This window comes from Schistocerca gregaria, chromosome 6 (assembly GCF_023897955.1).
Source record: "Schistocerca gregaria isolate iqSchGreg1 chromosome 6, iqSchGreg1.2, whole genome shotgun sequence".
Classification (NCBI taxonomy): domain Eukaryota; kingdom Metazoa; phylum Arthropoda; class Insecta; order Orthoptera; family Acrididae; genus Schistocerca; species Schistocerca gregaria.
The window spans coordinates 453417336-453651917 of record NC_064925.1 but is presented as its reverse complement, the minus strand read 5'-3'; the positions used below and the strand labels follow the sequence as shown (position 1 = coordinate 453651917).

The following is a 234582-nucleotide window of genomic DNA, read 5'->3' as shown; positions in this document are numbered from 1 at the left end:
CGCTTTGTGAAGTAACACCCATTTGCCAAGTTGTCAGGGATTGTAGTCTGCAAACATTCGAGGTGGCACAGCAGGCAGCAGGGCAGACCGTGGTGGCGGGCGGCAGGAAGAGGTCCGTCGATCAAAATTCCCGGAGTAGAGGCGAAGAAGTGCGGTGATTGGAGTGGCGAAAAAGGGTGTGCATGTCAAAGATAATCAAAATATGCTTCTTATGAGAAGGCCATATTTATTGTTGGTTGTTTATCTGCGAGATTTTCATTCCTGAAAATGGTAAGCATGTTTGAGCCTAGTTTATCTTAAAATTATTTGTGACAAAACTATAACGTGTAGACTTGTAGACTGGGAAGGACTAGTGGAGTGAGGAACTCTTTCAGTATACAAATATTACCTTTAAGTTGCACACTAGACTCTCACTAATCCGGCCTTCAGTAATCCAGCCTCCCAGTAATCCGCCGCACATCCAAAAACACGTAATCAATGAATTATCGTGCTCAACAATGGTTATTTAAACAATTCTTTATACATTTAGCTTTCTTTACACTTCAGAATCATGTCTTCTAAAAGGAAACACGTTACGCTAGACCACAAGCAGAAACTATAAATTTGAGATAAGTTAAATCGAGGTTCTTAGCAGAAAGCCATTGCTGCTGAGTTCAATGTTGGACGAGCAACTATTTATGACATCAGAAAGAAAGATGATGTTCTTCGACAGTACTCAACACAAATGAAAAGTTGTTTGGGAAAACGGAAGGTTTGGCGAAAGAGTGAGAACTAAGAACTGGACGTAGCTGTTTATGGATGGTTCATACAACAACACAGTGAAAGAATTCCATTGAGTGGCCCGATTATAAAGGAAAAAGCAGCTGCATTTAACAAATAACTTGGCGGAAGTAACATGTTTGCAGCGAGCGAAGGTTTGCTATCAAACTGGAAAAAACGATATGGCTTTCGGCAGCTGACAGTCACTGGGGAAAGTTGCTCAGCTAATGATAAGGATGCTGATGAGTTTGCAATCAAGATACAGAAGATAATAGAGAAAGAAGATTTAACTGCTGATGCCTTGTATAATGCTGATGAAACAGGACTCTTTTGCAAGATGTTTCCTTCAAAAACATTAGCTGACAACAACGAGAAGGAAGTTCGTGGTTAGCAGCAACGGATATAGCATATAACATTAATGGCGTGTTGTAATGCAAATGGGAGTCATAAACTACTGCTTATGGTGACTGGAAAATCCCAACATCTACATTGTTTTCAACACACTGACATAAAGACCCTACCTGTGCAGTACTGCGCTCTGAAGAAAGTGTGGATGGACAGACAAATATTCTCTTGGTGGTTCGATGAAACGTTTGTACCAGCAGTGAGAAAAGAGTTAAAGAAGAAAAAGCTTCCACTGAAAGCTATCTCCCAGTCATCCTTCAGATATTTCTCTAAAGTCCAATGGTGTACAAGCACTTTTTCTCCCACCCGACGTGACATCCATAATTCAGCTCATGGATCAGGGAATTTTGGAATCAATTAAACGTCATTATCAACATTCTCTTCTCGTCTCCTTGCTGAACGAAAGTGAAAACGATTCTATCGAGACTATACTGAAAGCGTGTAAAGCAATTAACATATGTGCTGTTGTTTTCCAAGCAGCAGAATCATGGAATAAAGTGGAGAGCGCTACCATAATGAGGAGCTGGAGAAAATTGTGGCCATCCATTGATGCTGAGTTGGGTCCAGTAGTGAATGACAGCGATGAGCCAGTCAATTCGGAATTACCAATTACTTTGTACACTGACATATTCCACAACCTTCCAGGAGGAGAAGCAATTGATGATGAAGATGTTACTAATTAGCTGAGTGAGGAAAACTGTGATATGGACCAAACTTTAACAGATGACATAATAATCAGAAGCTTGCAAGAAAGTAATGATGAAAGTGATGAAGGGGAGGACATAGGAGGAGAGAGCATGAAGATTTCTCACACTGCTGGTGCTTATTCTGCCAAGGTCTTCCTGAAGTACATTATGCAACAACCTTATATAACACCGTCACGTATCATGATTGTGACAGTTAAAAATTATAGACATGTTTCATAGTGAGTGATACTACTGTATAATTATATACCTAACTAACCTAAGGACATCACACACATCCATGCCCGAGGCAGGATTCGAACCTGCGACCGTAGCAGTCGCACGGTTCCGGACTGCGAGCCTAGAACCGCGAGACCACTGCGGCCGGCTATGTACAGTATATTGTACATGCAAGGACTAACTTTTCTTTGAAAATTAATGTACTTTTGGATTTAATAAAGTATATCCTCTATGTTTTAAAATTGTGTCCTTTGGTTTAATAAAGTACAGTACACTATATCCCCTATGATTTCAAAATAAATTAAAAACATAAACGAATATAATAAATTTCAGACACTGAATAACCTGGCACTTCCACTGATCCGGCACCCATATGTGCCAGGAATGACTGGATTACGGAGAGGCTAGTGTATATATTTTGAATGGTAGTGTAACTTGTTCATTACATGTACTTTGGTGGGATTAGGAAAGGCATAAAAAGGGGATTCTAGGGAAGTAGCCTACTCACGTCGTATAAAATTCACATCAGCCTTTCCATTGTGTGCCAGCTTAGTCGGCTGTAACTAGCTCTGACGTCATAAATGATGTGCAGTACTTTAAAAATCAAGTAAATAACCTGAAACGTTTCTAGCATGTCAGGAGTAATACTAAATCAATATGTGTTGAATATCAGTTCAATAACTTTAACCATTTTCGAAATTTGGACGTTTTTCTGTAAAAATCATTGGCGCAACAGAAAAGAGCTAGAAACTTAGAAATTCATATTTAGATTCCTTTTTCATAATAATTTAGTAGAAACAGTAATCTGGATCTCACAAATTAAAATTTTAGTTGAAATTTATGATTTTCTGGTTTTTGTCTTAAAAATTAAGGAAGCAAGATAGAATAAGTAGGCGAATAAGTTAAGCTAGGATGTTTAAATTTAAGTAGAAGGGAGATCTTCTATAATCATAAAGATGTGAGAAGATTCAACTGAATAACTATAAAACTATAGCGATAGCGTATCTCCAAAGGGCAAGTTCAGAACCTGTCTACTGCGTGTAGTGTAATTAAATTAATTCTCTCGCCCAAAATATTTGACTCAGCCACGTCAGATTTTTATTATGATTACTTACCTGTTTGCTGATTGCATATTTAAATTGGAAGCTTTATCAGGCATCAGCAAAGGGAGCAATGATTTATTCAACAACTTAAAGTGGTGCATTGTTAGCCCAGAGGGTAGTCGGGAGAGCTGATTTGATCAGGCGTTCCCTTAGCCGTCCGCACCGGGGCTTTATATATAAGAATGCTGCGCGAGAGAAGAAGGCCCCAGTTCTCTCCATATGCTGATTAGCGCACCACCTGTGCCGGGAGTCGCATGGCGTAGGTGTCATTGCTATAAACAGCCTTGGATGCCATAATAAGTTACTCGGGATACGCGTGACCATGAAATCGTTTTCGAGTGAAGTGTTAATTCTGGGATGACTTTAATGATCTATCTTCAGTTTGCGTATGTCATATTTTCACATGCCGTCGCGGGACAGACATTCTACCATTATTTAGCGTGGCGTTTGATGAACATTATCATCAAATTATGGCGAGCATTCACTTAAACATTTAATTTTAACAGTTATAGTTGTATCAGCGCATTAGACTTTGAACTGCTCTAGTAGTTGGATTTTGTGGATTCTTTTTTGTCTGTGACTTTCAGAATATAGTGAACATTATAGAGAGAATCGTTTTTTATTATGAATTCCAGACAATCTCCTAATTCCTCAGAGCTATAAGCTGTAGCTATAAATGTATTTCTCAGATGAAGTGGGCACTAGGAATTCTAATTACAGGCTTCAAGTTTTGCTAATTACTTTCTGGTTGCCAATATTGTAGTTAGAGAGCCAGTGTTGAGAACGGCAAACAACAGCATTAAATATATAAATACAAAACATTTATAACAAGTAATATTCCACCCGCCGCCCCACATATGGTGCATCGGCCGGGAAATGCATCTTTTCTACATTAAATTCTACATTATAACAACTATTTCCACCTGCCGCCCCACAGGATGCTGAGGGCTGTTCTTGGTCATTCTGTTCCAAGCCATCAAAAAGGTAACTTGTGTGTGAAGGCCTTTTCAGATAGATTTAAGAGGATAAAAACATAGAAATTGGGGCAAGGGGCCACACAATACTTTAATTTTAAAGGAAACTTAGTAAAATTCACTACTGAGATAAACTTACAATCTGGCAGTCAGTCAAAACTCTAACTTTTGCTAGATCTCACGATGTGCAGAAACATACTTAGAATTATCTCTGTTGTTTTTGAGAATTACAACAGATTATCCTGAAATGCTGCACAAATGCTTGCGGTATTTTAGAGGCATGTAACATACAATTGACTATAGGTGGCTTTTTGAGCATTTGAGGTGATTAGTTTAATTGAGGGACTATGCTACATCTGTATTTCATTTATATAAACTTAACTGTACATATTCTGCTATTGTTATTTACTTATGCCTTATTTGCATACGTTTTGTAGGGCCACCATTGCATTTTATTATTTGCTCAATGAATAAATCATAAATTCTTTAAAATTCAAACCTTTGATGTATCCTGCTATTATTTAGCCTAAAGGATTTATAATTTATTCCATTTATTTTTAATTTATTTATTCCCATTTATTTTTAATTTGCAAACCTTACTGATCTAAGAAAATTTTCGTCTGCAAAACCAATTTATTTCAGTGAGTTCAAATGTAGGGCTTAGTGTGATGGTGTGCAACTCAACCCTATGACATACAGCATGCTACTGTCAAAACAGGGCTGTTCATTGTCAATCGATGCACTGAGGTAAGGAATCAGGTGAGTATTATTGTACAAAGTGTTCCAAGGGAAAACACAATTGTTTGTATCACGAAAATACAATTTGCAATAAAGCTAGGAACATCACAGCTTATAGAAGAAAGGACAACTGCAATCTGTTGCAGTTTGAAATGAAAATATTTCTTCAAAATGAAAATTGCAGAATGCAGATACATGTGTATGTTGGAGAATTGCAAATCAGAAATGAAGAAGAATGGATAGGACGTACCCTATTGGTATGGCTACCTGATGCATACACACTAATGGTATGGGTTTAGTGAAATGTAATGCTGTAATAACTGCAGACGAAATTGTTGCAGGAAACAAAGTATGTAAAGTACTGTCATTCTAACAATAGCTCACAGCTCATGAAGCGAATATTAAAGTGAACACAATCTCTGCTCACTATTTTTCCAAGGGACTGAGGTGCTGCAATTAAAAAATGTATGGTCATATTACAAAATAATTTATCACAGCATTAACAAGGAATGCAGTAACTCACTGGGAAATTATAAAATGTGATTCACAAAACCCATATCAGATAAAGTAATAAGCAACGACTTGTGTAATGAACCTAGTGCATCACCACTGTCTAAGCTTCCATGTGCAATGAATTCATGTAGAGTGGGGTTAACTTCACAAATGGAAGAGGCAAATAACGAAACTTACCCATTAAAGGAATTGATGTCACACATATTGTTACATTGCTTGGCAGAGAAAGGATGAAAATTGAATTAGCAGATACTCTTTACATCACAGATGAAACCTATTTGCAACAGCATCAACTCATAATTGCGTGTACAAACCGGAATTATTCAGATGAAACCAATTCAATACCATTATCAAATGGCGCGAACTTGTGGTATAGAAGAAGTACTAGTAGCAGTAGTATTAATAGTTCCATTCACCCATGGATATCTTTCACAAGGATATCTACATTCCACAGTATTACAGCTTAACAACAACAACGTAACATAAATCACAATCAAAGGTCACTGTTAGATTCCTTTCACGCTATTTTCCTCGATTTATTGTTGTTTACATCATACATTTGCACTTCTAAATTTACTGTTTTATTTCTAAATTTATCTGGAAGGAGACTGAGCAGTGGAATATGTTATATTGTCATACAAACACGAACAACTTGTCATACAACATTTTCAAACACATTTTTATATGTGTTTTATATGTGTTTTATATTCTTATCATACAGTTTCCTACGAAACCCACATCTACCTTCTTTATGTAGTGTATATGATGTCTTAAGATATTGTCATCTCCTTCCCATCTGGTGTGAAAGGATGAATGAGTGAGAGTATTTGTAGTTGCATGCTCGGTGGTAGCAGAATTTTGTCTGCTGGAGAACAGTAGGACCGACGTCTGAGTAGATAGATACCATTTCTAAGGCAAATAAATTTGTGTCCTTGGTGTTGGTTAAAATGGCTCTGAGCACTATGGGACTTAACTTCTTAGGCCATCAGTCCCCTAGATCTTAAAACTACATAAACCTAACTAGCCTAAGGACAACACACACATCCCTGCCTGAGGCAGGATTCGAACCTGCGACCGTAGTGGTCGCACGGTTCCAGACTGTAGCACCTAGAACTGCTCAGCCACCCTGGCCGGCTTCCCCTTGGTGTGGTTCTGTCAGTCGCATGTCAGGTTGGTAAAGGAAGCTACCTCTCTGGTCACTTCCTATTGTATCTGTGGGACACCCTCAGATGGGGCCCACGCTAGTCAGCCTGTGGGCAGTTCCTAAAAGGGTAACATCTCCAAGTAAGTGCATGTTTGGTGAGTCCAAAGGACAATGAAATTCTTACGTTTTCAGCCTAACTGAAGTATTAATTAATTTTAAGGGCTCTACATTGAAAATTTTTTATATATTATTTTAAACTGTGTGGCGATACCTGTAAGACACCGCTAGCCCACGCCTCTCGCGGTGTGCGTTTAACCCCATTTAAATGACGCGCCAAGCGCGCGCCCAGCGGCCGTACGATTAATTAAATAATCGGCGTGCCAATCACAGTGGAAATCTCTGGTCCAGAGGGACGTGAAGAGGCTGTGGTCCAGAGAGAGAGTAGAGTCAGTCGAGCTAGAAAGTGTCTTGTGAAACGATCATTCTGTGGAGAATATTAGTGTGATGATTTCTTTTATATGTGTTGTGTTGTCTTCTTCGATGAGTAAAAAAAAATATAGGTAAAATAAATTTTTGTGATGTCCATCAATAAGTTCATTCCAGTAAAAATAGAACCACTTCCCTTCACCTTTATTCACCCTTTTTTCTTTCTTTCCTTCCAACAAAACAAAAAAACAAAAAATTACCTCCTTCCCTTTTTTTTTAATTCCGGACATCACACTGGCGACCGTTGACAGGACGCCAATCTTTGGATTTTACTGGAATGAACTTAACAATGGCAAATTAAAGTAAAATCATACGTGTAGTAATATTTATTGTCTTGTACATTGGCTAAAAAACTGTAATTTTCTCTTTCATGCCCAATATGAAAACGAGAGCTAACGTTGTTTCAAGATTAACAAGATTTCTGCAAGCTTCAACGCAGCGCGGTGAGTAGTGCAAAAGCATTTGTTCTGCTATGCCATTGTCCAGCGTGCGCCTCCCGCCTATGCTAACTTTTATTCCCATTTCCCATGCCTTTCCCTAAACAAGAATCATACCCTTTGTCAATGGAATTTCTATTATTGTAACATTGAAATTCAACAGTAAGATATGCAGAAGTCATTGTTATGAGTCAATCCTGTTTGTTACGTCATGTCACCACTTTAAGATTAGCTACGCGAATACGGTTACAACCACAATAATAATTCAGACATTTTTGGAAATTCTATCAAGTAATGTTATTACTGTCTAACTATTTAAATTTTATTTATCTTTTGTACTTTGCAAGCCATCGCCATTCTGGGTGTACTATTTGTATATTTCACGTTTGTTAATTATTGGCAAAAATGGAACAACAGCAACAGCAAACTGATAACGGTGATGCTACTGTATCATCAGCATCCCCTTTCCTAGGCTTTTCCAGCCCAGAATCTATGGAATTTACTGCAGGTGTATCACATCAAATAATACTAAGTAACAAAAGTAATTCATCAGGTGACACACCCAATAATCCTGACCCTATGGAAAACGATAGTAGACGTGTCCAACTAGGGATTTCCCACTCCGATCCTAATTTGCACAACTCTAGTGAAAGGAACAATGATCCAAACATGTATCCGAATCAGTACGGAATTTTAATACAACTTCTTACGCGAAGTATGGATAGCATCCTTAATGAAAGGTTTGATAAACTAGACACTAGATTTGATAAACAGGAGCAGAGTACAAAAGAATTAAACAGCAAAATCGATCAATTGTCTTCTGAGGTAACATCTACTCTGGAAAAACAGGCTAACCAAATCTCAGAACTTAATTCAAAAACGACACAATTGACCGAAAGTTTCAACGAATTGTCATGTCGTGTAAACACTCACGAAAATTCCTTTGTTAAATATCAAACAGTGACAAATTCCGAAATGCAGTCATGTAAAACCAAGTTGGATCAGGTCACGAACGCTCAGGCTCAGGTCAATGATCTAGTTCAGAATTTCGTGCAAAATCAAATCACCTCACAAAATAAAATTTCGATGGATATCGAAGGTATTACTCAACAAGTTAGCGTAGTATGCTTACAACAATTAGAAATGAAAGAAAAAATTTCCCATTTGGAGGAAAAAACAGAATCGCTTTCTTTAGAGTGTAATGCAAACATTGCAGAAAAATTAGTGCACGAATGTGGTATTTGCAACAAGCTCATTGAGCAAAGGGTAGAAACCGCTACAAAAGAGATTTTACACCAGGCCATGTCGCAGGTGCAAACCGAGACCAACACTTTAAAAAACCAAATTTCTCAGTTATTAACTCCCGATTCTAACGTAGTTACTGTTCCGCCTACAACCCCACTCACAACGAGTTCACCGCCTAATTTCACTGTGCAGTTTGTTCCACAGTCTAACAGCGAATCACTTGCGAGCGAAAAACATCAAACAGAGCCGCTCTCAGTGATCGCACAAAACAGTAATTCTCAACCACCCTTGTGCCATGAAGTTTCACCAGGGAACAATAGTTCAGGCCCTATAGTGCCTGCCGGTATTGTTGACGGTAACATGATTAAACATGCCTATTTTCCAACGTTCAGTTCCGATGATACCCAAGCGGTGCACCCGATTGTTTTTATTAGGTCTTTTGACGGAATGTTTCCGCACAACTGGTCAGACTTGTAAGTAATCTGTTGAGGGGGCGAGCATCCAGATGGGGAGCTGAAATAAAAAGGCAAAATTTAACTTTCAAGCAATTTGAAGAGGCTTTTCTGCAGGAATTCTGGTCAGAACATGAGCAAAAACAACTTCGATGTGAAGTTCACAATCCCGAACCATACAACCCTCGTAAAGAAACTTTACGTCAATATTTTGAAAGATACCTGGACAAAACACTTTATTGGTCAAAACCGGCCGATCTTGCCGATGTGATTAACACCTTAAAAAGTCATTTACCCCTGCATTACCGAACACAATTAATTGGTGTTCCGGAAACTAACATCAAGAAATTTCTAGATTATTTGAATGAAGTAGACCTTGTGTTTAGAGGAGATTCAGGGAACACTCCACATATTTATAATGCTAATTCCAACTCTCGCCAAAACAATTGTCATAATTTCAATCAAAATAACAACAGCGGTAACATGTGGAATGCAAACCCGCTTCCTCAAAATCAGGGGCAAAAATCACAACAGCCCAACTTCACACAATATTCGCAACAATCTTGCGATCCCCGATTCCAAAATTCCAACAATTACAACAGTTTTGGTAATGGTCAATTTTACCGAAAAAGTAATAGTAATGACAACAGACGCAATGGTAGTTTCAACAACAATCAGTACTCCAGAGGCAACAACAACCGTAACCGAAACAACAACAATCAAAACAGATGTCAGGATGGAAGATACAACCCTGGTTATTTTGAGAGAAATTCGCCATATCAGCAGAATAATTCAAATTGTCAAAATTCTAGAGTCAGTTATCCACCCCCGCAGTGGGGAAACCCGAAATATACACCACACAACTACAATTATATGTTTCCGAATGCAGGACACTTTGTACCAACAAACAATGCTAATAATCAGGACTGCGGTAATCAAACTCCACCGAATACCAAACATGTCCATGAACAAAGGATAAATATTATTGAGGTAAGTGATGACCAAAATGCGTCGCCTAATAACGCGGCGGAAAACATGAGCAGACCGGCGTAAGCGCCCAACCCCCGGTCGAGAACGTGAGCACGGGCGCAAATAATCTTGCAAATTGTTTTTTGAGATTCCAAGACGGACACACTATGGAACATGACCTTCTTGCCGAGAATAATAAGTCTAGTAATAACGACAAAGTAAAGGTAACGGTTCAGGCAACTGCTGTTTTATCGTTAGAGAAATCCATTGTAGAAGTGTTATTCGACACTGGAGCGTCAGCAAGCGTGATTTCTAGTTCCCTGTACTTGGATCTAGATAGAGGTTCTAAACTTCCGACGTTTCCAGTGCAGAACTGCCGAATCATCGGTGCCACTGGAAACAAATCAAAAAATGTCAAATTACAAGCTCTTCTAACTTTTGTTGTTCCAACGTGCATGTTCGTTATCATTTCCTTGTTGTGGATAATTTAACAGTTCCATGTCTTTTCGGCATCGATTTCTTAAATCAGTATCGAGCAGTGATTGACTTAGGGAATGGTATCTGTCAATTGACGGTTGAAAAGCAAAGAATTTTGATACCTTTATCTAAAACAATTAATAACAACAATTCTTATCGGGACGTACGTCACTTGAAAGTACAATCTGTGCCCATCACTAATTTTTCTATGACAAACAGTTGCAATTCTTCTTACAATGCTGATAGTAAAACTCTGTGGGAAAAGTGTGCCGAAGCCTACCATCTAACTGATTTGCAAAAACAGAATCTGTTTCACCTTCTTCAACAATTTTCAGTAGTCTTTCAAGATAAACCTGGTATCATACGTGGGTATGTGTACAAGATGGATGTCAAACCCCACCTAACATTTTGTCGTACACACTACAATATACCGTGGTCTAAAAAAACAGCGTTTATGCAGGAAATTAACAGAATGCTACGTTGGAAAGTCATAGAAAATTCGCACTCGCCGTATTGCAACCCTTTGTTGTCAGTTTCGAAACCCGATGGAAGCGTGCGTCTTGTTCTCGGTGCACGCGAAATCAACAAAATTATTATACCGGTAAATACTCGCCCTGTAAATCTGGACGAACAACTCCTGAAATTTCACAACGCCAAATTTCTGACTAATATCGACCTACGATCGTCCTACTACCAGGTTCTTCTACATCCTGAATCACGTAAATATACCGCATTTTTGTGCGAAGGACGATCAGACCAATTCCGTGTTTTGCCATTCGGGTTACGAATAAGTGCAGGAATCTTTATCGAGGCGCTTGACGACGTCCTCGGGCCAGATTTACTTTCACAAATCACTCCCTATGTGGATGATTTAGTTGTGGCCACTGCCACCTGGGAAGAACATGTCGATCTTCTAAGACAAATTTTGATTAAATTCGCCGATGCAGGCGTGACAATCAATTTGGAAAAATCAAGGTTCGCCCGACAACAGATTAAGTTCCTTGGCCACATCATCACGCCGGAAGGCATCAGGCCGGACTCTAAAAAGACTGAAGCAATTCGCAACTTTCCTGCACCCCGAACCAAAAAACAACTTAAAGCATTTTTGGGTCTTTCGTCATATTTCAGAAAGTTCGTGACACAGCAAGCTCTTAACAGCCCACATCTTCTAAATCTTCTAAAGAAAAATTCCCTTTGGCGATGGACTACAGAATGTCAAGCCGATTTTGAAAAAATTAAACAATCATTAATCCACGCACCACTCCTCTGTCATCCGGACATGTCAAAAGACTTCTGCCTATCGACCGATGCGTCATCTTATGGACTTGGGGCCTTTTTGTTTCAACTGTCTGTTGAACATGATCGAACAATAGTAAAACCTATCAGTTTTGCCAGTCGCACCTTAACTGAATGCGAGAGATCGTATTCAGTTACGGAACGCGAGACCCTTGCAATTATTTGGTCTATGCGAAAATTTCAATATTTTCTCTGGGGAAAACATACACGCATCTATACAGACCATCAAGCTTTATCATTTTTACTGTCTTGCAAATTACTTCATTCCCGGCTCACTCCTTGGTGTCTGTCGTTACAAGAATACGATTTCGAAATTATTTACATCTCCGGCGAAACCAATATTGTTGCGGACGCTCTTTCTCGTCTTCCACACGATGCGAAAAATCTTTCAGATTTGCATGAGCAAACTTCCGACTTTCAGGTCATGTTAATGTATGACGAATCCTACAACCGCTACTATAACCGAATCTGCAGGGATTTTGCACAGTTACAAGATGCCGATCCTAGGTGGTCTACAGTAAAAACAAAATTATGTCAGAATTCAAATTCTAATCTTCAAAATTACTACAAGATCAACAATGGTGTACTGTTTCATCGTTCCCATCTCGTGTCAGAGCGTTGGTTGGTATGTTTACCGGAAGCTTATGTTGACGACTTCATTTTGTTCACCCACAAAACCTGGGGACATTATGGCATTAATAAATGTGCCGCCAAGATCCTACGCTTCTGCTATTTTCCTAACATGCGACGTAGAGTCCTGCAGGTCATTCGCAAATGTATCATTTGCCAGAAGGCAAAATATTTGAACAAACATGCATCAATTGAAATGCATCCCATTCTTCCAAAGCAACCGCTTGATTTGATTTCCGTAGACATTGGCGGACCCTATCCACAATCCCGCGGTGGTGCTAAATACATTTTGGCTATATTGGACGTTTTTACTAAGTATGTGAAATTGTACGCTTTGCGCACAGCCACTGTTGCGGCTATCATTCGACGCTTTTCGGCTGACTACCTAGCCCGCGTCGGAAAACCTGTCGCTGTCCTAACGGACAATGCATCGTACTTTACGAGTGCAAAGTGGAAATCATTTCTGCAAGATTCCGATATTAAACATGTTCTTACTTCCCGATTTCACCCACAGGGTAACCAGGTTGAGCGAATTTTTAAAGAATTTAATCAATTTATGCGCATCCATTCTTCTACAAAACATTCCAAATGGATAGAATACCTTGCTCCGTTCGAGTACATTGTGTACAATTTGCCACATAGTTCAACCGGATTCTCACCTGCCGAGTTATTATCAGACGAACCAGAAAAAAACTCATGGTCAAGTCCCCTGCCTAAGTTGTCTTCGAACGATATTTCTTTGCAGGAAAAGGTAAGGCAAGCTGCCATTACCCTGGCACACACTGCGGAGCTCCGGAAGAAAAAATTTGATAAACGGGTCAGACCGACACGTGTGTTCGAAATTGATGATTTGGTATTGCTCACAACCCATCCCAAATCTACAAGGCTAAAACGTTTGCTTAAGAAATGGCAATTAGTTTACTCAGGTCCATACCGGATCGTCGATATTCCTCACACTGGATGTTATTTATTAGCATACCCTACAACACAGAAAGTTAAAGGACTTTACGCCCACCACCACTTAAAGCAGTATGTAAAGTAAGAGAAAGAGAAAGGATGTGCTAGTTACAGCTAAAATGTTAGTGTTAATTGTTAGTCAATGCAAAGAATCATAACGCATTAAACTATAGCAAATCTACGTTAAACATTACATGCAATCCAAGAACTATTTAATCAACGTTATATTTACTATGCTACGAATAATTTGACTACTAGCCAAGGACAACGAAGTTAGCGACCAAACTTACTTCTTAAACAGGCATTTTCTAGAACAGGAAACTATGTACAAGAAAAAAGATTTTATTATGTTAATAACTGTGATGAATTTGAGAGCCACCAGAATGCTATACTATACGCCAGCATGAGTGAATGATTGTGCTGAAATGAGTGTGAAAGAATGAATGTGAATTTTAGTTTATAAGGTAGTTTTTATGATGATGATGAGGATTTCGTTGTGTGTGAGCCAATGATGCCACCACGTAGTATTATTTGATGATTTGCGATTTATATTGAAGCTGTTCTATGAGAAGAAAGGTGAATATTAATTATATGAAGCTGTATGAATGAAAACGATACGTGTGTATGAATACTGATAGATGTTAATGAGAAATGATTCGCCGTGTAGGCAATAAAAAAGGAGAAAGAAAAACTTATTTGGTATGTGCCCTATTTAAAAAACCATTATCTCACACTTGGCATAAAGAGTTTGTGTGCTCTCCATCGTAACAAACGTAAATTTTGTACATAGGTCATTGTGGAGGAAAAATGTTTATCAGCCACAGCGAAATAAATAATCTGCTTACGTAGCGAATAAAAATTGCTGTCGTTATAGAATCTCATTCTTTACACAGGCTAATTGTGTAGTACCATGCATGCAGGCTGCCTTCGTAAGATTCGTATTCTACATTTACGAAGGTCGTGTTTAATGGTTACGAACTTATGAACTCGCCAACATTAACACTATTTAAAAAAATGTTTTTATCCTGTGAAGTAATTTAGGTGAAATCTAGCACTCATTACTTGATACTGTGAGGACATGGACATATGTATTTGTGTAAGTGGGATAGTATATAAGTTATGCAATTTTATGTCGTTCTGTCTGGACCAGAGTTAAGAAAATGCGACTCTCATGAAACAATTGCTAGGATACGAAGTCTCCCGCTCTCTGTTCATGTTCTCGACCAGGAAACAAAAACTACATGACTACCGGTACGACGTACAATTCACGATTACAAGAAAACATACTTTAGTGTATGAGATTTTTCTTTCTCTTTCAGCAAAGTGGATAAGTTTTTGAAGATTTGTGTGTGAAGCAGTACGATGCAGCTGTCTTCGTGGACACAGCGATTTTCTTATCTTTATGGAAACTAAAGCGCATTCATTTTCCTTTACCTACAGGAAATTCATATATTTATTTTACTACGTGATACTCACTAAAGTACACCTCTTATGGAAGGATCCTATAGTCATTTGTTAGTACGTTTACTGATCGAATTTTTTTCAGGAATATAAACTACCGTGTCATTAAGCGCGTATTTACCTAAACATGACTGATTCAACGAGTGAATTAAACCATATACGGTACTCACATTGATTCTTGCAAAAATCTTTGACTGATTTACAGGAAGTGATTCACAATGATCATTGAATTTCTTTTTGCTTAAACAGCAATTCGGATCAACTTTAAAGGATGAAACTGAATACAACATGAATTGGCTTAAAGTCAGTGACACTTGCGCAATGGCAAAGTTTATGATGCATACGTTACACAAACAGATACACTATTCGTCGCACACATGTGTGAAAACACTACTGTATTGATGAAGATTTTGTAAATATGAATATAACCCAATCCTTCTATCTTGATCCTACTCCCACCTCCTTGCCCACTGCTGGACGATGGATAGTGGGGTAGTGAGGTTTTTGCACTATTCTTTTGTATATTTTGTCCATTCATAATTTGCAGCACTTAGTGTCTCTCATCGAGTTTTGCAGAATTCTTGATGGCAGATGCCATAGATTTCAATATTCTGTAAAGAAGGAGATAGTACTTCGTTAGTGCACATGCACAGCAAGAAATAGATGGCACAACCTGAATTTCGTGTACATAAATATGTCATGTCATGTCTAATTGTAAAATTTTGTAAATGCAAACAACTAGCAATCTCAATATAAATCTGAATTTTGTAAAGTTTCACAGGACACAACTAGCAAAACATGTCTAATTGTAAGTTTTTGAAGATGTAAACAACTAGTATTCTCTATATAAATATGAATTTTGGGACAGTTTCACAGGTCACGACTAGCAAAGTATTTCAATGGCTATGTAGCAACTTAGCTACGAAGAAGTTCATTTGTATTATGTATATTGAATTTCATGTCTATAGTAGGTAATCATTTTATGTATATGTACATGTCCATTTTTTCTATGTAATTTTGAACTTGCCTATTCAAAACTTAAATGTCCTCTTGTGAAGGCTACACACAAAACAGTCTTACTATGTGCACCTAATATAAAAGGAGAAAAGATGCAAAGTGTACTTTGCTCAAAAGTGAAGTGTCTGTGAAAATGTGTTCTCAGAAGGAACACGACGTCGAACCTCCCTTCTGAACAGTGTAAAAAAAATCAAATAGTGTTGATATAGAGAAATCAACCAGTCAAGAGTAAAAATATGATAGAAAAGTGTTTTCCGTACAAAGTGATAAGTTTAATCTCAAATTCTACGATAAAGTGCAATGATGCGTATCACAGTGATCCCTACCTTGGAAAGTGCTTGGAAGTCTCCGTTGTACGGCCTTCGGATGCGGCTACCAGTACTGTCGCGTTCGTCGTAAGGGGTGGCGCCGCCAGACGTGTCACCGCCTATTATACCTCAACAGCGGACCCGAGCGCGAGGCTGTACGCAGTGCCGCGGTGCGTGGTGGATGGACCACTTTATCAAAATTACTGCACTCGTGCACGCACAGCCACTCTTAAACACCAACAATACTGACATGAACTTTGTTGTCATCGACAACTTAAAACCAAATTGTATGACCTTTTGTGTTCTTTTGTCGTAAGCAGATTCATTACCTATTGTCCTGATGTGCAAACTGTAAAGTAAACAAAGTTGTGGTGCTGTGACTTTTACTGTGCTTCGCACGACGCACCACACTGAACTGAGGCAAAGCATAGTGCTCACTGGTCGACACAATAAGAACTGTGAATACAGAGTAGCAGCTATTGTTTTAATAACAGGACTGCCAACGGTGCAGGCATCTCTCTAAAAAAAAAAATGAATCATCCATTGATCAATTTCAAAGTGGCTATTTTGTAATGTGCAACAATTTATGTATATTTACTTAAACTTTGTACTTTAGGCTATAATTCTTTATATATGTATGTACTTGTCATATGTTTGAAAATGTTGTATAATGCTGGTGCAAACACTGCACAACCTTGTTCGTCAACTCAAATCTGGTACTGCCGCAAAGTTTGAAAAACTTACGCACCAGTAGAGGGGGCCGTGTGGCGATACCTGTAAGACACCGCTAGCCCACGCCTCTCGCGGTGTGCGTTTAACCCCATTTAAATGACGCGCCAAGCGCGCGCCCAGCGGCTGTACGATTAATTAAATAATCGGCGTGCCAATCACAGTGGAAATCTCTGGTCCAGAGGGACGTGAAGAGGCTGTGGTCCAGAGAGAGAGTAGAGTCAGTCGAGTCTTGTTCAGTCTTAAGAGTCAGTCGAGCTAGAAAGTGTCTTGTGAAACGATCATTCTGTGGAGAATATTAGTGTGATGATTTCTTTTATATGTGTTGTGTTGTCTTCTTCGATGAGTAAAAAAAAAATGTAGGTAAAATAAATTTTTGTGATGTCCATCAATAAGTTCATTCCAGTAAAAATAGAACCACTTCCCTTCACCTTTATTCACCCTTTTTTCTTTCTTTCCTTCCAACAAAACAAAAAAACAAAATATTACCTCCTTCCCTTTTTTTTTAATTCCGGACATCACAACTGGGATGCAGTGCGATTTCAGTGTTGGTTTCAGAGTGTATTGTGGCACTTGCTTTGTTTCCAATCCAAAAAAAGAAAATTGGAAGCACGTTATCACGAGGTGTAATTCTGATTAAAATCATTGCTCTTTAGTGTGAATGCGTGTATAAGTGTTTTCTCTCGTTGAAATTCTTGAAATTAATAATTTCTCTTTGTGTTCAATCCACTTGGCATGTGCTTTGTAGTAGCAGTAACACATGCTCGTCAAATTGTTTGAGCCATCACGTCAATACTATGCCACTATATTGCAGTTTGGAAGTTTCTTTTGTAACTAATATGTTTGGATTTGATTTTGTCGTTAAAATCTTTGTGGAATTACACATTTTCTGTAAATGTACTTGTGCACATGGAACATGTGCTGTAATAACAACTAGCTCTCAGCTACTCTTTTGCGTAACATTTCGTGTATTCAGACTTAATTAATCGCTATCGTTTTCCTATTTCACAATTTCTAGAAAGATTTCTATAGACTATTTTGGTAATATTGTGGAAATATCGAAACATGTGATTTTGTCTAAACTCCCAATACCAGTTGGGGTTATCAAATGGGAACATGACTACGCCAGAAGCAGAATTTATTTGCTTAAATAGAATGGATTGGCGATGGTCCAGATTTTTTTTTTTGGGTACCCTTCAACTATCTTTATGTGCTTGTTTGAATGCAGTATCCCATCGTTTCCTATTCTTTGTTTCCTATTCTTTGAAAATCACGTTTTATGCTAATTGAACCCCCTCTGAGTAGCACTTTTCTTAATTAATTCGCAATAGCAAATAAGGCACCAGTTTTGAGGCAGACTTAGCATGTGTTATACGTTTTATAGAACATTGATGAATTTTAAAATAAATATCAAAGTTTAAACTTACTTTACTTTCTTTAATTTAATTTTCACCATCATCTCATTACTAGAAATAATGAAATTATAAAAAAAGAGCTGATTATGTGGGTGACTATTCCATAGATTTAAAATTCATAACAGAGGTAAAAATTTGACAGTCAACCACTCGTACTTTCCACCCTAGGTTTGGAAGGTTTTAAAAACACTAGGCTCATTATAATATATATAGGCATTGACGTAATTAATCTTCTATTCTGACAAGGATGGGATAGACAGTAGCCCATGGCCTTGTTGTAGGGGCAACCGAGCGTTTGCAATAAGTAACTTAGGGAAACCACAGAAAACAACAATCAGGATGGCCAGATGAAGTCTGGACCCTCTATCCCTCAGAATGGAAGACCTCCTTTAAAACATTCTGTTTATCCCTACTTTAGTATACTACAAATGGCGTTTAAAAAGTTTTGCACAGTCGTCTCTAATTTTATTATTCTTTGCAGGAGGAGAATGAAATTTTTTGTGAACATACTTGGAACATTTAGCTATACACTGAGCTTATTCAGTTTAGCCTCCATTAGCTGTGACACATCTGGCCCAACGTTCTTCCCATGATGTAAATGCACTTTGGCAAAATTCTGTGGATTGTCTTTTACACCATCGCTTGACACAGGAAATAAGGTCTTTGTCACTATTAAATGTTTTGCCACATAGGTGGGCCTTCAGAAGACCAAAGAGGTAAATATCAGATGGAGCCAAGTCCAGACTGTAGGGAGGATGAGGAAGAATTTTCCAACCCATTTTCCTGATTTTCTCCTGTGTCATAGGGGCTGTGTGGGGTTTGGCATTGTCATGGTGTAGTCTGATGAGCTGACACTGAAGCTGTGGTCTGTGGGTCGTGATGGCACATCGCAGCTTATTCAATGACGGCCCCAGTTAATTGTGGATCCAGGTTCCGAAAAGTAAATGAATATGTACCACACTGATCCCAGAAGAAGGAGGAGATCACCTTTCAGCCTTCTGTTCGAGAAAGTCTCGGTTTCTTCTTTCAAAAAATGGTTCAAATGGCTTTGAGCACTATGGGACTAAACATCTGAGGTCATCAGTCCCCTAGAACTTAGAACTACTTAAACCTAACTAACCTAAGGACACCACACATATCCAAGCCCGAGGCAGGATTCGAACCTGCGACCGTAGCAATCACGCGGTTCCGGACTGAGCGCCTTAACCACGAGACCACCGCGGCCGGCATCTTCTTTCAAGGGGAACCCAGATGACGCTACTCCATGGATTCGGTTTTGCTCTCAGGTTTGTAAAAAAAAAAAAAAAAAAAACATGTTTCATCCTGGGTAATGACCCCATGAAGACACTGTTTCCAGTCTTCAGTAAAGGTCTTCATGAGACCCTCACACACTTTCTTCCTCATCGTTTTCATTTATCTTGTCAATAATCTAGGCACCCAACGTGCACAGATTTTTCTGTACCTGAGTGACTGTACCAGTGATACCATACTACCCAATGACAAATGAGTCATTTCAGCAAGCTGTTGTATCATCACACATCTCTCATTTTGGATGATTTGATCAATGGTCTACTTATTCACATCACTCACTGCTATCGATGGTCTACCACATCGTGGATTGTCCAGTAGAGAGAAATCACCTTCTTTAAACTCTACAATTACCACTGGATACTGCTGCGATCCACTGTGTCCTCCCCTTAAACAGGGAGCAGCTTCTTGTGAATTGATGTGGCAGAGTCATCGCCGATCTTGAAGAGGAACTCCATCACAGACCTTCATCGCAAGCTGACATTTACTTCAAGGTCCATTATGGCTCACACGTAAATAATAGAAAATACTTTTATATATCAACTTATAGCTAAATATTCCACGTATGTTCACAAAAATTTCATTCTCCTCCTGCAAAAAATTAAAAATTAGAGATGACTGTGCCAAACTTTATGGACGCCCTTTGTAATTTCTTAAGAAGTTATTTAATAACGCAAAAGGCTGGTGATACACTATTCATTCATTTATCGCTACCTCTCATTGCACACATTACACTCTCTATACACACACACATTATTTGATAATGTAACACTGCACACACTATCACCTGACATCAGGCAATAGTGATAATGTTTGTCTTCCATTTTATGTACCACAACTTCTCTGTTGCTAGCGTGGAGAACTGCATCAGCATCCCTCTATAATGGGTAAGATAATGAGCTCGGAAAAAGTCTAAGGTGTTAGGATTATACATTGCAGAGCTTTGAGACTAATATTTTGCACACAAGAACAAAAGAAAACACAAACAAAAATGAAGAAATATTGTTTCAGTGTTATGGGAAATGGCAGACCATTACTTCGCTTTGCCGATCTAGGACCACATTAAGTCTTGTTACATTTGGTAGTGAACTACGCTTTCCTTGAAACCCAAATTTCCTTCCTTCTTTGCGAGTGAGCTTGCTTACGCTGCTCCATCCACGGGTGTTGTTTTGGCTGCTCATCTCATTATATTCCTTTCATCATTATCTTCTTGTGAAAAAGATACTTGTAACAGATGTCTTTCGGTTTGATTTGTAGGAATTGGAGGTCTTCTTTGTGTTTCTGGGATTTGAATAAAAAAACAGAAGTTCATCTTGGTCAACCTGTTTCCTTCTATTTCTCTGAGATGATCACAAAAATCATGTGTCTTTAGCAGATTGTGCCCCTTATTTTCTCTATTTTGTCACATATGAGGGTTGGAACTTAAATAGTGCAGCTATTTATTCACAACCTATACAAAAGAGTTACATGTTTACACCTGTTACTGTCCTTCAAAGTAGTTACCAGCGATGTGGAAGGCGTAGTATACCTTTAGGAGATCTTGTTCTGCTGATGGTGCGAATGGAGCGGTCTCTGGAACAGTTCTGAAGCGAATGGCACGAAGTGGTTTCTTCATCTTCATTTTCGGAATCAAATCAAAGTCGCAAGGACTAAAGTCCGGATAGTATGATGGATGCTACAGTACTTCCCAGTCCCACCGACCGAACAGAGCACCCACAGCTTGCGCTGTATGCGCCCGCGCAATGTCATGCAAAATGATGTGTGGGTTGTGCAGAAAGTGTCACCTGCTTCCTTCGCAAAGTTGGTAACAGGTGATGCTCCAGAAACGAACAGTAATACTGTGCATTGACGGTATGCTGTGGAGGAACCTAATGCGTTAGATAATACCATCACAGTCGTACACGAGAATCACCATAACTTTCACGATACTGGGGCTCTGGCACACTTTCGACTTTCGCGGCGACCCATAATGATGCCATTCGTTGGATTGGAGTTTCAGTTTTGGCTCTTACGATGTGGCCCATGTCTCACCCAATGTTACGGTATGGCGTGAGAAAGCCACTCCTTCGTGCTCATAGCGCTCCAAGTGCGTCTCGGGAGCGTCGTAACGCATCCATTTCTGCATTTCCGTCAAGTCATGCGGAACCCATCGTGATGAGGTTTTTCACATGCCCAGGCGTTCCTTCAGGATGCGAAGCACAGTCGTAAGCCCTTCTCTGGTTTCGTGGGCGAGCTCACGAATCGTATGGCGTCGATCACTGTCCACTAACGTGGCAACAGCACGCATGTCTTCTCAAGAGACGCTAGGACGACCAGCCCGATGCACGTATGCCACAGTTTGCTGACCTTCATTGAAGGCTTTTACCCAACGTGCTACTGTTCTGCACGACAATGCCGATTCCCCTCGCGCGCCTTGAAGATTTTGATGACACTTGAAAACCTTCTACTCATGTATCAAATCTAGACTTTAATAATAAAATGAGAAGGAACTATTAATCAGAGCTCAAGGAGTAGTTGTGATCACTTGAAAACCCTCTACTCATGTATCAAATCTAGACTTTAATAATAAAATGGGAAGGAACTGTTAATCAGAGCTCAAGGAGAAGTTGTGATCTAAATGACAATAGATTTATTTATCAATAACGTCACCTGACAACAAAAATGACTAAAGAAACATCTGACTAACAGTTTTATTTGACAAACGCTTTCACCGTTGTGTGTGTGTGTGTGTTAAATCTTGTGGGACTTAACTGCTAAGGTCATCAGTCCCTAAGCTTACACACTACTTAACCTAAATTATCCTAAGGACACACATACACACCCATACCCGATGGAGGACTCGAACCTCCGCAGGGACCAGCCACACAGTCCATGACTGCAGCGCGCCAGATCGCTCGGCTAATCCCGAGCGGCACGCTTTCACTAACATGGGGTCTATGGTGGACAAAGTGATCAGATGGGGATCGAAACACGACACTAACCGGAACATTAATCGCTTTATCTGACTTCATACACGAGAATCCGGGTTGTGGCACAAAAACTACGCCACCATCAAGCATCTATATTCTACCATTCCAAAAGGAAATATATGGTTCGAAAGAACAGGGTGCTGAGAAACATGTATTGGAGCCCTTCGCCGAAGCAGCGAATACCTTACCCTCCTGCTGGTCAGGGCGGCACGCCACGATGTCTTCGGTGACTGAAGTCATGGACAGCCGCAATCTGTTAATGGCGCGCCCCGGAAAAATGCAAGTACGTGGTCCCGCGTTCGGTTAATTCGGAACGCAGGTACTTTCCTATGAGCCTCTGAAACCCCAGTGGATTCCAATGTGCAGGTGGACCCCTTTGCTGGTCTGCCAAACCAATCTGATTCCGTGCAACCACTGTGCGTGACGGAATATGTCATATGTTTAGACGGCCACTCTAGACAAATAAGTACACCCACGCATCACTCGTTGAGTGCGTGATGCTAGAAGCAGTACCTCTGACAGTTCAGAAGGTGACTGGCACAGGCTCTAAGTGGCACACTAGCAAAAGGACACAAGTCTTCCCGTTTAGGTAGAGACGTTCAGTCTCTACCAGCGAAGCACCAGTACAAGAGTGACCTCTCTTCTCCTCTGCTCGGTAGCACAGCACATTCACACCTTAGATTTCCCCCATTTAGTAGCACAAACCAATCACGAGCTGGGGCCGCACATTCGAAGCTGGGAGAGCGGCCTTTACTCACATACACTGATTTGACCAATCAGAGACTTTAAAGTTAATTGGGAGAAAAGGAAAAAAGATTCAGCTTCACGGCCTCTTTTCCAAGCGTTTGCCATGTCTTTTGTTAACAACATGACCTGGATGGAACTACATCCCTCCAAAAAAGCTTGTTATCTCCCCTGTTTCGTCCATTTCAAAGTTTCACTAAAAGCCTCGGGCTTTCACAAATATGTTTTGTAACAGAGTCTAGACGTTTGTTCGCCAGTGGCCCTCTCCCCCGGAAATTCGCAGAACGCTCACAGTTCTTTCGTCGGCTTCCTGAGTAACAAGGGCCCATCCTCTGGTTTATTGCCGATCTACAATGCACTGGGCCTTTGCACCGGCGTCTTCTCGGTGCTAGTCAGTCTACCTCGACGCGACTGCCTCCCGACCGGCGCCAACCAATGTGCCAGCACAATGAGACCGCGGAACTCGACCGTCCGGAAATGTCTCCCTCAGGTTCCGTAGAAAAAACGCACTTCCCTCGGCCCACCGTCACCACGCGCTTTTACTGCAGTTGTATAAATCGGCACCCTATGCCTCTGAACGCAGGTAAAGCATACCGTTATTCCTTCCCTAGAGCTTGCAAGCAAGAGCATTAACTACTGCCCACCATTTCATCACGATGTATGAAGTCAAAGTAGCAATAAAGATCATATTCCCTAAGAACATGAAGCGGCGTAACACCGAATTAGGAGTGAGAGTGCCCTGCAATCTCTCACACTGTCGTGCTGTACGACCTCTGGTACATTCAATCTTGATCCAACTCTGTTGTTCCTTTTTCGAAAACATAGTGACACCATTACCTTAGACCGCTTTCTCACAAGTGACTCTGTTTCCCTCGATTGTGTGCACGCTGGTGACATGGGATGGGCGAGTCCATTTGTTTGGAGGTAAGGTAGGTATGTCAACAATGTGTGCTATCAGCAACAATAGTAGATTCCATTGCATAGTGTGTCCACAGCAGTGTTGGCACTATTTAAGTTCCAACCTACGTACTTACTTGCTGGCTCTTTGTTCAGTGGATACAATGTTTGTAACTGGATCACCTGGTTTCCCTGGTGATTCTATGTTCTTTTTTTTTCAATTCTTCTAGAATGCCTTTATTTTCATTTAAGGATGGGTTTTTGGCTGCATACATAACGACCAGCTTCAGAACCATTTTATAGTGATATATTCCAGTGTTTCGTGTAAGAAATTTTTAGTTACCGATCATCTGTGACGTTTGGTAGACTATTTTAGGTTTATATGTTTGTTCCTTAAGTGCTTCCTTATCTGGCCCAGTTTTCATAATGACCTCACTCAGCTACTTAAATTTTTTCAAATCTGCTGAGGCCTCCATGTTTTGTCTGGAATTTTGGGTGTGTATCGTTGAATTAGCCATTACTCCCATTTTCCAAAGGATGTGTACAGGTTAGTTTGTTTGTTAGTTTTCTTTAACAGTTCGATTTCAATCCTATCGGTTTTAACATCGTTTGGCAGAATGGCTATGCCATCAGCAAAAGCTAGACACCCTATCACAATTCCCTTGGATTTTGTTCCCATTCTCATCAGTCTATAGTCGATTTCCATCAATCTCATTCCCCAGGTCCTGATTATTTTTTCAAGAATTCAGTTGAAAAGCGTTGGAGGCAGCCCATCACTCTGTCTGACTCTTGTTTTGATAATAAAAGAGCTGGGAGTCATCCTAGAAATTTATCTTGTAATTTATATCCTACAGGGGGGCCCGAAGTAATGCCAGTAGATAAAGGTCAATTACATTTTAATTAAGGATGTTTAAAGGGGTTTTGTGGTCTACTGAATTTAAGACTTTTTTGAATTCCGCAAAGGCTGACACATATCTTTTAAATATTAGGGTATAATATCTCATAATGCTTTTGAGGTTATGGATCTGTTCAGTTGTTGAACAGCCTTTTCTGAAGCCCCCTTGGTATCCCCCAATTTGACATTCGACTTGTCCTTCTAAATCCTCCATGACGGTCAGTGAGAGAATTTTGTAGGTTATTGGTGGCAAGGATATTTCCCTGTAGTTGTTTTAGTTTTTCACACTGCTTTTCTTGTGCAATGAGTCGATTAGGTGCTTTTCCCAATTTTCAAATAGGGTTTCTGAATCCAATGTTTTGTTATTTGCTTTACCAACATTACAACTGATACCTCTGGGCATGTTTCCACAGTTCTGCGATACTAACTCTACAAGGTGCTTTGAGGGCAATTCACACTGGCCATCACGTTATGTGACGTCCCATCCTATCAAAATTTATGGCAGTGCATCCCAAGCACCCACTCCACCATTTCATATAATGTCATGGCACCATCAACATTCCTCTGCTGGAAACTTCTAATGGCTGACGCCACCCTACTGATGCTGACCACATGACCCAAAAATTAATTTTCTCCCTAACACAGAGCTAGGAAGATCTCCATATTTCGTTTCATTGTGGTTTTTGTGATTGATATCAGTTGTTGATTGTTCGTTATTTACTGTAAATTGTTTTGTTTCACTTTTGATTAATTTAAATTGATAATAAATGAAGACAGATTAACTGAAACAGTGAGACACAGGCTGCAGTCTACAACATGAGCGTACTAAATTTTGTGCCCTCTGCTTCATTTATAAATCGGATTTTTATAGATACGGGTGCTGTATTTAATATTGTACAGTGAAATGAATTGCAACATGACTGCAGATTGAAGTGAAAAAAGCACTGTGGATACAATCAGATTGATTAGCAGGCGGAACTTGTTTCTATGTTGTGAGGTATTTTATTGTTATATATGGAAATGCACTGAAACCTACAGACACTGCAAGTGGACATATAACTAATACACAACAATTTGTACTGGACTAGCAACTAAAGTTAGCCTGTGTAATACTGTGTTCCTTTTAGTAATTCTGCATGTTGTATGATGTAATAAATAAAAAAAGAATGCCTCCACTTTCAAAAATTGTTGTTGTCTTCAGTCCGGAGACTGGTTAGATAGATCTCCATGCTACTCTATCCTGTGCAAGCTTCTTCATCTCCCAGTACCTACTGCAACCTACATGCTTCTGAATCTGTTTAGTGTATTCATCTCTTTGTCTCCAGCTACGATTTTTACCCCCCACACTACCCTCCAATACTAAATTGGTGATCCCTTGATGCCTCAGAACATGTCATACCAAGCGATTCCTTCTTCTAGTCAAGTTGTGCCACAACCTCCTCTTCTCCCCAATTCTATTCAATACCTCCTCATTAGTTATATGATCTGTTGTTGTTGTTGTCTTCAGTCCTGAGACTGGTTTGATGCAGCTCTCCATGCTACTCTATCCTGTGCAAGCTGCTTCATCTCCCAGTACCTACTGCAACCTACATCCTTCTGAATCTGCTTAGTGTACTCATCTCTCGGTCTCCCTCTACGATTTTTACCCTCCACGCTGCCCTCCAATGCTAAATTTGTGATCCCTTGATGCCTCAAAACATGTCCTACCAACCGATCCCTTCTTCTAATCAAGTTGTGCCACAAACTTCTCTTCTCCCCAATCCTAATCAATACCTCCTCATTAGTTACGTGCTCTATCCAGCTTATCTTCAGTATTCTTCTGTAGCACCACATTTCGAAAGCTTCTATTCTCTTCTTGTCCAAACTAGTTATCGTCCATGTTTCACTTCCATACATGGCTACACTCCAAACAAATACTTTCAGAAACAACTTCCTGATACATAAATCTATATTCGATGTTAACAAATTTCTCTTCTTCAGAAACGCTTTCCTTGCCATTGCCAGTCTACATTTTATATCCTCTCTACTTCGACCATCATCAGTTATTTTACTTCCTAAATAGCAAAACTCCTTTACTACTTTAAGTGTCTCATTTCCTAATCTAATTCCCTCAGCATCACCCGATTTAATTTGACTACATTCCATTATCCTCGTTTTGCTTTTGTTAATGTTCATCTTATATCCTCCTTTCAAGACACTGTCCATTCCGTTCAACTGCACTTCCAAGTCCTTTGCCGTCTCTGACAGAATTACAATATCATCGGCGAACCTCAAAGTTTTTACTTCGTGTCCATGAATTTTAATACCTACTCCAAATTTTTCTTTTGTTTCCTTTACTGCTTGCTCAATATACAGATTGAATAACATCGGGGAGAGGCTACAACCCTGTCTCACTCCTTTCCCAACCACTGCTTCCCTTTCATGCCCCTCGACTCTTATGACTGCCATCTGGTTTCTGTACAAATTATAAATAGCCTTTCGCTCCCTGTATCTTGCCCCTGCCACCTTTAGAATTTGAAAAAGAGTATTCCAGTCAACATTGTCAAAAGCTTTCTCTAAGTCTACAAATGCTAGAAACGTAGGTTTGCCTTTTCTTAATCTTTCTTCTAAGATAAGTCGTAAGGTCAGTATTGCCTCACGTGTCCCAACATTTTGACGGAATCCAAACTGATCCTCCCCGAGGTCTGCATCTACCAGTTTTTCCATTCGTCTGTAAAGAATTCGCGTTAGTATTTTGCAGCCGTGGCTTATTAAACTGATAGTTCGGTAATTTTCACATCTGTCAGCACCTGCTTTCTTTGGGATTGGAATTATTATATTCTTCTTGAAGTCTGAGGGTATTTCGCCTGTCTCATACATCTTGCTCACCAGCTGGTAGAGTTTTGTCAGGACTGGTTGTCCCAAGGCTGTCAGTAGTTCTAATGGAATGTTGTCTACTCCGGGGGCCTTGTTTCGACTCAGGTCTTTCAGTGCTCTGTCAAACTCTTCACGCAGTATCGTATCTCCCATTTCGTCTTCATCTACATCCTCTTCCATTTCCATAATATTGTCCTCAAGTACATCGCCCTTGTATAAACCTTCTATATACTCCTTCCACCTTTCTGCCTTCCCTTCTTTGCTTAGAACTGGGCTGCCATCTGAGCTCTTGATATTCATACACGTGGTTCTCTTCTCTCCAAAGGTCTCTTTAATTTTCCTGTAGGCAGTATCTATCTTACCCCTAGTGAGATAAGCTTCTACATCCTTACATTTGTCCTCTAGCCATCCCTGTTTAGCCATTTTGCACTTCCTGTCGATCTCATTTTTGAGACGTTTGTATTCCTTTTTGCCTGCTTCATTTACTGCATTTTTATATTTTCTCCTTTCATCAATTAAATTCAATATTTCTTCTGTTACCCAAGGATTTCTAGCAGCCCTCGTCTTTGTACCTACTTTATCCTCTGCTGCCTTCACTGCTACATCCCTCAGAGCTACCCATTCTTCTTCTACTGTATTTCTTTCCCCTATTCCTGTCAATTGTTCCCTTATGCTCTCCCTGAAACTCTGTACAACCTCTGGTTCTTTCAGTTTATCCAGGTCCCATCTCCTTAATTTCCCACATTTTTGCAGTTTCTTCAGTTTTAGTCTACAGGTCATAATCAATAGATTGTGGTCGGAGTCCACATCTGCCCCTGGAAATGTCTTACAACTTAAAACCTGGTTCCTAAATCTCTGTCTTACCATTATATAATCTATCTGATACCTTTTGGTATCTCCAGGGTTCTTCCACGTATACAACCTTCTTTCATGATTCTTAAACCAAGTGTTAGCTATGATTAAGTTGTGCTCTGTGCAAAATTCTACTAGGCGGCTTCCTCTTTCATTTCTTAGCCCCAATCCATATTCACCTACTATGTTTCCTTCTCTCCCTTTTCCTACACTCGAATTCCAGTCACCCATTACTATTAAATTTTCGTCTCCCTTCACTATCTGAATAATTTCTTTTATTTCATCATACATTTCTTCAATTTCTTCATCATCTGCAGAGCTAGTTGGCATATAAACTTGTACTACTGTAGTAGGTGTGGGCTTCGTATCTATCTTGGCCACAATAATGCGTTCACTATGCTGTTTGTAGTAGCTTACCCGCATTCCTATTTTCCTATTCATTATTAAACCTACTCCTGCATTACCCCTATTTGATTTTGTGTTTATAACCCTGTAGTCACCTGACCAGAAGTCTTGTTCCTCCTGCCACCGAACCTCACTAATTCCCACTATATCTAACTTTAACCTATCCATTTCCCTTTTTAAATTTTCTAACCTACCTGCCCGATTAAGGGATCTGACATTCCACTCTCCGATCCGTAGAACGCCAGTTTTCTTTCTCCTGATAACGATCTACCTACCTAATATTCAGCATTCTTCTGTAGCACCACATTTCGTAAGCTTCTATACTCTTCTTGTCCAAACTATTTATTGTCCACGTTTCACTTCTAAACATGGCTACACTCCATACAACTATTTTCAGAAAAGGCTTCCTGACACTTAAATCTATACTCGATGTTAACGAATTTCTCTTCTTCAGGAGTTCTTTCCTTGCCATTGCCAGTCTACATTTTATATCCTCTCTACTTCTGTAGCACCAAATTTCGAAAGCTTCTATTCTCTTCTTGTCTAAACTATTTATTGTCCACGTTTCACTTCTAAACATGGCTACACTCCATACCAATACTGTCAGAAACGACTTCCTGACACTTAAATCTATACACGACGTTAACGTATTTCTCTTCTTCAGAAACACTTTCCTTGCCATTGCCAGTCTACATTTTATATCCTCTCTACTTCGACCATGATGAGTTATTTTGCTCCCCAAACAGCAAAACTAATTTAATACTTTAAGAGTCTCATTTTCTAATCCAATTCCTCAGTATCACCCGATTCAATTCGACAACATTCCATTATCCTCAATTTTGCTTTTTTGATGTTCATATGTTATGTTATGTTCTTTCAAAAATAAAAAATACAAATTCCTTTTCCTCAATCTGCTTGTATAATGTGTGAAATTCTCCTTCTGTAAAACATAATGACATTTTTTTCCATCTACGCACTTTGTTTGCATTGTTTTGCACCTCTGTCTCCCTTCTCTAATATACAAACTAACCCTGCAAGCTGCAAATCATTTAAGTTCAATAAATTTCAATTTCGTGAAAATACAGACACCAACATCCACATATATATAAGGTACCATGTTGTGTATGTGTACTTCGTGTGTAAAAACATTGGAAAATCATCTGGCAAAGATCGCAATAATGGAAAAAAGAACTGTGTAGGACATCAATGCGAGTAGAGATAATGTGACTTGAATTGACTTGACATGTCATGACGTGACAGATAGTGTGAATAGACCTTGACGTGATGGTCTCCCCTGTTTTTGATATGACTAATGTGGTACTCGATTTTGGCTTTGTCATGTGGTTTGGAGTTCAGCATCAGAGAATGTATTTGTTGGCAGTGATTCGGATTCTGAGTTATCACAATTTAATAATATCATATAGCAGTCTGTTAGAATGTTACAGTTTTCTTCATCTGAAATAGCCAATGTGACATCCTTTTGCTGTATGCATAGTGATGGCAGTTAATAGCACATGAGTTTCCTTTTAAAGGTTCTTTAATACTCTGTGGCAAAATTACTCTTTTAATTTGTTAAACATTTTTTTATTGTTCCATATAAAAACGTAATATAAAACAAATATATTCGAAGTGCATTTTGTGATTAATTTAACATCAGCCTATCCATTGATCTGTACATGTTGTACAACAAACAGATGAACTAGTAGATCGATCTATCGAACGAAAAGTTCTAATCCAATGTCTGTTTTGTGTTTGCGTGTGGGTTGTATGGTCTGCATTAATGGTAAACATGCAGTCTACGACAAACAGTGCCGAAATACTATATGATGAAAAACTCCTACGATTTGTGTGAAGATACTACATGCTAGCCATTTGGAGCGATGACATTAGTTCAGCTGTTAAAAATTTTGAAAGATGAAGTGATACACATGTTCCAAGCAACAGGCATGTAATAGAAGAATTGACTGATATAAACAGAGAATTTGCCATTACTTCCATATTTCACACTCACTAAAGGTGGCGATGACTTTTCTAATATGAAAAGGAACATTTAATTAAAACTCCTGTTAATGAAATCTCAGAGGAATGTAATATATACAATTTACAGTAGTAAAATCGTAATTCTACCACCGAAAATCGTTTAAGATGGGAAATGAATTGTGATCTGATTTGTTGAAGTTCAAAAGGAATTGATTACAAATGTATCCGAGTTCAAAAGGAATTGATTACAAATGTATCCGAGTGTTTGCCTGATTGCACACCGTTTCACAAGTTTCTTTGCGGATTTAATACTCATTTTAAAACATTAGACTTGGTAGGCACCTTTTTACTATATTGTAGATATTTTTATTAATGCTACAGTGTATAACGGAACAGTTAACTACAAAATACAACCTCATTCGCGTTTTTAACATGTTTATACACTTCGTAATCCACACAATCATTTTACAGTGTGTTTATACATACCAAACGCTTGGCAGCGCTGCAGTAGCGATTTCAAAGAAACTGTGGGAGTTTCCTGACTGTTTGTCATAGTTTGTAGTAAACAATAAAAGCGTACTTCGTATCTTGATGGTTTGCATTATACTTTGTAGTAAATTGTAGGTCTATGTGTTACTAAAAGTGAATGTAGTAACACAGCAACGTGGCCTAGCATATAAGATTTCTTCAGTTGGGAACACAATTTTATGGAGACATTAAACTTTCTCGGTCTGTAACTGCATAGGATAGTTTTCACTATCCAGAAAGTGAAGCAGGAAAAATGGTTTTTATGTAGATGAAATTCAAGTAGAAGAAGAATTAAAAATTTAGAAAATGTAAAAAACTCAGTTTTCCAGATAGTTTGGTACAAAACTCAATCATAGCTGGAATATTGTATCATAAATGATACTGCATTTTCTTTTGTCTATCAATTTTTCCATCCTCAATCTCCAGTCACTAAAAGCGGATTGCTAGTTTTCTAAGTGAACGTTTCACTAATTGAAAAGACCAACAGAATCCAATTCCAGCTTTAAGCAACACGAGTACTGCTTCACACACAAAAACTTTGTAGCTGCTTCCGAGTATTTCAAAAATTTAAAGAAGTAAGTTTGGAAGGACTGCATGAGGCACTGCACTGTTAAATGAAACATACGATCTAGAAGTTCAGGGAAACACAGGATACACAGAAATGATAGCCAGTGTACTTTGGTACACAGACATTTAAGGTACAGCTCAAAGAAGTAATAATGAACTGAAAAATAATACAAATAAGAGAAGTTTTTAAGGTAATGGATTTTATAGGAAAAATTGTTACAAATGTAAGAAAAAACTTGACCCTAAAACATTAAAATATACACATAATTATGTACAAAATGAAGTTTTTGCGACCACGAGCAATACTGTGCTTCATATTGCAGATGAAGTGAAATAATTACATTATTTTATTCTAATGGTTAACGTGTCAAAAGATTGTTCCAAAAGTGAGAAATTATCAATTTTCATTCGATTCTATTTACAGAGTAACATGTATGAAAGATTTCTAGGCTTTGAATCAGTAAAAGATTTGTATGCCTCTTCCTGTTAGTGTACAATAACAATAAAACTAGCAAACTGGGAAGTTAATTTAAATTACTGCTTTGCACTAACATATGATGGAGCTGTAGTTATAAGTGGTTCTTGTGCAGTTATTCGAGCTCTTTTAAGCAGGGAAGTCCCACAAGCCATCTACACACACTGTATGAACTATAAGTTAAACCGCATCATAGTCATAACATGTAGAGGCATTAAGTCAGCTATAGATTTTTTGATGAAGCTGCAGGGTATGTGTTTATACCAGTAGGTCGCCAGTGCATCAAATGTTTATTGATAGATAAAAATTAAGATTGCAGAATTGGAATTAAAAAAGTTAAGTGATGCTAGACTGGCCTGTCAATATGCTTCTCGTTTGACTTTGACGAAGACAATTGAAGCTGTCTAAAAATTCAGCCAGAATATTCAGAACGAGCAGTACAAGCTTTAGAATTTAGTACAAAGTTAAACTTTTGATTTATTTTTCATTTAAACCTGTTCATAACTTTTCTAGAGAAGTACAAGTAACAATATCATTTCCTTAGGAGCAAATATTGTGATATTTTTATTGTTATCAACTTAATAGTAGCTACAAGGGATTGTTTCAACCGAAAGTGTAGATTTGACTCAGATTTCACTTATGCATGTAAACAAATTGTAGATATGGTAACAATAATAGGTGATGATATTCAAACAGATTCCTCTTCTCTTTGTAGAATTCGAAAGTTAACAAAACATCTCGGAGTATATGTTTGTGATTTGCCAAATAAGGATAGCCTGGAACCTGCATAACCAACTGATTTCAGATCTTTAGTATTTGATAAAGTTTCTCATATTATAGGCAGTGAATTAGAAAGAAGTGTTACTTCAAAGTCTTAAATAATTAAGGTATACTTGTCCAAACCCAAAAATCAAAATTTTATGGATACATAAATGTTTTTGCTGCTGGAAAAAATTATTCATGCAATACTGAATTTCTGGAGGTGCAAGTAATATACTAAAAACTAAGACATGAACATTAAACCAGAGTGAAGAATGACAATTTAATTGCATTCTCAAGTCGTTAGAGTAGTATGAACTTGGGGTACATGTTTTGTACAAATTAAGGCAAATGGTAGTGACCATACCAGTCTCCTCTGTAACATGTAAATGAACATTTTCCTGTATACGATGTGTAAAACGTTATTTAAGGAATTTAATGTCCAATGAACGCCTAAAATATTTGACTGTTCCTGCAATAGAAAGGTCTGTGACAAAGATCATCAACGACTTGCTAAGAGTGGCGGATGATTTCTCGATTAGTCATAACAACAGATACATACGTACATACATTAATCCTTGTTCAATAGATTATGAATATTACATTCCACAATGATGTGGAACATGTCACTTTAACATAAGTTTTCTTTACACAAAATAATATTTTTTTTACAGCTACTACTTCATACTAAGAATAAATCTAATGAGTAGAAAGAGTTGTCATTCAGCAATTCGTTAAATTTGCTTTTAAATGTTGTTGGCTATCTTTCGGGCGTTTAATACTATTTGGCAAAGATAAAGTGGCAGCATAATTAACCCCCTTCTGTGCCAAAGTGAGATTTAATCCAGAATAGCGACTATCATCCAATCTTCTAATGTTGTAGCTACGCACTTCGCTGTTATTTTTGAATTGGGATGGGTTATTAATGACAAATTTCATAAGTGATTATATGTATTGCGAAGGTAATGTGAATATAAATGTCTGCAAGGTGATCATGGGTGGGCTCCAATTATTATTCTGATTACACGCTTTTATACAATGAATAATTTCTCTCTTAATGACGAATAGCCCCAAAATATGATGCCATAAGAAAGCAGTGAATTAAAATAGGCACAATAGGCTAATTTACTGATATGTTTATCACCAAACTTTTGCAATAACCCTAATAGCATAAGTAGCAGAACCTAACCGTTTCAGCAGATTATCGATGTGTTTCTTCCGATTCAATTTTGCATTAATGCACACACCCAGAAATTTTGAGTATTCTGCCTTAGCAACAGACTTCTGTTCATAGTCTATATTTATCAATAGTGTTACAGAGTCCAATTGCACAGAACCACTTAATAATTTTATGAAAGACATTATTTGCAATTTCTTCAGCTGATTCTTGCTTCTTGGGTGTGATTACTATACTTGTATCATCAGAAAAAAGAACTAGCTTTGCATCATCAGAAAAAAGAACTAGCTTTGCATCTTCATGAATATAGAGTGTCAAGTCGTTAATATATACACTCCTTGAAATTGAAATAAGAACTCCGTGAATTCATTGTCCCAGGAAGGGGAAACTTTATTGACACATTCCTGGGGTCAGATACATCACATGATCACACTGACAGAACCACAGGCACATAGACACAGGCAACAGAGCATGCACAATGTCGGCACTAGTACAGTGTATATCCACCTTTCGCAGCAATGCAGGCTGCTATTCTCCCATGGAGACGATCGTAGAGATGCTGGATGTAGTCCTGTGGAACGGCTTGCCATGCCATTTCCACCTGGCGCCTCAGTTGGACCAGCGTTCGTGCTGGACGTGCAGACCGTGTGAGATGACGCTTCATCCAGTCCCAAACATGCTCAATGCGGGACAGATCCGGAGATCTTGCTGGCCAGGGTAGTTGACCTACACCTTCTAGAGCACGTTGGGTGGCACGGGATACATGCGGACGTGCATTGTCCTGTTGGAACAGCAAGTTCCCTTGCCGGTCTAGGAATGGTAGAACGATGGGTTCGATGACGGTTTGGATGTACCGTGCACTTTTCAGTGTCCCCTCGACAATCACCAGAGGTGTATGGCCAGTGTAGGAGATCGCTCCCCACACCATGATGCCGGGTGTTGGCCCTGTGTGCCTTGGTCGTATGCAGTCCTGATTGTGGCGCTCACCTGCACGGCGCCAAACACGCATACGACCATCATTGGCACCAAGTCAGAAGCAACTCTCATCGCTGAAGACGACACGTCTCCATTCGTCCCTCCATTCACGCCTGTCGCGACACCACTGGAGGCGGGCTGCACGATGTTGGGGCGTGAGCGGAAGACGGCCTAAAGGTGTGAGGGACCGTAGCCCAGCTTCATGGAGACGGTTGCGAATGGTCCACGGGCACGTGCACCTTCCGCCGACCACTTGCGACAACATCGATGTACTGTGGAGACCTCAAGCCCCACGTGTTGAGCAATTTGGCGGTACGTCCATGCCCACTATACGCCCTCGCTCAAAGTCCGTCAACTGCACATACGGTTCACGTCCATGCCGTCGTGGCATGCTACCAGTGTTAAAGACTGCGATGGAGCTCCGTATGCTACGGCAAACTGGCTGACACTGACGGCGGCGGTGCACAAATGCTGCGCAGCTAGCGCCATTCGACGGCCAACACCACGGTTCCTGGTGTGTCCGCTGTGCCGTGCGTGTGATCATTGCTTGTACAGCCCTCTCGCAGTGTCCGGAGCAAGTATGGTGGGTCTGACACACCGGTGTCAATGTGTTCTTTTTTCCATTTCCAGGAGTGTATTTAGAACAATGAGGGACCCAAGACTGAACCCTGTGGAACACCATTCTTGATACCACACCAGTTACAGGACTCTGTTGGTTTTTACAGACTACCTGTACTGTTAATTTCAACTTTCTGCATTCTTCCAGTTAAGTATGAATTAAACCATTTGTGCATTGTCCCATTCATACCACAATACCTAAGCTTATCTAGAAGAATTTCATGATTCACACAATGAAAAGCCTTTGAGACGTAACAGAATATCCCAATGGGTGTTGTTCAGTTATTCAGTGCATTTAATATTTGATCAGTGAAAGCATGTATAACATTTTCTGTTGAGAAGCCTTTCTGAAAATCAAAGTGACATATTGTTAGTACTTCAATTTTACAAATATGTGATGCTACTCTTGAATATATTGCTTTTTTAAGAATTTGGGATAAAGAAGTGAGATTGGGTGGTAATTGTTAGCATCAGATCTATCCTCTTTTTTATGCAATGGTTTAACAATAGCATATTTCGGTCTATATCGAAAAATGGCCTGTATCAGTGAGCTACTACATATGTGGCTGAGAATCCTACTGGAAATGCCATCAATTCCAAGTGAGCTTTTGCTTTGGGTGGATTTATTATTTTCCTACTTGCAGTAGGTACTGCTTCTCCCATACACTGCCTTGTATTTTTGGGATCCTATTTTCTTTACAACACTTAAAAATGATGTGATGTTGGCAGTAGAGAGCCAGTAGTAGATTCATTGCATAGATTAGGTCTCATCCTGCATTCAGTAGCATAGCAACATTAGATTCATACTAAGTACACAGAGTCTGCCAGAAAAATATATACATACTTTAAGGAGCGAAATATATTATCTATGTGATTATTTTGCTTTTAATAATTGATCACACATGTTGTACAACCTTCAGTTTAGGATATGGTTACTTTAAATGTTCAAAATGTTCACCATTGGCGGCTATACACATAACAGAACGACGAGCGGTCGCCGCCACTACCTCAGTCAATGATACAGTAGAGATTGGTGCACATGTCGCTGTAATTTCATGGCAAAGTTCCTCCAGCATGCGTGTGTTACGTCGATAGACATTACCTTTCACAGTTCGCCAAAAGTAAAAGTCCATACATCGTAAATCAGACGACCGTGGAGGGAACGCAATGGGCCCTCTTCGTCCAATCCAGTGCTCTCGAAAATTGTCATCCAGGAAAGCTCGTATGACTAGGTGGTAGTGCCGTGGTGCCCCATCCCGTTGGTAGAAGATTTCTTCATCAGCTGCATAATACGTACATATACCTGACAAAATTGATGTGCATAACATTTCCAGGTACACTTCGCCAGCGACAGTAGCATAAAAGAAAAAGGGTTCTACCAAGCACCTAGATGACAATCTACACCACACACAAACCTCTGGTAGGTTGTTGCTTTATCCACATAAACATGTGGATTTTTCCGTGCCCAGTACACACTGTTGTGCCGATTCACGGTCCTATTAAGTTTAAATTGTGCCTTGTCACTCCACACTATCTTCCTCACACGTTGTTCATCATTATTTACCATTTGCTGACACCATTTGCAAAATTGAATTCAGCAATCAGGTTCGCACTATCCAAAAATTACCTCGAGCAATTAAACAGAGAACCGACTCATGGAGATAACATCTTGTACCTATTGATAACAAACAGACCCGAACTTTTCGACTCTGTAAGTGCAGAACAGGGAATCAGTGATCATAAGGCTGTTGCAGAATCCTTGAATATGGAAGTTAATAGGAATATAAAAAAAGGGAAGAAGGTTTATCTGTTTAGCAAGAGTAATAGAAGGCAGATTTCAGACTACCGAATAGATCAAAACGAACATTTCTGTTCTGACACTGACAATGTTCAGTGTTTACGGAAAAAGTTTAAAGCAATTGTAAAATGCGTTTTAGACAGGTACGTGCCGAGTAAAACTGTGACGGACGGGAAAAACCCACCGTCGTTCGACAACTAAGTTAGGAAACTACTGCAAAAGCAAAGAGAGCTTCACTCCAAGTTTAAACGCAGCCAAAACCTCTCAGTCAAACTGAACCTAAACGATGTCAAAGTTAGCGAAAGGAGGGCTATGTGTGAAGCATTCAGTGAATTCGAAAGTAAAATTCTATGCACCGATTTGACATAAATCTTAGGATGTTCTGGTCTTACGTTAAATCAGTAAGTGGCTCGAAACAGCATACCCAGACACTCCGGGATGATGATGGCATTGAAACAGAGGATGACATGCGTAAAGCTCAAATACTAAACACCTTTGTCCAAAGCTGTTTCACAGAGGAAGATCGCACTGCAGTTCCTTCTCTAAATCCTCGCACAAACGAAAAAATGGCTGACATCGAAATAAGTGTCCGAGGAATAGAAAAGCAACTGGAATCACTCAACAGAGGAAAGTCCACTGGACCTGACGGGATACCAATTCGATTCTACACAGAGTACGTGAAAGAACTTGCCCCCCTTCTTACAGCCGTGCACCGCAAGTCTCTAGAGGAACGGAAGGTTCCAAATGATTGGAAAAGAGCACAGGTAGTCCAAGTCTTCAAGAAGGGTCGTCGAGCAGATGCCCAAAACTATAGACCTATATCGCTGACGTCGATCTGTTGTAGAATTTTAGGACATGTTTTTTGCTCGAGTATCATGTCGTTTTTGGAAACGCAGAACCTATTCTGTAGGAATCAACATGGATTCCGGAAACAGCGATCGTGTGAGACCTAACTCGCTTTATTTGTTCATGAGACCCAGAAAACATTAGATACAGGCTCCCTGTAGATGCTATTTTCCTTGACTTCTGGAAACCGTTCGATACAGTTCCGCACTGTCGCCTGATAAACAAAGTACAAGCGTACAGAATATCAGACCAGCTGTGTGGCTGGATTGAAGAGTTTTTAGCAAACAGAACACAACACGTTGTTATCAATGGAGAGACGTCTACGACGTTAAAGTAACCTCTGGCGTACCACAGGGGAGTGTTATGGGACATTGTTTTTCACAATATATATAAATGACCTAGTAGATAGTGTCGGGAGTTCCATGCGGCTTTTCGCGGATGATGCTGTAGTATACAGAGAAGTTGCCGCATTACAAAATTGTAGCGAAATGCAGGAAGATCTGCAGTGGATGGGCACTTGGTGCAGGGAGTGGCAACTGACCCTTATCTTAGACAAGTGTAATGTATTGCGAATACATAGAAAGAAGGATCCTTTATTGTATGATTATATGATAGTGGAACAAACAGTGACAGCAGTTACTTCTGTAAAATATCTGGGAGTATGCGTGCAGAACGATTTGAAGTGGAATGATCATATAAAATTAATTGTAGGTAAGGCGGGTACCAATTTGAGATTCATTGGGAGATTCCTTAGAATATGTAGTCCATCAACAAAGGAGGTGACTTACAAAACACTCGTTCGACCTATACTTGAGTATTGCTCATCAGTGTGGGATCCGTACCAGATCAGGTTGACGGAGGTGATAGAGAAGATCCAAAGAAGAGTGGCACGTTTTGTCACAGGGTTATTTGGAAAGCGTGATAGCGTTACGGAGATGTTTGGCAAACTCAAGTGGCAGACTCTGCAAGAGAGGCGCCCTGCATCGCGGTGTAGCTTGCTCGCCAGGTTTAGAGAGGGTGCGTTTCTGGATGAAGTATCGAATATATTGCTTCCCCCTACTTATACCTCCCAAGGAGATCACGAATTTAAAATTAGAGAGATTCGAGCGCTCACAGAGGCTTTCATACAGTCGTTCTTCCCGCGAACCATACGCGAAAAGGGAGGTAATGACAGTGGCATGTAAAGTGTCCTCCGCCACACACCTTTGGGTGGCTTGTGGAGTATAACTGTATGTGTAGATGTAATCGCATGCACTAAAGTGGAACGTAAACTTTCCACTTCGCAGCTACAGAACTTTTCATACACTTTTACTGCTAACCGTCACTTCACATGCACATTGCGTAGCAGACTTCTGTGGAGAATTAGCAAACGTTTCCAACACAAGAGCCGATGAAGCAGGACTTGTACCTGTAGGCTGTATTCCTGATCTTCCTTCGTGAATATCACAAATCGTTCCATGCAATTTAAACTTGTCAATGAAGCATTTAATTGTTAGGCATGTTGGCGGTTCTATTTCAAACTGCCGCCTCCACAGACGTTGCACTTCAACGGCATAATCAAACTGAAAACCATTTCAGAATACATTTGCTCGAATGTAAAGCATGCTCCAGCCGTCTTGTTTTCGGAATACAGATATGAAAGTACTAATATATGTTGAGCCAAAGACCACACATTCGCAACTCAAATCGAGCGAAAATATCGATATCTCGGTAGTGCCTGACAAAGAGTATATACATATTTCTGGCATAAAAAAATGAGAACTCTCATTTTTTAAATTCTAGAATCAGTTACTACATAAAAACTATGTACATGTTGTCTTAAATATCTGTTTTGATTATTGGTAGTTGGCACCGTAATTCAAGAAAATCTATGTTATCATTTATGCGTGGAAAATAATTGTTGTTGTTATTGTTGTTGCGGTCTTCAGTCCTGAGACTGGTTTGATGCAGCTCTCCATGCTACTCTATCCTGTGCAAGCTTCTTCATCTCCCAGTACCTACTGCAACCTACATCCTTCTGAATTTGCTTGGTGTATTCATCTCTTGGTTTCCCTATACGATTTTATCCTCCACACTGCCCTCCAATATTAAATCGGTGATCCCTTGATGCCTCAGAACATGTCCTACCAACCGATACCTTCTCCCAGACAAGTTGTGCCACAAACTTCTCTTCTCCCCAATCCTATTCAACACTTCCTCATTAGTTATGTGATCTACCCATCTAATCTTTAGCATTCTTCTGTAGCACCACATTTCAAAAGCTTCTATTCTCGTCTTATCTAAACTATTTATCGTCCATGTTTCACTTCCATACATGGCTACACTCTATACAAACACTTTCAGAAACGACTTCCTCACATTTAAATCCATTTTCGTTGTTAACAAATTTCTCTTCTTCAGAAACGCTTTCCTTGTCATTACCAGTCTACATTTTATATCCTCTCTACTTCGACCATCATAAGTTATTTTGCTCCCCAGATAGCAAAACTCCTTTACTACTTTAAGTGTCTCATTTCCTAATCTAATTCCCTCAGCATTACCCGACTTAATTCGACTACATTCCATTATCCTCGTTTTGCTTTTGTTGATTTTCATCTTATATCCTCCCTTCAAAACACTGTCCATTCCGTTCAACTGCTCTTCCAAGTCCTTTGTTGTCTCTGACAGAATTATAATGTCATCTGCGAGCCTCAAAGTTTTCATTTCTTCTCCATGAATTTTAATACCTACTCCGAACTTTTCTTTTGTTTCCTTTACTGGTTGCTCAGTATACAGACTGAATATCATCAGAGATAGGCTACAAACCTGAATACAGATTGAATAACATTGGGGAGAGGCTACAAACCTGTCCCACTCCCTTCCCAACCACTGCTTCCCTTTCATGCCCCTCAACTCTTATAACTACCATTTGGTTTCTATACAAATTGTAAATAGCCTTTCGCTCCCTTCATTTTACCCCTGCCACCTTCAAAATTTGAAAGACAGTGTTCCAGTCAAAATTGTCAAAAGCTTTCTCTAAGTCTACAAATGCTAGAAATGTAGGTTTGTCTTTCCTTAATCTTTCTTCTACAATAAGTCGCAATGTCAGTATTGCCTTACGTGTTCCAATATTTCTACGGAATCCAAACTGATCTTCACCGAGGTCAGCTTCTACTAGTTTTTCCATTCGTCTGTAAAGAATTCCCGTTAGCATATTGCAGCCGTGCTTTATTAAACTGATAGTTCGGTAATTTTCACATCTGTCAATACCTGCTTTCTTTGGGATTGGAATTATTATATTCTTCTTGAAGACTGATGGTATTTCGCCTGTCTCATACATCTTGCTCACCATATGGTAGAGTTTTGTCCGGACTGGCTCTCCCAAGGCCGTCAGTAGTTCTAATGGAATGTTGTCTACTCCAGGGTCCTTGTTTCGACTCAGGTCTTTCAGTGCTTTGTCAAACTCTTCACGCAGTATCGTATCTCCCATTTCATCTTCATCTACATCCTCTTCCATTTCCATAATATTGTCCTCAAGTACATCGCCCTTGTATAGACCCTCTATATACTCCTTCCACCTTTGTGCTTTCCCTTCTTTGCTTAGAACTGGGTTTCCATCTGAGCCCTTGATATTCATGGAAGTGGATCTCTTTTCTCCAAAGGTCTCTTTAATTTTCCTGTAGACAGTATCTATCTTACCCCTAGTGAGATAAGCCTCTACATCCTTACATTTGTCCACTAGCGATGCCTGCTTAGCCATTTTGCACTTCGTGTTGATCTCATTTTTGAGACGTTCGTATTCCTATTCACCTACTTCATTTACTGCTTTTTTATATTTTCTCCTTTCATCAGTTAAATTCAATATTTCTTCTGTTGCCCAAGGATTTCTACTAGCCCTCATCTTTTTACCTACTTTATTCTCTGCTGCCTTCACTATTTCATCCCTCAAAGCTACCCATTCTTCTGCTACTGTATTTCTGTCCCTCATTCCTGCCATTTTTTCCCTAACGCTCTCCCTGAAACTCTGTACAACCTCTGGTTTAGTCAGTTTATCCAGGTCCCATCTCCTTAAATTCCCACCTTTTTACAGTTTCTTCAGTTTTAATCTGCAGTTCATAACCAATAGATTGTGGTCAGAGTTCACATCTGCCCCAGGAAATGTGTTACAATATAAAACCTGGTTCCTAAATCTCTGTCTTACCATTATATAATCTATCTGAAACCTGTCAGTATCTCCAGGCCTCTTCCATGTATACAGCCTTCTTTTTATGATTCTTGAACCAAGCGTTAGCTATGATTAAGTTGTGCTCTGTGCAAAATTCTACCAGGGGGCGTCCTCTTTCATTTTTCCCCCCAATCCATATTCACCTACTACGTTTCCTTCTCCCCCTTTTCCTACTACCGAATTCCAGTCACCCATGACTATTACATTTTCGTCTCCCTTCACTCTCTGAATAATTTCGTTTATTTCATCATACATTTCTTCAATTTCTTCGTCATCTGCAGAGCTAGTTGGCATATAAACTTGTACTACTTAAGAAGGCGTGGGCTTCATGTCTATCTTGGCAACAATAATGCATTCCTTATGCTGTTTGTAGTAGCTTACCCGCATTCCTATTTTTTATTCATTATTAAACCTACTCCTGCATTACTCCTATTTGACTTTGTATTTATAATCCTGTATTCATCTGACCAGAAGTCTTGTTCCTCGTGCCACCGAACTTCACTAATTCCCACTACATCTAACTTTAACCTATCCATTTCCCTTTTTAAATTTTCTAACTTACCTGCCCGATTAAGGGATCTGACATTCCATGCTCCGATCCGTAGAACGCCAGTTTTCTTTCTCCTGATAACGATGTCCCCTTGAGTAGCGCCCGCCCAGAGATCCAAATGGGGGGCTATTTTACCTCCGGAATATTTTACCCAAGAGGACGCCATCATCATTAACCATACAGTAAAACTGCATGCCCTCGGGAAAAATAAAGACTCTAGTTTCCCCTTACTTTCAACTGTTTGCAGTACCAGCACAGCAAGGGCGTTTTGGTTACTGTTACAAGGCCAGGTCAGTCAATCATCCAGACTGTTGCCCCTGCAACTACTGAAAAGGCTGCTGCCCCTCTTCAGGAACCACGCATTTGTATGGCCTCTCAACAGATACCCCTCCATTGTGGTTGCACCTATGGCACGGCTATCTGTATCGCTGAGCCACACAACCCTCCTCACAATCGGCAAGGTCCATGGTTCATGGGGGGAAGGGAAAATAATTATGGATAAATAAAAAATACTTATTTACTTCGTAAAGTTTCATTCACTAAAACTAAAACTCTCCCTCTCTCCGCATAGCGTGGGGTTTGAGAGGGGGCAATTAGAGTTTCACAAATGTTGACCCAAATATTAATTTTTTTCGCAGATTAGGATAAGTTTTGTGTGTTTTGTGGCCATGAATCCACACAAGTTTTAATTATCGAACAAATCATTTGAGTAAGTAACTAACTAACGAAACATCCTACTTATTAACTAGTGAACTCATTAACTAAAAAACTATCTGACTCACGTACCTAATTTTTTATTAGATTCTGAGTAATCACTCTTGTCTGTCAAGGAGTCTCACGACTAAGATGCTTGCTTAATTTGAGACTTTCAGTATCGGGTGGAAAAACGTAGAAAACGACATTCATAAATTTATTGACTTAAATCACACAGTTCGCACATTTATTTTATTTCGGAATACCGCGGTTGTTGCGTCGTTCACATTTTTAGACGTATGTACGATAATAATAACCCACTCAGCCCTGATCGATGATCGATGATCTTATCCAGCTCTTGCTGATGAGTGGCGTAATATTTCGAAGTGCGACCGATAGGTAGCGCAGGGACGAGAAATTCGCCCTTTCTCGTAATAAGATTGGACGTTAGAAATTGTAAGTATTAATGAAATAAACGCACTGTATCTTTTACCCCTCTGAGCATTCAGACAGCAATTCATCGTTTATAACGATTGTCTTTTGTTCGACTTATGTTTGATTATCTTGTGTGACTGCGTTCGCGGCTTTTGCTCGCTACCAGTCGCGTTTGACGCGGAGTTAGTATTGCTAGGCGGAATTAAGCCGAAAGGGCCGCTACTGGCTCATAGAAATCTTAACCCTGCCTTTCTCGACGGCCTTTATACTTCCACTCTTGAGATTAATATGTGGCATATATCATTATCAATTATCTTTCTGTGGAAGAAGAAATGGTGATGGAGTACATTTATGGAGAAAGTGGGAGAAATTTCGACGATGCAGTCGCAGCCTTATGTGCAGCGTTTTCCTGGCCAAGTAAGATCACGGTCCTCCTTTGTTCGAGTTATAAAAAAAAAATTACTGTGTAAGGTAGTATGAACGAGAAAAAAAGCACCTGTGCAGCTACTGTTTGTGGAGAAAACAATCAAGTGGCAGTCCTAGCTGCTGTGGCTCATAATCCACATGCAAGCACAAGAGAAATACCAAGGTAGTCAAGAACATTACACACGAGTGTTTGGAAAAATCCTGAAGCTCCACAAATTTCATCCATACCACGTATCCATGCATCAGGAAATACATGGCGATGACTTCCAAAACCGTCTAACGTTTTGTCACTGGGCAGTTCAACCAAACATTTTTGCCAGAGTACTTTTCTCCGATGAGGCAACATTCACAATCAATGGTGAAGTAAATCGCCATAACATGCGTTACTGGAGTGAACAGAACCCACACTGGATTCGAGAAGTCAACCATCAGCGACCTTGGTCAGTTAATGTTTGGTGTGGTATAATTGTCGATAAACTGATCGGCACATATTTCATTGACCGTAATTTGATGGGCAATAAATATCTAAACTTACTTGAAAATGAGCTGCCAGATCTACTTGAAGACCTGAGCATCGAACTTCGACAAAACATGTGGTTTCGACATAATGGCTGTCCAATGCATTATTCACTAATAGCGCGCGATGTACTAAATCGACTTTACCATGGTCGGTGGATCGGCAGGGCAGGTCCTGTGAATTGGCCATCCAGATGGCCTGACCTACCTCACGAGATTTTTTCTTATGGGGTTATCTAAAAGATATCGTTTGTCAGGAAACGCCTACCACTCCCGAAAACATGATGCAAAGAATAAGAGATGCTTGCGTTGCAATTATACCAGTCATGATATCAAGATGTGTGGAGGGATTTACAGCACTAGTCAATAAACGTATCGAACTTGGAGGTCATCACTTTGAACATTTGATTTCATAAAACGGTGAGATGCAAGGGATTTGCAGACAACAAGCAGGCCAAAAGTAAGAGCGAGGGGACTCACTGGAAACAAGCACCCCGAAATTCATTTACTTTCAAGTATTTGCAAATAATCAATAATAAAACGACACCAATTGTTCCATTTCAGGACCACCAAATCTTAAACGGGAATATGTTCATCTTTAGTTAGCGAGTGAGTTTGTCTTTTCCTCAGTTAGTCTTTTATTTTGTTTACTCTGTGAGTTAATGAGTTCACTCGTTAGCAAGCAGGGCGTTAGGTTAGTTAGCTAGTCAGATGATTTGTTTGATAATTAAAAGTTGTGTGGCCTCATGACCACGAAACAAACAAAACTTACCCGAATCTGCGGAAAAAATATTTGGGTCAACATTTGTAAAACTCTAATTCCTCTCTCTCTCTCAAACCTCACCCTATCGGAAGAAAGGGAGAGTTTTAGTTTTAGCAAATCAAAATTTACGAAGTAAATAAGTATTTTTTATTTATCCATAATCATTTTCCACACAAATTCAGAACATGGGTTTTCTTGAATTACAGCGCCAACTACCAAGAATCAAAAGTATTTGAGACAAAATGTACATCGTTTTTATGCAGAAACTGATTCTGGAACAAAAAATGATAGCTACCATAATAAATTTTAAAGTTGCCTCCCGCTCCACTGCAGGAGGCTGGGGTGTCGGGCGAATTTTAGCACCAGCACATGTCCCCCTCGAAAACTATCAACATTTTTTTCGTGTGAAGCTTATTTTTCGAGTTATTCTGGTTTGTCAACTTAAAATTTACTCCCTACATTTATATACAGGGTGGTCCATTGATAGTGACCGGGCAAAATATCTCATGAAATAAGCATCAAACGAAAAACTACAAAGAACGAAACTCGTCTAGCATGAAGGATGAAACCAGATGGCGCTATGGTTGGCCCGCTAGGTGTCACTGCCATAGGTCATACGAATATCAACTGCGTTTTTTAAATAGAAACCCCCATTTTTTATTACATATTCGTGTAGTACGTAAAGAAATATGAATGTTTTAGTTGGATCACTTTTTATGCTTTGTGACAAATGGCGCTGTAATAGTCACAAACGTAAAAGTACGTGGTATCACATAACATTCCGCCAGTGCGGACTGTATTTGCTTCGTGACACATTACCCGTGTTAAAATCGACCGTTAGCCAATTGCGGAAAAGGTCGGTATCGTGTTGATGTATGGCTAATGCGATCAAAATGCTCAACGGGCTTGTATTATATATGCTGCTGGGTATCCTGGTCGACATCATCCAAGTGTCCGGACCGTTCGCCGGTTAGTTGAGTTACTTAGGGAAACAGGAAGTGTTCAGACACATGTGAAACGTCAACCACGACCTGCAACAAATGAGAATGCCCAAGTACGTGTTTTAGCTGCTGTCGCGGTTAATCCGATTATCAGTAGCAAACAAATTGCACGAGAATCGGGAATCTCAAAAACGTCGGTGTTGAGAATGTTACATCAACATCGATTGCACCCGTACCATATTTCTATGCACCAGGAATTGCATGGCGACGACTTTGAACGTCGTGTACAGTTCAGCCACTGGGCACAAGAGAAATTACGGGACGATAACAGATTTTTGCACGCGTTCTATTTAGCGACGAAGCGTCATTCACCAGCAGCGGTAACGTAAACCGGCATAATATGCAGTATTGGGCAACGGAAAATCCACGATGGCTGCGACAAGTGGAACATCAGCGACCTTGGCGTGTTAATGTATGATTCAGCATTAAGGGAGGAAGGATAATTGGCCCCCATTTTATCGGTGGCAATCTAAATGGTGCAATGTATGCTGATTTCCTACGTAATGTCCTACCATGTTACTACAAGATGTTGCTGAATAGCTTGCAGAACACTGAGAGAGCCCATGCAGACAAGGAACATCACCAAGAAGTCTCATGTGTCTACTTAATAGCACAGAGCTCTTCATAAGTACACCAAGAAGTAGCTGAGTAGGTGGATTGTAATGATAAAATCTGGGAACATAACACACTACCCAACATTGACCCCTTGCTTTGAACCATCGCTAAAAACAATCATCGGCTCGAAATTCTCTGATAAAAAGTCGTTAGAAATCCTTTTCAAAACCATAGGCAGAATGGTGGCCTTGTACCTCGTCAATTCCAAGAGTGGTCCTGTTTGTCGCCCAGGGTGGATCCTCTACTTAAGAACTGACATGCCTGGTACACCAAATGTTTCAAGATAGCCCGCCTCTTCACATGGATAGAAAAAGGCTTAGTTGCATAGTGACTGGTTAATCTTCATTGCATGATTGTTCAGTCCCAGTACCAACAACAGGATGTTCAAAGATGGACCTCTTTTTGTATACATGTTGTACCATGAGAAGCTCTCACCAGTCTCGAGGCAGCTCATCAGCCTCTACGAATGGGATTCGTTTGGTAGGCTCCTGTAGTCAGTTTAATGTGTGCATGGTGAACAGCATCTAATTATTTTAAATAACGTCTAGCTGAGCCATACACTATGTAGTCATATCAAGTGATGTATGGACGAAGGTTCTGCAGAATGTGTGCAAACTGAACCGATCTGCTCCCAAGTCTTTAACACTAAGATATTTTAAAGTGTTTAGTGCTTTCAGAAAACAACATTTCATAACATGGAATGTGTGACAGCTATGTTAACATCTGATCAAAGACGAGGCAAAGAGTAGCACTGAGATCTTATAATCCAATATAGTTCACCTCAGTAAGAGTTCTTGGTAAGTAAGTGATTGATGCAAATGATTAAAATACACATAGTTTTTTTCTGTAGAGAATTTAAAATCAGTTGTATCAGCCCAATCAGCTGTAGTTGACATGTAATATTCGTGAGATGAGCAGAATACTGCGAAGTCATGCACAAATTAAGAATATTTTACTGGCCTCCTTATTATGGAACTGATATTATTGATTGCAATAATAACAAACTGGTGCTCTCAACGCTACTTGAGGAACACCATTCCGTCGAGGGAATGGGTCGGAGTATGTAGCACCAGTTCAGTACCAGAAATATCGTTAAGTAAGAAAGGAAAGCAGCAAGATAGGGAGAGTCCCACGAAATCCCATCTGTGCAGCTGATGGAAGATATTAGTACCCTGATATGTAATCTCCTAACATTGCGATTTAGGACAAACCACATAGGTCCATGAGCAAGGATGTCCATGTGAACACACTGTCATTAAATTGGCGAGCAGTTAAACCGCCGGTCAGATGCGCCATGTACCTGCCCGCTAGCGTGGCGATCTGGTGAGAGGGGAGAAAGCTCGATGATGTCATAATGTGATCCAGCGCCCTTTCTGCAGAGGTCAGATAAACAATGGAGTCAGACGCATTGATAATCAGTTTGACACACTTCTGAAAGTCGATTTATTCAGTGGAAATAAATGTCCAAATATTCTAGTGAAACAGAGAGAATTGTTTACTTACTTACTAGGTTGGCCACACAAACCACCGTCGGCCTCTTCCATCTCCCTCAGTCTATGTGGTCTTGTCCAACTAGTCCAGTCTTACTTATTTCCTGTCTGATCCCATCAATCTATCTCAGCCATGGTCTTCCCCTCGGTCTGTTGCCTGTGATGTCTTCTTCCAACAGTTGCCTGGTGATTTGGCCTCGTCGCCACTCCAAGTGCAAACCTTGACTTGTTTTCTGTCTGGATTCTTGCCATGTTTTCCTAGTCCATCTCATTCCTTTCACTGAGTAACAGACCAAGGTCTGAACTCTTTTAGCCCTTTAAAGATCATTCTCTTGGCTCACAACAAGGTACTTGGTCTTATCCATATTCAGCTTCAGGTCTTCTCTCATTGCTTTCTCAATTAACACTCTTGCCATCTGAACTAGATCTTGCTGATTCTGTGCTATTAAAACTACATCACTGCAGAAGACAGAGTGTTGATTCTTCTACCTAGCTGTATTTCTGTCTCCAGGCTTGTTACATTTTACACTGCTTTTTCCAGAACCAGATTAAACTTTTTTGGGGGGATGGGGGGGGGGGGGGGGGGAGCCAGTCTCCCTTTCGCATTCCAGTCTTCACCTTGAATTTCTCTGACATCTTTCTATTCACTTTCACCATGCATGTTGTCGCTTGTATACATGCTTGTGTTATTTTTATAAGTTTTCTTGGAACCTGTGTGCTTTCCAATTCTTACCACATTGTTTGCCTGGTCACATCATTATATGCTTTTTGGAAGTCCACAAAAAGGCAGTTAACATCACTGTGAAATTTCCAGCTGTTTGATAGCATTTGTCTTTTTATACGTAGTTGGTCTAAAGTTGATTTTTCGTTTCTAATCCTTGTTTGTTGGAATTCAAGTACTGTATCAACAATATGCTCAGGATCTTAAAAGTTGTGCATAATAAGGTAATTCTTCTATAGCTACTGCATCTCCTTGGGTTTCTTTTCTTTAGAATTGACCAGATGATAGACTGCTTCCATTCTTCTGGAATCCTTTCTTTCCTCTAAATTGAACTGATTAGATGGTATAATACTCTCTCTTGTAGAATATCTCTTCCATCTGTTAGCATCTCTGTAGGTATTCCATCTATTCTTGATGCGATTCCTGTCTTCAGTATTTTTATGGCGTCGATCTTCAAGGCTATAATGGTCACTTTTATCGCCTAGTATTTGACCCTTTTCTGTCAGTGTTATGTCGCTGTCTATATACTTTTGCTTTTCTCTTTGGAGCACTTTTCTTGTTTCTTTGGCTGTCTCCATGTATCCCAGTCTTAATCTTTCATCTTGTTTGTTTGCCAGCTGTAACATTTTAGCATCTTTTCTCTTGTTGACTGCATGTCTACACTTATCGTCAAACCATCCTCCTTCCTCTCTCCAATGGTTTCAGCGCTTCATCTGCTGTGTGTTTGACTTCGATCTAGAGCTTGGACCATAGCTTGTCTACATCATCTCCCTCTTCTTCGAGAGCAGTATACTTGCATCGAATTTCTGTTGCATATCTGTCCGCAACATAGACCTCTTTCAGTAGATCTGTGTTTATTTTCTGGTCTGCCTCTCTGCCTTTTTGTTTTCATCATTTCACGAATAGTTGTCAGCACAAGATAGTGGTCTGATCCTATTTCTGCACCTCTTTCAGATTTTACATTTTCAATAATACTGAATAGTTAGGAGAGTTTAATATATTGTTTGAGAGTTTATGATCAGAAACTGATAAATTTCATGAATACCCTAGCCACATTAGTAAGAAATATGCCAGACTGAGTGTGCAGTACGGATTAAGGTGTTGTTTGTCAGTTTCTTTTTTTTTTTTCCACCCCCCCCCCCCCCCCCCAATTGCTGTCAAGTGATATGGAGGTTTTACATCTGTCCATCTCTTGTCTACCGTGTGTGTGTGCGCGAGTGTACATCTGTCCTTTTTTTCCCCTAAGGGAAGTCTTTCCGCTCCCGGGATTGGAATGACTCCTTACCCTCTCCCTTAAAACCTACATCCTTTCGTCTTTCCCTCTCCTTCCTGAAGAAGCAACCATCGGTTGCGAAAGCTAGCAATTCTGTGTGTGTGTTTGTGTGTTTTGTTCATGTGCCTGTCTGCCGGCGCTTTCCCGCTTGGTAAGTCTTGGAATCTTTGTTTTTAATATATTTTTCCCATGTGGAAGTTTCTTTCTATTTTATTTACTTTCTATTTTTACCTCAACTTTGAATCTAAAAATGGGCCTTAATATTTGTTTTAACTGTATTATACTACATATAATTTTAAGAACAGAAAATGTGGAAATATACTTTCAGTTGCCTGTTCCTTGTATTGTCTGATTTAAAAAGTACATCTGGAAAAATTTGTCTAGTGTTACTCCATACAGTTAAAGATTTTTCTGTGGGCAATCGTGCTTTTTTCTGTTTGTGTATGCCTTGAAGACAATCTACACATTCCAAGCACTGGTATCCTAAAATATTATCACAACTAATGTTTGAATGTTTATTTACCAAGTAGATCATTTCGAGAATTCTCAGAGTGGTGTAACATGTGCTCTGCTAAAATGTTCACATGTTCTCCTTGTTCCAGCTGGCAACACATTAATGCCCACAAATTTTCTCTGTCCCATGTTTTAATCGATCTTTGTTAACTATTAGTCAAACCTCACTGTGGTTTTTATTCGAATGGAAGTTCATGCAGTTAGTTTTCTTTGTGTTTAGAGCCGCTTTGTCTTTATGTGATGAATTTTAACCATCTTTGAGACATTTATTTGATTTCTCTGTCAGCTGGCTTGGATTTTTATTTGGGATTACTTAGTACCATCATTAGTGAACAGAATTTATCCTCCATGCATGATAGTTTGTGGGAAACATTCATGAAGAAAAAGACTTTGTATAATATGGACCCCTGAGTGACACACACCTATTTAGGCGATGATAAATGTTTTACTAAGTTTTTTTGAAGTGAAATATCTCAACAACTTGAAGCACACTGTTTGAAAAGTGTGATGGAGGAGTTTCATTAGAAAGACAATGACTGAGACTTAGTGTTGTAAGGCGTAAGTCTTAAAAGTGAAGCTGATACAATATTAGGTATGTTTAATGCATTTTCCTGGGCAAGCTAGTATACCTGCCCTGTTATACAGTGTGTCACTTACCTGAAAGCTGATATCTGGCAGTGGTGGACCCCCTCCTCAGATATGGATCAGACAAACAGCATGCAATCCGTAAATGTATGGTCTCTCTCTCTCTCTCTCTCTCTCTCTCTCTCTCTCTCTCTCTCTCTCTCTCTCTCTCTCTCTGTGTGTGTGTGTGTGTGTGTGTGTGTGTGTGTGTGTGTGTGTGTGTGTTTGCAAAATTAGAAAATCAAAGTTACTTAGACATCACATGGTTCAGTTTTTAGTCATTAATATGCATTCTTTATGAAATGAGCAAGTAAAACAAAATTTTACTATGCTGATGTCCTAAAGGACTATTTTGTGAACTAAATAGCCTGTCAGTTCGTTAGTAATATGTTCCAGGGATCACTTTGCATTATAGATTGTAGTGATGTGCAATGAGTCATTATACATTCACATCACAAATTAATTTGGACATATGATTTGGTAATATCAATAAAGTTGAACATAACTGCGCTAGTCAAATGGCAGTGAAAGATGTATGTATAAGCTTGCTGGCAATGTGAAGGCAGCACTGAGTGGGGTTTTAAGAGCACCAGACGTCTAGGTCTAAGTGAGCTTGGTATGGGTTAGGACAAACACTACAGTACATTATATGAAATCCCAATTAGTTTAAATAACCCAACAGTCTGTATAGCAATACAGTATCATTTTTAAAAAATGCTATAATGTGAATAACACCAAACTGTGTTTTACTGTCAGTGTTGTTTTGTGGCAGTTGTGTAGAAATTGTAATCATTATAGTCAACACCTTTCTTAAATTGGTCTCTTGAATTTAGTAAATGTGTGTCAGTGCTATATTTATATTCTTATTCTTTCTCATCAATGCATGGAGTTGGACATTAATACATATACAAAATTAAACAAATGATTACTCTCTCCTGTCCAGTTTATAGCTCTCTGTAAAATAAGCAGTGATTTGAAACGCACAGTTAAATTACAAGAATCTGGCTGTCATCCACCTCCCAATGCCAACCCTCGTCTGCAGGTTGTTTACCACACAAGCATAGGTCTCTTTGGACCCTGATTCTGTCTTATTACTTTCTCACATATTTCACAATTTTTCCACACTCCTTTGCTTTTCCCCTTTGTCTTCACTTACCAGAAGCAGAACATTGCCATCACCAAAAGCTGGACATAAACATTCATGGTGAGTACACTTACCTAGTTCAGCTTTCTATCCGATATTCAAATAAAAGTTTAAAGAGATTCATTGTCCTTTCATTTTCAGAATGTTAAAGTCACAAACTGTGATATGAAGACATGCAGTCTGACTAGTTGGCTTGCCATTTAATGAAAAAATTAAGTTTTTTTACACCATTAATGCATTTCTTGTTTAGTTTAGGATGGTTGCCTGAAAGTGTTACTTCCTTTTTAGTTAATTTGAGATGGAAAATTTTTGTTTAGACTCTACATGCCAGAGGAAGCTATCGTCATAAGCAATTCCTTTATGCCAACCTTGGTGTAAATGGGGGCAATCTGTTCATAATTCCTATTTAAATGTGATGCTTATAGTAACATTGCAAAATATCTTCACTTAATCTTCTAAAATAGAGTTAATACCAATTAATAAGATGATAACAGTTCATTCCTGCCAATATTACAGTTTATTATTGCCAATATATATTAAAATGCAGGAAACATTTTTCATTATCAACTGACAGAACTACTTCAGAAAGCAGATATATGACAAATTAAAGAAGCTACATGTAACCTGAAGGAACAGATGTAAATAAAAAAAAGTCATACTGCAGAATATAAAATGTAGTTTACATTTTAAGAAACGATAATTCACATTTCCCAGAAAGGTATGCAACATACAAAATAAGTATCCACATTGTTGGGATATCCTAATTTAAAGAAAAACTTCTATATTTCAATAGTAAGTTTGGTCTGAGCTTTAAGAAAAAAATTATTTCAATAACAGGGTTAGAAAATGGTTCTGAGCACTATGGGACTTAACATATATGGTCATCAGTCCCCTAGAACTTAGAACTAATTAAACCTAACCTAAGGACATCACACACACACCTAGTCATCATGAGGCATAGAAAATAACTGACCCCGCCGGGAATAATGGGGTTAGACCCGAGCGAGCTACAAGAAAAAAACATATATTTCAGCAGTCAGGGTAGGCCTGAGCTTTAAGAAAAAACTTAATTACTACACTCATTCCCTTAATATTTCCATTAGGTTGGATCTCAGATTAAGGAAATCCTACACACTATGCTGCAGTAAACAGTCGTGCACCTTCAAAAGTCTGAAGCTGACTGGCATGATTGCGTAGCTGGTGATGGAAAGGTAGCCTGAAAAGAAATTAAAATCCACATTAACATTACTGAAAACCTTTATTTCTAAATTATGGATTACTAAGTTTGTTGCACTAATACTGGGTTAATGTTGGGGAAAAATGTTTATGTAACATAGTTTTTCTCATCCATTTCTGTATCGAAATATTCAATGACGGAATGAAACTCAAAGTGGCTCCACATTTGTGTGTATTTACATCTTTATATTGTAATTAGCTACTTAAAGTGATAATATCTTGTATATGCCACACCTTTAAAAAAACACTTAGATGACTAATAATAAAATATATATATATATGCCTAGTTAATTGTTACAATTTAGATGTCATGTAATGAGAATTTTACTGTACATGCAAGACCAAAGAAACGAAATGCCATGATGTTAATAACCTAGCATCTAAACAAGATTAGCAAACAGTTTGAGTGTGAGTATATTAATATGATGCCTAGATGGTGTTATAGTCAGGACTGAGATTTTAAGCTAATGGAGAACTTTTGAGGCAACTACCAATGAGGAAGCTGTGTTAACACAAGTTATGAGCACTTTTACCCATCAGCAATTATTCCATAATGTACTAATGCCACTGCTTTGGAACAAGGCATGTTGTGAACTATGTGTGTACATTCACATTTGCATGAGAAAGTCACAAGCCAATGGAAATATGCAATGCTGCTTGCACAGAAGGGAACATCCTGTTCACATCAATTTTTTTTCGAATGAAACAGAATGTGTAAACACTTTATGACTGATTTGCAGTGTATCATTCAGCTGGCTTGCTGTGTAATGGAATTATCCACACCAAGTTCAAGGTGTGGAGTGACTTCAGTTTTTTCAATAGCACTGTCTACAAATTATTCCACGTGACAGTCACATCAAATCATAATTAAGTATTTTCTTTTTCTTTAATTATACTAACAGAGCTGCCTTCAGATAAAATAAGAATTATTTTAAAAATGGTGCCAGAAACTTGCATGCCATAGCCTTTATCAATACTGGATGTGAGGTCAGTCTGGAGGCAGTTTTCAGTTGCAATTTCTTATTTCTTTTGTGGCACACCATTAGCACACAGTATTAAATTTATGCAAGTTAGCCAATAGCACTGTATGTCCAGCAGTGCTACAAGTGCTCCCTCAAACTTAAAAAATGTTAAATAAATTTCAAAATGCCATACTTGACTTTAGAAATGTAATACCATTTCAGAAATTTCTACTGTCTTCACAAATTCCTTGCTTTGCTTAGAATGTGGTCTTTGTCTTCCCCCCGGATGACATCTGCGACCTGCCAACTTGTTTTTTCTTCTGCTTATTGCAGTGGGCTGAACGGGAATATAGTTACCACAATTTTTTCTAGATTTTCCTGTAACAAAAATTAGAATTCATACAATATTGAATTACTTTCCATAACATTTATATAAAAGTATGTTTTACTTACCTTCACCAAAATTTGCCAAATAAGATACACATGCAGATAGTGTTTTAAGCTTTCTCAATTTTTCGCACATGACTTCAAGGCCTTTCCTCATTTCCTCGGGGGATTTATTTGAAAAATCTATGAGACGAGCTTTTATCTCATCTATTAAATCTATATTTCTCTTGTCTGGAACTGTCTCCATGTGAAGTGTGTCTGGCATCTCTTCTTGGCTTTCACAGAGCAATCCTGTGTCCATTTGCTCCAAACGTTCTGAAGAATTTGAAGCCCCTGCATTCTGAGAGCAATACAGAGGCTCTAGCCACCCTTCAGGAGGCTCCTCATTTGTAGCAATAAAATAATACTGTCTACGTATACTGTCACTATCCGTCACCTCCCTGTAGTTTCCTGATGGTAAAACAGTACTGCCCCAGTCTATATGTTTACAGATCTTCCCTGTATTGCCTTGGCAACAAGTGCAAACAAGAACAGCCATATTAACAATGTAATAGTGATTCTCCCTTTCTTCACTGGGAATGAGCAGAACATCCTCATTGACTTTTCTGATTTTTGCTAGAATCTCCTGTGAAGGAGCCTTTATAGGCCGACAGAAATACTTAGGACTTGCTCCATTAGCAGCATCAAGAAGTCTCCTCTGAAAATACAAATTTACCTTCGTGAGAAAAAAGTCCACCATCTGAACCACATTGAAGGCACGCACCCTCTCAAAAATCCTGTCCTTTAAAATTCTCATGAAGGCCTCACTTATATTATTTGTGTTGTGCCCTTCTATAAGCATACCTCGTCGATGTGAAAGGGTCCACAGTTCTTTCCTATCCCAATACCCTTCCAAGTATTTCAATAAATTTTGATGATCTACACCAATGTTTGCTCTTGTTACATTATAGTTTACCACTGCTTCATTTTTTGTTTGCGCAAACATTATTTTTTTTTTTAAATTCTGGAAGAACGCACACTGTTTTTGCTGTGGTATAGCATTTTTTGCTTTGAGAAGCCAGCGCCACACTGTCTGCAGGACATGGAATATACACAACAAAGTTTTTGTGTTTGGGAAGCACCTTCTAATTGCATTTTGTTCTGACTGGCTGTCGTCAGTCAGAAACACACTTGGGCCATTGATGTTTCCCCAAAAATATTTTCCCCCACTATCTCTTTCAGCAACTCTAGTCCCATTTCTACAACTCCGCAGCTTGTGGTCCATAAATACAAGTTTGGAAGCAGCTTTTACACGAGTATGGACTTTTTGCATCAGTGGTGAGCAAATGCTGAAAAATAATTATACAAATATTATTAGTAGCTAAACGTATATGCATAAAGTATTCATCAGACTACAAATTTGTAAATATACTCTTACCATACTATATAATCATCATCTTTCTGAATCATCTTGGCACACACAGCTCCAACTTCGCTGTTGTATTCCTCTAACCTCTGTTGCAACAGATGCTTTCCTTCTTTATTGAAGTCTGTTGGCCCATACTTTTTCTTAAAAACTTTATTGAACAAATAGTGGCAAAAGTTGTAATCAGGACACCTGCTTCTGTCTGCAAGGACTAAAGGGTAATCTGAACAATTCAGCTGAATTTCAACCTTTATTGACTCAAGAGCAGTGGCTGGTGAACGACCTCTTTCAAACAGGGAGATTAATTTTTCTTTGACATCACTTGATGGTTGCCTAAATCTTAAAGCAGCAGCACTCTCAACACTGAGGTTATGACACAACACCAAGTTAACCTCACACGGCATTTCCTTACAGAGCATTGCTTTCTCTACATACTTACCTCTGTATCTATCATGCACAGCGTGAATTGTCAATGTCATTTTTGATGGACAGTTAGTGTTTTTTGTTGCCCTTTGCACTGAACCATGAACTTTTATACTGCGAGTATTATGGTGACAGACCAGCCTTTGTTTGAAAACAATATACTTACCTGATGCAGGTTCAGTGCACCTTATTGTGTAAGTTGTTTTTGTTATGTTTTCAAACTGTGCCAACCACTGTCCAAACTCCTCCCTTGTTTTAACATCAACAAGGATGTTTAAAGATTTTATTTCTTGCACATTACAGTCATTTCTGTGCAGCTCCAACACACTTGTTTTCCACTGCGGGAGAATTTCCTGTTAAGGGAGAAGAACATGTATTACTATCACTTCTTTACTTGGCTTCATTTACATTATTTCAGAATTTTCCTCCCTTCAGTAACATACATTTGATATAAGAAGTGCAGCAGCTATGTAGACACATGGTAGACCAGACCACAATTTCATAAAAACCACCAATAAGTACACATTTTACCTTGGGTAGGAAGGGGTAAAAACAAAACAATATTTAAACTTTCGAAATTTTCGGTGAAAAGCTTTTGTACTCATCAGAATATGGTTTAAAATGTTTCATATTCACACAAACATTTCACTGAAAAAAGAAAAAATACTTGAGGGCACAAAAAAAAGACCTAGTGACTACATTGAAGAAAGGACCTACACAGGTGATAGGACAATAAAAGGATGAGGCAAGATAAAAAGAATTCATATAATAGTCTATTAGACATTTCTATGTCAAACAAATTAATGTCGTATAAATTTTGAGGAAAAGGGTAGATTTTTATACAGAGGAAATATTAACTATGTCCATTAATGTTACAAACAGTATTTAAACTAATAGTTTTGGCCTAAACAAATTTTTCTGGACACTTCAGTCTGATAGTTCCAGTTCCAAATCCTAAGGGAAATGTTTCTAAGGGAAAGACAAATGGGCATGTTGGTGTGCTCCTATAGATTATTTAAAATTTCTGAAGTTTCTGCGTGATTAGACGTGGGTGTTTGGTAAAATCTGAATACCAATACTTACTGGCAAAACTTCTTTTCCACTGGTAAATATACTTTCTGTAGTACTGAGCTGAACAAACTCAGCAACAGTATGTTTTACCTTGAATGAAGTTATGGGAAGGCCCATGTAGCCAAGCAAGTATACTCACCTTTACTGAGAACAGATTTTTGTGTTTTCAGAACTTTTTAGTATTACTCTCAGATACCAGTGGTATGTTTAAATTACAGTTGAGTAACAGCTTTTATTTACACCTGGCATTAATTTTAAACTATCACAGCATACTCTGTCTCTTTAAGGTTGCAGTTTAATGTAATTTCTAGGCATTCAACACTACTGATAGTCTAATGATTTCCAAATTGAAATACAGAGAGTAAACAAACTAGTTACTAATTATTTTTAAAAAAGCAAACACTATTTGTGATAAATCTGAACTCAGGATGCAGTCAGCTGCTCAAGATATGATAGCCTTCTGTTTACTCCACTTTTCCTCCACCTTTCCAAACAATGGGAAAAACAACTCACAGTTTAGTATACAAATGTGTTTTATAATTCCAGTACACAATGTTAATAAGTTTTAGCTGATTCTGAAGCTTTTTACACATATACATGTTTCACATATACGTGAAACATCAGGAAAAAATGGCCTACGAAATAAGCCTTCTTTTAAAGGATCATTAAAAGTCTATGTTGCTAACAAGAAATATAAAAACCAAATTCGTACAGAAAAATGTATTACACGGTAATTTTCCAGTACTGAGAAATGAAAATAGCTGTCAAAATAGGTATACCGCTGTTTTATATTACGATTTGCGTGCGCTGTTTAATGCAGTTATTAAATCTCCTGCTTACTATCACACCATTTAAATTACTGGAGTCCACAGCAAGATTTTAAAATGAGGATTCCCGATCAGGTAAACAAGTTGGCTGAACCTTCACCTTATTTTCTTCCATAATTTACTCTCATAATGGCTATTTTCACCCGATCCTGCTTATTTCATTTTTACCCTACCAATACCCTGTCTTTCATGTTTTATTTGATCCCCCTAATTCCATAATCTTAAGTAGCCAACATTACCAAGTTGCCAATAACAACTGGCAAGTGAGCAGTCTGGATTAATAGCTTCAAAAAGCAAGCAGAAAATACACCCACTTGAGAAATAGTATTAACTATTTCATTCTTCCTTTCGTTCGCCGACAGCATTTCATTGAAAGCAATTAATTTCAACGCTAAAAAAAAAAAAAAAAAAAAAAAAAAATTAAGTGCAGAAAATTCATGCTAAATATGGTACTTACAAATACGTCAGCCTTTAGCTCGTCCACACCATCTTCGAACGAAATCATTTCAAAAATACAGTACGAGGACACGTTGATGCAGGAGGCGCATACACATACAAACACAATAGTGAGTAGCGACAGAATTTCGCGCGCGTCTGATGCACAGCACTTTTTCATTGGTAGTCGTCTGGTGGCTCCTTATTGGTCGCTAGCTACAGCGCTCAGACAGTGTGGAGGGGAGATGGCTAGACCCCGGGTCAAGTCAGTACTCGCAAAAATATTGAACACCAAAGGCGAAGGATGAAGCGGACCTCACGAGAAATTTTCTTTAATGACGAGACATTATGCATTGAATTACAGTCTGCCTTTCTTAGTAACCTCAGCAATAAGGAAATGTTTACTACACTGCTTGTGCAAAAACTAGGCAGCTTTGGTATTGAAACCAGGATTGCGGATGACGATGCAGATGCTGAAGTTGTTGCAAAAGCAATAAATGCCTCAAAATTTTACCAGTAAGTGATTATTGTAGGTCAAGATGTAAATCTTATTGTGCTACTTATCGTTCTTGCTCCAGATGACACAGACATAATTCTGATGAAGGAAGATAAAGGTAGCATCAGAACAAGGTGTTAACAGTTCTAAAAGTATACATAACTTCTTACTCGTTCATGAATGCAAGAATTCAATATTGTTTCTTCATGCAGTAAGTGGTTGCGACAGCACTTCACCCATGTCTGGGAAAGGAAAGCTAGAAGCTTTCCTACTATTTTACTGGTCTCCTGATCTTCATAATATTCCACAGATATTCAACGATTCTGCTTCCTCTCCTGATACCACTGGTAAAGCAGGAGCAGAATTTATACTCTCTCTCTCTCTCTCTCTCTCTCTCTCTCTCTCTCTCTCTCTCTCTCTCTCTCTCTATACATAAAAACAGTAGGGTCCTGATGATAACTTAAATGCCATTCAATGTTTTAATGTACTTGTGGGTCAGGCAAACAATTGTCATACTCTCTCATTTTCCACCCACTACCGATGCAGGACGCCTCCACTCTTACTGAGTTTACCTACAAGTCCAGCTATGGCTGGGGAACAACTTGGATCCCAGAAACTGGGGCTGGAGGGAATCTCCTCGATTCACATTAAATGACCACCTGCTCCAAAGTAAATACTGCTACTGATTTAATGCGGCTGCAGAAGAAACTGAGGATGTGTGAAGGCTGACCTACTCTGCACAACACTGTGCAAAAACTGTAGTGAGCAAAGCTGCACTAATTTCCCTTACAGTCATTTGACAGAATATTTGGATGATGGTTTTATATAAAAGAAGATATTTACAAGAACTGTTTTGTTTGATAGATGTTGTGGTATCTTCATTGTCTACATGCTGTCCTCGTGATTGTAAATACACACATAAAAAAAGTTTTGCATCACCTCAGCTTCCAGAACTGCAGATATTGTACCACAGACACAGTCCCTTTGACTGTTCAGAGATGTCACTAAACCTGCCCAAAGATGTAAACAACGATGCACAAGCAGCGCCTATTAGATGGATGGGGACTGACAGCCGATCACTTCCAGTCATTCGACCAGGAAGGAGGTACACGGCTTGTGTTGTCTGTAGTTCAACTATGCCTAGATAGTCAATACTGCAGTTCGATTGCATCTGCATTGTTACTTTGTGCCAGGAGAGGCCGTCAACAAGTGAAGGTCCAGGCATCTCGGAGTGAACCAAATTAATGTTGTTTGAACATGGAGGAGATACAGAGAAACAGGAACTGACATGCCTCGCTCAGGCTGCCAAGGGCTACTATTGCAGTGGATGACCACTACCTACGGATTATGGCTCGGAGGAACCCTGACAATAACTCCACCATCTTGAATAATGCTTTTCCTGCAGCCACAGGATGTCGTATTACGACTCAAACTGTGCCCAACAGACTTCATGATGTGCAACTTCACTCGCAACATCCATGGCGAGGTCCATCTTTGCAACCACAACACTATGCAGTGCTATACAGATGGTCCCCAACAACATACTGACTGGACTGCTCAGGGTTGGCATCACGTTCTCTTCATCAATGAGTCTCGCATATGCCTTCAACCAAGAGATGTGTCTTGAGGCAAGCCAGTCAGGCTGAATGCCTTAGACACACTGTCCAGCGAGTGCAGCAAGGTGAAAGTTCCCTGCTGTTTTGGGATGGCATTATGTGGGACCGACATAGAAGCTGGTGGTCATGGAAGGTACCGTAATAGCTGTACAATATGTGAATGGCTCCCCCAACCGATAGTGCAACCATATCAGCAGCATATTGGCAAGGCATTTGTCTTCATGGACGACAATTCGCACCCCCATCATGCACATCTTGTGAATGGCTCCTTTCAGGATAACGGCATTGCTCGACTAGAGTGGCCACCATGTTCTCCAGCCAGGAACCCTATTGAACACACCTGGGATTGATTGAAAAGGGCTGTTTATGGATGACGTGACCCACCAACCACTCTGAGGGATCTACGGTGAATCGCTGTTGAGGAGTGGGACAATCTGAACCAACAGTACCATGATGAAATTGTGGATAGTATGCTACGACGAATACAGGCTGCATCAATGCAAGAGGAAGTACTATTGGGTATTAGAGGTACAGGTGTGTACAGTAATCTGGACCATCACCTCTCGCTGTAATATGATACAACAAGCAATGTGTGGTTTTCAAGAGCAATAAAAAGGACAGAAATGATGTTTATGTTGATCTCTATTCCAATTTTCTGTACAGGTTCTGGAACCGAGGTGACACAAAACGTATTTTGATTTGTGTATACTACAACAAAAGTAATTGTTGATTAGTTTTATAGTAATTCTTAATTTATTTGAAAAATGATTTTCATTCCAATAATTTAAGTTGCATAAATATGAAGTAAAAGACTATAAAGCAAAATTGTTCCATATAAATAAAAGTCTGTTTTAAAACACATTTCACTTTTTTTACCTACAAATTTTGGCACTCATAAAGTAATTACCTTGATTAAACATGCATTTGACCTTTTCTGAGTAGAATTTCACCACTAATATTTTCTATCATATAGATAACTTTTTTAAATGAACCAGTTTTCGTAAAGTTTGGAAAAAGGAAAATAAATTACATTAAGGGGTGGGGGAGTGGGAAACCCCCCTCGATAGGGGAGACAACTTTCCTGTTTTTTAGTTCTTTATCCCCTAAGAGAGTTTTCCCAAAGCTTTAAAACTTAATAAATTTTTCCCCGATTTTACCTAAACTGCCTGGACTATGCATGGGGGCTTAATAATAAAAATGATGAAAATGCAATAATTTTAGTAGCCGTGAGTCCGGTTACGAAGTCTCATAACCGGTAGGCCATGAGTAGTATTATTACGCAATCTGACTGCATAAAATAACAATAAAGAATGAAAGGAAATTTCCGTTAACACAGTTGATTTAAGTCTCCAGCAACTATAAAAGCTACGAAACAACAAAGCACAAGTGTAACTGTTCTGTGTGTGGAAGTGTGATTCAAAGTACATGAATCTGGCACGGTTCTTCCTCAATATGACAAGAAATTTTAAACACCATTTACAATGAATAAAAATAAAAATAAAAAAAAAACAGAAATACTGTAATTGCACATAGAAACCAGAATTACAAGTCTAATACATGAACACGAGTCAGATGCTTTGTTGACTGAACCTGTGACCAAGAGGCATTGTTATTTAGGAAATTTGAAATAAAAAATTTTTTGTTACCTCCATATACATTGGACGAAAAATACACTGTGATCATTGCAACATCTTCCATCTATACATTACACCAACCGAACAGCATCTACTATCTCGCCCAACAGAACAATAACTGCACAAGACATGCTCTCGACAACCTCTCAACAAGCACTTCCCACGGCAACCTCTGAACTGCAACTGCCCTCGACATTCTCTCAACAAGTACTGCGCCAGTGGAGGTGGCGGAATAATACTCTTTGGCGCAATCTCTGGTGCTGTGACTCAGTGTAGCCACCATTCAACTAATATACAAGAATGTTTGTGTCTATAGTTGATTACATTTAGAAAAAGATCGATAGATGCTTGAGAGTAATGTACACCAATTTCCATTCAACTATATTGCCAAAGGACAACTTCTTCATAGTAGGCAATATAGTCATGAGAAACCTTTAATATTCATCTAGTTTTAATTTATAGTTCGCTCCATTTGCCCCTGATCTTTTCTCCACCATCAAATGTTTCTGTTTTCCAATGCCTTCTTGTCAAAGCATTAGCATTTCACTTTCTTTTCGTGAGTTGAGACAGACCATCAACCTCTTCATGTTCAAATGTTACTGTGAAGTCTGAGCTGGAACTTTCTGTGTATCTATTTCTGAATTTAAATTGCCTGTTGTCTTGGCTGGTATCAGTTCATCCTTCAGGAGCAACACTAATGGAAAGTACTGTCATGGCGATGTGCTGGTTGAACCGGCTATTGACCCAGACCCACAGATTGTTTGTTTCATTAGTCCATTTTTGTAGTGTTCTTTCAGATACTTCCGTCATCTTTTCAGTGACTCCTCTGAAAGAAAAGAAAACATAAAAACAAACAAAAATATATTTTGTGACGTTTTTGCTGGTTACGGATATCTTACTATAGGACTAGCACACAGAACAAATGAAGAAAATTGCATATGATTATTACAGACTATGGTGGTTTCGCCACTGCACTGGGGCACTTGAAAGTAAACACTGTGAACTCATTTATCCAGACCAGTAACGATAAGCAGATTATTTGTCTGCATTTTACAAGCTATTGTCACTGAGAACAGGGAAAATTTATAGCGATAGAAATCGGCGCAAGTGGGAAGCAAAGTGATGCAGGAACTTTCCATCACTAAGTTCTACATAAGGTAATGGGAAGTGGAAATCTCGATACACCACCACTAGAAATAATGCCTCAAGTCTTTTACCATGTGTTTTTATAGCAGGCATACCCACTGAAGGCAAATTTAATGCGTCCGTTACCAGTAAGAACTCTGAATGATAAACAAAGGTATTTCAATCAAGATCTTTCTCAGGCTCAAAAGTGCATTGAATGTGAATTTGAAATTTCATGTGCAAAGTAGAACATATTAGGATAACCTTAAGAGGCAAATGTACAACATGTGTGTATTATTATCAAAACAGCATGTGTCTTACACATCATTAGAGAGTATTATGAAAATAGTGACCCAGATTACAATATGATTGGAAACATCATGGAAACTGTAAAAGATAGTGTCTCAGTAGATGAAGTAATAGTGAATCACTAGTGGTAAGATAAGTGGAAGACACGTTTGTGGACTACTTTTGTCAGAATGGAATTACATGTTAAAAATGTTTACTTAACATCAGTTTTAAGTTCCATTGCTATTACACATCATATCTTCCTTCCGGTCGACCTATTTTTAAATTGAGAATGACTAGACTGCCAGATTTCTGCCCCTGTACCACTGTGATAGTTTCTTCAAAGGAGATGGCTTCCCACTCGCTCGAGAAATACTAACTGGTTGTGGTGCACACACGCCTCCCAAAATGCTTGCCACCAGGACACATCCATATGGTCAAAATGGTTTGCATAGCATGCTGCAGGTGAAACCTCATTCATAGTTCCCGCGCTGTACGAGCCTGGCGTGTGCCATTGTCACGCTTGCTGTTGTGCGCTCTCTCGCGCATTCTACTGTCAGTTACCTACTACACTGCCATTTGTGAAAAGTGCAAAACTGAGAAGGAATTACCAGAATAGCGCCACACTTGGTGGAAGTGGCGACGAGTGTGCAAACAATATGTGATACGTTTTGCAGCGAGATGGGGTACACGTAGGCCGAGTAGAGCCCTCTCGTTTCCGTCTGACAGGGTCAGTGTTGCGCGTAGTGCAGTCTGTGCAGAGCTGTCACACAATGTGGAAAAAATAAAGTTGACATGAAAGGCACTGCAACAAGTGTGAGCTTGCCTGCATTGACGGTTCATTGCGGTGTGCTGCAGGTTGGACTGGTTGCACACATGCCATTGTGTCGGCTTCGATTGTCCAGAAACCACAAGCTCCTACGACTGCAATGGGCACGTGAACACCGTCACTGGGGAGCTGAGTGGCAACATGTAATGTTTTCGGACGAGTCCAGCTTCAACTTTTCTGACAGTGATGGCCGCATCCATCTCCAGTGGTACTGTGGTGATTGGAACCTCGAGAGGTGCATTGTGGAATGGTGTAGTGGACAAACACCAGGTGTGACTGTTTGGGGCATCATGGGTTACAACAACCAATCTTGCCTCATATGTATTGCAGGAGCTTTGAACAGCAACCAGTACCTAATGGAGGTTGTGGAGCCTAAAGTACTCCCCTGCTTCAGGCATATCCACAGGTCACATTTCAACAGGGCAATCCCGGGCCACATATTGCAAGGAACGTACAGGCTTTCTTTGAAGAGCAACGAATACCATTGCTTCCCTGGCCTGCACGTTCGACAGACATGTCGCCCATCGAACATGTCTGGAATATGGTTAGTTGGCACCTGGTGTGTCATGGTCCTCCAGTAACTGGTATCATGGATCTGTGGGCTGGGATACAAACCGCATGGATGGAACTCCCTCAGGAACATATTCAAGACCTTACTGATTCAATGTGACGGCGTGTAGCAGCTCTAATTACAGTGCAGGGGGGCCACGCAACATACTAAATAGTAGGGCTCAAAGGACATGTACAGATTTAAAAAGGTAATAGTTTGTTACTTGTCATGTACCTAACCTGTGGTATTATATTAATTGAATTCATGCCTTTCTTTCTGGGTGTTGCAATTTCCAAAAACGGTACTGTATATGCCATGGGAATGTTATGTACTCTCTGTCAGTAACCTACAGAATGCAACACGATCAAGGTGGTTTCCCATTGCTGGATCAAGGACTTTTTTCCAAATTTCTAAAGATGTACAAAGAGCAACACTGCTTATGGAAAATAAAATATTTTATTTTATTTTACACATCCGGTTCTGTAGGACCAAATTGAGGAGCAAATATCCACACTAATGGAACATGTCAGTACAGGAAATTACAACAGAACAATAATTGTAGATACAATAAAATGTTTATGAATCATAGAAAGACGACAAGTTACACATTTATTTAAATGCAATCAACAATATAACACAGGCAGTAATTTAATTTTTCAAGGAACTCCTCCACTGAATGGAAGGAGTGACCCATGAGGAAACTCTTTAAGTTTAGAATTGAAAGAATGTGGATTACTGCTAAGATTTTTGAATTCATGTGGTAGCTTACAGAAAATGAATGCAGCAGAATACTGCATGCCTTTCTGCACAAGAGTCAAGTAGGTGCGATCCAAATGCAGATTGGATTTCTGTCTAGAATTAACTGTGTGAAAGTTGCTAATTCTTGGAAATAAACTGATATTCTTAACAAGAAACAGCGTTAAAAGAATACATATATTGAGAAGTCAGTGTCAGGAGTAACCAGACTAATGAACAGAGGTTGATAAGACTTTCAAGAACTTGCACATCTTATCAGAACCACCCATTTCTGAGCCAAAAACACGCTTTGTAAATAAGATGTGTTACCCCAAAAAAACAATACCATACATCACAAGCGAATGAAAATAAGCAAAGTAGACTACCTTTCATGTAGAACTATCACTTACTTCAGATACTGTTCTAATAGCAAATATAGCTGCATTATATATTTGGACAAAATCCTGAACCTGGGCTTTCCACGACAGTTTACTATCTACCTGAACACACAGAAATTTAACTGTTCACTCTCAGTAATCAAATGCCCATTCGGTGTAATTGGAACATCAGGTTGTGTTGTATTGTGTGATAGAAACTGCAAGACCAGAGTCTTACTGTGATTTAGCGTTAGTTTATTTTCTACAAGCCCGAACTCATATCTTGATCTGTACTGTTTAAAAGTGCCAGTGTTGCACACAACATCCTTTACTACCAAGCTAGTGTCATGAGCAAAAAGAAATATTTCAGAATCACTTGAAATACTAGAAGGCATATCATTTATATAAATAAGGAACAGGAGTGGCCTTAGCACTGATCCCTGGGGCACTCTCAATTTAACCACATCCCACTCAGACCCACCATCACAGCCATTTGCAGTACTGTGCAGAATGACCTTTTACTGTCTGTTCTTAAAGTAAAATGCGAATCAATTGTGAGCTGCTCGCCATATTCCATAATGGCCCACCTTCTGGAGCAATATTTTGTGATCAATACTATCATCTGCCTTAGTTAAATTTTTTAAAAAAAGCTGCATAGTATTCGAAACATTTTGTTTAATCCATTCAGTACCTCACAGAGAAAAGAGTGTATAGCATTTTACGTTGTTAAACCACTTCTAGAAGTCTAACTGTACATTTGACAGCAAATTATGTGAAACACAATGATCAATTTTTCTTACATAAACACCCTTTTCAATAACATGCAAACATTTTTATAAACATCAGTTTATAGGCTGAAGCTTATGAGAAGTTGGTGCGTTTTGCAAACCAGTTTTCCTCAAATTGAATAGTGACTTTATTAGAAAAAAATAAAATAAATGTGGGGCTCATTTAGAAAGGAGCAGAAGAAATTTGTGACAGTAAAGCATAGTGGATGGTCTCTCCATTACATTTAGGAAACAGCTTCATGGTACTCTCACGTGCTTTTATTTACTGTTGATCAGAAGCTGCCAAGATTTGCTGCAAACTATGTCTACAAAGACTGATTTGTATGACAGTAAAGTGTTTATGGTCAGGTTGATACCAATACTATCCCATGCTTCGTCTCCTTCTGCATCTGCAGGGTTTCACATACAAATTCCAGATCAAGGCATTACTTCTCTTAACACATTTTATGACCGATTTGATAATTATATTTCCACAGAATAGTAAAGTAATAGTGGCAAGTCCTTTTTCTCATTTTTAAGCAGTGACAGTGCAAAAAAATTAGGCAGATACCTGTGTGTTTTCTTCCATGCAATTTCTTAAATAAAAAACATTAATACAATAACTAATACCAAACTAACTTCAGGTCATAGTGCATCATAGATTGGCTTACATCTCTCGAGGAGTATGTTAGACAATGACAATGTAGAAGCTCCTGTGGCAGATTTTAAATCTTTGAGGGGGTGAACTGTTGCCAAAAATCTGAGAGTAACTAAGATATTCCTCTGTAGAAACACACTTCATTGTAACTGTGTCCTTCCAACTGATTTTTTTCCTTGGTAATGTCCAACAATTTATGATTCTTAAATCAGGTGCTGGCTACCGACTGTTACATACCTCCAGAGCGGCAAGTTATGTATTTGGTTTTTCCTGTAATTCCCTAAAAATATATTTCTTAAATTGCTTGTGTGTTTTTCTATTTTTTTAACTGTAAATGCAAATTCAGGAAATCTGTAGTGAAATTTTTATTTCTTCATGTCCTGTGAAGTCCTCAATTATTAATTAATAAATATATGGGTGACAGTAGATCTCTTCAGATGGTCACCACATCATTGTGGGCGTGGAGGGGCTCCACCCTTTATTATTTATGTACCCAATTTACCTGGAGATAATTTGCCTGTACGTGGTTTGAGAAGTGGTATCAGAATCACCTCCCGTTGCAGTTTAGGATGATAGCCCTCAGCCCATATTTTATAGAAGAGTAGGTGGAGATCAAAATACAAAAGCATTTCACCAATGTATGCACGATTTCCTTAGGTGCTGTTTGGAGGACACCATTGTTTAATATGGCAGACACTGGGCCTGAACCTTTATTCTCTGATATCTTTCGAAGTGACTCCCATACCTTCGATGCTGGTGTGGAACATTTACTGGATGTTAAAAATTCTCTCCATACACTCCGTTTTGTCTTCTTGATGATTCATCTAGCTTTAGCCCTCACTTGCCAAAAGGCTGCAAGATTGTCTCCACTTGGTCTGTTTCTAAACAGACATAACACAGCATGCCTGTCGCTAATTGCTTAACAACATTCTTCTTCCTTCTAGGTTGGCTACAAGATGTAGGAGTCCACCCCCTCCTGGGTACTGCCACAGTGTTGGAATACAGCCAGGCAGCTGTACATCATTCGATTCTCTTTGCTTAACATCCACATATGTAGGTAGCCTTTAGGCAGGCACTGTTGTCACAGGTAGGTGAAGCCACATGGGAAAGTGGTCACTTGAAAGCAAATTATTGGCCACTTCGCTTGTAATGGTATCTGTGAGGGCACGAGGCCACAGAGGGAGCTGTATCAGAGAATGAGCCAGTAGCTATGCAGAAGAATGTCATTTCCCCAGTATTAAGTAAACAGATATCCTCTGACACTACAGCCCCTCAACTACCCAAACTCTGTGACAGACAGTAAAAGTGCCCAGAGCACATGGTGTGCATTGATGTCACTAAGTAACAGAAATGGATGGGGGGAGTTCTCACATGAAATCATGAAGTGCTGTACCATCAAGGGGTTCCTGCAGTAGGATGCACAGAAAGCATAATGTAAGGCAAGATGACACTGCTACTGCAGTGACGGACAAGTAGTGGTCTGTTTTGTTTATGAACACAGCTACACCATCCTTCACTTGGTCACCAGTTATGTCATCCTTCCTCTGAAGGTAAAATCCTAGCAACAGAGGGCTATCAGTGACCTTGAAGTGCATCTTCTGAATGCAGTGCACACAGGCTTTTCTTGTACCAGCAGTTTTAATTCCTCTACAAGTGTCCTACAACTGTTTAAATTCCTCACCAAGTACTGTACCCTAGGAGGGTAGTTCAAAATGTTGGGAAGAGGGATAGAAGGTGATGGTAGGGATAGAAGGTCCTGGTAGATCATCCAAACATACCACTACACCCATTGGACAGTATTCCCATCAAATGTTATTGAAGCGCTATGGTTAGAGGTCTTGACATCATGCTTTTTAGGACTGGCCTTCCTGCCCAATGGTTTCCCTTGCTGTGGGGAGGGTGGTGACTAGACTTTATTTTTGGTACAGAAGTCACCTCCTTTTCCTTTAAACTCTGCCAAGATAACACAACTACAGCAGAATGTCTGGATGAATCAGCTACAAAAAGAGTGCCCTCCTTGTCACCCAATACAACCCTGGACTGGAACAATTGAACCATATCCTTCGCCTGGGCTTTGATTATCTATCATCATGTCTACAAATGAAGGGTGTCCTACCCAAGAGCTTTCCCTCTGCTCCTAAAGTGGTATTCTGTTGCCCATCCAACCTACACAATATTCTAGTTATCCCTTTGCCATGAGGATAATTTCCTTGTGGGAGACTCAGGTGCAAGATCTGCCCAGTCCACCCACCCAGCACTTCCTTCTCTACTCCACTCCGAGGCTTGTCCTACCCTATCAGACAAGGGCTATCTGTAAAAGCAGCTGTTAAGTCCCATAGTGCTCAGAGCCATTTGAAACATTTTTTGTAAAAGCAGCCAAGTCATATACCAACTGCAAAAATCACTGCAGAGCTTTTAAATTGATGTAACAACCAACCATTGCAGAACTGCAGCCAAGAACAAAGTTAACCACCCAGTCGCACAACATGCAGTGGGACACAAAATGCTTGATTTCAATGGCTGCTTCATAGCTCAGGCCATCTGGCTCCTTCCACCTACCATCAGCTCTTCTGAATTACACAGATGGGAGTTATCATTACAATACATCCTTTGCTCCAGTAACCCACCTGGGCTCAATCTCCATCAACCCATTGTTCCCACACTCTCCACCCAACAATTTCCCCTTCTTGTGCCCTGCAGAATTCCAGTTCACTTGTCCACATCACCTTCATCATGCACTGCACCCCACCAGTTCCAGCACCCATACTATCCCGTCTACCGGCCACCCCTCCATCCCACATACCTATCCAGCAATTGCTGCCTCCCTCCATGACGCAGCTACTCCCTTCAACCCCTCTTCTTGCCTCCTGCTCTTCTCTCCCTCTACCTACCCCATTCGACAACCCCTGCCACACCAGTCCTGCATTATGCATCCACCTAGCACCTTGTAGGCCAGTCATTCTCAAAGGGGGCACACTGGCTTTCATACTAAGTAAGGATTGCCTGAAATTTCGGTTTCAGTTTCAGCTAAAAATATTGGTTTTGGCCAGAAATCAGCCGAATCTTTAGCTTGGTTAAAACCAGCTTTCGTGAACTCATGGATGAAGTCAGATCATTTTCAGAATGGATTCAGCACTTGACCTCAGCTGGTGTGGCACCACTCAGCTATTAGAGCACTCTTTCCTTGTGCATAAAAAGTGAGTATTTTGTTGTTAATCACAATACAATGTAATCGTATCTCATGGTAATATTCTTATACTGAGTTAATAACAATTTAACATGCTCAATACTGTATTTAATGGAATGGATAATCATACTTTTATGTTGAAAGGTTTTATTAATGAGTTTCTTTGAAAGCGAGGGGCTTTCTTTAATAACCAATATCGATTTAGAACACACTGATAATGTGGTACACAGCTCTTCTAGTTCAGTTTGCATAAATTTACACGACAGGAACCACACTGTTAGCCGAAACTGTAACATTAGTTTTCGAACTACTTTCTGCAACAATGATTGAAGTTGATTTACTGACTGTAACTAATAAGCATTATTAATTAGGCATGACAAACAAGAAATATGTCATGTCATTTGTCGATTGCAAAAACTGAAGTTACGTTGGCTGTAGGAAGCTAGCACTCCCAAGAACGGAACTGTAAAGGCTGGTTATGGAAACATACAAATTATTCCTTTCTGTTTACTTTATGCTGTGGTGTGGTATTCCATTAGTCATGTCCGGGCTACAGCATTTCGCAGTATCTACTCGGCAGGTTTGTAATACAGCTAAAGAGTATCTCCCTGCAAGAAGATATGAAGTACTGTAACATCTTTTTAATATGATGTGTAATTTTTTGCGGTAACTATATCTAGTCCACTTTAGTTACTCTCTAACTTACTTTAATTTCTTTAGACATAAAATTTCACAACAAAGAGAAAAGAATCCAATTTAGAAGAAAGTTTAATAAAAGTACTACTGATTTATCTAAAGCTATTTGCACAGTTGACAGTAAAACACTTCTGTTGAGCAGCCATGACCCCAGAAGACAAACATTGCATGGATTGAAGCAAAATATATCAAAATTTCATTATTCAGAATACAAATAAGTTTTAAAAGGTCAGTCAGAATTGGATGATTTGAAAAATGAAAGCAAATGGATTACGTAGTCTTCTTGAGTGCCAGTATGGAAAAGGAAGAAACACCCAACCTAATTCAGTCAACCATCCTGAGCTTGCCACCAAATCTGCACACCGGCCAGACAACCATGAAATTACGAAAAGAACAGACAAAGCTATTATAGATTTAATAATTGTTGATATGCTGCCGTATTCTTTGGTAGATGGTGATACATTCCAATGGCTCAGTTTTACTAATCCACAGGCGGCTCACAAATATCAGCCCAAATCGGAAAAAAATCTTTAGAACAATTTTGATGCCGCAGACCTATGACAAAGTGAAACCTAAAATAAAAAATCTGATTGTGAAATGCGAGTGGTTAAGTGCCACCACCAACATATGGACCAATGCAATCCAAACAATCGCACTCCTCAGCTTTACAGGATATTTCATCATTGAACACCAATGTTTGAAGTTATACTGGGTAGAAGTGTATCAGATCAAGATCGTGTTAGCCAGTGTATTGAAGTTAACAGAGATGGCTAATGATTGGAGTGTAAGCGGGAAGATTTTTCTGATATTGCGTCACAGTGCACCAAATATAGTCTGTGCAATGCGTGAGCAATATTAGTCTATAATATGTGCGTAACATATGCTCCAATTGGTGAGAAAACATCCCCTGTTCTCAAATGAGCAAATCAAAGCCATAATAAAAAAAAGTGCAGGAATACCATTGTCAACTTTCACTGCAGTGAGCAAGCTTCCAGAAAACTAACAGACTGTCAGAATCAGTGTGGAGTGATAAAAAATACTTTGATGCAATATGCCGAATGTGAGATGGAACAGCCTATACTTGATGTTGGGAAAAGTTCTGGAACACAAAAGGGCAGTAAACTTGTATAGTGTTGAAAGTGGTGGAATTATCATACTTTCCAGTTCTGAGTGGAATGTTGTAAAACATCTCAGAGAAGTTCTGAAATGTTCCTACAAAGCCACATTGGATTTATCTCTCAGCGAAGCATGTATTTCTGTAATAATACCTCTGTTACCATTCTTGAACCGCAAATTGCAAATTCAATGCAAAAATGAAGAGACAGTTGCAAATGTGGGAAATGCACTGCATGAAACTTCAACAAGAAATTCTCTTCTGTTTAAGTACATCCTTCACTGATTACTGTAACACTGCTCTACCCAATTAGCTTTACATTTGTTTAATTGGAACTTTATAGTTCAATTATGTTGCTAACAGTAATATGTCTCTTTTTGGCTTTTTAATTCTAAATATCTTACTTCTGACAAAGCGGTCCTTGCAGTGTCTAAAATAATTGGATTCTTGATGGGGCACGACAGTAGTGTAGTGCTAGACAAAGGTAATGCCCTACAACTTCTGCAAAACACAGCCCGTTTGCAGTCAGTGTTAAGCAGGAAGAAGAAAGTCTATGGGAGTCACACAACTACATCTCTGATCAGATGCAGTCAGACAAAGACACAACAGTACTGTAGGATCAAACTTTGGTGTTTAAGCAGGCCATCCAGTGTTATCTTTTGGAACCACTGTTACAACGCAACACTGATATATGCTCATACTGAAACTCTAGCCCATATCCCACTCTAAGAAAGGCAGTGTTGAAGTATCTTTCTGCTCCACCTATTAGCGTACCTAGTGAATAGCTGTTCAGGGCCTCTGGACAAATTTATTCAGATTGTCAAAGTAATTTGCTTGGTGAAAATGTGGGAAAACTTCTTTTCTTAGCTTGAAATATAATAATTTTTAATTATGATTACTAGAACTGCTAAATTGGCTAAACATTTAAAGTATTTCTTATGTTATTTCTGTCTATAAATAACTGTTTTTTAGATTTTTTTCTAATAATTTTGTTTTGTATGTTAATTCAATTTTCTTTGCCTTGAAGATAAGGCCAAATCGTTAATTTGAGAGTCGTAGAACAAAAGTGTCAAATTCGATATTTCCATGGTTCAATTAATGGCTTGCTGCTGAATTAAGGAAAGAATATTGTTATAGGAAACTACGAAATATAAAAAATGGTTCAAATGCCTCTAAGCACAATGAGATTTACCATCTGAGGTCACCAGTCCCCTAGAACTTAGAACTACTTAAACAACCAACCTAAGGACATCACACATATCCATGCTCGAGGCAGGATTCGAACTGCGACCATAGCGGTCGCGCGGTTCCAGACTGAAATGCCTAGAACCGCTCGGCCACACCGGCTGCCACTACCAAATATAATAAAAATTATAAAACATATTACAGAACAAGCATTTAGCTATCAACCTGTTAGTAATAAAAAAAGGTCCTGAGAACACTGGTTGATTGTGATAGATAAAAAATAGATGTAAATTATAGTTCAACAGATTTATTTCCTTGTCTACATTGTATTAAAAAAAAAGAGATTTACTAATAAATCAAAAACTTTTATTTTACTATAATTGGATAATGTATTGCAAAGTTGGGAAAAACTAGTGATTTGGGGTAAAATGTAAATTTAACAAAATTTTAACTAAATTACATATGTTTGGTATGACACTAACATTAAGTGTATTTGCAAGCATCTACATTTTTTACAATTTTCAATTGTGGATTGTCCTAAGACTTTCAGATGAGTGCATTTAGTTCAACACACTCTGGGCTACAAATTAACATCATTATCACTTACCTGAATGTATTCTTTAATATAGTTTTAATAGCTCAAAGTTACCAGCCACAAATTAAAAATGTCAATTTTTGAACAGTAGTTTTCCAAAGAAAGGTTAATTTCTCAGCTTTAATAATTTTTTCTGCTATTACACTGTATAGTATAGTTATTTTTTATAGAGTATCAATGGTGAGTAGCTTACACTTTTAAAAAATACACTATTTTAAAAAATGGATTTTTTCTAATTTTTCCAGTTTGTGGCCTGCAATATCTTTGTTGAGGGACCAGAAAAAAACTGAAAATTTCACATTTGACACTATGCCGTCGGTGACACCACAGTGGTGTTGTGGGCGAAATAGCGGTCAACAGCCGACGACACCACAGTGGTGTCGTCCGCATAGTATCGCTCAGTGGCCGGAGACAGCACTGTAATATCTTTTGCATTCTGTTGGTTTTTTTGTTTCTATAACTACTTGAGCCCTTTCATCATGGCAGACGAAAGAGACAATAGGATTATTTACGATGAATGCGCGGATATCTTGCCTTACGTTCCAGACATCTTGGCCGATTGGGAAGAAGAAATTGGATATAAAAAAAATGAAGGTGAAGCAGAATTGTAGGAAGATAGTGAAATACGACCAAGAAGAATACGGCAAACGGTTGCCAACTGTTTCGGCTGAATCAGACGAAGAAGACAGTGCACAGTGGTCAGTGGTGAGACTTTGATCTACCGAAGACCAATAATAAATTTGAAGGATCCCCGCGTCCAAACATATTTCCCAAAGATACACTTCTACATCTACATCCATACTCCGCAAGCCACCTGACGGTGTGTGGCGGGGGGTACCCTCAGTACCTCTATCGGTTCATCCTTCTATTCCAGTCTCGTAGTGTTCGTGGAAAGAAGGACTGTCGGTATGATTCTGTGTGGGCTCTAATCTCTCTGATTTTATCCTCATGGTCTCTTTGTGAGATATACTTAGGAGGGAGCAATATACTGCTTGACTCTTCGGTGAAGGTATGTTCTCGAAACTTTAACAAAAGCCCGTACCAAGCTACAGAGCGTCTCTCCTGCAGAGTCTTCCGCTGGAGTTTATCTATCATCTCCGTAACACTTTCGCGATTACTAAATGATCCTGTAACGAAGCGCGCTGCTCTCCGTTGGATCTTCTCTATCTCTTCTATCAACCCTATCTGGTACGGATCCCACACTGCTGAGCAGTATTCAAGCAGTGGGCGAAGAAGCGTACTGTAACCTACTTAATTTGTTTTCGGATTGCATTTCCTTAGGATTATTCCAATGAATCTCAGTCTGGCATCTGGTTTCCCGACGATCAACTTTATATGATCATTCCATTTTAAATCACTCCTAATGCCTACTCCCAGATAATTTAGGGAATTAACTGCTTCCAGTTGCTGACCAGCTATTTTGTAGCTAAATGATAAGGGATCTATCTTTCTATGTATTCGCAGCACATTACACTTGTCTACATTGAGATTCAATTGCCATTCCCTGCACCATGCGTCAATTTGCTGCAGATCCTCCTGCATTTCAGTACAATTTTCTATTGTTATAACCTCTCGATACACCACAGCATCATCCGCAAAAAGCCTCAGTGAACTTCCGATGTCATCCACCAGGTCATTTATGTATATTGTGAATAGCAACAGTCCTATGACACTTCCCTGCGGCGCACCTGAAATCACTCTTTCTTCGAAAGACTTCTCTCCATTGAGAATGACATGCTGCGTTCTGTTATCTAGGAACTCCTCAATCCAATCACACAATTGGTCTGATAGTCCATATGCTCTTACTTTGTTCATTAAACGACTGTGGGGAACTGTATCGAACGCCTTGCGGAAGTCGAGAAACACGGCATCTACCTATGAACCCGTGTCTATGGCCCTCTGAGTCTCGTGGACGAATAGCGCGAGCTGGGTTTCACATGACCGTCTTTTTCAAAACCCATGCTGATTTCTACAGAGTAGATTTCTAGTCTCCAGAAAAGTCAGTATACTCGAACATAATACGTGTTCCAAAATTCTACAACTGATCGACGCTAGAAATATAGGTCTATAGTTCTGCACATCTCTTCGATGTCCCTTCTTGAAAAAGGGCATGACCTGTGCCCTTTTCCAATCCTTTGGAACGCTTCGCTCTTCTAGAGACCTACAGTAAACCGCTGCAAGAAGGCGGGCAAGTTCCTTCGCGTACTCTGTGTAAAATTGAACTGGTATCCCATCAGGTCCAGCGGCCTTTCCTCTTTTGAGCGATTTTAATTGTTTCTCTATCCCTCTGTCGTCTATTTCGATATCTACCATTTTGTCATCTGTGCGACAATCTAGAGAAGGAACTACAGTGCAGTCTTCCTCTGTGAAACAACTTTGGAAGAAGACATTTAGTATTTCGGCCTTTAGTCTGTCATCCTCTGTTTCAGTACCATTTTGCTCACAGAGTGTCTGGACATTTTGTTTTGATCCACCTACCGCTTTGACATAAGACCAAAATTTCTTAGGATTTTCAGCCAAGTCATTACATAGAACTTTACTTTCGAATTTATTGAACGCCTCTCGCACAGCCCTCCTCACACTACATTTTGCTTCATTTAATTTTTGTTTGTCTGCAGGGCTTTGGCTATGTTTATGTTTGCTGTGGAGTTCCCTTTGCTTCCACAGAAGTTTTCTAACTCGGTTGTTGTACCACGGTGGCTCTTTTCCATCTCTTACGATCTTGCTTGGCACATACTCTCTAACGCATATTGTACGATGGTTTTGAACTTTGTCCACTGGTCCTCAACACTATCTGTCCTTGAGACAAAACTTTTGTGTTGAGCCGTCACGTACTCTGTAATCCGCTTATTGTCACTTTTGCTAAACAGAAAAATCTTCGTACCTTTTTTAATATTTCTATTTATGGCTGAAATCATCGATGCAGTAACCGCTTTATGATCGCTGATTCCCTGTTCTGCATTAACTGTTTCAAATAGTTCGGGTCTGTTTGTCACCATAAGGTCTAATATATTATCGCCACGAGTCGGTTCTCTGTTTAAGTGCTCAAGGTAGTTTTCAGATAAAGCACTTAAAAATATTTCACTGGATTCTTTGTTCCTGCCACCCGTTATGAACGTTTGAGTCTCCCAGTCTATATCCGGCAAATTAAAATCTCCACCCAGAACTATAACATGGTGGGGAAATCTACTCGAAATATTTTCCAAATTATTCTTCAGGTGCTCAGCCACAACAGCTGCTGATCCCGGGGGTCTATAGAGACGTCCAATGACCATGTCTGAGCCTGCTTTAACCGTGACCTTCACCCAAATCATTTCACATTTCGGATCTCCGTCACTTTCCTTCGATGCTATTGCACTTCTTATCGCTATAAACACACCTCCCCCTTCACTGTCCAGCCTGTCTCTGCGATATACATTCCAATCTGAGTTTAGGATTTCGTTACTGTTTACATCTGGTTTCAGCCAACTTTCTGTCCCTAGTACTATATGGGCGTTGTGACCGTTTATTAATGAGAGCAGTTCTGGGACCTTTCTATAGATGCTCCTGCAGTTTACTATTAGCACATTACTATTGTTATTCCCTGTTGCATTTTGCCTACTCCTACCTTGCCGCGTCTCAGAAGGCGACTTGTCGGGCGTATGGAGGGAATTCTCTAACCTAAAAAACCCCTATGTTCACTCCACGCGTACTCCGCTACCCTTGTAGCCGCTTCCGGCGTGTAGTGCACGCCTGACCTATTCAGGGGGACCCTACATTTCTCCACCCGATAGCGGAGGATGAGAAATTTGCACCCCAGCTCTCCACAGAATCGTCTGAGCCTCTGGTTTAAGCCTTCCACTCGGCTCCAAACCAGAGGACCGCGATCGGTTCTGGGAACAATACTACCAATAGTTAGCTCTGATTCCACCCCGCGAGCGAGGCTTTCCGCCTTCACCAATTCCGCCAACCGCCTGTATGAACTGAGGATGACCTCTGAATCCAGACGGCAGGAGTCATTGGTGCCGACATGAGCAACAATTTGCAGTCGGGTGCACCCAGTGCTCTCTATCGCCGCCGGTAGGGTGTCCTCCACATCTCGGATGAGACCCCCCGGCAAGCAGACAGAGTGAAGACTGGCCTTCTTCCCCGACCTTTCCGCTATTTCCCTAAGGGGCTCCATCACCCGCCTGATGTTGGAGCTCCCAATAACTAATAAACCCCTCCCCCGTATGCCTGCTCGGACCTTGCTGAGGTAACAGCCACATGTCCACTCACAGGCAGAGCGGGCGATGCCACACGGCCAGCCTCCACATTTACCCTCCGCCTCGTGTGCCGCAAACGCCGCTGAACCCGCCACTCCCCTTGGAGAGATGGTGGCCCACCCGCGCCCGGTACCCGCGAAGATGTCTCGACAGCAGGGACAGTGGGTGAAGCATGTAACACCTGGGGTGTACCTTGCGACGCACCAGACTCCCCACTGCCGCTACACTCCGAGGCAGCAGCCTGAAGACGGCTGACTGCGGCCATCAACACGCTCAGCTGTTCGCGAAGAGTGGCCAGCTCCTCCTGCGTCCGTACACAGCAGTCACACATCCTATCCATCCTAAGGAATCAGTTTACTGAAGAGACTTAATCAACTTTTAATTAGACTGCTAATTCACTAAAGGCGGCTGATTATTGACTAAACTGTGGTTGCTAGCCACTTCTTGTAGAAAACAATGAAAATAGCACTACCTGTCTCTGGACTGTATTGAAAACAAACACTAGCACTACTGGCACTATGGCTGACTAAAGGGACTCTCTCTGACACAGAGTGTCGAGGATATCGTAGAATTATATATTGGAAACGATCTAATTGAATATATTAGCATCAAAACCAACAAGTACTACAGTCAAAATTGCAATCGAAGGAAAATGGATAAAAAAATGCCAAATTTGTCGACGTTATGGGACCCAAACTTAGAAAATGGTTTGGGCTTTTCAGACAAATATCATTTTTACATTTTTCCGACAGCAACAATAAACCAGATAGTGCCGACCGACTTGTCAAAGTGGAATTTGTACTTGATTATTTTTCCAAAAAGTTTAAAGAAACGTTTAATCTAAGTCAAAACATCTCAAATTGAAGGAATGATACCGTGGTGTGGACAGTTAAATTTTAAAGTTTACAATCAATCCAAAATTACGAAATATGGGATACTCATTCGGATACTGTGTGACTTGAGTACGGGATACATTTTCTCATTCAAGATATATACTGGCACTGGCCAGCCTTCAGCAAAAACAGTGATGTAACTATTGACACCTTGTGATGGAAAGTGGTATCACTTCTGCATGGGTGATTATTATAACAGAGTAGAACCCGCAGAGAAGTTACTTAAAAAGAAAATTCGAGTTTGTGGAATGATACGTCAAAACAGAGAATTTCAGGAAAATTAAAGCGCATAAAAGTCAATGTGTTTGAAGCTTGTCATCAATGGTAAGGTGACAAGTGGCCGGCGACAAGCCAAGTAATCCGAATTAGCGCTGCTGTTGCGAAGCGATTAAATTTGTATGAGACGTGCGGATGGCAAGTGTTAATAGACCTTTATGATATCAAACTCAATTCAAAGTTATGGAAAAAAGATTACAAACATATGTCAAAAATACGTTTTTTAACATCTGTGAAATCTGGTAGGCTAATCAAATAAAGTATACCAATGGCATAATGTAACACACGATATTACACTAGCTAATGATTATTTGTTGAAACAGTGCTGTGGTAATTGTTTCAGCAGGGTAAGAATTGCTTCTGCAAGCCTATACAAGTCTGATTGTTGTCTTCCCCCTTACACCAAAAATTGCCTACTCACACTTATTTAGCCAGATGTTCTTGAAGTGTGCAGTTGAAAAATGGTGTTATTATTAATGAAGCATGTCATAAAAGTGTGTATGAAGTGTATCCTAAAAACATTACTTTAATCGAAGATTTCAGTGAAGAAGAAAAAGTGTTGTTTTACTTACGAGTCAGCCCAGAGGTCAAATCAACATGCAAGTACCATGAAATGAAATACTTTTAAAAAATTTCCTCACCTTTTTGGTCAGTCTTGCATGGATCATTTTGAGAAACAGAAGAAACCTATAACAAAGGCCGAGAAATAACATTTGGTCATTATTCTAAAAATAAAAGCCCTTTTGTCAATCTCATACCGGGAAAATCATTGTGTCCAACATGTTATTCTAAGATATTTGTAATTCACAAGACAAAGGATAGTGAAACCTCAGATACAGAATTTTATGACTTATCAGCAACCATTAAAAAAGTAGATAAAGCTTGTGAAGTCGTGGGTATATCGCCTGCTAGTAAAATTAGAAAACTAAGTCAAGATAAAAGACCAAGTGCCTTGAATACAAAAATTGAGAAAGTGGCAGCTACAGCCAAAAAGGATTTGGAAGTTTCATTTCAAAATACAATTTGTACTAAAACAGATGGAAGTTCTAAAACTTCACCAACCAAATATGATGATTTGATAGAAAAACTAAAAACGAAATGCAGTACTTCAAACAAAGAAGATAAAATTAAGATTATCAGTTTACTGCCGAATTCTTGGAGTCAAGCAAAAGTTAGTGATGAATTTAATGCGTCAGCACATCTTGTTAACAAGGCATTTAGTAAAACAACAGGGAATTTTTCCAGTGTTACAAAAGAAAAATGCATCTAATTTGGTAGATGAAAACACTATCAATAAAGTTATTATTAGGACGATGACAATAACAGCTGTTTGATGTCTGGCAAAAAAGACTGTTTTTCTGTGAAAGAAAATGGTTCTAAGATTAAAAGACAATAAAGGTTAATATTGTGTAATTTAAATGAACTTGTGGGGATCGAGATGTTACGTACGGTAATATCAAACTCAACATTAAGTATTCACTCTTTTATAATGAATTAACTTTATTTTGATCATGTCGGTACAAACACATCCGCTCGAATACAGAGTTCAGAACACACTGCGATCAACAGTTTTCGAAGAAGTTCGTTCTCAAAGATGAAGCGGTCGACTCTTGCAGTCGATAACCGCCACAGAGCCCCCGCCGGTAGTGCGGAGCCCAGTAAGGATGATGAGAGGCGTGTGTGCACCCGGCCGGCTGGTGGCGCAGGTGTGCGTGACCGATTGTGTAGTGGCAGGCGCTAGTGCGAGGTGCGATCGAACTGTTTCTCGATGTCTTGGTAGGCACGATCAGCGGAGGGAAGGAGGCGAGGAAGGCGTCCACAGGTTGACCGTGCCATGCTGCTGATCAGAAAGCGGCGACGTGTCTGTGGGGAGAACATCGTCGTGCCTTTGATCCGATCAAAGGTGCAGAGTGCATCGAAGATGCGATGTGATGTATTGTCAAAGTGTTTGCCGGCTAGAGCTGTGGTAAGAGCAACGTGTCCGGTAACAGTTTGTTATTGGCCATATGACATAAAGGAGCAAGCATGCCGTGGCTTAACAGGTTGCGTAAGAGATGCCGGATGAGCAACACTCGTGCTAATGACGAAGTTATAGAGGCGCTTGATGTCGCAGCAGGGGGAAAAAGTGAGCTGCACATGACTGACCTTGGCGGCAGATGACTTCAGTGTAGACAGAAGCGTCATCTCAGAGTCCGTGGATGGTGCGTGTGTTACAGCAGTAGATGACAGGATTCTCCGATAGGAGTTGACAGTGGAGGTGTTTTGATGTGCGAAACAGCCGTGATCAAAGGTTGGGAGGCGTGGCCGTGAGCCCTGTGCATGAGCCATGGCGACAGTGAGAGGTGGTGGAAGGTGGACGTGGTCAGCGAAACCGTGGCCGGAGCAGGAAGGCGATGAGATGTAATGTGAACGTGAAGAAGTCGAATCGGCGGATGAACTACTGGTCCGTGGCGGAGAGGCGACACAGTTGGATGGAACTGGAGCTGTGGGTGTGGTGTCGCTGTGGTCGAGTCGTAAGGTTGCATGCTGCTCGCGCGAAACTGCTGCACGGTCGTGTGTCGAGGTGGAAAGATGCTCACTCGTCGAAGCAGAAACGGCAGATGTGTTGGTCGTACACTGCGGAGGTAGTGAAGAGGGCGGCAAAGCAAACGGCACTGGAATGCGGCTGGTTATGCCGTGGTACAGAAACAAAGTGTCTGGAACTACCGAGGAAAGGAGGCTGCGGTTTAAATAAGTTGCTTGTATCACATCAGTAATACAGAATTTCCACTTGAGGCGGTGTGATGATGACAGTTGTGACATAGATCCATGTAGCGTGATTGTCAGGGTATTATTTGTAGCTGGTAGTAACAGCAAAGAATCGTCACCAGTCGGATGCGGAAAAATGACAGGAGCATCTCGTTGCATGTCGTGCTCGGTCGGTGTCGGCTGCTACATGTGTAACTGATCTTGTACCAACAAGTTGTATGTCGCAATTTGCTCACGTAGCTGTTGCAGTTGTTCTGGCGAAAATGTATGCATGTAGTGAAGCAGTATGCTGTGTATCACTGAGTAAGATGGGGTCGAAACCAGAATCTGTTTCTATCACAGTATTGACGTAACAGTTCGAGTAGAAGAGATCGTGTGTGCGATGGCGGCAGCAGAGTGACAACACGTTCATTGCTGTATGAAGCATTGATACGGCTGAAATCATCATCTAGGGTGGGTGAACAAGTTGCGGGCGCTATCGAGTAGTGAACGGCTGGGTGGTAAGCGTGCATAGTGTCGGCGAGTTGGTGACAAGATGCGTGTGCGGTAGCTGTGGCAGGTTCGCAAGTCGCGCAACTGTTTGTTTTGACTAGGTCGAGGTTAGTGAGCCAGCAGGAGGCGGCCGTACATCGCTGTCGGTAGCGGTCGGGCAGAGTTGGTGCGGCTCGGGTGCTGCGTAGAGGGAGGCGTGGCACTTCCAGTGTTGCACTGAGAAACAGCCGGCATTGTCGTTGGTGTAATTGGTGCATTGTCGTTAATCGGTAGGATGTCCTTGATGAAATTATTCCTGAGAATTCGACCAGCCATGCAATTTAGCCATAGTTCGGAATTCGTGCGAACTGGGATTTGCAACCAAGTCCCCGTTAATTGCAGTCCATTGTTTGGCATGATTGTCCGGTATCGAAGCACTGCACAAAGTTAATTCATTACACAAAAGCAAGTCAAAATAGTCCAAAGTAATCGGCGAAGGAGCAATGCACTGTCCGGAAGTGAAGTTACCGACGCATTGAGCGGATTTCGATGGACGACGTGTGCGCCTCGGTTGCATTGTAGCACCACACTTCAAAAGCTTCTATTCTCTTCTTGTCCAAACTAGTTATCGTCCATGTTTCACTTCCATACATGGCTACACTCCATACATATACTTTCAGAAACGACGTCCTGACACTTAAATCTAGACCCGAAGTTAACAAATTTCTCTTCTTCAGAAACGCTTTCCTTGCCATTGCCAGTCTACATTTTACATCCTCTCTACTTCAACCATCATCAGTTATTTTGCTCCCCAAATAGCAAAACTCCTTTACTGTTTTAAGTGTCTCATTTCCTAATCTAATTCCCTCAGCATCGCCCGAATTAATTCGACTACATTCCATTATCCTCGTTTTTCTTTTGTTGATATTCATCTTATATCCTCCTTTCAAGACAATCAATATCCATACCGTTCAACTGCTCTTCCAAGTCCTTTGCTGTCTCTGACAGAATTACAATGTCATCGGCGAACCTTAAAGTTTTTATTTCTTCTCCATCGATTTTAATACCCACTCCGAATTTTTCTTTTGTTTCCTTTACTGCTTGCTCAATATACAGATTGAACAACATCGGGGAGGGGCTACAACCCGTCTCACTCCCTTCCCAACCACTGCTTCCCTTTCATGTCCCTCGACTCTTATAACTGCCATCTGGTTTGTGCACAAATTGTATATAGCCTTTCGCTCCCTGTATTTTACTCCTGCCACAGTCAGAATTTCAGTCAATATTGTCAAAAGCTTTCTCTAAGTCTACAAATGCTAGAAACGCAGGTTTGCCTTTTCTTAATCTAGCTTCTAAAATAAGTCGTAGGGTCAGTATTGTCCCACGTGTCCCCATATTTCTATGGAATCCAAACTGATCTTCCCCAAGGTCGGCTTCGAGCAGCTTTTCCATTCGTCTGTAAATAATTCACGTTAGTATTTTGCAGCCGTGACTTATCAAACTGATAGTCCGGTAATTTCACATCTGTCAATGCATGCTTTTTTTGGGATTGGAATTATTATATTCTTCTTGAAGTCTGAGGGTATTTCGCCTGTCTCATACATTTTGCGCACCAGATGGTAGAGTTTGGTCAGGACTGGCTCTGCCAAGGCCGTCAGTAGCTCTAATGGAATGTTGTCTACTCCAGTGGCCTTGTTTTGACTCAGGTAATATAGTGCTCTGTCAAACTCTTCACGCAGTATCATATCTCCCATTTCATCTTCATCTACATCCTCTTCCATTTCCATAATATTGTCCTCAAGAACATCGCCCTCGTATAGACTCTCTATATACTCTTTCCACCTTTCTGCTTTCCCTTCTTTGCTTAGAACTGGGTTTCCATCTGAGTTCTTGATGTTCATACAAGTGGTTCTCTTATCTCCGAAGGTCTCTTTAATTTTCCTGTAGGCAGTATCTATCTTACCTCTAGTGGGATAAGCCTCTACATCCTTACATTTGTCCTCTAGCCATCCCTGCTTAGCCATTTTGCACTTCCTGTCGATCTCATTTTTGTATTCCTTCACTATTTCATCCCTCAAAGCTATCCATTCTTCATCTACTGTATTTCTTTCCCCCATTCTTGTCAATTGTTCCTTTATGCTCTTCCTGAAACTCTGTGCAACCTCTAGTTTAGTTAGTTTATCCAGGTCCCATCTCCTCAAATTCCCACCTTTTTGCAGTTTCTTCAGTTTTAATCTACAGGTGATAACCAATAGATTGTGGTCAGAGTCCACATCTGCCCCTGGAAATGTCTTACCATTTAAAACCTGGTTCCTAAATTTCTGTCTTACCATTATATAATCTATCTGATACCTTTTAGTATCTCCTGGGTTCTTCCATCTATACAACCTTCTTTTATGATTCTTGAACCAAGCGTTAGCTATGATTAAGTTATGCTCTGTGCAAAATTCTACCAGGCGGCTTCCTCTTTCATTACTTAGCCCCAATCCATATTCACCTACTACGTTTACTTCTCTCCCTTTTCCTACACCCGAATTCCAGTCACCCATGACAATTAAATTTTCATCTCCCTTCACTATCTGAATAATTTCGTTTATCTCATCATACATTTCATCAGTTTCTCCGTCATCTGTGGAGTTAGTTGGCATATAATCTTGTACTAGTGTGGTAGGCGTGGGCTTCGTATCTATCTTGGCCACAATAATGCACTCCTTATGCTGTTTGTAGTAGCTTACCTGCATTCCTATTTTTTATTCATTATTAAATCAACTACTGCATTACCCCTATTTCATTTTGTATTTATAACCCTGTAGTCACCTGACCAAAAGTCTTGTTCCTCCTGCCACCGAACTTCACTAATTCCCACTATATCTAACTTTAACCTATCCATTTCCCTTTTTAAATTTTCTAATCTACCTGCCCGATTAAGGAATCTGATATTCCACGCTCCGATCTGTAGAACGCCTGTTTCCTTTCTCCTGATAACGACATCCTCCTGAGTAGTCCCCGCCCAGAGATACGAATGGGGGACTATTTTACCTCCGGAATATTTTACCCAGGAGGACGCCATCATTTTTTATCCATACAGTAAAGCTGCAAGCCCTCGAGAAAAATTACGGCTGTAGTTTCCCCTTGCTTTCAGCTGTTCGCAGTACCAGCACAGCAAGGCTGTTTTGGGTATTGTTACAAGGCCAGATTAGTCAATCATCCAGACTATTGCCCTTGCAACTACTGAAAAGACTGCTGCCCCTCTTCAGGAACCACACGTTTGTCTGGCCTCTCAACAGATACGACTCCGTTGTGGTTGCACCTACGGTACGGCTATCTGTATCGCTGAGGCACGCAAGCCTCCCCACCAACGGCAAGGCCACGGTTCATGGGGGGGGAGAGCTTGTGTAGTACGCATTTTTGCCGCTAGGTGTGTACAATGCCAGTGCCGTCTGCCTGGCTTGTTCTGTTCATCCGCAGTGTTTTTGCTATCACTGTGTTGTTCTTGTTACATTTTTTAAGACAGCAAGTTTAAGTGGACAATTTGCATCTGTTTTCTTCTCAGTAAAAATGCCGTCGAAACGGTTTTAAAAACTCAAGTGTACAAGTTTTTTGCTGAATTTAAAAATGGCGACATGTCTATTGATGACAAACCTCGTTCTGAACATCTATCAGCTGCCCAAATTGATGAAAATATTGAAAAAATTCGAGAGCTTTGGCTCACAGACCCTTGATAGACAGTTGATCAACTTGCAGGAGATTAGTCAGTTATCTTGGAGACCCGATATGTGGCGGACAGGTGACTGGTTCTTCCACATGAACACACCTACGCACATCTCTGTTAAAGACTGAATGGCAAGTTTCCACTGCCGCACACACTTACTTGCCTGACCTGTCTCCGTGTACTACTTCTTGACTCCATGCATGCAAGTGGGCATAAAAGGACACCAAGTTGATAACACTAAAGAAGTCAAGCAAAAAAATGTTTCGAACATGGGAAGCACCAGCAGGGCAAATGTATTTGTTGTAATGGAGAGTATTTTGAAGGGGAGAAAGTGGTTTTGTAAGCCATTTGAAAATGTATGGCTTTTAAAAAATAATTCACGTTTACTGATGTATCCTGACATATGTGCACCTGCCGACAACTCAATGCTTCTGCTATTTGTTGAGTGGTCTCTTTTTCTCTTAAATTGTTCACAGTGTCAAAATGAAAGAACAAGATAAGTGACATATGTGACACCTAGTAGAAACTTCTGCGTGGAAAAACATGAAAGTAATCTCTAAGTAATGCATTGTTTGCAATTGGCTCTTAAAGATTATAAGAAAACACAATTCTGCTTTGCTGTATTTTTATACAAGAATGAATCCGATCACAGATACGACTTACATGGGAAAACTACAAATTCAGTACGAATGTTTTCTTTTTCTTTCAGCCAATACTCCACTACAATAAGAAAGAAGGTATGCTATGATAGTATGGGCATTCAAGTATTATCAGTTTTAATTGCAAAATAATTCCTGTTGTTCTTGTGTTAATGTTGACATACAGAAGTAATGAATATCTAACATTACTGTTTACGTAATGCATAATTTCTACTCTGTACATTACCTGAATATTTGGACTACAAACTCTGAACAACAGAACCTCACTAATGACAACATTTGGTAAAGGCCTTCAAACCTTGTATTAAAACATTCTGCCACAACTAGTAGATTTTTGTTTTATTTCTGTGCTTCCTTGCATTGTGCGTGTCACATCAAAATACGAATTGTGAATGTCAGGAAAATGTTTACATCATATGTGTGTTTCTCTCAGTTAGGTTGCTGAACTAATTATGGTGATGGCTCTTCCTATATATCATTAAACCCTTGACTGCTCTAGACATATTAATGCACTCTATTGCTACTGTCTTCCAGAAATCTGGATGTGTTTATGAATACTGTTGTTCCTTCTGTCATGTTCTATAGACACATATGCACAGCCACTTGCCAATGCCTTTCAGCTACCGATGTGTTAAGGTGGGCTTCCACTCAGGTCCCTCTGTGCTCCAGATGCGTTAATGTGTGAGGCACTTAGCCACTAGATAGTAACATGTCCATCCTTAGCGCTCAGTAGATTTCCAGTGTTTGACCTTTGTGTGTATGTCCTGTTATGATCTTATTTGTGTTGCTATTTTCACCTTTGTTTTTGGCTGAGAAAATGGCATAGTTTTGTGATTGTATAGAGAAAGAAATCATGAAAATGGTGACAAGTTCTTGGCATTATGGAGAAAAAGAAACTGAAGCAGAGTAACAGACGCAGCCGTATAAAGGCCATTTCAATAGCATTACTGGACATACTAGTTGGCAAGCAAGCTGATATCATCAAGTGTAGCTATAAAGCATTCAAAAGGCCGTAAATAAACGAAACGTAAAATGGAAACAGATACAATTAAAATGTAGTTACTTAGCAATTACATTTTATAACATAACAAACAGGTTTCCATTAAAGACCACATAGAAAACCATAAATATTAATATGTGCAATGTCACTGTGTTCTTTTCATGAAGTATTAAATTCTGTTGAAAGGCTATAGTTTTTCATATCTCAATACAAAAAGTTTCGAGTATTAATCGTGCAGCAAAATACACAATCATTTACATCCAATCATTTGCGAAGAACCTTGTTTCAGCAGCTTTAATTTTTTATGAAAAACTACAGGTAGATTAGAGTTCAGACAGGCACAATTCTGGGCACATAGTGCAAAACCAATACCTCTGAACAGTGAAAGATATCACTCAGGTCTCAGCTTTAAATACTGTTTCGATGTGTTAGCTATTTTTCCTTCACAGCAACGTATGACCTAAAATGAACCATACGCAAAGTCAACACAATGTGTTTAAATCTTTACAAAATTCTTGAGTAAGAAAATAAATTCAATCATCCATCAGCAACAATATCAAACTGTATGACGTGAAAATTAATTCTTTTCACTGAATAGTTTTCCTGAAAATCAGATGGTAAGTATCTCATAGTTGTTGGGATGTCCGCTCAAGCATGTCACTGATAATACGTAAAGCGCGATTGTGCTGCACACACAGGACACGGCAATAGCGTCACATCACTTCTGGTTAAGATCACTTGACAATCTATCCTCCTGGGACGAAGCAGTCAGTTTGCCATTGTACATGAAACAAATGGTACATGAAATTACCAGATGTCTCATGAAACAGAATCATCAAATTTGGAGCAAGGAAGTTTCCACAACTGCCGATGTATTACAGCAATATCACAGGTAGATTCATATTTTCCTTGAGTTATTACAGTTGTGAATATATGGTTGACAGCAGGTATTATGGAAGAGTAACTATGAAAGAGAAGTCACTCTTGTCACAGGCTTCTAAAATCCAACTAAAAACTACAGGAAAGATGTTACTGTTAGATGTGAAACAATACCAAATTGGCAGGCAGACTACTTTCTCCCCTTCAGTATAAAGTACACGATATTAAACCAAACAATTGGATTTCAATACAGGCAGATCTCCTTCCTCTATTCAGTGCAGCATAATTTTCTATTGGCGAAGTACAGAATATTACAATGGGAATGCATATTAATGGAATGTTTCAAATGTAAAGGATTTAAGAGACAACTTATCACACAAAATAAAAACGTATTTATATTTTAATAAAGGGAGTAACAATAAAGGTATATTTATTCTTTTTATTATAAAATACTGTAGAACATGAGATTCTTTTTAAAATATATTACATATAATTTTTACAAATGGTAAATGACAACTTGAGCAATCTTTGAGATTAGGTGTGATATGTGATGTGTGCCAATCACAGGTTCTCATAGTATTATCGAATTCACTCTGCGATAAAAGATTCACCAGCCAATGGCAAGAATTCCAATTCACGATACCTAAATCTTTGTGTCAAAAATAGTGATATTCTATTAAAAAATCTCTCACTTCGCACTATGGCTATAGTAAACTTTCACACATTGAAATGTGCACACATCCTTTAACATCACTCCGTTTGAAAGTCTAAGGAACATCATGATGTCAGCCACTGACCACCACACCAGGTGATCGGTCACATATAGTTCACGCAAGTTCTGTCAGATCTTCAACCTGTCAAGATATAAAGTAACATTTCATGCATTAGCAATATTTCATATTCTGAAGTCAAATTTGTTATAAATCTACTTTTAGTTGTATTTTTTCGGTGTGCATGTTGTGGGAAGGGGGAGGGGAAGGTAATATGAGAGAGTTGGGTTGATTTGGGGGAGGAGACCAAACTGCAAGGTTATCATTCTCATCGGATTCGGGTAGGGTGGGGAATGAAGTCAGCCATGCCCTTTCAAAGGAACCATCCCGGCATCTGCCTGAAGCGATTTAGGGAAAACAAAGAAAACCTAAATTAGGGTGGCCGGACGTGGGATTGAACAGTCGTCCTCCCGAATGAGAGTCCAATGTGCTAACCACTGCGCCACCTCGCTCGTTGTAATATGAGAGTTTCTTTGAAACTATAAAATATCTCCAATTTTAGGATCTATCAAAAGATGAGAAAAATCTTTACCACTGGAGTCATCAAATTATATGTTTAGCAATCTGTAATTCACAGTTGTGAATCCCTTTTAACTGTTTGTGGCAAAATACATGTGATAGCAGCGGTGTTATTTACTGGACATGAAAAGATCAATACAAAAGCCTTCTGTTGACATAATTGACAAAAAGGACCATGATTTTCCACCAAGTCTTAACTGTGGTTGAGTAAATTTGGCAATTTTTGTATCAGAGCTAACATATCCTCATCTTGTATGATGGTCGCATTTCAAGTTTTATAAAATGACCTCTAGATGAAGTTACAGAGATGTGACATTACTATATTTTTAACATTTGCCACTTGATGTTGTTAAAACAAAGCCAGATCAGTAACTGACTGAATGGTTTGTTTAGAGAGAGCATTTAAAGAAGCAGTGCTGTGAAAAAATGGAAATTTCCCTTGGAAGCTTTCGTTGGATGATTTTATACAATTCCACAAATTCCTAATTCAACAATAATGTCTGGAACTGATTAGTTAAGCTTCTCACATTTTATCAACTTCAGAAAAGATGGTACAAAATTGGTTTCATCACAATGAGTGTTTTCGTCCACAGCAAATTTTGCTGAGGTCAACAAAAAATCAGTTTTGTTCCAAAAAATATCAATGCTATGCACAACATGAATGAAGAGGATTGATATATGAGATAAGTGAGTCCTTAGGCACATCAAAAACTGCACTTAATTTGATTTTTTGTGAACGTTTAGCTGCTAAAAAGGATTCTTCTTGATAGATTCATTACAATTCGACCACAAATCACAAGCGGCTTTTGCTAACTGTTGTGATGAAGGCTCAAAAAAATTGACCAAACAAATGCAAAAATTATATATAATATTGTAACAGAAGATGAAACTTGGATACATTTATATGAGCTGTGATCTAAGTAGCAATTTCCTGTTGGTTTCAATTCATGTCCGAAGACCCCGAGGAGCACCATTCGTGAAACTCTATCAAGAAAATGATACTTTTATTTCTTCAGTTACCCTGGACTCGTCATGGCCATAGCTTTTGCATCAGAGGATCAAGCAACGGTTAATACTGAGTAGTACACAACAATCTGTTTTGTCAGTAGTCATTGATGGAATAAGGAAAACTGACTGAACGCCATATCATTGTTCATCATGATAGTGCCAGGCTAGGTGGCCACATGCTCAAAACTGAAAAGTTGCAGAATCAAAACCTGTTTGGACTACAGAATTTTCAGCCTGAGTTTAACCTATCCTTCATATCTCAACAATGTGGGAATTTGCAGGAACATGAAACTGTGAATCTGTTTCCCCGGTAAAATTACAGGAGTATGTTACGGTCATGCCAAGACACCAAAGTGGTATCCAATGGAAATATATGCACTGGACTGCTGAGTCACAAGGAATCATCACCACCACATCAGCTGTCACATAAACAATTGATAATTTGACAGAGGAAAAACATTGAATTAATGTCCCATTGTCCACATTCACCTGATTTATCACCTATCAATGTCACTCTGCTCTCTTACATCCAACAAAAAATTAGTAGACAGCGACCTTCATTAGCAGCGCAGGATTAGCCGAGTGGTCAGAGGCGCTGCAGTCATGGACAGTGTGGCTGGCCCCGGCAGAGGTTCGAGTCCTCCCTTGGGCATGGGTGTGTGTGTTTGTCCTTAGGATAATTTAGGTTAAGTAGTGTGTAAGCTTAGGGACTGATGACCTTAGCAGTTAAGTCCCATAAGATTTCACACGCATTTTTTGAACAATTTTGACCTTTATTACCCGAAAAAGCTGCTGTATTTTTCGAAAATGGTGTTTTAGAGGTACCAACATTAGGACAGAAAAAATATTTACTGAATTAGTTCAACTACATCAACTGTACACATAAGAAAGATAAATATTTTGAGAAACTTTAAAAGATTTGCAGCAGGAAATGTTCATATTTCATTGTTTTTGCAAAAACTTATAAGGAAGTATGGGACAAATATACATTTGTATTCATCCTAAATTGGTGTGTGAAGAAAATCCAAGACAGTAAACAACAGAACAGGCAAGATTTTTTAAAAAATTTGAGCAGAAGAATAGGACTCTTCGGCAAGTTATATTACAATTCTTTTACTTCCTGCACTAAATCAGAACAGTAGCATAAAATGGAGAAAAGAGAACTGCGAGTGTAAAGCTTAGGCAAATCAATGCTACAGGGATCATATACAAGAAGAAAATTATTATCCTGTCATTTCAATAAGATAAACCCAGTAACACAGTCATTTTAGTGATATTTGTTTTGAAGAAAGAATAAGTAACATATTTTATACAGAGGAGTTTTATAAATACACCTTTTCCCTAATTCTACATAATTTGAAAACAAAGCATTGAAGAAACAAAGCTACAACAGGAACAGAAGAAATAGGTTATGAAAGTAAAACATATTTATTTTACTCTTACATAAGCAAAATTAGTAAATTTTGGTTTTGTACTTTTTAAGCCTTTTTTTTAAGTGATAGATGAAGTGGACCATGACACAGAAATTCGATAAAAAGTTAGGAGTGGAGGGTAAATGAGACAATAATGGAAAATATCTTCTTGAGGGTCTGAAGAAAGTGGAATGAAATCAGTTCACAATACGTAAGGTATTTAAATTTTATGCTATGCCTTTTACTGGTGTTTGCAGATGGCCTACGAGGGTGATGAACCTGCACTTAGCCACACTGAGGAAAACAGCCTTGTTAAAGCATTCTTCCTACGTGCAAACTGGGGATTCCCACTTAAGACCAATTAGCAATTAGAAGGCGAGAGACTGGGTTCGAAATGGTTTCACTCTTATGAAACACCATCCTGAATTTGCAGTGAAATGTGTAGAAAATACAGAGGTCAAGACCCTCCTTGTAACAAAAAAAAAAAAAAAAACTGTATCATTCTCTAAGACAATCTCCAAATACGACTTGATGGGATTTTCAGTTGTCACACACCAATTATGACGTGACCAACTCCACAGATGACACCAGTTCTATCAAGGTTGTTGTAAGGTGCTACACGAAACATCCAGAATAAATAACCAACTCTAGGAAAGCCAGCACAAGTGTAATGGTGGCAGGAGCAGCTGATGGACACATATTTCCCTTGGATGGTTTAATGCATCTCTTATTTCATGACTGGTTTTATATGATCATTATCCCTTGCTTCTAGACATCAGACAGCTTAAAATTGATGTTAGGGGACAATCTCTCAAATCATATTACTTTAAATGTCAATCAGGAGTGTATGAAGTACAACATATGCTTCATTCTATTTCCTCAAAACTTAAAACATTTGTGTCAGTCCCTGATGTTGCCTATTTCAGGCTGTTGAAAAGAGTGTGGAGACTAATTTTAAATGACTGAAAAGCAAGGAATTAAGGTTCTCTACAAACCAATTCCAAGAGTGTCTAAGACTTTTGAGCACTCAAGGTTAAATCCAATTTTGCTCCTACTGATGCAATTGAAGTTCTTCAGAAGCTTCTAGGAACAAATTTAACTTGTGCAGAAGAAATTTAGCAGCTATGAGTACGTTCAGCAACAGACCACCGAAAGAAATTAGGGCATATGAAACTGCCACCTCAACATCACAAAGCACCAGCAAAACAAGAAAATGAATATTCAACCGCAAAAAAGTGTCAGAGCAAGAAACATAGAAGATTTATGGGAAGAGGAAGAAGAACTTGTTAATAAACCAGATGTTGAGACTGAAACTGCTGAGAAAGGTGAAGGTGAAACCAAGTTTGAAGCTGAAATGCACTGCAGTGTAGCTGATCATTTGCCTTTGGTACATATGAAATGGATTACTTCTTTGTGGGAAGAAAGAAGAAATCAGTAAAGTTTCTAAGGAAAAAGTAGAGTAAAAAGTGAGATTACTTTGTATTTCCTGATGTGCCAGATGTTAAAAAATGTATAAACAGAAACTGGAAAAAAAATAAATAAATAAAATAAAAATACTGAATTACAAAAATATACTTACAATTATTACATCAGAAGTCTTCTGTTTTGCATATGCTTACCACCATTAATATGACAAAATACAAATTTTTAGCAAGAGGTATTAGAAAAGAATAATATAAAGGTTCTGGTGTAGATACTGGGAGTGTGGAATAGAACATTATGATTACAAGTTAATTTCCTTCGCAGTTCAGTGTTCCATCAATTTCTATTAATCAGTATAAGTTATTAAATGCAATTTTCTTTGCATCATGTTTTGACTGTACTAACATTTGTTTTCCATTACATTAACAATGATAAGAATGTATAAAATAGATTTCCAATACAATAATTGGAAGGTTATGTAAGTCAGAATTTTTTTAGTTATCACGTATAAATTTTGCTGATTACATCCAGTTTTGAAACATAATGGTGATTTCATATTTTTAAAAACCATTATGCTGACCCATTTTACCTTAACAGTGATAAAATGGTTTCAGTGTTATAAGTTACAGCTAGTCCCCCCTATCCCACATTGTGAAGTAAAACCTGAGCATTGTTTTCCAATTATTTAAGATTAGAATTCTGACATTAGAATTCCAATTAGAAAATACAGAGGATCATACAAGTAGACTGTTACTCCCCCATCACCCCTATTTTTTTCTCCTATGATAAGTTACTTGCTTGACCCATTTTATGGTACTTCCTCTCCAACACAGTTATTGAATGAATAAGAAATGTAAGTTACCTCAGATGAAGAACTGTCTTCATCATCATCCGCAGGAAATTTTCTCCTCTTCAGAAGTCTTTCAATTTGATGTGGTTTTAATACTGGAATCATAAAAATAAGATACATGTCATGTTTCACACAATGCAATAATACATCAACATTTTAAGAATAATACAGGGTGTATCAAAAACAATATCCTGTTTTAAACACATTTATTTTTAAAAATGTATTAGAAAACAGACAAATTGCAAAATACTCAAAACATTTTCAACTTTTAGTTACATTATTACAAACGTTCTATGTGTGCAACAATAGTCATGGACAACACCTAGACAATAGATAAATTTGACACAAACTCTTAACTATCTGTGCCAACAGAAGTTGCAGCAGCTCTTTTTCTCTTTTCTGCTCATCTATGTTACGAGATGAAGGAGGGACAAAAATACTTTCCTTCACATATCCCCACCAGATATAATTGCATGGGATCATATTGAAAGACTTTGGAAGGTGAAGAATGTAGGTCAGTGGATGCCACGCATACAATACAAGTCTTGAAGCGACATGTCATTGAGGAATTGTCACGGAATATTCTGACAGTGTAACAGAGCTCCTATCTTTTTTAATTTGAAGTCACTGAAGTCCTCATGGGTGTGGGAAAAGACAGGTGACAGGGCTCCAACATTCAAAGATAGCTCATTCCAGTCCCTGTTTTTTTTCCTCAAGCAAGAAGTCACCATAAGCTTTTTGGCCAGAAATGACATGAAAAAAGTTTCACTTAATGTGATCCTGTCTCATGCTTAACAACTGCAAGAAGGTTTTGAAGTCCCCGTAAGCGCATATTCTGTCCATTCACTTTATTGCTAAAGTGAAATGTAGCTCTAGTGCTGAAAACTAACCATGACAAAAATCTCATCTTCGGCAGAGTACAGCTGAAGACAACATGTTTCTTTTTAACAACAAACCAAAGAGCTTGCATGAATTGTAATCTGTATAGTTTATAGATCAAACATTGGTCTAGGATTCATTAGTCATATGAGGAATATTTGTGTACCTAGTAGAGTTTTGAGGATTCTGCACAAACATTACTGAATTCTTTCCACCATTTTATCAGAAGTGTAGGTCCGACCTGGACTCTTACCTTTGCATAAATATCCTCTCTTTTCAAACTGAAGGTAGCAACGATGCATGCTTTTCTGCAAAGATGATCAATCACAAAACGCTGACTAAACTCACACCAGACTAGTCACCGATTCACTCTTGGTAAATGGTAGTACATGAAATGTCTTCTGTTGATTCAATCAATACATATTTCCTGCTCTGCATGTTCTGTAATTATTACACTCTAAAATCAGGCCATTCTTTTTGATAAACTCAGTATAATACACTATTCCTTCTAAAAATGTATAAATGCTTATGATTAAATGGTGGTAAAATCAAAATATTTCCAGTGGCTCAAGCAAGTTGTGATTAGGAAACCGTATTTCTGAAAAGAAATGTCGTATAGTGCAAGTACTAGTAATGCTTCAAAATTGACTGAGAAGCAGTCCATTCTCTAACAATGCAAAATCCAGGTTGGAATAATGACAACATTATAAAAGAATAGCAGGGTATGGATTGGGGACAGTAAAGTGTTGTTTGTGGGAGCACAAAGAAATGAGGTGGAAAAAGGATAGGGCAGCTGGGTGCAGTCGGGAGTTTAGAAGGGATGGGGGAATCGGAAAAGGAGACAAGTAAAATGACTCTGGTGCGTTGGTGGAATAGAGAGCAGTGTAGTGCCAGTGTGGGAATGGGGAATAGGATAGGAGGGTGAAGGACAATGACTAACGAAGGTTGAGGCCAGAAGGGTTGCGGGAACATAGGATATACTGCAAAGAGAGTTCCCACCAAAGCAATTCAGGAAAGCTGGTGTTGGTAGGATGGATCAAGATGGCAAAGGTTGTGAAGCAGTCATTAAAATTAAGAACATTCCATTGGGCAGCATGCTCAGCAACTGGATGGTCCAGCTGTTCCTTGGTCACAGGTTGTCAGTGACCAATCATATCGAGAGACAGTTAGTTGGTTGTCACTACTATGTAGAATGTAGCACACAGTGGTTGCAGCTTAACTTATAGATCACATGACCTGTTCACAGGTAATCCTGTCTCTGGTGGGATAGGTGATACTTGTGATCAGACTGGAGTCTGTAGTGGTGGGAGAATGTATGGGACAGGCCCTGCATCTATGTCTATTACAGGGATATGAATCGTGACGCTACGGGTTATGCCAGAAGTTGAGTAGGGATCGACAAGGATATTTGAGTGGGGATCGACAAAGATATCGTGTAGGTTCAATAGGCGGCAGAATATCACTGTGGGAGGGATGGTAACAATAGTGGGCAGTATGTTCCTCATTTCAGGGCACAGCAAGACATAGTCGAAACCCTGGCACAGAATATGATTCAGTTGCTCCACTCCTGGGTGGTACTGAGCCATAAGGGGAATGTTCCTCTGTGGTGAGACGATGGGACTTCGGGAGTGGGGTGTAACTGAAGAGACAAGGGACTCAAAATCTAATCTATTGCTGTATAAGGTTGGGAGGGTAAGTGCAGTCTGTGAGGGCCTCAGTGACACCCTTGGTATACTTTGAGAGGCACTGCTCATCACAACAGATGCGATGGCCATGGGTGGCAGCTATCAAAGTGATAGTATTGCTGGTGGTTGGCACGTTTGATATGGATCGAGGTAACGAAGTAGCCATCATTAAGGTGGAGGCCAACTCTGAGAATGGTAGCTTGTTGGGTTGAGGAGGAACAGTTGAAGCAAATGGGGAAGACGGTGTTGAGGTTCTGGTGCAATACAGATAGGGTGTCCTCACACTCAGTTCAGATCATGAAGATGTCATGAATGAATCTGAATCAGATGAGGGTTTGGGATTCTGGGTGATTAGAAAGGATTCCTCTAGACTGCCCATTAATAGGTTGGCTCGGAATGGTGTCATGCAGGTGCCCATTGCAGGGTGTACACATGGACAAGGAAAAAAAATTCTCGGATTTCCCAGTTAAAAACACACACTTATTCTCGTGTTAAAATACACTCTTTCCCTCTTAAGTGACAGTATACTTTCCCACAGAACTATAAAAGTTACCATTCCTTTGAATGGCTAATGTTTTACACACCAGTGTAAAATTTCCCAGCACTTCACACAAAAAATAAATAAATAAATTTGGAAATCTCTTTGATGTGCAGCAAAATTCACACTGCTCGTTTTGGTATTACAATATGCTGCATATTTTGGTATTATGAAAGTATAAATCCAAATTCCACCACAACCACCAAACATAGCATGTTAGTTTCTGAAGCACTGAGCTCAAGATTGCGATGCCCTTTCGTAAGCCAATCATAGTTCATGTCACGTGATCTCGCCAGCCGATGACAGCAGATATTCACAGCACAGGACACGTGATGTAGTCAGCCAATAGCAATGTCACAGTAAAGAAGCTCAAACACAAAAATAGAAAAAGCTGATTGCTTAAATGGCAAGCAGCAGCACCAGTGCATGATGGGAGTGGCGGCTGGGTGGGGGTAAGGAGGAGGCTGGGGTGAGGAGGAGGCTGGGGTGAGGAGGAGGCTGGGGTGAGGAGGAGGGATAGTATGGTGGGAGTGGCGGACAGTGTAGTGTTGCAGTTTAGACAGAGGGCAGCAGAGAAGGTGCAGAGGGGGGAGGGAGTGGAAAGGAGAGAAATAATAAGAAAAAGAAATTAAAAGACTGAATCCCAGAATCCCAAATTCCAGGAACCCATAACACACATTGAAACTCTTGCCCTGCAGGAACTTGAACAACATGCACAATGCCACCTCAAAAAGCTCTCCAACCTGCTCAGTTCCTACTCCCGCCCCGGAGTACCATTGTCCATCACTTCTACAACAACCTCCAGAATCTCCCCAATGCCCCCCACAGCTGACAAACCCTGTCTCGCAGACCTACTACACTTACTCTACCCTCCAGAACTCCCTCCCACCACCACACAGAACTCAAAACCTAATCAGACCTGCAACACAGTCATGAACCTCACAGAAGTATCAGTCCTTTCCAAAGGCCTCACCTTTTGCCCCACTCCCAAATTCAACCATGCAGGACTACTTAAAGACCTTCTCTCCTTCTCCCGGTCCCTACAGTGGAAACACTTTTTCGCCACCAAACCGACCAATCAGACTCAACCAAAGACCAATATTGAACCTTGCCTAACTCAGTTCACTCCTCCACCCAACCGTGATCCATCCCCACTGCCTCCAAACCACCCCCTATTCACTTTCCAGAATTTCTTATCCTTGAACCTTGCCTCACCATCACTCTACAAATCCCTCAACATGCATACTACCCTTACAACCGCAGAAAGAACCGCAGTCCACCATCTAAAAACTGATCCCGTTCTTATAATTATACCTGCAGACAAAGGCCACACCACCGTTGTTTTGAACCGCAAGGATTATGTGGCAGAAGGACTGTCAGCTGTCAGATACTTCCACCTACAAATCATGCCACAGTGATCCCAATCCAGCAGGATCTGCAGTCACTGCTCAAATCCTTAGGCCCATCCCAGAAACTCTCCCCAGAGTCCATCTCTCTACTTACCCTTACCACTCCCCACACTCCCACCTTCTACATGCTTCCTAAAGTCCTTAAACCCAACCACACAGGACACCCCATTATGGCCGGTTACTGTGCCCCCACTGAGAGAATCTCTGTTATTGTAAACTAACACCTTCAACCTATTACCTGGAACCTATCCTCCTATATAAAAGATACCAACCATTTCCTCAACCGACTCTCCACAGTTCCTTTCCCTTTACCACACGGTGCCCTGCTCGTCACTATTGATGCCACCTACCTGTACACCAACATTCCTAATGCCCATGGCCTCACTGCTATCGAAAACTACCTTCCCAGATGCCCTATGGATTCCAAACCAACAACCCCCTTCCTAGCCTCCATGACCAACTATATCCTCACCCACAGTTACTTCTCCTTTGAAGGCATTACCTACAAACAAATCCACGGTATGGCTATGGGCACCCGCATGGCACCATCCTATGCTAACCTATTCATGGGCCATTTAGAGGAAACCTTCCTAAAAACCCAGAATCCTAAACCCCTCACCTGGTTCAGACTCATTGATGACATCTTTGCTATCCGGATTGAAGGTGAGGACACCTTATCCACATTCCTCCAGAACCTCAACAACTTCTCTCCCATTTGCTTCATCTGGTCCTACTCAACCCAACAAGCCACCTTTCTAGATGTTGGCCTCCACCTCAGAGATGGCTACATCAGTATCTCCGTCCATATCAAACCTACTAACCGCCAGCAATACCTCCACTTCAACATTCCATATCAAGACATCCCTTCCGTACAGCCTAGCCACCCGTGGTCGTTGCATCTGCAGTGATGAGCAGTCCTCCTCGAATTACACTGAGGGTCTTGCTGAAGCCTTCACTGACTGTAATTATCCTCCCATCCTTGTACAAAAATAAATCTCCCGTGCCTTATCTTTCCAGTCTCCCACCACCTCCAAAAGTATGTGTGCGTGTGTGTATCTACCGCTGACAAGGGCCTTAATGGCCGAAAGCTATGAGTGTGTGAATCTTTTTATTGTGCCTATCGCGACTCAGCATCTCCGGTATATGGTGAGTAGCAACTTTCCTTCTCTTGTATTGTTACATTCCATCCTGGATTTTCCATTGTTTGATGGTTTAAATTAATATACATAGTGTAGCTACAAGAAAAGCTAAGCTTTCATGTATAATATGGATGTCCAAGATTAATAAGATACAAAAGAAGCTAAGTTTTCACATGTAAAATGTGTGTGTTGCATTTTAAGATATGAGGGTTGACTGAAAAGTAATGCCTCCACCTTTGTATATCTTCAACAGTTTGCAGCATCAGTATGCGGCAGGTACTGGCTTGTTCCGTAGCCTCTTCTCTACAGCTCCAGTAGGCGGGAAGCTTTAGCACTGAACGGTTGTGTTGTTACAGTGTAAAGTATGGAACCCTGCGCAGACTGTAGGTCAATGTGATTTAAGCAATATGCAGTCACTAAATTCTTGGCAGCAGAATGTGTTATCCCAAAGAAGATTCATCAGAGAATGAGAGCAGTTTATGGTGATTGTGTTGACGTGAGTACTGTGCATCTTTGGGTGAGTAAGTTTAAAGATGCTGGGGCAGGAACATCTGACCTGCGTGACAAACAAAGAGTTGGACATCCTGTGACAGCAACCACTGAATTTCACAAGCAAGATGTTGACAGATTGTTTTAAGACGATCCTCGTATAAACTGAAATTGGAAGCTCAATATGCATTTCACAAGAACATGTGGGTCACATTATTGCTTTGCTTGACTATCAGAAGATCTGTGCACAGTGGGTATCCTGGATGCAGACTCCTGAAATGAAAGCGCACAAACTTTAAATTTGCCAGGACCTAGTCCCGCATTACAAGAACGAATGTGAAGCCTTTCTCCTTTCAATTGCGACAGTAGACGAAATGTGGGTACACCATCATGTCCCGGAGACAAAGTGTCAGTCTATGGAATATCGACACAAAGCCCTCGGATGCAAAAAATCATGGCCACAGTATTTCGGGATGCAGATGGTGTTATCCATGTTGATTTCCTTGATCATGGAACAACAATAAATTCAGAGTGTTACATCACAACTCTGTGAAATCTGAAACTACGGCTAACAAGGGCCTGAAAGGAAAAGGGAAATGATTTCCTGCAGCATGACAATGCCAAACTACACACTTCACATGCCACCACAGCAGAACTTCAGAGACTGAGTCTCACCAACGTACAGCATCCTCCATACAGTCCAGATTTAGCATTGTCTGATTTCCATCTGTTCCTGATAATGAAAGGTGATCTGCAGAGACATTATGCTTCTGATGAAGATATTGAGAGAACTGTGGTTGCGGAAACAGTGGGTCGACTTCTTCCCTTATGGCTTCAGAAAACTTGTTCATCGTTGGCAGAACTGTATCCAATTTGCTGGTGATGATGTGGAAAAGTGAATACTGGTAACTAAAGATCACATTCCAAGGATTATTTCAGCATTTGATGTATTAAAATATTCCCATCCAAACCCAATTAACGAAGGTGGAGGCATTACTTTTCATTCAACCCTCGTATATCATACAAATATGGCAGTAAAATTTAAAATGACATATATGTGTGGTCTTCTGGGCTCAAAATTTCAGCTAAATGGCTGGTCCTCTAAGTGTTAAGTTTTAAATGAGAGTCAAACGCTCTGTGATTTAAGAAATTCATCGGACATGTAACACAATTCATCTTGCGTGAAAGGAAATTTTCTGTGAAAGTAACCTCTGAGACCTGTTAGAAATAGGTTCGTTTCAACAGTTGCCAGGGGGTAAAAAAAATTAAAAAAAAAAAAAAAAAAAAAAAAAACAAGTAAATAAAAAATAAAAATAATAATAATAATCATAAAAAAAACAACCAGACGTTACTGCACATGCACAGCTACTAAAAGGCATAATTCAGTTTGAAGTGCACATTCGTATGTCCCGATGAAGTAGGCCTAAACTAGACATGAAGGTTTTCAGGATGTACATTTTCCTGGAGTACAAGTACTGTACTATCTCACGTTTGGTACTTTATTATGCCATAATAATGTCATACATGCCAGAAGATGAAAATGTGCATAAGAAATTCAGCGAACAGTTGGAACTAACCTACACTGTGGAATGAAACCCTTCGTTTCAAATAAATTGACTGCCTCAGTCGAAAATATTAATAAAAGCCAAATTTCTTTAGCAAACAGACAAAATAACTTCATTGTTCTGTAAGGCGATTAATGCTCGACTGCCAAAAATGTGAAAGTAAAATACAAATCAGAAAACTGAAACTAATAATAAATTTCAGCCTTCCGTAATTATGTGAGGTATTTTAATTCTCTAGATAGCTCCTGGTCACATAAATCCGTTTTGTTTTCATTTGATGAGGGAGCGGAAATGAAGAGGAAACAGCAAAATCACTAAATGTAAATGTAGGTCGCATGAAGACTAACCCTACCCACCCATTCACTACAGGTCAGACTGCTCTGCACGTATCTGGCAGCTTGGGCGCACCAGAAAAATTTTCCGGTTAGTATCTGGCTTCAAGTAGCCATAAGTGGGAGAAGTTACTGCTCGTATGCAACTGAACTGCGCATGCATATGAGCCCACTGGCAACTGCTCAAACAAACCTAATGTAAACAGTTGTGACATCATGCTCATCGGAAGCAGTTTGGTGTTACAAAGTATTGCATAGTCCTTGTCCTAAAGCTTTTGACACATTTTGCTGTTGGAATAGTGTGTGCACGGTGTTTTGTTGTTGTATTTTTTTGCAACTGAAGTTTCATTTTGTTTATTTTTTCTCATTTATGTTTTATTGCTGAAGTATTATTCTGCAGTACTGGGATACAACAATAGTCTTTGTTAGAGCATTAGTTTTTACCAGTCAAAATTACAAAAATTTAACTGAAAACTAAAACAATGAAAAATTCCCAGATTTTTCAATGAAAAATTCCCAGATTTTTCAATGAAAAATTCCCAGATTTTTCAATGACAAATTTCCCGGATTTTTCTCCACTTTCTCCTGTATAAAATTCCTGGTTTTTTCCCAGATTTCCTGGGGCGTATACACTCTACCATGGCCGTACCCCAGACTTGTTTGTAGGTGATGTCTTCAAAGGAGACATAATTGTAGATGAGGATGTCATTTGTCATGGTGACCAGAAAGGAGGTTGCAGCTTTGGAATCCGCCAAGCATTGAGAAAGCTAGTGCTCAGTAGCAGCAAGACCATGGACATTAGGGATGTTAGTGTGAAGGAAGGTGGCATCAATAATGACAAGCAGGACACCATGTGGTACAGAAACAGTAACTGTGGAGAGTCAGTGAAGGAAATAATTGATATCTTCTATACAAGAGGGTGGGTTGCAGATAATAGGCGAAAGGTTTTGGTCTATGAGAGCAGATTATATGATTATATATATACATAATCTCAGTGTGTGTATGTGTATGCGTATGCGTATGTGTGTGTGTGTGTGTGTGTGTGTGTGTGTGTGTGTGTGTGTGTGTGTGTGACTTTGAAGTTTAGTTCTGACAGTTTTCAGCTGTATTAAAATGAAAAATGTGCAGAAAAAGTTGGCCCACAATCTCTTTCCATAAGTCTAAATTATTCTGCTCAAAATTAAACAGGCTTTGACACAAAATACAGCAAGATAAACACATCTTAAATATCTAGATGTAATCCTCGAACTTACAGGAGGAGAAAATATCTCACAGAAGTCTCGACTACAAAAAATTAAAATCTTCTGGCACAGCACAAGTCATATATAATAATTACTACATGCGCATTCAAACAAAGATCAGATGCTACAACACAGTAACCAAACCTGAAATACTGTATGCAAGTGAGACACTAGTACTCAATGAAAAGTGACAGCGAAAGCATACTGAAGGAAGAATGCAAAATCATGAGGAAAATTCTCAGCCAAAAGCTGACAGAAGAGGGATGCAGATTACACACTATGAAAACCACAGAGAAGATGTTAAACCCAGCATCAGACATCAGAAAAAGAATGTTAAAAGTTCTACAGGCACTCGCCAATGAATTCTGACATACATACAAGAGGTCTGATCAACAATACCGTACCAAAGTCAAACTTGACCTAGATAAGCACAAATAGATTCAACAGAAACTGAAGTCAAAGGCATATATAGAGACAAGTTGTACTAATGGAATGTTAGATCAGAAAATGAAGTCCCAAAGAAACTAGGGACAAAGTGGACTGAAGATAGAGGCTCCATGGAGAAAAAATGACAAAATCGTGTAAGATCAGGCAGAATGATCAAATGAGACAGAATGCTTTGTGTCACACTAACGAGTCTCGAGAACTATGTATCAGATAATTTGTGTGGTGTAATGGCAATAAATTATACACCACAAATCTTCTACTTGGATCAGTCTATCTATTGTTATAAGTCATATCAAAATCCCTACACTAGTTCCTGAGATTAGCCTTAATATATGGGGAAGAAACCCCCACAGGAGGAGACTATTTTATGATATGTGTTGAATATGAGAGGTTTTAACAAACACCACAACTTTCAGCCTGCTTCATACAATTATTTTAATGAGACAGCTCCTGAAAATAAATTTATAACAATAAATAAGGTGTGACCCAGTGAGTGTCTGGCAATAAGCACACAAACCCAGGAGTTCAATCTTCAGCCATTCACTGGCATTTTTTCCCCTGTTTTTTGTAATGATCTGTCAATGTGGAAAAGACCAAGCTGCATTCTGTTTATGAGTCAATATTAAAATATAGATTGCCTAGAAAGGCTGGGCAATGCAGTTCAAAGTTCAGCGGAAGACATAGGAACACTACCTACAACAGAATCACAACTCATAAAGCACAACAATGTTAAAGCCAACCTTCAAGTCAAACACAGCTTTGTCTCCTTTATAATAATAAGCAGTTTCTTCAATCTGAAAATTTCTAAAAGTGAATATAATTTGGAGTTCTTACCACTGTCTCCTGAATCTATTACACAGTGCGCCAATGACTCTTGCAGGAGATGTCGCAATTTATCTCTATCAAGCTCTGTATTTGCACCATCTGCAGTTAAGTTGAATTTGCCTGAAGAAGAATTAAATCAGAAGTTTGTTATTACAGCTATATAATTATTGTTTAATACTAATGTCAGCATTGTAAATGAGAAGTCAATGGGTGGACAGCATTCTCATGGCTGTATTAAGAAAAACTCCACAAAACTCCAATTATGAAAAATATGGATAAACCTGACATGCATGCATGTAAATACTGTTACAAAATTCAGATTAAGCAATTTGCAAGAATATTGAATAATGTGTAGTGGGTAGAGTCAAACTGCTGGTGTCTGTAACAAACATGCACAGTACTGAAAGCGTATTTTGTGTCACTACTTCAAGCTAACTATGTGAATATAAATAGTATGTGCTTTGAAATAAAGAGGGGGAAAAAAAACAAAATAGTATGATTACAATACAAAATCTACTGCATCTACATGGTTATGTTAATGGATTCAGCTGCAATGAGTCCATAGATCCTTTGAAACACTATACTGGAACTAATCTGTTTTAAATTTACTGTGTGTGTGTGTGTGTGTGTGTGTGTGTGTGTGTGTGTGTGTGTGTGTGTGTGTGTGTGTGTGTGTGTGTGCGCACATATATAAAGTTTGGGCAAAAACTCTGCGCAGATACCACTATACGTGCACTCCTTGAAAACATTTGGCACACTGACTGATGGGGCTTAGATGAATCAATAAAAAAAATCACAAGGTACTTTACCTGCACTGACAGCATTCTCTTCCTGTGATTTTAGCTGGAGTCTGTTAGCAGCCAACACAGGTTTTAGCACATTTTCAGCTTTTGCACAGAAAGGACACGTAACACAAGAATGCCACATGAAGTAAAACTTACTACAACAAAAACACAACACAAATTGGCGACGACAATGTTACTGTACACTATATTTTGCACTGGACTAACATTGTTGCAGACCCAAAACAAGGGAATATCATTCCAAAGTCCTACACTATCTTGGAACTTTTGTTGGTTCTGCTACCCCCATCAGCCAACACACCAAATATTTTCCTGCAGTATGCGATTAGTACGTTTAATAATGTGTAGTTTGGAAATTATTATAAGAACATTACAGTTCACTACATAGACCAGCTTCAACATACGTTTACCACTAATTATAGTACACACCTTCCAGGATAACTACTTTCTCAAGTTTCCTCTTGGCCACAGCTGTCTTCATTATTACTTCATCTATAGTACCTTTGGTTACAAGACGGTAAACATTAACTGGTTTTTTCTGCCCAATCCTGTGGCACCTATCCTGGGCCTGAAGGTCTGCCTGCGGATTCTGCAAAGAGAAAAAAAAAGGCAAGTGTCAAATGTGTGCAAATAAAAGAAACAATATGTTAACAAAACGCGTGACATTCTAAAATTGCTCTACCTCCAATTTTGTGACATGTGAAGTCAATGAAATGGCAGCAATGAAAGCTAACAAGCATGCCTTCCTCTAATTTGGTTGATTGGGGTTTAAGGGACTAAACAGCAACGTCAGCAGTTTCTCGATCTAGGGGTAATTCATCCGGAATTCTTGACATCCACGGATTACATATGCAGATGATGAAAATACGTAGGAGTGGTAAGACTGAACCACTGAAGGCAACGCTGATGCCAGAGCTGAGAAAGAATTTATGGAGAAGTGTATGGGTTGTACTGGAATCTCTGTCAGACCAGATGAGGAGTCTCCCAGGGATCATAAAGTGGCAAGGAAAGCCTCAACCTGTCTTCGATCTCTGCCTGCCTGACAAAGACACTTACACAGCAAAGAATGTGTAAGTCGGCAGATTCAGAACAGTAAAAGGAAGGAGTTTAAAAATATAACACACATTTGCTGAAGAGTCAATAATAAAAAAAAGAAATATTAAAGAGCACCCACTGTTTAGAGCCACCTCTAAATGAGAAAATTGGGTGTGGCAGAAAAGGGACAAACATGTGATATGTGTCTGTCTTGTCAGTAACAAACAAAAACTACCTTTTATCACAAATTATGTTCTAACAAATTGTAAAACTAACATTGCAAAATTTTCTTCTCTGATCCACAGCTTTTTCACAGTCCATTTTTAACATTTTAATTAGCTATAAGATTTAGCACAATGATTCCTCCGAAATTTAAAAGTCATTGTAGTTTACTGATGAGAGTGCTCTTATGTACACTATTCAGAACTTCCATTACCATTTTATTCAACAACTATATGTAAGTAACAGAAGATGCACAGTAAAATCCCTTCTTAATGAATCTCTAGGGACTTAAATATTATTTCCTTAAAAGGGGTTTTGCCAAAGTATGTGAAAGGAGTAACCTAAAATCATAATTCAAGTATCTTTAGGTGGTATGAGCACTATTAATTATGAAATTGCCATATCCTGTGGTAAAAATTTAAAAGATGCAACTCTGCAATTATTTCACTTTTCACAGAATCCATCCTCTATTTATTCTTTTTAAGACTCGTTTGTTTTGTCCTTCCTGCAGTTGATTGATACAAGTTAGAACAGATTCATCTGTGTTAAAAGAGCAAAGAAATTTCTGACAGTCCCCCATGAACCATGGACCTTGCCGTTGGTGGGGAGGCTTGCGTGCCTCAGCGATACAGACAGCCGTACCGTAAGTACAACCACAACGGAGGGGTATCTTTTGAGAGGCCAGACAAACGTGTGGTTCCTGAAGCGGAGCAGCAGCCTTTTCAGTAGTTGCAAGGGCAACAGTCTGGATGACTGACTAATCTGGCCTTGTAACAATAACCATAACGGTCTTGCTGTGCTGGTACTGTGAACGGCTGAAAGCAAGGGGAAACTACGGCCGTAGCTTTTCCAGAGGGCATGCAGCTTTACTGTATAATTAAATGATGATGGCGTCCTCTTGGCTAAAATGTTCAGGACGTAAAATAGTCCCCCATTCGGATCTCCGGGCGGGGACTACTCAAGAGGATGTCGTTATCAGGAGAAAGAAAACTGGCATTCTACGGATCGGAGCGTTAAATGTCAGATCCCTTAATCGGGCAGGTAGGTTAGAAAATTTAAAAAGGGAAATGGATACGTTAAAGTTAGATATAGTGGGAATTAGTGAAGTTCGGTGGCACGAGGAACAAAACTTTTGGTCTGGTGACTACAGGGTTATAAACACAAAATCAAATAGGGGTAATGCAGTAGTAGGTTTAATAATGAATAGGAAAATAGGAATGCGGGTCAGCTACTACAAACAGCATAGTGAACGCATTATTGCGGCCAAGATAGATACGAAGCCCACACCTACTACAGTAGTACAAGTTTATATGCCAACTAGCTCTGCAGATGACGAAGAAATTGAAGAAATGTATGATGAAATAAAAGAAATTATTCAGATAGTGAAGGGAGATGAAAATTTAATAGTCATGGGTGACTGGAATTCGAGTGTAGGAAAAGGGAGAGAAGGAAATGTAGTAGGTGGATATGGATTGGGGCTAAGAAATGTAAGAGAAAGCCACCTGGTAGAATTTTGCACAGAGCACAACTTAGTCATAGCTAACACTTGATTTAACAATCATGAAAGAAGGTTGTATACATCGAAGAACCCTGGAGATACTAAAAGGTATCAGATAGATTATATAATGGTAAGACAGAGATTTAGGAACCAGGTTTTAAATTGTAAGACATTTCCAGGGGCAGATGTGGACTCTGACCACAATCTATTGATTATCACCTGTAGATTAAAACTGAAGAAACTGCAAAAAGGTGGGAATTAAAGGAGATGGGACCTGGATAAACTGAAAGAACCAGAGGTTGTACAGGGTTTCAGGGAGAGCATAAGGGAACAATTGTGAGGAATGGGGGAAATAAATACAACAGAAGAAGAATGGGTAGCTTTGAGGGATGAAGTAGTGAAGGCAGCAGAGGATCAAGTAGGTAAAAAGATGAGGGCTAGTAGAAATCCTTTGGTAACAGAAGAAATATTGAATTTAATTGATGAAAGGAGAAAATATAAAAATGTAATAAATGAAGCAGGCTAAAAGGTATACAAACGTCTCAAAAATGAGATCGACAGGAAGTGCAAAATGGCTAAGCAGGCATGGCTCGATGACAAATGTAGGGATGTAGAGGCATATCTCACTAGGGGTAAGATAGATAATGCCTACAGGAAAATTAAAGAGACCTTTGGAGATAAGAGAACCACTTGTATGAACATCAAGAGCTCAAATGGAAACCCAGTTCTAAGCAACGAAGGGAAAGCAGAAAGGTGTAAGGAGTATATAGAGGGTCTATACAAGGGTGATGTACTTGAGGACAATATTATGGAAATGGAAGAGGATGTAGATGAAGATGAAATGGGAGATACGATACTGCGTGAAGAGTTTGACAGAGCACTGAAAGACCTGAGTCGAAACAAGGCCCCCGGAATAGACAACATTCCATTGGAATTACTGACGGCCTTGGGGGAGCCAGTCCTGACAGAACTCTACCATCTGGTGCGCAAGAAGTATGAAACAGGCAAAATATCCTCAGACTTCAAGAAGAATATAATAATTCCAATCCCAAAGAAATCAGGTGCTGACAGATGTGAAAATTACCGAACTATCAGTTTAATAAGCCATAGCTGCAAAATACTAACACGAATTCTTTACAGATGAATGGAAAAACTAATAGAAGCTGACCTCGGGGAAGATCAGTTTGGATTCAGCTTCCATAGAAATGTTGGAACACGTGAGGCTATACTGACCTTACGACTCATCTTAGAAGAAAGATTAAGGAAAGGCAAACCTATGGTTTTAGCATTTGTAGACTTAGAGAAAGCTTTTGACAATGTAAATTGGAATACTCTCTTTCAAATTCTGAAGATGGCAGGGGTAAAATACAGGGAGCGAAAGGCTATTTACAATTTGTACAGAAACCAGATGGCAGTTATAAGAGCCGAGGGACATGAAAAGGAAGCAGTGGTTGAGAAGGGAGTGAGACAGTGTTGTAGCCTCTCCCCGATGTTATTCAATCTGTATATTGAGCAAGCAGTAAAGGAAACAAAAAGAAAAATTCGGAGTAGGTATTAAAATCCATGGAGAAGAAATAAAATCTTTGAGGTTCGCCGATGACATTGTAATTCTGTCAGAGACAGCAAGGAACTTGGAATAGCAGTTGAACGGAATGGACAGTGTCTTGAGAGGAGTATATAAGATGAACATCAACAAAAGCAAAATGAGGATAATGGAATGTAGTAGAATTAAGTCGGGTGATGCTGAGGGAATTAGATTAGCAAATGAGATACTTAAAGTAGTAAAGGAGTTTTGCTATTTGGGGAGCAAAATAACTGGTGATGGTCGAAGTAGAGAGGATATAAAATGTAGGCTGGCAATGACAAGGAAAGTGTTTCTGAAGAAGAGAAATTTGTTAACATTGAGTATAGATTTAAGTGTCAGGAAGTCTTTTCTGAAAGTATTTGTATGGAGTGTAGCCATGTATGGAAGTGAAACATGGACGATAAATAGTTTGGACAAGAAGAGAATAGAAGCTTTCGAAATGTGGTGCTACAGAAGAATGCTGAAGATTAGATGGGTAGATCACATAACTAATGAGGAGGTACTGAATAGAATTGGGGAGAAGAGGAGTTTGTGGCACAACTTGACAAGAAGAAGGGACCGGTTGGTAGGACATGTTCTGAAGCATCAAGGGATCACAAATTTAGCATTGGAGTGCAGTGTGAAGGGTAAAAATCGTAGAGGGAGACCAAGAGATGAATACACTAAGCAGATTCAGAAGGATGTAGGTTGCAGTAGGTACTGGGAGATGATGAAGCTTGCACAGGATAGATTAGCATGGAGAGCTGCATCAAACCAATTTCAGGACTGAAGACCACAACAACAACAACAACACACAAATTCCTCGCACAATAGCAGCAAAACTTGAAGCAACAGCGGCCACCGCCTCTTCTTCCTTTTCATCTTTATCATCAAAGCATTTCACGCATTTCACTTGCATGAATCTTGACTGTGCAAGTCAAGAAATCATCATCACAATCAAAAACAGTGCTAGAATGTCACATTTTCGGAACTATAATGGATCCTACTCCATTCTTCTTCTTGGTGGGGGCAATGTTTTCATTTCCTTCCCTACTTACACACAATAGTGCCATCACCATTTCTTTACTTGTTATTACATCTGTGGCATTTTACTCACTTTGCAGGAAGTAAAGCATACAAGATGGCAGTTTCATCAGCACTGAAAGTGCTGTTTTATGTTAAGAGTGTCATTAATATTATGGAAGACCATCATCTTCTGCTGCACTGTAAGTTTTCTATGTTCAGGGACCATAAACTGACAAAAGTAAAATTGATAATTTCCACCCTTCGATAAAAAAACAAACTACCGCACTTTTCACCCTTCGTGAACTGCCTGTGACAAGGTCAACATTGATGTCAGAGTTATTCAACACACTTGCTGGTTTCACTACAAAGGATGTCAAATTACTGACTGCGATCTAGGTACATATCATTTGATTAGAACGGTTACTGTTTACTGTATCACACGGCACAAACTATGACCTGTGTGAAACTGAAAGAACTTTGAAACTCTTGCGGAAAATTTAATTATGAGTTCTCTTGGACACATTAGGAATTGTGTAGAAATTAGATTTTAATTTGCAGAATGTTTCATGTTTATCCCTTAAAAGTGTACAGGAATAACATTGTTCTCATGGGAGTTTCACCATGACCAATGGAAATATTCATTTAAAGTCGGTTCCTTAATTTGTTGTCTTACTGTAAATTTTTCCAATTTGGTACAAAGTTCTGGTAAACAGAGCCACATAACACACGAAGCACTGTACACACGTTAACGTGATGTTGATCAAACTAACTGTAACTGACACACTTGCTTAAAACAGGAAACTTTAGGACTTACAAGAACTTCGGAACTAGGAATTTTAGAACTCACAATGTCACTTATGTTACAGAACAGTATAAAACAATGGCAAAACACTAGCTTCAACTGGCCTTACAGTAACAACTATAAGGATGTCAGGTTGTGTAGCTATTGGAAACTGTACGAGGCTGTTGTTACAGTAATAGTGTGTCCTTGGGAGATGTACAAAAATTTCTAGCATCAAGGTAAAATTAATCAAATGATAGAAGCAGCAAGTCATCAACAAACATATAAATAAAGCACTACTAATCCTTTTCCAATCTCCACACGCTCCTGTTTTGTGTGTTGTGTACACACACACACACACACACACACACACACACACACACACACACACACACACACACACAACCTGAAAAAAGGTTCATCTTATAGCTAGTGAAGTTTTCTGCCTTGTTGTTTATGTGGTTAAATGTCTTTACTACTTAACGAGTTCTTACCTTCGCTTTAAAATTTTAGGACTTTTGGTCCATAGCGGCTGATCAAAAAGCACACATTAACTCAGTGGGCCTCCAATGTGAGTATATAAGCACTGATATGTTAGCAAGGATTACTGTGGCATTCGTGGCTTTCCCATGCATGTGTGGTAAATGCAAAAACTTCAACTATGGCAATGTTATTACCAAACGCATCCAAACAGGACCAATGTGCTGTTATTCTTTTCTTGGCTGCCGAAGGACAAACACCAGTACACAGATGCCAATTGATCTGGGGAATTAGTAGTAGTTACACCAAGTCAAGTAGGAGACACTTGAGCACCCACCCTACAATCCTGATCGCTTCCTGCTATTATTATGCTTCCAATTCCTTAAAAAAGGCCTTGAAGGGTTGACATTCTTATGAGATGAGGACGTGCAGCAACCACTAGTGGAGTAGACTGTCAGCTGCCAGGTAATATAGACTGATGATAAAGTAAAGGAGAAAGTGAGGGTAGGAGATATGGAGTGATGGCAGGTCACCAGATATAGGAGAATAAGAACACCACACAAGCAAACACAGAAGACCTCTTTAACTTGATTAATGTACTGAGTTCCATTTGCAAGCAGCAGGTTTCAAATACCCATCTAAGCATCCTAATGGTTACTCCATATCACTTCAACTGAAAACCTGGGTGGCTCTTTCAGCTACGGCAAAAACATATTTCCTGTCCTCATGTAGGAACTTTCAGTGTACAGCATATTTCCAAGATTCTAAGATATCATCCAGCATTAATTCATATAAAAATTTCTCTTCATGCATCACATTTGTTACTCATGTAAAGAAATAATTTTGATATGTTATAGAAATAACAGTCCACTGATTCATTACTGAATGGCCTGTTATCTTTTACTCTGGTTTTGTGAAAACATATTACACAGAGGGGATGATTTCCTTTTGGAAAATTAAAGGACACACAATCCTACAGTAGTAGCAAAGATGAGTACAGCTCATTACGGAATTCCAACATTAAAACAAAATGACACTTCAAGACCTACTCCATTGTATATTACAGTGGCACCTATCACAATGCATCTCATTTCTGATGAACTTTCAATGGATTCTGCTGTTTATATAAAATTTTCAAAGCATCATAGCTTGTCTGTAGCCACACATCAACCTCAAACCACTATACTGCAATTTTAAGAAGCTGATCATTTGTTTCTCGACAGTTTTGCTTTATCTCATGGTTGTTGAAACAGCTATAGATACCACAGCATAACACTTGGAATCAAAGAGGAAACTCTTAGGTCACCAAGCAGATAACATTACATCAAGCTTCATAGATGGAGTAGCAATAACAGAATTCAAGTCTTATTTATTTCCAATTTTAAGGCACCTACAGGCTGCTTCGTAATGTGTGAAATTAAAACCATATATGGGCTAGATTGAGAGGCATTAGGAGAATTTGTTGTGGCATAGTGATATGCATTAACAATTAGGAAGCTTTAAAATAATTGCTGCTGCACACAACGGCCTGTGCCTTAAAGTAGGTATCCCCAGTCTCAGAAGGTGCCACCTGTAACTTCAGTGCTCATCATGCAAGTAGGACCCACTCCCACTCATATGTAAGTGCCCTTTGCAGATCATAAAAATCACACACCAACCTCTGAGTCAACAAAGACATTTTCCAACAACCAATCGTCAGGAAATTTTATGTAACTTTTGAGAGTAAAAATAGCTAACTTTCAGTGAAATTCTTCAGAATATGTGATCACATTGTTTATAAGTACAATTCTCTAACATTTCAGCCTCTGCTGCAAATGGCCTTCCTCCGGGCATTTCTACTGACTGCTGAACAAGGAAAAACTTGTGGAAGATGCTGTTATCTTAACCTGATAGTTATTGCGGATGAGGAAAGGAGCCGGGGGGATGGGGGGGGCCCTTTATTGATATCGGCTTTATTTCTTGCCACTGGCGGAAAGGAGCAAATGAGAAATTGCCGGCATACGTGGCATATTGCTGTTTGCTTTCTGCCTAGTGCCATCTGATAGATGCATATGTCCTGTGTACTTAAGGCCACTGTGGCCTCCCCTGTGCGTGTGACTTGGCGAGACATGTTATTCCATAGTGCTGTTACTGCTGGCAGCCAGGACACTGGAAGCCTGTAACCATCTTCTCTATTCACATTGGCGCATCCCTTGGCTATTCCTGTTGCCTCTCCAATCATCCTCCTCTAGATAAGTGGCTGATTTACCAGTATGCAAACTTCTCTGAGTTATAGCTGTTTGCCTTACTGATCCTGGTGTTCTGCCACTGCCAACTTGATGTGTTTTCTTGGACGGGTATATCTTTCACATTCAGATATCTGTGTACTGATCGGTCGCCCTGATTCACCTAACTGCACTAATCCACACTTGCAGTTGATTTCATAAACTCCAGTAATACGTAGCATGTCAACTGCAGCTTTTGTTGATCGAAGAACATGTTTTATTTTGTTGCTGCTTCAGAAAATTGGCTCGATATCTGCTCGGCAGAGAATTTTGTCCACAATGTGATGGTGTTTTGGTTTCCTTCTGCTCTTCCCTATTGCCTTCAGCCTTTGTTACCCTAGTTTTATTTATCATCTTCATCTCATAACCACTGGCACCACAGATGGACCCAAAGTTTTGTCATTCCAGTTTCAAACATTGTTCACTGCTAATCTTGGGGGACCTCTTGGTTAAAGTGTGCAGGGAGGATTTCTCCTGCATAGGGTGATGGTGGGAGGAGGCATGTAACTACCAGTCTGTGCTGGTGAATTTCCTGTATATTCTGTGGCCAAGTTTACCATCAGGCTTTCAGTAAACTTCCACACTGAGGACCTGCAAATACCCCATTCTTTTTTATCTCCATAGTAAATTCGATTTTGCCGCACTGCTGACAGAGATGTGGTGAAATCCAACATACATTTCTCTTTAGAAAAGTGTCAGACAATGGGTGGAGTTAATGTATAAATCTGTGTGGCTCACTGGACGTCAACCTTGGAGCCACTTCGTCCACTAGTTCAGTAAAGCAATACTATTAACTGTGTGTGTGTGTGTGTGTGTGTGTGTGTGTGTGTGTGTGTGTGTGTGTGTGTGTGTGTGTGTGTGTGTGTGTGTGTCACCCATGTGACAGCTTTATCAGTGCCCTTACAAAGTTAGTTGAAATGAATGCAGGATGTATCCATGGACGAGGAGAAAAAATTCCCGGATTTTTTCTGGATTTCCGGGTTAAAAATACACTTTCTCCCCGATGAAAATACCCCTTTTCCGTGTTAAGTAACATTATACTTTTCCTCAAAACTGTATAACTTATCAATCCTTTCAATGGTTGTGGTTTTATACACTGGTGTATAATTTCCCGGCACTTTAGAAAATGAAGCTCAGGTGAAAAAACACGTTTTGGAAAGATGTCTGATGTGCAGCAACATGTACATAATACTGCATGTTACTTTCCGAAAGACTGAGATTGAGATTGTGATGTGCTTTTGTACGCCAGTCGTAGCTCATGTGACGTGATCTTGCCAGCCGATGACAGCGGATATTCAGAGCATAGGACACGTGATGTAGTCAGCCAGTAGCAACATACTGTTAAGTAGCGCGAACACACAAATAGGGAAAGGTAATGGTTTAAATTAATATACATAGTGTTGCTGCAAGAAAAGAAAAGCTTTTACGTATAATATTGGTCTCTAAGATTAATAAGTTGCAAGAGAAGCTATGCTTTCATACATATTGTTCCACTTTAAGATACATCACACAAATTTGGCAGTAAAATTTTTAACGACGACATAAATGTCTGATCTTCTGGGCTTGAACATATTCTAAATGGTCGTCCTTAAAGATGTGATTTTTGAATGAGAGTCAAACGCTCTGTGATTTAAGAAATTCATCGGACATTCGCGCACAGAGTTCATCTTGTGTAAAAGGAAATTTACTTTGAAAGTAATGCTTTCCAAACAAGCATTCGGAATATTTTCCTGCACCTGTTACAGACAGATTTGTTCCAGCAGTTGCCAGAAAGCGTCACACTTGAGCAGCTACAATGACGCAGGAAACATTAAAAGATCTTACATTATGTCATAAAAGAAACAAGACATAAGAGGATACTCCAAGAGCACAGGAATTTTGTGAACTATACTAAAATGCATGATTCGGCTTAAAGTGCACATTCGTATGTCCAGATTCAGATGTAAATTTTCTTGGAGCACCAGTACTACATTATCTCATGCTTGGTTCTTTATTAAGGCATAATGCCATACATGCTGGAAGATGAAAACGTGAACTTGAAATGCAGCCAACACTTTAAACTAGCCAACACTTTAAACTAGCCAACACTTTAAACTAGCCAACACTTGAAACTAGCCAACACTTGAAACTAGCCAACACTTGAAACTAGCCAACACTTGAAACTAGCCAACACTTGAAACTAGCCAACACTTGAAACTAGCCAACACTTGAAACTAGCCAACACTTGAAACTAGCCAACACTTGAAACTAGCCAACACTTGAAACTAGCCAACACTTGAAACTAGCCAACACTTGAAACTAGCCAACACTTGAAACTAGCCAACACTTGAAACTAGCCAACACTTGAAACTAGCCAACACTTGAAACTAGCCAACACTTGAAACTAGCCAACACTTGAAACTAGCCAACACTTGAAACTAGCCAACACTTGAAACTAGCCAACACTTGAAACTAGCCAACACTTGAAACTAGCCAACACTTGAAACTAGCCAACACTTGAAACTAGCCAACACTTGAAACTAGCCAACACTTGAAACTAGCCAACACTTGAAACTAGCCAACACTTGAAACTAGCCAACACTTGAAACTAGCCAACACTTGAAACTAGCCAACACTTGAAACTAGCCAACACTTGAAACTAGCCAACACTTGAAACTAGCCAACACTTGAAACTAGCCAACACTTGAAACTAGCCAACACTTGAAACTAGCCAACACTTGAAACTAGCCAACACTTGAAACTAGCCAACACTTGAAACTAGCCAACACTTGAAACTAGCCAACACTTGAAACTAGCCAACACTTGAAACTAGCCAACACTTGAAACTAGCCAACACTTGAAACTAGCCAACACTTGAAACTAGCCAACACTTGAAACTAGCCAACACTTGAAACTAGCCAACACTTGAAACTAGCCAACACTTGAAACTAGCCAACACTTGAAACTAGCCAACACTTGAAACTAGCCAACACTTGAAACTAGCCAACACTTGAAACTAGCCAACACTTGAAACTAGCCAACACTTGAAACTAGCCAACACTTGAAACTAGCCAACACTTGAAACTAGCCAACACTTGAAACTAGCCAACACTTGAAACTAGCCAACACTTGAAACTAGCCAACACTTGAAACTAGCCAACACTTGAAACTAGCCAACACTTGAAACTAGCCAACACTTGAAACTAGCCAACACTTGAAACTAGCCAACACTTGAAACTAGCCAACACTTGAAACTAGCCAACACTTGAAACTAGCCAACACTTGAAACTAGCCAACACTTGAAACTAGCCAACACTTGAAACTAGCCAACACTTGAAACTAGCCAACACTTGAAACTAGCCAACACTTGAAACTAGCCAACACTTGAAACTAGCCAACACTTGAATCTAGCCAACACTTGAATCTAGCCAACACTTGAATCTAGCCAACACTTGAATCTAGCCAACACTTGAATCTAGCCAACACTTGAATCTAGCCAACACTTGAATCTAGCCAACACTTGAATCTAGCCAACACTTGAATCTAGCCAACACTTGAAACTAGCCAACACTTGAAACTAGCCAACACTTGAAACTAGCCAACACTTGAAACTAGCCAACACTTGAAACTAGCCAACACTTGAAACTAGCCAACAGTGTGGAATTAAACATTTTGTTTCAAATAAATTGACTGCCTCAGCAGAAAAGATTAATGAAAGTCAAATTTCCTTAACAAACCGACAAAAATAACTTCATTGTTCTGCAAGGCGATTAACGTGTGACTTACAGAAAGGTGGAAACAAAATAAAATCTGAAACCCATTACAAATTTGAGTCTTCTGTTATTATGTGAATGTATTTTAATTCACTTGATAGCCCCCTGCCACAGAAATCCATTTTGTTTTCATTTGATGTGAGAGCAATAAACAAAGAGGAAACAGCAAAACCTCTTAACGTAAACACGGGTCACGTAGAGACAACCACCTCCCCACTACAACTCAGATCCTCTGTGCATCAGGTCCGGATCTACGATATTTCCGAACCGGACCTATATTAGATAGTGGCGCTACCCCTCCCTCAAGCGTTTGAGGTAGGGTGCCAAAAATTTACGAAATCGACTTTTCAAAAATGTCCTCATTTTCTAGCGCACATCTTTCTGAAGAAACTGATACATAAAACATGTGTTCGAGGGAATGTAAGACTATGTTATTTGGTCTTAAGTGTGCCAAAGTGCAGTGCCACGCCTCTTCACACAACATTCTTCCATCGCACGTCTCTGTATTTTGCTCTGTGGAATTCAAACATGTAATATTTTGTAATGGGTGCCATCAAACTATATTCACGCCAGTGGAAATTAAAATGTCCTGTGGTGCCTCTCCTGCTCCCAGTCGGCTGGTTTGACATTCTGCTCCTCTTTAAAAAATTCTCGCAATTAATACTGGATGGGATTATTTGCAACCGGCAGAACAAGAACTCTTCAGGAAATTTGCAGTCTTTACTGCGTATTAGCTAATAACTTGGTGTTTTGTGTGGCATAAAATTAAATATAGGATACATAAAACGAGTAAAGACAAGAGACAAGCAAGACAGTACACATTTCTTCAATCCTTAGGTCCTAGCTTTTTTTTCTCTGTAATCTTGCCACAGCTTTATATGGCATACTTTCCTTTCCAGGAAAGAATCTATTACCTCATCAAAGTTTAGCTACATGAAAAACAAAATGTCATTGTCTAATACTAGAAAAGCTGTTATACTAATAGTACCCAAGACTGGTGTGGTTTCTCGATCTGATTATGTGTATTTTGTCACTCCTTGACGAAACAAAATAGGCCTGCCTAATATTGCAGCAATTGTTACACACGTCATATAAACGACACTGTTTTGGCACAAATGTTCATTTTTATAACACGGCGGAATATAATTCACGAAGTACCAATATCAAATGCCTATTAGGCCTACTACAAGCAAAAAGTTTTATGTTAGGAAATAGTTTCACATTTCATTCGTACATTCTAGCTTCTGAAGCGCGAGATTGAGAAGTAGATTCTCTGGTTAACTTCACTAACGCTGCCACAATCACCAGTTTAATTATCCCGCATTTATTCTCTGATTAGGCGTTATTACGCATTTGTACAACACGTTTTCCATGCTATTCCTACAATAGAACTTAAGTGGCTGCTAGTCGGGGACTGTATAACTGACCCTTAGTAGTGTAGCAGTCTGACCAAAAATTTTCTGTCAAAATTTCTTTTTCTTGGATACAATCTTTGTTGCCTGTTATTCCTGTTAGTCGTTTATTTCTACTCTGGTAGTCCAAATCTATGGAATTTACTAGTAGTTATAACAATGCTGATCACTTGCAAACCGAGTCAACCATATACACAGTGAATGGCATTCACCCGTTCGGCTTTATCCCTCAGCTTGTACAGGCCCGTCTCCTTTTGTCTGCAGGAATGTTTATTTCTAGATGCGACGGGGATTCCCCTGGCAGAAACATCACATACACTAAGCACGCGTTCAAAAATCAACTTAACGATTCTTTCAGAAATCAACTTGGAATTTGCTCAAAAACCAATAGGGATGCCTTCAAAATCATATGAGTAATCGATAGGCCAAGTGCGCTGGATGCTACGCACTTTGTGAAACAATGTCTTTTTTCTCAATAATACAAATTTGGCACCATCCCCCCACCCCCCCTTCCCGCGTCCAGCGCAGATGCCCCGGCCCCCTAGTTCCGGGCCTGTTGCGCATACGTGAATCTGGCTGCTTTGCCGCACCAGTGAAATTCTTCCGGATAGCATCTGGCTGCTTGCTGCTATTGCTTATAAAGCTAACTGCCACACTTCTGTAGCCAGAAGCAGGAGAAGTTACTAATACGTGCATGCGCATAAGCTCGTTCTTATCAGACAAATTACAAAAATGTAACTGAAAACTAAAACAATGACAAATTCCCGCAATTTTAAAAAATTAATGGGTTTTCCCGGTTTTCTTCCGGTTGAAAAAATTCCCGGGTTTTTCCCGGATCTCCCGGGTCGTAGACACCCTGGAATGTGGTTAAAACAGAGGAAAGGGATATATATCGATCTGAGATAAAATTGCACACTCTCTCAGCCAATTTTACCCATGATCAAATGCACATCGCACTAGCTCACATTATGGGGATATAATGTTAAAAGTGTTCAGAGGTTCTAAAACTGTTAACTAACATCTGAGTCATAAACACAGCAGTATCCAATTTAATACGCCATGCGCAAAGCTCATTGTCAGTTTGTAAAAAACCAAACAACAGACAAGATTGCATAAATTACTTCTTTATTTACTAATACCAGTTTCAATCGACTTTGCTGTCGCCTTCAGGTCTTAAAATTTTTTGTTGTACAACATGTTCATTTTTCAAGACTGAGATTTTGCAATAAGATTTTAAACTGCAAAACATTTACAAGGGCAGATACGGACTCCCACCATAATTTATTGGTAGGGACAGAAAAAAACTGTTTTATGTCATGACCAAACTAGGTGTTGTTTGTTTGCCGAATTCAGCGTTGTTTCTCTGCCAAACTGGGTATTGCTTCTCTGCCAAACACTGTGGTGATTTTTTGCCAATTTCGGTGGCACTTTTTTGCTAATTTCTGTGCTAATTACATCATCAAATCAAAGTTCGTTACGCAGAAAATGAACTGTTATTTTAAGATCATACACAAAACTCAACCTTGAGGTTATTAGGTGTCAAAATGCAGTTTTAACATTCTGCAACAATCAGTTACAATTGTTAGTAAACTGCCCTTGAAACTGCTAATTATTTGTTATTTTTCGTCTTATCATTTTTGTGAAATTTTCCTTTCCCTATTTACTGGTTATCAACTGCTGATTAAAATGGAAGAAATTGGAAATTAAGGAGATGGGACCTGGCTAAAATTTAAAGAAGCAAACACTATCAAGACTTTCATCTACATCTACATGATTACTCTGCAATTCACATTTAAGTGCTTGGCAGAGGGTTCATCGAACCACAATCATACTATCTCTCTACCATTCCACTCCCGAACTGCGCGCAGGAAAAACAAACACCTAAACTTTTCTGTTGGAGCTCTGATTTCTCTTATTTTATTTTGATGAGCATTCCTACGTATGCAGGTTGGGCTCAACAAAATATTTTCGCATTCGCAAGAGAATGTTGGTGACCGGAATTTCGTAAATAGATCTCACCACGACGAAAAACGTCATTGCTTTAAGGACTTCCATCCCAACTCCCCTATTACGTGATAATACAAAACGAGGTGCCCTTTTTTGTACCCTTTCGATGTCCTCCGTCAATCCCACCTGGTAAGGATCCCACACCGCGCAGAAATATTCTAACAGAGGACGAACGAGTGTAGTGTAAGCTGTCTCTTTAGTGGACTTGTTGCATCTTCTAAGTGTCCTGCCAATGAAACGCAACCTTTGGCATGCCTTCACCACAATATTATCTATGTGGTCTTTCCAACTGAAGTTGTTCATAATTTTAACACCCAGGTACTTAGTTGAATTGACAACCTTGAGAATTGTACTGTTTATCGAGTAATTGAATTCCAACTTTTCGTTATTTAGCGTCAACTGCCACCTGCCTCACCATACACCAATCTTTTCTAAATCGCTTTGCAATTGATACTGGTCTTCGGATGACCTTACTGGACGGTAAATTACAGCATCATCTGCGAACAACCTAAGAGAACTGCTCAGATTGTCCCCCAGGTCATTTATATAGATCAGGAACAGCAGAGGTCCCAGGACGCTTCCCTGTGGAACACCTGATATAACTTCAGTTTTACTCGATGATTTGCCGTCTGTTACTACGAACTGCGACCTTCTTGACAGGAAATCACGAATCCAGTCACACAACTGAACGATACCCAATAGGTCTGCAGCTTGATTAGAAGTCGCTTGTGAGGAACGGTGTCAAAAGCTTTCCGGAAATCTAGAAATATGGAATCAACTCGAGATCCCCTGTCGATAGCGGCCATTACTTCGTGCAAGTACAGAGCTAGCTGCGTTGCACAAGAACGATGTTTTCTGAAACCATACTGATAACGTATCAATAGATCGTTCTCTTCGAGGTGATTCATAATGTTTGAATACAGTATATGCTCCAAAACCCTACTGCTAACCGACGTCAATGATATAGGTCTGTAGTTCGATGGATTACTCCTACTACCCTTCTTAAACACTGGAGTGACCTGCGCAATTTTCCAATCAGTAGGTACAGATCTATTGCTGAGCGAGCGGTTGTATATGACTGCTAATTAGAGAGCTATTGTATTAGCGTAATCTGAAAGGAACCTAATTGGTATACAATCTGGACCTGAGGCCTTGCCCGTATCAAACGATTCGAGTTGCTTCGCAACCCCTAAGGTATCTACTTATAAGAAACTCATGCTAGCAGCTGTTCGTGTTTCAAATTCTGGAATATCCTATTCGTCTTCCCTGGTGAAGGAATTTTGGAAAACTGCTTTCAATAACTCCGCTTTAGCAGCACAGTCGTCTGTAACAGTACCATCGGCACCGCACAACGAAGGTATTGACTGTCTCTTGCCGCTTGTGTACGTTACATATGAACAGAATTTCTTCGGATTTTCTACCAAATTTCGAGACAATGTTTCGTTGTGGAACCTATTAAAGCATCTCACATTGAAATCCACGCCAAATTTCATGTGACTGTAAATTTTGGCTAATCTTCCGGATTTCGTGTTCTTCTGAACTTCACGTGCTTTTACCATTGCCTCTGCAACAGCGTTCAGACCTGTTTTGTGTACCATTGGGGATCAGTTCCATCTCTTACCAATTTATGAGGTATGAATCTCTCAATTGCTGTTGCTACTATATCTTTGAATTTGAGCCACATCTTGTCTACATTTGAATAGTCAGTTCGGAAGGAATGGAGATTCTCTCCTAGGAAGGCTTCTAGTGACACTTTATCCGCTTTTTTAAATAAAATTATTTTGCATTTGTTTCTGGTGGATTTGGAAGAAACGATATTGAGCCTAGCTACAACGACCTTGTGATCACTAATCCCTGTATCAGTCATGATGCTCTTTATTAGCTATGGATTGTTTGTGGCTAAGAGGTCAAGTGTGTTTTCGCAACCATTTACAATTCGCGTGGGTTCGTGGACTAAATACTCGAAATAATTTTCAGTGAAAGCATTTAGGACAATCTCGGAAGATGTTTTCTGCCTACCACTGGTTTTGAACAAGTATTTTTGCCAACATAATGAGGGAAAATTGAAGTCCCCACCAGCTGTAACCGTATGAGTGGGGTATTTATTTGTTACGAGACTCATATTTTCTCTGAGCGAAGCATTGCAAATGATTGACTGCATGATGGTAAAAGAATACAATGGAAGATAAATGGGTAGGTTTGAGAAATTGAGTAGTGAAGCCAAGAGAGGATCAAACAGGTTGGTTGATTTAAGGGGGTGGGAGGAGGGCAGGGGGGGGGGGGGGGGGGAGAAGGGACGAAACTGCTTGGTCACCAACCAGTCCAATCAGACAGGCAAAAAGCCAAGGCCCACCAGAAATTCTTGGGCAACACACTAAATACTGACTTTAACTGCTGAAAACAGAATAAACAAAAATGCAGTAAATGTAACAGGCATAATTCAATATGCATGCCTAAGAAATGAAATCAAAAGACGATGCAAAATGGGGAAGCGAGAATGGCTAAAGAAGAAATGCAAGATTCTAGAAACACAAGAGTATAGAAATATGGATGTTGCTAAAGTAAGATTTAAAAAAACATTGAAGAAAAGAGACGTGTGTGACAGATAGGAGCACAGATGGAAAGTCAGCTCTAAAGCTAAGAAGGAAAGGCCGGAAAGTGGAAGGAATATGCAGGGGATTTATAAGAGGGAATCAAATTTGAAGGCAGTATGATAGAAAGAGAAGAGGAAGCAGATGAAAATGAGATGGGATATATATGGAAAAAAGAAAAAAAATTGACAGAGCACTAACCTTTAAATGGTACAAGGTGTCTGATAATTCTGAGGAATGTCTACTCCAATTACCCAATGCTTTAATATTATATTTTTAACAAGTGTAATGCATAATCACCTTTTATTAACTTTTTTGTTAAATTTCACAAATGGTAATCACAAATCAAAAAGAAAACAATACACACCCAGTCACTGTCAAAGATGATGACCGTATCTGCAGCAACAAGATTTAATCCCAATCCTCCTGCTCTTGTCGAGATCAAAAATGCAAATATATTTTCCTGGTTGCAAAATTCATTAACATTTTCAGTTCGTTCATCAAGACTAGATGCTCCATCGAGGCGACAGTAGCTGTAACCCAGGGATTCAAGTAGTACTTCCAGAAGATCCAATACTTTTTTGAAAGTTGAAAATATCAGGACCTGAAAATAAGCACACTTTTTTAAAGTCATCTGTAATCAAGCTGTGTAGTACTCGATAACAACTATCGTTTTGATAAAAATGATTATTAATAAATAAGGTGAAAATAGAGAACAGATGGCAGCATCACACACTAGTGGATGGCAGTCAAAAGGAAGAACAAAAAAAGAAGAAATTGAAAATATTACCCTAATTTTAGTAGCTATTCCTTTGAAATAGTCCAGGCCAATATATGAAAAAGGAAGAGGATAAATTTGCAGGAAAGCATATTTTTCTTTAGAATTATCTCTGCCTGCCCTTGTATTTACTTAGTAATAATTATGCTGATGATTGTGCTCTTTCAGCTGTAGGCATATCTTCCTCTGGACATAACTATTACGGAAACAGTAGAGTGGATACTAAAGTACATAAGTAAAAATAAAATAACACAACAGCCAATGCTATGAATTTCGTGCACAAGATTGTGCTATTGTGAATTACCAAAATGTTACACATTTCCACTAGTTGATGCAACCCTTCTCAGTAGTCGCAGCTTCACCATTCTTCAATGCTGACAATTATATCCTGTCATTTGTTTGTCACACCATGTGTATGTGTATGAAGGGGGGGGGGGGGGGGGGGGGGCGGCTGGCAGCACAGATCTGATCTGCAAGAGAACATAGATGGGAGATGCGCACATTCATATGTCATGTCATGCTAATAGGAGAGAAGAAGGGTAACTCACCGATCATGGTTTTTCAGTTTTACTAAGCTATTGAAAATGCTAAGAAACTGGGACAGTACAGACCCAAAATGATACATATGTTTCTTATTGCCCATTTACATGAGCACCAGAACTTGGTTAGCACTGATGGTCACAGATATTGAGAAATTTCCACTTTCAAGGCTAAATAGGTGGATTGAAATTTTGCTAACTGTACTTCATTTATGGTTTCTGTTCTAAATACTCTGAAGATATTTCTGAATTGAATCATTTTCACATGCCATGTGCACCCCCCCCCCCCCCCTACATATATTCATTCATACATACAAGCAAGCACACCTCACGCATACATGACCGCCATCACCAGCAGCTCGGACCGGACTGCAACCTTTACATAGAACGGAAACAGCAATATGGAGAGAGAGGGGTGAGCAGGGTACGGGTGGGAGAGAGGAAAGCACTGTCTGGTGAAGTGTGCAGGGATTAAAACTGCTGGGTGGAGGGTGTGTGAACAGTAGGTTACTGTAGGTTGAGGCTGGGATAATTTTGGGAGTCAAGAATGTGTTGTAAGGATAACTCACAGTTGTGCAGTTCAGAAAAGCTGAAGGTAGCGGTTAACATCCACATTGCTCCGGTAGTAAAGCAACCATTGAAATTAAATATCTTATTTCCAGCTGCATTTTGTGCCACAAGGTGGTCTACTTTGCTCTTGGCCACAGTTTGGCAGTGCAATGGTCACTGCAGAGCTTGTGTACAACATGGCTCCTTTCACAGATGGCCTGGCCCCTGATGAGGCATGATAGCCTGTGAAAGGAGTGGAATAGGAAGTGCTGGGTGGATTGAACAGGATTTGTACCTGGATCGGCCACAGGGATATGACCCCTGTCACGAGGGGTTGAGACTGGGAGTGGCATAGGGATGGACTATGAGTGGAGGTCGGGTGTGTGATGGAATACCACTTCAGAAGGGGTGGGGAGGATCTGGAGTACAATATCCCTCACTGCAGGGTATGATGATAGGTAAACAAAGCCCTGGCGAAGGATGTAGTTCAGTTGTTCCAGTCCAGGGTGGTACTGGGTGATGAAGGGGGCCTCTCCTTTGTAGCTGGTGTGAGGGTTGGGTGTGTGACAAAATGACACAGGAGATGTGTCTAGAGATAGTGCCTCTTTATGAAGGCCTTGGTGAGGCCCCCAGCATGCTGGGAAAGAGAGTTTTTGTCACTGCAGATACGCTGTCCCAGGCCCGGCTGTGTGGCAGGGATTTTTTGGCATGAAAGGGATGACAGATGTTGAAATTCAGGTACTGGTGCTGGTTGGTGGGTTTAGTGCGGGCAGAGGTGTGGATGGAGCCATTAGAGAGAAGGTGGTCAACATCTAGGAAGGTGGGACGCTAGGTTGAGTAGGACCAGATGAAGCAGATGGGAGAGGTGTTGAGGTTGTGAAAGAATGAAGACAGGGTCTTGAGCCTGAGTTTACATCATGAAGATAATATCAATGAACCTGAACCAGACAAGGGACTTGACATTTTGCGAGGCTACGAAGGTCTCCTCTAGATGTCTCAAAAAGAGGCTGGTATAGGAAGGTGCCCATGGCTGTGCCACAGTTCGTTTGTGTAACATTCCTTCAAAGGAGATGTAGTTGCACGTTAGGATAAAGTTAATAAGGTGTATGAGGAATGAGATAGTGGGTTTGCAGTCTGAAGGACTTTGGGAAAGGTAGCGTTCAATAGCGGTAAGACCATGGGTATGAGGGATGTTGGTGTATACGAAGGTGGTTTTCAACAGTGATGAGTAGGGATCCAGAAAGGGGTGAGGGTGGTAGAGAGTCAGTGAAGGAAATGGTTGGTATTTTTGATGTCGGAGGCAAATTACAGACATTTGGTTGGAGTTGTTGGTCAATGAGGGCTGAAATTCTTTCAGTGGGGGCACAATAACCAGCTACAATGGTTTGTCCAGGATTGCTGGGTTTGTGGATTTTTGGGAGCATGCAGAAGGTTGCTGTGTGGGGCATCATATGGATGAGGAGGGAAATGGATTCAGCAGAGAAGTTCTGGCAAGGGCCTAAGGCTTTAAGCAGGGATTGGAGGTTATTTTGGACTTCTGGGATGGGATCACTATGGCAGCATTTGTAGGTGGAGCAGTCAGGTCATTAAGAGAGGCCTTCTGCCAAGTAATCACTGCAAGTCATAACAACAGTGGTCCATCCTTCTTAGTCTGAAGGTAGGATGATTAGGTCAGGATATGTTTTGAGGTTGTGGATGGGGGCTATTTTTTCCTCTGCTGAAAGGCTGATGTTCTGAGAAAGGAAGGATGGTGAGGCTAAGTTGGAAATAAGAAATTTCTGGAAGGTGATCAGCAGGTGTTTAGGTGGGAGGAGAAGAGACAGGAGGATCACTGTTGGATGGCAATATGAAATGGAAGGAAGTGTTTCCACTGCACGGATTAGGAGGACACTAGGTCTTTGACAGGTCCATCATGGTTAAATTTAGATGCAGGGCTAAAGGTGAGGCCTTTGGATAAGATGGAAAGTTCTGTGGAGCTGAGGATTTAGCAAACAGTTTTACGGGAATGTTTTGGCTCTCAATTTGGTGGAGTGTTTGTATGGAGTTTTGGTGTAATGTGACAAGTTCAGAAGGTCAGCTGGGCAGGGTTTGTGTGCTGTGAGGGGGTTGACGAGGAGGAACACTGTGGGTATGATAGTGCCCCAAGGTGGCAGTAGGATGTCAGCAGGTTGGATTAACTTACAGAGGTTGTGTCCAGAATGCTCCTCCAAATACTGGAGAACAAGTGATTTAGTTTCAGAGGATGTGATGTATGTAGTAGGGATTGCACAGTACCGGTATCTTGCAGAGGGAGCAGAGGCGGTTCTGGGATGCCTGTGCCATAGAGAGATGTTTTTGCAGCACCAGGCCTTTGAGGGCCAGGGACTGGCAGAATCTGAAAACGCGAAGTTCACTGTGAAAGGAGGGGTGGGATCCAGAGAAACGGTTCTGCTGTAGGGGCTCATTCCATGGTTAGATAGCATTTAAGACACAGAATGAGGGACTGAGATTCACTACCCGAGCTACCTGGATCTTCCCCTCCCACATCAGCTTTTCTGAACTGTCAAGATTGGAGTTACTTTTACAACACATTCTTTGCTCCCAAAATTATCCCAGCCACAACCTACAGTAACCAACTGAACCCACATTCTCCACCCAACAGTTTCCATCCCCACTGTCTTATCACCCCATCTTCTGCCCTCTGCCAACGCACCTGCCAATCTCCCCCCCCCTTTTTTTGCTTCTCTCCTTTCATGTATATATGCATTACCAGTGTTAGTGTTATTAGTAACTCATATGTGCATTCAATGTACTGTTAAGAAATGTCTAACAAATGAATCTGTTAAGGCATTTTGTGCACAGTAAACAATCCCTGGGCACATCTGCATACTGCATCCCAAGTGAATCTTAAGGTGCACTGTGGAAGGCCCGTATAATTTTCTGAAACACCCTATAGTTTTTTTCTTGTGATGTAATGGGGCAGACAGAATGGGCAATGCCTGCTTGGCTTTTGAGGGAATGGAGTGCACAGGAACGATCCGGCGACCTATCTTCACCCACACTTCTGCCCCACATGGTCCCCCTCCTCCCTGTTACAACCCCCCCCCCCCCCAACACAATTTACCCCTTAATATTAACTTTGTACTGTTGGAACAATATTTTTAATAACCTGCTATAAAAAAAAGATGGTTTTGCTGAATTATAACATCTGGATTGCAGCAAAGGATCGCTTATAACAAAAAAGAATTTAGCGTTTAATCTACTACAATGGATCGTTTTGGCAAATATATATTTCTCGCCTATTTCTGTTCACCAACTGGTCTCTTCTTCGTTGGCCATGTTGCTTTATCACCACAGCCATGCTTAATAACCCTGGCACCCTAGAACTCTCCTGGACACAGTTCCTATTTTTTGCCGTTCACTTGTAATATTTTATTTGCTGTTTCTTTATGGCTGCTAATACATCTAATGGGCTTTTTTATCACAAGCCTTTGGAACACTGAGTATACCATTAACACACTAGATGGACGATATCTGTGGGGAAAATAGTGTTATATGAAATCCAGTACAAAAACAGCCTTGTAGACTACAACAGAAAACGATATCAGGAGAAGTGGTGAAATCATTAACACAGAGAAACTGAGGGAGAAAATGTAAGAAGTCCAGCAAATGATGAGGCCATTAGAGACAAAGCATTATTTTTATTTCTAATAGTTGGCGAAGGAAACTGGTCATGTCTTTCTGAAAGGAATCATTCAAGTAAATAATCACCATATTGAAATCGGAGAAACCACAGAGAACCTAAAATTTAAAACGGGTATTTGAGCCTCTATTGTCTTAAATGTTTGTCCAGTGTCTTATCCACTGTGGCACCTCAATCAGGAGGAAGGAAAGTAGAAACTACTATCAATATGTGAGAAATATCACAAACTTAAGGAAGGTAGTGAATTATAGATAAAAAGAAAATCAGGTAGTGAAGATATGAGGGTTATATTCACAAGAGTATGAAAGATATCTTCCCAAGAACTGAAGGAGATGAAAAGCAAGTTGCAAAAGGCATAGACAAAAGGAAGGTGTGAACAATTAAAAAATAAGACAATCTGAAAATTACAGTTGTTATTAGAGCTCCACAGCTATTAAAACTAAACTATCTTCAATTTTACAATAATGGAAATTCTGGGACTGATATAATAAATTAAGATGAGGAACGGTAAAAACTCACACAAACACAGTAGGTGATTAGATGTACGAAGTGAGGAAGGGTGAAGATATAATGGAAAGCATGAACGATGGAGAGAGATGCAGCTCTCAGGAAAAGGGGGGTTTAGGTGACAAATTGATACAATGGGTTCCTCTGGGTAGCCCATAAACAGGTTGGCATAGGACAATGAAATTTGGGTAATCGTAACAGATCTACAGGTTTTTCAGTAACTTTAGCCAGCAAAGGAGTAACTTTACATGCAAAGGAGAAGATGTCGTTGGCCAGAGGATTAGGAAGAAGTTGTTGGGTTTTGTACCTGGAAAACACACAAAAGCCACAGGCATGATGGATGTTTGTGTCCTATTAGGCAGACTGCATAGGGACGGTTACGAAATCCAGTAGTAATGGGAGAGTAAACATGAAGAGCTGGTGGAGGGTCTTGGATGTTAAAAGGAAGACTGCAGGCAATTAGTCTGAGTCGGCAGTCTATAAAGGTAGAGGATTTTTCTGGGGAAGCAATGTAACCAGCCACGATGGGGTGACCAGGAGGGACGCCAGTGGATTTGGGTTTCTGGCATTTAGGGGACATGTAAAAGGTGGGAATGCAAAATAGTGTTAGCGGATGGAGGGAGGTGGATTCAGGTGTCAATTTTAGGATGGACCATTTCATTTTTTTACCATGAAAATTGCAGAACAAAATGAAACAATAAAAATCCAGACCCCCCTATTAAGAATAGGTTTTTATTTAGTTTCTGACCTTGTGTCCTCCTTGCTTGAAGCGAGGGAGTAATGCCTTTAGCACCATAAATTTTCCAGAGCTGGTTACCAAATCATCAGTGACAACCATGCGGCCATTGGAAACTGGCATCCTAACAAGGTAGGGATGATTGGATATCTTGCGTAATTGCATCCCCATGTTGAGAGGTGTCAGTTCTACTGAGTACCCGTAGCTTTCAGCCAAAGCTCGGGAATTGCCCTCACTATCTGAACTGAAAAAAGCACCTAAGATTCAGAAAGTAGTAAACTGTTTAGATTATAACATTATAACCACAACATATGGCATTAAAAAATGACTGATCTAGAAAAGAGAGACTAAACTAAGGTCCATTTGATGTGGAACACACTATTGCATTTGCTCCAAGACACTCCCTACTATAATAGTTAAAACATTTTTCTCCAAAGCACTATTGCGGTTGCTCCAAGACAGTCCCTACTACAATAGTTAAAACATTCTTCTCCAAAGCATTCACACTGATGCAATGTCATTGACACAGAAAATAAAAACTACAATAATTGTCTACAGTAACGAATAGAGAAAACATCAATGTGACTCATGATCATATTATAGGGAGAAAACCACAATGGAATGGTGTAAAATCCCTAATCTTTAATGTTACATTCATCTGTGACTTACTTTTTGATTCAACAGGTAATTTGCTTCTACATTTAATTTTCTGGCACATTCAAATCAAATGTGAAAGCTAGGTTTTCACCTTACTCTCAATAGTGATGGGCACACCAACATCTCGACACGGTGCTGGACCACAATACAACTGACTCCCTCTGCACTGAACCTGAAGTACTGCAGGCCTGACACATGCACTGGAACCTGGACACTCCATATTCTTCTACAGTGATCATCCGACAAATTTTGCACTTGTCAATGAAGATAACCAGACACCGCTGGTCCTAGCTCAAGTCTAGATGTTCTCTTGCCTGCCTTATCCAGACACCATGAGGTGGTGGGCTTTTGCTGCCATCTGTAGTGGAAACTTAAAGAGGCCAAATTGATATGTGGGGGAGAGAGAGAGAGAGAGAGAGAGAGAGAGAGAGAGAGAGAGAGAGAGAGCTGCATACTATGAGTCAACACAGCCTTCCCAGTTGCTTCCATGTATGCACTACCCAGTTCTATTGCACTCTCTTCAGTCTACCTACAAGTTATAATTTGTAGGTAGTGGTCATCTGACCGTGTTTTAGGTTGCAGGCCTGGCAGTTTCCATGCTAATGACCCCTTTTGGTGTAAAGTGATGATGTGTGCAAGGCCTAAGCTTGGGATGCAATCCTTATACAAGCCACATCACCTTGTTCACACGTATGGAGAGACAGTATGCTCCACCAAACTGTACTGACTATGACAATTCAGGCTTACTTTTACCTCCGTTCCATATTACACAGTGATTTGATAGACAACCAAACAAACAATGCAAGTCATTACGGCCATGAAAAACATTTTCCAAGCAGTTTATAATTACTGCATCTGTGTGTATACTTCACAAACCACCTTTCAACATGTGGGCAGTGAGGGCTACTTCAAGTATTGCTAACTTTTTCCCCATTTCTAGCTTCAATCGTCAGTGAAGAACAACTGTAAGTAACCCCTGGTATGAGTCCAAATCTGATTTTACCAGTTTGGTCATTTCACACAAGGTGTGTGTCAGGAAGTAATACATTCATTGACTCTTTTCGGAACGTAACACTTCTAGAAATTTAACAGATAATCTCCGTATGATGCACACCACCTCTCTTGTAACATACGCCAGTGCAGTGTAATGATCCTACTGTGCATACTACATGCACTCTTAATGAAATACATCATTCTCCCACATTTTACGCTAGTCCTACCTGGCAAGGCTCACATACTGACAAGTAATTCTCAATAACCTTTTGAATGAAAGTTTGCGAGATACTTCCTTCATGAACACATTACATTTCCTTAAGATTCTTCCAACAAATCTCAGTCTAGCGTATCAGGCAGTAACTCAGATATTTAGCAGGTTTTAACGTTTCTAGTGATGGATCTCGAATACCATATCAAACAATATTGTCTTCCCACGTATTTATGATCAATACCTTAAATTTCCGTATGTCGAGAGTTAACTGTCTGTCACAGCCCATGGTGTTGATTCTCCGCAGGACTTCCTGCATATATCTATAATTTTCTCGTACTGGAACTTCTCTATACACTGGAGCATAATGAGTAAATCGTTTCATCGGCTGCCCATTTTATCCAGCAATTCATTTGTATATATCGCAATGAGTAACAATCCCCTGTTGCACTCTTTAAATCATTTTTACATCAAGTATTTCACTTGATTAAGACTACACATTTCATTCTATCTGCTAAGAGGTTCAGAGTCCAAGGCTGAACTTGGTCTGATGTTCTGTAAAATTGTATCACAGATGACAGCACAGAACTGCACCGAAGCCTTATTGAAAAGTCAACTAACACAGCATTCTTGTGGCCAATATTACCTATTATTATTATTATTATTATTATTACTGATGTCATGGACAAGAAGAGTGTCTAGAGCTTCACAAGACTGCTCTTTGTGGAATTCATGTTGATTCTAATAGATGAAATTTTTGTTAAAAAAATATAATACACAATCACTAATGAGTTCCACAATTTTAGAACAGTTTGACACAAGAAAAGGTATGTATAAAACAAGATGTATGTATATAACAGAAGGTGTCCGATTACTAACACGCTGATTAAATGCACAAAACTTCTCGGGAGAATAAATGGCTCACCATGGTAGATATGCACAATATTTTAACAGCAAACACTGATGTCAAAATGGGGACCCACACTGACGTCAAAAGGGGCCAGAGCACTCGCATTTCACTTTTGCAGAAAACACTCACTATCCCTACTCACTGCAGTGATGGACCAAGTGTTCCCATATTAGAGGGGCATCCCGGGGACTTTGCTGAACTTGCTGTCACTTTGGCCAACACCTTCAGATGACATGTCATCCTCATTCAACCTTTGTATTTTGCTCATCAAATTCTGGTTTTTAACTTTTGATGTTTCTTAAGCAGATGTAGGGCAGGACCTTAGGCTTCAATGAGGTTATACTTTGTGTTTTATTTAATGAATACTTCTGCAGTTTTAATTTCAATGTTCTCTTTCACAACATTCTCAAATGTTGGAGATTTAAGCCATTACAGTTGTTCCGTATGTTTTATTACCAACTAATGTGTTGGGAATACTACATACTGAGATGGATATACCAATGACCAATTTTATCATTTCTGTGTTACAGGAATGGGTGTACCAACTATCAAATTCACCAGTCTCTGACCCGTTCTGACATGGCAGTTCTAAGGAGGAGTCAGATAAGCCTGGGGTGGTTACTTTTTTTCTTTGCACTGATGCTACATCTAGCTGTACTGCCCACATAAGAGAGATTCACAATTCCACAATTCGCTCACACGCCAAAATCGGATTTCTTTTGGACAGTGTAATGGAAATTAGGAATCTCCACAAGTAGGAGTTTTAAGCGTATCCCTCTTACACCTCTCCTGTGGTGATTTGCTGCATGCTTCTGCTTGGTGATCTTTTTTGAGATCAGAGAATGACAAGGTCATGCTGACAAAATAAACTTTAACCCTAACACTGTTTATTAAAGAAGGATGCAACTATCATTACCACATGTATCAAAATACATATTGAGTATTACAGTGTATCACAATGAAACTCTGGAAGTACCATATTTACCTGATAATAAGATGATGTTTTTACATTGTTTACTAGAGTATACAGGAGTCGTCTTTCATTTATAGCCGAAGCTTTGGATACTGAAGTCACATGCACATTTATTTTGAAGAATTCAAGGGCAGGGCTAGGTTGTGTGAACAGCATTTAATCAGCTTTAGAATATGTTGGTGACATTCAGATGAAACAAGATGGAAAATTAATCCATAATGAAATGTCTAATTAAATCCTTCATATTAAACTGAGTGTAATTTTTGTGAGGATAACAGCAGCAAGACCTGTCATGGTGATAATAGTATTAACAGACATCAGATCATGGGATGTGTGGAAGTTCGAGAATCAGACAGAATTATGATTGTAATCTTCTGTTTATGTATTACTTGCAGTTGTTACATATGACTCGCATCATAGAAGATATTGCAGTCTGTGTTCCACAGTTGCCCAAGCACAGCACCATGGAAGAGTGGGAGGGTAACAGTGACACAAACTTGGCTGACAATAGAGGAGTACAGGGAAGGATAGCAAGCAGATGGCAAATTATGTCTTGTTGCCAACCACGGGGATGCATCCCGTGTACTTTGGCTCTTTAGGGACGTCTGCCTCGTTTAAAACTGTAGTTTGCCTGAACCCACTTTTAGACTGAATTGAGTCGACTTTGAAATTGGACAAATACTCAACAATAGTATTCATTTCTGCAGGATACGGTAAAAGTCTAAACAGAAGCCACTGGCATACTTGTATGTTTCAGGTTACAATGTTGTCAATGCTCACTGTGATATATGATGGGAACCAAAGAGGGCAAGTCAGATGACACTGAAGTTTTCGGGTCAGTATACAATCTAAATACAATATGTATTCTGATAAAAACAGCTGTGTTCTCAGGTCCCACAGTAATTGCAGATATTGCAACAAATTTGGAAGAAACAAACAAATATTTCTAGCAATGAAGATGCGTATTTCACAGCTGTGCCATTAGGATGATGACAAAGTTGTGATATCACAGACGGCAGGGTTAGTAAGCGAAAAATGTAGAATAGAAAATGGTTCACAAATTAATGTAAACCATTAGTTTTGTAAATTTCTCCTTTTCGCATTTGGCCTGTGTGTGCTTTGCATTTCAGAAAGGCTTCAGCAATAACTTTGCCTCAGTTCTTTAACTACACACACCACCTCATCACCTGTCGAAATGCCTGTGCAGCAAAGCTTCGATTGCTTTACCCAATACATTTGGTAGTTGTACTGCATCAAAGACTCTGATGAAGGACAACAGCTATAAAAATTTGCATTTCATCGCTGGTAGAGTCTTTCTAATAAGAAGTATGACGCGCTTCAGCATACTTGTTTCCTTCTGTGATAACAAGGATTATCAAGTCATCATGAGACCTGATCCAGGTAACACACAGCGTTACTTACACAGTTGCTAACTAGACGAATTGCAAGGGTTACTGTGAATGAAATTCTTGGAGGAGCTTGTTGGAGTACAGTAGGTGCTTTTCTCTCTCACCATTGGTGAGCACTAATCAAACAGTTGTTTGATGAACTGTTGTCACTTTCATCAGTCTCCAATGAAGTAACATCAAATTCTTTTTTATTTTCCGATCCGCTAAGTTCAACACCAAACTCAGGATCATTATAGCCATCCATTTTTGGAAGCACTGCCTAGCCAGCAACACAGATAAGAGGCTCAAAGCACGCATTTTGTTGTCAGCTATCGAGAGCTGCACACAATAAAGGCTACATTTAGTGGCAACCATCTAATCCAAAACATGGCACCCCGGCTACAAGTTCAGGACTATGTTCTCTAGTAGCTGAACACAACTATCAGCACTGAAATGGATATCGACCAGTTTTTACATTCACTAAAGTTTGTCCTTCTGGTGTTCAAGTATGCACAGGATTTTGAAAAATGAGGTAACTCGCAACTTACGTTAGGGGTTAAACCACTGGCGCTATTTGAGTACAAGACAAGCTTTGTTCAAATGCTGTACAATAATCTTTTTCTCACAAACTATAAAAAAATAAGAGGATTTTGATCAACTGAAGGTGTGGACTCAACTTTTCAAGACTATCATGAAAGAATATAGGGAACCTTGCTAACCATTCAAGCTGGTAGTTTGTGTGCAGGTACCTAGCCCACTGGTGTTAGTTTACACAGTCAGCTGCTAAAGGAATGCCGAGTTTTATTTACACTGCCCTATTGCAGGAACTACCTGCAAAATATTAATGAAATCATCAGTAACAGCTATGAACAGAGCCTTGCTACAGCTAAAACATATATGACCACTGAAAATGAACTATCAGTGTGGTATACACTGAAGTAATCTTTGAGACAGAGTCCCACATTAGAGGCATTTCTCTCAAGTTTCCAGCAGTTGTTTGAGCCACAGCCTAAAATTTGTATGTGCATTTTCTTTTGCCTGTTAAATGACTCGATAAATGATAATAACAGTGGGCACATAAACATTTGTTAACATTCTAAATATTTTCAATTACCACTTCACACTTTCAGTTCTTATATTGTTGTTGTTGTGGTCTTCAGTCCACAGACTGGTTTTATGCAGCGCTCCATGCTACTCTATCCTGTGCAATCTTCTTCATCTCCCAGTACCTACTGCAACATACATCCTTCTGAATCTGCTTAGTGTATTCATCTCTTGGTCTCCCTCTACGATTTTTATCCTCCACGCTGACCTCCAATACTAAATTGGTGATCCCTTGATGCCTCGGAACATGTCCTACCAACTGATCCCTTCTTCTATTCAAGGTGTGCCACAAGATGTGTGTCCCTAATTCTATTCAATACCTCCTCATTAGATATGTGATCTACCCACCTAGTCTTCAGCATTCTTCTGTAGCACCACATTTCAAAAGTTTCTATTCTCTTCTTGTCCAAACTATTTATCGTCCACGGTTCACTTCCATACATGGCATCCTGCATTACCCCTATTTGACTTTGTATTAATAACCCTGTAGTCACCTGACCAAAAGTCTTGTTCCTCCTGCCACCGAACTTCACTAATTCCCACTATATCTAACTTTAACCTATCCATTTCCCTTTTCAAATTCCAATTTTCTAACCTACCTGCCCGATTAAGGGATCTGACATTCTTCGCTCCAATCCGTAGAACGCCAGTTTTCTTTCTCCTGATAACGAAATCCTCTTGAGTAGTCACTGTCCGGAGATCCGAATGGGGGACTATTTTACCTCCGGAATATTTTATCCAAGAAGACACTATAATCATTTAACCATACAGTAAAGCTGCATGCCCTCTGGAAAAATTACTGCTGTAGTTTCCCTTTGCTTTCAGCAGTTTGCAGTACCAGCACAGAAAGGCCATTTTTGTTAGTGTTACAAGGCCAGATCAGTCAATCATCTAGACTGTTGCTCCTGCAACTACTGAAAAGACTGCTGCCCCTCTTCAGGAACCGCACGTTTGTCTTGCCTCTCAACAGATACCCCTCTGTTGTGGTTGCACCTACAGTAAGGCTATTTGTTTTGCTGAGGCACACAAGCCTCCCCACCAATGTCAAGGTCCATGGTTCATGGGTTCTTATATTAGGACAGTTTTTTCTATTAGGACAGTTTACAGTTCTGAATTTATTTTACAATTCTTCCACTTCCTGACAAATATCTTAACAGTGTGTCATAACAGACATCCTTAACTTAGTTGACACAGTAGTATTGCACTTTGTCACTAGATGGCAGAACATGGCGAGTATGTGATTGGGTCACCATCAGTGCACACGCTCATGGCCTACGATTATTAACTTGGGTTCCTGACTTTAGGTGTTAGCTGCACCTGAGGGTACAACTAGGGAACGGGATTGAATCCTGCCCTCCACCTGCTTCAAACACAGTCAATGTTATGGCTAGAAATCTAAATAAAAACACCCAGTGTGAATAACTTTCTTCAGAAGTATTAAGAGGAAATTTGTGTGAGCATCTCACTCTTAAATTTTTGTGCATTGTACATTAAAAGATTCCACTGTAAAATCTTGCCTTCAGTTTCCAGTTGCAAAGATAATTCAATGGATAATTAATAACATGCATTTTCAAAAACTAAATTTCCATGCATATCACACATTAAATTGCCATAATTTGAACACACACAACATACATAATTTTACACAAAAATCAGAAGAAAATACTATTATGTTCAATTATACTCTCAGTTACACACTTTTTTTCTGCAAGCAACTACTAAATAAAGTAAAATTGTGCATAAAAGGTATGCTGCTACACTTGTCAACTATTCCGATTTCAACAACACACGCTCTCGTGCACTGAGGGCAATTTCACTGTACTACTGAGTGCTGCAAAGGTGACCTAAGTACCTACACACACGCACACTCACCACATACCTGATTTTAGTTACATTAGTAGGAACATTACATAATGGAGCAGCAACAGAATTCAGAGGCTGTTTCACTGAAACTACGTATCCATCACAGCTGTCACTACATGCTGTCAGACCTTCCTCTACGAGATCTTCAGGTACAGGGTGCTGGGACATTTGTGATAATATACTATTTACAACATTGTCTGGATAACCTCTGAATTTATCATCAGCTTGATTATCATGTGTGTCTGTGGATTCTAAAATAGAACGGTAAAACAAGAGTTCGCGCATAAATATATTCTCCAAAGGCAAGTCTTCAAAGGACTGATCAGCAGGAAGAGGGATGGCTGACATCCTCCTGATTATGTCGACATACCACAGTTCTGGATAGCCTTTATATGGGTTCTCCTCATAGTCTTCTTTACGTTTCTTGCTTTGGGCCTCTGTTAATGCTGAATATCGGAGGAGCTCACGATGCAGCAGCACTTCACACGTTGAATTACGGCACTCATTAATCAACTTATCCTCCATAGTTTTTGAAAGCACTCTTGGTTTCTCTGATATGCCTGGATCAGAATCATCATCTGAATTACTAGTATCCGAGTCATAAAATGGACGCTTGTTCAATGTGCACCTCCGCTTCTTTCGTGGGCCATACAAATCTTCTTCTTCTTCCTCTTCTTTCTGTAATAAATCAAGCAATACATGTACAAGTATTTGAATGGAAAATTAGGGCTACATCTAAGACAGCATACACTGTGCAGCAGACTATGTTAAATGTTTATCGCACTATTGCAGTTGATCTTAAACACACATATAGGGTAATTGTTCTGTCAGTGTGAGCAAAGAATACACCAACTAAGGAAAAATTCGACAACACACATGCTTTGGTTCAAAGGTGGTTTTTATTTCTCTATTGACACTTCCTGGTTAAACAATTTTAGACCTGAATGTCAACTCCACAGAGAGGTAAGAATGGAGGCGGAGCAAATATGACAGATGTCTTCTTCACATTGTATCCACAAATTTTTTTTCAGTCTATCAAAAAATTAAGAGTTCCAGAGTTGGTTTTAAGTGTAGCACCCAAAACCAAATGCAGAGAGAAAGAGTACGACTTAAGTCGGTTTCCAGAAGTTACATATTCATTTGTGTTTTATGGCCTAATTTAAGTGACACTACCACTTTTCAAATAATTCAATGAACTTTTCAACTAGATGTACTCATTTTTGCGTGTACTGAATACAGTGGAGCTCTTGGATAACACATTAATTATAAATCTGCCTCATTTCTCGTTGAAACTTAGCCATATATGCAAACTTCACACATATGTAAGAAACTTGCCACAATCTTTGGCGTGATGTCAGTTGTGAATTGTGTAGTATGATGACCAGATTTCTCTGACAACGGATGAAGCACAATTTGAAGCTTACATCGAGCAACTGAAAGTTAATGTTGGAATATCAACAACATTATGAAACAGACAAGACTGCTACTTACAAAAAATATGACACATTGAGTTTCAAACAGGCATAATGAAAAGTTGTTATGTACTGAGCTTTAGGACTTCCTTCAGAAAAGAAAAAGAAACACACATTCACATAAGCAAGCCAGAATTCTGATGGGAGCAGCTCGAGATAACGCTTGTGTGTTTGAGGTGCACTTGGGTGTGTGTCTTTTTTCTTTTCTGAAGATGTCCAAAGTTTACAGTGTTGCATTTTCCATTGATACCTGCACGAATATCAAGTTGTGAGCAATCTACATAACTACTTTGTGATGTGTAAGCATGGTAAGAGAAAAAGGTAACTATTCAACATGTTGTTGTTGTTGTCTTCAGTCCTGAGACTGGTTTGATGCAGCTCTCCATGCTACTCTATCCTGTGCAAGCTGCTTCATCTCCCAGTACCTACTGCAATCTACATCCTTCCGAATCTGCTTAGTGTACTCATCTCTCGGTCTCCCTTTACGATTTTTACCCTCCACGCTGCCCTCCAATGCTAAATTTGTGATCCCTTGATGCCTCAAAACATGTCCTACCAACCGATCCCTTCTTCTAGTCAAGTTGTGCCACAAACTTCTCTTCTCCCCAATCCTAATCAATACCTCCTCATTAGTTACGTGATCTATCCACATGTATAGACAATATAGTGCAGCACTGAGTCGTCTGAACACCAACCATGCTTCTGAATGCCAAAGTTGAGTGTGCCAAGATCAAAGTGCTGCTGAGCACTCAGAAATGAAGCGACTTGTGCATGCAGTATGCATGCCTCAACATGGTATACATGATCACAGCTCTCTCCAGTGGCAGTTGCCTACTGTATCTGGCTCGCACATCACACTGTTTACGAAATGGACAAGCATTATATTGCTATTTTGGCTCATTAAAAAAACACATTTCTTCCTTTATCCATATGCTGGCCATGTTGTTCTGTCTGTAGTATACAAAAATAAAAAATTCAATATCCATGAAAAGCAAAAGTATCATGTCCAGTCAATAAGGACATCGGCTTGTGAGCGTTCCATTAAAAGCAGAATCTTTACATGTGAAAAACAAAACCTGAAACAAGGAAGTGCAAAATATCTTACTGAAAGCAGTGCAAGCTGTCTGGTAGATAAAGCCAACCGAACAAACTCACTCCTCAGAAAGAGCGCACTTATATTTACATAACATCAAATATTAATATAGTTCTATTAAAGTAATAAGGAAGTATCAGACCCTAATACAAAATGTGAGGAATAGGAAAAGAAATATTTGGGCCCAGTGCGCAACGAACCAGCAATGCATTACCTGCTATCTTACAATTCTGCACCTCTACTCATCATAATATGCCAATCATGAATGCACCTTATATCTCCAGAAAACTTACTTCTAGATATGTTATTAACTGACATTTAATTGTAACAGTGCATTTCTGATGGAATTTCAAAGTGCTGTTGCCTTGAAATGGCATACTTTTATATTTTGCAAGTTACAAAAATTCTTTACCCATCAATATGATGTTTCCTCTCATTTTATTACAACAAATCAAACACTTAACAACAGGTTTTAACAGATCCTCACTTTGTTAGTGCTTAGAAATGGTACAAGCATATGGGTTTCAACTGAAAGTGCATATGGCATCTCGTAACTGTACTGAAGAAAGATGACGTACTCATGTGTGTCGTTCTTCCATCTCATTGGTCTACATTCAAATGCACATTCAGAACATCTGACAGGCTAGATATTGCTCTGCACATTTGGACAGACTACCCCATGCACGGTCTGGGTGAAGACGGCTTAAGGACATGAAAACTCAATGTGTGTAAGAGAGGCACCATTAACTTTTAAACCCACTACTATTAACTTAACTAGTACCATGTGCATCAACATGTATCTCTCCACCCAAAGTTTGCAAACCACAGAAGGACATGACTGAGAATTGCTCAGTGGTTCAGGGGGCAAGTGGCACTTATCACAGGTTTTCACCTCGGTTACTGATATGGCAAGGGAGAAAATGACAAGATGCGCTGCAGTTCAGAGCCCATGTTAAACTGTCACATCGCCCTATAACTGGATGAGTAAGTGGGTAAAAAAAGAGCCTTCAGGCTTGAGAACAGCTGGACCCAGCCACCAATACCCTCCTTTTTTTAATACTAAAAACACAACCACCACCAGGAATCCAATTTCACAATACTGTAAACAGAAATATCACTAACTACATGGAAGGGTTCCACATTTCCTGTGCAAAATCAGCCCCCCTACAACAATGAAAAAATCTGCCTGATATGACCTTGCTAGCAAGAAAAATTCAGGATGAAGGAATGTCTATAGTGTGAAGACACCTTGACTTTGTGTGTGTGTGTGTGTGTGTGTGTGTGTGTGTGTGTGTGAGAGAGAGAGAGAGAGAGAGAGAGAGAGAGAGAGAGAGAGAGAGAGGAGAGAGAGAGAGAGAGAGAGAGAACCAGTGCCCTGTTCCACATGGGTGAGGAAAGAAAAAATAAATAAATAAATAAATGGCCTTTGTCTTGTTTAAAAACTGTCTCATGCTGAAAAAGCTAACTTAGGGAACTGGACAGGAATTTGAAGCACCCTCCCCAGCATAAGAGCCTGCTGCCTTAACAATAACACAGTCTTTTTCAGTGCATAGGAAAATAGCTGTTTCACAACTATTTTAATTTCCAGGATGGTTTGCATTAATTCTCAAAATTATGTTTACCTTAACTCCCTGCATCATTTTTTATACTGATCTCTCATTACTTTCTCTATATACTTACAACAGTTGTTTAATGTTAATTACAATGAAGTCTTCTGACACCAAATACAGTAATTCTTTACCTGATTAAATGTTGTAAGTGGCTCCTAAAGACCTATGTTAATTGGTAACTGGAACATGAACTTTGTAAAATTCTGGTGCCAATAACATAAACTTTGGCTCTATGACTGACAGCGCTATATTATGACAGTAATGCTTCTTTGATCTACTGGTAACATTTCAAATAAAATGATTAATTCCATGTTCAAAGACATGCTCGAAGTTAACAATATACAAAACAGGTTAGAGTAAAAACACTTTCACTGTACATCAGCCAGTTTATTGCTAATTGAGCTCAACAGGTTTTACTTTCTGGAGACCAAGATTTGGTAGTGCAACACTAGCAATATTACAACAGAATGATCTGCCATAACAGTGTGAAGCGTGACAGCCAAATTGCAGTTTTTTTTGTTTTTTGCTAATTTTTTTACAGAATGATGTATTTAATACAAAGAAACTGATGTTAATCCATAAAACACACACACACACACACACACACAAGGTTCATTTCTCTCAGTTAATTTTATGAGTGCTATTTACTGTCCCAGTATTTTCTTTATTTTGTTGTTGTTGTTTTTGTGATAGTCTGATGAAGTGCAATCTTCTTGGGCCTGAAAGTTTCAAAGGCTTTATGCTAAAGAGTAATAAAAGTATAAAACCGTAGTGGGATAACACTGTACTTAGAGGTTAACAGAAAAATACCTTATTAAATTTCTTGATGATGGAACCGTCTAATGTAGACTGGTACAAGTCTAACTGGGTTCTTGTAAGTGGCACATATATCACCATTTCCTTCTTTGGTGGCAGACCAAGCATGTTTCCAGATTTGACCCTTCGTAATATAAACGGTAGCAGTAACTGAAAAGGATTAAAATCACAATTCTTGTTACATACACTATACATGAAATATGTCACTCCAATTAGGGGAAAAACATAATAGTATTAACTGACAAAAATATCCCACACATTTGCCCTGCAAATCTTTTAAGGCTCTGTATATGTATTAACAAAGAAATGTGGAAGAAAAACACTTATGTTATGAAAACAGACTTGCACTTATGCACTACATCTTTGTATTTAGGTTGCTACATTTAATTAACTCATTGCTACAAAACTTCATCCAGGTAGCATATCTTTCCACTCAGTTTAAGCAAGGTCAATTTAACAACAGCCTTTATAACATTCAAAAATACAAACTAGCTGCAATAGATCATTATGTAAGAAAGGAGTGAAAAGCAACATCACAAATTCCTTCCTTCATTTCCAGTGTACTTTACCCATTCAGTGCCAGGTCAGGACTGGTGTGGCTCTTCTAAAACTATGAGGAGTACCAACCACACCCTTACATAGGTTATTATTAAGATGGGGTTGCCACTACAAAACACATTTTAATGTTAACCCACACTCCCCCCCCCCCCCCCCCCCCCAATCTTGGGAGAGTGAATTGGGAATCCATGTACCCCATCAGTCTACATCTGGTGGAAGTGCATACTCAAATAAGACAACATTTTGTAAAATGTTTGCACATTGTGTATCTGAGACAGAACATGAGAACCAGCTCTGTATTTACCTGGATGGATGTGGAAAACTGCCAGAAAAACACATCCAGGCTGACCGGAACTCTCGACACCGCAGTTAATCTACAATGCACATTCAATCTGGGGCTGACACACAAGCAGGCATTGTAACACACTCAGGTACTGTAGTGGGTCTATAGAGATAAAGTACAACCTTTATTATCTGACTTCGATTAGACCAATACCCTTGCACTCCATGCCAAACAGCCTGCCAGCGTTATTGATCAAGCTTACTCCCATCGCAACTGGTGACCATCTAAGTCACACCTCCTATGCAAGCTCCGTTTACAAGCTACCGTACTGCTGGACTGTTCACTTTACTGTACTCTCTAAATTGTTGTTTTATCAGTACACTTAAAATTTATTAGCGTGTTTCTTGTAATTTTAAAGTTGCAGTGTAGTTTTATACAGTTCATTAAGTTGTGATGAGGAAGTGTAAGGGATTCTGACTAAAAGATGGCTACGATCAGAAAAGGAAATTTCGTGCGCACAACTAAATATAAGCTACATGTTATGCAAAGACATGACAAAAGTGAGTCAGTTACTAAATTAGCCTCAGAAATAGGTGTTGGATTAGCCTCAGCAACAAGTGTTGGAGTGACAACCATTAAAGACCGAAAAAAGAACCAAAAAGATATTTAAGTTTTTATGCTATCTGCAGATGGTGAAAACGCTTTAAAAACTAGAAAAACATTGAAAAAAGTAAAATTTGAGCTCTTTGATGACACTGAGTGGGCTTAGTTTTGTCAGGAAAGATTTATGATGAACCCACTTTTAGGACCTATCATAAATGAAAAAGCTTTTCAGTTGCATCAAGAACTAGGAGACAATGAAGACACATTCCAAGTGATGGTTGGCTTCACCAGTGGAAAAATCGTCACGCCATTAGGAAGGTTGCTACTTCAGGAGAAAAAAATCCTGTAGGTGACACAGGTAGGGAGTTTGTTGAAAATTTGAAAAAATAATATCGGAAAATAAACTGGTAGCTGATCAATTGTACAACACTGACGAGACAGGCAAAACTGTTATTACCATAACTTGCCACCATCGACTGGTTTATTATTTTTTTTATTCCAGCTGTTACAAATGTAATGGCCACAGGCTTGGATGCAGCCACCAAGTGCTGGCCTGCATGAACAGAACTGTTTCCAACGTGCGTGGCTTTGACATGGAATTTGTCTTTTTCGGCTCACAGTGGAGTTGCGGCAAATCTGTATTTCTTCATGGTAGGATGTCAGAAATAGTTATTATAAATGTTTTTATAGAAATAAAGTGGTGACGGTTAACATCTCACAGTTTGTTTATTTCTGTACCTCATGAACCCAATGACCGCAAAAATCCTGACAAAAACCAAGGGTGGGCCACAGCCGAGAATACAAACCTCATAATAGCGTTATAGAAGTGGTGCCTGCACAGGGATTAATTATGGAAATCCTATAGTCCTGAGGAAGTGCAGCAATGTCTGAACTTCCAAAACTTTCCGAGTTCCTGGCATATCTCTAGGGTGAATCAGCAGCAGCAGCAGCAATGTGGATGTCACCGACAACAGAGTATCCTCCACTGCTGGAATTCAGGTTAGTCTACCCAAATTTGACTACAATATGAAAGGCAGTGACGGATTTGTAAAAATTTTGCTGTAATAGAGTGATTTTGCTGGCGAACATAAGTCAGTATGGTAGAATCTAACATGAGTGACACAGCCAATCTCCAAACCGTTATAAACGATTTGTGATAAGGAATTCTGTGGTTAAAAACACACAGAAATGAGTGCAGCCTTTCCCTTGATTTGTCAAATGATAACTATCAGTGCTGGCCCCATAAAGAATTTCTCATTATTACCATCAGAACCAATGTTTAGTGGTAAACCCGAGGAAGATGTAAAAGTTGTTGTTGTTGTTATTGTGGTTTTCAGTCAAAAGACTGGTTTGATGGAGCTCTTCATGCTATTCTATCCTGTGCAGGCCTCTTTATCTCCGTGCAACCTACATCCTTCTGAATCTGCTTAGTGTATTAGTTCCTTGGTCTCACTCTATGATTTTTACCCTCCACACACCCCTCAAATACTAAACTGGTGATCCCTTGATGCCTCATAATGTAATCTACCAACCAATATCTTCTTCTAGTACAGTTGTACCACAAATTCCTCTTCTCCCCAATTCCATTCAGTACCTCCTCATTAGTTACATGATCTACCCATCTAATCTTCAGCATTCTTCTGTAGCACCACATTTCGAAAGGTTCTATTATCTTCTTGTCTAAGCAGTTATCGTCTATATTTCACTTCCATACATGGGTACACTCATTCAAATATTTTCAAAAAAAAAGACTTCCTGACATTTAAATCTATACTCGCTGTTATATTTCTCTTCTTGAGAAACTCTTTGCCATAGCCAATCTACATTTTATATCCTCCCTACTTTGTTTGTCAGTCATCAGTTATTTTGCTCCCCAAATAATAAAACTCATTTACTACTTTAAGTGTCATTTCCTGATCTAATTCCCTCAGCATCACCTGATTTAATTCGACTACATTCCATTATCCTCATTTTGCTTTTGTTGATGTTCATCTTATATCCTCCTTTCAAGACAATGTCCATTCCGTTCAGCTGCTCTTCCAGGTCCTTTGCTGGCTCTGACAGAATTACAATGTCGGCAGCAAACCTCGAAGTTTTTATTTCATCTGCATGGATTTTAATTCCTACTCCAAATTTTTCCTTTTGTTTCCTTTACTGCTTGCTCAATATACAGATTGAATGACACCGGAGATGGGCTACGGCCCTGTCTCACGCCCTTCTCAACCACTGCTTCCCTTTCATGCCCCTTAACTCATAACTGATACCTGGTTTCTGTAAAATTGTAAACAGCCTTTTCTCCCTGTATTTTACACCTGCCACATTTAGAATTAGAGAGAGTATTCCAGCCAACATTGTCGAAAGATTTCTCTAAGTCTACAAATGCTATAAACAAAGATTTGCCTTTCTTTAACTTATCTTCTCTTTTAAGATAAGTCGTACGATCAGTACTGCCTTGCATGTTCCAACATTTCTTTGGAATCTAAACTTATCTCTGAGGTCGGCTTCTACCATTTTTTTCCATTTTTCTGTATAGAATTCGTGTTAGTATTTTTCAACTGTGACTTATTAAACCAATAGTTCGTTAATTTTCACACCTGTCAGCACCTGCTTTCCTTGGGACTGGAATTATTATACTCTTGAAGTCTGAGGGTATATTGCCTGTCTCATACATCTTCCTCACCAGATGGAAGAGATGGCTGCCTCTCCCAAGGCTATCAGTAGTTCTAATAAAATTTTGTCTACTCCTGAGGCCGTGTTTCGACTTAGACTGGTTGGTTGGATTGGAGAAGGGACCAAAATACGCGGTCATCAGTCCCTCCGACCTCGGAATAACTAAAACCGATAAAACTTCACATTATAAGAGGGAACTAGAATGGCCATAAAATTACAAATGATTGACAGAGAAGAAAGGAAAAAGGCAGAAGAAGAGAGGTGGGAAAGAAAGCGATGAATGACAGGAGCGTGATGGAAGAAGCACAGGTAGAAAAGATAAAACAGACCCCATAAGGAAAGGAGTGGGAAGGCAGAGGGCAGGGTTGAACCACCAAGCACAGTCAGTCGAAGCCAGTCCAGTCAGGCCGAAAGGGGGGGGGGGGGGGGGGGGCAAGATGGCCCGCCATCCCCTCCACCCAACAATAAGGTTGAAGGTCCCACCCTTAAATAAAGTGATAACATCCCCCACCGCCAAAAAAATCATGAGAAAACTGTAAAACGAGGTCAGCCGCTGAGGCATTGTCAGCTAACGCCAGTGCTAGCGAGTCAAGAAAGCTAAGAGTCCATCGCAGGGTGGTTAAGTTGGGACAGTCCAGTAAGAGGTGAACTACAGTCAACATTGATGCACAATGACAGAGAGGGGGGTCCTCACAATGGAGGAGATAACCATGAGTCAGACAAGTATGGCCGATTTGGAGCCAGCAAAGGACGACAGAGGCATTAAGAGAGGCCCATATGGAGGACCGCCACATAGCTGTAGAATCCTTTATCGCCCTCAGCTTGTTCGGCGAAGAAAGAGTGTGCTATTCTGCATTCCAAAGTCCCAAAACCTGACGACATAATGCCGAGCAAAGATCTACTTCCAGAATGCCAATAGCAAGAGATGGGCTGTTAGCCAATATAGCCAGTTGATCAGCAAGTTCATTGCCAGGGATCCCAACATGGCCTGGCGTCCAAATGAAAACCACTGAGCATCTACGTTGATCAAGGAGGGAAAGGGAGGCTGGACAGCTATGACCAACGGGTGGCAAGGGAAGCACTGGCTGATCGTTTGCAAATTGCTCAAGGAGTCACTACAGATAGTGAAGAACAGTCCTGAGCAGAAGCGGACATGGTCCAGTGCATGCAAGATGGCTACCAATTCTGCATTACAGCCATCTGACAAGGAACGGAGTTTCTATAGGTGTAAGCATAACCAGTGTGAACAGCAACCATGGAGTCATAGGTATAAATCACTTATGAACCCTGGAATGAACTGAGGAGACAGTAGAATTGGTGGTGAAGGACCTCCGGAGGGACAAAATTCTTTAAATTGATGGAGAGATCAAGACAGAGCTGTGGCCGAGAACGCACCACAGAGGGGTACATGCATGAGTGGAGAAAAGAGGAAGTAAAGGGAAGTGCTGGAGCTCAGAAAAGAGTGACTGAATGCGGGCAGCGATGGTAAGCGCACATCGTTTACTACCATTGCAAGAGGTTGATTTCCGTGCTCGGAGAAAGAAGACCGTAATTAGGGTGCTTTTGGGTACAGAGAATGTAGAATGCGTAAGATATCAGCTGTTGTTGGTGCATAAATCGCAGCGATGGAATCCCTGCCTCTGCAAGAAGGCTAATCATTGGGCTAGTCTAGAAGTCACCAGTCGCGAGTCGTACCCCAAAATGGTGAATGGGGTTTAGTATCTGCAATGTCGAACGTGACGCAGAACCATAGAAATGACTCCTGTAGTCTAAATGAGACTGGACCAGCGCTTTGTACAATCACAGTAGAATTGAGCAGTCTGCACCCCAGATCGTATTGCACAGACATCTAAGAACATTGAGACGTAACCAGCACGTCCTCTTCAGCTGGCGAAGAGGAGGGAGCCATGTCAACCGGGCATCGAAGACCAGACCCAAGAAGCAATGGGTGTCTACCACCTTGAGGGATTTGCCATCAAGGAACAGGTCCGGATGGGGATGGACACTACGGTGACAGCAGAAATGCATGACACATGACTTGGTCACCGAAAACCATGGGAGAGAGCCCAAGATTGCAACCGCAAGAGTGCCCCCAGTAGACGGTGTTCTGCAGTGCCCATGACAGTGACGTAGATACAAAAATCGTCAGCATACAAAGAGGGGCACACTGTCAGCCAAGCAGCCGCCACCAGTCCATTAATGGCTACGGGAAAGAGAGGGGCACTCCGCATGGAACCCTGTGGAACCCCATTTTCTTGCCGATGGTAAGTGCTGTAGGAGGAACCAACTTGGACCCGGAAAGAGCGACAAGAAAAACAGTTACAGATAAAAACAGGCAGAGCAACACGAAGGCCCCATTCGTGAAGGGTGGTGAGGATATGGTGGTGGCAGGTGGTGTCGTAGGCTTTATCCAGGTCAAAGAAGACTGCAAAGAGGCGTTGCCGATGGGCAAAAGCTGACCGGATAGCAGACTCCAGGTGGACCAAGTTACCCACCGTAGAGCGGCCACAGCAAAAACTACCTTGAGTCAATGACAAAAGGTCGCTGGATTCAAGGCTCCAAAACAGCTGCTGACTCACCAGGAATTCAAGGAGCTTGCAGAATTGGTTAAGGCTAATTGGACAGTCACTATCCAACTGAAGAGGTGGCTTCCCAGGCTCAACACTGGAATAACAATGCCTTCCTGCCACTGGGTAGGAAATATCCCCTCACTCCACAGACGGTTGAAAAGGGTCAGTATATGACGGTGGCCAGCCACCGATAAGTGTTGGAGCATTTGGTTATGTATACGATCCGGTCAAGGAGCCGTGTTGGGACAAAGGGCGAGGGAGCTGGCGTTTTCCCACTCGCTAAATGGGGCATTATAAGGCTCCAAGCAGCGAGAAATGAAAGACAGCGCCAGTCGTACCAAGCGCTATTTCAGGAGGAGGAATGTGGGTGGATACTCAGTCGATGCAGAGGCTTGGGCAAAGTGTTGAGTGAAATGCTCTGTGACAAAGTCCGGATGGGCAAGGACATCATGCACATAAATTCCTGCAATGCCAGTAGAAGCAGGATGACCAAAAATTCGCCTGAGTTTTGCCCAGACTTCTGAAGACAGGGTGGGCAGTCCTATGGCAGCCACACATCGTTCCCAGCAAATCTGCTTCTGAAATTAGATTAGGTAATGGGTCCGGGTACGGAATAGTTTAAAGACCAGAAGGATAGCAATAGAAGGGTGCTGCTTTAAGTGTTGAAGAGCACGGCAGTGGTCTTTTATGGCCGCAGCAATTTCCGGAGTCCATCAAGGAACCATCTTCCGACGGGGGGAACCTGAGGAAGAATAGATGGCTGAAACAGCTGCGGAAAGAATGGTGGCAGTCAAAGTCTGTATACTCATCAATATTGCTGTGTGGTAGTTCAGGGGGGATGGTAGCAGATAAGGCACCCCGATCAGCTTTAGAGAAGGCCCACCTGGGAGGGTGACGGAGTGAGATACACTGAAGGAAGGTCAAAACAATCGGGTAATGATCGCTGTCACGTAAGTCATCATGGACACCCCACTGAATGGAGGGAAGAAGGCCGGGACTGCAGATGGAGAGGTCAATGGCAGAGAAAGTGCCGTGTGCCACACTAAAGTGCGTGGGAGTGCCGGTGTTTAGTAGACAGAGGTAAAGCCCTGCCAGAACAGCTTCAACAGTCCCGCCCAGGGCAGTAGTCGTATGACTACCCCAGAGAGGGTTGTGGGCATTTAAGTCCTTGAAGAAGGGTGGTTAGGGCAAGGGATGTGGGCAGCCTGCCAGGCGGGAGGTAGAGATTACAGATAATGACTGGTGTGGCCAGATGGATCACCAGAAGCCCACATGGGGCAAGTTCGGTTCTGACAAACCGTGAAACCCACGAAGGGTGGATGAGTAAGAATTGACAAAATTGGTCTCCTGGAGCGCAATGCAAGCAGCAGAGTAGGAGGAAAGAAGGGGGCTGCAACTCCGGAAGGTGACGCAAACACTCATTACAATTCCACTGGAGGATTCTCAAACTGCAGTCCAAATGGGAAGCGATCAGACCGGAGCCGGTCACACAGCCAAGTCGCCATATTGGCTGGAGGAGGGGGAAGGCGGCACCTCAGAGGGTACTGGAGGGGCCTTGCCCTTGATCTTGTGTTTCTGTTTCTGCTCTTGTGAAAGAAGAAGAGGGCAGACTGCAGCAAGGTTGGGCACAGAATTACACCTGGCAATCTGCGTCCACTGGCGACGGATCGCACAGCCGATGTGGAGATGCAGATCACCTTTCAGGGGGGTGCCGGGAAGAGGAGTCCCAGGAGGGAGCTCCCGCATCAGCGGCTGCCAAAGAAGGAGAGCGCTTGTCCGGTGGGGGAGGGGGAGCAACACCTGAAGGGGTGGGTATGGGTGGAGGATGAGGATAAATGTGTGGGGCGAATGGGGTGGGGCTGAGAAGAGGAGGGGGTAGGAGGGGGAATGGACGTAACTGAAGCAAAAGTAGAAGTTATAGGCACAGTATGGAGAAGGTCATACTTTCGACAAGCCTCGGGATAGGTAAGTCGATCTAAGGTCTTGTACTCCTGAATCTGTCGTTCTTTCACATACACCAGGCATGCTGGCAAGCGTGGAGGATGCTGTGCATTACACTTTATGCACACTGGCGGGAGAGCACAGGCACTCCCCTCACGGAGGGGGCACCCACAATCACCACAGAGGGGATCATGGGTGCAGAGGGAAGATGTGTCCAAACCATCAGCATTTAAACCATCTCATCAGTGGTGGAATGTGAGGTTTTACATCACACCGATACATCACCACCCTGACTTTCTCTGGGAGGGTATACCCCTCCAAGTCCAGGATCAAGGTGCCTGTATCGGTGTGACTGTTTTTTGGGCCTCGTTGTACACGGTGGAAAGATGGAACTCCTCGCTGCTCGAGGTTTGCACGGAGCTCCTCGACAGTTTGGAGAAGAAGACCCCAGAGGAAAATGGTGCCCTGTACCGAGTTCAAAGATTGGTGGGGAGCGACAGAGACTGGGATGTCACCGAGTAGTGATAAGCACGCAGGGCTTCAGATTGGGCTGCAGAAGATGTCTTTATGAGCAAAGAACTGGACCGCATGTTACTGAAGGATTCCACTTCGCCATACTTACCTTCAATCGTCTCCACAAAAAACAAATGCTTGGTTGTGGCAAAACTTTCGCCATCTGTCCTGGTATAAACAAGGCACTGAGGAAAAGGTTTCAACCCAAGCCAGCTAGCTTGACCCTCTTCCCAAGGGGTGGCCAGGGAGGGGAAGGCCGAAGGATCAGAAGAAGGGGTGTGATGTCTTCTATCACTTAGAAACGGCCACAGAATGGCCAGGATGTTGATGCTTTTGTCGCTTCATGTGCAAGGTGTCCACCCTAGTACCACGGCCACAGAATGGCCAAGATGTTGATGCTTTTGTTGCTTCATGTGCAAGGTGTCCGCCCTAGTACCAACCACTCTGACCAGCAGACCATCCCGGAAGCCATTGTTGGGAGTTCTGATGCCCCAAAGTGATGAGCATCAACTCCTTGGCATACACGAGGTGTTAACAGCTCAGGTACTAGCAGTGTGATCCCTGTGTTGTCAGGGAGCTCAGCCCCAAGTGGGTACTTAACAACCCCACCACATGGAGTGGCTACTGTGCTGGCGACCTAGCAGGAAGGGGGCCAGGGTGCAATGGGGAACAGGGAGGGGAGGGGGAGCACAGCCTGCACCATTGAAACTAGGTTGGGAGCACATTCCCAAATGGCTCACACTGAACGGAAAACATTAGATATGGAGGTCAAAACCCAAGGAGACCAAAAATGCTGTAAAGGAGATGGAAACAGCAAACTAAACAATAGCACATACCAAAAACAAAGTCGGGAGGATAGCTGGGTCGATATAGAGAAGTCCACCAAGAGGGAAGGGAGGGGGGGGGGGGGGGCAGGGAGAAAGGAGCAAGGACAGGGAAGGAGAGGAACAGAGACAGTAATGCAGTCTGTAAAAAGGAAGGAGACTGCAAAAGCTCGGGGCCCCATGTGTGCCACACACATACCCACAAAAAGGACTGTGGTCCCCCTGGGGGAGGGGTTCCTACTTAGGTCTTTCAGTGCTCTGTCAAATTCTTCACGCAGTCTCCCATTTCATCTTCATCTATGTCCTATTCCATTTCCATAATATTGCTCTCAAGTACATCACCTTTATATAGACCCTCTATATACTCCTTCCACCTTTCTTCTTTGCTTACAACTGGATTTCTGGCTGAGCTTTTGATACTCATACAGGTGGTTCTCTTTAATTTTCCTGTAGGCAGTGTCTATCTTATCCCTAGTGAAACATGCTTCTACATTCTTACATTTGACATCTACCCCTCTCTGCATAGCAATTTTGCCCTTCCTGTCAATGTCATTTTTGAGGCATTTGTATTCCTTTTTGCTTTCATCAATTAAATTCAACATCTCTTCTGGTACCCATAGATTTCTACTAGCCCTTGTCTTGTTACCTACTTGAACCTTTGCTGCTTCACTATTTCATCTCTCAAAGCTACCTATTCTTCTTCTACTGTATTTCTTACCCCTGTTCTTGTCAGTCGTTCCCTAATGTTCTCTCTTACACACTCTACAGCCTCTGGTTCTTTCAGTTTATCCAAGTCCCATGTCCTACCTTTTTGCAGTTTCTTGGGTTGTTTTGAGGGAGGAGACCAGACAGCGAGGTCATCGGTCTCATAGGATTAGGGGAGGACTGGGAAGGAAGTCGGTTGTGCCCTTTCAATGGAACTATCCCGGCATTTGCTGTGAGGGATTTAGGGAAATCATGGAAAACCTAAATCAGGATGGCTGGACCGTGGGATTCAACCGTCGTCCTCCCGAATGAGAGTCCAGTGTGCTAACCACTGCGCCACCTCGCTTGGTGCAGTTTCTTCAGGTTTAGTCTACAGTTCATAACCAACAAATTGCAGTCAGAGTTCACATCTTCTGCTGGAAATGTCTTACAATTTAAAACCTGGTTCCTAAATCTCTGTCTTATCATTATATAATCTATCTGAAACCTTCCACTGTCTCCAGGTCTCTTCCATGTATACAACCTTCTTTCATGATTCTTAAACCAAGTGTTAGCTATGACTAAGTTATGCTATGTGCAAAATTCTACCAGGAGTCTTCCTCTTTCATTCCTTACCCCGAGTCCATATTCACCTATTACTTTTCCTTCCTTTTCCTACTATTGAATTCCAGTCCCCCATGACTATTAAATTTTCATCTCCCTTAACTATCTGAATAATTTCTTTTATCGCATGATACCTTTCTTCAATTCCTTCCGTCGTCTGCGGAGCTAGTTGCCATATAAACTTGTACTCTTGTGGTAGCCATGTGCTTCATGTCTACAATAATGCATTCACTATGCTCTTCGTAGTAGCCTATCTGCGTTCCTATTATCGTTGTCCATTATCAAACGTACTCCTGCATTACCCACATTTGATTCTGTATTTATAACCCTGTACTAACCTGATCAAAAGTCATGTTCCTCTTGCCACCAAACTTGACTAATTCTCACTATATCTAACTCTAACCTATCCATTTCCCTTTTTAAATTTTCTAACTTACCTACCCGAGTTCTTAATCGGGCATTCCATACTCCAATCCATAGATTGCCTGTTTTGTTTCTGGTGATAATGACGTTCTGCTGAGTAGTCCCTGCCCGGAGATCCGAATGGAAGACTATTTTTCCAGTGGAATATTTTCCCCAAGAGTATGCCATCATCGTTTAACCATACAGTAGAGCTGCATGCCCTCGAGAAAAATTACAGTTGCAGTTTCCCCTTGCTTTCAGCCGTTCACAGTACCAGCACAGCAAGGCTGTTTTGGTTGGCACGCAAGCCTCCCCACCTCCTCCATAGTTTATGGAATAGGATATAAAAGTGTTCTTTTATAAACTCAAAGGAGCTGGGGTTTGTGGACTGGTTCAGATAAATTAGCAGTTACTCAATTAAGAATTCAGGGAGCTGCGCAAAATTTTATCAGCGTGGAGCCGACTTGCGTAAAATCAAAAGATAATAGTAAATTCAAAGCGACAGTTGTTCAGAGATTCAAACGCAAAAATGCTATCAGATTCTACACAGTGCAACCTCCATAGTCCGCAAATGCAATGGGACGAATCTATTAAGCTGTTTGCCAATATAATTCAAAACATTAGTGCTCAAATATATGAGCTGCTTGAAGAAAAGAATGAGAATCAGATTCAATTGTTCAAAGGCGATCAGAGAGTTTTAAACACATTCATCCACAGGTTGTATGGCAAGAGAGTAAGCAAAGCAGTCAGACTGTCACGATATAAGACCTTTTAGGATGCAGTAGAAGTAGCTGTTGGCATCGTGGAAGCATTAGACGGCCGAATGACACATGAAAAGAAGAGTGTCAAGTATTCAATACCAATACTGAATGTTACAGATGTTACAAGCCTGGGCATAAATGTAAAGACTGTAAGTAGAACAAATTTGCTACAATTGTGGGCTGCAGGGCCACATATCGAGAGATTATAACAATAAAAGGAAGAGTAATAGGAGCAACAGACAACTGGGCAGATCGTTAAAAGAGTACAGGGACACATGTGCCAGCACACCGTCCACTCCCTGCCTGGGACAGTGATTCCTCTTAGCTCCACTAAAAATCAGATTGACAATGACTCTGTGATAGGTGCTGTATGTAGCAGACGACAGATCAAGCTGCTTATTGACACAGGAGCACAGACCACATTAATGTGGTGTTACACTGTCAAAAGAGACAAGTGCAGACCTTCACAGCTAAAGTTGGGCAGGTTAAACAGCAGAAAGTTACATAACTACAGAGCAACTGACGTAGAATTATGTTTAGGCCAAGAAAAACACAAAGCGAGAGTGCAAGTAGTTACAAACAATGAAACGTGTTACGACGGTATTCTTGGATTTCATTTCTTGTTCACTAATGGAGCAGAGATATTTGTGCAGACAGAAGGATCAGACTAGGTCATAGAAATTACAACCTAGGAAACCATTCTTCAGATCACAAACGAAAGAGTGGCGACACTGACATCATGGGATCAATCAATCCAACCGATGAATCATTTCCAACCCTCTGAGCCAATGTACAGATTGATCAGCCACAGCAAATTCCCCAAGGAGCAGGAAAAACAATCCATGTCGAAGTCACCCGGATGCAAAGAGGGGACTCTGTTATTGACCGAGCTGTCAGATAAATGTGAGTTACTGGACAAAATGTATCGTTATGTTGCCAGAAACATTGGCGTAGCTACCTTGGTGAGACACAATGCAGCTGGAGTCCCAGTAACAATAACAAACATTAATAATGAGGATGTTGTATTGCCACAAGAAACGAAAGTTGCTGAAGTATTGAGCTTAAGTAAAAGTGATGTACTGTTTCCAAATGAAGTTGCAAATGTTGCAGTTACGTAGACAGATTTTTATAGTGGCATCGAAAACTTGCAGTCAGGAGTCAAACCTAATAATGAACTAAAGAACAAGATTTGGCAGAGGACAGAAAATTTGACAGTTGAAGAGCAGAAGATTTTAGCATCTGTTTTATTAAAGTATGCAGATCATATCCGAGAGCATTCAAATTTACCTGTCATTCATCTGGTTCTCAATTATAAACATACTGGAAATGTAGTACCAATCACTCAGAGACCTTACAGAATAGCATTCAGTCGAAGAGAGATGTTAGAAGAAATAGTTGAAGAACAACTGGAAGGAACCAGTTAGTTGAATGTAGGCAATTACAGTCATTGGAAAAGGAACGGACAAGGTACAGGGACACAGTACTAGAAGTGGCTAAAGAATGTCTTGGAACAGTAGCGTGTAAAGGTAGGATGAAGCAAACAGCTTGGTGGAATGACACAGTCAAGGCAGCCTGTAAAAGGAAAAAGAAGGCGTATCAAAAATGGCTACATACTAGAACTCAGGTAGACAGAGAAAGTTACGTTGAAGAAAGAAACAAAGCCAAACAGATAATTGCAGCATCCAAGAAGAAATCTTGGGAAGACTTTGGAAACAGGTTGGAGGCTGTGGGTCAAGCTGCTGGAAAACCATTCTGGAGTGTAATTAGCAGTCTTCGAAAGGGAGGTAAGAAGGAAATGACAAGTATTTTGGACAGGTCAGGAAAACTGCTGGTGAATCCTGTAGATGCCTTGGGCAGATGGAGGGAATATTTTGAAGAGTTGCTCAATGTGGGTGAAAATACAATCAGTAATGTTTCAGATTTCGATGTACAATGGGATGGAAATAGGATCACATTCGAGGACGTGGAGAAAATGGTCAATAGACTGCAGTGCAATAAAGCAGCTGGGGTGGATGAAATTAAGTCGGAATTCATCAAATACAGTGGAATGTCAGGTCTTAAATGACTACACAGGATAATGGAAATGGCCTGGGAGTCGGGACAGGTTGCATCAGACTGGACAAAAGCAGTAATCACACCAATCATTAAACATGGAAACAGAAAAGATTGTAACAACTACAGAGGTATCTCTTTAATGAGTGTTGTGTGTAAAATCTTCTCAGGTATTGTTGAAAGGAAAGTGCGAGTATTAGTTGAGGACCAACTGGATGAAAATCAGTGTGGGTTTAGGCCTCTTAGAGGTTGTCAGGACCAGATCTTTAGCTTACAGCAAATAATGGAGAAGTGTTCTGAGTGGAACAGGGAACTGTATCTATGCTTTATAGATCTAGAAAAGGCATATGACCGGGTTCCTAGGAGGAAGTTATTGTCTGTTCTACGAGATTATGGAATAGGAGGCAAACTTTTGCAAGCAATTAAAGGTCTTTACATGGATAGTCAGGCAGCAGTTAGAGTTGACGGTAAATTGAGTTCATGGTTCAGAGTAATTTCGGGGGTAAGACAAGGCTGCAACCTGTCTCCACTGTTGTTCATATTATTTATGGATCAAATGTTGAAAACAATAGACTGGCTGGGTGAGATTAAGATATGTGAACACAAAATAAGCAGTCTTTCATATGCGGATGACTTAGTTGTGATGGCAGATTCAATTGAAAGTTTGCAAAGTAATATTTCAGAGCTAGATCAGAAATGTAAGGACTATGGTATGAAGATTAGCATCTCCAAAACAAAAGTAATGTCAGTGGGAAGGAGAGATAAATGAATTGAGTGCCAAACAGGAGGAACAAAGTTAGAACAGGTGGATGGTTTCAAGTACTTAGGATGCATATTCTCACAGGATGGCAACATAGTGAAAGAACTGGAAGCGAAGTGTAGCAAAGCTAATGCAGTGAGCACTCAGCTACGATCTACTCTCTTCTGCAACAAGGAAGTCAGTACCAAGACTAAGCTATCTGTGCACCGTTCAATCTTTCGACCAGCTTTGTTGTGTGGGAGCGAAAGCTGGGTGGCTTCAGGTTACCTTACGGATACGAAAGTAGCTAGGATGATTGCAGGTACTAGTAGATGGGAACAATGGCAGGAGGGTATACACAATGAGGAAATCAAAGAAAAACTGGGAATGAACACTCTAGATGTAGCAGTCAAGGCGAACAGGCTTAGATGGTGCGGTCATGTTACACGCGTGAGAGAAGCAAGGTTACCCAAGAGACTCATGGGTTCAGCAGTAGGGGGTAGGAGGAGTCGGGGTAGACCAAGGAGAAGGTACCTGGATTCGGGTAAGAATGATTTTGAAGTAATAGGCTTAACATCAGAAGAGGCACCAATGTTAGCACTGAATAGGGGATCATGGAGGAATTTTATAAGGGGAACTATGCTCCAGCCTGGACACTGAAAGGCATAATTAGTCTTAAATGATGATGATGATGATGATGATGAAGACAACTGGAAGCCAGAATTACAGAATCAAGAGGTCCTGCAGATCCACCAGGTTGTCCACTGGTTGTCACTGTTAAGAAGAAATGTGTTTCTGGAGAACCTCAGTTCCATGTTTCCATGGATTACTGTGCTCTGAATGCAGTAACCACATCAGAAATTTACCCTTACCGAAACTGGTAGAAACCCTGGATTACTTTGGCAGATGCCGAATTTTTTTGGTTTGTGATTTAACAAGTGGATACCATCAGCTCCTGATAGATTCCGTTTTATGAAGGCTCACACCAACACCAGCCCTTGTATACCTCAATGACGTAATAATTTTCAGCATAAACACGAAGCAGCGTACTAAGAGACTTTGAGCAGTTTTCGACTGCATAAGAAGCGCAAATCTGTTCTTGTCAATAGATTTGTGCCACTTTGCAGAAAATTAAGTGAACTACCTTGGATGTGGACTAATGAAGGTGACCATCCTGATCCAAAATTAATTTACACTGTCAAGAATTTTCCAGAACAATAAAATTTAAAGGAATTACAATCATTCTTGCGATTAGCAAATTTCTATTAGCGTTTGGAACTTAAAACTGCCCTACCCACAGCTCCAGTGTTCGCCTATCCAGGTTTCAGCAAGTCCATTCTTTCAACAGATGCTACAAACTTTGCTGTTGGTGCTATTTTGTCTCAAGAAATTGATGGCCATGAACATCCAATATCACCTGCTTCCAGACAATTAAACAAAGCAGAATGTAATTACACTACAACAGAAAAGGAGCTTTGTGCTTTGGTTTTCAGTATAACACGTAAAAGATGTTTTTTGACAGGAAGAGAATTCACAGACAGTGGAGCACTTAAATGGCTATTGAGCTTAATAAGACCCAAGTTTCGGATTAACAAGGTGGGCTTTGAGACTGAGTGAGTTTCAGTTTAAAGTTATTCATCGGCCAGGAAAATTACACGTAAATGCTGATGTGAAGAGCTGAAGGGTACGTGTTTGTGTTACAATAAGTCGAGAGGATGAGTTTAAGGCAGCTCAGGTGGACGATCCACAATGCAAAATATGGAAAAATGACCAATGTTTTGTTGAACTAAATGGACTGCTGAACAAGATCACTAGCAAAGGAAACTGACTAATTGTTCCAGGAAGCAAAAGAAAGCAAATCATGACAGAACGACATGATTCTTTATTGTCTGAACACTGCAGTAAAAAGGCAAAAAACATTAAGATAGCTGAGCTATATTGGTGGCCAAGACGTAAATCTGACATTCGTGAGTTTGTTTCGGAACATGATTACTGGAACAAATGGAATAATTTGGGCAAAACTATGGCACCATTACAAGAACGTGTCAGAGACTAGTGCACCATTCAAAAGAGTTGAACTTGATGTCATTGGACCTTTGCCTAAGACTAAAGATGGGAAGAAATACATGTTGAGCATGTTGTATCATTTCTCCAGATATCTTCTCACTATAAAATACCTGTTCAGAGTGCCGCGACTGTGGCTAAGGTTTTTATGAAGGAGTGGATTCTAAAGTTTGGATCACCATTAAGCATAATCAGTGACCAAAGATCAAATTTCATGATTGAATTGCTTAAACAGACTTTTAAGCTAATGCAAATAACACAGCTAATAATTACTCCAACACACCCTGAAGGAAATGGATGCACTGTGCGAGTTCACAAAACAATCATTAAGATGCAAGCAGCAAGCATGACAATTGGGATGTGTGTCTTCCGTACACTGTGAGCACTTACAATGCAAAAATGAGCGTGTCAACTGTCCGAAGTCCATGTGTCAACTGTCGTAAGTCCATATGAAACTGTATATGGAAGAAGGCTGCATTCACCCTTGGACTTTGCTCAATCAACTGCTGGAGTTAGCGCACAAGCTAAAGGAGGCACGGAAGGAAATGGAACGGCAGAATCATTTATCTTTTCTGCAGCAAGCAAAACAACTCGATCACCAAGCAGTTGCACCACAGTATCAAGTTGGAGATCTTGTCTACCTGAGCAATGCAGTGTTAAATAAGTGTCAGGTCAAAAAGTTTAAGTAGTTCTGGGAAGGACCATATCCAATCTTGGAGGTGTTGTTGCCAGTCACTCTTAAGCTCCAACTGCCTTTTCTTTCGATTGTTGTTCATGTAAAGCTATTTCTGGGCAAACTTCCTGTAGCATTGCGAGACGACGATGAGGACCAACTGAGGGGCCGACCAGCTGTTCCTAAATTCAGGACACGAGCAGCGCGAGATCGCAGTCCAGACTTCGAGGTGAGGCGTCGGCATACAAAGAGCGATGCAATCCCAGTCACCCCTACAGTCTTCGCAGATGCATGTAGTGGGAGTGAGTGTAAAATGTGTGTATTTCTCAACCATGTGCATATATGTATATGTTGTGTAAATACAGAATGCAGCTATTACACGAAGTGCGCAAGTGTAACTAAATCTTATTCCACAAGTCACCACAAGAGACATATTTGTATTACATTTATTGTTTAACTCTAGTTAACCGTGTTTATTGCAATTCTAATTTTTATTATGACAATGTGTTCCATTAATGCTATAGTAGCAGTACCACAAACAGGTGTTTCGTTTGAACCATGGTCAGACATGGTAGTTTCAACAAACAATGTTAAGCCTGTACTTAAATATAATTTGAGTGAGATTCAACAACAATTCACTTCTGTTAAGAAGCAAATTGATTTGATTTGTTCAGTCACAGATAATGATTCAGTTTTGGAAATGGGAACGTCTTGGTATAACACTCTGAATACTGCCAAAATGCAGGTACAGTCTACATTTGCTGATTATGGAAAAGAGATTAACTGTTTCTTATGACCTAGTGTGTGACTGACTAATATTACGGCACTTGCAGGAAATGAGAAACTGCGGCAGATGTAATATTACGTTGCTGCAGTCACTGTTATTTTCCGTGGTATCTAACATATATTTATGTCACCCGCAAAGTCTGTATGGTCTACATACATTGTAGTCGCTGCTGTTACTGCTAGATGGCAGTAGTGGCTTCATTGGAAAAATTTTCGTTGCTGAAACCTATGTTATTGTTTGCTTGCTTCGTAGGCTCTACCTGACTTCTGAGTTCTCTCCATTTTGTGCGTTTTATGTGCTGTTGTGTTGATTTTGTGTACAACACGTGCCATGAAGAGGAGAAATGTTTGGAGCAAATGATTTACAAAGTCCTTGACGAGTCTACAGACAACCAAAAAGGAATATTTGATGACAATTCACATTATATATCATCTAAAAGTAGTGGTAAGTCAAGATTTGTTTGAAGTTGAGTTTCTGCATACACTTATCGTATTATTTTCACAGATTTTGTCGTTATGATTTATTCTCCTGCAGATATACCACGAAATGAATCTGAGCACGATTAATCTTCTACATCTACACCTAATCAGAGTAGAAAGAGGTGTAAAAGTGACTCTGATGGGTGACTGGACCAAAGCACATGAAATTCCTGGCATAGCTGTGTACCCAGGTCCTCATGAAGTGAAACACAATGGAGCACTTGATGAATGAATCAAGCAAACCTTTAGATGTACTCATATTTCTTTGGCAGTGCTCTTGTAACAGCCATGAAGCAGCCCATGAAATTTTATGCAATACACAAAGCTAAGGTCTGACAATAAGCTCCTGCCTAGTTCAAGGTTCAAACAATGAACTCTGATGATAGCAGAAAGGACATTATTTGTTGCTATTTTGCTGCATATGACAATAAGTGAGAGGCCACAGCACTGATCCGGTTGTCAGCTGTAATTGTTGCTCCCGTGTTTTGTCAAAGAACAGATTTACACATATATTATCTATGTTTCACCTCAATGGCAACAAACAAGCAAAGAAGAAAGGTGAAAAAGGATATCATGCCCTTTATGAAGTTACACTTCAATTCAACAAGGGAAAAAGTTCACAGTATTTACTGTCCAAGAGAAGCTGTAACAGCCTATGATGGACTTTGTTCCTTCAGGGGAAGTATAGGCTTCAAGGTTTATATGGCCAATAAACTAACCAAGTATGGTATGAAGCTGTATACTTTGCTGAATCCAGAACTGGTTTTATATGGAACTTTGAAGTGTACCGGTAAGCTGCTGGGTGAAGGATACAAGATGTTTGTCAACCATCTCTACAAGAGTGTACAGTTAGCTGAACAATTGCGTAAAGAGAATACTGGTCTTGTGGAACAGTAATGAAGAACAGGAAAGGACTGCCAAAAGGAAGCAAAGCTAAGAAAAGGGAACAAGTTTTCCGCTGCAAAGGGAATGTGCTTGCTTTGCTTTGGAAGGATAAGAGAGATGTTTGGATGGTCAGCACAAGACACACAGCAACAATGCTGAGCGTCACAACAACAACAACAACAACAACAAAATCAATAGAAAAAAATTAAACCTGCAGCAATTGTTGATTATAATCAACACAAAGGTGGGGTGGACCTATTTCATCAATGACTGTCTATGGTGCTCTAGAATACAAAACAGTGAAAAGGTGGAGGAAGCTGTATTGTAATGGCAGTATGAAATTCCAGCATACTGCACAACATTACAACAAAGAAGAAATTAACTACAACAAAAAGTTCTTGGAGATGAAAATTTTTTTAACAGGGAAGGCTGGAAGAAAGGATACATTTCTTGAGTGCGATGAATGTAATGTCGGGCTGTGTATCTCTCCTCGCTTCAAGTACTATCATTGACACTAAAATTCACTTCTATTTTGCATTTTATTTGTAAATATGATGTAGAAAGGAATTAAACAGAAAGATTATTTGTTTGCTTATGTCTGTCAATACTGGAATTCTTTTTCAATTTTTTTTCCTGCAATAAATACTACTGAATTGAAATTTCACATGTGTATTCAGTTTTGACACTATCAGTACCAAAATTAGTGAATAAAGTAGAAAGTCCAATAAATCTAAAAAGTTTCGAAATTCCAACTACAGATTTTTATACACACGTTATAACTTCCACAGACACAAATTTCAGCCAGTCCGCAGGAAATGGCAGCTACCTAAGACACTAGCACCTTTTGTCACACAAAACCTCGATTGGGCGCAAACATGCCTGGTTAGATTTTGGAGGAAATGTCCTTCGTACTGTATTTGGTACTTTAACAAGTTGAGATCTATTAGATGTTACAGATGGAATTTTATCCCTTGAACAAGTCTAGTACAAATTCAATTAACCTGTCTAATGAAATAATTGTATTAAGGAATATGCAAAGAGCCATTACTAATAATATAGTTTTTATCGAACAAATTGTAAAACAATTTATTACACATTTCAACATGATTCGTGGCGAGATGAACGCAACCATTCACAAGCTCTTTGAAGGATTGAATGCTGCGAGTGCTAACTTACATTTAAACACTCTGCTTTTAACAATTACTGACTGTCTACCCAATGCTAGAATTGATGGTCTTGATTTAGGAACAGCTCTAAAAAGTAGTTCAAATGATTGCTTAAGCAGTGTACTATTGCATCCAGAACAATTCTTACAGATGCTACCAATAATTGAAAGTAAGTTAGATGAGACACCTATTGTGATTTATACTGTTAATTCTTGTAATTTAAATGCTTGCTACAAGTTTACTACAACATAATCTTCAACGACCGAGGAAGAATTAATGATTATTGTTTCTATATCCAATGCCACAGCCAAGTATAATTTTGAAATGTATAAAATTTGTACTTACCCTATCATGTTGCAACAAGCAGGCCTTCATGTCATGTATCAGCTAAAGGACTATTTACTGACCAGTAAGGACCTAAGATATTTTTTAAACTCTAAATAAGCATATGTATATATGTAAATGTAATCATAAGTTAATTTGCTCAGAATCAGCAGTATTTTTAGGTAGTAGTACGTATAGCTGTGAGACAGAATTGTTTATGAATAATCCTCCACAAGATGATTGCCAAAGGAAGTTTATGCATCCGTAACAGCCATTTCTTAAATGATGATCTGAAGGTATAATTTATTCTTTCAATTCACTCTCAATGTCACATTTATATGTAAAACTTCGGGTACGCCTGATCAACCTTTCACACTCAAACTAAACGGTAGTGGATCAATTTTAAATGTCACTCACTGTGATTTATCATGTGATCTGTTTGATATGCCTTCTGTATTACCAACTACTTTTCATGCAACTGCAAAGCTCCCATTAATGAGAATTTTACCAGTTTACTATAAGAAACCATACATACTAACATATGCAAACCATTCTCTGACCAGTTTCCCAATGGATAATGATTTAATTATGGATATCCTAGAAGATATAATGACTACTAAAAATGAGTTAACTTCATTCAAGCACCAAATAGCTACTAAGTCTTTTGACTCTACAAGCACTGTTCACCCATACTTAATTGTCAGTATTGCGTTGTTCTTACTTTTATTGATTTGTCTTGTTTCTACTGCACACGTCATATTATAAGATGCAATTTTATAAGACCACTCATCAGTACCAGTAATTACTGTGTCTGCAAAACGAGATAAATATTGCTATGTCTTCCGATACCGGGGCTGACAAAACTAAAGTCATGATGGCCAGCTGGTCGTGTTGAGCCACATTTGGTAGCTCATCTTCTTTGGGGGGTACGGTGTAAGGGTTACAGTCTTGGATGCAGCCATCAAGTGCAGGTATGAGTGCGAGCTGGCGTTATTGTGGAATGAGGACAAACTTCGCTGTCAGTATACACCAGCCGTGGAGCGGCTCCCCACAAGCAGTAGTAATGTTGCGTCGCTGGCCACCTGCACAGGCAAAACTGTTTCCAATGCACGTGGTTTTGACACAGAATTTGCCTTTTACAGCTCGCAATGGAGTCTCGACAAATCTGTATTTTTTTGTGGTAGGACATCAGACACAGTTATCACTGTGTCAGTGTAGCAAGCACGTTATTATAAATGTCTTTATAGAAAAAAAGTGGTTATGCTTAACAACTCTTAGTTCGCGTATTTCTGTACCTCATGGACCCAATACCCACAATAATCCTGACAAAAACCAGAGGAGGTTCTCAGCCAAGGATACAAACCTCATAATTGCCTTATACAAACTACTCAACACCAAAAACCTACCATCCTGCTTAGGTGTATTGATAGACAATACCCCAAGCCACCCCTCCATGTGACAAAAGCCCAATAAATGGACCAGTATGCTACTGAGCGGTTAAAATGGCATTACAAGAAGTAGTGAGTCATTACTTTGTTAGGGAAAACATAAGACAATTGTGATCTTTTTGAAGCAACATAAAATGTACAACTTATAAGGTTGGCAAAGAAGTTGTTGAGACTGCAATTAAATGATTATATCTGCAGCTTAGGTTACATAATTTCAAAGATTTAAAAGCACATTTGTTGCCTCTTTCGTTGCTCAGTAGTGTCAGTTGTTTCTTTTTTTCCAATTTAATGAAATCAACTAACTGTTTAACATTTTGTTAGTGTTACGTAAATGTGAAAAACTAAAAATTTATCAGGTTATGGGTCCAGGTTTTTTTAAAAACTGAATTTGTAATAAAATACCTAGCCATGAGTGGCCTCTCACCTACAAGTTTTTCAAGATGGCAACTGAAGAGAGAAAACATTTTACTCCTTTACTCGATGGAACAAATTTCAACAACTGGAAATTCAGGGTGGAAACTCTTCAAGGAAGTGGAACTCTTCCTATTTGTGCCAGTGAATTATTTCACAATAGTGTAATCTATGGACAGAGACGGAGACACGCAGCATGCCACAAAGGAAACATGACAGGCAGAACTGTCTAAACAATATTGCAAACTTATGTCTCATTGAACGCACTGCCGACTGTCACTTGGAATATGTGACGGTGAAAGTAACCCCCTTTTGATATATGTGCATTTCTGTGCAATACATTAGAGAGAGAAGGAATTATTAGTCAACTTTTGCTGAGAAAGCACTCAATTATGAAATACAATGCAATAAGTAATACAATAGTCAATCACTTTCTGAAAGTTTGATAAATTGATTCGAGATACACATTCAATTGGAGCTACTGTTAAAAATGGCATTATGTGCCATCTACTTTTAAAGATGCCTGCAGAATACATTGTGGTGGTCTCTTGCAGTTGAAACGTTGTCTATGAAATACTTGATGCTAAGCTTCGTGGAATATAGGCTATTATGAAGAGTCTAGGTGGAAGGGAGTCATTGGGAAAAACAAAAATTATTACACAGCACCTCCTATAGCTTTCCAAACTCAAAAAAAAAAAAGATTCATCAGATGCCAGCAAAACAAGAAATCAGCAAGGTACTTTGATGAACTCATTCAACTTTACTTGTGATCCTTGTGGAAAGCCTGGTCACAAAAGCACTAACTGCTGACACGGAGCCAGCAACTCTGTGATCGTAGCTAATGTCAAAGAGGAATATGGTTTTTGTTTTGGAACGTCAAGTGTAGCTCAATCACTGAACAATGTAAACTGATTCTTGAACTCTGGAGCAATGCAACACTTAATTAACAGAAAGATACCTCTCACTAATTAAAAAAAACCTGGAACAACAAATTTAAGTTAAATTAGCTAATTCAGGCATTTTTCTGGGCACTAGAGTAAAAGGAGTAATTAAAGTCCTAGTGTTCTAAAAGGAAAGCAAATTCAGATAACAATTAAAGTCATTTTATCTGCACCTGATCTTAGTTATAATTTGATGTCAGTTACAAAATTGGAAATGAATTGTTTTAGTATCACATTCGGAAAAGCTCAATGTTTAGTTAAAAAGAAAAAACAATTTCCATTGTGAATATGACTGAATCTCAGCTACAAGTTTTTAAATTTTTTGCAATGTTTAACACTTTGGGTCCTGAGCCATTGCGTGCGGGTGTCTACCATAAAGCCTGGCTGATTTTAACTTATTTTAAACTACTACAATTCATTAAAGGTTTCAGTTTATAGCAGTAAAATTACTCTTATTGAATGACCTAGACTTTCTTGTTTAAAACCATACATAATACCTTTCTCTTGACATAATACATACTTTTGTCAAGCATTATTGTTATAACATTGTTTTTGAAAAAAGGAAAAATTGGTCAAAGGTACATTCACTGTATTTTCTAGAAGGAATTTTTGTTATAAAATTGTAATAATGATGGATACCGTATGTCTTATCTGCAGTAACTTCCTGTAACTATTTCAGGATGCAATTTTGCTATTTGTGTGGTAAATTTTGAAGCACGGCATTTTCCACAATGCTACTTTACATTCACTACAATGGTAGCTTGTGTCTTTTCGCCACATTTCTCCAGTCAGTTTTTTTCCTATCAGAGAACACACTACACACTGTTTTTGTTTCTATTTCTTACCTACTTCTGCCTCAATCTTTTCCAGGAAATGATTTACAGTTGATAGTCTTGAGAGTCCAGATGCACCAGGTTGGGGTTCAACATCTTTGCTTTGTGCAAGATCTGCACAGATAACAGTCATGAAGTGAGATGTAAGGTGTTTTCCAGTAACCTTATTATATAATATTCTGGTATTTACATTCACCAATAGTATAATATGGAATGCCAACTTTCTCCACCACTTCACAGTTCGATGTTCAAATGCGCCGTATGACAATCACTGATCTGATAAGTCAACAACCAAACTTGTTTTTATTGTAGTCCACTACACAGGCTGGCTTTGACTTCTCTCTTCCTCTCTGATCAGTGAAAGTGACGATCTCAGCAGTGTGTCTTGTACATATCATATGCACACTTCTTTTCCTTTACGCCTGAAAATAAGTTCACCTCGCTGAAGGTTCGGATCTTTTATAGCACGAGGCAATGCCTGCCAAGACTTTCTTGTTGTTCCCACAAGAGCAGTTTTTGCAGCTTCCAGTTCTGAAGCAAGTATTGGACTTGTGTAGAATCTGTCCGTAAACAAAGTGTAGCCTTTTCGTGACAGATTTGCAAGCAATGTCTTTACCAGAGTCACTGTGTCAGACCTTTCACCCGAGTAAACAGAGAAATTCCAGAAGTAACCAGTGCCATATTTGGATAACATGTACAGTTTGATACTGTATTTATTTGGTTTTTGGGGCATGTACTGTTTGAAATACACACGACCTCAAAATTTACACATGCCTTCATCTATTGTAATTTTTTGAGATAGTGTATACGCATGCTGGAAATTAGCACACACATTATCTAGGATGGGTCTCACCTTGTGCAGTGGGTCATAGCAAGTTTCTCCTTTCCTCTTAGCTAGGGAATTATCACTAATGTGGAAGTTTCTCAAAATAGAAAGAAATCTGTCACGGCTCAAGATGTTTGGACAGAAATTACACGAAACAACAAGGTTCTCGGACCAGTGCTCTCGTATACATGGCCTCACACTTACACACAGATTGACTACAATTGCCAGAAACTTCCTTATTTCCATAAGTATAACTCCTTTCCACTTTGATAATGAGCAGGTGGGTGAAAGGGAATTTGTGCTTCGTAATTTCCTGATGCATTGTTCAGCATACAGAATAGTTTGTTCCTTTGTATGTTTCACCATACTGTCTGTCAGGAAAGATGAGAAAAATTCAAGAGGTGCACTGTTCTGGTCTAAACTGACAACATTGCATATTCCAGATTGTCGTGAGAATAGATCGATATCTGGTGCACGATCAGTAGTCGTCCAACCTTCCTCAGAATCGGTGCGATGCGCAGGTCTCGGATCCTCCTTGCCGTCAGTCTCGCTCGTTCTTCAGGCACAATATCAATGGGATTACTTGCTGCTGAAGTGCATGGATACCTGCTCTCCTCTTCTGAATCTATCAGAAGAGTAATATTTGCAAATAAAATCATCATTACTGAGTGTTTTATCAGTGAAAATCTGAACAAAAATTATACATGTTTTGTTGTCAGAATTCTTTACCTGAACTGCCAACTTCTTCTTGAACATAGTCCACATCATCATCATCAGAGTCATCTACAATATCTTCCTCTGACAAATCAATGTCACTTTCTTCTAAATCACGATGTAACTTGCGAGCAATTTCTTCGTCCGTCACGCCACGCTTCGCCATGTTGACGCTACTGAGACCGCGCAGGAAAAAAATCGGCGCTCACAAAAAACGACAAATGAAAAGGGAAACACACCCTTCCACAGCATGCCCACACCACCTAGTGACCAATACTTGAACTACAGTCCATGCAGTGCCTCCCAGACAAGTGGGAGCCATAAGAACAAACAAAGGAAGGAAGGGGAAGAACAAGAACTCACACCCGTAAAATTACGGGCGCCAGACTTGCGGGCAGGCTGCGCACGCCCGTATTTTACAGGTGTCGGCGCCTAAGTGTTAAAGCTTTGTCAGCTGCTTCAGCTCAAAGTAATGCGGAACTGTGGCAAAGCAGATAGGGCATTTGAGTTATGATAGCATTAAACACCTTCAGTCACAATTTGATGGTATGGAACAGGACACTTCAATCCCCACGGAATGACATTCAGAACCTGCCAAGGAAAACAATCACAGCTGTGATACTCTCAGACTAGGAAACATGTCATCAGACCTCTTGAGCTGATCACAGTGACCTGTGTGGGATATCATGGGAATCATTTGGCAGTATGTAGTCACTTGGATTGATGACTCAACATTTTTCACAGTGGCCTACACATTGGAATCTAAGTGTAGCTGAAGATGTTTCATGCCATGGCTACAGATCATTTCAACTTGAAGATCAGCACACTGTGCTGTGACTGTGGTCATGACTGCATATTGAACAAGTTGAAGCAATTTTTTGGAGAACAAGAAATAGGGTTTGAGTTTAAAATCGGATACGCTCCTCAGCAAAATGTGAAAAAGCTCTCTGTTTCTTACTTCAATGTGAATTAAAGTAGACATTCTAGTCAGCAGCTGTTTGCACTCCCATATACCTCCAAGTCCTACAGCGGCTTTGGAAGGAAATGTTCCTGCAGCTTTGTGGTACAATGAGAAAGCTGACTTGAGTAACCTGAAGGTATCTGGATGTATTGCCTATCTCCTGGTACCATAGGAATTGAGAGAGGGGAAGTCTGACCTTGAAGTGCTACATTACTGGTAATTGTCCTAACGGCTAAGACTTTGGTGTCCAGAGGCAGGAAAAACAGTCACAGGAAGGAACATTGTTCCCCGTGAAGGAAGATCTGACCTTAAAAGCATACCAATTGAGGACTGGATTCGAGAACCTGTGCAGGAATTGACCACTGATGAAGAGTAAACTGAAAAGGAAGCTGTTAGACATTCTACCAGGAAGAGGAACCCTCCAGTTGAATATGCTGTTCTTGCACTGAATGCTGAATCATTTGTCGAAGACATACCAAAAAGCTACAAGGAAATTGCTACTTGTGAAGATAAGATCTCCTACAAAGGAAAACAAGACTTGGCTCTTTGTTAAATTACCCCCTGGAACAAAGGCCATCAGCAGTAAGTGGGTGTTCAGACTGATGGGCAAGGATGTAAATATCATAAGCAACAAGGCTGGACTTGTGGCTGAAGGATGTTCACAGAAAAAGGGGTTTGACTACAAGGAAATATATGCACCAGTGGCTCAGCTTGCAACTGTTAGAATGATGCTAGTTGTTACAATCCAACAAGGAATGGTTCTGCAACAATCTGATGTTGCCGAGGCTTTTCTTCATTTATTGCTCAAGGAAGAAATGTACATGTTATTCCTGAAGGAGTGGCTTTTCCTGAAGATCTGAAAGACGTAACTGGTTTGGTTTGCAGTTGACAGAGGTCTTTATATGGCTTAAAGCAAGCACCAGTAACATGGCATCATTCTATTCACACATTTTTTATCTCTGTAAGATTCACTCAGTCAGAAGCAGATAACTGTCTTTACTATACAATTTTAAAGGAACTTGTCATTTCCATAGTGCTCTATGTTGATGACATTCTGACAGCAGTAAATAATAGAGAGGAAATAGACAGACTGAAATTTACATTAAAATAGATGTTTAAAATAAAGATATTGGGAGAACCACAATCATTCTTGGTAATCGAGGTTTCAAGGAAAAAAGGAGAAATGTATTGACCAACCGTCATATTTGAAGAAGTTTCCACAACGATTCAACATTCAAGATGTAATCCAGTAAAGACAACTACAGAAGTCAAACTGCAAATTTTTGCGCTGTGGTCAAAAATTCTTGAGCAGATAACAAACAATCCATCAGAAGAACACTGTAGATGCTTGAAAAAGAGTTTTGAGGTATATCAAAGGAAACAATAATATGAAACTACATCATAAAAAAGGAACTCATGAAGTTCTTCCAGCCTATGCTGATGCAAACTGGAACAAAATGGCAGACAAGATCTATCTTACATTATTTGTTAGGCCTACAATTTTTTGGAAACACGATGTGTTTGGCAACATAGAAACTTACTAGTGTTGCTCTGTCCTCTACAGAGGCAGAATGTATAGCTCTGGCAACAGCTGCTGCCGAGTTACTCTGCCTGAAATACTTGCTGTCCAGCAGTAATCAAATTCCATTCCAGTTACCAGTTTGTGTATCCGGGGGGTGGAGGGAGGGATGGGGGGGTGACGGGGTGGGGTGGGGGGGTACGTCATTGAGGCACATTAAAGTTATATTTAACTTCATGCATCAACTTCATCACCACCAAAGCAAGTTTATTTGGAGAACTCCTGGATCCATCGCTTTGAGAAGCTTGTTGGGTATATCTTAGTTTTTGTTAATCTTAAATGTAATATCATTGAACTGAGGAGAGGTGGTGAGACTGCAATTTAATGATTATGTCTGCCATTTATGTTTAGTAATTTCAACAATTTAAAAGCACACTCGTCGTTTTTTATTGCTTCAGCTGTTTCAGGTTCTCCTTCCTTCAATATAATAAAATCAACTAAATGTTTTAAAATTTTCCGAGTGTTATTTAAGTTTATGAAACTGAAAATTTATCAGAACTTAATAAAATCACTCAACGAAAATCATGGAAGAAGGTGTCCTAACCTAAATCAAGAGTAAGAACTCCCAGAAACAAGCCATATACTGCAGATTTAGTCACTGATTTACAATCTCTTCAAAATGATATATAGCCTGCTGATGTTGAGGAGTGGTTAGCAGAAGGTGACATCGCTGCTGTCATCAATGGAGAGGATCAGGACATCATTCTTGTTTTGCAGCAGCCTTATATTGAGCAAGAGGAATCAGATGATGAAGGAAAGGAAGAAGAAAAGATCAGCCAATCTGCATCAAAGGATGCATTAGAGACTTCATGAATATACTGTAGCAAATAAGTGAAATATGCTGCCACGAATTCAGGGTTTAAGAAATTGACACACACACACACACACACACACACACACACACACACACACACAAAACTTTACACTAAGTGGCTTTTCAATGTGTACGGTTTTGTTTTCTTTTCTCTTTATTAGAAATTTAATTCCTTTACTTAATTTTATTATGAAACGGAAAGTTGCCACTCACCATATGATGGAGATGCTGAGTCACAGATAGGCACAACAAAAAGACTGTCACAAATAAAGCCTTCATCAAAAACAGACCACACACACACACACACACACACACACACACACACACACACACACACACACACACACAAAATAGTTGCCTGAGACTGCAGTCAGTCAGCCAGTGTGTGTGTGTGTGTGTGTGTGTGTGTGTGTGTGTGTGTGTGTGTGTGTGTGTCATCTATTTTTGATGAAGGCTTTATTTGTGATAGTCTTTTTGTTGTGCCTATCTGTGACAACTTTCCTTTTCATAATATTGTTACATTCCATCCTGGATTTCCCATTGTCTGATTTTAGTTAATTTTGATTTATTACATTGTTTTGAGATCTATAAGTGACTTGTTCCATTCACCTTTGATTAAGCAATATTTTTAGCATATTTAGCACCTTATGGTTCCAAAAGCGACAGTTAATCGAGATTCTACTGCAATTACACTGAAGGAACTGACAAATGCAATATTAGGATTCTATCAACAATGAAATACTCAACTCTATGAAACACACTAACCTGGTGCACTTTATTGATAATCGATCTTTTATCCTCCTCCATCTCAGCATTTCCTTGAAAGTCAGAAACCTTGAGGTAATCCTCAAGTAGATTTTCTTCAGGAAATATTTTGGGCAACACAAACCTTAGCAATGCCCACAATTCATTAATATCATTCTGTAAAGGTGTTCCAGTCAATAAAAGTCTACTGCGGCTTCTGTGGAATTTTAGGGTGCTGAAATGCAAGAAATAGTAAATTGTACATTTTTAGACATCAAGAACAAGTACAAATGATTCCAGAGCACTTCTAGATACCATTCTGAAAATGGAATATTACCTTGTAATGGTCGAACAATTGTTGACTGAGCAGGTCACGTTTCATTACAATATAACTACACAATGAACCTCACAGTACTGAAAAATACATATCTAATAAGGAAATGTGATTCCTAATAACTTACAATATAGAGTACAGCATTATTTAAATATCTCACCAATTCTTGCACCAAGCACTGATAATCTGGAAGAAATCTAGGATTTCCAAACAGTTCTGCTATATATTTTAAAATTGTAACAGTCGGAAAATAGCCTCAATGTAACAAAATTAGCTCCATTATACACTTTGTTAATAGTGATCATCTTAACTCAATTTTTTTAAATAAATATGTCTGACACTGCTTCCTCTCTCTTGAAGAGGATATATTGGATTTTCTTTTCACAGAACCTCATATGCCATCTAATTTCCTTGTTTACTAACTGATAAAGTGAAAATGTACTGACAGCTTCCTGAAGTCAGTAATTCTATTTACAGTGTACTGGATGCGGAGAGAGACTGAAGTGAGTTTAATTCTGCATGACTGCTGTTTGAGAACTTTTGTCTATTCCTAACGGGGAGCAACTCTGTTGCCCGCCCCTCCCCCCCCCCCCCCCCCTCCTCCCATCAGCATCACAATAAATTCCTCCTAACAACAGAGTGTTAATAGGTTGCTGTGTAAGTTCATAGTGTTTTTCCAGAAGCTTATTAAATTCTATCCACATAACAGACACATTAAGCATCAATAATATATTCTCCTTCATTATTTACAACAGTGTGCCAACACTGGAGTAACTGTTAGATTCCGCAATTGTACAAGACACGTGGTTTTGAGGCGAAGAACTCATCAAACCGTGTTCGGAGCACATTTTCATCCGGAAAGAAAGTTCCTCAGAGATTCTTCAATGAATAATGGAAAAGGTGAAAATCTGAGGGCACAAGATCAGGTGAATAAAGTGTGTGCATAATGACTTTCTCAAACCAATTCCTGTATAGTGTTTTTGGTCAGTCTAGCAGAATGCAGGCGGGCATTCTCACGGAGTAGCATCACTTCACAGTAATCTGGGTCTTTGTTCTTGGGATTATGTGCTAGACATCTCAGTTGTTACACCTCAGAGAAGCAATTTGTAGTAAACCAAACCGTCGCTGTGCCACCAGATGCATATCGTCATCATCTTTGAGTGCACACAGGTCTCTCAGAGGGGAGTTGCTAACTTGTTTGTGGTCAACCATTCCTTTCTTTATCTTATGTGGACATAAAGACACCATTTTTTGGAAAGACCTTTGATGAAATAAGGAGAAGTTTTGAAAGATCTTTGATGTGCAGCAACATATACGCTGCGTATTTTTGTATTACAAAAGTATAAATTCAAATTGCACCAAACACAGCACGTTAGTTTCCGAGTTGAAATCGAGATTGCGATGCCCTTTTGTAAACCAATCATATCTGGCCAGCCGATGACAGCAAATATTCTGAGCATAGAACACCTGTTGTAAGCAACCAAAAGCCAGATAACTATTATGTAACGCGAACACACCATAAGGAAAAGTTAATGGTTCATGCTAGCATACATAGTGTAGCTACAAGAAAAGCTAAGCTTTCACATACAATATTGGCCTCCAAGATTAAAAAGCTACAAGAGAGGCTAATCTTTTTGTGTATGTGTTATACTTTAAGATACATCACACAAATGTTCCAGAAAATTTAAAATCTGGGCTCAAAATTCTTCTAAGTGGCTTGTCCTCAGCGTTCAGTTTTAAACGAGGCCCAATGCCCAGTGATTTAAGAAATTCATCCCACTTTCTCACAAGTAACACAATTCATCTTGTGCAAAAGGAAATTTACTTTGAAAATAACACTTTTCAAACCACCATTCGCAATACTATCCCGAGACTGTTAGGAACAGGTTTGATTTAGCAGTTGCCAAAGAGCACCAGAAAACAGGCATTATTGCGCGTGCATAGTTGCAGTGATGTAGGAAGCCTGCATGTTCGTATGCATAAAGCATTAAGAGATCTTACATTATGCCATAAAAGAAACAGGACATCAGAGGATACTCCAAGAGCATTGGACTTTTGTAAGCCATACCAAAGTGCATAATTCGGCTTAAAATGCACACTGGTTTGACCAGATTCACAATGAAGTAGGTCCCACCTGATATTAAGCTTTACAGTGTGGTTTTTGGGATGTAAATTTTCTTGGAGTACCAGTACTGTACTATCTAATGTTTGGGTCTTTATTATGGCAAAATGGTATACATGGCAGAAGATGAAAATGTGCACTTGAAATACAGCGAACAATTGGAACTAGCCAATACTGTGGAATGAAACACTTGGTTTCAAAATGGTTCAAATGGCTCTGAGCACTATGGGACTTAACTTCTGAGGTCATCAGTCCCCTAGAACTTAGAACTACTTAAACCTAACTAACCTAAGGACATCACACACATCCATGCCCGAGGCAGGATTCGAACCTGCAACCATAGGGCTTGCGCAGTTCCAGGCTGTAGTGCCTAGAATGCTCGACGACTCCAGCCGGCCACTTAGTTTCAAATAAATTGACTGCCTCAGCGGAAAAGATTAATAAAGCCAAATTTCTTTAGCATTGTTCTGCAAGGCAATTAATGCTTGGCTGCTAAGAACTTGGAAATAAAACAAAATAAAATCAGAAAACTGAAACTAATAATATATTTTTGCCTTCCTTAATTATGTGGATTTATTTTAATTCACTTGATAGCTCCCGGCCACAGAAATCTGTTTTGTTTTCATTTGACGTAGGAGCTGTAAACGAAGAGGAAACAGTGAAATCACTTAACGCAAACACTGGTCATGTGGAGACTACCACCCTCCCTAGTATAACTCAGACAACTCTGTGCATGCGCGAATCTGGTAGCTAGGGTGAGCGAGAAAAATTTTTCTCATTATGATCTGGCTGCTTGTTGCTACTGCCGATACAGCTAACAGCCACACGTCAAGTAGCCAGAAGTGGGAGACTGCACTGCTCATATGCGAGTCAACTGCGCATGTGGTGGTGGTGGTGGTCATGGCGGCGGTGGTTAGTGTTTAACATCCCGTCAACAACGAGGTCATTAGAGATGGCGCGCAAGCTCGGGTTGGGGAAGGATTGGGAAGGAAATCGGCCGTGCCCTTTCAAAGGAACCATCCCGGCATTTGCCTGAAACGATTTAGGGAAATCACGGAAAATCTAAATCAGGATGGCTGGAGACGGGATTGAACCGTCGTCCACTGTTGAGCGCCCATATCCACCATATCCATCCATCCATGAACCGTCGTTCTCCCGAATCCGAGTCCAGTAAACTGCGCATGTGCATTAGCCCGCTGGCAACTGCTCAAATGGACCTAATGTAAACAGTTGTGACGTCACTCTCATAGAAAGCAGTTTACATTTATGAAATATTACATAGTCTTCGCCCAATTTGACATATTTTTGCTGTTTGCAGAGGCTTGTGCGTGCATGGTGATTTGTTGTTGTAAATGGCGCATTTCCTTTGCAACTAAAGTGTTATTTTTTTCTCTCATTTATAATTTATTGCTGCAGTATTATTCTCCATAGCAGTATACAGTAACATTCTTTGTTAGAGAATCGATTTTTACCAGTCAAAATTACAAAAACATAACTAAAATCTAAAATTATGAAAAATTCCCGGGTTTTTCCCGGATTTTCTGGTTGGCCTAAGTCATGTGCACCCTGTATCATGATAATGATAAGATTGCTACTCATCACACAATGGAGATGTTGACTCACAAACAGGCACAACAAAAAGAATATTCAAGTAAGCTTTCGGCCAAAAGGACTTCTGAATTATATTCAAATGCTGCTCACACACACAATACTGTCTCAGGCTGCCAAGATTAGACAGCAAGCAACTGTTCATGATGGGAGAAGCAATCTGAGTGATGGGAACAAGAAGAAGGTTGCAGAAGGGAGGAGGGAGGGGGGGGGGGGATAACAGGGTACGTGTGGGCAATAGTAAAGTGCTGCTTGAGGAAGCATACAGGGATGTGGTGGGGAGGGAGCAGGGGAAAGGAGGTAAGTAGAAACGGCTGCGGATGTGGTTGGAATAAAGGGCTGTATAGGGCTCGAGTGGGACCAGGGAAGTGGATAGGAGGGTAAAGGACAATGACAGGGTTAAAGGAATATAGGACATATTGCATGGAGAGTTCCCACCTGTGCAAATCAGAAAAGCTGGCATTGGTAAAAAGGATCCCCAGATGGCATGGGCTGTGGAGCAGTCACTACAATTAAGACCGTTGAGTTGGGCAGCACATGCTCAGCAACTGGGTGGTGCAGCTGTTTCTTGGTGACAGTCTGACAGCACCCATTCATATAACAGACCGTGTGTTGGTTGTCGTGCCTACATAGCATGCAGCACAATGATGGTAGCTTAATTAATAGATCACACACCTCCTTTCACAGACAGTCCTACCTTTGATGGGATAGGTGATTCTTGTGATCAGACTGCACTAGGTAGTGGTATGAGGATGTATGTAACAGGTCTTGCATCTATGTCTACTACAGGGATATGACCCACGACGCAAGAGGTTGAGACCAAGTGTTGTGCAGAGATGGAGTAGGATATTGTGTAGATTTGGTGGGTGGCAGAATACCACCGTGGGAAAGGTGGTAAGGAGTTGTATCAGTGGAGAGGTATCAGGCCACAAAGTAACAGTTTTTTTTTTCCCCTTAAAAAAAATTGCTGTACAGATCCAACTTCCTGAACTCTCTCAGACGAAGAAGCAAGGAAGAGAAGGACATTCATTATTTCAGTGCATGATGAGACATAGTTGAAACCCTAGCAGACAATGTGATTCAGTTGTTCCAAGCCTGGATGGTACTGAGTCATGAGGGGAATGCTCCTCTGTGGCCAAACAGTGGGACTCTGGGAGGTGGCAGGTGACAGGAGACATAATACATGGAAGATTTGTTTCTGTTTAGGGTTTGGAGTGTAGTAACTGTCTGCGAAGGCCTCAGTGAGATCCTTGATATATTTCGAGAGGGACTGCTTGTCACTACAGATGTTAACAGCCATAGGCGGCTAGGCTGTATGGAAGGGACTTCTTGGTATGGAATGGGAGCAGCTGTCAAAGTGGAGGTATTGCGGGTGGTTAGTAGGTCTGATACAGACAGACGTACAGATGTAGCCGTCTTTGAGGTCATGGTCCACATTGAGGAAGGTGGTTCGTTAGCTAGACTTTTAATATGACAACTATTAATAATGCTGTTGAGCACTGAAACTTTTTTTTTTTTTTTTTGATAAATGACAAAAATAAGTTTTCAAAATGTGCCTTCCAAAATAAAGGTTATTCTTTCATCCAGGGGGTTTATTTATGTGCAACGTTTATGTCTATTTACAGGATGTCATTATGTGGTACATTAAAGGTATAAAGTAGGCCACGTTTGAGTGTTAACAATACTTCTTTTGGGTATTGTGTATGTGTATTGCAAAAACTTTTCTACCCCTTTATCATTTCAAAGTTATATTGGGTTTCACTGTTTCTACAGGTAAAAAAGTAGAGAGGTATCAGGCCAGAAAGTAACATATACTACATCCTATGCATCCATACAAGAGCTTAAGCCCAGAGACCGTTCACACTGCACACTGTCTCTAATTTTACAGCATAAGGCAATATCGTGACATATCCTGAGGTGACTCTCCACCTAGCTGACTTTTTCCTCACTCATATAAGAGGCATAACAGCAACACGGTGTAAAATCACCAGTGTATGTATACCTTTCTTCCAAAGTCTATTTTAACTTCTTGCCAGTGTCTACATATTGGAAACAGGGTGTATATGTGGCCAAGGAAAAAAAATTCCCAGATTTCCCGGTCATAATACACTTGCTCCCGGGTGAAGATACAGTTTTTCCTTGTTAAGTGACAGCATACTCTTATTCGGTACTGTAAAACTCATCAATCCTTTGAATGTTTATGGTTTTATATACCAGAGTAGAATTTCCCAGCACTTTAGAAAATAAAACTCAGGGGGGAGAAACACGTTTTGGAAGACCTTTGATGTGCAGCAACATGTACGCTGCATATTTTCGTATTACAAAGGTATAAATTCGAATTCACCAAACACTGCATGTCACTTTCCGAAGCACTGAAATCGAAATTGCAATGCGCTTTTGTAAGCCCGTCATAGCTAATGTCACGTGATTTTGCCAGCTGATGACAGCATAGGACACGTGATGTAGTCAGCAAGTAGCATGAATACACAAATAAGAAAAGTTAATGGTTTAAATTAATATACACAGCATTCACATATAATATTGTGTCTCTAAGATTTATAAGCTGGAAGAGAAGCTAAGCTTTGACATATAATGTTGATCTTGTTCGCACTTGTTACACTTTAAAATACATCACACAAATGTGCCAGTAAAATTTTTAATAACGACGCAAATCTGATCTTCTGGGCTCGAAATTCTTCTAAATGGTCGTCCTCAAAGAGTTGATTTTTAAATGTGAGTCAAATGCTTTGTGATTTAAGAAATTCATCGTACATTCTCGCACACAGCTCATCTTAAGTAAAAGGAAATCTGCTTTGAATGCAACGCTTTTCAAACTATCATTCGTAATATTTTCCCGCGACCTGTTAGAAATAGGTTCGTTTCTGCAGTTTCAAGAGAGCACCAGATAACAAGCGTCACCACGCTTGCGCAGCTACGACGATGCAGGAAGCCCATATGTTCGTACGTGTAAAACATCAAAAGATCTTACATTATGTCATAAAAGAAACAAGACACCAGAGGATACTTCAAGAGCGTTGGAATTTCGTGAACCATATTAAAATGCATAATTTGGCTTAAAATGCACATTCATATGTAATTTTTCTTGGAGTACCAGTACTGCATTATCTCACGTTTGGTTCTTTATTATGGCATAATGCCATATGTGCACTTGAAATGCAGTGAACAGTTGAAACTAGCCAACAGAGTGAAATTAAACACTTAGTTTCAAATAAATTGACTGCCTCAACAGAAAAGATTAATAAAAGCCAAATCTCTTTAGCAAACTGGCAAAAATAACGTCATTGTTCTGTAAGACGACTAATTTTTGACTGTCAGGAAGGTGGAAATAAAATCAAAAACTAATAACTTACTTTAGCCTTCCGTAATAACGTGAATTTATTTTAATTCATTTGATAGTTCCCGGCCACAAAAATCCGTTTTGTTATCACTTAACGTGAGAGCAAAAAATGAAAAGAAAACAACAAAATCACTAAACGTAAACACGGGTCACGTGGAGACGACCCACCTCCCCACCACAACTAAGACTGCTCTGTGCATCAGCCCCAGATTTATTAATTTCCGAACCGGCGCAATATTAAGTACTGGCGCCCAGCCACACTTCTATAACCAGAAGTGGGAGAAAGTACTACTCATATGAGACCCAGCTGCGCATGCGCAAGAGTCCCCCGTAACTGCTCAAACTAATCTAATTGAAACAGTTGTTACGCCACGCTCATCGGAGGCAATTTGTTGTTACAAATCATTGCATAGTCTTCCTAAAGCCTTTCACACACTTTGCTGTTGGCAGACACTTGTATGAGCACTGTCTTGTTGTTGAATATGGTGAATTTCCTTTGAAGCTTAAGTTTTATTTTCTCTCTCTCTCTCTCTCTCTCTCTCTCTCTCTCTCTCTCTCTCTCTCATCCATGTTTTGTTGCTGCAGTATTATTCTGCAGTAGCGGGATACAGTAATATCCTTTGTCAGCGTATTGGTTCTTGCCAGTCAAAATCACAAAAATTTAACAGAAAACTTAAACAATGAAACTTTCCAGAATTTTAAACAATTCCTTGGTTTTTTCCCTGGTTTTCTTCCATATCAAAAAATTCTTGGGTTTTTCCCGGATCTCCCGGTTGTCCCGGGTCATATACACCCTGTGGAAATAAATGTAACTGCAAGACATACATTATTTAAGAAATAAAAATAACAAAATACTGACTAGTTGAGGCACCGAGTCATTGATTGGCACTGAGAATTTTATTAGCTTTTGGATGAATCCTCTTTTAGAACTGTAGAGTGCACATATACATTCAATTTGGCATCTTCCAAGGTCCCTTCTTTGGAATACTGTCATCCATAGTCTCAAAACAGACCTTTATTTAATCAGCCTCACTGTAGACAAAGGCCCCATCAATGTTGTGACAAGCCACAGAGATTACTTGACAAGAAGGCATCCACTGCCTGACACACACCTGCAATCCCTGCCATCCAGTATAGCCTCCAATCCCTATTAAAACCCTTACGTCTATCCCAGAATCTCTCCCCAGAATCCATCAACCTTCTCATACCAACTATAACCCACTTACTCTCGTGAAGGTTGTATCACATTCCATGCAAATGTGCCACGACTTGCGTGGGACAGACTATTAGAACAGTTGAAGATAGATGCAAAGATAAAGATCACCACCAACACACCCAACTCATATAACCAAGTAAATCAGTTGTTGCCAAGCAGTGCCTCAAATTAAATGAAATACTAGGAGACCAGTGTGCTTTCGGGAATATCAGCATGAGACCTGAAAATTGAAAGATCATCAAAGAGTGTAGAAGTCACGAGGAATCAAACTTGTCTAAAAACAGTGATGCAGAATCAACAATAGAGCATACCCCATTAGGAGCCCAGTCAGTGAGTACATTTAAATGCACAACAGTTAGCACCTGTGAAAGACTGGATCACTCATCAAAATATGGAAATAACAGCTCGGCTGTACACCTGGCAGCACAATATTAACACAATAATTCTTTCAGAATAAACTGTCTCACATCACACCAGCACTTATAATTTATTTAACAAATTAGAAAACTTACTTGTAAAGCTTGGACTTCGCATTCTTCAACCTATGACCTTCATCAACAATAATGAACCTCCAGTCGAATTTTGCAAGTATTTGCTCTCTCAAAGCTATATCATAACTTGTCAGAACTACTGGAGTCATATCAGTAGTCAGAACTGTCGTCTTCCGTCTCAGTTTGGGGTACAATGACATGCGTTGATCTTTAGAACCAGCGAATTTCACAACAGGTATCTGTAAATTATAAATTATTAAAAAGCCAGCCAACACTGAAATTTATCTACAATACAGAATGGATACAGACCTAAGTACAGACCTGATCTTAAGCAATACAGGCAAATCACAGAATACCTAAATGTGGATTGCTAAAGGGTGAAATGAAACAAAAGTCTTCCTTAACAATATTTTAGTTGTTACTATCACAAATGGGCTATGACTCAAATACACGACTGGGTTGGTTGATTCAGGAAAGGAAGTCTGCTGTGCCCTTTCAAAGGGACCATCCCGGCATTTTCCTGGAAATATATTGATGAGGAATATACCAGACCTGTAGAGGACAGATACACTTCCACGGGATGAGCTAACAGATTTCTCACAGTGAAGTACCCACACGAGGCATTATGTCAAGATACCATGTGATGGCAGGTTCAGCTGGTTATTGCCCACAAGCAGAACCCAACCCCGTCTTTGGCATAATGTACACTGTTCAAGGCTTTCTGTTATGCTCAATCTATCATGAAAAGCCTGTTACTGATACCAACATTCATACCAACAGAATGTGCTTCTAGAGTTTCTCTTCTAGCACTGAACCACTTCTTCATTGTCCACAGACCTCTGGAAATAATTAAAGAAGCTTCGAACAAACTTCACCAAATTATTACTGAGCTGAAGTCACTGCAGTGACAAGTACGACAACCATCACTTGTGTAAGGAACGGTTTTTCAGTTGTTTCTCCAAATCAAGACATGGATAGAATTGTTAACTTCTTCACATCGCCAGTTATTTCTAAGACAGTCTTATTAATACCACTAAGTTATAAAGGTATTGGTTACTTAGACAAATGAAGTTGATATAAACATCTGTTCTGAAAAAATAAAATTAACTAAACGTGAAAGTGATTCATTTCTTCAGTGTTCTAAGGAATTCAGATTTGGAAAGAACTTACCTTGGGAGCAAACCTCTGGAATTCAGATTCCCAGTTATTTAGAACACTGAGTGGAGTCACAATTAGAAATGGTCCAGAGATATTCTGCTCTAAAAGAAGACAGATAAATGCAATCACTTGCACTGTCTTACCCATACCCATCTCATCTGCCAAGATCCCACTCAGCTCATGATCGTCCAGCACCTTGAAGAAAGTAAGTAGTCATGTAAGTGGCAACACTGAATTTTTAGTAAATGTACACTGGTAACAAATTGCAGACACTTACCTTCATCCATTTTACACCATCTATTTGATGGGGACTTAATGTTCCAATAAACAGTGTCTCATTTTTTAAGGCCTCAGAATTCTGCCTCTACAACAAAACAAAACAATATTTCACACTATTACAGCAATGAAACTTATTACCTAGAATTGTATTTGTTGTCTAATATCTATCAGTCCTCTCTTAGCTACATAAGTAACAGGAACATTTTCAGAGCTGGTGCAAGGAAAGGCACAGGAGAGAACACATCTCAATATCAGAAGCATGGTGAAAAGATCAGTTTTACTAAAACCTAAAGGGACTCGTTATAACATGAGAAACTTTTAACAATGACTGAGCAGCAGGAGGAATAGCACATCTGGATAGTTGGCTTTGCCAACCAAAGGTTACTGTCCCTCACTGCCAGCCGTTCTTCCACAATTGCACAGATCTCTGACATGAAAGTGAAATGACAGTCTATAGGGGAATGGTGCATTGTGTCACGGCAGCTTCCCTGCAAATATCCTGGCAAAAATTACAGTCTGTTAACATGGCCACCTGACTGAAAATCCCGAGAGCTTTTCATCAGTAGTATTATACACTGGGGAAGTCTACATCCATAGAGCAATACCTGTTTCCCCACTGTTGATCACATATGAGTGATCTGGATATTTTCTCTTGTGGGTACATATGTTGCAAAGATAGATATCTCTCTCTCTCTCTCTCTCTCTCTCTCTCTCTCTCTCTCTCTCTCTCTCTCTCTCACTCATTCACACACACAAATGTGTACAGCTGCACTGTGCTGGGCTTTCAGTGTTGTTTTGTGTGCCTGTGTTTTTCTCCTTGGAATATTAGGGGACAGTTGCCCACGCCACTGGGGTAGAAATTAGTCGATGTGAATGCACAAATAGATGGAGTCAGGGACACTATGGAAGAGACATTCTAAAGAACAAGGGGTAATGTGATAGCACCATATAGAGTGACACGCACCGACAGATTTAAATTAAGACCTGAACTTTCTGCCCTAGACTACTGCTTCCCATGTGAACGTATGTTGGTCAGCCAAGTGACTGGAGTGTGGTGCTACCTCAGGTTCACAATATGGATAACACTAAAATAAAGAACAGGATTTGCCATCACATCTCCTTACCTGTAAGACAGCATCCACACCGTGGAAGGCACCCTCTTTTTTCTGTTTCCTACAAGAGATGAAAATATAAAATAAGAAAACTCTGATGAAATTTTTTCTGTCAAATGGTAATAATGCATTGACTGGCAGACAATACAGCAAAAAATATTGAAGTCTACATACAGGAAACTAATTTCGTCATTGTAAAATATTTGCTTTCATTGAAATTTGATGCAAGAGACACAGACCTAGATACACTGACACTGATTATCAAGCTCTCCAAATATTGTGTTCTAGCGTACATAGTCTTTTTTCTTCTGATCTATCTCATTGTTAAATGAAAAGTGATTTGCTAGCCCCCAAGTGAAATATTCAGAAAATCATACAGTAATAATACTTGATACACTACAAGCAAGGAAAATAGTCTAAAAATGCAATCTTTTTTAACTGTGGTTTACTTACTTGGCACACTTCACGAACATTAAGATATTAAATTTTTGATGAGATGAATGACTTAAAAGTGACTGTTTTTGGAAGATTAGGCATCAGATCTCAACATTGTTGTTCTATTGGTGACTAGTAAGAATTAGAATCTGTCCTAATGATATACTAATAGCAGAACGACATCAAGATTTATTTAAGGCCATATTTGTGCGAAACCCATCCATTACGAAAATGGAAGCTATTGTATATGAAACTATTTTACTTAGTTTATTCACTGCCTAGTCAAGAATGTCAATACTTGGATAATTTATTTTTAAATTTACAGTGTAACAGATATTGTATGTTACCAATTAAATTAGTTTATACAAACACAAAATCTATTGTAATATAAATTCTACTTACTCATTTGCTTCAAATATTGCTTTCACAACAGCAGATACTTTCTCAACAATAACAAGAAGCTCATCCAGTTTAGCTACTTGCTCCTTCTGCAACATAAATAATTAAAATTGAAGCTTACTGCCTGAATCTTTACTGGCATTTTAAATAGTTCATGGACTATTCAATCACATTAGGTTAGTTCACAGTACGGGCCAAGGTTTCAGTTTATGAAGAACGTTGTGATGTCCTCCCAAGCATCTTCAGGGTGTATACGTGGACAAGGAAAAAAAAATTCTCGGATTTCGTAGTTAAAAATACACTTTATCCCGGGTGAAAATACAGTTTTCCTTGTTAAGTGACAGTATACTCTTCCTCGGCACTGTAAAACTCATCAATCCTTTGAACGTTTATGGTTTTTATACATCGATGTAGAATTTGCCGGCACTTTAGAAAATGAAACACGGGGGAAAACACGTTTTGAAAGACCTTTGATGAGCAACATCATGTATGCTGCATATTTTTGTATTACAAAGGTATCAATTTAAATTCCACCAAAAAATGCATGTCGCTTTCCGAAACATTGAAATTGAGACTGCGATGCACTTTTGTAAGACAGTCATAGCTCATTCACATGATCTCGCCAACTCATGACAGAGTAGTACACGTGATGAAGTAAGCAAATAGCAAGATCACTTAAGTAGCATGAATACATAAATAAGAAAAGTTAATGGTTTAAATTAATATACACAGCATTCACATATAATATTGTTCTCTAAGATTTATAAGCTGGAAGAGAAGCTAAGCTTCTACATATAATGTTGATCTTTTTCACACCGCACTTGCACAGCTACTACGATGCAGGAAGCCCATATGTTCGTACGTGTAAAACATCAAAAGATCTTACATTATGTCATAAAAGAAACAAGACACCAGAGGATACTTCAAGAGCGTTGGAATTTCGTGAACCATACTAAAATGCATAATTTGGCTTAAAATGCACATTCATATGTAATTTTTCTTGGAGTACCAGTACTGCATTATCTCATGTTTGGTTCTTTATTATGGATAATGCCATACGTGCACTTGAATGCAATGAACAGTTGAAACTGGCCAATAGAGTGAAATTAAACACTTAGTTTCATATAATTTGACTGCCTCGGTAGCAAGGATTAATAAAAGCCAAATCTCTTTAGCAAACCGGCAAAATAACTTCAATGTTCTATAAAGCGATTAATGCTTCACTGTCAGAAAGGTGGAAATACAATCTGAAACTATTAACATATTTTAGCCTACCGCAATTACGCGAACGTATTTTAATTCATTTGATAGCTCCCAGCCACAAAAATCCGTTTTGTTATCATTTAACGTGAGAGCAATAAAAGAAGAGGAAACAACAAAATCACTGAACGTAATCACAGGTCACGTGGAGACGACCCACCTCCCCACAACAACTCTGACTGCTCTGTGCATCAGTTCCGGATGGACGAACAGGGGCAATATTAACCTAGTAAGTACCAGTGTCCTATTTTGAGGACAGAGCACATATTTATTTATAAATACACAATAAATTATTAATTTGCAACTATTACTGTTCTACATCAGTTGCAGATGCTTTTTACAACAAATGTATGCTTACAGGAAATTAAAAGCAATAAATCCTACCATTAATTGAATACTGAATGCTAAGGCACACTTTTCGTTATTACAGGTAGTTACTTTATCGACAATTTAGTAATATTTGAAATATGTGGCAAAGATCTTTGAGATTATTTGTAGTCGTGTCTTTTAAACTACTTGCATTGTTAGCTCAATTTGTGTTATATTCATTGTTTTCCATTGTTATAAAATTTGGTGTACTCAAAATACGACACTGGGACTTGGTGTTAACAAAATTCTGCTACTGCTGATGTATTTTCTTTTCAGAACGTGGTAATTTTAGCAGATTTTGTTGCCAAGGTAGGTAACGACCCCTCTTTTTTTTATATACAGGATATGCAGTTACTTTGAAATTTACCATGTATTATGTAAGTATATTTATGAATACGTTACCCCATTAGTAAATAATACAGTTCCAGATGGACAGAGGTATTTACACATTCCCTTTTCTGTAGTTTGTGCTAATGTATTATTCTTTCATTTCACTTGATTTTATTCCATTTTATTTCATTTCATTTTATATAGATTATAATGGCCTTCAGATGAGATAGATACCTCACTAACGAAGAAATAGAAAAAATAATAAACAGTGACACATTCTATAATGCGGTGTCAGATGATCAGGACCATATTGATATCACCATATGTCCTCCTAAAGTAGACTGTATGACTTACAAAGAAGAAGGTCTAGACGATGTTACCGGAACCGTGGAAGTCTCAGATGTTCCAGGGGCTATTGAATTACATTATGTTGCATCAGACAATAACAAAGAAACTGTATATAAAACATCACTGCCAAGTACATCCCAAGTTTCCAGATGTAAATCGAAGGAGAGACGTCTTATTGATGAGAAAAGCAATTGGAAAAAAGACACCTTCAGTTTATACAAAGCTGTGAGAAACTAGTGATCATGACATCAGCAGAAAGAGAGAGGAATTTAAGGAACAACTTTCTTCCTTGACTCCGAAGGAGATGTTCAAAGAACTGATGAATGAAAACATATACATTATCATAGTTAAAGAAACTGTGAGATAAAAAGTAAATAGAAAGAATATGCAGGATTTTAGCCTCACAGTTGAAGAAGTGAAGGTCTTTGTCGAATTTCTTCTTTTTGCTGGCTACCATAAGCTCTCTTTTCAGTAGTTGCAGGGGCAACTGTTTGGATGATTGACTGATCTGGCCTTGTAACACTAACCAAAACAGCCTTGCTGTGCTGGTACTGCAAACTGCTGAAAGCAAGGGGAAACTACAGCTGTAATTTTTCCAGAGGGCATGCAGCTTTACTGTATGGTTAAATGATGATGGCGTCCTCCTGGGTAAAATGTTCCAGAGGTAAAATAGTCCCCCATTCGGATTTCCGGGCGGGGACTACTCAGGAAAACGTCGACGTCAGGAGAAAAAAAACTGGCATTCTACGGATTGGAGCGTGGAATGTCAGATGCCTTAATCGAGCACGTAGGTTAGAAAATTTAAAAAGGGAAATGGATAGGTTAATGTTAGATATAGTGGGAATTAGTGAAGTTCGGTGGCAGGAGGAACAAGACTTTTGGTCTGGAGACCACAGGGTTATTAATACAAAGTCAAATAGGGGTAATGCAGCAGTTGGTTTAATAATGAATAGAAAAATAGGAGAGCAGGTAAGCTAATAGAAACAGCATAGTGAATGCATTATTGTGGCCAAGATAGACACGAAGCCCACACCTACTACAGTAGTACAAGTCTATAAGCCAACTAGCTCTGCAGATGAAGAAATTAAAGAAATGTATAATGAAATAAAAGAAATTATTCAGATAGTGAAGGAAGATGAAAATTTAATAGTCATGGATGACAGGAATTCGGTAATAGGAAAAGAGAGAGAAGGAAACGTAGTAGGTGAATATGGATTGGAGCTAAGAAATGAAAGAGGAAGCTGCCTGATAGAATTCTGCACAGAGCACAACTTAATCATAGCTAACACTTGGTCCAAGAATCATAAAAGAAGGCTGTATACATGGAAGAAGCCTGGAGATACTAAAAGGTTTCAGATAGATTTATATAATGGTAAGACAGAGATTTAGGAACCAGGTTTTAAATTGTAAGACATTTCCAGGGGCAGATGTGGACTCTGACCACAATCTATTGGTTATGAACTGTAGGTTAAAACTGAAGAAACTGCAAAAAGGTGGGAATTTGAGGAGATGGGACCTGGATAAACTGAAAGAACCAGAGGTTGTACTGAGTTTCAAGGAGAGCATAAGGAAACAATTGACAGAATGGGGGGAAAAAATACAGTAGAAGAAGAATGGGTAGCTTTTGAGAGATGAAGTAGTGAAGGCAGTAGAGGTTCTAGTAGGTAAAAAGAAGAGGGCTAGTAGAAATCCTTGGGTAACAGAAGAAATATTGAATTTAATTGATAAAAGGAGAAAATATAAAAATGCAGTAAATGAAGCAAGCAAAAAGGAACACAAACATCTCAATAATGAGATCGACAGGAAGTGCAAAATGGCTAAGCAGGGATGGCTAGAGGACAAATATACGGATGTAGAGGCTTATCTCACTAGGGTAAGATAGATACTGCCTACAGGAAAATTAGAGAGACCTGTGGAGAAAAGAGAGCCACTTGTGTGAATATAAAGAGCTCAGATGGAAGCCCAGTTCTAAGCAAAGGGAAAGCAGAAAGGTGGAAGGAGTATATAGAGGGTCTATACAAGGGCGATGTACTTTAAGACAATATTATGGAAAAGGAAGAGGATGTAGATGAAGATGAAATGGGAGATACGATACTGCGTTAAGAGTTTGACAGAGCACTGAAAGACCCGAGACGAAACAAGGCCCCAGGAGTAGACAACATTCCATTGAAACTACTGACAGCCTTGGGAGAGCCAGTCCTGACAAAACTCTACCATCTGGTGAGCAAGATGTACGAGATAAGCGAAATATCCTCAGACTTCAAGAACACTATAATAATTCCAATCCCAAAGAAAGCAGGTGCTGACAGATGTGAAAATTACCGAACTACCAGTTTAATAAGTCATGGATGCAAAATACTAACGCAAATTCTTCACAGACGAATGGAAAAACTGGTAGAAGCCAACCTTGGGGAAGATCTGTTTGGATTCCATAGAAATATTGGAACTCGTGAGGCAATTCTGATCCTACGACTTATCTTAGAAGCTAGATTAAGGAAAGGCAAACCTACATTTCTAGCATTTGTAGACTTAGAGAAACCTTTTGACATTGTTGACTGGAATACACTCTTTCAAATTCTGGAAGTGGCAGGGGTAAAATACAGGGAGAGAAAAGCTATTTACAATTTGCACAGAAACCAGATGGCAGTTATAAGAGTCGAGGGCACGAAAGGGAAGCAGTGGTTGGGAAGGGAGTGAGACAGGGTTGTAGCCTATCCCCGATGTTATTCAATCTGTATATTGAGCAAGCAGTAAAGGAAACAAAAGAAAAATTCGGAGTAGGAATTAAAATCCATGGAGACGAAATGAAAACTCTGAGGTTCGCCAATGACATTGTAATTGTGTCAGAGACAGCAAAGGACCTGAAAGAGCAGCTGAATGGAATGGACAGTGTATTGAAAGGAGGATGTAAGATGAACATGAACAAAAGCAAAATGAGGATAATGGAATGTAGTCGAATTAAACTGGGTGTAGCCATGTATGGAAGTGAAATGTGGATGATAAATAGTTTAGACAAGAGGAGAGTAGAAGCTTTTGAAATGTGGTGCTACAGAAGAATGCTGAAGATTAGATGGGTAGATCACATAACTAATGAGGAGGTACTGAATAGAATTGGAGAGAAGAGAAATTTGTGGCACAACTTGACTAGAAGAAGGGATCAGTTGGTAGGGCATATTCTGAGGCATCATGGGATCACCAATTTAGTATTGGAGGGCAGCATGGAGGTTAAAAATTGTGGAGGGAGACCAAGAGATGAATACACTAAACAGATTCAGAAGGACGTAGTTTGCAGTTGGTACTGGGAGATAAAGATGCTTGCACAGCATAGAGTAGCATGGAGAGCTGCATCAAACCAGTCTCAGGACTGAAGACCACAACAACACAACTATAAGCTCCCTGCTGAGAAGCTATACTGGTCTGAAGATGAAGATGTTGGCATACCAATATAGTCAGCTATGTCAAGGAATAAATATCAGAAGTTGAAAACATTGCTTCATTTTCAAGATAATGACTTAGCCTATGAAAACAAACATGATCGCGGATTCAAAATTAAATCTCTCTTGAAAATGATAAATGAATCTTTTCAAAAATTTGGAATATTTGAGGAAAATTTGTCAATTGACGTAATGATAGTCAAATACTATGGACGAAGTGGGCTAAAACAGTTTATCCAAGGCAAGCCTATTAGATTTGGCTATAAGTTGTGGTCTCTTTGTGGAGCAAGAGGCTACTATTTCAAATTTGATTTTTACTGTGAAGAGGATCCAGAAGATACTGCAAGGGATGACCTACTATTGGGATCAAGAGTAGTCCTAAACATGCTGGACTGCTTTGAAAAACCCGAGAATCATTGTGTGTACTTTGACAATTTCTTCACTAGTAGAGATCTTCTGATTCATCTGAGAAATTTGGGTTTTCGAGCAACTGGGACTGTCAGAGAGAATAGAGTTGGTGACTGTCCACTACTGAGCAGCAGCGAACTGAAAGAGACAGTTCGAGGAAACTATGACTACCAATTTGACAGGAATGGTGAAGTCTTATTTGTTCGATGGCACGACAACAGATGCGTTACAATTGGTACAAATTTTGACAAAGTTGAACCTTTGGGAGCAGCTACGTGGTACAATAGACAAGCAAGTAAGAAGACAAGTGCAACAACCAGCCAATTTGAAGTCATATAACGCGTACATGGGAGGTGTTGACCACCACGACTGGTTAGTTGGAAAATATGTGACAGTAATTATAGGGAAAAAAATGGTACTGGGCCCTATTTACACGTATGCTGGAAATGGCCCTCGTAAATGCCTGTCTCTTCTACAGACTAGTACATGGGAAAAATGCACTGGATTTACTGGATTTCAGACGTGCTGTTACAGTTACATACCTGAAATGGGACACTGGGAGACCGAATATTGGATGTCCAATGGAATACCCATCAAGTCAGTTGAGAGTGATACCAGAGATCAGGTTTGATGAAATTGATCATATGATTGACAAAAGAAGCACGCAGAGAAGATGTGTAAGAGCGAAATGCAACGGAAAACCAAAAACATATTGTGTTAAATGCCATGTAACACAGTGTGTGAAGTGTTTTGAACCATTTCACAAGAAATAAATAGTTAAGACTTGAATACATTTTAGTATGCTGTAAGATATGGTTAGATCCCAGCGTCCTATTTTGAGGACGGCCATTATATCAGCATGTGTAAATATTCTTTGGCTATTTTTGTATGTATTGTGGTTCATACACAACGTACATTATAATTAAGGAATAAAAAATTCAATTGTAAACAAAAATAATTTGGGACTTAATGGGTTAAGTAGTGGTGTCCAGCCACACTTCTGTAACCAGAAGCGGGAGGAGGTACTACTCATACGCGACTTAACTGCGCATGCGCAAGAGCTCGCCCGCAACTGCTCAAACGAATCTAATTTAAACAGTTTTCACGTCGTGCTCATCGGAGGCAATTTGTTGTTATAAAGCAATGGATAGTGTTCCTAAAGCCTTTGACACACTTTGTTGGCAGACACTTGTATGAGCACTGTTTTGTTGTTGTATATGGCGCATTTCCTTTGCAATTTAAGTTTTATTTTCTTTTTTTTTTTTGCCCCTCTCGTTCATGTTTTGTTGCTGTAGTATTATTCTGCAGTAGCAGGATACAATAATGTCCTTTGTTAGAGTATTGGTTCTTACCAGTCAAAACCACAAAAATTTAACTGAAAACTAAAACAATGAAAAATTCCCGGAATTCTAAACAATTCTCGGGTTTTTCGGGGTTTTCTCCCGGATGCAAAAATTCCCGGGTCTCCTGGTTGTCCCGGGTCGTATACACCCTGATCTTAAAAAGCATTTGTGCACAGACAAATGTAGTTGTTCCGCTAATTTAATATATTTGGATCACCATCTTCAGCAGCAGCTATCATAAAAAATATAACTTTCATTTTGATGTATTTGAGCATACTGCAAATTAAGAAAATTTCCACTAAATGCATTTTTATTTATTGTATTTCTATAAAAATTTTTAATACACGATCTGTTTTGGTATTTCAGTTACCATACAATAGTAAAAACAAAATACTTTTGCTTCACTTTGTGTGTATGTGTGTGTGTGTGTGTGTGTGTGTGTGTGAAAGAGAGAGAGAGAGAGAGAGAGAGAGAGAGAGAGAGAATAATATTAGAAAAGACAACTGATTTCGGGAGGGGGCCATGTGGGAGTGTAATGTGTCAAGGATACAAATATGATCTACGATAACTTTCATGTCTCATCATTCTGTTTGGATGGTGGTGTTTGTAAAGGTGTCCTACAAAAATTGAATGATTTGCGTTATTTTTGCCAGCTCTTGTGTCAAATGTTCTACTTCTTCGTCCCACATATCTTCGATAAAATAGGTTTGCTTTAATTGGTGAATTTCTTATGTCTGGTATATATATTTTTTGACGTTTCTTTCAGGGATCCAGTTTTTAACGAAATTACCTTCTAGGTAGTTATTTCCCTGTGCCTTGCCTTCTGAAAATAAATGATATTCTGAAGTGGTATTTCTGATTGTTTGCAATTTTATTTCATTTTTGTTTTCTTTTTCTTTCACTTCCACTGTGTGTTGTTTCTCTCGTCAAGTTTTGTACATTTATGTGCTATTGTGCCCTTACGTTCCTGATTTTTATACACAATTAGGGGTGGGGGATCCAGTGTATATCAAATGTGTGTTGGCACATTCTATTTCTTCATGTTAGTGCCACGGAAATCTGATTGCCTACCATGTCATTCTGCCATTATAACTTTAATATTTTAATGTACTGCATATGCCTATATGTACCTTGTCAAATTTGGTTTGGCTTATCTCTCTCACACTAGGCACCTGTGGTCTAGGTGCAGCGTCTTTGATTAGTAATAAAAACACCCTCGATCCCGAGGATTGAACCCCCGACCACTTAAATTTTGAATAAAAGTTATCAGCAATGGCAGACGACGACTTCTGGCATAAGAAGTCACCCTGATTCTACCAATGGCACTGTCGAACAGGGTGGAGGAGCGGACAAAAGTTCAGGGCACTCTCTTGCCCATGGCGTGGGAAACTATCCCTGAAGGCAAGACTGGCAGTGATTAGTTCTATGATGATGCAAAAGGCAATAGAAACCACTGCATTAAGGACACACAATGTGTATCCACAGGACATGTACCCTGTAATTTAAGAAGTGTCATGATGATATCTCTATTGGCAAAAGATACCTAGTCCCCTATTGGAAGGGGACTGCCAAGGGAGTGGTGACCATGACCATAAGATCATATAACTAATGAAAGATTAATATTCTAAGAGTCGGGGCACAGAATATCAGATGTTTGAACATGGTAGGGAAGCTAGCAAACCTGAAAAGAAAAATACTAAGGCTCAATCTAGATGTAGTGGGTGTCAGTGAAGTGAAATGGAAAGAAGACAAGGCTTCTGGTCAGACGAGTATCAGGTAATATTAACAACAGCAGAAAATGGTGTACTGGGCGCAGGATTCATTGTGAAAAGGAAGGATGCGCAGAGAGTGATTTCTGTGAACAGTTCAGTGGAAGAATTGATGTTAGAATCGACAGCAAACCAACACCGACAACGATAGTTCAGGTATACATGCGAATGTTGCAAGCTGAAGATGAAGAGATTGAGACATATAGAAGATATTGAATGAGTAATTCAGGATGTAAAGAGAGATGAAAATTAACAATCATGGGGGACTAGAATGCAGTTGGAGGAGGAGGAGGAGGAGGAGGAGGAGGAGAAGGGGTCACAGAACAATATTGCCTAGGTACTAAGAATGAGAGAGGAGAAAGACTAATTGAGTTCTGCAATAAATTTCAGGCAGTAATAGTGAATACTCTGTCCAAGAAATACAAGCGGAGGTGGTTTGCTCGGAAAAGGATGGGAGATAGGGGAAGATTTCAGTTAAATTACATCATGGTCAGGCAAAGATTCCGAAATCAGATACTGGATTGTAAGGGGTACCTAGGAGCAGATACAGACTCAAGATTACTATTCAGTAGTGATGAAGAGTAGGCTGAAGTTTAAGAGACTAGTCAGGAAAAATCAGTGTGCAAAGAAGTGGGATACGGAAGTACTAAGGAAAGAGGAGATACCCTTGAAGTTATCTGAGCGCTATAGATAGTGCAATAAGGAATAGCTAGGTAGGCAGTTCAGTTGAAGAAGAATGGAGATCTCTAAAAAGGGTGATCACAGATGTTGGGGAAAAAATGTAAGTACAATGAAGGTAACTGTAAAGAAACCACAGGTAACAGAAGAAATACTTCAGCTGATAAGACAAAAGGAGGCAGTACAAAAATGTTCAGAGTAATCAGAAATAGATAAATACAAGCCACTTAGGAATGAAGTAAACAGGATGTGCAGGGAAGCTAAGGTGAAATTGTTGCAGGAAAACTGAAGAGAAAGAAGTGGGTGTCCAAGGACTGACTCAGCATGCAGAAAACATGTCAGAAGGGATAGATAGCATTCCATCACAATTTCTAAAATCATTGAGCGCATTGGCAACAAAACAACTATTCACATTGGTGTGTAGAATGTACGGGTCTGGCAAAATATAGGAAAAACAGCATTCACACAATTCCAAAGACTGCAACAGCCAACAAGAGAGAGAATTATCACACAATCAGCTTAACAGCTCATGCATCTCAGCTACTGACAAGAATAATATACAGAAGAATGGAAGAGAAAATTAAGGATGTGTTAGATGACTATCAGTTTGGATTAAGTAAAGGTACGGGCACGACAGAGGCAATTCTGACGTTGCGGTTGATAATGGAAGCAAGACTGAAGAAAAGTCAAGACACGTTCATAGGATTTATTAACATGGAAAAAGTGTTCAACAATGTAATATGGTGAAAGAGGTTTGAAATTCTGAGAAAAACAGGGGTAAGCTATAGAGAAAGTCAGGTAATATACAATATGTACAAGAACCAAGAAAGAACAACAACAGTGGGAGATCAAGAACGAAGTGCTGGGATTAAAAAGGGTGTAAGGCAGGGATTTAGTCTTTTGCTCCTACTGTGCTATCTATAAATCAAAGAAGCAATCACTGAAATAAAAGAAAGCTTCAAGAATGAAATTAGAGTTCAAGGCGAAAGGATCTCAATGATAAGATTCGCTGATGACATTGCTGTCCTCAGTTAAAGTAAAGAAGAACTGCATGATCTGCTGAATGGAATGAACAGTCTAACGAGTACAGAATGTGGATTGAGAGTAAATTGAAGAAAGATGAAAGTAGTACAAATGAAAACAGCAAGAAACTTAACATCAGAAGTCGTGATCGCAAAGCAGATGAAGTTAAGGAATTCTGCTACCTAGGCAGCAAAATAAGCCACGACAATCAGAGCAAAATGCGACATCAAAAGCAGGCTGGCAATGGACAAAATGGGGATTCTTGGCCAAGAGAAATCTAGTAATATCAAATGTAGGTATCAATTTCAGGAAGAAAATTCTGAGAATGTACATTTGTAGCATGGCATAGTATGCTAGTAAAACATGAACTGTTGGAAAACCAGAAAAGAAGAGAATTGAAACATTTGTGATGTGGTGCTACAGAAGAATGTTGAAAATTATGTGGACTGATAAGATAAGGAATGAGAAGGTTCTCCGAAGAATCAGCACATAAAAGGAATATATGGTAAACACAAGAAAGTAGTAGGGACAGGGTGGTAGGACACCTATTAAGACATCACGGAATAACTTCTACAGTACTAGAGGGAGCTGTAGAAGGTAAAAACTGTAGAGGAAGACAAAGATTGGAATACATCTGGCAAAATAGTGGTGGACACACACACACACACACACACACACACACACACACACACACACACACACACACACACAAAGGATGTCACCAATTCACCAATATAGCTAATACAGAATAATACGTTTTACATGGTTGGCACTATTTTGTCAAATATTACAAATTCTAAATATGTCAAACTATAGTTGCTATGGTTCCTCATACTGGGGATCTCACTTGAAAGCCATCAATTTGTAAACAGAACTAATTATTGCATTGTTAAACAGCTCTGTTCTGTTAACTACAGAAGCCTACAATACATTAAAGAACATGTTCCCAACATCAAATGAGGAAACAAGAGTGTCTGTCTAGAATCAGTACATAAATTATATATTGAATGTGCTTTGCAGTATTTCTTAGAACTGCACAACTGTAGATCAGTGGCATTTTCCACATGTGTCTTGGGTATGGTAAGAGGGGAGCGTTCATATGAGTACATATGATTGAGTACATATGATTGGTAGAGCTTTCTTGTGTAACTTTCACTGGCATCAGAGTTACTGTTACTCTCAACTTCTAATGCATGTTCAGTGTCTTTGTGGCATCTTCTGAACTTTGCACAATAACCGTTGGTAGCAGCTGATTTAGTTTTGTAAAAAATCATGTGCTTTTTAATGTATCCACTGCTTTCCTTTTTGAAGCCCATCCCTCCTTCCCTCCACCACAATCTGTCACAGGGGACCAAAAAACCTCAACAGTTTTTGTGTCTCCAGTTGTCGTAGTCACTATGCTACCAGGCCAAGATTACAAAGCTGTCAGGGACTGTGTGGTGATTGTAGTTGTGCAGAAACATTTAAAAAGTATAAGGCACATGCGTCTTTTTGAGGACAATACCATCGGCCCCATGCAGGAAGGCCTGCGGCAACTAACAAGTTGTGATAGACTGTGCAATCTGCAAGATCTTTGTGACAAACCAGCACCTAGGCAACAGTTGTGTGATCACTGTTTTAGTCAAGGAGGCTGCAGAGTAACTCGTGTGCTGCACCTGTGACTAAGCAGGCCTATTCAGGATCTCGTCTGCTCACCTCGCATAGGAAGGGGCCTGGAAAAAGTGTCCGAAACATAGTGAGCCAAACCAACCAACTACCTGACTGGATGGCCGCATCCAGAGAGTACACCATGTGCAGTCAAAACAAAAAGAAGAAACAAAACTTAAATATTGCTGCCTGGACTGTACAAATTCTCACTAACTCAGACAAAAGCAACCAACCACAATGAAGAATAGCTATTGTGGCATGTGAACTAAAAAAATGTATCATCGATATTGCTGCCCTCAGTGAAACGAGACTTGCGGGTGAGGGTCAACTAAAAGAACAAGGTGGAGGCTACACTTTCCACTGGAAAGAGAAAGATGAAAATGAGCCTCGTATCCATGGGATAGGGTTTGCTGTAAGGAATCAACTTCTCAATGATCTAGATGAACTAGCCTCTGGAATAAATGAAAGACTTAAGAATCTCTCTCTTAAATTCGTGAACAACCAAAAAGCTACTATTGTTAGTGCATACGCACCAACCCTAGAATCAGAGGATGATAAAAAGGAAAAGCTCTACAACCGATTAGACCGACACTTGTCACATGTACCTCGATCAGATAAAATTATTCTACTAGGTGACTTCAATGCACGAGTTGGCAGAGACTATGCCCTATGGAAAGGTATCATTGGTAAGGAAGGTATAAGCAATGGGAACTCCAATGGATCCTTCTCACTAAATGCTCATCATTATAAACACCCTCTTTCAACAAAAAAAAGAGAGTTTAAAACCACATGGCGGCATCCCAAATCAAAACACTGGAACCTAATAGATTACGTGATTGTGCGGTCTAGGGATCGAGGATCACAAGAACTGTAGCACAGAGTGATGGCTGCTGGACAGTAATTGCTCTACAAGTGCCACCCAAACAAAGGAAGCAAAAGAAACAAGCAAAACATCTGTTAAATATTGAACGACTAAAAGATAAAGAGGTCTAAAAGAATTTCCAGAACACTGAAGCAAAAGCTGCCTGCTGAGTATCGTGACAATGTTGAAGAACACTGGTCAATACCAAAAACCATCAGGCTTTCGACTTGCGAAGAATCAACCGGATTTATTGAAAGAAAACATCGAGACTAGTTTGACGAAAATGATGATGAAATTCAAAGCATCTGAGATAAAAAAGGAAGGGCTACAACGTCTGTCAAAATGACCCCAGTGATTACGATCGTGAAAGGGCAAGTGTCAGCTTACACCAAGCTGCTTCTGACTCGGGCGCAAAACAATTAAAATTGGCTACAGAGAGGGAACAGAAGACAAGCACTGTGTAAAGCACCCATCTTGTGTCATACAAATACAGTACAACCCTACTCTTACATTCCCGGAATTGACGTTTTCCCGCAGTTCAGGACATTTTTTATCATTCCCGTCAAATTTCCTATGACCACAATGTTAATTTGCACCCAATTTTGCGTCAACATATTTATAATTTTCTTGCGATTTATGCATTACGAAAAAATATATGTCGAGAAGAAAAATGACTCTAGCATGATGTTGGCTGTCCACTAGTGTTTACAAATATTACATGGTTAAGTTTCTTGACACCAGGGCACTCTACTTAGTGGATTTGAGCCAGTAAACGTGTAAAAGTTGGAACAATTTGTGTCGTATCTCCCGCAGCTGCCAAGCACTACTTGGCATGATGGCTCGGGAGTAACTAGGTCCATTCGAATAAAAGTATGATCATTCACAACCATTTCCATCTCTGTACGGCGCAAATGCAGTTTCTTGATTGTTGTGAGTATCGTGACACCTTTGTCGAACCATATTTAGCGTCTTTCGGCGTTTGGTCTCTTGTAGGACTAGTTGACATCGTCATTCACTTTGCGTTGCTCAAATGTTTTTAGTCTAAACACAATGACAGTTGCAAATTTTTTTCATGCTGAGCAAATCATGTTTCAAGAATTTATTCTCATTATTTTTTGTGATGTTACACAAGCAGAGTGAGTGACAGTTTGCATGTGTGTTGTTTTCTACGTAACTGAAGAGGCACAGTACCTGATAATCTCAAAAAGATGACTACAGAGCATGAAAGGCAGAATAACGCATATTCAAACACCACACAGTTACTTATGTACATATTTGCACTTGACGAGAAAAATTCTAGAAACATGCAGTCAAGCATGAAAAAATAGTGCAGTATCTCATTATCTAAATAACGAATGACAGCTGCACGCTTTCCAAAAACATCGATTACAACATTCATTATTTAAATAACGAATGCAGGCTTTCCAAAAATATTGATTATGATGTTTGAAATTAAATCAAACGTTTCTATTTCCCAGACACTTGTCAAATTGTTCAAATGGCTCTGAGCACTATGGGACTTAACATCTGAGGTCATCAGTCCCCAAGAACTTAGAACTACTTAAACCTAACTAAACTAAGGACATCACACGTATCCATGCCCGAAGCAGGATTCGAACCTGCGACCATGGCGGTCGCGCGGTTACAGACTGTAGCGCCTAGAACCACTCGGCCACTCCGTCCGGCTGACACTTGTCAATTCCAGTTACATCAATGGTTTTTATTAGATACTAAATCTTTATTAGATAACAAAAAAGTTCCTGACAAATCTTTTGATACCTGTTATGTACATATACCATACATAAAGTGCGAAAATACAAGGGGGTATCTTATATGTAACTTTTACAGCTTAAAACGTTATTTGCCACATTTTACATTTTCCCGCATTTTTACCATTTTTTAAAATACCCCTGAAAAATGTAAAAGCAGAGATTCACTATAGTTCCTAAGCAGTCATCCATCTGCCAAAAGTGAATGTAAGTGGCAGACCATTGTTAGAACAGTGTCTCAGGACTTGTTTAGAAATGGTCAAGAAGAGCCATACTGGACATTATACAAGTGATGTTTGTCACCATTCACTGAATTTAGGATTACACTAGTATTTACATACAGATCAGTGAAAGTGAACACCGAACCACAATGTGCACCCAGAAAGTATGTTTCAATTGGGTCCAGAGAGGGCACGAGCAGTCTGGCTGGAATGTGCATGACAGGAGTAGAGAGGGAACAATGCAGTACACCTTCAGTCTTGTGGTGGCAATAGTTACTGCACAGACCTAGGATAAACTGGCTGCTCTGGTACTGTATCTCACCAACTGTGAGGTTCGTGCAGTTACACAATTTTAGTATGCTCTGAAAAAGCCTCCAGCAGAAATCCACTGTCAATTGAGTCACTTGTATGTGCACATTATGAGCAACTGTATGGCCAGACGGTGGAGCAGGCAATTCGCTGGAGGAGGAACCAATGTTCGCGTTGAACACCATAGTGACTGACCAACCCTAGTGATATCGGAATTCATGGAAAGTGTGCTGCAAGCAATTTTGCAGAACCAGCACTTCACAATTTCAGAACTTGCTCATCAATTGCCAAGACATCTCACCCACTAATGCATGAAATTGTCTCCTGGTGGCTTGGTTTTTCAGAAAGTGTGTGCAAGATGGGTGCCAGGACAACTGACACACAAACACAAAACCAAACACCTGGTCACAGCATTGACATTCCTACATGGGTGTCGCATTCACACCAAAAACAAAACAACAATCCATGCACTGGCACCATAGTGTTCACCAGTCTCAATCAAATCCAATCAATGAGGGTCGGTTAAAAAAATTCATGTGCACCATCTTCTTGGATTGATGTGGTGTCCCCGTGTGAGTTTTTACCAGCAGGGGACACTGTAAATGCTACTCAGTATTTTGGGACAGTGAAATATCTGAGAGTGGAATGTGTTGAATCAGTTTGGATGGGAAATCTCTGACCATCCTCCATATCGCCCAACCTCGCCCCAAGTGACTTTCATCTCTTCTGTCTGATGAAGCATTTTCTGGCAGGACGTTTCCTACAATGATGCTGATCTTCAAACTGAAGTGACTTTGTGGCCCCAAATGTTGGCAGTGGCCTCTTACACAACACATACATACGATACATGGTGCTCCATTACAATAACTGCCTCAACAATGGCGGTGATTATGTTGAGAAGATGCCAGTGAATCTATGTACACTTTTCATTTCTTATTTAATGAAGTTATTGGTTTTTCAGTGCACATCAGAACTTACTTTCTGGATGCACCTCTTATATTGCCACACACAACACTCATACTCTACATAAGTATTATAAAACTTCTATCAATAAATCAGTGTAAATTGTTGCTAATCTGTATTGCCATATATTTTTTCCACGGCTGTTGCTTAACTCTATTTGGTCCTGCACAAATCTGTTAAGTTGCAGCTGGCCGGTGTGGACGTGCGGTTCTAGTCACTTCAGTCTGGAACCGTGTGACCGCTACAGTCGCAGGTTCGAATCCTGCCACGGGCATTGTTGTGATGTCCTGAGGTTAGTTAGGTTTGAGTAGTTCTAAGTTCTAGGGGACTGATGACCACAGATGTTAAGTCCCATAGTGCTCAGAGCAATTTGAACCATTTTTTTGTTAAGTTGCAGCTTGGAAGTAAGCAACGCCAGAACAGTAACTATTTTGATGGTGGGGGGGTTTCTCTTTGAGACACATTTACATTGTTGATGGCATGTGCCTTTGGAGAATACTACAGTACATTTACACAATATGGAACAAATAGTCTCTGCTAATGAAAACAAATAAGATGATAACATTATGAAAAGGTTTATTATATTTATGCCCATAAACAAAAGCAAGGCAGTAATAGTATCTCTTCTCTTGACTAACTGTTGTGACTGACATTATAAAAGAAGAGAATACATGAAAATTAAAGTAATTTTTTCATGTTTATGTAAGAATACATGAAAAAAATACACTGAAGTGACAGAAGACATGCGATACCCCCTAATATCGTGTCGGACCAACTTTTGCCTTGCATAGCGCAGCAAGTATATATGTGGCATAGACTCAAAGAGTCATTGGAAGCCCCCTTCAGAAATACTGAGCCATGGTGCTCTATAGTCGTCCATACTCGTGAAAGTGATCTTGTGCATGACCTGACCTCTTAATTACGTCTAGAGATGGGTCGTCTGCGAACTAACCGGTCCAAAGGAACGGTTCACTAAGACGAACGGAACTAGCGAGTAACAAATTCTAAGGAACGGTGTTTCATAGTTCACTCCAGTTGCTGCTTTCTACTTACAGTTCCTGGGAATGGGAAATGGTCAGTCTCGTTCTCGCAATGGCACATCGGCCGGTCTCATTCCCGCCTGTCTCGGTCTCGCTTGGCCGAACTCGTCCTTCTTCGCATGGCCACTCTTCACAGTTCCACTGCAGACTGCTCATAGTTAGTTCAGTATCAAGCTGTTGTTCATTTCGTTCGCTGCGCATGCCTATTCTAGATCTGTTTAAAACCTTTTTTGAACTCTGAACTTCTGGTTCTATTCAGCATCTATGACTGGTAATTAAAGTGTGTTTTACAATTACATAAATTACATAAAAATTATGTGGTATGTAATACATACATCTTTTCAGGTAGCAAAACAGCATATCAGTTTACTTCACTATTTCAATAAATAGCAGAAGAAATAGTTGTAAACAGGCAATATTTTTTTGTTATTACACATCCAAAGAAAGTCAGCACAGCACACATGAGTGGCCATTTTCCATCTTTTTTTGATCCAAGGTAATAGAGTATGTTCATTGTTATGGAAGGCAGACAGACTTACAACCAAATGAAGACCAGGCTCCAAAATTGAGTGTCTTGTGTCACATTTTATAAAGAGAATATGACAACTTCTACAATATTATTTCAATGGTACAGAGTGGCGCATGAAAAATCGGCCCCAAGTACTAGACTGCTCATTCTCGCCCACCAATTGTCACCTATTGTTTCGAAGTTGTTGTTTGCATTAGCTTATTTGTTATTTCTTCACTGCCTAATTAGTACATGTTTATCTATCTGCTCCTAGCAATCAACAAATCGTGCACAATTGGTGAGCAGTCTTTACTCAGGATCAGTTTTTCGTGTGCCACCTTATATTATTTCACTACGATCAGCCACATAACGCTACAGTTGGCTAAACGAGAGGTTTTGCAGAATCACGAAAATTAAAAATGTGTGAGAATTCTGTTATGATTAAAAACTCTGTACTCCAGGGGAGAGCAAGTGCCTCCTCTTAGCACTTTCCATCTTCAGTCACATATGCTACTAAATTTCAATTTTTCATACGAACCATATACCAAGCGCAAATGAACGGCGCACGAATAACAATGAACGGTTCCCAAAAAAGACCGATCACCAGTGAACTAGTTCCCAAGGATGAACGAGTTTGCCCGTCTCTAATTATGTCCCACAGATGTATGATGGGATTGATGTCTGGCGATCTGGTTGGCCAAACCAGTCGCTTGAATTGTCCACAGTGTTCTTCAAACCAATTGAGACCATTGCAGCTCTGCAACACTGCTCATTGTCATCCATAAAAATTCCATCATTGTTTGGAGCCATGAAGTCCATTATTGGCTGCAAATGGTCTCCAAGTAGCCGAACGTAACCCATTCCAGTCAATGATCAGTTCAGTTGGAGCATACGACCCGGCCATTACATGTAAACAGGGCCACACCTTTATGGAGCCACCACCAGCTTGCACAATGCCTTGCTAACAACTAGGTTCCATGCGTCGTGGGGTCTGCACCACACTCAAACCATACCATCGGCTCTTACCAACTGAAATCAGAACTCCTACAACCAGGACATTTGTCTAAGGTCAAATTGATATGGTCACGAGCCCAGAAGAGGTGCAACAGGCATAAAAATACAGTTCTTCCCAGGTGGAAACATACTTTTACCATTTTAAGTGACAGTATACTTTCTCTCAGACCTGTAGAACTTATCAATCCTTTCAATGGTGTAGAACTTACCGGCACTTTAGGAAACGAACCCCGCTACACAGCAACACGTCTTGGAAAGATCTTTGATACACAGCAAGATATACGCTGCACATTTCCATATTATAACAGTATAAAAACAAATTCTACCAAACACAGCACTTAAGTTTCCAAAGAACTGAGATCGAGATTGCGATGAGCTTTTGTCAGCCAATCATAGCTCCCATCAAGTGATCTCCCCAGCCAATGATGGCAGATATTCAGAGCATTGGACAAGTAATGTGGTCAGCCAATAGCAACATCAATGGTTAAGTATGGTGAACACACAAATAGGAAAAGTTAATTGTTTAAATTAATTTACATATAGTATAGCTACAAGAAGGTTTCACATATAATATTGGCCTTTTTTCATGAGTTACTCTTTCAGAGACACCAAACACACATGTGCCAGTAAAATTTTAAATAATGAAATAAACATCTGGTCTTGAGTGCTGCTCCTCAAGGCATTAAGTTTTGACAGAGTAAAATGCTCTGTAAATTAAGAAGTTCATTGTACACACTGATACGTAATATTATTCATCCTGCGTAAAAGGAAATTTACTTTGAAATTAATGCTTCATAAACCACCATTTGCAATATTTTCCCACAACTTTTAGAAATACCTTCATTTGAGCAGTTTCCAGAGGGCGCCAGAAAAGAGGGCTTACTACGCATGAGCAGCTACAATGACATAGGAAGCCCATGTTTTGTGTTTGATCTCTTCATATGTCTTTTGTCGCATTTTTGTTCATAGTGGGGAATCACGTGATGTGCATCACTGCGGCACATTGTTCAGTGGGGACATACAAAGTCAATGTACATAGAGGATTTTTTTTTAATCATATCCTGTCCAGATAAGGAATGCAAAATAAGGAAGTAGTCCTTGGCATAATACTTATTTCAATTTAGAATCTAAAATTCAAAAGTATCAATATTTTGCTACGTTGTGATTTTAATATACATTTTATTTTTATTCGTACTCTGCAATACTGTTGTGCAACATTTCCAATTGGATTTACATCCACACAGCACCGCAAAAAGCTAGTAAGAAAGAATACAAATTTCTTGGAGGAGGGGAGGGACCACTACCTGTTTGTATACACTACAGCTAAGAACAATAAGTTTTACATGACTTTTCAAACTGCATAAAAAGTTAACAAGGTTCCTTGTAAAGCCTAGAAAACTGTATAACTGGCAGTTTATATTCTGCTCCAAGAGTCAATATAAAGCTATTGGGGAAGGGAAGGGAAGGGAGGCACCAGGGTGGGGTGGGACAGATGAGAGGGATTACAATGAAAGCAAGTGTGCTGCCAGTCTATAATTTACTGAAAAATGGTGTTCTGTAAATTTAAGACAAAACAACAACAACAACAAATAAAGAAATGTCAAGCCTAAAGAAGGTGCCAGACACGTGTTGTAACATGCCTTATGATTGAAAAACTTTGAATTTCAAGGAAGGCACATACATAACATTCTGCTAAAGCTGACAATATATTTGAAACAAAACATTTTATTCAATACTATTGACCAAATTTGCCTGCTTATTCATCTCCAATTGAACATAAACATATGTTCGTATGTATATAGCATTGAGAGATCTTACATTATGCCAAAAAGAAACAAGACATCAGAATACTCCAAGAGCATCAAAATTTCGTAAACTGTACTAAAATGCACAATTCAGTTCAAATTGCACATTTGAATGTCCAGATTCACAATGACGCAGTCCCCTACCCGATATTAAGCTTTTCAGTATGGTTTTCAGGATGCCTATTTTCTTGGAGTAACAGTACTGTATTATCTAATGTTTGGTTCTTTATTATTGCGTAAAGCCACATGTGCCTGAAGATGAAAACATACAACTGAAATTCAGTGAACAGTTGAAACCAGCCAATAGTGTTGAATGAAGTACTTCATTTCAAATAAATTGACTGCCTTCATGGAAAACATTAACAAAAGCCAAATTTCTTTAAAAAACCGACAAAAATAACTTCATTGTTCTGCAAGGTGATTAATGCTTAATTACCAATAAAATTGGAAGTAAAATAAGATCAGAATACTAAAACTAACAACACATTTCATTCTCTCAGAATTATGGGAATGTGTCTTAATTCACTTGATAGCCCCCACCCACAAAAATTCGTTTTGATTTCATTTAACATGACAGCTATAAACAAAGAGAAAACAGCAAAATCATGTAACGTAAATGCAGGTCACGTGAAGACTATCCCCGTCCACCAACTACAAATCAAATTGTTCTGCAGATGCGCAAATCTGGTAACATGGGCATGCTAGAAAAATTGTTTCTGGGTAACTTTTGGCTGCTTCGTGCTGTTGCTTATACAGCTAACAGCCACACTCCAAGTAAACAGAAGCAGGGAAAGACACTGCTCAGAAGCAAATTCAGTTCCACCCGTGCACATAAGCTCACTAGGAACAGCTTGAACAAATCTATAGACAGTTGTGATATCTAGCTCATCAAAAGCAATTGGCTGTCACAAAGTATTACATAGTCTTCGACTTAAAACCTTCGACACATTTTGCTGTCGACAGACTCTTGTATAATCACTGTGTTTTGTTGTTTTAAATAGAGCATTTTCATCGCAACTTACGTTTTATTTTGGTGTTTTTTTCCCTTGTTTATATTTTATTGCTGTATTTTTTATATATGTCTACGTAGCAGCTTATGAATAAGACATTGGACAAGTCAAGTTATAAATACACAGGCTGAAAGTCATTTCAAGGCATACATATTTAAGGTTACAATAATACACTTTACATGTAAGTATTTATATAACACGTTTCATAAATTTAAATATTCTTCAATTGAGTAAAAGCGGTGATGCTGTAAATATGACTTTAGAGATTTTTCAAATGTACTGACCTCTGCGATAGCTTTTATGTTTTCAGGAAGTTTGTTATAAAGCTTAACTCCCATGTGAAATGTACCTTTTTGGCACAGTGCTGTGCTGATTTCAGCCATATGTAAGTTTCTATTTTGTCTGGTAAAGTGATCATGTATATCACGGTTGTTTTGCAATCTCCAGTCCTTACCTATTACATTTAATTTAAAGAACAAAAGGGTTTCCATAATGTATACACATGGTAATGGAGGAATACCAGATTTCTTAAACAGGGGGTTTACAAGTCTCTAGGCTTGCACCCAAACAAGATTCTAATGGCCCTTTTTTTGTAGTTTAAAATTGCTATTAGCTGATTTAGATTTTCCCTAGAAGGTGACCCCATATCAAAGACGAGAAAGAAAGTATGCATGATATGCATTTAATACTGTTTTCTCTCTACAGCATGATTTTAATGAACAAAGATGGCAACATGTTTTGCTCAGTTCTGCATTGAGATATTGAATATGCTTATTCCATCTGATGTTACTCTGCAGCTAAAGTCCTCAGAATTTGGTTTCAGTATTGTTACCAACTGGTTCGTCATCGATAGAGACTAATGGGATAAACATGTCCTTGTTAGGAACATTGTGGAACTTCTTACTGTGTATCACAAGATAATCACTCTGTACCCAGCTGCTAAGTTGTTTCGTGCCCGCATTTACTGTCTGCTGTAACTGTTCATAGTCGTCTCCTTTTAGTAAAATCATGCTGTCATCTGCAAATATGATTGTTTCGTGTGCATCTACATTTAAGCTTAGATCATTTATGTACAGAAGAAACAGAAGGGGTCCACTTACTGATCCTTAGGGTACACCACATTTAATTTGTTTATAGTCAGATAAGTGACATGAAGCCCACACCTACTAGAGTTGTACAAGTTTATATGCCAACTAGCTCTGCAGATGATGTTGATGAAATGTATGATGAGATAAAAGAAATTATTCAGGTAGTGAAGGGAGATGAAAATTTAATAGGCATGGGTGACTGGAATTAGAAGGTAGGAAAAGGAAGAGAAGGAAACGTAGTAAGTGAATATGTAAATGCAAGAACCCTGGAGATACTAAAAGGTTTCAGATAGATTTATATAATGGTAAGACAGAGATTTAGGAATCAGGTTTTAAATTGTAAGACATTTCCAGGGGCAGATGTGGACTCTGACCACAATCTATTGGTTATGACGTGTAGATTAAAACTGAAGAAACTGCAAAAAGGTGGGAATTTAAGGAGATGGGACCTGGATAAACTGAAAGAACCAGAGGTTGTACAGAGTTTCAGGGAAAGCATAAGGGAACAATTGACAGGAATGGGGGAAAGAAATACAGTAGAAGAAGAATGGGTAGCTTTGAGGAATGAAATAGTGAAGGCAGCAGAGGATCAAGTAGGTAAAAATACGAGGGCTGGATGAAATCCTTGGGTAACAGAAGAGATATTGAATTTAATTGATGAAAGGTGAAAACACAAAAATGCAGCAAGTGAAGCAAGCAAAACGGAATACAAACGTCTCACAAATGAGATCGACAGGAAATGCAAAATGGCTAAGCAGGAATGGCTAGAGGACAAATGGCTAAGCAGGAATAGCTAGAGGACAAATGTAAGGATGTAGAGGCTTATCTCACTAGGGGTAACATAGATAGATACTGCCTACAGAAAAATTAAGAGAGACCTTTGGAGAAAAGAGAACCACTTATATGAATATCAAGAGCTTAGATGGAAACCCAGTTCTAAGCAAAGAAGGGAAAGCAGAAAGGTGGAAGGAGCATATAGAGGGTCTATACAGGGGCGATGTTCTTGAGGACAATATTATGGTAATGGAAGAGGATGTAAATGAAGATGAAATGAGAGGTACGATACTGCGTTAAGAGTTTGACATAGCACTGAAAGACCCGAGACGAAACAAGGCCCCAGGAGTAGACAACATTCCATTGAAACTACTGACGGCCTTGGGAGAGCCAGTCCTGACAAAACTCTACCATCTGGTGAGCAAGATGTACGAGATAGGTGAAATATCCTCAGACTTCAAGAACACTATAATAATTCCAATCCCAAAGAAAGCAGGTGTTGACAGATGTGAAAATTACCGAACTATCAGTTTAATAAGTCACGGCTGCAAAATACTAACGCAAATTCTTCACAGACGAATGGAAAAACTAGTAGAAGCTGACCTCGGGGAAGATCAGTTTGGATTCCGTAGAAAAGTTGGAACATGTGAGGCAATACTGACCCTACGACTTATCTTAGAAGAAAGATTAAAGAAAGGCAAACCTACGTTACTAGCATTTGCAGACTTAGAGAAAGCTTTTGACAATGTTAACTGAAATACTCTCTTTCAAATTCTGAAGGTGGCAGGGGTAAAATACTGGGAGCGAAAAGCTATTTACAATTTGTACAGAAACCAGATGGCAGTTATAGGAGTAGAGGGGCATGAAAGGGAAGCAGTGGTTGGGAAGGGAGTGAGACAGGGTTGTAGCCTCTCCCCTAAGTTATTCAATCTGTATATTGAGCAAGCAGTAAAGGAAACAATAGAAAAATTTGGAGTAGGTATTAAAATCCATGGAGAAGAAATAAAAACTTTGAGGTTCGCCGATGACATTGTAATTCTGTCAGAGACAGCAAAGGACTTGGAAGAGCAGTTGAACGGAATGGACATTGTCTTGAAAGGAGGATATAAGATGAACATCAACAAAACCAAAACAAGGATAATGGAATATAGTCGAATTAAGTCGGGTGATGCTGCGGGAATTAGATTATGAAATGAGTAGTAAATGAGTTTTGCTATTTGGGGAGCAAAATAACTAATGATGGTCGAAGTAGAGAGGATATCAAATCTAGACTAGGAAACCGTTTCTGAAGAAGAGAAATTTGTTAACATCGAGTATAGATTCAAGTGTCAGGAAGTCATTTCTGAAAGTATTTGTATGGAGTGTAACCATGTATGGAAGTGAAACATGGACGATAACTAGTTTGGACAAGAAGAGAATAGAAGCTTTCGAAATGTGGTGCTACAGAAGAATGCTGAAGATTAGATGGGTAGATCACATAAGTAATGAGGTGGTATTGAATAGATTTGGGGAGAAGAGGAGTTTGTGGCAGAACTTGACTAGAAGAAGGGATCGGTTGGTAGGACATGTTCTGAGGCATCAAGCGATCACCAATTTAGTACTGGAGGGCGGCCGTGTGGAGGGTAAGAATCTTAGAGGGAGACCAAGAGATTAATACACTAAGCAGATTCAGAAGGATGTAGGCTGCAGAAGGTACTGTGAGATGAAGAGGCTTGAACAGGATAGAGTAGCATGGAGAGCTGCATCAAACCAGTCTCAGGACTTAAGACCACAACAAGTGATTAGATCCATTTTTTAGTTCAATATTTGTGCGATTGTTGCACACTGCCTGCTTACGATTAGTCAGGAAGGAACTGATCCACTTGTTGGACAGACCTCAAAAACCGTACCTTTGATAGCAGAATTTTATGGTCCACCATGTCAAAAGCTTTTGACAAATCAATAAATACTCCTATTGTTTCCTGTTTTTTGTACATCAGGTTTAGGATGGAATTGATGCACTCATTGACAGTAGTTGTCGTTGACCTCTTATTTCTGAATCCATGTTGTCCATTACATAGGATGCTGTTTTTATTTATAAATTTCTTAAGTTTGTCATACATAACTTTTTCCAGTACTTTAGAGATGCAGGAGGAAATTGTGATGGGTCTGTTGTTGTTTACATTGTCTTTAACCCCTTTTTTATATACAGGAATAACTTTTGCTGCAGTGTTATCCTGCAGTAGCAGGTTAAAGTAAAATTCTTTGTTAGAGTACCCACCAGTCAAAATTCCAAAAATGTATCTGGAAACAAAAACAATGAAAAATTTCTGGAATCTAAAAAATTCCTCGGTTTTCTCGTGAACGAAAAAATTTTCCAGTTTTTCCCAGTTGTCCTAGGGCATATGCCTGAAATTTGTTTATCTCAGCACACGTATGACACTGTAGATCTCAGAATATTGAATTCCCTAACACTTTCTGAAATTGAAGGTCCCATGCATCTACCTCTAATTAGCATTCCGTGTTCAAAGTCTTAATTTTCATCATGTCGCCATAACCACGTTGGTCACCTCTTCTCTGAATCGCACGAGTACAAATGACAGCTTCGCAATGTACTGCCTTTCTATACATTGTGTACGAGATACTACAGACATCTGTGTACATGCATAACTGTTATCCAATGACTTGTCTCCTCAATGTATGCACCAATGTAGCCGATCCAACATATGCACTAAATAATCCACTGTGGTCCACTACACAGGATATTACTGTTGTAACTGAAGGCATAGCTAAACACATTTTTCAAAAAATTAAAGTAGAAACTGATGAAATTCAAATAATACTTTACTTATTCCATTTGTTCATTTAAAGTTTCACTTCAACAACAAATGAACGTAAGAAATATGAACACCACTTGGCATTGAAAGGATAAACAGAAGACTATTACTGACCCCGAGTAGCAAATGTACAGAGCAAAACATACCAGTCTTTCAGCTACACTATTCTGCCTTGGGGCCACGATTGCTGATCCATCCTGCAAGAAAAATTAATTATTAGCTTTTTTTTTTCAGAAACATAGCAAAGGTATTCTCAAGTTTGTCACATCTCGTCAAACTTACTTCTGAAAATCCAGAGCTTGTGGCTGCCTGCTCTGAGTCAACCTGGAGAAGCAAAGCAATCAATTGTTAAGTATTTTGCAACCAAATTAAAGCAGCCAACTAACACCAACATGTGGGACAACTGTGTGTGAGTATACAAATTAACTGGATCAATCCTTAGGACTGATAATATTATATTTTTTAAATTATAAGTTAATCAGAAATTTGCATAAATTAGTCTATAAAACTAACTTCATTGCTTTTCTTATTTAAAGAAGAAAATAAAATCAAAGTCTCACAGTTTTATGTATATGTAATGCTTGTACATACAAAGAAAAGGTAAACTGATCTAATAGCACTCATACATCAACAACTGTCAATATTTTTGTCCTAAATATTTTTCCATGACAGGTAAAAGAACTAAGTGCTCCAGGGAAAAAAGAGACTAGATGTAAATTATTAGACACTTTTGAAGCTACTTCTCTGTTTACCATTTGAAGTTTTTTTTTCCTCTTGTCACTAAATGTTACTTACATATCAGTCACATCCTCTGCAACCTTGATTTAGCCTTCTGCATGGTAATTATTTCGTGTTAAGAAGACAAATACTTCATTATTCGGTCCCTGTCCATTAACAATAATCTCAGAAGTATAATTAGAAGAAAATGGACACAGTGCAGTCCAGATCCAAAGACTAAGGCAATAACAAATTTAACAACAAAAGCATACGAGTTTTGACTTCATTTACTTGCCATAGCATACATTTAACATGATACATTGCTCCATGTAAAGTGATAGAAACTTTTCTAAATTGCTTCAGTTTGTTAGTCACAGATCTCCCCAACTGAATCTCTCTAAATGAAGCTACTGATACTGATTAACACAATAAAATTAGTCTTCAACCTTTATTTTCCAAAAATAGAGACCTATTTAGTTCTAGTTGTCTGATGGGTGGATTTATTTTTAAAAAGATCAGTGGAGAACTTGATGGTCTGGATTGTTTATTCCAGGAACAAAAAAATCAAACAACAACTTAGGTACATTTTTTATAACATACCTAAAAGATCATTCCCTCCAACTTTCAAACAAAGGCCCCAGTAAAAATATACATAGGTCACAAAATGCATACGATAACTTTCTTCCCCAAATAGATTACCGGCCTACCTCTTCATATTATGTTATGAAGTGCTGAAGGTCACTGTGGATGCAGATCTCCAGTCGAGGAAGAAATTAGACCACAACACTCAAAAATGAGTATACCGACTAATGATGATGATAGTATTTCTAAGAAGCATCATCAAATGATATTTTGTCTAGAACGGGCGATAATGTAAAGTGTATTTTGAAAATCATGAGAACAGCCGCCTGATGATGAACTTGCCAATTCGAAACCGGTAATGGTGCTATTTACCTAAATAAATAGCAGTATTAATAGTGGCTGGTTGCTGTTTTCTTCTTTCTAAGAAGTAACCTACATTAATCATCAAATGACTAAATTCCCAATATGATGAAAATTAGTAGAACAAAATTAGAAAATTAGTGGAACAAACAAGTGACAGATAGTAGAATAAGTAAGTACATTCAGGACAGACTGTAAAATCTGTGTTTAATGCAGTTCAACCACTAAGCCTTCAAGTGTTTTCCAAGATTCCACTCAAAGCATTAACCTTATCGCAGTTACATGCCAGTTAAGCAGCCGCTCCAAAAGGCAGGACTGATAAAATCTGTACATAGTATTACAGAAAATCTATCAAACTCAGAATATTACTAATTTTGTCAGGTTAAAACACAAACTAAGCACTGTCTGAATGAATTATGATAGTGTTTCCTCACAGCATTATATATACATATTTAAATAATTTGTCTATTTATAGGATCCATTTAAAAAAATCCCAGTTTGACTTTACACATTTCGTTTTGAGAGCAAGAAATGAATTATGTAAAAACGTCATCAAGTCATTAGCGAACAGCATTTACAGCTACATAGCTAAACATGATACAGCAAACTCTGTAGAGTTTGCTATCCGATAAGATCTAACAGGTCATTCCTTGCCCACATTGGTGACACAACACAGCATCTACATATCAAACAATAAACAAACCACTCAGCTTATTCTCAGAAACTAAGTTGTCTAAAAAAAGAGGCAATGCATGTTAGGTCATCTTGAAAGTAATCTGCTCTGACGGTTCATCTAAAGGGCCACAACATGACATTTGAAATATTGCTAATGAATCTCAAGACACAAATCATCAAATATTAACTGTCAATTTTCTTTTACATTGAAGAAGATATGACAACACATGAATCAAAAGGTATAAATTAGCAATCTGTGATAACGAGCAAAGTGAGAGATCATCTTAGGTGACAGAAATTGGTAGTAAGGGTTGATAAAATCATCAGAAATGTTCTAAGGACTCTGCGTGGGTTTCAGTATACAGAAGTTTTCACAAAAAGATGAGCATCAAATTTAGCTTTTCACTTGAGGTATAAGGAACTGTTTGTTTGGTGGGTGATAGTGGTATGATTAAAAAAAAAAAAAAAAAAAACAGTCATGAAAATGTAGTGCTACATGGACCTTCTTCATTAAGTACAATATAATGTAATAATGCAGAATGTGACTGATTTTATTAAATGGAATATGTACAAGATATTGATTACTTAACTACTGCATAGTTAAATAGTGATGAAGTTCTTTCTTTGCACTTAATGATGTGATATGTGTTGCATGGTCCTCAGCATATGGTGGGTGCACTGGCAACTGCGGGTGGGATTGTGATAGCCCTTGGTTACTATATTCTCTGATTTAGTCAATGGACTGCCAACCTTTGGCCCAAGTGTCATGGCTGGAAGCTGTTGTAGGGTGCCAAGAAGTCCATGATCTTTATCTCTTGCTTTTGCTGCCAAGCTATCAGCAGGTCTTCAACAAAAAAGTTGCACTTATTTTATTTATTTACACATCAAGTTCTGTAGGACCACACTGGGGAGCCAATCTCCAAGGTCATGAAACATGTCAGTACATGAAATTACAACATAAAAGTAATAACAGATAAAAACAAAATGTTTATGGACCCGAAAAAAGTCAATCCATAAGTTTAAGTAAACGCAATCAATAACACAACAAGAAGCAGCTTAATTTTTCCCGGAACTCCTTAACAGAATAGAAGGAGTGAGCCATGAGGAAACTCTTCAGTTTTGATTTGAATGTGTGTGGATTATTCCTAAGATTTTTGAATTCGAGTGGTAGCTTATTGAAAATGGATGCAGCAGTATACTGCACACCTTTCTGCACAAAAGTTAAGGAGGTCCAATCCAAATGCAGTATATACAGAGGGGCCAATGTCAAAAAGACTCGTAAACAGTGGTCGACAAGAGGTTCATAACTTACACCACTTATTGCCCAAATTGCCCGTTTCCGAGCCAAGAATGGGAAGAGTTATCCCAAATTATAATACCATATGACATAAGCAAACGAAAATAAGCAAAGTAGACTAATTTTCCATGTCAAACGATCACTCACTCTAGATCCCATTCAAATAGTAAAAATGGCAGCATTTAGTCTTTGAACTAGATTATGAACGTCGGCTTTCCACAACAGTTTACTATCCATCTGAACACCTAGAAATCTGAACTGTTCAGTTTCATTAATCATATGCTCATTCTGTAAAATTAAAATGTCAGGTTTTGTTGTGCATTAGAAATTGTAAAAATGAGTCTTACTGTAATTTAGTGTTAGTTTATTTTCTACAAGCCGTGAACTTAGGTCATGAACTGCTCTATTTGAAACCAGGCCAATGCTGCACACAACATCCTTTACCCCAAGCTAGTGTCATCATCAAACAGAAATTTTAGAGATACCCATAATATATCATTTATATAAATAAGGAACAAGAGTGGCCCCAACTATGATCCCTGAGGTTCCCCCCCACTTGACTGTACCCCACATCACCACCATTCTCAACAATGTGAATAATGACCTTTTGCATCTGTTGCTGAAGTAAGAGGTGAACCAATTGTGAGCTACTCGCCATATTACGTAATAGTCCAACTTCTGGAGCAATATTTTGTGATCAACGCAATCAAATTCCTTAGTTAAATCAAAAAATATGCCTAGCATTTGAAACCTTTTGTTTAACCCATCCAGTACCTCACAGAGAAAAGAGAACATAACAAAACATTTTCAGTTGTTAAACGACTTCTAAGGCCGAACTGTATAATTTGATAGCAATTCGTGTAGTATAAAATAATCAATTATCCTTACATACACAGCCTTTTCAATAACTTTAGCAAACACTGATGACGTAAAATAGGTCTAAAATTTCCTACATTATCCTTTTCTCCCTTTTTATATAGCAGCATTACTATTGAGTACTTTAATCATTCAGGAAACTGACCATTCCTAAGGGAAAAATTACAAATATGGCTAAATACAGGGCTAACATGGGCAGCACAATACTCTTTAATATACTGCTAGGCACTCCATCATATTGATGAGAGTCCTTAGTCTACAGTGATTTAATTATTGACTCAATCTCCCCCTTATCTGTATAACAGAGGAGTATTTCAGACACAAATCTTGGAAAGGCATATGCCAAGAAAGTTATACGATTCACTGTAGAAACTAATTTTTTACTTAATTCACCAGCAATGCTCAGAAAATGATTGTTAAATATTATACATATATCTGATTTATCAGTAACAGAAATACTTTTAATACGAACGGACTTTATATCGTTGACGTTGTTCTGCTAACCAGACACTTCCTTCATAACTGACCATATGGTTTTTTAGTTTTATCCTGTGAATTAGTTATTCTATTTGCATACCACATATACTTTGCCTTCCTACTTTTTGTAATGGGCTACTGTAGCTTGAGTGTGACTACTACTAATATTTTGATACAATTCCCAAATTGTTCTACATGATATCTTTACCCACTAGCCAGCCACCCGGGCTGCCTATTACTGCTAGTACCCCATTTAGAATGTTGTGATGGGAAGCAACTCTCTATGAGTATGAGACATTTGTTAAGGAAAGCATATTTATCATCAATGTTATCAGCACTATAAACATCCTGCCACTCTTGTTCCTTGGCAAGGTTTAAAAAACTCTATTGCTGTTGGATTAACTTTCCTACATAGTTTGTAATTATATGTGACATCTGTTTGAGTACAAAAGCCTTTTAATGTTAAAATTTGTACACCATGGTCTGAAAAGCCATTCACCCTTTTATTAACAGAATGCCCATCTCGTAATGAATAGCTGCCAATACACAAGTATTCCATTTTGCATCTATCTTGAGAAGCAAAGCATTCTTTTCAGATATGCTGACTCTCTCTAGTGACTTAAGATTTGAGTATGCAAGTGTCTCCATGTAAGTAGTGTGCCATATGAGGCAATGAGTGCAACCTTTATGTTATTACTCAGTCTTTTAAATGGTTGGAAAATATATAGTATGCCATGTGCAGTGTAAGTTCTAGGTATCTGACGCTTTGACTATTTCCAGTTCTCATTCCCCACAGATGAATTTGTCTTTGTTTTTCGAGGTTCCTACTTTCCTGAATTTCATTGCTTTTCTCTTAGCCTTATTTATGATTGCAACTTAAATTTTGTTTTTATCTCATACTATGAAGCAGCGTAGTCGTTCTTAATAGCATAAAAAACTGTATAACCAAATGACAAGCTTTTCAATTACAAAAAGTGACTTAAGAGTAGACTTGTTTGGTGAAATGTATGGTTAAATTCTTTAAACCACATTTCAGAAAACAGAGTGAAACCATGGAGTATTTGATAGTGTAGTACTATCCTATACGTACCTCTGACAAAGTACCTGAACATTCAGAAAGTTCTTCCTGAAACAAAAGAAATAAATAATTTTGATACATTTTAACATGTAGTCTACAATGACACAGAGAATTATATGCCACAGTGCCAATGCATAACTGATTAAAGCAGCATAAATGCTCTTCACTTAAGTCATGGAACTGACCCCTCCCCTCCCCAAAAAAGTAGGTGATATAGACTTAACATACAATTGTAACAGCCTAATTTCAGTTCATTACATAATATGTGTCATTATTTGATTATGTTGGGTTTGTTGAAATTTTCCGATATTGAGCTACTTTGCTCTCACTTATCAGACACTAAATCTTCAATAAGGAATTTGATTTGGACAAAATTCATTTCCTCAATAGCTAAAAAGCTATAAAATTACTCCATTCCGAACTCTGGACACATCAAATTGAATCTACATAGTATTTGATATTTTTTTCAAAAACACTGTCACAGTTTTAAATATTGCTGTAGCTCAAATCAAAAGTTCTCAGAAATTTCTGCTTCTGTTTCTTTCACTTTTCATTCAACACTCCATTCTATTTCTGAAAACTGAGATGGTGATAACCTAACTTATTTTCTGTGTTAACATCACTTTCTTTACCTACTTTCAGGAAAAAATTAATACAGCACTGCAAGAGATCTTTCGTACAGTAAGTAACTCATACCACACCAAACACACCTTTCTACATCACATTCTGCCTTACAGAATTCCAAAACAAAAAAATCAAAAACAAAAAAATTCACAGCAGCTTTTGAAGTGTTCATAAATGAAAGATAATGCCCATTCACTAAAGAATTGTCTAAAAAGCCACTCACCCCTCTCCAATCTTCTGAATGCACACTTTCAACTTCTACGGAAGCCTGTAATAAAGAAATGAATAAATAAACAGTAGTCCAGTGCTATTGTCATTTATTTTGAAGCAGAGATATTCGTGGACATGGGGAGAAGCACGAAAGGGATAAGAGGTGAGAAAAACCTCAAACAAAAATTACTCAATAATTCTTAATTTCTTCACTAACTCATAAATATGATGGGTCACATCAAGCTATGAAAACCTGACATTAACTGATAGCATGCCATTCCTTAGGTAACTTGTGGAGTCTTTGCCGAGAAAATGATGCTTACATACCATCTTCAAAACCTGGCCTATGTCACGGCCAAAGTTGTAGTTGTGTGTGCATTAATAAATGTGTAAAATGCACATCTCCTTTATGGTTGTTCATCATAATGACAATCTGCACCATATTAATGACAATCTGCACCATATTAACATCTCTTTCTGAAACAGAACGCATCTCTTATTTTGGTAACTCAGTACATTCAAAGTCCACACACATATCTGCACCAAAATATTTATTATTAAAAACAATGGGTCAACCGAAGCACCCAATCCCACCCATCGGCTTTCACCTGTGACACAAGGCTGTTGTTGTGTGCGACATCACGATGGTGCGGAATCTAGTTTGAGAGAGTGGCATGTTTGTAGAAGTCATTTTGATGTGATTGGTTGTGCTCTCTGGTGGTGTGTTAGGTGATGTTTTTGGTTTAGTTTGTGTCTAAATTTGTTTATATTTACTTTGACCCCACCCAAAAACCCCCAACTTTCCACGCTTGTCCCGTTAGTTTCATCAGATTTTTTGTGGAACGTGTGTGTGTTGGTTTTCCAATGTAGTTTCGTGTTTGTGGTCATGTTTACCTGATGACATCATAGGTCCCATACTGGAGTCTTAGTGTATGGTCATTTCCGCCATATTTGTGACGTCAGGGGTCAAAGCAGATGGGTGGAATCTGACGCTTCTGTATTTCCAAAACCATTATCTTCTCATTTAAGATATGACGACTGGCTACAAATACTATTTGGTGTTGTGAAAGAAACTGCAAAACAACTTCTGTCAAGGAACTCAGTGGCAATGACTTCTGCCTTTCGTTATTCTTGTGCGCTACCTCTAGTGTGCGGCTTCTATCTTTTGTGAGAGCTATGATGAACAACCATAAAGGAGATGTGCATTTTACTCATTTCTGCACTGTCAATAATAGTAACATTATTGTTAACATATCAATAATAAAATATCTTTGTTAACTGTTTATGCTAGAAGAACTATTATCTTATATTCTGTTGCAACTTGTAGTAAACACTGTGCGCTGTAATTGTATTAGTAGCACAATCCAAAACACCCGAAACATGTGCTGCTTTCAATTCCATAGAAGGCAGGCACTGCAAGTATGACTATTACAGAACCATTGGTTTACATCATCATTGCAAAATACTGGCAAAAATTATTTACACAAGAATGGAAAGACGGGCAAATCCTGACTTCAGGGAAGATCAGTTTGAGTTCCCAAGAAATGTACGAACATGCCAGGCAATATTGTTGCCAAGATTCATCTTAGGCAAGAGATTCAACATAGCCAAACATATTTTTAAGCATTTGTAGATTTACAAAAAGCTTTTAACAATAATGACTGCCATACACTGTTGTAAAGTTACGAGGGATAAAATAAACAGGGTGATTCACAAACATAAGCAAATATTTTAATGTTATTCTACAAGTAAAACTAAAGAAAAAAGTTCACATAAACATAGGTCTGCTAATATGGAGTTACCGCCAATAAAAGATTTTGCCTGAAATTCAGCAACTTCACTATTAGATCCAATATATTTTTACCATGAGGTGGGTACCTAACTATCTGTTCTAGGTAGTTTTCAGAGAAAGCATTTAGTGATGTTTCACAGGGTGTCCTATCATGCCCACCACTAATAAAGCTGTAATTTTTGGAATTAGTCAGATGATTAATGTCTCCAATGATTACAGTATGGCTAGCGAACTTATGTACACGTGAACTGAGGTTTTCTCTAAAGTTTTCAGGTACATCAGAAGATGAGTCTGTTGGGTGCCAGAGAGATCCACTCATCATTTTATGTCCACCCCTGACACAGTCTTGTCTAAACAATCTCACATGCAGCTTCAATTTCTACCACTGTTGATCTGAGTTTCTTGTCTATTGGCAACAAATGCACTGTCTCTATTTCCTATTTTTGCCTCCCCTTTCAATACACACTTAAAATTTCCCCAATAATCACACTGCTACCAATTTCAGGTCTCAAACAGCTTTCTGTACTTAGTATTATGTGAGCTTCACTGCTTTTCATGAGCATTTCAAACTTTGGCACTTTGTAGTGCATGCTTCAGCAGTTTACTATTACGATTCTCATATTCTCACCTGTGAGAGCCATTTCTCTTGATCTTACACCGATACTTCTGGGTTTCCTACAGCTAACATTATCTGGATTGGATGGAGAATCATCTAATCTAAAAAAAACCTTGTGTGCACTCTACACACAGTCAGCCACCTGAGTAGCAACCTCTGATGTTTAGTGCTCACCTGACCTATTTTGAGGGACCCTACAGTTCTCAACCCTATGGTGCAAGCTCAGGAAGTCACAGCCTGGCTCGTCACAGAAACTTTCCAAAGTCTCTAGTTCAGTCCTTCCATCTGACTCAGCACGAAAGGCCTATAATCAGTTCTGGAGTCAGTGATGCACATTGTGAACTTCGTTGAAACTCCATGCACGAGGCTGGTCTTCTCAACCTTCTCTGCCAGTTGCTGGAATGACCCAAGAATGACCTCTCAGCTTAGGTGGCAGACATGATTTTGTAAAAGGTGGGCAGTTGGTTGCACCTTGTTCTCTCAATGGCTGCCAGTATAGCCTCTGTAACAGGTTGAGTGAGGCCCCAAGCATACCACTGTGTGTTCTTCCTCCAATTGTTTGGTGCTATGGTAAGTATTCTGTGAAAACTAGGCTATCAATTTGTTCTTTCAACTTTTTATTTTGACCCAGATATAAGCTTCTCACAGTTTGTCATTCTCTCTAATACTCCTTTAGACAAAGTATTGAGTTGCAGGGATTCCACTAGGTTCAACAACTGAAAAAACCACAAAGGGTCTAACAACTTTGTAATGAAAGAAAGATTGACCTGTACAGTACTTACCGATTTATCTTTTTCATCACAGACAACAGATGGGAACATCTTCACCTGTTAAAAAAAAAGTGTTGATTAACATTTCCCATAAAATTAACCATCAGTCACATCTAACTACCACAAAGTCAAAGCTGAAGTTTCTAGTTCTGAAATGGTTGAAATCAGAAGGACGGACTGCTGGTGTTCAGTTGATGGCTATAGTCAACCTAACAATGCTCTAAGTAGCACTTACCACAACAGTGACCATCATGTATTGTCCGTTCATAAATGGACAGAAAAGCAATTCTGAGGGTCCCCCCACAACAGCTACCAACAATTCCTCTCAACTGGAGCATTACAATACACAGCCTTCCACAGAGGCTTGGTGAGAAGCATTAATGACTAGCTTCCTCATCTGTATGCCATTAAGTAAAGGAGGTCCTACATCTCGGCACTATATAGGGAATGCTGTTGTCTACAATGCTAATTAATGTTCACAATTTTACCACTTCGGTGAACAGTTCTTATCGGAACAATCCTTTTCCTCACTAAAGAACAAATTATGGTTCCAGTACAGAAATCACCATATCATTCATATGAGCTGAATCACAGAAATCAAACTAGAGGATACCAGAATCAAATGTGCACTTTCTTAATGTCGGTCACCTCTTACCATAGAGCCACTGTCTAGTTTCTTCAACAGTATAATACAACTAATACATAAGAGAGTAATAAGATCTCAAATTGAAGGGAAAGAAGCTCATAATCAAAACAGTAAATATGACAAGAAGTTAACAAAATATTGAAAGCAAGCTTCCATTGCCATACTCAATGTGGGCTTTACATTCTTCTGGCAAAAACTGCTAACAAGGCACAGTGGTGCATTGTCCCATTCCCAAAATGATTTTTACACACAAATTTACCCACAGAAATGGCATCAAATACAAAATGAATGCCCCGAACTATTTACAGAGACTTACAACTCGTCTTCAGCTGACTTTCTTCACATAACAGGTGGGTGGTTAGAATTTGTTTATTTATGAAATTGTTTTCCCTGAAAAGTAATCCAAAATTTTCAAGCACTGTAAGTCCTCACCTATGGGACACAATCCTGCATTACCTTAAATTCTGCGATGCCTTTCCTCAAAATGGGTCCTATGATGTGGTGTTACACATGAACACAGTCATGGCCTTCCAAGACAGAAAAATTAACTTCATTTGGACTAAATAAAAGTCCAGGATGAGCCAAAGGAAAAAGTGCATCGTTTAGTAATTCAGTTATGAATGAAGTTTCAGCAACAAGACAACAGGATATCTGTAGCAATGGCAGATAACACAAAACTTAATAAATCAAAACGAGTTCCAAACAGGCAGTTACAAAGCTAAGTAACTCTTCCTCAGTATCAGTACAAGTAATTTTCGAAAACCGGAAAACAGCAGATTTTGCAGGTGCAAAGAAGAATGTCTCATGCCTGAAAATGCTGTTCACGATTGTCAGCGCTCTCTTTGAAGCAACAACAGAAAATAAATGAAACCTGCGAAATATATTTTCTTAATATTAGCAGTCACAGCCATGCAGAACTGTCTGAACTAATTTATTTCCTTCAATTCAAGGCACACAATTACAATTTCGGTAAAGCTACAACAAAGTATTCTTCGACCTGAACACAATCAAACAAAATGATAAATAGATACAAATACTATACAGAACGAAATTCGCGATAGCCATAAAGCGGCCGCTCTACAAACTCTTAACACCTGAATTAAGGCTCTCGACATTGTAAAACAGATTAACTATTCACTTTCTCAGCACAATCTAATACTAAGCTATATTCCACATGCAGCGATAATATAAAATATAAACAAAACTCATAATTTCTTCCTCAAACAAGGGTGATAAAATACCTTCACGGGCATCGTGAACTGAATATCCTATTGACAACAAAGAACAATGGAACGCATGTGATTCAAGTAGGGCTTATCACAAAATCGGATTCGTAACAACAGTTAGTTCTGTAAGAGTAGTCAATTATTGCGTCAGGTGCTGGGTTCTACTTTGTCCTGTCTTGCACGAAAAAAAACACACATAATAACACTACCACCACTAGCCACAGAAACTGTCAAAACTCCCGAGCTGCTCGCAACCACCTGCGAGTTGCGAGCAAATTTAACCGCCAAATCGGCAAAGACCCTGTGAGCATACAGAGATGATATAATATCTGGGCTCAGCCTACCAGTCTTGAGTGGAAACTTGAGTTTACAGATCAGCGTGTACCGCGATGACAGATTCACGCTAGACGTCAGGCAATCGTCGTATCATGTCACGTCGACTTCAAATGTATTCACAGTGGACGTCATGTTAATTAGGCCACTACCGAACGCTGAACATGAGGTTAAGGGATAACGTACGTGATACAAAAAAATCGGGGTATAGTATACAAACTAAGGAACTTACAACGTCGAAGTTTATAAATGATCGAACCAAACTTCATAAGTCATATTCTAGATGAATTTTGTGAGCCAAATTGCGGTAAGTAAAAAACACCCAAAGCTTCGACACTTATTTGAACTGTATTTAGTATTATCTAAACGAAGCACATTTTTAGCCTTGTTTCAAAAAAATTCCAAACTTTCTAAAACATGGTAAAATGAGTGTCTGGTTTAGGTAATACAGTATCATACAATATTTATGTTGGAATACAAAGAGGCTCTTGACCTTATCCATTATGTTTTCTCTATATGCAGCAAACAACTATCATGAACAACCATATTTCTCCTTCAGAAGAGCTGATTTCTACATTTAACAACCAGTTATTTAATGAAAATCGCTACATCAATATATTTTCTTATTTATACACAATGTAGAAGTTAGCATTTTCTGCTGTGAAACATAAACCAATTTTTGCTTTCACATATCTGGCCTTGTTTACAAAAGCCAATTCACGCTGTTCATCACATCTCATCACTTCACGGCACTCTCACGTCAGGATGTATTCAGACTGCCCATCACATCACAGTATTTCGTTCAGCCCAGTACCAAACGGTTAAAGCGAGGTTTTGAGTTGCCATCCATGATACAAAAACAAGAAGTGTAGTATTGGAATTGAGAAACTAACAACGAAAAGATTATTAATGTCCTAAGCAAACTTCATAATATATGTTCTTGATAAATTTCGTATGGCAGTATGTGGAGATGTGCAAGAGTATTTCAACCATCGACATTAAGTTGTTAGGGAAAATATACACTTACAAACACATCAAACAATTTTGTCACATAGAAGGAGGTGTAATTAGATGAATGACGAACACTAACTTCACTTAACGAAAGTTTATTCAGCACTTGCACATACAAGAGCGCGGAGCGAAGTCTGTCCTGCCAGAACACATACAGTATATATGCAGCTATAGAAAATTCCAGTACAGTGATCCTTGAAATTTGTGGATACTTCTAGAATGTATTCAAACCGAATATAGAAATTAAAATTGTACAGTCCCGGTGAGTTTTCAATTCACAACCCTCCATGCAACAATTTTATATCATAACCACTACACCACGGAGCTACTCAGCTTATTCTGCGACATTGCTCCCTCCTTAAGCGAACAGTGTCTCGGTGTTACGTCGTCCTAGTCCAGGAACAAGTCATCAGTCCTGCATACTCCCACTCCCAATGATTGATGCCCACCCTGGCAGTGATCTTCTTAGAACTTCTTTTGTCGCTACGCTCTTCACCACCTTTCAGCTTGTTGTCTGTCGCTGGAGCTTCGAATTTACTCTGGGTGGCAGGAGCCTTGTAGGTCTTCATTTGAAGGACATGGACAGTATCTCTGATCTTTCGTCGCTTTGCGTCGGGGTCGAAATCTTCAACTTAATAAGTAACATCAGACAACTGTCTTACAACCTTATAAGGTCCAAAGCAGCGCCTGAGGAGCTTCTCAGACAGACCAACCTACCGAACAGGAGTGAAGATCCAGACAAGGTCACCAGCCTGATAGACAACAGGGTGGTGGCTCGCGTCGTACCTTCGACGATCGTTTTCTTGAGACTGCAGCGTGCGGAGTCGAGCTAACTGCCGAACTTCAATCAAATCAAATAGTTCTAAGTACTATGGGACTTAACATGTGAGGTCATCAGTTCCCTATACTTATAACTACTAAAACCAAACTAACCTAAGGACATCACACACATCCATGCCCAAGGCAGGATTCGAACCTGCGACCATAGCAGCAGCGCAGTTCCAGACTGAAGCGCCTAGAACCGCTCGTCCACAACGTCCAGCTAACTGAGCTTCCTCAGCTATGGTTAACACTTGGCCAATGCAGTCGTCGCCCACATCATCAGGATGTAACACAAAAACACAGTATCCATTGTCGTAGTCACCTCACGCCCATGCACCAGGAAAAATGGCGTAAATCCTGTGGTGTCTTGTTTGACAGTTTGTAGGCAAACGTCACGGAAGGTAGCACCTCATCCCAGTTGCTCTGCTAAACATCGACGAACACTGATAGCATGTCGGCCAAGTCTTATTAAGGCGTTCAGTAAGCCCGTTAGTTTGCAGATGGTAGGCAGTCATCATGAGATGAGTAATGTTGCATCGACGGTTTAGCTTTCTCACAAGATTCGATTGACAAACTTTCCTCGATTCGTAATTAACGACCATGGGGCACTATGTTTTAATACAATGTCTTCCACGATGAATTTGGCTACCTCAGATGCTTCGGATGTTTTCACAGCTTTTATAATGGCATAGCATGTCAGATAATCAGCGCAAACAATAATCCATCTATTGCCACTAGCAGGCGTTGGAAATCGTCTGAGGAGGTCAATCCCGACACGCTGGAAAGGCATTTTGGCTGGCGCAATTGGTATAAGTCGGCCGGGTGGATTCTGAGGAACTGCCTTTCTCCTCTGGGATTCTCTACAGTGCAACACATAGTGACGGACACTCCTAAATGAACCTGGCCAGAAAAATCTCTTGTGGATATCATCGTAGTCTTAATAACTCCTAAATGTCCGGCCTCAGGCGAATCATGGATTTTCTGTAGAACATCTAAGCGCATGTGTTTAGGAATCACTGGCAGCCACCTTTTTCTTGCAAAGTAATCCATTAACTACCTTAAATTGTCCTTTCACATCCTCTGACTTATTTAACGCAAGCATAATTTGAGATATCCTGGAATCCACTTCTGTTCAGCAGAGAGATCCTGGAGCGGAGCGAGACCGTCGCTATCTTCATCAAAGTCTTCATGGTTTTGCACTAGGTTTCCTAAAGGGCCAGACGGCATATTCGTGTTTTCTTCCACTTCGTACTCTATGGTAGTGTCATACTCTTGACGATGTAGTGCCCAGCGGGCGAGTCGTCCTGTTGGGTCCTTACGATCTGGCAGCCAACAAAGTGAATGATGGTCTGTAACAACTGTGAATGGCCTTCCACAGAGATACTGTCTAAATTTGCACTTGGTCCAGATCACAGCAAGACATTCTCTTTCTGTGGTTGAGAAGTTTCTCTCGGCTTTTGTAAGTATCCTAGAAGCAAAGGCTACAACCTTCTCTTTTCCATCTGAAATCTGCACCAGAACAGCACCGATCCCATATCTAATGATATCTTCGTGTAGTTCTGTGGGTGCTCTCTCATTGTAGAGACCAACTACAAGGCCAGTCCTCAGAGCTTTTCGCAGCACATCGAAAGAATCTTGTTGGGCCCCACCCAGATAAATTTAGCATCAGCTTTTAACAACTCTTGGAGTGGCCTGCCTTTGATACAAAAGTCTTTGATAAAACGACAATAATAATAACATACTCTGAGGAAGCTTCTCACATCTCTAATACTTTTAGGAATAAGAAATTCCGTTATAGTTCTCACCTTTTCTGGGTCTGGCCGCACACCTTCGTTTGACACAAGCTGGCCAAGTATTTTGATCTCTTTCGCTCCAAAGAGACACTTTCTTGGATTAAGTGTCAGTCCGCCTTGTTGAAGACACCTAAGAACGGCCCGCATTCTTTTTATATGTTCATCAGATGTCTCTGAGAACACTATACTGTCATCTAAATAACAAAGACACATCGTTCACTTCAGGTGACGTAGAAGATTAACCATCATCCGTTCAAAAGTGACTGGTGCATTACACAAACCAAATGGCATTACCTTAAACTCAATCAGGCCCTCAGGGCTGAAGAATGCAGTTTTCCCACGAGCGTCCTCATCTACATCGATTTGCTAGTATCCCGAGTACATGTCCATGGTTGAGAAAAACTTAGCCCCCTTCAGACAATCTAGTGTATCGTCAATTTGTGGAAGATGGCAAACGTCCTTTTTAATTATCTTATTAAGCTTCCTGTAATCAACGCAAAAGTGTCAACTACCATCCTTCTTCCTGACGAGAACCACTGGTGACGAACATGGACTCTGCGGAGGCTGAATGATGACATTCTTCATCTTTTCTCTATCTCGTCGTGAATTACTCGACGTTCCGCTGCTGACAAGTGGTATGCTCTCTGACTTATTGGTTGATGGTCTCCAGTGCTAATCCGGTGCTTCACCGTCGATTTCTCTAATTTGCTCTTCACCTGTGGATTGAAGCATTCAGAGAACTCTTGAAGAATGGCAAGTGGCTTCTTCTGTTGTGCCTTAGTGAGATCTGGTGATAGTCGAGCTAGAAGATCTTGTCTCGCAGTGGTAGCGCTAATTTCGCCCACAGACTCGGCAGGGGAGGTTTCTATGACTCTCAGCTGTTCTTCAATTAATAGCTCAACGCTTGCTACGCACATGTGTGTTGGAAGGATCTGCAGTTCTTGATGAAAGTTAATTATCCACAATTCACCAAATCTGTTCTTAAACGAGACGACAGAGGCTGGGATGACCAAGTTATTCTTCAGTGGTATGCTTCTCTTACACTCCACTACAAGATCCATGGAATGACACATGACAGTTACCTTTCTTGCGCTGACTGCAAGAATGATCGCTTCATCCAGCA

The 234582-nt window shown here is 39.6% G+C and overlaps 3 protein-coding genes across 5 annotated transcripts; all 3 read right to left on the bottom strand.

The window, feature by feature from the left end:
- Positions 1–54557: 54557 nt before the first annotated feature.
- LOC126278611 (uncharacterized) lies at positions 54558–64820 on the bottom strand. 2 transcript variants are annotated; one of them, XM_049978852.1, is made up of 5 exons: positions 60824–60916; positions 58058–58821; positions 56707–57968; positions 56468–56631; positions 54558–55271 (listed from the first exon to the last, which is right to left on the bottom strand). In XM_049978852.1, exons 1-5 carry the CDS (start codon positions 60869–60871, stop codon positions 55218–55220), a joined length of 2292 nt encoding a protein of 763 aa, XP_049834809.1. In that variant the 5' UTR covers positions 60872–60916; the 3' UTR covers positions 54558–55217. The 2 variants fall into 2 exon arrangements, with proteins under 2 accessions (XP_049834809.1, XP_049834810.1); XM_049978853.1 differs by lacking the exon at positions 60824–60916 and adding an exon at positions 64560–64820 and having other exon boundaries at positions 54564–55271.
- Positions 64821–90833: 26013 nt separating this feature from the next.
- On the bottom strand, positions 90834–229783 carry LOC126278353 (uncharacterized). 2 transcript variants are annotated; one of them, XM_049978408.1, is made up of 20 exons: positions 229516–229783; positions 227641–227685; positions 224464–224508; positions 223629–223664; positions 217837–217878; positions 217701–217751; positions 190770–190855; positions 189945–189993; positions 188819–188905; positions 188554–188736; positions 187405–187622; positions 178276–178489; positions 147376–147531; positions 142407–143068; positions 134304–134535; positions 127868–128104; positions 109298–109457; positions 108075–108185; positions 97529–97611; positions 90834–92389 (listed from the first exon to the last, which is right to left on the bottom strand). In XM_049978408.1, exons 1-20 carry the CDS (start codon positions 229525–229527, stop codon positions 92363–92365), a joined length of 2736 nt encoding a protein of 911 aa, XP_049834365.1. In that variant the 5' UTR covers positions 229528–229783; the 3' UTR covers positions 90834–92362. The 2 variants fall into 2 exon arrangements, with proteins under 2 accessions (XP_049834365.1, XP_049834366.1); XM_049978409.1 differs by having other exon boundaries at positions 91905–92389; positions 142761–143068; positions 229516–229777.
- On the bottom strand, positions 173819–174523 carry LOC126278354 (uncharacterized). The gene is made up of 2 exons (XM_049978410.1): positions 174172–174523; positions 173819–174067 (listed from the first exon to the last, which is right to left on the bottom strand). The coding sequence occupies exons 1-2, from the start codon at positions 174320–174322 to the stop codon at positions 173859–173861; spliced, it is 360 nt and encodes a 119-aa protein (XP_049834367.1). The 5' UTR covers positions 174323–174523; the 3' UTR covers positions 173819–173858.
- Positions 229784–234582: the final 4799 nt, after the last annotated feature.

Bases quoted from the DNA above. Each gene is read 5' to 3' on its own strand.
- LOC126278611 (XM_049978852.1), bottom strand. From the start codon at position 60,871: ATGATTTCGTTCGAAGATGGTGTGGACGAGCTAAAGGCTGACGTATTT. The intron at 56,632-56,706 runs GTAAGTAAAACA...TTTTTGTTACAG, and splicing joins TTTGGCAAATTTTGGTGAAG to GAAAATCTAGAAAAAATTGT. The intron at 55,272-56,467 runs GTATTACATTTC...ATTTCTTTTCAG, and splicing joins CAGTAGAAATTTCTGAAATG to GCTACCTTTCCATCACCAGC.
- LOC126278354 (XM_049978410.1), bottom strand. From the start codon at position 174,322: ATGGCGAAGCGTGGCGTGACGGACGAAGAAATTGCTCGCAAGTTACAT. The intron at 174,068-174,171 runs GTAAAGAATTCT...CTCTTCTGATAG, and splicing joins AGAAGAAGTTGGCAGTTCAG to ATTCAGAAGAGGAGAGCAGG.
- LOC126278353 (XM_049978408.1), bottom strand. The intron at 217,752-217,836 runs GTAAGTTTGACG...TTTTTCTTGCAG, and splicing joins CAAGCTCTGGATTTTCAGAA to GATGGATCAGCAATCGTGGC. The intron at 134,536-142,406 runs GTATGTGGTGAG...TGCTTTTTTCAG, and splicing joins ACTAATGTAACTAAAATCAG to TTCAGATAGTGAGGGCAATT.